This window comes from Barbatula barbatula (genome assembly GCF_947034865.1).
Source record: "Barbatula barbatula genome assembly, chromosome: 22".
Taxonomy (NCBI): Eukaryota; Metazoa; Chordata; class Actinopteri; order Cypriniformes; family Nemacheilidae; genus Barbatula; species Barbatula barbatula.
This window is the reverse complement of record NC_136785.1, coordinates 19,285,212-19,525,026: the sequence shown is the minus strand read 5'-3', so window position 1 is coordinate 19,525,026 and position 239,815 is coordinate 19,285,212. Positions and strand designations below refer to the sequence as shown.

At 39.8% G+C, this 239,815-nt stretch overlaps 8 protein-coding genes and 1 long non-coding RNA gene across 10 annotated transcripts; 4 read left to right on the top strand and 5 right to left on the bottom strand.

Annotated features, from left to right (window-relative positions):
• Positions 1 to 3,025: 3,025 nt before the first annotated feature.
• On the bottom strand, positions 3,026 to 22,192 carry macroh2a1 (macroH2A.1 histone). Of its 2 annotated transcripts, none has more exons than XM_079486826.1 (9): positions 22,069 to 22,192; positions 20,782 to 20,963; positions 16,208 to 16,314; positions 14,830 to 15,018; positions 14,455 to 14,553; positions 12,526 to 12,616; positions 6,700 to 6,789; positions 6,173 to 6,347; positions 3,026 to 5,736 (listed from the first exon to the last, which is right to left on the bottom strand). In XM_079486826.1, the coding sequence occupies exons 2-9, from the start codon at positions 20,951 to 20,953 to the stop codon at positions 5,571 to 5,573; spliced, it is 1,089 nt and encodes a 362-aa protein (XP_079342952.1). In that variant the 5' UTR covers positions 20,954 to 20,963; positions 22,069 to 22,192; the 3' UTR covers positions 3,026 to 5,570. The 2 variants fall into 2 exon arrangements, with proteins under 2 accessions (XP_079342952.1, XP_079342953.1); XM_079486827.1 differs by having other exon boundaries at positions 4,181 to 5,736; positions 20,782 to 20,966.
• A 1,964-nt stretch (positions 22,193 to 24,156) lies between these two features.
• faxdc2 (fatty acid hydroxylase domain containing 2) lies at positions 24,157 to 30,897 on the top strand. The gene is made up of 8 exons (XM_079486182.1): positions 24,157 to 24,284; positions 26,168 to 26,265; positions 26,488 to 26,591; positions 27,209 to 27,330; positions 28,328 to 28,533; positions 29,020 to 29,125; positions 29,221 to 29,387; positions 30,032 to 30,897. Exons 1-8 carry the CDS (start codon positions 24,240 to 24,242, stop codon positions 30,189 to 30,191), a joined length of 1,008 nt encoding a protein of 335 aa, XP_079342308.1. The 5' UTR covers positions 24,157 to 24,239; the 3' UTR covers positions 30,192 to 30,897.
• A 3,259-nt stretch (positions 30,898 to 34,156) lies between these two features.
• Positions 34,157 to 63,146, bottom strand: larp1 (La ribonucleoprotein 1, translational regulator). Its single transcript, XM_079486180.1, has 19 exons — positions 62,555 to 63,146; positions 57,106 to 57,167; positions 56,946 to 57,011; positions 54,808 to 54,955; positions 54,569 to 54,703; positions 50,818 to 50,970; positions 46,692 to 46,848; positions 44,093 to 44,237; positions 43,844 to 44,018; positions 43,607 to 43,764; positions 41,735 to 42,103; positions 40,647 to 40,770; positions 39,538 to 39,743; positions 39,082 to 39,188; positions 38,763 to 38,920; positions 38,510 to 38,654; positions 38,299 to 38,408; positions 38,072 to 38,199; positions 34,157 to 36,306 (listed from the first exon to the last, which is right to left on the bottom strand). Exons 1-19 carry the CDS (start codon positions 62,859 to 62,861, stop codon positions 36,115 to 36,117), a joined length of 3,045 nt encoding a protein of 1,014 aa, XP_079342306.1. The 5' UTR covers positions 62,862 to 63,146; the 3' UTR covers positions 34,157 to 36,114.
• A 19-nt stretch (positions 63,147 to 63,165) lies between these two features.
• On the top strand, positions 63,166 to 96,610 carry LOC306911109. Its single transcript, XR_013788235.1, has 4 exons — positions 63,166 to 63,227; positions 83,337 to 83,393; positions 95,537 to 95,963; positions 96,067 to 96,610. It is a non-coding gene; the product is annotated as an uncharacterized lncRNA (long non-coding RNA).
• sap30l (sap30-like) lies at positions 69,188 to 79,870 on the bottom strand. Its single transcript, XM_079486329.1, has 4 exons — positions 79,187 to 79,870; positions 78,532 to 78,654; positions 72,849 to 72,947; positions 69,188 to 70,805 (listed from the first exon to the last, which is right to left on the bottom strand). Exons 1-4 carry the CDS (start codon positions 79,370 to 79,372, stop codon positions 70,677 to 70,679), a joined length of 537 nt encoding a protein of 178 aa, XP_079342455.1. The 5' UTR covers positions 79,373 to 79,870; the 3' UTR covers positions 69,188 to 70,676.
• galnt10 (UDP-N-acetyl-alpha-D-galactosamine:polypeptide N-acetylgalactosaminyltransferase 10 (GalNAc-T10)) lies at positions 81,370 to 126,758 on the bottom strand. Its single transcript, XM_079486181.1, has 12 exons — positions 126,483 to 126,758; positions 106,470 to 106,560; positions 100,928 to 101,066; positions 94,835 to 95,001; positions 94,529 to 94,714; positions 94,257 to 94,440; positions 93,344 to 93,461; positions 91,670 to 91,777; positions 85,772 to 85,993; positions 85,502 to 85,618; positions 84,533 to 84,682; positions 81,370 to 83,817 (listed from the first exon to the last, which is right to left on the bottom strand). Exons 1-12 carry the CDS (start codon positions 126,636 to 126,638, stop codon positions 83,650 to 83,652), a joined length of 1,806 nt encoding a protein of 601 aa, XP_079342307.1. The 5' UTR covers positions 126,639 to 126,758; the 3' UTR covers positions 81,370 to 83,649.
• A 3,223-nt stretch (positions 126,759 to 129,981) lies between these two features.
• On the top strand, positions 129,982 to 146,938 carry LOC306911671 (arf-GAP with Rho-GAP domain, ANK repeat and PH domain-containing protein 1). Its single transcript, XM_079487170.1, has 23 exons — positions 129,982 to 130,025; positions 130,925 to 131,019; positions 131,106 to 131,155; positions 131,315 to 131,507; positions 131,649 to 131,753; positions 132,025 to 132,150; positions 132,256 to 132,316; positions 132,417 to 132,537; positions 132,659 to 132,816; positions 133,217 to 133,323; positions 133,428 to 133,713; positions 135,153 to 135,335; positions 135,423 to 135,591; positions 135,698 to 135,742; positions 137,712 to 137,829; positions 140,100 to 140,199; positions 140,291 to 140,483; positions 140,562 to 140,607; positions 140,930 to 141,081; positions 141,451 to 141,654; positions 145,989 to 146,094; positions 146,439 to 146,586; positions 146,664 to 146,938. The coding sequence occupies exons 2-23, from the start codon at positions 130,925 to 130,927 to the stop codon at positions 146,703 to 146,705; spliced, it is 2,808 nt and encodes a 935-aa protein (XP_079343296.1). The 5' UTR covers positions 129,982 to 130,025; the 3' UTR covers positions 146,706 to 146,938.
• Positions 146,939 to 185,155: 38,217 nt separating this feature from the next.
• ik (IK cytokine) lies at positions 185,156 to 203,580 on the bottom strand. The gene is made up of 20 exons (XM_079486199.1): positions 203,465 to 203,580; positions 203,008 to 203,074; positions 202,190 to 202,282; positions 202,026 to 202,085; positions 198,384 to 198,551; positions 197,804 to 197,918; positions 197,653 to 197,723; positions 197,537 to 197,583; positions 190,401 to 190,564; positions 189,442 to 189,550; positions 189,314 to 189,353; positions 189,047 to 189,236; positions 188,925 to 188,943; positions 188,762 to 188,840; positions 188,011 to 188,091; positions 187,810 to 187,867; positions 187,639 to 187,727; positions 187,443 to 187,551; positions 185,407 to 185,441; positions 185,156 to 185,318 (listed from the first exon to the last, which is right to left on the bottom strand). Exons 1-20 carry the CDS (start codon positions 203,478 to 203,480, stop codon positions 185,291 to 185,293), a joined length of 1,638 nt encoding a protein of 545 aa, XP_079342325.1. The 5' UTR covers positions 203,481 to 203,580; the 3' UTR covers positions 185,156 to 185,290.
• Positions 203,581 to 205,629: 2,049 nt separating this feature from the next.
• On the top strand, positions 205,630 to 213,346 carry ndufa2 (NADH:ubiquinone oxidoreductase subunit A2). The gene is made up of 3 exons (XM_079487141.1): positions 205,630 to 205,803; positions 211,845 to 211,951; positions 213,149 to 213,346. The coding sequence occupies exons 1-3, from the start codon at positions 205,700 to 205,702 to the stop codon at positions 213,238 to 213,240; spliced, it is 303 nt and encodes a 100-aa protein (XP_079343267.1). The 5' UTR covers positions 205,630 to 205,699; the 3' UTR covers positions 213,241 to 213,346.
• Positions 213,347 to 239,815: the final 26,469 nt, after the last annotated feature.

The window sequence follows — 239,815 nt, the reverse complement described above, 5'->3', positions numbered from 1 at the left end:
AACACGGCAAAGAATTGATGTTTACAGTGTATGGTGTGTCCCCAAATCACTACAGAGGAATATTACTTACAGACTACTGACTATAAGGTTGGGATTTGCTTGTAATTTTTTATGATTTACTGTTATTACTACAGTACTATATAACATGTGTAACAAGAATCTCTCAAATAAAGTATAAAAACCTTTCTTTGTCCAAAGTGGTCGTTCTACAAAACCATCCATCTGTTTTATTGTTTTTAAATAATGAAGGAATAGAATAATAAATAAAGAAGAACTAGATAAATAAATGAATAAACTGTTTCATCTTAAAAACATAAACAAATGTTACTGCGCATGCACACTCCAAATGAACTTCCGGTACACATTCACAAACAATAGAGCGCCTGTAGATTATTTCTGACAACAATCAAAAGAAACCCAAGTTACTTGGCTAAACTTGGCTCTCCAATATTTAGAATTTAGACTGCTATACCAAACTCAACCATACGGTTTCTTTAAATGACCCATAAAACTAAATTCAACAAACCGTTTATTTAATAAAATTATTATACAGTCATATCATTTAAAATAAATGAATATTAACATAAATGAAATAAAATATTAAGAAGTTATTATTACTAGCCATACACAAACCGGAAGTTAACTGGGGGTCAGGCGCGCGCTATGAAACGGTCTATAACTAAATGACTCAATATACGGTATTCTAATGTAGTTTAGTTTGAGATGGAAATGCATTTTGTAGATGCTTAACAGCATGTTACGTACATATATTTCCTTTGGAAAATGAATAAAATTTAAACTAAATGGCCAAAGAGTGAGAGAGAAAATCTGAAGCCTTTCCGTCTACCTTCCATCCGATCACACATTCATGAAGAATAAATGAATGTGTGATGTATATATCTCTGCTACACCTCCAGAGCAGCTTGCAGATCATTTAAGGTATAGGCCTACATTGTATATTTCAGACACACAAAATCAGCCAATTAGCAGACACAAGCCTGCTTTAGAACACGATACTTGTATTTATGTATATGTATTAGATGGGGGGGGGGGGGTGGCAACCGTCCCCTAACAAACGTCCAAGCCCCGATCTAAATCCCCCCTCCTCCTGCCGTTGATTCTGCATCCTAATTTCCCGTCATACAACTGGTTCCCTTCTCTTTCTTTTTTCTTACTAGACTATGCTATATAGAAAATGCATACGTTGATAACATGTCTGATTTCAAATAGATCTATAGCTGTCTGCTTGTTGGCCATTTTGGGGTTATTTGAGAAAAGAATGGAAGTCACAATTCACGACCACACTAGCATTCAGGCCTCTCCTGGGGCAGGCTATCTTACTGCAGTGGCAGTTCTGGAGCCCATGAGGTTTATCCGAGGTGTGATTATTGCCGCTTGGAAACTTTACCCAACACCCCACCGTGGCGACTTGAAATAAAGTCTGCACTGGCAATCTTTGAAAGTCACTCCAGAGACTTACAGTTCACCAATGAAAAGCAGAAAGCTCATGTTCGATGTTTATTGTTTCCAATGTTGCCGATGATTTTATCCGGGCACCTCCCATGTACACCCCAAATGAAAAATCTTTTATTGTTTACTCATCTTCATTGCATTGCAAACAAAAAGGTTGAGGAAAGTGGGTAACCATTTACAATGAAGTGTTTGGAGGACGCTTTTATCCAAAACAGCTGACAGTGTTTTTGTGTGGGGACCCTTTGCACATCTAATGCAATGTGCTAACCACTGAGACCCCCCCCCGCCTCCCACCATTGACTGAACAAAACCACAAAGACATTTCTCACAATATCTTCTTTGTGTGTATTTTAAATATAGATTAAACAGATTTAAAACCCCGTGAGGGTAAATAAATGATGCCACAATTCTCTTGACAAAGATTTGAGCTTTAAAACTACATTACATTGGATGCATATAATTTAAGGTGAATAAAAGCCGATTCATATATGATTTAAGGATTCATTTGTTTGTAGTGGGTCGCTCATTTAAACCGGATTGACTCTATGTAGAGCGTCGACATACTGTGCGAGTATGAATGACTGAACAAATGAGCTACTAAAATTGAAGCCGTCGGGTTAGCATGCACCCATAATGACGGACATATTATAGTGCTTTCATGTACACTACTATGATCTTTGATGACGGGCTATTTACCCTCCCTGATCTAACCAATGTTTGTTTTAATTTAGTTGCCCCAACCAGGCTTAGTTTGTCTGTACAAAGAATGAGAATTCATCCGCCAGAGCTCTGGGAAAGCAGGCAGGACAGCCCATACCTACAGATGCTTTGAATTTACTGAGATTTTCCTGCTAGGAAAAGTGGAGAGAGCTGCCCATATTTCCTGTGGATTAGTCGTCAGATGAATGCCCTCCGAGGAGGTCTGTAGAGCGACGCTGGGAAACTGACCCGGCTCTGACTCCGGCACAGAGAGAGCCACTCTCTGCCAACAGAACCCTGGGATACGAGCTCGGCCCGGGTCCACCACATTAACACCAGCTAAGGCAATCCTGAAGCACAGAGAAACTTGCCTGTGTACTATATGATTTGGCCGACATAGAATAATGTTTTAGCTTTTGTTTGAAAATAAACCCTTTCTCCTGCATGCGGCTCGTGTGCCCGAGTGAGAATTTGTGAGCACGAGTAGCATTTTCCTTTTTTATATCAGCTACCAGTTGAGTTTCTTATTTGACAAAACAGTAACTATTCATATTTTCAGCTTATGTATTATCTGGATATTACTGAACCAGCAAAAACAGAAACATTAGAATCTAGCGTATCCCACTGTATTGGTTTACACACCTTTAGCCTGTGCGAGAATTGTTCACATGACACAATTTCAAAGCTTTACTGTGCTATGGTATCACAAAGTACTACTATCGCACTTCGATAAAAAAAGTGTTAAGAAGGTTGATTTTGTTGACAAGGTATACAAGTATTGTGTAGTATAAAGACCAAAAGTATTTTTTTCAGTAAAAAGTTTTATTGAAAAAAAACTTGAATGATTTTGATTAGATTAGATTCAACTTTATTGTCAATACACATATACAAGTACAGTGTAACGAAATGTAGTTTAGGTCTAACCAGAAGTGCAGTTAGCAAGTGCAGGATATACAGTTAGAATAAATACAGAATACAATATGAGAGAATATAATACAGTGGGCATGGACTATAAAAATATTTTGCAGTAGGTGTGTTCTATGAAAATATGACAGTAGGTATATACTATTAACAATATATACTGATGACTATATACTATGAACATTAATGTACAGGTGGATATGAACAGATAATAATTTAGACTAAAATAGTGCAAGTGACTTAGGTATGCATAAATTATTGACATTGGCTATTAAAGTTGCAGTGCAATAGGTGAGTTAATGCAGTTGTTGAAGTAACAGTGCAGTGGATGAGTTAGTGCAGTTATTAAAGTTACGGTGGAGTATACGAGTTAATGCAGTTAATAGGTTACAGAGCAGTAGATTAGTAAATGCAGTTATTGAAGTTACCGTGCATATTGCAGAGTGCTTGGAGTGTAAACGCTTTGTGAAGAATATAAAGCTTGTCAAAAATAAAGCCTGAGATCCAAAGGAATGCCATGAAAATATTACTATACTATAGGATCAACTTAAATGTTGATTTTTGTCTTTTTATTGTGAATTTCAATCATATCGACCCGACAGCAGATGAGTTCAGTAAATATAATTCAAAAACAACCAGCTAACTAACACAATAAAAACATTTTTGTGTTTTTTTATTTATGAATATACCAGATTTATTTTTGCAGATAAACTTTATTCAAATAAAACCCATATTCCCTAATGCTGTAGATTTCATTTTTGCAAAACAATTTTGTTCAATAAATGCCTTGTAGTACACCTAACATTTTAAAGCTTTAATATAACCAGAGGGACATTAAAAGTAAATATGGTCCAAACATGCCTCACCTTTGGACAATGCTGTATGTTAAAACACGCCATGTCCACAAGTCTACCTACAGGTAAACTTCTTCATTGCTGGCCTAAAGTCATTATTTCAGTCTTCACCTAATCCTCTGCTTATGACAATTCATCATGACAATGAACCCCTCAACTAGTTTGCTGCCACCTTTTGACCAATCCACTGAAAGAAACCAACTCAAAGATTCATACCTGGACATCACTTGTTTAAATGGTCAAAGATTTATTATTCAAATTAAACTGAGTGACGAGTTTTAAGAGAGAGAAGCTGACAAGCCAGATAAACAACAACATAATATCATATTCAGTAGTTTAAGATACAGACATATCAGCATTTCTTAACAGTGTTTAAAGCTGCTTTGCACCAATGAAAATTGAGAAAAGCATGATCTAAATGAAATTGGATTAAATGAAAAGAAAACAATAAAAACACCAAAGAAACCATCACAGAAATGATATGGTTTCCATAAAAATACCCATTTGAGTCATTAGCCTTTTCCATTAAAGCAATTCCATATACAAAAAAAATCTATTTTGTAGGATTTAATAGTGTTCTGTTGGTTCCCATCTGTCAGATAAACTCCTTTATAGTTTCCATTAAAACCAATACAATTCTAATTAGAACCATTAAATCCTTTGCAGTTTTTTGTGTTTTGGGCAGGATTCTATTGTTTTCTCCACACGGAAGTAAGGAGACCAATGCGAACAATCATTAAAAACAGTATATGAGGTTTTAGGGGTTGAGCTGGGAACATTTGGTGTCCCATCATGTCATTTCTAACATTTCACAATGTTTGAACAGTTACTCTTGATCAAATGGATGTAAGTAGCCTAAATGTTAAAGTACAGTAAGTAGGTGTACATTGAAAGAGACTCAACACACATCCAAATGCAGTCTACTAGATAAGTTCCAGTGAGATAAAATTAAACAAGAGGGCCATCTGCTGGCAGCAGTGACAAATTACAGTTTTATTCTGTTTCCCTTAAATATAGTCTATTTTACATTTTATATATGTATGTATAATTTGTATATATTAAGCCCGACATTAGAAAGACATTACAAGTACGTTCTTCATGACGCGCTACAATGTCGCACAAATCGATCATCTTTGTAACTTAGTTGAAATATTCAGCACAGTGGTTTGTTTTCATATCATTTGTTGATTGTTAGGGACACATCACACATTCACTGCCTCCTTAATATGTTCCCCTCTTCTTCTGCCTGCAGCCTATCTATCATTCTCCCCTTCTCAACCTTTTGCTGAATTTATTCAATGATTTATTGTTTTTGTTAATTTCCATAAAGTACACAATAGCCAATTTATTGGCTAGTGCATTAAATAAGTATTTCATTACATATTCATTACATCATTTTAAAACACAGCCCAGAAAAGTGCACTAAACATTTCTGCATAAAGAAATGAATAGAATTTCTAACATCTGGAATGCAGCAAACCTTCATTAGTACATAATACAACACCCACCAGTGTAAAGTACCAACCAAAAAAATCATATGCCCTTCAAAATGAACATACTCTCTCCTTACTGTATATCTTTTCTTTTCAGCTTTGAATCTACCTTTAGTTAATAATAATAACGTCAATTGGCATCCAGTTTTGCCATCTCTTGCACATAGATCCCTATGCTCTCGCTGTCAAACAGTACAAAATACACAGTCTTGATTGAGGATGACATTGTTGTCACAAAGTAGCTGGAGATAGCCTTCAAAATAAGCTGGGCGGCAGTCTGCTTAGGAAAACCATTTCTGTAGAGGAGAGAAGTAAATCAAATGATGTCATGTCGTAAATACGATACCTCCAAGAGATTCCACACATCTAGGTAGTAAAAACTAATGATGACCCGCTCTGTCGAATGTTGGGTGTAAGCACTTTCCAGCAACTTCCACCATAAATAAATCATGTATTACTCTGAAAAGGGCTTTAGTTTTTTTTGACTGCTGGATTCTAACAGGCGCTTTGTCAAAAGTAATCAAACTGTGGCAATCTTTAGCTTTTCTCGACATAAGAAAGCTATTCACTATAGATTACAAGCTACGTCCCAGAAGCATTCCTGAATAATCTTCTGTGGACAAAATCTGAATGTCAATCATATGGCTGGCCGAACAATAAAGTTAGAAAAAAACAGCAGAACAGGACAAAATAACAACAATCTATTCAATCAATACTGTGGTTTTACTGTACCTGCCACTGCCGATAGATGGGAACGCCACAGATTTCAGTTTTTTCTCATCAGCGAGAGCAAGACAGTTCCTCACAGTTTTATCTAGCATCTCCTCACATTTATCTGATCCCCATCCTGGACTGTTACAGTGGATGACAAACTTTGCAGGAAGTCCAAACCCTGAGGTCAGGGCAACTGAGGAAAGAGATGTTGCAAACATTCATTGCATGTCCTTACAATGAAAAATGGCCATTCTGATCATTTGCTCAAAGGCTGCATTTACAAGCAAGGCCTAAATCACAGATTTCGTTCTTTCGTACACATTTAATGAAGTAAATAAATGAGTAAATATTAGAGAAAATATTAACAAGCACTAACACCGTTTTTAAAGTTAACAGAGGATATCATTGTACTTGACATGTAGACATTTCTATGAATTTGGCACGTTTTAAACACTAGATCCTGCTTTTCCAATCCGCTACACTGTTTGTCACCAAGGCTGATAAAAACGAAATGTCCTTTCTTATAATGTCATTGAACAGCTTACCTCCTGCCACCTCGAGAGGGCCATTTTTCTTGCGTAGTTCAACAACTGCATCTCCAAACTCCTTTCCACCTTTCTTTTCCAAAGCACTGCCTAAAGGAAACATTGAAGATTGAAGATCTGCTCTTGATAGAAACCAAGCATTTGAAGATGGCTATCCAAAAGTGTTATTATTTGTTTTAACAGCGGCCATGACTATAAACTCGCCCCACTGACTTAAATAGAACGTTAGTGTGCAGTCGGTTAAAGGGAACTTTTGGTCAAGATTCTCAAAGAGGAGCAATATTAAATCAACTCACACCAAACGCATAGTTACTTAGAGTTACTGAGCTGTTTGTCTAAGTGGGCGCCACGGGGACAAACAAAGTGCCAACATGAAACAACGTTATATGGACAAATGAAAGATGTTATGTGACACAGAGGCAGTTGAGGTCCATTCACATGGATCTATGTCACAAATAGTCTTTCATTCGTCCAAATACCGACAGAATCACAGAATTGCTGTATAATGCGAAATGGCATAGTATCTGGCAGACTTTAAATTGGTTAAGTATGAAGAAAATAGCACTGGTAAGATGGAATCAAATTCTAATTGTGCTATTTATGTTATGTTTTCATTATAATTTGGCATAATGAAAATGCCAAATTTTCATTTTTTATTATAATTTGGCTGCATGACTCTGAATGAAAGTGTGCTGTGGTTTTCATGATCATTTTACTCACTCTTTCATTTATTCTCAAACACACATTGAAAACGTCTTTGCGACGAGCCGTTAAATTACAAGTCTGGTTACGATGCACAAATGATGAAACACTCAAGTGAAAAAATACAGAAGTATAATATCGTTGCTGTCGAACTGAAAGCTTGTATCAACAAAACGGCCAATCACGGAGGACATAAAAAACCTGCATTTTTCATTTAACAAGCTCTATGTCATGGCAACATATTCGCAAAACGTACTCGGTTACTAACATAACCTCGGTTCCCTGAGATACGGGAACGAGTACTGCGTAGCAGGACGCTATGGGGGAAAACTCCTTTCTCCGATGACTGAAGCAATTCAATAGCGCAGTGAAAACTGCACAGTGATTGGATGGAAAAATGTACAACTTTAAACCAATCGTAGCAGAGCTGCCGGACCAATGGCGATGGCACCCGCCAGAATGGGCGGGGCTTATGGCTATATAAGCAGACGCATCGCCGTAGAGTCCTCAGGTTACTAAGACTGAAGGGACGACAATGCAGCTCGTAGCACGGCAAGGAACGCAGTACTCGTTCCCATATCTCAGGGAACCGAGGTTACGTTAGTAACCGAGTACGTTCCATATCGATACTTCACTCATACTGCGTAGCAGGACGCTATGGGGAACCAGTATAATCACGCCGTGCTACAGATGGAACGAAAAAACAGATAGTCTCGGAGCCTTGGCTCGGAGACTGGGAAAAACAGGGAATCCCTGAGAAGGCAGAGAAGGCCAAGCTAGTAGGTGGCCTAGTCCGGTTAATCGTCCCAAAATTATTAGGCACTGGCGTGGCTATAGAGCCAGGGCTCAGCGGCCTAATCCAAAGCAGAAAGGACCCAGGCCTGAAGGGCCGGGACGTCCAGACTGTAGAATCTTGTAAAAGTGGACGGCGAAGCCCAGCAGGCCGCCGCACAGATATCCTCTATAGAGACACCGCTAGACCATGCCCAGGAAGAGGCAATGCCTCTAGTAGAATGGGCTCTAACTCTCGTGGGACATTGAAGGCCCAAGGAAGAGTACGCCAGCGATATAGCCTCGACTATCCATTTTGACAGTCTATGTTTCGAGACCGAAGACCCTCTGGTGCGGTCACCGAAGCACACAAAGAGCTGTTCCGACCGTCTGAATGGGGCGGAGCGCTCAATGTAGATTTTTAATGCTCTGACTGGGCAGCGTAGCGCAAGATCCGTCGCGCTCCGTAGCTCTCTGAAGAGCGCAGGATCAGGGTCGGACTCATCCATTCCTTGGAGGAGCTTGGCCTGGTACACCTGGAGCACTGCCATGGAGTGTAGTGCCGAAGCCGCCTGGCCGGAGGACGAGAATGCGCGTTCATCGAGGGCCGTGGTGGTTCTGCACGGCTTAGAGGGATGAGATGCCTTTGCCGTCCATCCGATGGCGGTGGGCGGACACAGATGTCCACGGAGGTGAGAGCGGAGGAGGAAGAAGGTCGAAGACGGGCCGAGTAGGGGGCGCGCCATGACTTGGTGAGTTCGCCATGAACTTCTGGAAAGAACGGTTAAGTTCTTTGAAGAGGGGCCTGACGGCGCCCCTGCAAGAACCATTCGTCCAGGCGGCTCCACTGGGGGAGACCACTCTAAACCCAGCTCGTTGACTGCCTTTGTGAGGACCCGGAAGAGCTCGGAGTCCGCACTTGGCCCGTGTCCGCTGGGCTCCGGAGACGGGGCGGGGTCATCTACTGAGCCCGCTAACTCCTCCCCGTCCGAAGCCGCTAACGACATGGTGTCGTCATCCTCGAGTTCATTTCCACCGAACGAGATCATGTCACTGGCGGCCGCCAGTGGACGCTGATCTGTTTGGGTGAAGCAAACCGGGGAAAGCTCTCTCTCTGGAGAAGGCGAGGAACGCCGAGCGTGCGTGAGCTCGCGCTTCCCCGAGCGCTTAGTTCCTCTACCCCGCTGCTTCATTCGCACAGAGGCCTGTGCAGGCAGAGGCGGGGGGGAATCGAGGGGCGGAGTCACTCTCTGAAAAGAAAGTTATCCGCCAGCGCAGAGAGGAGAGACTCATACTCTCGCAGTGAGAGCATTCCGCCTCTTTGAGCGCGTTCTCAGCGTGGGAGAGACCCAACCATGAGACGCACTCGTCGTGCCCGTCAGCGGCGTGCAGGAAGACCCCACACGAGTGACAGGGACGACGCGGCATTTGTAGTGCAGTGAAAACTGCACGAAAACACCGCAGAAATTTGCTCTAGAAATTTCTCTTTTAGCGTCGCCGGATAGCGGCAGGGAAAAGACCGTGCTGGGTAGCGAAACCGCTCGCTAGCGAAGCCGGCAACAGAATCCGCCGGAAGCGAAGCCGCTGAAGCGAGGCCGCTGAGCAGGAGGTCGAATCCACTGCAGGTGCTCTCTCGACGGCGAAGCTGTCTCGGGAAGCGAAGATCAAGTCGTCGCTGAAGGAGAAGAGATCTGAGGACTCTACGGCGATGCGTCTGCTTATATAGCCATAAGCCCCGCCCATTCTGGCGGGTGCCATCGCCATTGGTCCGGCAGCTCCGCTACGATTGGTTTAAAGTTGTATTTTTTTCCAAAAAATACGCAGTACGAGTGAAGTATCGATAGGGAACCCACTTACAGTAATAGCGACCATTAGTAAAGAATTCTACAAAAAACAATTACAAAAAATGGAAATAAAATTTATTGTGACGGCGACGATACAGTAAATCACTTGTATTAATGTACTTTAGAAGTAGTGTGCTTTAGTGAATTGTAGTACATGTGCTAGTAAAATTACTTTATATGCAACAAAAAATAAACAGAAAAAAATGGATACTAGTTTATTAACAGTTCACGGATTTCTTTCCCATAAGGTACAGAAACACACATAATAAATACTGTAGTATACAAAAATATTTTTTGTTTATATTGCAAATATATTCCTTTTGTTTAGCAAAAAAATGGAAAACACGAAATACAGAAAATTGTAAATGGAATTAGAATTTTTTTTACCCAAAATAACCCAAAAATTAAATATCTTTTACCAATCCAAAATTGTTTGACTTTCTTCTGTGGAAGGACTTGTTTACACTTTAGTTTCCATACAATTGAAGTAAATATAGGCAAGAACACCAAGCACCAAAAATGTACTATATAAAAGCACCTTACAATAATGACCGAATAATTTCATATAAGGGTTCATAATTTTTCCTCTAAAGGTGTTTGTTTCCTTAGATCATTTATGCATCTGGTCTGATTAATATTAATTAATTTCTTAGTGTGGCCTGGGGGTTAGAGTGTTGGGCTTGTGATCAAAAGGTTGCTGGTTCTACTCTCAGTGCCAGCAGGTCATGATTGAAGTGCCCTTGAGCAAGACACCTTACCCCTGATTGCTCTGCAGTAATGTGCCACTGTAAAAAAAACTACTTGTAAGTCGCTTTGGATAAAAGCGTCTGCCAAATGAATAAATGTAAAGTTTGGGCCATTCTACAAAACTGGTGCAAAAATCAGAGTTGGAAACATCTTGAGAAGAATTTGTCTTTTCCACACATTTTCAAGGCACACATTTCTAGTAACTGTGCAGTTAATTCTAATATTGTATTTTCAGAAAGGTTTGGAACATTACAACCTCTTCCCAACTTTGTCACTGCTGTAATAAAGAATTGTATTACTCTATTAAGATCTATCTTGTAAATAAGTTTTTTTGCTTTTTCATTGAAAGCTATTACAGGCAAATGAATAACATATTATAAATATCATATTTACATAATATAACAGTTTGTGTAGTTGTGTAGTTTACGAGATTTGTATTTTGAATCCAAACGTTCTTTGTAAAAAGGATAAAGTGGATTTTAAGGTGTTCATTTGCTGAAATATACATTGAACCAAATGCTATTATAACATTTTAGTTGACAATTCAGTTTACTTTATTTTTGACAAAATATCCTATGTTTTGGTAGTGTCTGCACGTTTTCGGTAATGAAAGTAATGTTTTGGTAGTGACCATAATATTTAACTTGCGAAAACTGTGTAATAAAAGCATGCAGAGTCATGTGTATAAGACGGCAAAATAACCAAATTGGTTTAAAACAAAAATGTGTCAACAGTTCGCTTGTGAGGCAGCTGGATTTGGATTACATTGTGGAGATCACGAAAGATACCTCTCAGCTGGGTTAAACCTACTTTTTTATTAAGATGAATCCTTTGGTGATTGATATTGTTTCATTTGTAATGAATGGAGTGAATAAAATGAGACAAGAATAATGTTAAGCCTGAAGATCATTTTAAACACCTCTCAATCAACCCCGACCTCAGCGAGACACATCATTTGACATCATTGACAAGATGGCGGCTAGCTCTTCGCAGGCTAATGTGAACTGTAAACAAACTTTACAACACGTAATATGTATGAACATGAATGTTAATATTTCCAGAAAAGTTTTATGAACAAATGCCTTTGTTTGACTAGCGACCATATAATGTTCTCTTAGCGTCTCATAGTGACATCAAGTTGTCGTTGCGACAGAAGTTTTTAAACAGTCAGCTATGAATGTGAAGTGTCATTGGCACTCTTGAACAATTGTGCCATGACGTCTAAATGTGAATGCCTTGCATTCACAGATATCTCTTATGGCTTCAATTCAGAAGGTTTGTAATGCGAGCTGGTTGAGAAGTGTTTAGATTTAGGGTTGGGGTGGAGTAAGGGGCTCCAAAATATCTTTGAAACTATTCATAACTGCTTTAAAACTAAAAATGTGTTTAAAACCTATGTTCGGTTGTGGGATTATGGAGCAGTTTGCACCAATTCTGTAGAATGGTCCATAAATAAAAATCGCACAACAGAAAATGAGTGAGCTCAATGTTTTGCCAACCACTATCCTTAACTGTAATAATGAACAATGATCTCCATTGGTGCTTGATGACATTAGCCTGAATGTATCTATGAGTAACAACATATAAGAAATAATTTTGTAAAGATTATTTTATGACAAACATGAAGACATTTTGTGCAAACTTAGGCATTAGTGAAAATAATGAATTCTGTTAAATGTTTTAATTGTTTATCATTCATCGTATTGTATTGCTTGCATATATTATCTTTCAACCGTGTATTTTTACTACTAAGCTTTTTTACCTACTTCACCACCCACGTAGAAGGTGGAGTTGGTTGGATGAACAACAGCTTCACTTTCGATGGTGGCAATATCAGCTTGCACAACTTGCAACTACAACAACAGGCAAACAAATATTGTGAGTGACACACATACACTGTGGAGAACGCAATGAAACCACGGAAAGAGAAAAGTGACTGATAGAGAGAAAGGTAGAAAAGGAAATATCTTTGGACACAAGATGAAGGTGAGCAACACATACACAAATGAAAACAGAATCACTGGGTGGAGCTCTGATGAAACAAGTCACCACCGGAAATTACTGTACAAAACTTCCGAAACATGCCATATTTTTGTTAACAAGTTATCTTTGCACAAATCTCTAAAGCAACAGGCAGCTAAAGCCTCCGTCACACAAAAGCAGGTGACGCTTTTTGTGAATTGCCATAAAATTTGTTTTATAGACGGTTTCATAGGACGCACGCGTCTGGCCCACAGTGTTTTTACCCATTTATATTTAATTTATATTCATATTTTACTGTAAAATGATTGTATTAAATAAATAATTTGTTGAATTTTTATTTTGTTATTTTTATAAATAAACAATTTGTTGAATGGGTCGTGTAACATTTAAGTAACAACTTCTACTGGTAACCCAAAATAATACTGGCTAGACATACTTTTAACTTGCTAGCTATGTCATTTAGCGCAATGGAGGCGCTGTTTGTTATCAAAACAGTGAGATGCTGTAGATTCCCATGAAGAGCGATATTAGAGGCTGTATTTCTCTGCTGTTCAGGTGACTATTGTGTCAATTTCTTGAAAAGGTTCCTAAAATGAACGGTACATCATTTGATAGCACTTCAGTATAGGGGCAATTCTTACTATTAACTAGATGTTATTAGCATGCATATTATTGGCATATTGGCTGTTTATTAGTACTTATAAAGCACTTCTCACACTGTCCGTACTCTACAACCCTAATCCATCTCAATACATAAACCTAACAACTATCATTCTAACTAGTAATAAGCAACAAATGAAGAGTTTATTGGGGGTTAAAGCGTAGTTAATGGCTTGTTAACAGTGAGAATTGCCCCCTACACTGAAGTGTGACCCATCATTGTAATGTTTTAAGGTATCAGTTGGCTGGTTGAATCAGCGTTATACTGTACACAGCAAGAGAACGCAGAATGTGAAAGACCTTTGCTCATTTACTGTAAGACATTTACTGGGTAATTCAGTTGTTGGCTATTGGCAAAGGTGTGCACATGCTTTAGTTACTGCGAAGATCAGGATGGCACCACCTCAGGCTCATTTTGAGACCGGAAGACACATGCTAGCGCACACACACACTTGCGTAAATGTCAAAAAAACGTTGCGGTAGCATCGCTTTTACTCATACTCCATTCTAAATGAATTATCTAAATACATTAATTGTTCTTCTATATTTAACCATTCAGGCTGCAACAAAAGTGACTGTTTACTTGCCGCTGTCACTGCGTAATGCGTCTCTGTCAACGTACACAACATCTTGGTTAAACAAGATTAAAGACGCATCTTTTCAACCTTGCATACACTAAACCCTTCCTCTGAGGGTTTAGGCTGCAACACTAGAACAGTACTCTACTCTCTGCTGTCTTTTCTCATTGTTCCGAAGTTACCGCACCGAGCAGGATGCAGTTTGTGTGACAAGTATGGTGTTCCATACTCAGAATTTGTGCTCTGCATTTTACCCATCCAAGTGCACACACACAGCAGTGAGTAACACACACACACACACACACCCAGAGCAGTGGGCAGTGTGTTTATGTGTGCATGGTTGAGTGTGACGGTGTGTGTGTGTATACTGAGCTCGGTGCGTGTGGAGTTTTATATAAAGCTTCAACGTAGGTCCGACTCAGAAATAACGATGCGCCCTTTTAATAAAGATTTAATAAAGATATGTTTACCTTCTGGCCGAGAAACAGACTCTTGGAGGAGAGCACAGTAAAGCTATCAGCCGCTGAGGTGCTTTCTGCACTTGCTGATTTACTCGTCTCACCCCGTTTCTGACACAAAAACAAAGCCGTAAAGAATTAAACATGTTAATTTGCACCTATCACTTCAGTATCACTTATTACTTTTATTAAACGCTTATTCCGTATGTGTAAATAAACACAGATGCAACAACAGTGACAAAGTGATACTTAGGCTACGTAATGCGGTCAGCAGTTACAAATAAGGTATTTTAGAACGCGACTCAACCAATCAGAATCAAGGACCAGAACTGACTGTTTTATAATTCAATTTTTTTTGTGGGTGAACAGATCTGATGAAGTCACTACCTTGACCCTTGTTGACATTGTAGTAGCAAGTTTCTTGACATCTGCTTTTTTGGTGGTTTTAGACTTCCTTGTTGGTGCAGGGGGGATGATGGCATCAAGCTTCGCTTTTGAGCCCCTCTTTTTAGAGAGCAGTTCCGGCTGAATATTGGGCAATACTCCACCAGCAGCAATAGTAACGCCTCTCAGTAGCTGCAGAGATAAAGGTAAGTCTAGGGTTAAACTTTCAATTGTGCATCTAATGACAAAAACATGCCCATCTCGCACCTTTATTTGTACTTGTATATAAAAGTAGATATTTTAGAGCACTTAACCCCACTCCTACCCTAAACCTACCCACCTTGCGAAAAGGTTTTGTAAGACTCGAAACACCAAAGATTTAGTCAAAACCAACAAGCCATGCCCAAGGATCTAACACAAAACACCAAGGATTTAGTGAAAACCGTATACAGGAGAGCCAATGCCATTTCATAACGTAAGCAACCAGTCACGAGACACACAAGAGCCAATGGTATTTCACAATCAAAAATAGACGTCACGGCGGCAGTTTGTCAAATTGTACGCAACCGGATCTGAGTTTTACGGCAAACATGAAAAAAATTGCAATTATTGAAAAAATTTCATCTGTAGGGTTAATATTATGTATTTACTTAAACAAAAAACACATGTAAGAGAGGTTAGCTTTGGTGATTTACCTTGGATTGGAGTGAAAGTGAGCCTGCATTGTATTTGCGTGTTGCGAGTGCAATCACAGCGGTAATTGAATTTTTTTAATTTAAATTGAATCGTTTACTTTGCTGTGCATAATAGCAGCAAATGAATGAAAAGCACAAAATATTGACCCGTGTTCTGTTTTGTACCATGCACTTTGTGAAGACGTAAGATGAATGCAAACACACTAGGGCTCGATAGAATCATGCCGAGTGCGCCGGGAACAATCACACTCGGGTTCGAAACGCAGCAAACGTGCCCAGTCTGAAAACGCCCGTAGTTAAATTAGATTAAATTGTTTTTAAGAACCTGAGAAAAAAAAAATCGTACTGATATTTTTTAGCCATGTCAGTGCAAGTTGATTTCGATCAAGACACCTCTAACATTTAAGTTAGTCTGCGACTAGGCTTAAGCCCTGTCCAGGAAACTGCCCCATAATGTTTATCTTATTTGTTTAGTGTGTTAAACTGATGTTATTTTTCTTGGCTTCTTTTTTTGTAAATCTGCTTTGATGCAATGCAAACTTAAAAAGCGATATAAAATTTAACAGAGTTGAACAAAAGTCCCCTAGTTATTTAAATAACTATATGAAATTATATTTTGGATACCTTGTTTGGCTTACAAGTTAAACAACTTATGGTTTATATCTGCAAAAACTCTCAAGACTTACTTGATGAAGTTCCTCGTCATTGGCGATGGCTAGCAAAATGTGTCTAGGTGTTACACGGCCCTTCTTGTTGTCCCTGGCCGCATTTCCTGCCAGCTCCAGAATTTCAGCTGAAAGAATTTTGCATACATTTCTCATTAAGACAAAGAAAATAATTGAGCCTCTTACAGTGACTTTTGTTATCCTGACCACTCTGCACAAAATGGCTAGTAAACCCGAATCTTGGAGGGCCACCGACCTTGAACATGGTTTATTTGGTTTTAACCCTTAAGCCAACATACCTGCTTGCCATTTCACTGCATAGCACAGCTTACTTTTCCACTGCGTACAGTACCTCATACTTTTTTTTAGAACCACCTCGGTTGAGGTTCCAAGTGTACTGTACCGATACCAAAATGTGCCGTGGTTACTGATTGGGCAGAGAGAATCATTCCCAGCGTCATTGGATTTTCAACACATGAATACGCATTTTAATACGGAATAATGGCATTTCGTTATATACTTTGTGACAGTAAAATAGAGATTGAGACCCTTAACGCAATGGCAGTGTGTCTGGTAACTGACACATTTTTTCCTTCTCTTCCCTCTCTCGCCTGTGTCGCTCCTTGTGCTTCCGTCTCCTTTTCTCTCATCTTGAGAAGACGACCCCAGGCACTCGGGAGTACCCCTGACCTGCGATGGGTGATGAGGATATGTGGCGAGCAGGGCGGGACGAGAGCCGTGAGGGAACGACACGAGGCCGGTGACAAAGGTTATAAGATTTTGTGACTTTTCTACATTTTCTATCCATATTCACATAAAACAACTGGGCTTGATTCCGTGGTTCTGAAGGTATGATAATTTATTTTTTACTAATCTGGTATTTGGGGTCAGTATGACCGCAATTGAGCATGAATGGGAAATGCGAAAAAACACGATACAATATGAAGGCTCGGTAGTAGAGCACAAATGCAATGTAGAAATGGTTTATTATCTCCTTGGGGACAGTCCAGTCCAAAGGGGTGAGACCTAATGCACAAACACACACGCACTACAAAAACGATTTTAACTCCAACGTTTATATATGCATAAATTCACAAAATGTATCACAAAACTTTATCGAGTAAAATGAATGGCTCTCTATGGCCCTCTGCTGGTCAAAACGATTTACTTCTTACTGTCATCCTTTTAACTCTAACCAGCAGATGGTAGAATTCTACACCCAAGACCTAGATCAATATCCAGAAACAACTTAAATTTTATTTGGATAATCATATTGGTGATTTTTCATAAATATTTAATATGTCACATTCAAGTAATGGTATAGTTGAGGAATTTTGTGGTAAATGGGTACAAAAGTACTTTATATCTCCTAAAACAGCATTAATGTATAGATGAGAAGTAAACTAAAAATATTTATTATTTGTATTTGGTATGAATATAAATGTATATATTTTTACAATTACTTCATCAGTTGTTGTGGTTATTGTTATGATCCAGTCTTTCTTCCTATCCTGTGCTTCCCTCTCCTGGGACCCGTTTCAATAAGGAGGTTCAAGCAACACTGAGTTAAAATATGAACTCTGAGTTGATTTACTCAGATAATCGCTACTCTGAGTTTTCTGTTTCAGAACAGCTGGTTTCAATGAGTTCAATCCACTCTGAGTAAGTTTACTCGAGGTTACGCGTGTTCACCGCGGCTTTAAAAAGCCATCATCAATTGAGCGAAGATAACATGATTCACCATGGCAACGCCACGTGACAAAAAGCGTTCCGTTTATTTCTTGCAGACGAATTGGAGGCACTATATAAAAATGTGTCTATATATACACATTTACATGTAAGATATACATACATATATATATATATAGGCCTGTATATATATATATATATATATATATATAAACACATATATACCTTCGGTTTTTGTCATGTAGGTGCAATCCTTCTGCAATAAAAAGAACATGGCAGCAGCTGACAATAAAATATAAAAACATCATTCAGTCCGGTGAGTTTAAATGCTCTTGCTTGTAGGATGCCTGACTGTGAAATGCTTGATATATTTAATAAACTGGCTTTGAAAGTTATGAGGATATGAGAACCGAGCACTGTGGCTATAGAAGACAAAAAACTGGCGATGCTTGCCCCTGCTCCAGCTGTGTTTAACGGAGTGAAGAGCTTTGCAGTGTGTAAGCCTCACTCCCTGACCAACAGACAGAGACGCGCTACGGCTCATCGTTAGAGCGCCAGTCTCCCATTCGGGCCAACGTCGGTTCGAAAACCGCGCGAGTGGGATCGGCTACATGTGCACCCAATCACATTGGGAAATCCTTAAGGGTATTTGAATTATTAGCTACTTCCAGAGGTGGCAGCAAGACCACATTTATTTGATCAGCTTATTCAGAAAGGCGTTCACCATTCACCTGTAATCCTATGAAACTCCTCTTTGATGGCTCTCACAGGAAGCTTAACACAAATGTATAAAAAGTGCTTGAGAGCGATTCACACTTTTCTTACTGCTATGCATACAGTTGCCTTGCTAACGTGTTCTGCATCGGTGTTATAAAGAAAGCTTCCATTAGTAAAGAAACGTGACCATAAAAATAATCTGCTCAGATGTAAGAGCGCATTCACGAGAGAGGTTTGTGATGTAAGGATGAAGCAGATTGTGAATATATTTAATGGACTGTAAAGAAAAACTGTATCGCTCAAATAAAAAATCCTCCGGATATGATAAAACATCCTACACCATATATTCTATACCGACGTAAATTTAACTCTCTCCAAATGAATGCAGCTTCCTCATCTACGGGTACTGAATAAACGGACATTTAATGTCTGTGTTATAAACTTGTGCGCGATTAAGGAAAACGATTGAAAAAACAAACGGCGTAGGCAAGTTCAACACTGCTCGTGCTTCTAAAAGGGGCGGAGATTGTAACAAACCTCGGGTTAGTGAAATAAAACCTGCTCCAGACCAGGTTAGGTTCACAGAGTAGGTTACTATGGTTACTCACTCTAAGTATAAGATACCTTGATTTCTGAAACGGGCTTGACTTACCCCGCGGTCACGGGTTTGATATACCTCGCGTTCTGAAACTGAAAACCCAGAGTATCCCGTTTTCTGGGGTTAACTTACTCTGAGTTTGCACTTACCCTGCTTTCTGAAACGGGTCCCAGATCGCACTCGGTATTTTGCACACACACACACCTACTTAACGCACGCACTCATCACACACTCTCCTCCAGCTGTTTCTTGTTTCCCCCTGCCTTCCGCCAGATTCCGCGCACCTGTACTCTCTTCCCGGTAATTACGCTTGCTACTTCTTTCCTCTCTTTTCTCTATCTCTTTGTCAGATTGTTTGTTGTTCTTTGATGAAAGGAGTTATCCTGTCCAAGCTCTCCTGTCTCCTCGGTATCGTTGTGTTGCCGATATTACTGTTGATGCTCTAACCTGTTCTCCGTGTCTACTCAGTGCTACTGCTGTTCTGCTGTTACCGCTTCGGGGTTCCGCTGTGTCTTCTCCCGAGGGACCAGAGATCAGTGGATCTTTCTACTCCCATCTACGGACGGTGTTGCGGTTGCTTTCGTTTAATTATCTGCGGGAGGATATCTGTTTTGTTTGCCACTGCGGGCGATTCCCTTGTTTTCCCATTAAAGACTATTTGACTGTGGTTCGCTTTTGGGTTTTCTCTAACCTCATAACAGTTATATTGACCCCAATAGTGGAGACAGGAAACGAGGACCATATGTGGATTAAAGCATTGCAGGACATCATGTTTTAAGGTTTTAAAGCCTGAATATAATTTATCAATATATCTTCGATTACGAAAATGTTTCCAAACTTGTGTTCTAGGATCAGTTTGTTTATTCTTTTAGAACTGTGTAAACGGACTGTACATGGCTTTCCCACCATCATGCCGAAGTTCAGTTATGTTTCCACACCGCACGATTATAAACTGTTCTCGGTTCGGAATTTTCAGCATGGTTATCTATTCGTGCTCGCAGTAGCTCCAGTCTCTTGTGTAACCAAGGCAGCGCGTAACGCATTTGTGTTTACATTTAAATAATTTCCATTATGAGCCCTGCGGTGGAAAATTAAACCGTTTCGGCACGAAGTGGCACGATTAAACAACGAGAACGATTAGGCGAGAATGATGGTGGAAAAGCTCTTAGTGATGAGAAACGATTACGCGTTGCATTGTGGGTTTTCCAAGCACTTGCACTTTCTCAAATCCATTGATAAATTGGCAGTAAAAATATATTACTGAACATATTTACTATTCATGTAATTCTTAAGGTAATTTTTATATTGATTAAATTACCAGCCCAACTACATATAAACTCAAAAAAGAATGTCTTTTTTGTAAAAATCCTAAAGGGCTTTAAACAATGTTTCTCATGATTGTTCATTGACAAATATAATCTACATGCACATCAGAAACGATCCTTTGGATGCGGTCCAGAGCAATTCATAGCAATGTTTGTAATGTTAGATGCCAATTGCACAAGACAGCGTTACAGGGAGGCAGGAAGGACAGCTGATCGACAGCTCATATGCAGAAGTATCTGTAAAAGATGGGAAAAAGAAGCCTTACCAGTCAGGTATTCTAAAACTGCAGCCATGTAAACCGGAGCCCCGACACCAACACGATATTTGGGAAGTCCTTTTTTAATGTAACGCAGCATTCTGCCCACAGGGAAGATAACTCCAGCCTTAGAAGACCGGGATGCCTTGGTAATCTTTTTCTTTCCACCGCGGCTAGACATGTTGACTCTCCTGCTTCGAGGAATCGAAGACAAAAATGTCAAAAAAATGTTTTAAACCAACTCCTACTGCCCACGCATTGTGATTTGTGTATTTGGAATACAGATATTGCAGTGGTCACCTGTTTAATAAATAAATAAAACAAAAGGTTAAGTTAAATGATTTAGTCAAGTCAGCTTTATTTATACAGCGCTTTTTACAATTTTCATTGTTACAAAGCAGCTGTACAAGAAAACATTGACTATAAGCAAAACATAAGGTTATGCAAGTCAAAACACAGGTCAAATATCAGACAGACTATAAATTCCTATAATGTTAATGAAATAAAACTATCAAATTCTAGCTTAAAAATATAAATTTTAGACATACAGGTCTAAAGTTTTTCATACACATCAATTATAGCCAATTCAATATGTTTCTAATGTGGGGAGTAATCCAAGGACTGACTTCAACAGTATAAATGTATAATGTTAAATAGCAAGAAGTTAAAGTTTAAAGATGTTTTCGTGATATTAAAGTTCAATTTACAGGACATAGCAGATAAAACAAAAACACGCATTCTACACTCTACAGCTAGTTTACATGATTTCTTCAGAAGAAGGCTTTTCATGAAATAGCCATTCATATTTACATTCTTTACATTAAAACTGATTACACCAACCAATCACTCGACAATTATAGTATACAATTACATTATAAATGTTTTGTGTTATATTATATATATTAATGTGTAGATGTTTAGACCAGATTATCAAAGCGAAGTGACAATCGCATGACAGCGACACGCACACGCGCATTTAACACATCATCCAAGTTTCGGTCCGGTTCAGCAGCTTTCTGATTTAATAACACTTCTATTACAGCGTGTTTATGTTATTAACAGTTAATAAAAACAGTTGATATCCATCTCTTTTAACGAAACATACACGCAGAAAGCGATGACTTGCGTGTGAGTCTGTGTATTAGAATAAACAGCCACAGCAGTAACTTCCTGGAGAGCTGAAAGTAGAGTCGCGGCTCATGGACTACACACTACATCAAACAATGATCGGTCACTATACGAGTAACACTAGAGAGTGTCAAAAAACAAACACACTGATGTCGTCTGATATCTTACAGTAGAATGCGCGACGCTCGGAGTTCAGTCCACAGTGACGAGCTCAACCAACGTCCTCGACACCCACAATCCACAGCGCGTTACGGCAGAGACCGGCGTCTGTCGCTAGAGGCCGCTGTAGAGTAAAAGCATTTGTGCGAGTAAGCGCCTGACTGACGCTCGTTCCCCATCCGAGTGAGCGCGCCGGGATCTAATGAGGCTGCTAAAACATCAGTAAACAACGATTAAGTCTAGCATTATACATATTTGTATTGTACCTATAAAGTGGCCCAAAGGTTTCACAATGACGATATGGAAGCGATACTAATAATAACAATTATTATTAATATTATTTCATATATGATCATATCAATGATTCCTCACAGTTATTGGATCACGATTGTCAATGCCCTGTTAATGAATGGACGAGAAACGCAGCAAATGTCACTCTCCCAGTAAACTGCTTTGATGTTCAGACAGCCAATAGTTTTGTAAGTTTTTTCAGGCTCCAAAAAGCACATACAGTATATCCGTCATTAAACGAATCCCTACCAAAGATATTAATATCAACAAGATGCACCACTGCCGTTACAATGAACAGCGAGGAGTGCAACTATCAATATGGCCGCTTTAGCGATTTTAGAACAAACTCCGCTCCCCCTATTCATATTTTTGCGTTTTTATTTATTTATTAATAGATATCTTGAAAAACGTCTGCATACATTTTAACAACTTTACTTTTTGACTTTTGGTTGTTTATAACCAATAGAGTTTTTTAAGTTCTCCAATTCTAACAAAAATAAATTGCAGTTAAGTGCAGATTTTACAAACTTTTGTTTATGACTATAATATTTGCCATGTAAAATATAGAGATTCACCACATCATCAAACATTTTACAATCATTAATATATAAAGATATAAAATCTTTAAGAGATAACATATAAACAATATTTTATGGGCAAATAAAAATTAGCTAACATCAGACCAAAATTTAAGGGTTACAGGACAGTTATAAAATACATTTCCTTAAATTCTCCCCCTATTCAAGTAGATAGGCCTGTGGACTTGCAATGACGTACATAGCTGCCCAGAGGCGTTGCAAACATGGCCGCCGAGAGGCATGACTACTGTAAACGGACTTTGCACATACGAACTTAGGAGAGCAGTTTTTCAGAAATAGGATAAATAGGTTTTAAACCTAATATATATATACATATATACTTGTTTTAATGGTTACATGTTTTTTTTCTCTATTTTTTCTACCCCTTTACATTACTGTGGACACTGAGTCAATGCCTAATGAGTTTGGAGAACACCTGAAAAGAGATCAGAGTCAATTAATTCCTTCATAGAGAATTGCTCCAGACCCTCACAATTTCCTGCTCCACGTCGGTGCTTCTCCTCTTTAGTTCTCTCATTTTCGACTGGGTTCTGGTCTGGAAACCGAAAACCATTGCTTAGTATTTTCTCCATAAAACAAAGTATGTCCATATTTTCATTTTAAATGTACATATGTACGAAAAGAAATACAAATGCATGGGCGGGAAAAGGTAAATTAAAATATGACGAAAAGAACCCCCACCCTGAAAATTCAGAGAAAATCTCAATAAAATTGACAAACAATTCATTGAAAAAGTGTCTGTCCTGTATTAGAAAGTGTAAAGTCCTCCAGTCAAACAGCAAAACATATTATTCAACTGACCCTTGTTTATGTTTACTGCATTATACAGTATATAATACTGTCAGTCAGATATGAACTGTGTGTGATAGGAAAATTGAGTCATAGATAATGACAGTTATCAAGTCATTTTGATCAGTCATTTACAGATCACGTTGTTTGCCGCTATAGTGCAATTGGTATGACTTTCACCATTATGTTAGTTATTGTTTGTTTGAAATTTTTCTCTGGAAATGTGAAAATACATTTATTTGAACATTACACCTCTTTACTTATGCTGTAGGCCTGCATCTCATTTTACTATTGGAGACAGTCAAAATAACAATACGTGTTCAACCACATTGTTTGTTAAAAACATGACCTGTATATGATTGTTTCATTTTTAATGATAAAACATCTCACAAATAGCCAAAGCACACTTTTGTCAGCTGACCAGTGACTGACCAATCACAGATCAGTTAATGGCGCAGATAACACTGTGCTGTAAACAGAATAAATGCGGAGCTGCTGCAGATGCTTCTGGACATAAGAAACACGCTGTCAGACACTATGGCCACGGTGAGTTCTCAGCTTTATTGAATGCGTTTCTTTACTCCGTCGGTTCTTATGCGTAATAAGGATCACTGCGTTTAAAACAGGAAAGGTACGTGTGATGCTCATGCTTTTATATTACAAGATCTGTCAGACGTCCAGAAATGTGAATGTATTGCGTTACAGAGGGTGTGCGCTGTATATTAAGCTGTAGCCTACACGTAAGTTTAGCAAGCGGTGACATTCCAAACCTTTTTTCATATTTCAAACCTCACAGAAACGCAGTTGTTCTATGTCGATTTATCAATTCAATATCAAGTTTAGGAAACCAATCTTTTTGTGTTTAATTGAACAAAGAATAGGCTTTAACATAAAGAGTGAATTCGGGTCAAAGACGTTAAGATGTGCCCATCAAAAGAAATGTACAAAAGTTTATGGCCATAGAAAGCACATTCAATGTCAAGCATAACGTTTTTGGAGAATAAAATTAGCTTGAAATAATGTTACACTGTCATTCAGTGCAACACAATATTTATGTATTTCAAATTTCAAACGAAATGCTTATTCTGACTTGTAAATATTAAAATATATAAAGAATAAGTGAGCATATTACATTTATTGCGCTTCAAATGAGTAAAAGATTCCTGTTGAAAAAATGGGCAAAACCTATAGTAAAAGTAGTCTTTTAATGCTTGACAAGATTGTTACACTGATTTACATTTTAGTCAGCGTCTTCTGTAAATCAGGAAAAAATGTATTAATTAAATGAAACAGAAAAGTTTTACACTTGTGTTTACGCTTAAACCCTTTTTCAGCTTTGACCCATTAACAAGGATGTATATGCATTTATATGTTCCTCATGCTTCTATCGATCATTATTACTACATCCTAATATAAACGTGTGTTTTGACATTCCCATAATATGCACAACAAGTAAATTATCAATTGAAAAAAGATTGCAAGCAACTGCATAATAAAGAACGTTGAAAAATGAACAAAACGACCAAATAATTCGCTACAAGTGCACGAAATGCACTATGCAGTGGCTGTGTAGAACCCTCCCCAGGGCACCGTTAGTCTTTATCCATTGAAGATGGGTTCTTAGACAGGACTTCCTTAGAGCGGCCGTATTGAGCATGGCATTCCCACCAAATAAAAAAATATATAGGTGCAAAGTGAACTGTGACAAATACAAAATGCATCATTGTTTCAAGGTGACATCATGTGACATTTTACTTGAAGCTTGAATATTTTCAACACGATGTGGTGGTTCAAAAAGATTGTGGCGCCACATGCACGTCGCGACCATGTTGCTCTCTATTTGAGCGTGCTTGATGCACGTCTATTTATATGAAGTGATCTGTGAAGGGCATGGTCATTAAAACATTTGGGGCTTTAGCCCCCTTAGCCCACCCCTATCACAGCCCCTGGGTTAAAGAGGTAATGACACAAGGAATCAAACTTCCCTTGATCTTTTGACATAGAAGAAGTCTTGCTAGCAATGAGCCGTTATGAACGTTTTATATCTTAAAATGTCCTTCTCATCATTAACAAAAGCATTTAATTAATCGTTCAGAAAGACCTGAATGCAAAATGGCTGGATATGTGACATCACAAGGTAGATTCCTTTTCATATAACCTGCCTACAGGCAAAATAGCAGCACCTACTACTTTTACATCATCGCATCATTACTCTGACCCAGTTTATCACAATTTGGCCCTTGCCAAACTCACTCTAATCCCTACGCTTGATCATGACCAAATGTTCACTTGCAGGTTAATATATCCCACCTACTAATAGGTGCCGTGATGAAGAGATATTGAGATTTATTCACTTCACCTGACAGTGGTCATAATGTTATGCCTGATCGGTGTATATATAGTATATAATAGTTGTTCTTCTTTCTAAGGAAAATAGAGGAGGACTTTGGGATTCATTGAAGAAAGCAGCTTTTGTCATTGGATCTGGACTTTTCTTCCTGGTCGCATTTAGGAACTCTGTAACATGGTAAGCAAGTGTTGCTTTTATCTTAAACAGTTTGATTAAGAAGTGCAATATGTATAATACCGTCTAGTCTTCATTTCTGTGTCTGTGGTTCTTTTAATCGACAATCAACCCAAATGTTCTATTTGTAATGCTTATGCTGTAGTTGTAGTAATGCTTATGCTGACTTTTGGCAGACTATAACTACAAATATACAACTACGGTGGTCTTTTTATGTCTGTGTAGGCATTTACAACAGTTTTGGGGAGCATCTGGAGATTTCTGGCAGAAACAGTGGACTAAACTTCACTTGGCCTTTGGTGAAAATGAGGCTGCCTTGTTTTTTATTGGTTAGAAAAATTCTAAGATTTTTGTTTACCTTAATGTCACATCCCCTTTACACATTGGTTATGAAATGCTTGCACATGTATAGACAGAATAGCTGTATCCCAATTCATAGGGGAGGACTAAATTATACAGTCTAGCCTATGGAGGATTTCCTTAGTTACATCATCGGTTGTTCCCACCACCACTTCTGTCGCCAAAAGTATATAATCAATTATTTTGATTAACTACAGTTTTAAATGTTTTTCAAATATACTGTCACCAGCACGCACCGAATCAAGGGATAGTCGAGGTATTGACCTATCCATTTCTTCTGTCCGTCGCATCCTGGGGAAGAAAGAAAGCTTTCAAACTGGATGCCTTTTGTTGCACCGCTGCGGTGCATTTAGTATTGGAATTGGCACAGAACTATAATCACAGTTTAGCACTGGAACAAAACTCTCAATATGAGCTGAAGTTCAATTATATGTAGACCAGTAGATGTATTAGTGTTCACAACTGTATCCTGCATGAAGATTTTGAACTAATCACAAAATGTATTAGATTAAAAGTAGTTTGCGCTTAAAGTGGAGTTGATGATGCTCTTAATAACCTTCAGCAAAACATTTTTTTACATCAACAGGAACCATGTTGGTACCCACTCTTTCTTTTTGGTTGTTTAATGCCCTCCTGATGGTGGTTGACACAACTGGGAAACCAAACTTCATCACTCGCTATAGGATCCAGCCGGACAAAAACAATCCGGTAACATCCTATTTTCTTCACTTGTCGAAACCGCTTACCTGTCCTGTTTAACAATCCTTTCCTTTTCAACTGATTGCTTAGTGAGAAATTTGGTTGTTGGAGCAACGTAGACAACGCTTCGGGTGACCCGAGTTCGTGGTCCTTGCCCATTCCCACTGCCCTCTCTCCTCCTGTCGCTTCCTGTCTGTCTCTCTACTGTCCTGTCAGAAATAAAACCAAGAAGGTAAAAAATATATCTAACAAAAGAGATATTTGGCTATAAATTGACAGTCTACTGCTGAGTTTTAGCAAAAAGTGCTGTCAGCAACTTGAGTTTGATAATATTCTATATTTTTTAATGCAATAGTTCCAAGTCCACTGAAAATATTAATGTGAAATCACTTGTACAGAGGTTAGTACTGATATTTAGCAACAGGTTTGTCTGATTAAAATAAATTTACATTTACACAAATTTTGAATATTTTTGCTTGTATATAAAAATGTTCCAGACGTCTTTAACCCCGCTCTTGGAGGCGCACTAGCAGGGTTTCCATCCAAATGTGATGAAAACCTTTTTTAAAGTTTGCAATGACAGAAAAAACAAATGCAAAATGAGTGCGATTCCGACAAGTTCCTCGAGGAGATGACGGTGGTATTGGTAACCTAGTAGCCAACAGTAAATAAAACCTGGAGACCACAAAGACACCGTCAGCTGCTTGGTCTCATGGGTTCTTTGCTTCGTCAGAATTTATTCAGCAAATGTGTTTACATGACCTTATATTTGCTCAAAGAAAAACCACCTCAAGCAGCAGTGAAACTTTTTTTTGCAAATAAAACCAGCCTGAATGGCTACTTTCGTGCAGAGTTCGGCTCCAACCCTTATCAAACACTCCTCTATCTCATTCAGGATCACTTGACAGTTACAGACCTAAACTTTACAGTACAGTTGGCCTCCAGGAGCAGGGGAAAATACCTAGGTACTGTTTAATCTAAATAAAACGCAAATGTTTCCCTGCAGGTGGATTCGGCCCGGTTGCGTCATGCAGTGAGAAAGGTGCTTTTCAACCAGGTCTTTCTGTCAGGACCGCTGGTAGTGATGACCTACATAGTGATGAAATGGCGTGGCAAGCCATGTGCTCCTGAGCTGCCCACTTTTCACTGGGTCCTGTTGGAGCTGGCGTTCTGCGGCCTCATGGAGGAGATACTGTTTTACTACACTCACAGGTCAGCATGAATTTTTGCAGATCAATTCATTTTTAGGTCAGTTGATTTTACTTTTACACAGGTTGTCTATTAATGTTTTCTGCAGCTGTATGTACAGTATAATATGCATAAGATGAAGTAGTGATATACTGTATTTCACATGCATAATACTTCATGATAAATAAATTATGACCTTCTCCTCATGAAATATGTTAAGCACTATTTTCCAACATAACATTTTCTTGATTTCAAATCAAAGTTTGAAAATGCTGTGATTTATTAAAGAACTGCTGTGGCAGATGAATTTTAACTTCCAATCGCCTGAGTTTTCGATTACTGAAAATCTGATTGGTTTAATAGATGAAATGAGATGGAGACTGATGATTGTACAGGTTGAGTTTATTCTCCAGGCTAAAGATCGATGCCTATAGTATCAAATAATCATTTTCATGTTTGATGTTTTGACCGTAATATTTTCATATCATCTTTTAACCTCATTCCCATCAGGCTTGTTCACCACCCATCGCTCTATAAGAGCATCCATAAGATCCATCACGAGTGGACGGCTCCTGTTGGAGTTGTGGCGCTCTATGCGCACCCAGTGGAGCATGTGGTAAGATGAATCTGTGTCATAGGCTTCATCCTCCAATGACACGTCACAATCACTTTGTCGGCCACTGTGTCCTTATTTGTCTTTTATTTTATTAGTTGTCTAATATGCTGCCGGCTCTGATTGGTCCAGTGCTGCTGGGCTCACATGTGGCCACCACCAGCCTCTGGTTCACCATCGCTTTACTGGTAACAACAGTGTCGCACTGTGGTTACCACCTGCCCCTGCTGCCTTCGCCAGAGTTCCACGACTTCCACCACCTCAAGTAAGTCCAAGAATTCATGTGTTGAGATTCCAAAGCATCCCAGTCTAGTCTCAGAGGCTACGAAGGATTTCATCTTATCAGCTTGTGTGCACCTTCCTGAAGACACCTCAGCCATATACAGTATGAGGGCAGTATTAGAACTGTTGTGTAACGTTTCACTGTGTAGTGTCATAGCTATTAAATACTGTTGGAGCGATGATACAATAATTACCATACAGCAACTCCGGGTTCGTTGGCCATGCAGTCTTGAGATAAGATTGATTTGTTACCCTATGAGCTTTCAACTTTGTTCATACGATAACCTTTATTCTAAAAGATACCAGCTCAACTGCATGTGTGAGGATAGTTTCGGAATAGATAAACTATGTATGTCCTTTATAGAAAATATTTATATTTACATTTATTCATTTGGCAGACGCTTTTATCCAAAGCGACTTACAAGTAGTTTTCTACAGTGGCACATTACTGCAGAGCAATCAGGGGTAAGGTGTCTTGCTCAAGGGCACTTCAGTCATGACCTGCTGGCACTGAGATTAGAACCAGCAACCTTCTGATCACAAGCCCAACACTCTAACCATTAGGCCACAACAATAAGAAAAAAAAAATATATATTCTTTTGCCTATGAATATCTTTATCTCTCTAGGTTCAATCAGTGCTTTGGAGTGCTGGGTGTGTTGGACAGACTCCACGGGACGGATGACAAGTTTCGTAATTCAAAGGCCTACGAGCGACACACTGTATTACTGAGTCTGAGCCCGTTGAGCGAGAGCATACCCGACGTTGCAAAGAATTCACAAGACTGATCTTGGTATTCAATGTCTTCGTGTTTTCACCTTTGGACATGTGCTGATATAATCTCAGAGGCTTTATAAATTGACCAAGATGTTGGTCTAAATTCCCTATGGGCCCACATTCCTGCTTTAATGAATCTTTATTGTTGTATTAAGGTTTGGATTTAGTCTTTTAACCTAACATTTTTAATACTGTCAAGATCAAGCGTAATCTGTTAATCCAGATCAGCTCTGTTGATTTTGCACTGTCATTGTATGAGTTCAGGGTTCACGTTCTGTTTTTATGCACTCAAATAACCTGCTGTCATGAAGAGATATCCTCACAAAGCTTTCTTTCGCAAGATGTTCTTGTACAAGTAGGGAGGTGTGTAATGGTGTGTTTTAGCTTTTTTGTGTGAAAATGTTTTTTGCAATGCTAAGACTTATGATTTATGCTATAGGTTAATAGTTGTACACCTAACTGACCAAATGGAATCTTAAAATAAATATTATTGCTTATAAAAAGTAAAAATGTATACATTTATAAAATATTAAAATTACTACTCCACAATTTCTAGATTATTATTAACAAGCTGGACTTGTTTGCAGTAATGACATATTAATGACATCAATAATATGCATTCGTTTCTAATATAATTTTTAATTACAGCACTGCATACACTATTTTACCAACACTCTACATTGTGCCCCTAGTAAATAAAATAAAATCTGAACATTGTCTGTGCTCCTTCATTTTATTTATTGTGCCCCTAAATGTTATACTGTGTGGTATCAAAAATCTGTTCACAATTTAGCATCTTCAGTGTTTGGCCATAACATTGACCAACACAACTAGCCTGAAGTTAACGTCCAGTCTGTGTTTGGTTATAATACAACACTTTTCATTTACATTCATATTTCATTGACCATTAACTGTATTCAATTATATTGAAACTACTCAACGGTTTGAGTGTCTGTGGAGGTCTACCAGAAGTTAAGTTTGGGCCACATAACTTTTGTTTGTTGCCGCAGATTAAACCGTTGACGGGGAGAGAAAAGAGAGTTATGGTTTTCTTGAACACATCCAGCTCTGCTGGTGTTGGATACAAAGCTGCAGTCGAGGCACTGTATGCCTTTCCTCAGAACGCTCTGCGCCCAGGAAGGGATCTGTCTACTCTTGGTTGCCCTATGTTGACAGCCTTGGCATGGTTTTAGGCTCTCCTAGCGGGCCATTCTTGGGAGAACCACTGATGGGGACAGACCATCTGTTCATTTCTTTCAACTGAGGTTTTGCAGAGTATTCTTTACTGTAGAGCTCCCTCCACGAGGAATGGAACATTATGCCCTAAAGCGGAGGAGCATTCACTTTATGGTGCAATATTTGGACCCAGTAGGGCTTAAGGTTTACTGACAGCCATAACTGCTATTCTAGGCAGACACCAGCCTATGATTGATGTCCTCTGTGGAATCTGGAGGATGAGGCCTGCAGTGCATGTTAGAGTTCTGGCCTGGGATTTGGCGGTGGTTCATGAAGAGCTTTTCCTGTCACCCTTTGGACCCATTCTCTCTTGGTGCGTCTAAGCCAGCTCCGTTGTTCAGTAGTCAGGGCACTGATCGGGAAGTCTGCCATTTTAAGAGGTCTCAATCGCAAAATCATTCCAGTGCACAATGCAATGCAAAAAAAAAACGGAGCATCGAACAGAAATCACGGGACGTTTTTGGAAGTCTTCTAACCAAAATCGGCACTCTCAAAGTAAGACGTTTATTTTATTTTGAGATATAAACACACATTACTAGAGGGGCAGGGGACAAAATGTATTTAACCTTTAAAACGAATACTCGACTTTATTCTACTTTACACCGTGAATGACTTATCGAATTGTTTTTCATAACGTAATTTAAATAATGTCAGAGAGATGTTGGTTTTGCCTGTTGTTGAAAAATATCAGTATCACAAAAGCTTATAGCAGTCACGTCACAGGAAAATAAGTCAGCAGTGTCTCTATGTAAAGTCAGCTAAAGTCCTTACCAGATCCTGACTTCCTGTTCACCATATAGAGTGCATCCGGAAAGTATTCACAGCGCATCACTTTTTCCACATTTGTCATGTTACAGCCTTATTCCAAATTTATTCAATTCATTATTTTCCTAAAAATTCTACAAACTATACCCCATAATGACAACGTGAACGAAGTTTGTTTGAAATCTTTGCAAATTTATTAAAATCACAGCCTTTGCCATGACACTCAAAGTTTTGCTCAGGTGCCTCCTGTTTCCACTGATCTTCCATGAGATGTTTCTACAACTTGATTGGAGTCCACCTTTGGTCAATTCAGTAGATTGGCCATGATTTGGAAAGGCACACACCTGTCTATATAAGGTCCCACAGTTAACAGTACATGTCAGAGCCAAACCAAGCCATGAAGTCCAAGGAATTGACTGTAGACCGCCAAGACAGGATTGTATCTAGGCACAGATCTGGGGAAGGGTTCAGAACAATGTCTGCAGCATTGAAGGTCCCAATGAGCACAGTGGCCTCCATCATCTGACTCTTCCTAGAGCTGCTGCCCGGCCAAACTGAGCGATCGGGGGAGAAGGGCCTTAGTTACCATCGGGTTCTTGGTCACCTCCCTGACTCTGATAGAGCTCCAGCATGTCTCTGTGGAGAGAGGAGAACCTTCCAGAAGAACAACCATCTCTGCAGCGCTCCACCAACAGGCCTGTATAGCAGACCGAAGCCACTTCTCAGTAAAAGGAACATGACAGCCCACCTGGAGTTTGCCAAAATGAACCTGAAGGACTCTCAGACCATGAGAAACAAATTATCTGGTCTGATGAAACATAGATTGAACTCTTTGGCCTGAATGGCAAGCGTCATGTCTGGAGGAAACCAGGCACCGCTCATCACCTGGCCAATACCATGCCTACGGGGAAGCATGGTGGTGGCAGCATCATGCTGTGGGTATGTTTTTCAGTGGCAGGAAATGGGAGACTAGTCAGGATCGAGGAAAAGCTGAATGGAGCAATATACAGGGAGATCCTCGATGAAAACCTGCTCTGGATGTCAGACTGGGGCGAAGGTTTATCTTCCAACAGGACAATGACCCTAAGCACACAGCCAAGATTACAAAGGAGTGGGTACAGGACAACTCTGTGAATTTCCTTGAGTGGCCCAGCCGGAGCCCAGACTTGAACCCGATTGAACATCTCTTGTGAGATCTGAAAATGTCTGTGCACTGACGCTCCCCATCCAACCTGATGGAGCTTGAGCGATCTTGCAAAGACGAATGGGAGAAACTGCCCAAAAATAGGTGTGACAAGCTTGTAGCATCACACTCAAAGACTTGAGGTTGTAATGGTGTCAAGGGTGCTTCAACAAAGTATTGAGCAAAGACTGTGGATACTTATGTACATGTGCTTTTTTATGTTTATCAAATCTGCAAAGATCAAACAAACTTTTCACGTTGTCATTATGGGGTATCGTTTGTAGAATTGAGGACAATGAATTAATCAGTTTTGAAATGAGGCTGTAAGATGACAAAGTGTGAAGCGCTGTGAATACTTTCCGGATGCACTGTATTTCCCCCAAAAGTAAACTATCCCAAACTTTTTGCGAGTACTCTACCTGTGAAATTACTTTTAATTTTGACTGATTCTATTTTAAGACACTGTCTGTTGGTTGCAGTAAGAATTAAACAAGCGTGCTGGCTTTTCTCTGTTTGTCCATAGTGGGATGGACATTGAGTCCTTCATCTGTACCAGATCATTTATCAAAACATTTGAGTTATCAGAATTGTGGAACGCCCAAAGGACGGACCTTTCTGAATCAATGGTTCAAACATTAACAGGGTAATGGGGTAAAAGGTGCTAACAATGCTAGGGTCCTACAACACTGAAAATGATTGGCCAGCAAGAAAAATGTAAGAAACATAAGCCAATAACAGTACTGGAGATGTCTTTGCCCCCTGTAAGAAAGTTCAACAGCACATTATTTTTTTACTATTTTATAAATGTTCGTGTTTATTAGGAAAAAGCAGATCAACTACAAATGACATCACTAAAAGCAAATTACGCCCGCCTATAATTCAGATATTATGAATATGATTTCACCGTATTTTACATTTCTTCTTTCAATAAGCCAAGGACTACTATTGAGTGTTAACAATTTTAATAAAACATGTGCAGCTATTTTTTATGGCTCTATGGATATTTTCTTGTTTCACCCAGTTATCCTAGCCATTGAAGTCATAAGATCCACTACAAGATGCACCAAAACGCTCTTGTCCAAGAACACAAATCTACACGAACACAATTTCAAACTGCTTATCCTCTCAGAGGACTTTTCAGCTTGCAAGCTTTTTTTCTAATCCATTTTGTTAGGTAAAAGATCTTTTATACTATCATAAGCGTTTTTCATTAGGATTTGATCACAGCTGAATGAAGCACAAAAAGGGAAAACAGATGGGAATTGTCATATTTCTTGTAGTTATATTAATAGCAATAACGAGAGATGGAGCATGTTTGAATAAAGAAAAAACAAAAGCCAAGACAGTTCAGCTGACAGAACGTGTACACTTTGATATGCAAACTAAATTTAATGTTAAACTCCATAAATTAGATCAATGATTGGAATATTGCTTAAGGACCAAATCCGGTTGGCAGCGATTTCAAAGGCTACACAAGCGCATCCCTTGTGTCATGTATGATCAACAAAGGTTCGTCTTTCTTCGCGTGATTCCAGTTGATAACCTGAGGTCAGTTTCCCTTTTTTCAGACCATCATACGGTTTTGGATGTCTACACCGCTGTAAAGAAACGCAAGATATGATACTAAAACATACCCATATTAACAGCAAAGCTAGAATACAGTCAAAACAAAACACATTAAAAGACAAAGTTTTCATCGTTGAGCATTAAAAGGTGAACATGTAAGGCATATATCCATCTGCTCTATAAACAATAAAACAACACGTTACGACCGGGTGGTGCAAATGTCTCATAATTTCATGAATTTATATTTACACTTGGATTAACACTTGAACTGTTCTGAAAATGATTCCCATTCAGCTGGGGACACAGAACACCTTGTTTGACGGTGATGTAAAGAGAACAAGCCACTAACTAAAAGCAGCTTTCCTCCGTTCACAATGAGCAATGGTTTATTTCCGTTTCTCAGCGAGTTCATGAAGATACGAGCGATGCTGCAGACACCTCCAAAATCCCAGCAGCACATGCGCACAGAAAACCCCTAAACTCACAGCGCTTATTCATGGTATCAAGTGAGGAAACCAGTGTCCATGAGGAGGCTGGAAGCTAAACACCCGCCTCTCCTGTAACAGACGGCAAAACATGGAAGAGAAGGAGTCCAAGTGGGGCGAGTCAGTGTATGGTCAGATGTTGATGTCACAGTGATGTCAACATTACATCATGACCCCTGAGGGTTTATTGGCAAGAAAATGGAGCGAGGACCCCAAAAAGCGCAACATAAATCACCTTTTTTTTTGCATCATTTCGTTTTTTAATCAGTTTGTCTCACCTAGTACCTATTCTAGTTAAGAGAAACCACTTCATATAACACAACCTTTAAGCTCCAGGAAAAAATAAAAATGAAGGTCAGGGTGGAATCGCACATCATTCAGACAAATAAAAGAGTGATTCAGCTGAATATATAAAGGACCACTGCAGAGTAGTTTCCATAAAGATGAAACAAAAGCCTTATTCTACCCCAATATGACAATAGGAATAAAACTATTTAAGGTCTTGAATAAAACAAAGAAATGGAAGAATTTCTCATGCCCTCTGGTCTTTCTCTGATTTAGAAATGTTTTCAGATGTGAATGAGGTGATGGCGGAAGAGCCGTGATGACAATCATGAGCCATTTGTTGGCAAGTTGTTGTTGATGCATGCTTGTGCGGTCAAGTTTTTACCGCAGATAAGCACAAGGACAGGTGACCGATCACTTTGGAGGCTTTGTGTCTTGCGCAGGTGCTCGGTAACTTGTGTTTTTGGCATCATCTCTAGTGGAAGGGGCTCCGGCAGGCTGGGCGGGACCTGGACCAAGCTGTGTTTGGGATCGGCTGGATTGCTGACGCCGCCGTCCATCGCCACCGGAAGAATGTCTCTTTCTCCCTCCTTCCTCCATGGGGGGCTTGAGTTCACAAATAAACATTTTATTAATAACAACAAAGGCATAATTACCATGGCCCAGTAGTGCAAAGCAAAACAAAGAATTGACCCTTCGCAAAATTTACCCTGAAAGACCGAGAAAATTATCCCTCAAAAAATGAGAAGCTTCCTCTTCCCGACTGCGAATGAAGGTTTATTATTCTACATTTTTTAGCTAAAGTTAGCTTCACCTTCAATAAAAACGGTCATGTCAACGATGTCCTGCGCTTAGCGGTCTTTAGATGCGGGGCATTTAAAATTTAAAGAGACACGTAGCCCATAAACAAACTTAATGTAAGATATTGTAAATAATTAATTCAGCAAATTTACCATACCCATTGCATGAATTCAATCACATTTGTCATTATCATTTCTACAAAAAAATATCTGACCCCTTTAAGTAGTAATATCTGATCCCCCAGCCCCCTTTCAATTCGAGCACTGTCTATAATGGCCAATCAAAAGAGCCGATCAAATAACACAAAACCTATAGACGTAGGTGTGATCAACTGTGCAGCGTATGAGGCCTGGACCGTTCAGCTGTCGGTTGCTTGACATTTCTTTTGTTTGCAGTCAGAAGTAAACTCATACACACTGCAGATAAATTCGGTTTACCAAAGTGATAACAGCATTTTACTTTCGATTTAACCCCAGAAAAATTCAAGTAGTGAGCAAAGCCTTTACCAAAACTATACGCAGTGCGCAAAACCGAATTTAAGAACCGTTTAAGACTTATCTAAACGCCCATCAGATGTGTTTTCGTCTGTATGCGAAAGGCTAGAAAACAGCAGTGAAGATTCACAAGCCTTGCGCTAAAGTGTTGCCAGAACATACTTCATAGAACAGATCAGCAAACAAAGGCAATCCCAAAAAATCTCTTATATGCTCAAAGTGTCAAGCTTTATAATCTCAGACCAAAGAACAAACAACATGGTTGAACATGGCAACACTGCAAAAGAGTGCTCTCCAACAAAAAGCAGGTTTGTCAGAAGTACTTTAGTTTAATTGATGGACTAAGCAAATCTTAGAATGTAAACTGTTTGGTATTTGCTTTTTTCAGATGAAACAAACATTCACCAAATGTTTGTGCGTGTTTTTTTATCATTATTAAACAGGACAGCTATGTTATACTCGAAGCTGTTCCTTTGGCTGCTATCATTAATGTCTACTTTGTAAAAAGGGAGAGGAATATGTTGTTTGGAAGTTGTCAAGTTATGATCGGTTATCGGCGCACACAAAACCATGATCGGAGAACCCTTACATTATAGTGTGAACATCCATTAAAGCTGGGTATATATCTCTCTGTTTAGTATTACAATAATTAAAAAGCTTTTTTAAATATTGATCGCCAAAGCACTACTATGTCAGGTTGTTGGACTGGTTTGTTTGTTGGACAAAATGGTGGTCAGTCGCAGCAGCACAATATTGACGTTATGATTGGTCAGATCACATGGCAAGCAAACTGTTTGCTAAGGGTCAATTGCGAAAATGCTATTTCAAATCTAAAAGCAAAAACTATACAGTAAAACAAAATATATCAGAAATCACAACAACCAATAAAACAAATTGTTTTGCACTGCACTTGTTTTCCACTATATAATGCACAAAGTTTTTTCATTAAATTACATTTTTCAGCCTCAAACATAAGACGAGAGGGTCTAATAAGTTTATGCTTGAAATTATCATTACCAATTGACCATCATCAACAGTTTAAAATCCCGATGACATGCACTTGTCTGTCTACTCACATCCACTCTGAAGTCTTCCAAGCGTTTAAACTTGCATAAATATTCCTGAAGCTTGGGGTCAATTTCCATGTTCTTTATTTTTGAGTATTTAAGAAACGCCCAAAACTTTTCTAGTCCATATAGCTGGCCTGTCAGGATAGTAAGGAAAGATTAGATAGTCCTCCACTATACATATCCAAGTACATAATATGAACTTCATGTTAGCATCTGCATGAAAAAAGAATGACCTGATTCATAGTCCTTCATGGTCTCCTCTTGAAAGTCTTTAAATATGTCCGGCCTGAACTTTCTCTCCAATCCATAGCTATAAAACCGGAAGAGGCACTCCAGACCATACCTGTGTAATCGCAATAGTATTATCATGCATGTGCCAAACACACAACTAAATCAGAAAACAACAATAACATTTACAGTGGAAAATATATGGGGTTTATATACCTGTATCCTTCTTTTCCATCCTCCACCACCAGCTGTCTGAATTCCTCGTACATCTTTCTGTTGAAGTGATCTCTTAAGAAGAATGACCAAAAGCGAAACAATGTGTTCATTTCCTGAGACTGGCCAATCCCCAGCCGCTTTCGCTCTGCAGTAAATGAGCCACGAGAAGTTAAGATTTGACAGTAACAGACAATAAACCGTAAGTGTCTGACTTCTTATTGCAACAGCAGATTATAGTTATTCTGGAACGTACCATTGAGAGAACGCCTTCGGTACTTATGGTAAACGTGTTGCGTGAATCCGTTCTCCTTGAGCAACTCATGAGAGGGGTGCTGGAATTTGGGCAGAGACTGTGGTGTGCAGCCATAATTCCCCACTGCTGTGGTGCTTTCTGATGGACTCGCATTTGAACTACAGCCAGAGAAAAGCAAACATCAGTAATCATAAGAATGGACAAATATTGTATCTAGACGATTTTAGAATATATTACCGATATTGCAAGACACTTGAATATATGCAAGCCTATGAAAAAGATGTTCAATTCAGTGGATGTAACCGTGCACATTTCTCACCTGACGGAGGCCGTTCGTGAGCGATGCTCTCTCGAGTCCATTACCCAACCAACATGGCACTCCATAGGTGGATTGGAGCTGTGTCGTGTCTTTCTTTTGCGGGGGGTCTGAGGGATAAGGCTCAATTAAAACTTGCCAACAGGGATGCACGATAAAAACAAAGCCAGATGGTTTTCATGCAGAAACTCCAAATATGCCCCGCAGAAGTAGTTTCAAGAAATGCCTATGGGCATCTTTCTATCGCTGTTCTATAAGTTTCCTCACAGAGCTGTGCTTCAAGGGCAGACCATGCATGAAACATAATCGTAGCGATAAAATAATTAATTTTGCACGATTCCGTAGTAATCACGATCTTTAAGATTTTGCGTGGCCTGACAAATTTGAAAATAACAATGCAGTAGATAAGTAGGAAACGAGTACATAAACTTACAGTGCTATACATAAATTTATACATACTTTGGCATCTAGCGGTCGCCCTTCTTTTACCACAGGGTAGAAACGGGGTGTCTGGGTGGGGTCCTTTAGCCGCGGGGTACGAGGTGTTCGTGGTGTGCGCGCACTGCGGTAGTTAGGCGAGTCAGGCACTGTAGTTGGAAGAGAGCGTGCAATAGCAGACGGTTCTGGAGCACCAAACAGTTTGTTGGCCAGGACTTCTGTGGGGACTAGAAGACAAAAAGGTAGATACGTTTCCCAAGTTTAGAAAAAGTCAGGTTTGTAGTATGGAATTGAAATTTCTAGGGCGGTTATATCTGAAATCAGAAGAAAACCAATTGTCTGATGCCAGCAAATTAAGGGCCGATGACACAAACTGTATACCTTGGTGGCACCAGTGCCATCCCCCTAAAATGATCACCGGCCTCTAGTCTACAGTTGAACCAAGATAGTTAAACTATGGTAACAGATGGTAATGAATCTGACATGGAAAAACATGGTTGCCACACTTAAGGGCATTGCACATTGAGTCTGAAATCTCCACAAGTTAAAAAATAAACACGGCGTCACGAGTCAATCACAGTAACACACACTTTCCATATTTTCGTCTGTCAAAGATGAAGTTTGATGTTCTGCGTTTTTTGCATCTGTAGCAAGCATTTTGAGAGGCATTTTGACAATTCAGAGAGACCATACAAACGACCACCAAATACGAACATTTCTAACTGTATGTACAAAGACATTAACTATAAATATTAAAATTACTTACTGATTAGTTTCCTTAACATTTTTTACTGTCATAACACTGCTCATAAATACATATCATTTACAATAAGTAGGCAAAATGACCACACAGGTTGGAACCTTAACATTTTATTTCACTTTTCCCACTTGAAACTGGGAATGAATAAGAATGGAATCAATAGGAAGAATGGGAATTGAGAAAATTATATTCTAAAATAAAACTGTATAATAAAATGTATTTACAATTTCTGACCCCAATATCTAAACAAATTGTATATTTAAGTTCAGAGTATATTGTGCATACATAGAATGAAGCATTTGAAGTACCCGAACAAGTGTTATTACCAACTGTTACAACGCAAAAACAACAAGAAAAAGATACTACTTACTCTGCTGGGGTTGTGGTGGTCCCGGAGGAACCTCCTGGTTGGGGTCAACAGGCGGTTCCGGGGTTAAGCAGTCAAACTGCTCTCTGCTGATCAAATGCACCTTCTTGAAGTTTTCAACTTCTTGCTGTAGGGACAACAAGAAGTTTAACTAAACGACTTGCAGATCTTATTGACATATGCTTTCATGATCCTGTCACCAGTACAAGTCAATGTTTAGCACCATATCGTAGCAAGGTATGAGGGACAAAAAGGTGTAAGAGACAACAATAAACCAATCATTTTCGACCGCCATCCATTTACAGCTAGTTACAACAAGCCAGGCAACAACCCCTGCAGAAATGAAACGACACGCAGAAAACGTAAAAATCATGTTGAGACTGTACCCCTGTGCCAAAAAGAGCCATAATGCCCAAGCGTCTATCAACCAGGAGCACTCTGAAGTGAACATTGTCAGTGTTTATTTAGTGCCATGACACTAATACTGTTGGATTTGCTGGATGTGACGCGTGAACAGCACAAAAAGGACCATACAAAAGCAACAACAAACACTGCTCCCATTCTGTCCTGCCATATCCAGAAACACTGCGCTAAAGAACACACTCGCTGGCTATGAGAGGAACAAGTCGTCAACAGGAATAGACATGAACCTAGAAGCTGTCAGAATAGCTCACTTAAAATTTACTCGACAAAGAATTATAACAGTAAGCAGGTAGCCTATACATCACACAAACAGTAAAATGCCACTTCACTACACAGGTCATGCCTGTTAGTAAACTGAATTTAGTCTCCCTCTTTGGTGTCGAAATATAGTGATACAAATATTAAAGCCACAATATTTCAAGATGAGTGTTTCATGTAATTTTAAGTTGGAAAAACACATGATTTTCCTCTTTTAATATTTTGTTAGTTAACATAGGCCTGACACTAAAATAATTTTGTTCCTTTACTTGGAACAGGTTTCTCTCTGATGTAGTACAAAAACGAACTGATTTCACATCCAATGTGCTTAAATAAAACCGCACTGCATCAATACATTTAGGAAATCCACAAACTGCACCGGAAAGCCAAATCATAAAAACATTACTCACCTTGATGGTGGCATACTCTGGTTCATAGGTGTCATCCCACAGGTCCTGTTCATAGCAGTAAAGGCCATCGTTAATGATTTTGCCCAGTTCGCTGGTAAGTTTTGACCGCGAAGTGTGATTTCCTGTGCGGTCTCCTCCAGGATGTTTGCGTAGGTAAGGTGGCGTTTGAGTAACAATTAGAATCTTGTTGACGTCTCTATCATCGATTTCACAGTCCGAATCCTCATCTGACCAGTCAGTAAAAGTGTTGCGACGACCGTCCATCTGCTCCATTTCCTCATCAAACATGAAGTCCAGCTCCTCTGGTTCATCTTGGTCTTCACCTGCTGCTGGGCCAGACTGTACAGGTGGACGAACCTCTTCTGCTTTCTGCAACAAACGGTTAATTCATGAGAACACAGCCACATTACTCAAAGTACAACTGTTGGATTGATAATTGCATCAATGCCCTCACCAGCCTTACTCTTAATGGTCATCGTAAAGTATTGTCAAACCAATTTTAGGGTTGGGCCGATAGACGATGCCAGTGCCGATGGCTGATGGACATGACCATGTTGAGTCGGCATGGTGATTCCAACAAACTTTCGTCACAACGCTCTCGCAACTCTGTGCTGCGGGGCATAAAACCTTGCACTGTACAGATCAGACTATGTTGGCTTTTTATACAGCGCAAGCTCCACAGTTACAGAGAACAAGAAGTTAGACTAGACCCGCTTGAAGACGAGCGTTGTATAAAGAAGACTATCCTCACTTTAGAACTCTTATTGAATATGACATCAGAATAACAATACTTCACTTTATAACTGTGGAGCTCGCAATGTACAGATGACATACGCCTGAATTGATAACTGCTCGGCTCGCGCTTTATAAAAGTGCCGGATGAGCCTTACTGTAAATCACCCAGCCCTAAACAACACATCAATGGTATATTGAACAGTTCTACGGCACTTCAAGCTAGTTCTAAAATCTCCTAATCTCAATTGGATAAGAACATTCAAAAATACCGTCACTGAATATTTACATAAAGTAAATGTTAAATATAAACAAATGAGGAAATTATACTCGAAATTGCTGAAATAATTATACGTTTTTTTATAAATTTTATTAATGTGTTGTTCTGTTAAGTGTCTTTTACATTGTGCTTTCAATAAAAGGTTTGCAAAATCATCCAGCAAAGTGAGATCAGCCATGACACTACAACTACATATCAAATGATTTCCCATCTTTCTTTTGTAGTTTCTCACACCAATAACACAAATGTCTAGCTCGGCTATGAATTTACTATTTGAGAATTTGCAAATAAAGGACACACAACACACGGTGGTACTTTTTGTAGTATCAATGTTCTAGCACTACATTTTCTGTGTACGCATGCTCAGAGGTGTGCTTTTACTTATACGTAGAATTGCGTGTAAGTACAAGATGGTAGATCCCTCACTTTGCGTGAACAAACACATTTGTAAGGGACTCACCAGGGGCCTCATTTATCAGTGATTCATCTACCCGGTTTTAACATCTAAAATACTTTATATAAGTCTAAATACAAGTAATATTTTATTCAATTGAGAGCTTAAGTAGTTCAGTGGTTGATCTCTCATTAAAATATATAAAAAAGAGTTTTATGTAAAGTTGCAACTTTTACTGCTGGTTCAAGCTAATGACAGTTTTAGATTTCATAAAGCAGTGTTTATTGTATTTTTTATATTTTTATGTACACGTTGCGGTCATTGTAATCGGTCAAACTGAAGATTTCTTTGGTTAATGTGACCGTTGATATAAGTCTATATCGTTTAGATTTTCTTGGATGCTTTGTAACTTGCCATATACATTTGTAAAAGTTTTCAAATTGTCCCCCTAACCAGCCAATTCTACCTTGGGTCTAGCAGGCGAAGGTCGAGGCCTCTTTTTAACTTCAATCCATGACTCCGAGTCTAGATCAGGTAGACTGGCAGACAAACCCTTTGGCATGGTCTTCAGATTGCTGACGTCTACTGACTTGTACTGCACAGCCGTGGATGCTCTTGGAGAACCTGGACAGTACATGAATCAAATCAGATACATGACAAATGTTACAATAAGGACACATTTGTCTTTCATGTTAAATCAGACCTGTCTGGTGGTCCACAACATTCCTGGGAACAAACTCTGGGCAGTTGATGAACTGAGTAAAATCTGTCGCAGAATGATCTGGTAAACCGAACCCAGGTAAAGGCCATTTTGCAGGGTCCTCAATTCTACGTATCTTCATATCTATAATCTCCACTTCTTTACTGCCCTTCAGGGCCTGAATGAAAGCAAAATATCAAGTTAAGTAATGCAAGAATACATTTTTTAGAACATAGCTGGTGAGAAACGGACCTCAAGAATAAGGTTGACGTCTGTAGTGAGAGCTTGGACACGGTGGAAACCTGCGATCAGAGCAATGGGAAGGAAGCCTTCCTCATCCATCTTCCTGCGCAGGAAAAAATCCCTCTCCAGGTTGTCAATGCTAAAGTAGTATTCACTGAAGAAATAAACATTTAGTTTAGCACTGTAGCTGCTTTTATTACACAAGAAAGTTAAATGTCTATAAATGATCTTGAATCAAAAACATTAACCCCTCTCATACACCTGCCTCGCTCCCAGGGGTTGTACTACATTGAAAACTGATTTAATACTTGGAACTACCTGGTCATTAAATGGCTCAAAGGATGAAATCAAGTCCCACATAGTGCTGGGGGATACAGCCATCATTGATATAATATTTCATATCATTCGATACTGATAACCACGGATACATTTGAAAAGCCTCCATTAAAGGTCCAGTGTGTACTTTGAGGATCTTTTGACGTAAGGCCCTATGAAACCCGTTAATTTTTTATAAAAGCATTGTTTTTATAATTTTAATAGCACATTAACATCCATTTCGGAAAGTAAATATACTTCCTGGTCAAAACAAACAAAAAACTCACAGGGATAGTGTGGTAAAATTTGAGTGTTGTGACTTATTCAAGTTAACCAGACTTATTTTGACGGGTTGCTACAAAGGTTGTTTGACACTGGCTTCAATGAAAGAATGCGTGCAGTGCAAGCAAACTAACCACTTAAAACAGACATGCAAAACAAGCAGATTATTTTAACCGCACCTGAATTTGCACAACGAGTCTGAAATACGCGTCCAAAGTTTTTGCATGTCAATCACATTTAATCACACACTGCCTCGAAAATTTGTGTCCATAATAAAAAAAAATAATCAAACCAGGTTCGATTTTCTGCATTTTTCGCATCCGTTGCAAGCATTTTGGGAGGTGTTTTGACAATTCAGAGCCAGCGTACAAGCAAGCGGCAAAATCTGGGATGGCGTCCCGAGTCCATTTCGTCTCGCAGCACAAAGTGCGGATCACAAAGACAGTGTTGCGGAATAGCTTGATAACAGGACAGTATGTACTGACTTCCTAGCCACGGTGCCAAATGCAAAAAGACCATAATGTAAAACATTTGGGTAACATTACCAAAATCTGGGAGACACGTGGGGTTACTGGGTTCCCAGGGCTAACGTTCGTCTGTTCGTGATTACATTCACGGGAAATATTACAAAATGGATATTGGCGGCCAATGGGTGTGAAAAACGGGAGTGTTGACAGGTATGCAAGAAAATGCAGGCAGAAAAAGTGAGGACAGCATACCTAGCAAGGTACAGTCAATAGAGAGAAGCAATGGATTAAAGGAGAGAAAAGGCGAGAGACAGAAGGACAGCAGCATTAGGCTGTACAGTTTTGCGAATTTTTTGAAACAGAATAATTACCACACATTGAGGTTTCTGGGTGTGACAAATTTTTTGAATGATGAAATGTATACAAAAAAATTCAGACTGTGTGTGCAAACACCTTTACTGTGTGTTCACACCGAGCGCGAATGAGGCGTCAAGCGCGAGTGATTTACATGTTAAGTCAATGCAAAGACGTGATAGACGCGCTTGCGGCGCGAATAGCGCGAATGAGGCGGCGCGAATGACGCAAATAGCGCGAGTTGAAAAATCTGAACTTTGGCGAAAATTCGCGCCGCGTTAACCAATCAGGCGCCTGCTTGAGCAGTGACGTAGACGACGTAGCGAGCAGAGGCAGAAATAAAAAATGGAGGACAAGCTCATCTCAGTGTGTGGACACCCAGAGCTATATGATACGTGTTTATAAAAATAGGAATAAAAAGGATCTTGCTTGGAAGAAAGTGAGTGAGGAGGTCGGAGAATCCGGTAAATTGTAAAAACATTTTCGTGAAGCGAATTTCACTCGCGAATGACGCGAATAGCGCGAATGACGCGTTTTTCACGCGCGAATAACGCGAATGAAGCGAGTAAACACAAAATGTTCAAGCGTCAAACTACTCGCGAATAGCGCGTTTTTGACGCCTCATTCGCGCTCTATGTGAACACACAGTTACACAGCAAATTCTGTTTTCCGTGCAATTCTGTTTTCTGCATCACGGAAATCATAGGGCCCTAAATTATTTCTCCTTCGGAGAAGCAAAAGCGTAACGTCTTGGAGCCATGTCAGCCAACGTAACGCTTGGAAAGGTGAGCTCATCCATTTTAAGCTGGATTCACAAAAATAAAAAAAAAGGCATTTTAAAATCAACTTTACCTAACGGAGCAAATTAAGCTTCTATTCTATTAGGCTTTTTTCCAAGTAATCCTCAATGATGACCTGGTTGTGCCCCAACGCATGCACCATGTAGCATTCGAGCACGCAGCCCGGCTGCGTCGTGGTGCATGTATACAGCGTTCAGTCCTCAACCCAGATGCGCAAGCATCATGGTGCTCTCATGAACTCACGTTTTTGACAGAGTAACGAGGAAAATACGTTGTTAAAAGTTGTTATTTTGGTTTTTTTTGCACACAAATTCAATTGAACCTCTATGATCAGATGGACCCTTTTAACGATGTCTTTATTCAAAGTGTTATTGAGGGTGCTTTACTTACATCTGTCTCTTGATGTAGTCCTTCAGCAGGTCCTGGTCCCCAGTATAAAGGTCAGTGCTGCTCATGTTGTCGTAATAGTAGGTAACTGTGCTGTTGAACTTCTGACCATAGGCATCATCTTTGCCATCATAGCCTTTATAGCCGTAGTAGTCAAAACCTAATGACATTAGATTAGATTAAACTTTATTGTCATTACACATATACAAGTACAGTGTAACGAAATTTAGTTTAGGTCTAACCAGAAGTGCAGTTAGCAAGTGCAGGATATACAGTTAGAATAAATACAGAATACAATATAATAGAGTAAAATACAGTGGGCATGGACTATAAAAATATTTTGCAGTAGGAATGTTCTATGAAAAAATGACAGAAGGTATATACTATGAACATTAATGTACAGGTGGATATGAACAGATAATAATTTAGACTAAAATAGTGCAAGTGACTTAGGTATGCATAAATTATTGACATTGGCTATTAAAGTTGCAGTGCAATAGGTGAGTTAATGCAGTTGTTGAAGTAACAGTGCAGTGGATGAGTTAATGCAGTTATTAAAGTTACGGTGGAGTATACGAGTTAATGCAGTTAATAGGTTGCAGTCCAGAAGATGAGTTAATGCAGTTATTGAAGTTACAGTGCAATAGATGAGTGGATGCAGTTAATAGAATTACAGTGCAGTAGATAGGTTAGTGCAGTTATGGAAGAGGTCCATTAGTGCAAATGAGCATTCAGTTAAATATTCCTGGTGTGCAAGTGAGCAGTATAGTGCGCAAATGATGCTGTGTGTGTGTAAACAGTCCGGTAGAGCAGATACATGAAGTTCTGGTGTGTACAGTTCAGTCATGCATGCAGCCCTGTAGTGCAATGTAAACAATGTTATAGCAGCATTGGAGTTAAAGGTAACTGAGGTAGTGGAATCAGTGGGGGGCAGAGTTCAATAATGAAACAGCCCTGGGAAAAAAGCGGTTTCTTAGTCTGCTGGTTCTTGTCCGGAGGCACCGGAAGCGCCTACCGGAAGGCAGGAGAGTAAACAGTCTATGAGCGGGGTGAGAGGAGTCCTTGAGAATGCTGCGAGCTCGTCGCAGACAGCGTTTCTTCTGGATGTCCTCAATGGCAGAAAGTGTAATCCCTGTGATGCGCTGGGCTGTTTTCACCACCCGCTGCAGTGCCTTGCGCTCAGCAACAGAACAGATCACGTACCAGACTGTGACACAGTTGGTCAGGATGCTCTCTATCGTGCAGCGATAGAAGTTCACCAGGATAGTTGAAGACAGTTGGTTCTTCTTCAGTGTCCTCAGAAAGAAGAGACGCTGGTGAGCCTTGACCAGGCATGAGGTGTTGGTGGTCCAGGACAGGTCCTCTGAAATGTGAGTCCCCAGGAACTTAAAACTGGAAACACGTTCAACAGCCATCCCATTAATGTGGAAGGGGTCGTGTGTGCCTCCTGTCGCCTTCCTGAAGTCCACGATGATCTCCTTTGTCTTGGAGGTGTTAAGGAGCAGGTTGTTGTCTGAGCACCATGTGGCCAGGTGCCGGACCTCATCCCTGTATGCAGTCTCATCGTTGTTGCTGATGAGACCAATCACTGTTGTATCGTCTGCAAACTTGATGAAGGAGTTAGATCCGTTCAAAGGCCTGCAGTCGAGGGTGAAAAGGGAGTAGAGAAAGGGGCTCAGTACGCAGCCCTGTGGTACACCAGTGTTGAGGGTGGTGGTGGTGGAGCAGATGTGGCCTAACCTAACAAGCTGAGGTCTGTTCGTCAGGAAGTCCATAATCCAGTTGCAGGTAGGGTTGTTGATGCCTAGGTTTCCAAGTTTGATGATTAGTTTGGAAGGGATGACCGTGTTGAAAGCAGAGCTGAAGTCTACAAACAACATGCGTGCGTAAGTGTCCTTATTGTCCAGATGTGTGAGCACAGAGTGCAGCGCCATGGACACTGCATCATCCGTGCTCCTATTGTTGCGATAGGCAAATTGGTATGGGTCCAGTGTGGGTGGTAGGGAGACCTTTAGGTGTGCCAGGACCAGCCGCTCAAAGCACTTCATAACAATGGGTGTGAGTGCTACAGGGCGGTAGTCGTCAAGGCATGTCGGGTTCGAATGTTTTGGAATGGGCACAATGGAGGTAGATTTAAGACATGGTGGAACCACTGCTTGGGCGAGGGACAGGTTGAAGATGTCCGTGAAGACCCCAGCGAGCTGCTCCGCACATGCCTTGAGTACACGACCAGGGATGCCGTCTTGGCCAGCAGCCTTGCGCGCGTTGATCCGGCTTAGTGCAGTGTGAACATCAGTGGAGTTAAGTGTGATGATTGGGTGGTCAGCAGAGGGTGTGAGCTTGGTAGCTGTTTCCTTATTGTCTCTCTCAAAGCGAGCATAAAAGTCATTAAGCTCGTTCAGGAAGACGGCATCTGTGGCTATGGGGGTGGAGTGTTTTGGTTTGTAGTCACTGATGGCCTGGATTCCCTGCCACATGCGTCGAGGGTCAGAATTAGAAAAATGCTCCTCTAGCTTCAGCTTGTAGCAGTGCTTGGCCTTTTTGATGCCCCTCTTCAGATTTGCCCTGGAAGTACTATAGGCCTGTGCATCATCCGATCGGAAGGCAGTGTTACGTGCTTTCAACAGGAGGCGCACTTCCTTGTTCATCCATGGCTTCTGATTAGGGTACGTGGTGATCTGCTTCTGGGTTGTGACACTATCAATGGTGGAATTTATGTAGTCCAATACAGAGGAGGTGTAACTGTCTATGTCCGTGTGAGAGTCACTGGTGGCCTGAGAAGCAAACAGACTCCAGTCTGTGTGTAGAAACCTTTCCTGGAGTGTAAAGTCTGCCCCCGCAGGCCACACCTTGATGGTCTTCACCGATGGCTTCACACGATTGATGAGATTAATGTACTTGGGGGTGAGGAACAAAGAAAGGTGATCAGATTGACCCAGGTGGGGGAGGGGGGTCGCGGGGTAGGCTTCAGCCATGTTTGTGTAGACATGATCCAAAGTTTTGTTTCCTCTTGTGTGGCAGGAAACATGCTGATGAAATTTAGGGAGCACTGTCTTTAAGTTAGAGTGATTAAAATCTCCCGCAACAATAAATGCAGCCTCCGGGTGAGCAGTCTGTTGTTTACTGATGGCTGCATGAAGTTCTTTCATAGCAAGCTTGGCATCAGCATCCGGTGGAATATAAGCTGCCGTTATAATGGTGGAAGTGAATTCCCGTGGCAGATAAAACGGTCTACAATTAACCATGAGAAACTCAAGATTAGCCGAGCAGTGTCTCCCGACAATAACAGAGTTCGTGCACCAAGCTTTGTTGATGTAAATGCACAATCCACCTCCTCTTGTCTTGCCGGATTCCTCTGCCGTTCTATCCGCCCGGTGTGTGTTGTAGCCCGCTAACTCAATAGCGTTGTCCGGTATACCGCTGTGTAGCCATGTTTCCGTGAAGATTATGACATTGCAGTTCGAAAGTCTTTTGCAGTTGGTGATGCGGAGTCTAATCTCGTCCGTTTTGTTCACTAATGATCGAACATTAGCAAGGAAAATGCTGGGTAAAGAGAGCCGGTGTGGTGTTAGCTTTAGCCTAGCTCTTAGCCCTCCGCGCTTCCCCCACCTTTGTTTACGATCTCGACGCCGCCGACAAGCACTTCCGCCCGGCCGTGTAGGGTGCGTAGCATCGGATGTTCTGACGATCTCATGCGTAAACTGATATCCAAAAGCTCCTGCCGGGTGTACGATGTAAATGCACAACTGTTCTGGACGAACAGACCCGAGATGAGCAAGAAATACACTATATAAATGCTAAAACTGGAGAGACGCTGAGCCTCGCGATGTACACGCGCCGCCATCTTGGTCTAATACTTATGGGGTTTTATTATACATATACACAACATGAATATACACAACATGAATATTCTGTAAAACAGCCTTCAAGACTAAAGGGGCATTCACAATGATGATGACTATAACATTCACTAACTATATTTGCATACACATCAGCAGACGATAATGTTGTGCATGCTGGAGTATCAGTAACAAAATAAATGTACATGACATATTATGGTCATTATTTTGTTGTAAGCTTAGCATTACTCCAATGGCAAATGAAGTCATGTGCTAATTTGGTATTCTACCTCTGTTAGCACCTCTGCCTCTTCCTCTTCCTCGCCCCCTGCCACGCCCGCGTCCTCTGACAGGGGTTCTGTAGGGTGCACCCTCGCTCTTCACACTAGACACCTCATCATGGTCATCCTTAAACTCATGATCGTACTTTCCACTGTGCCAGTCTGAAAACACAAGCACAAAGATGTTGAATAAATGTAGCTGATAAGGCGCAGAACAAATACAGTTCAGAATCACAGAATTACAATAAGGAACTGGACTGCACATGATGCCATGTACATTCGAAGACTTCCTGCTTATTAAATGATGAGGGAGCAACATTACCTTATCTCTCGGCTACCTTACGGTTACAAATTGTGCACCAATGAACAACCTGAAAACGGCCTAATAACTAGGGATGTACCGATCCGATACTCTGGATCGGATTTGGCTCCGATCCATACCTTTTTGAATGGATCGGGTATCGATCATGCGCGAGGCAGCACAACCGATCCAAATCCGATACCAAATTACCAGCAATTGTTGAACGGGGAGCTGTATTTAAGTAAATAGAAAACGTTCGTTTATTTTGAGAAAAATGCATTTACTTAAAAATAATAATTAAATACTTTGAAATTTATTTTGCGTAATGGCCCGACAGGCGAGTTTAGTGGGGAGACCTTTCAGGACCCAACTTTACGCCTATATGGAAATTTCAGCGCGTTGAATATGTCGCAGATGTGGAAATATTTCACGCTTGAAAAAACAGAAAGCAGCACAGCTGCCAGTGTGTAAGTACTGTTGCGCGTTACAACACGACACATTTAATCAAACATCTTCAGAAGCATCACGGTAAAGATCACGAAGAGTTTGTACAAGCGAAACGCAATAAGGACGAATTAAAGCACCAAACCTTGCAGGAATTATTTCAAAGGCAAGAAAAACTTCACAAAGACGACAAAAAATCTGTAAAAATCACAGAAAAGTTGTGGAATTTATTGTACTAGATAATCAGCCTCTCTCTGTTGTGGAAAATGTAGGCTTCCGTCGCCTGAACCGCGTTAGTTTACCATCGCGTAAATACATTTCTGAAACAGCTTTGCCCGAGTTATTTTATAGTGTCGTCGCATGTTGCGGATTAGTTAAAAGATGTAAAATCTTTGAGCTTCACTGCTAATATTTGTAGCTCCGACGTGTGTCCCATTCCCTTTTGAGTTTAACCGCGCATGGGATGGATTCTGGTTACGCATTGCAGAGTGCTGTGCTACATGCTAAAGAGTTGCGAGGATCACACAGAAGCAGCGTGATTTCAGCTTCAATCAAAGAAATGCTGGATGGTTGGAAAATACAGATTGTCATTTGGATGACTCCATAGCTTGATTAAATGTAATTTATTTCAATTATAAGTTTAGCACAGTGTTCTTAATAAAGATGTCCGTCATACTGTGTATATTATTTATCTAAGTTTTGATGTATTTCATGAATATGCAAAGCTTGACTTTAAGCAGATAAATTTAATGACTGTGTGAGCTACAGACATTCTAAACCTTAAAAGGTCAACAATAACTGATATCGGATTTGGATCGGTATCGGCCGATATTTGAAAGTTCAGTATCGGAATCGGATCGGCAGAGAAAAACTGGTATCGGTGCATCCCTACTAATAACAGCTCAAAATTACATTACAGTAAGAAAAATGTATGCATGACTGTGTGTTCACACCAAGCGCGACTTGTGAATCCCACCGCAAGTAGGTCTATCGCGTATTTACATTGACTTAACATGTAAATCACTCGCGCTTGACGTTGTTCTACCACTGAAATAATTTTGGAGACACTATTTTAAGGTCGAAAAACTACAAAATGTTGCATTAAGCTTGCGGATTGCATTCTTCCCAATTACTAAAATGAATGTACTGTACATGCCCTGCTGCTAATGCTTTCGTTTTCATTCCTGAACATCTTTTCTCCAAAATAAGAACGCAAAAGCTGGATGCTTTTTCTAAAGGCTGAAGGTGTGCTCATGTCCATGATGGAAAGCACATATTTTGCCAGCTTACTCAGACAGGCATAACACCTGCATTGTGATCATCAATACCCAAAGATCCACCAGAGACTGTTCAGCTAGAAACAATATTCTGAAAGTGATCCCAACCATATCGTTCTCTGTATCTTTACTGTGATAGTTATTATATGAACCCCTCTGTTCTCCTAAATTAATAACGATTTTAAACCTATTTTTTTATAGTTATGGAGCGCCCTTTTAAAGGGATAGTTGATCCAAAAATGAAAAATCTGTCGTCATTTACTCACACTCAGGTTATTTCAAACCTGTATAAATTTCTTTGTTCCAGTGAACACTGAGGAATATATTTGGAAGAATGTTAGCAACCTTCAATGCTAGAACATCAACCAATACCATAACAGGAAAAACATTCAATGATGTCCTGGAACTGAAAATTAGTAACATTATTCCAAATATCTTTGTGTTCATCGGAACAAAGTAATTTCTACAGGTATGAAATAACGGTGAGTAGATGTCAGAATTTTTGGGTGAACAATCCCTTTAATACATAGTTTGGGGGAGTTAAGAATAGGGCTGTAGCTATAGATTATTTTAGTAAACAAGTATTCTACAAATTTTCCGTCGATTAATCGAGAATTCGGATAATAAATACTTTTCTTTATTAAAGAGCAAAACTAAATAAACAAGAGAAAAATAAGACAAGTCTCCTAAAACGAACTACTAATTTGTTTCCTTCCAAGAAAAATAAATTTATTGCCAAAATTCCATACATTAATATCTGTGAAAACAAACAATTTAGTAAATTCCATTGCTAGATTACATTTAAAATGACAAATAAAAATAGAAAGAATAATTTCAAAGGTAAACAGCTAACATCTTACGCATGATGCATTTAGTTCCGTTTTTTTCTAATTTACTATTAAATAGTAATTTATTTGTCTGAATAAAACTACTGTAACCAGATTTATTTTGGCAGGTTGTCAGAAGACACAGATTTTTTAGTGTGCATTTGATAGCTTCAATCTGGAGATTAAAGTCCATGTCCTAATACAGCGCAGATGCAGACAAATCCATGAGAACACACGTGTAGCATGTTAAACTGCAGTTTACTCACTCAGACACGCAGAACAGCCATATGGCATATTTAAATAATAGGATTATTTAGTTATATGGACTCAATGCAGCCAGAAAACTAGCTTCACTTGCAAAATAGATTAAGTCTAAATAAAATAGCGGTGGGCCATAACGTCACACAGAAACAAGCACAAAGACGAGCGCACTTCACAGAAACAAGTGGCTCTGTTTAATGCACCTGCCAAACTGTATCGCATGCGTGATAAACTGGCAAAAACCGCACTGTACAGCCCTGTTAGGCGTGCATTTGTTTAAACAGCCACAAAGACAGCTTTCAGCCTTTGGACATAATATGTACTGTTACGCAAAGATTTCAAAGTTTAATAATTGGCTGTAACATTGTCTTCCAAACGAACATACATGTTTCCAAATGATCTACGAATATATTAAAGTGTTTCTATTTAGTACAGTAAAATTATTACATCCATTATTACAACCGCAGCTCGTGTTGATCCCATTGCTCCAACAGAGACAGAAAAAAGACAAATCTGTTTGTTGAGACCGATCTTCCATTAATGCATTTTCATTGCTTGATTCAGACTAATATGCATATGTGGAAATTGAAGTAAGATACATTAAACAAAAACAAATGAGTAAATAAATAAAATAATTAAAGGTGAAATACCTCTTAAGTCGTTTCTGTGGTTGGGGGGAATTCTATGGCCATCATTTTGCCGTGTGTTATTTCTGGAAGCAGAGCGCTCACGTGGACCCTCAGACTTTACCTCAATCATGAGAGGCACCCACTTGTGCTTATTTCCTAAAACAATAACCTTATAGAGTTAGATGGGAAATGAAAATTGCATGATTTCTATTCATTTGAATGAAAAAACGCATGAACTACTGAATGCCGACTTTTCACACCTCTCTTTTTATGTCCATTTTTCTGAGACTCTTCATCAGCATTTTTCTCCTCTCCAGAGTCGTCCGATTTAGCTTTTAGGTTTTCCTTACTTTCTTCATTTTCCCTCTTTTCTTTGGATTCTCTTTTGACCACTGACTTCTTGACGTCCTGACACACGTTTCCAATAAAATACACAAATTGAAGCGGGACAAATACTTCAATGAGCAGTTGCAAAGTCATTATGAAATGTTACAGTCACTAGATATCACTAATATCAGTGTTAACTGTTAATTATGTAGTAGCATTTTGGATACACCAAGCAACTTCATTTTGCATTATATTTCTCCAAATGCTTTAGTCAAGAGGAAAATGCATTAAAATTAGGGATGTTCATATTAATCGTTTTACCGTTAACCGATAGTAAAACCCTATGACCGATTAATATTTTCAGTTAGGGCTGGGCAGAATATTCCATTCCGAGATTTTTCTATTCCGTGTATTCCGCGTAATGAAAAAAAGTGGGCGTGTTTAACTCGGCGCGCTGCAAATTGGGCGCTATTCTGAAAAAAAACTAATTAATTAATCCACCCATGAACCTATCAAACATTCTTCTGACCTTCTTTCAGTCCGGCAATTCTTCTCTCACCCGCAGTGCTCGTGCAGGGATCTGCTCCAGCATAGAAAAAAGCTCATTCTCAACACGTATTGCAGAAGTCAGGTTGTTTTGTAAAGCTGTTAATAGCTTTAATAAAGTTTAACTTCAGGCAAGCTAAGGTAAAACTTGCATTGAAATGCGCGATGATGCTCGCCGCGTGAAATGTGCTAACATCCAGTTTTGGGAGACGCGTGAGGAGTAAACATAGAGAACAAACAAACCTAAAGACAGAGAGCAACACACGAATATTGTTAATCTAATAGAGAGTTAAAACAATAAACACCTACAGTACAGACCCCATGAACACCAGTTTATAACACGAGTCAAATACTGTACTCTCACTTTTTGTTCATATTAAAACTTTATTATACATGCTGTCTATTTTCCTACCGTATACATATGATATAGATATGAATAAATAATACATCTGATTGTCAGAACTTAATTTGATATCTTCAGTACATTTTCATAACTTGCCTACATTTTAACTATTGTGAGCATTTAAATAAACTGTAATAAATAAATTAGTTAAATCAATCTAAGAAAAATTCGGTGTAAAATATAGCATTATAATGCGAGATTTCATGAATATTTCGTTACCGTATAATAAATTTACTCATTCCATGAAATAGATTTTGACCATTCCGCCCACTTCTACTATCAGTTAAACGGTTTAATTTATTTTAATAAAGAAAAATATATATTTTTTGGTATGACAATGCAGATAATAAATAATAGATTCATTCAAAATGAAACGAGCGAATAAAGTTATGTGTGAGAGCATTTCGACAGATATGTGTATCTTTGGCAATGGCCACTACAGAAGATGAACAAGCGGTGTCGGATGATGCGGCTGCGCAAGCGCGGGCATAACAGTTAACAGGCTGCGGTCCAGATTATCCCTGCAGCATGTTGATATGCTACTTTATAAATATTTTAAAATCTTAATTTGTTAACTATTTAATTTATGTGATTTTTTCAGTTTAGGTTTATTTAGAGTTTATTTATTTTCGAAATTTTGAAATGATATTCTTCAGTTATATTGTGAAAAATATTTTGTTTGTTCGTTGTTATCAAGGTTTTCTTGTGATCGTTTCTTGTGATTGTTTCGTACGCTACGGTTTGCACTTTCATAATAAACCAATAAAAATTTGTAAAAACCCACAGACAATCGGCAACTGTATTTTTATTCAACGTCCGATTTATATAAAAATCTCAGTTAACAGTTAATGTTCGGTTAACGAGCGTCGGTTGTCGGTTAAGAAAATTATCCGAAATGAACATCCCTAATTAAAATCATTGATTTTTCATTGTGTTTCCCCTCCCCATCCCTCCAATTTATAAAATCAAAAAGCTTTTCGGTCAGTAAGATTTAATATGAAATTGTGTTGACCGGATCACAAATGGTCAACCCAATGATCAAAGGGCATCAGTAAATGCATTTTAGGTTGAACTGAATCATTGGCAGAAGGGAACTTTTCAAAGAAAGAGGTTTCAGATTACCTGTACTTCCTTTGTTGCAATCTCTCCAGGCGTGGGCCAATTGTTTGTATCTCCAAAGTCCCCAACCTTGGAAACGATTTTAAAAGTTTAGTCTCCAAACATTAGGCTTTGTTAACATGCTATAAGTGGAGAAAGAGGTTAGCTCAAGTGAACAGCATACCTTTGCTCCTCGCCTCGCTCTCGTATTTCCTGCACGTACAACCTTGGTGGGTCCAGAATGCTCTAGGGAAAAATGAAAAGATGACAATTAAAATAGGAGCAACACTTTTTTTCTTGCCTTTTCAATCACTTCAATTTTTGGTAGTCCGAAAAGAAACATCAATTTATCAAATATGTTACAATTACAATCATCACTACAATTGTGAACATAGACCTCATAAGGGTCAATTTTTTGAAGATCTATGCATCATCTGAAAGCTGAATACGCTCTCCATTTATGTATGGTTTGATAGCATTGGACAATATTTGGCAAAGATACAACTATTTGAAAATCAGGAATCTGAGGGTGCAAAAAAATTAAATATTAAGAAATCGCTATAAGCTAAGATGCTGTAGACAGCCATTGCTAAGAAACAGGTTTGTTTTAACAGCCTCTATTGGCTTAACACTGTGATGACGTTGCAGAAATACTGAATGTGCATCGTAGCGGTTGACCTATAATAAGTTTGCACTGCACTTCATTATCATTAAAATATAAAGGAACCCAAACAGTACTCACATCTGAGGGGTGTAACTTATATTACTCAATCAAAAAAAGGATGTAATTACTTTATAGTTTGTTAATTAGTTTGTCCAGAAGAAAACGCTCCAATGTTTGCCCAAGTCACTGCAGTGACACCAGCTGATCTCTGCATAAACACTAGTCAGGACAAAAGTGAATAAAAGCACCAGGTGTAAACGGGTAAGACTCTCACTCGTCCACTTGTGATCCGATCGAACAAAACCTGTTGTATTAACGGTAAGTTGCTTTGTGAAATACTTCACTAACTGTAAATTACATAAACAATGACCCCATTAGTTTCACTTTCAATAAGACCAAAATAGCATTAACCCAGTCCCTTAAAAGTAAAACCGCATTGTCACTTATGCTTATCACTTCAGTCACATCAGCTTGTGAGTACAGTCATTGATGTAACTGATTGAAAAATCCAATAGATGGCAGTGTGCTGGTGGCTCCAGTCTGTTGAATGGCGATTCAACAGGAAGTTGTCACCTCGTTGGTGAGACGCAATGCTCTTAAGTAAATAAACAATGTCTCAGTCTTTCACTCACACAGACCGCACACACAAGCCTGTATTACACTCGGGGGTCTCTGGCACACATCCTGTGTCATACTCTCGTGTGTCTGACCTGTGCGGCGAATGTCCTGGACAAGCCTTTTAGAGCTGACGCGTCGCGCGCACACAGCCTGTTTCGGAAAGCTCGTTTATACTCAAGGCGGCTCCATACCGAAAGTCTTAACACAAGTGTGCACCCTGTGTAACTCACACTTGGCTTGTTTTTTAAAATCCAAAATTCTTAAATTGGCTCATGTACTATTTTAATAATTCACTAACAAAATAGAAAACATTATGGATTTAAGGGTTATAATCGGAGTTGTATTGTATGGAAACTATAATAGTGTACATTGGTCTTTGGATTCTATTGGCGTGATGTAATCAGTAACCTTCGCAACCAATAGAACAACAGTAATTGCTGTTTGAATAATGCCCAAAACACACATTAAAGGGAAATTTGTAATGGTTTTAATGGAAACCATTAAATTGCACAACCCTTGTACGCCGGGTGTCGTTTTTGTCAGCTGCATAAGACTTTGCATGTGACATCCAAAGGAGACAGACTTCGAAATGAGACAACTACAGTTGATGAGGGTCTATGACAAAGAAAAATATATTTAAGGTGGAATAACATGCTGTCATGCATTCTGACTTCTTTACACTTATGAACATGGAAAAGCACGCCCATGGAAAGGCGAAAGAAATAGCCCTCCAACAACCGACTGAAAGTCCCGCTTAACAAGATTGGCTGCGCTATGTCAAGATTGGCTGCGCTGTGGGCCTGCAGCTCCAGCTTGTTACTCTTACAATAGTGAGAGAAGTTGAGGTGCGTTCGTTTGTTCATGGCATTTCAGTGATGGATGTTATATAAACTGTGGATTTAATGTTGGATTTAGAGATCGTTTGAAACTAATAGATGGCGCAGTCCGATTGCTAAAGCATGCCAGACATGAACCACACGTAAGTCAGTCAAACTAAGTCACATGTGTTTTTTGCAATCGGCAGGTAAGTGCATTATGTAAACAACACGAAGGGATACTGCGATGATATTGTGCGCTCGTGCTGTAGTTCCGTCCCTCCTGCCTGCCTCCAGCAGCTCGTCTCTTTCTGGAAATAATCTTACAGCTGTATCTCTCTTTTAGATTACTATTTTAATTAATTGTAATTCAAAATGCTTTACATAAGTGTGTATGAAATGTGTTATAAAAATAAACTTGCCTTACCTTATAAATTTGATCAAACTAAATACTCTTCGAAGATACGACTCATGCAATTCTACTGTATAGGTACTCAAGATTTCTTTGACAGACATTGCGATTTGATTTTTCTTAGTCAACCTTCAGCTCTATATTGTCAATAGTGTGAAATACAGTATGGGTATAGTAACGCCGTTGAAATAAAACCAAAAACATTTTTGAAATTCTAAAAGTTTCCATTAGAACCATTACAAAATGGTTTGAAGTGTGTTTTTGGCATTATTCAATTGGGAATTACTGTTGTACCAGATTACATCACACCAATAGAATCCAAATACCATCATAGTTTCCATTAAAACAAATAAAACCTCCATTAGAATCCCTAAATCCAAAAAGTTTTCTATTGTGTTCGTGAACTATTAAAATAGTGCGTAGTTTACATAGGCCGATTGCGATTCGATTAATCATTCAGCCCTATATTATATATTTTCACCATATTTTATACGGATTGAGAGAGTTTAGACTGCTTTAATAATTGAATAGCATGCAGAAGTAACTTGCATACATATTATTTAAGCAAATAAATAGAGAAACAAGCTTGAAATTGATTTTTTCCTTGGTAGCGACATATTTATGGGTAGCACTGGTGCTCCCAACTTCAACAGAATGTGCACCCACCCCAAAAATGTATACCATCTGTCTGAATAGTTTAATACAAAATAGTAAAAATTTTACCGTTAAAACATGTCTGCTGTGTTTACATAGTCACAATGGCTTAACGATTTCCTCAAATATAACGTAATGCAAATTAACAATTGCTACACATGTGTTAGTCATCTGCTCTTCAGCCGTGGGGTGCGCACGCCCATTGTGACGGAATATGAAACTTTACCGTTTTTTGATCATGCACGCAGACATCCAAACGAGTCTGTTTAGCGCATGATTATATAGAAAAATTAGGATACAGTAGTGCTGCGACATAGAAAGACAAGTTCTGTTTGAATTCAATTCAATTAAAAAAAGGGACCCTGCTGAAACATTAACTCTGTGCGCCGCGTTCCGCACATTGTTTAAGCTACATACACCGGGAATACGGTATATTCAAAATTCATACAACAAAATACAAACCGGTATTCCGCCCAGCACTACGACCACTCCAAACAAGTTATGGACAACACTACTTGTATTAAACGAAGAAATTAATTTATTAACAAATTCTCTCCTCCACCTTGACCTGTCAATAATCGCGCCTGACGGATGCAGCTCACGCTTGCGTCCCTTGTTCAAATTAACATTTATTTCTATAAAAATTTAAAAGCTGAGGTGTGTTGGTAGCCAAGTAATGTAATAAGTGGATAGCTATTGTGGTTTTCCATGATTCTGCTGTGGGTGTTTTGTGCATAAGCTTCACACACATGCATGACCTTGAACTCTATTATACTCAAGTTATTTCGAGCAAACTTATCGACAATTAATCGACCATCGATTAATCATTAACATCCCTGGTTTAAACACATGTTTTCTGCATTAGCTTCACATGCATACAATACACTGAACACATTTCATTATCTTTGCTGTTTTGTACCTTAGCCAGGGAAATTCTTGTAAACACATTTGAGTTGAAAGGTTGAGCACTTAACTCATTTGCTCTGTCTGTCCTTCTGCTTCATCATAGCATTAAATGTGCCTGTTATACCCGCGATTACATATATGTGGCAGGGGCACCGATAGATAAGTGAATGGTTGAAGGAGGGGAGACTAAAATGAGTGACTGAATGCACCGGTTACACAATATAACATTTCTCTGCATTGCATTTATAATACAAAGATTATATATTGATCACTTTGGTAGTCACATTTTGCTATTTATTTTAACAGCCAATGCGACCAGTTTTTCTTAATGGCAGTTAAAATAGTCGCATCGACATTTGGTCCAAGTCTAGAGCCCTGTATTATGTAATGTCTGATACACTTCATGTTGTTCTGTGGATTGAGTGGTAGTAAGACAAGTTATTTTTTGCTGTACTGGCATTAACAGAGTAATGAAGACATTGAATGGCTCGTTTTCTTCTCTTAACAAACTCTGCCCTACAATATATAACAAACAGTCAAGTCTTAACCAAAAAGATGCAGTGCAGACACAAACAGTGCTCTCTGGACATTTCAGCAGCTGTGAACAGGGTGCAGGATCACATGGCACAAACCACGTTGTCGTAATACGGCGGAATTCTGGGATAGCTCTTAATCGATTGACCAACGACCATCAAACATTACGTGCGAACCTAAATGTAAACCGTATCTGTAATCATTAAAAACTTAGAATATTCAATCGTAGGTGTTTAGTTTAAGGAAAGATCGGTGGCTAATTGCTAAGCACCTAGCATCGGGGCATGCTGTCGATGTGCATTAAACATTACAAAACATAAACTGTAATGGGCAGAGTTTATGAACGTGTATTTAAGGCACATATTCGATAAAAACGGTTTTATTTCCACTCGAGTGAGTTTATGACAAACACGTGGATCTCACACGTGATGTTCCATAACAACCGCAACATTTAGGCAGTCAACAATCATTGTGACAACGTTAATAATGTAATCGTGCCTAAATGAGTTGCAGCACCGAAAAAATCAAGTAAACTCTATGCAGCCCTTAAAAAACAATACAATTGCACTTCAGGCCCGTCTGGTGAACCCACACGATGGGCCGCTAATGCTAACAAAGCTAACCCGATAGCCATTTGTACACAAAGGCAGCGAAGCTGAAGAACAACGGGGTTGTGCCTATTTTCTACATTTAAGTTCAATATGTATAACGTTCTTCTTTCAATAAGCATGCACTGAATGTTGAACAGTCGAGGTCAAAGACCCGCTGCGCTGCACGAGACACAAGGCCGCAGTCGGACGGTGCATCGCGAGCTTTAGATTATTGTCATATACGAGTGCTTAGCGTCAACATATTAATGTAATTAAAATAAATACAGCTGCGAAGACATATCTGAAGCACCGCTGACATGCATGAATGAACCAGAGCCTTCAAAATACGACTATGGACTTTATAAACGCCGTTAAACGGTATACGTGTACTTGTTACATGCCGAAATCCATATTCATGACATAAAGCGATTTATACAGACCATGCTGTGTCTGGCCGTTGACGCTGCTCACGGGGTTCATTTTCTTGGTCCATGGGTTCACCTTAGGCGGCGGTGCTGCTGTAAACTCCTCTTTATCCTGATCTGCACTGTCAGCAGGGTGCTCTTCTTGGTTTAAGTTAACCTTCGCTTGACTGTCGTTCTCCTCTTTTGATAATTTTACGCTTTGCTCCTTCACGACAGGTTCAGAAGCTCCCTCTATATCGCCCTGGCATGTCTCCTCATGCTCCTGATCCCCCTGTTTGAGCAGAGGATTGTTTGGCAGGAGAGTCTCCACCTCAGTGGCCATTTCTCTAACACACCTCAATTTTACCGCAATGTGCTGGCAAAAATGTTTGTTCTCTTCCAACGACGAGCCTATTTACCGTCTCCACTCCACCCCTAGACCAAAACGGCTTCAGTCTAAGACGCAGAGTGGTTAATTTCAATTAAAACATGTAAAAGAAGGCCGATGGCCTTTTAAAAAATTACAGACTTGTCTTCACTACTTGCAGCAGTGTGAGAGAACCACGCGTTGGACGTGAGCGCGCACGTACACGTAACGGGGCGTGGCGACATCACGTGACTATAAACCGTCCATATATAGCGTGTGTACGTCTAAGGAGGAGAGTACACGAAACGTCACAGCAGTGGGAAGTTTCTTATTAAAGTCCTGGTAAGGCATTTTCAAGAATAGTTTATAAATACATTATAAATGTTAGAAATGTATTGTTTTTACAAAGAAGTTATTGCTAACACGTCACAAAGACTGTGAACAGCTGAATTGTAGAGTTAAACAATAAAACAATAAAAACGTTTTTTAGGTAAATCCACAGCCTTCTGTGCTTCATATAATGGACGTTATATGTGGACGTTACACATATATGGACTATATATGGACGTTTTATAGCTCCTGATGCATATTTGACATCTTGTGAAGCGAATCAATCGTTATTTGGAATAAACTGAATGTCATTTATACAATTTTGAGCCATATTCTACAGCTTCAGCCAAACGTCCTGATGGCACGTCCTGTCACAAAAATTATGTATCTCTCTCTACCATGTAAACCATGCTGTGTCCTACTTATACTATGCACTAAAAGTACTGTGTTTGTTATGGAAAAGTATATTCATATTAGTGCATAGCAAGAGAGTATGCACACACTGGGACACACTAACGCAAAATGGAAGTGGCCGTTGTTGTCTAGACGACGGTTGTTGCTAAGGGATACAGCTACGGCCGGAAGTGGTGCAAAATCTCGCCATATAATTACAATTAATAACATTAGCTAACGCCTACCCCAACCCTAAACATAACCTTACAATAATAAAAAAGAATCCCTGTTTGCACTGATGGACACCCTTATGCTTGAACATGGTGTTCGTTACGGACAAACTGTGACTAGCACAGAAGTCAAATAACTGAACACCGCTCAGGTTCAGATCAGGGGGGCCGTTCGTCCCAATCACGCCCCTCCAGGTGTCACTGTCGTTGCCCACATGGTCGTTGAAGTCCCCCATTTGAATGAGCACCCCTCCCAGAGACTCCAAGAAGGTCGGGGACTCTACACTGCCGTTCGGCCGATAGGCACAAACAACAGTGAGAGACCTTTCCCCAACCCGTAGGTGCAGGGAAACGACCCTCTCGTTCACCGAGGTAAACTCCAACACATGGGGGCAGAGCTGGGGGGCTATAAGCAAACCCACACCAGCTCGCCTCCTCTCACCATGGGCAACTCCAGAGTGGTGAAGAGTCCATCCTCTCTCAAGGAGCGTGGTTCCAGAGCCCAAGCTGTGAGTAGAGGTGATCCCGCCTATCTCTAGTCGCCTTCGACTGCCGCCCGATTCTCTATGCACCGACCCCTTATGGTCCCTCCTGTGAGTGGTGAGCCCACGGGAAGGCGGACCAGCTCTACACCCTCTACAGGGTGCTGGAGGGTTCATTGGAGTTTGCCCAACCAATCCACATGTGTTTTGTGGATTTGGAGAAGGCATTCGACTGTGTCCCTCATGGCGTCCTGTGGAGGGTGCTTCGGTAGTATGGGGTCCGGGGTTCTTTCCTAAGGGCTGTCAGGTCCCTGGACGACCGAAGCTGGAGCTTGGTTCGCTTTGCCGGCAGTAAGTCAGACTTGTTCCCAGTGCATGTGGGACTCCAGCAGGGCTGCCCTTTGTCGCAGGTTCTGTTCGTAATTTTTTTGGACAGAATTTCTAGGCGCAGCCAGGGGCCGGAGGGTGTCAGGTTTAGGGACCACACAATATCGTCTCTGCTCTTTGCGGATGATGTTGTTGTGTTGGCCACTTCAAACCAGGACCTTCAGCATGCACTGGGACGGTTTGCAGCCGAGTGTGAAGCGACTGGGATGAAAATCAATACCTCAAAATCCGAGGCCATGGTCCTCAGTCGGAAAAGGGTGGCTTGGAGACCCCGGGGAAGACCTTAGACATGCTGGAGGGACTATGTCTCCCGGCTGGCCTGGGAACGCCTCAGTGTCCCCCCAGAAGAGCTAGAGGAAGTGTCTAGGGTGAGGGATGTCTGGGCATGTGTGTTGCTGTTTGTGCTGCATGCCCGGCCATTGGATTAGAAGGAGCTGCCTGGAAACACATTTCCCGACGACTCCTTGGTACGACCAATTATGTTATATCTTCCTTTGATTGAGTGTCTTGGGTAACTTGATACAAACTTTCTTTTATAATAGCAAAGTACCGGTGGGCCAGCGGTCGCGCAGGTTGGAGAGCCTTGTCCTTCAAAACGCGTGTTTGAGCGACTCATCTCGAGACTGCTCCAGGGGAAATCTTTGCGTGCCGAGGGACACTCTCATACGCATTCCATTCCCCTGAATCAGACCTCAAAGGTCCGGGCTTTGCCTCTCCAAGCCAGCCCCCCACCACGGCGGAGCTGCTCGAAGAGCTCAATGAAAGCCTTGGGTTGTCCTGCGGCCCCTTCTTGTGGAGCAGCAGAGCGAGGACGGGGTTGTAGCCAGTGGTGTTCCCTCAGTTTTCTCACCTCGAGCAATCCAGCTTTGAAGCAACTCATGGTCATCCTTAAACCATTTCTCCTGCTCTCCCTATAGGCCCAGCAGGGCTCGATGTTGCTCCTGATCGAGACCAGCGAGCGCTTGGATAACCTCCGCAAACGGCGTACCCGGGCGGAGTCTGCATACTAGTGGCAGCGTTCTCCTTCCTATCCCGGCACCAGAGGTCAAGGGACAGATTTTCATGATGGATAGACGTAAAAGTTTTCAGCATCTGTAGTAAATCTCAGATCTGGAGAATTCTCTTGGGAAACACACATTTCTTATTACTGCCAGACAAAGTGATACGTCAGTTGTGATTTTAAAAGTGGTTCCCATCTAAATGGAATCAGTCATGGAGGTGCTAAAAGTATAGCGGTACCCAACTGGAGACCAGTTCAAGGAAATACAAGTCATGGGGTCTCTCTCTTGAATTTGCTGGTGGTTGGTCATGGCACCTTTGGCCCAAGGGGAGTGTGTATCAAAGAGATATCTAATCCCTTCCACTGACAGCATGTCCACGCCACAATTCAAATGGCTTTGAACATGGGCTACCTTGATGAAGAGTGGATAGCAATCATCCCACAGGAGAATGGTGTCCCTGTAAAGATTCTTGACCGTTGGCCACCATGGCAATTTAAAGCGCTATTATTTTGCCTGTTTCGTCATCTTAATTGTGTTTCTTGGGAGTAATATAATTCATCAATGAATCGATTTAAAAAAATAATATTTGTCACATATTCATCCTCCTGAAACGCACTGTTCTGTTCCTTTAATTCGCGGCAGTCAAAATCGTCCTTCGGATGAGACGTTAATCTGATGTCCAGACTCGCTGTGATCGTTAAAGATCCCATGCTACTTCTTGTAAAGAGTAGGGGTGTAACCCCGGTGTCCTGGCCAGATTACCTTAATTGTTCCTTGTCAATCATGGCCTCCTAAATTGGCTCTACCTCTCTCTCCTCTCCACCTATAGCCGGTGTGTGGTGAGCGCACTGGCGCCATTGTACAAGTACTGTGGTTGCCGTCGCATCATCCAAGTGGATGCTGCTCACTGGTGGTGGTTGAGGAGAGACATTAACATTTACGCATTGGGCAGATACTTTTATCCGAAGCGACTTACATTGCATTGTACTATACATTTGTTTTTTAAGAATGTGCAATCCCTGGGACCATGAGCTTGCCGTTACTAGTGCCATGCTCTAACCACTGAGCCACAGGAAACCCTGTGGAGTATTTTAATAGACAACTTGTATAATATCTAATATCTGAAAATAAAAGTTGTGATGAAATAAGCAAAGGACATAAACAGAAACCTAGTGTGAATACAAAAGTGTATTACAACAAAACTTATTTTGAAGCAGACTTTACACAAAATGTTCATATTTTAATCACCCTAATCCAGTGTCAAACAGCCAGACTCACAGTAAACTAGAGATAACACAAAAGCCTTAAAACAGTGATGAGATATTAATATGATAGATTCGCTGCAGCACAATTGACAAGTTTTGTTCAGGTAAATAATTATCAGGCCTAAATTCACTACCAAATGAATGCCATTCAGAATAAAATATGTTTATCCATTCCACTGATGGTGTTGTAAAAAGGCACGGATTAATGCATAGGCTTATGTAGGCTGCAGCCTAGGGGGCGCATGTGTGCAGGCTAGTAAGATTTTTTATTTTAAATGTACTTCAGCGCGAACAAAAAAGACCCTCATTGGCCCATAAAAAAACGTAAAAAGCAGGTGATTGGATAGATGTGACATTTGGGTCACATGTCTAATCAGCTGCTGGTCAATTCATGTCAATAATTGTAATTTTGTCACCATTTTGCATAAAAATGGAAAATAACAAAGGTTAAAAGTTACCTACGTAGCAGCAGGAGAACTGCAAGCATGCAGCGGCTAAGATCAGTGCTCCGGTTAAAGCACCTGCTGCAGGATCCCAGCTGTTGCAGCAGGTATTTAGGGAAGTTAATCCACAATTACGCATTTATACAGGTTGGTTTTTATTAATGTATATGTTTTACTCTCAGTTTGGTGTATTGCACTGTGGTTAGTGTCTCCGTAAAGATCCACCAAGGGGTTTTTAGGGGCCACATTTCGCATCTAAAACAGCATTTTTTCCGTTGCGGTAGCTAAGCAACCATGGGCTGCACTTGTCGTGCCGTTAAGGAGGTTTCAACAAAGGATATACAGTATGTATCATATGCACTGAAAATCCCTTGCAATAACTCTGCTACTAGATTTAATCATCTGTAATAATTTTTACAGCCAAGGTGCTTTTTTTGGTTACTATGATGTTTGGTAGTTGTGGTGGCAGAGGGTAATTTCATTTATCCGCTTACATCTCTGTTGATGTTAGTTTTGGTTGTAGTGCCTTAATTAAAGTGCTGCTTCTATGCACTGCCTGGGCCTTTTGCTTGTGTGTTTTGTTTGTAATGTTCAATTTCTCATTCTGCCAACAGTATGTGTTGTGTTGGTAATTTTCTTAATGTGATGGTCCACCACTTGAAAGAATGTTGAGGAAACACTAGTTTTTGATGTCTTAATGTGGGCCAGTTCACCTTAATATTTACGTGTGGACCATGTATGGCACTACATATGTTTTTCCAGTAAAGCATAATGATTAAGGTGGGGCCTCACGCAAAGAGCAGCCTTGGGGACCCTTGCCCATCGTCCTGCCAAGGTCCATAATGATAAACCCGCCCCGCAGTATAAAAGAACACCTGACACCAGCACTCATTTAATTCCATACCCCATACTACCCGTTTGATGCGAACCGCATTACATCTATATGATGTAGACAAAAACATCGTCGTCATATTTGGGTAAACACAACTGTGGCGCTGTTGAGATGTATGCGTTTTCATCGTGGCAAGCAGCTAAATTTCAAATTATTTTTGTTGAATTGCAGCATTTTTATTATATTTTTCTGTTAATTATATCGTCACACTTTGTGCTTACAACATTTATAACATTTCAATTAAAAAAAAGACGTTGATGTCCTTGTCCAGATGAATTCATCAACTGTGAAAACAAAACTAGAGAAATCCTATAATTCTTTTGTTGAGTGTTACCTGAACAAATACGAAGTTGAGTCAATAAATGTATTATTGGAAGGGAACAGCTCCTTTGGGGTTGTGTCTAACGTGGTGAATATGAGAGTAAAAGCTTGATACTTTCAGAATGAGGAAAGTTGAGGAGACGTATAATGTTAAGGTTCTATACTTTTTTATGTGATGTTTTAACTTATCAAATCTTTAGTATTGAGGATTTAAATATATATAGGACCTGTGTTAGACAATATGACACTTTGCCATTAAAACCAAAAGGAGTCAGTTTATGGCTAACCCTTGCAAAAAAAACAATCTTATGGTTTTACCTTCGTATTTGTGCAAATAACCCTCTAGAAAGTTCTTGTAGCCTTTCCTGATATTTGTTTTATCAGTTGATGAACCCATTTGGACAAGACGATAAAAATCTTCATGCATCTGTTGGCAAATCCTTGAACGTTTACCCAACGATGACATCTTCCGCACCGTAGAAGTGTGAAATGGGTCCATTAATGACCATATATTCAAATCCCTTATAGACAGATGGGTGATGCACATGAGAAATGTTTCAGAGCTAAACACAGTGATTTTATGCATGTCAGAGTAAATTACCTACACATCAGGCAAAATTGATTATGTGAAAGCAAACTTTTAATTCACATCTAAAAATATTTATCATACATATTGGTACATTTGCCAACATATAAAATCATGTCAATAGTTTGGCTAGCCATAAATTATATAAGAAAGCATTTGTGAAGTGTTTCAGATCCTTCAGGGTAAGCTGTGCAGGTGGCTCAACATTGTCAGAATAGACTTTGCCTCAAAAATACAAGAAAATGTCAATTATAGATATGTAATTTCTATTGTTATCAGACATACTGAAATATAACTAGGCGTTTCTGTTATCTATAAACTGGCACAGCTTACTACACTAGTGATAATGTGAAATGGCCAGAAGAGTTAAATAGTTGCACAACTGTCCATTGTTTTTTTATAATTCATGAAAATAATAGTTGACACATTATTTAGTCTTATTTCAAATAAAGAAAGCTTAAAAAAAACAAAAAACAAATAATGTTTAGATATTAAAGCAAGAAAACTAACAGCACAATCTACAAATACGCTATATATTGCAACCATACAGCTGTCTGTAAAAGAAAAATGTTTTACACAAAGCAAGAGTGGCTGAAACAAACTCAGAGAAAATATATTTTAGTTCCAAGTAAATGCTCAGGCTTGTATTTGTCAGCTGGGAGGCTTGTAATTGTATTACTAGAGGACAAAAGGAACCACATTTGAGCACAAAAAGTCACTATTATTCAGTGTTATTATCATGCTTTCATCCTAAGATAACCAAGATGTTCACCCAAAAATGAAAAAATGCTGTCATCATTTACTCGCCTTCAAGTTGTCCCAAATCTGTATACATTTCTTTGTTCTGATGAGGACACAGAAAGACATTTGGAAGAATGCTCTTAACCAAACCGTTCTTGGACCCCATTGACTACCATAGTTCTGTTGAACACAAAATATGATATTTTGAAAGAATGTAGGACATCCAACAGTTCTGGGGCAGTTCTTTTGACTACCATTGTCATTTTTCCTCCTATGGCAGTGAATGGGGGATGAGATCTGTTTGATTACAAACATTCGTCCAAATATCTTTCTGTGTTCATCAGAACAATTTAGAAGAAATTTAAAAAGGTTTGGAAGAACTAGAAAGCGAGTAATTCATGACGGAATTTTAATTTTTGGGGGAACTATCCCTTAAACATTCAATTCTCAATTCTAGGTGGTGTATTTTTTATTCTTTTGCACAAGTTTGGCACAAAAGTTGAAGCAGCTAAGCACTACAAGACAAAAACAACAAAAAGCACTTCACGGCAGTAACACTAGTTTTCCACTCCCATAGGTGACGTGACATCAGACACATTGTGCAGACTTATACATATGTGTTCCAACAAGAACTTGATCATCTGCATGTCCAAAGTTACTTTTGAGCCAATTTGAGATACATGTCTACAAGGAACCACTGTGAACAGAGTTGTGTGAATCTTATTCCACCTGTTTGCTTCCATCTGATTTCTGGTCCAGTCGGCTTTTACTGCTCTTTACCATATAAATAAAATATGTGAGCGTTTCCTTTTCATTAACAGGAATATTCCGGAAGTGGCGGCTCACAGTCTGGGAAGAAGAAGACATGAATTAAACTAACATTTATTTGTATAAAGTTTTTTGCAATACATAGTTTCAGCATTCAGTACTCCATGCTCAACAGAATTTACAAGTTACAAATAAATAAAATTTTATAGCAAATGTAAACATAAACGTCAACTTGCTTTGGAACAAAAGCCAGCTGAAAATAACAGTTTACATAATTTTCTGCGCAAATATACAAGACCTATTAAATGCACATACACATTTTTTTTCTGATCATGAGCCCAAATATTAAATCAAATTAAGATGTTCTAAATGACTCCCAGCCCACTTCAAGTTATAAATAAACGTTACCCGTTAATTTAGACCTGATGGTGGCCTCTCATTTATTAAATAACTTTGTTATGTGTTATTCAAGCTGGCATCTTGACACTTTTATGTCAATGACACTATATTTACCTTGAAACTATAGTCAAGACTCTTTTCTATGCTTGAGGCCATAAATACAACACTCCCAAATATGAACATGACAGAGTTCACACCAAAGGGCCAGAAAAAACAACATTACATTTTGAATGACTTGCAGTATGACCTGCAACAGGAGCATCACAAGGGTTTGAACTGTGATTTTAATTTAGCTGTGATGTTTCTGGCCATAAACGCAACATTGGTTTACCATGGTGGACCGTTGTATTCCGATTGTAATTTTTTTTCAAGTCCAATGTCAATGAAAATGCTCCATTTAAAAGCCTCAATCAGAATTAAAATCTCTTGTTTATATTTTTGAAAATCTATTTTATTTGGGATGTAATTGTTCAAATGAAAATACACTGAAGACATCAGATGAATCAGATTTATTTATATTTATCTTCTAGGCTATATCATATGTATACAGTAGGAAGATAATTGTTTTACATAATGTCTAAGTATGAAGAATATGTGCACAAAAAAATGAGAGTACAGTATATGACTGGTGTTTTTACTGCATGTACAGTCTTTCATCAATCTTCACTCTCTATTAGATGCGTGTTGCAAAACGGGTGGAGCATCAAAGCGCTCACACAGCGCGTTTCAACACAAGTTTCGGCTTGCCTTTTAACAGCTTTACGAAGCGATCTGACTTCTGAAATACACGAAAATTAGCTTTTTATTTATACACACACGCAGATCCCTGCACCTCTGAACGAGCATTGCAGGTGAGGAAAGCCCGCACTGGAGAGGATCACAAAACTACAGACTAAAAGGTTGTCAAAAGATTGTTCATATTCACAGCGGTAACTGAATATACTGCCCAGTCATCCCCTATACTGCCTTCTCATCCGCTTGATGGGACATGTAAAACATGTTTATTCCTCACTGGATGGGTTAAATGTCACATTTCTGGTACGGGTCTCCATATCTGACAAATAGGTCACGCCAAAATGTTTTGGGTAAGCGAACTAGCATTTTTACTGCTCGATAAACATAAGCAACACAGCACAGACAGTGTGTTAGACTTTATGCAACACTCTGGCTGGCATATGACAGATAACAGCTTCATGTGCTTTCGCCAATTGTCATAAGGAGGCATTAATGCAATAATTGCTTATACCAAAATACTATCGATACGATTGGATCCGTCCATCTGACAGAGTGTGACTGACAAAATGTGTCCATGTAAACGTAGCTACTGTAGGGAGCACAGCGTGGCCCGCAAACGATGTACGTGCCTCCAAAATCCAGCTGCCTCCCCCTTGTCTCTGCTTTAGCTTCTCCGACAGCGTAGACAACAAGCTGCTGCTTCTTCAGCTCTTGTCTTGGTTACACTAGCAAAACGCCCATGGACACTGAGGACTAGTGGTAGACACGTGCAACAACGCACAAGTATAAACAAAAAACTATTCGCTGCCTATGGCATAGAGGCTAAAGTCCTACACACGACCATAAATTGCCCTGGTGGCGTTGCTGTCTATGGGGATCAGAAAGTTCTCAAAACCTCAGCAAAACTATCTTCAAAACTATCTTAATTTGTGTTCTGAGGACTCATTCTTTGGTGAACTATCACTTTAAGCCAGTAGGCTTAAATCATACCTCTGCAAGCTGGGCTTTGTTCAATCCAGGTCTTGTTGGGATTTTGTAGTGCCTCTTGTAACGTCTCAGTGTGTTCACCTGCAGCTGGAACAGATCCACCTGACAAAAACAAAACACATGTATGAATAAACCAATAAATTGATTTAATCAATTGAGCCTAGTCCAATTTGTATATAAAAAGTGAATATCTAATGTTTTATCAGGCCATTTTATATTATACTCTGATACCCACAGTATGTATGAATCATAGAAAGGCCTGGTAACTGAGAAAATGTGTTGTAAAGGGAAGTCCTAGTGGCCTATTTTAATATTTAACAAACTACTGACAACGAAATGTAGAAGTACTTACAAAGTTACTAACAAGTAGCCTTAATGTCATTCATACTAGAACTGATTCTAAATAATCTCTGATTAAACATGATTTTGAGCTGTCTAAACCGAGATAACTTGCCCTGACATATCTTCAAATAGGTCAGTGCCATTGTTTTGTTTCAAGATGCACATCAGCAATTTTTCTTTTTTCCACGACATTTTAATAAAAGTGACTTAAATAGCCTAAATTAACTAAGGCATTGTCCTGGCTAAGGCTAAACCTCGTCTATGAAAACAGGCCTCAAAGTATCAACTGACGATTCAAACATAAATTACAGGAAACATCTAGGACTTTTCCGGCGTAAAAGAAAGGATCATTAAATGCGATTTATGTGTAGATGACATGTTTGTGATGACTGCAGGAAAAGAGTGAGCAGAGCCTGTGCACTCTCTCTGTCTCCAAGGTGTGTGTTCGACCTCCTTCACATTGGGCAGACCAATAGGAACAGACTGCTACTGTGCTTCGCATGCTTTTAAAATGATCTCACGGAACGTTGATGTCATATGAAGATCGGTCTGCACAGTGCCAGATGAAGTCGAGCATGCCAGTCTCTGACCTGTCTCTATCCCTCGCACACATCAATCAAAAGCAACTGACGCAATTAAAAAGTTTGGAAGACCGAATTAAGATAATAATAATAATGTAGACTTCGCATATGAATATATTTACAAACCCCAATTCCAATGAAGTTGGGACATTGTGTAAATTGAAACTGAAAGCAAAATACAGTGACTTGCACCTTTTTAGACCCATATTTAATTCAATTTACCACAAAGACAAGATATGTAATAATCAAACTGATAAACTTTAATGTTTTTTCAAATCTCCACTCATTTAGAAATTGATGCCTGCAACACGTTCCAAAAGAGCTGGGACAGAGGCAACAAAAGATTGGGAAAGTTGAGGTCTGCTCAAGAAACACCTGTTTGGAATATTCCACAGGTGAACGAGTTTATTAGAAACAGTGATTAGGTATAAAAGGAGCATCCTATAAGGCTCAGTCATTCACAACGCGGTTCACCACTTTATGAACAACTGCGTGAGCAAATACTCCAACAATTTAAGAGCAACGTTCCTCAACGTGCAATTCAAAGGAATTGAGGCATTTCTTCATCTACAGTTATAGATTATTTATAAAGTGTTGTTTAAGGAAAAGGTAACACAGTGGTAAAAATACCCCTGTCCCAGCTCTTTTGGAACGAGTTGCAGGCATCAAATTCAAAATAAGTGAATATTTGCAAAAAAAAACAATAAAGTTTATCAGTTTGAATATTAAATATCTTGTCTTTGTGGTGCATTCAATTAAATATGGGTTTGCAAATCACGGTATTCTGCTTTAGTTTCATTTTACAAAAGGCCCAACTTCATTGGAATTGGGGTTTGTATAAAACATGTGCATTGACATACAGTATAGAAAATTACTCGCATATATAGGTATACTATTGGATGTTCAAGCAAATACATGTGAAATACATGCACATACTAGAGGTCTTCACAGGTCCACTTAGATCCGAAAACCCGAGGTCCGGCCAGAGACCCGTTCGGGTCTAAAAGATTCACGGGAGCTTCGGACACGGGTCGGGTATATTATTAGTGTCTTCGGGTCTCGGGTAATATAAAGTAAAAATTGTTTTTCTTAATTGACCCGAGGAAGACCCGAACTATCCTGTACAATAACAGCGCGTCGCTTGTGTGTGTGCGTGTAGTTACCAACTCTCCTCCAACCCTCAGCCGATCGGTTGAAAGCCATGCAAATCTTCCTAAAGTCGCAGTGATCTGAAATCACCTTAGAATTGAAATCCCGAAGTTTCCAACGCTCAGGGGTTTGCACTCGATGTAGTTTACATCGTATTCAGGAACAACATACTTCCACCAGGCAACCAGAAGTAGATATTTAAAGACGCGCACATTTCAGTACTTCGCGGTTTGGAACACATTGTTGAGACAGAATGTTCGCGCGAGTGGTTGCCATGTCTCACTTATTTAGATTTGATTCAGCTAAAACTGGCACAACCCATTTAGCCTCAGTTTGCGCAATTTGCCAGAGCAAAACAAGAGGATCAACGTGTTCATTGCCATATCAATTTCATTAATACACGTCGGTTTACATTCAGGTCTAGTCGGGTTTAAAAAATATATACGATGGGTCGGACTCGGGTCTAACGTTATCGGGTCTGTCTCGGGTCGGGGCTTTAAAATAAAAACGTTATCGGGTCTGTCTCGGGTCGGGGCTTTAAAATAAAAACGTTATCGGGTCTGTCTCGGGTCGGGTAAAAAGTGATTCGGGTCATTTCGGGTAGGGTAAAGATCTTTGGACCCGAGAAGACCTCCAGCACATACTATACTATAACTTGCAATATGCATGTAAACTTAAAGCACACACGCATATAAAACACTTGCATATAAATATAAAAATTAAGTATGCGCTTACACCTTTAAACCACTCACACAAACAAACAAACTCGATGCATACAGGGTTACTAATAAAACATGAATTTACAACAGGTGCACAAGATGGGCAACAATGAGACGACCCCCAAAACCGGAATGGTTTTACAGGTTCCCCTACTCATCTTGAGTAAATGACGCCAAATGACGGTGAAAAAAGCTCACACTAGAGTAGATTCTATCGTATTGGAACTAAACTAAAAATGCAGTGTCTGTCACCGGAACTTACGAAACACATGTGCGTCAAATGCCGGAAAAACAAGCCTCTGGTTCACACGCATTCGAGAGATGATGGAAGCTAGACATCAACACTGTCAATATTAATAGCGCTGTCAATATGGATATTTCACTTAAACACATTGATTTGCTTCAGAAGACCTTTGTTAAGACCACGGAGCCGTGTCGAGCAGTGCTTTGATTGATGGATGCACTTTTTGGAGCTTCAAAAAGTCAACACCCATTGACTCCCATTCTACCACTTGGAAGTAAAATGATATGTGGTGGGGTGGGCGGAACAACCAAAAATCGATTTCATGGAATGAGTAATTTTATTTCACACTAAAAATTACAAACATGTTATACTCAAATACAAGTATTAATACTATGATGAAATTGTACTTAAGTAAAATTACCAGTCAAAAAAACTACAAGTAAAAGTAAAAAGTAGCTTGTTTAAACTTTAATCAAAGCAAAAGTTACTTAGTTACTTTTTAAAAGCAGGAGGGAGACCTCTCCTCTTTTGCGGAACACCAACAATAGTGATAGTGTCAAATTTTATATATTAAACTGGGTTACAAGTGCACTGCAACAAAACTATTTTTTTGTCTTGATTTGCAGAAATATCACAAAATCATATTGCAGAAAGATTAACTAAACAATTATTTAATCAATATACATTTTCTTCAAAAGCTAAAAAATATTTTAAGCCTTATTTTCTTAATAAATGATCAATGGTACACAGTTTCAGTAGTAAAACCACGTATACATCGTTTCGCCGCAGGGTTTAACGTTTGTATAGAATGAGAGTAAATGTGATGATTGACAGTTGTAACAGGGTCGTTACCATGGCAACATTTTGGCGTTGAAAAAGAAACATGAATCTCAAGAGTTTAATCTGTTTGATACATCTCTGCTGTTTTAGGCCAAAGACTGGTTAAGACTGGCCATTTGAACAAAAATACACAGAGATGCTGTGTTTTGTCTATGTTCAGAGCTTCACAGCGCGCTTTTGCGGTGTTGCCATGTTTACATATTTTTAAGAGCTTCGCATTTGTCATTTAGTCTATTCTTATGAAGCTGCAGATACATTATATAGTTAATAAAGTTCTGTTCTTTTCAACAATGTGATCTGGCAACGCGGTCATTTTTACGGCATTGCTGGTGAGGCTTTTCAAAACGCATGAAATAGCAAGCATATTTCCATGTGACTTTCTTGCGCTCCATAATAATGTCTTGAAGCTGAAATGGTTGCGTAAATATGGCCAGGGGTTTACATCATTGTCTTCAGCAGTCAGAGTTTGACGTGGTTTCACCTTTAGGACAGGTGCACTACCGAAAAGTTACTCCTACCGAAAACTTTGTCTACATTGCTCTTCTGGTATTGGCGCAAACTCATACTTGCGCCCATCATTCACTGGAGTGATTTCTGGTCACATTTCTTTACTTGCAATGTTTTCTTTTTTTTTACTCTGTAAAGGATGTGATTTTAAACAAAAAAAAACAATACATCACATATTACAGAATTTAAAAGCTACTTAAAAAAACGACAAGTACACAAAAACAACTCCTTACAGTATCGCGAGTAAATGTAATTTGTTACTTTCCACCTCTGAACTGGTCTTCATGGCGTTTGTACTGTAGATCTCTCTATTAGATGCGCACTTTTAGTGTGTTGCGACACCGTCTTTAGGTTTAATCTAAATTATCTTCGCACTGCGAGTCTCTGGTTATTCCAAACGCGTCTCCCAAAACGGCACGTTAAAGCACTCAAGCGGCAAGCATCAGGGAGTGTTAACCACGTTTGCTTATTTACATTACGTGGAATAGAAAAATCTTACGGTTGACATTTTATTATTTATGTTATTGGCATATTCTGCCATTCAGCCTGGCCCCAATACATGGCATTATAACACCGACTGCATTATTCTTTAAGAAGAAAACCATATTTAGGTTAGGAGTTTAGTCAGGATGCCTTGAGGGTGAGTAAAACATGGGGAAATTTTGATTTGGCAGTAAAGTATCCCTTTAAGGCTCAATGGAAGAGATCAGACATCGCAGCCTTGATTGAGTAAAGAAGAACACAAACACCAGTGACACATACCAACGTAAATAACAAGCGTCAACTGACACATACCTATAAAAAGCATGTAGATTATACAGGAGAGATGTTACACCAGAACAAATCAAAAGTTGTTGTTAATTTAATTTAGTCGTCTGTGGTGAAAATAAGAACGTCTATATATAGAAACTAGTTTACTTTTTAATGTCCTTTAATACTGTTAGTATGTATTAAAAAAATGATCAGGTCTGGAAAATTTAAATCAATGAAGGCCAGTGGAAAAATTGCAAAGGCTAGAAGGAGGATAGTGAAAGTGACGGTTTATATCTATGTCAGATAATTTGATAGCCAATATATAATTTGGAAGAGATTGTAAAACTATATAATAACAACAGAATAAAATGTTTCTTTGCGTTTATTTTGGATATATTGTCAGCATCAGGCTCACAGTTCAAGAGTAGGCTTTTTTTTATTTCACCACTGAAGACCTATTTTGACCTGACCTGAGGAAAAAGACCTGACATCCATCACAGGCAAACAATACCACCACGAAGCACCAGAAACCATTTGATGGCTTTACTAACCTCAGGGACTTCGACATCATGATCGGGTGATTCGCCACCATCATCACTGGTCTTTCTCTTGCGTTTATTGCGGACACTCTGGATAAAGTTCTTGTGAAAGTCACAGATGTACAAATGTCGAACCTGAGTGATAGAAATTGTAAATATTAAACGTGCACTAGATTTCTTTCTTTACACATTAAACCGTAGAATTACAACAGTGTTTCTGCTTTTAAGAATGTAATTTAGATTATTGGAGCAAGAAAACGTTGTTGTGGTTCACTCGGTACCAGTTTGAAAAGCTTCATTTCTTTTGAGAACTTGAAAGAAAAAGTACTATAGTAAAACATCACCACAGTTTCATCAACAAAACAGAGCTTTTCGTGACCGGAAACCACGAATTACAGCACTACTTATTTTATTCTATCCCTTTTGTATAAAGTTTATATTCGATTAATCGAATCGTGACACTGGCAAACCGTCAACCAATCAAAGACTTTGTTTATGAGACTGCCGATAGGTGATCGAACTACATTTAAGTTACACCGAGTAACGTTACACGGCTTTTCAGATTTTAACAGCACGCGTCGCGTCAGGGTGTAGCGTCAACCCACAACGGGCTAGCTACTCTTTACACGTAATTCAATCTCATCATCAGATTTACAACGACGCTTACACTTTTGTCGATGTCGAGTTTGAGTTTCTTTTGTGAAATGCTCTTCTGGATACGCTTGCTGAAGGAGGCGTTTCCAGCCGAGCGGCCGCAGCGCTCCCCGTCCTCGATCAGACAGCAACTCTGACCGAAGAACGGCGGGGCAGGAGGGCCATCGTGACTGTCCTCTTCCGTGCTAAACCCATTCATGACGGACAGATCCAGTAGAAACCGTCAAGGGAAACAGATTTGTTGAAACCGGCGTAGGGCCGTGTGTGGTGCGTTCAGATGAGCCGAATGAACGGCTCGCCGAGTGATGCGTTCAGGACCGGGGCTTGTTTCCTCAGAAGCAGAGTCCCTTCAACACTTTGGATCCCGTTCGCTGAAAATCACGCAAGTCCCGCAGAACTCGGTCTCACACACACAAATAAAATACGAACGCGTCCGTGAAAATCAGCAAATCCGAACCGCTTTAAACTATCCAGCGACTATCGAGCTCATTTTCAACAGAATGTACGTACAATGAAACATGTCCTGCAACAAACCGGAAGTTGTAGTTTCGAAAGCCTATTGGTTCGTTACTGACAAAGGCGGACAACTGAGTCTCCCTCTCTCATTTCGGTTGGTTGACACGCCTGTCAATCAACTTCCACTTCCTGCTCGTCTGCCACTGCACAGTTGATAACACGAACATGACTCGAGTACTCCACAAACACGCTTTCATTGATGCCTCAATAACTTTCGACGCAAACTGATATTCACGTCAGATCAGAGGTCTGTTTTATGCGTTTTTGTAAGAGTGATTTCAGGTAAACGTCCAATGGTCTTTTCCTTGTAATACATTGCCTGTTGCTCCTAAACTTTTCATTTAAAAGAAAACCAAGACATGCACAGACTCTCGGTTAGTGTAGTTTTATTTCGTAGGAATATAAACTGTTAAGAAAGACCATTTTTATTTTAATGTTACAAGAAGATCTAATTATTCTGTAAATAAAACATACAGTGAGGGAAATAATAATTTGATCCCCTGCTGATTTTGTAAGTTTGTCGGCTCACAATAGAAATGAAGGGTCCATTATTTTGATGGTAGGTTTATTTAGCTGTTAGAGACAGAATATCTAAAACAATCAGGGGAAAATGTTATATAAAGGTTATAAATTGATTTACATTTCAGTCAGTGACACAAGTATTTGATCCCCGAGCAAAACATAACTTTGTACTTGGTGGAGAAACCCTTTTTGGCAAGTCAAGAGGTCAAACATTTCTCATAGTTGGTCCCAACTGTCTTGAAATCATCAACAAGCTTGTTCCTTGTAGTTCTGGGCGGATCTTTAACCGTTCTCGTGATCATCTTTACCCCTGGGGAAATCTTGCAGGGAGCTCCAGACCAACGACAATTGATAGTTATTTTGTATTTCATCTATTTCCAAATAATTGCACCAACAGTTGTCTCCTTCTCACCAAGCTTCGGTCTGTAGCCTATTCAAGGTTTGTTCAGGTCTAAAATCTTGTCCCTGACATCCTTTGAAACCTATTTGGTCTTGACCATGGTGGTGGAGAGGTTGAAATGAAGGATACAGATTCTGTTGGCAGGCCTCTTTTATATACATAACAAGCTGACTTAGGAGTACTTTCTTAAAGTGACAGGACTTATCTGTGGTCCATATAGGCACATAACCAATCTGTGGAGCCAGAATTCTTGCTGGGTGGTAGGGGATGAAATACTTATTTCACTGACTGAAATGCAAATCTATGGAAGCTCGTTTCCGCCAGGGTTGGGATTTTTTTAATTAGAATCTCATAATAATGACTTAGTATCTCAAAATAATGAGAAACTTTTTTGAGATACTTAAGTCATACTAAGTCATTATTATGACTTACTAAGTCATTATTATGAGATACTAAGTCATTATTATGAGATACTAAGTCATTATTATGAGATACTAATAAAAAAAATTCCCAACCTTGGCAGAAACGGGCTTCCATACAAATCAATCTATAACCTACACAAATAAATTTTCCCCTGATTTTCTGGTTGATATTAGGTTTCTATTGGTTAAAATAAACCTACCATAAAAATTATAGACCCTTCATTTCTTTGTAAGCAAGCAAACTTTCAAAATCTGCTGGGGAACAAATAAGTATTTCCCTTACTGTAAGAGTAAAGATGAAAAAACATGGTTAATACAACTAGAATGAAACAGAATAACCGAACAAATACACAATTCATTGCTGTCAGAAACAGAAAAACATCAGTACAGACAATGACCAAATTGCAAAAAGTCAAATGTGCATGTAAAAATACTTTTATAAAAATACTATGATTCTAATAAAAGCATTGCCCAAGCCAAGAAGAATTACTTCCACGAAGTTGTGTTAGTTATCAGTATTAGATTCCCTATACAATATCTCACTTTAACATTTTCCCTATATTTTACAATACCCAACATTTTATCATTGAACTAATTGACTCATTAACCCTTTTACTTAAAGGGACAGTCCACCAAAGAATTCTGTTATCACTTCATGTTCCAAACCTGTATACATTTCTTTGTTCTGTTGAACACAAAGAAAGATATTTGGAAGAATGCTAGCAACTGACAGTTCTTTGGGACCATTGACTACGGTAAACTATTGTATAATTGTTTTGTTCTGCTTAACACAAATTTTTTTTATTTGACTATCAGTTAAATTTATTCTACTCAATGATGTCCTAGAACTGTCAGTTTCTAACATTCTCCCTTATAAATATATTTATTTTCGTTCAACAGATCAAATACATGTATGCAGGTTTGGAACAACTTGAGGGTGTGTAATTCATGACAGAAGTTTCATTTGTGAAAGAACAATCACTTGAATTATTTACATTCACATGTGCAGTTTTAACACTGTGGTCCACCCAAAAACAATTAGCATACAATGAGTTGTATTAAACCCATGGCCCCTCTGTGAAATCTAGAGAAACAAACAAAAAAAGATTGCTACTACTTGGTCACCGAACTCTTTGTAAGGCGCTTTGGATAAAAGCGTCTGCTAAATGACTAAATGTAAATGTGTAAATGGTCAATAAGACATCTGAAAGTGCTTTACACTGTAAACATATTCATTGACAAGAACAAGACAAAGACTTCTTAAATACAGTCACAATTTCTGGAAAGAAGTACAAAACTAGAGACTCTTATGCTGTGCTGAGCCTTACACTGTGACCCTTTAGCAAGGCACAATCATTCATTTCAAGTTTAAAAATATATATGAGCATTAAACACTGAATTCACAAAACGGCAAAGTAGTGAAAACGTGACAACATCTTTGCCTTGTGTCAGCCTCTGTAGTGCTTCGAAAGGTAGGAGTGAGGAGTTCCTTTCATTAGGAATCACCGAGATTGGAATTGTATTTAAAAAAAATAAACAACAGGGTTTGTGAGGAAGCAAAATGGTAACATTTTAGGTAAATGTGAGATGTGGGAAGTGCTGTGCTGCATAAGAGAAACATGTCACTCGTGCAGAGAAGCACATTTTAAATTAATTATATGAAGGAAGACAACAGAGTAGGTAAATATTACAGCAGTCAGCAGGCTTTATCTCTCTGCCTACACTTGCGACATCCTTGGATATAGGAAAATAAATTTGTGTTTGCAAGTTTAGGAAGTAGTAGCGTAAATTATTATCTACATACATTTAAATACCCTTATTATGATCAGGTGGAGTTAAATTTATTGCAGTAGGAGGTTTAATATTTAAGGTGAGTGTTTTACAATAAATCTTGACCAGAATGTTTGAGAAATACCAATAGTCTGCCTTACTGTGGTCAATTAGCACAGAGCTCATTACAATTGATCCGACCGATCCCCTCTTTTTAACTAGTGTGTATTTGTTTTTTTAGCAGCAAGCACTGATAGAAGTTCAGCAGAAGAAGTAAACAGGGATATTTGTCGAACGTTATATGACCAAACCGGTAAACAGGTCTTGTTTCATTAACAGCCCTTGTAAATAAGAATGATATCTATTGTCTTTTGAAGTAATCAGCTAATCTAACTAGTTGTTTTTTATGTGCAGCGTTTTGTATTTTTATATTCAAATGTCAATGAGAATAAGAAAAATATAGAACTTTTATTTATCAATTTGCATATATTATGGACATCGACTAAGTTCATCTTTCTTATCTTTTCTTAAAGGCATTTTGAATAAAACAGCTGTACAGCACATACAACTGATCTGAAGGAGATGAAAAGGTACTGTTTTCAAGTTTCAGCATGTGATGTTCGGCAAAGAGCCTACTGTAAAAGTATGGAGTGGTGCATAAGGAAAATGTGTTGTCCTGAAGTCTAGTCCATGTGATAAGGACGTGTGGGAAGACAGACAAGATTTAGGATATAGAGCCACTTGCATTCAGTAAAGGCACAAAATCTCTCTTCACATTCTCAGTATCACAATCTACAATTATAAAACCCTGCTGCTTCTCTCCAGAAGATTCTCATATTCCAAATGTTATGCATTATGTTGATGATTGAAAGAGTCCAGAATAGTGGAGTTGGTGTTTTCAAACAGCCACTGCTGACTGGGCATAGTGGGGTCACATGAGTTCATAAAAACCCTCTTTTCTGCAGAGTTGGAGTCTATACAACTGTTACTGATTGGGTGGTAGATGCTCTTATCCTGTGAACAGAGTGAGAGAGAAATCTGTCAACAAATGAGACAGTGACAAGCAAATTTCAAAGGCCCTTTGAATGTAAGTTTTTCGCAAAAAAAAAACAGGGTCATTGTGTAGGGTAGGGTCAAGTCACTAGCAGCACGGAGCCACCTGTACTGAATTTAACTTGAGATCCTTGAGAACTTGAGGTCAAATGACAGGTTTGAAGTTACTACAATTAGGTTATTGATGAGAAAGTTGAGATGAAATATTTTTTTTGTAAAGTATGATATGAGTGGTTTTTAATGTGCCAATGCAGTTGAAGGTGTCAACTCATGGTGATAAGGCAGTGGTTCTCTTTGACTGGTACTTTTCTGGTCATGCCCCCCTTAAGCCCATAAAAACGTACTTTCAGCACCCCTATTCATCCATTCGTTCATGTCTGTGCCATGATCGCATTATGGGTGGAAGGAGTATGCTGTTTAACAGGTGAAATGTGTTCATGTGTCTATATTCAAACAGTAGTAACAGTGACAAGTTTTGGAAACGCTGTGTTATACTCTTTCATTCAAGAGCTGGCCACCATACGGTGAACTCAATGTGCTGTTTATATCTATTGCTCATTGCACAGATTAGATGCCGAGAGAGACAATCCCTCCACCGGAAAATCAAGTAATTGACTTTATTAAAATGAGACCACATACTCAACACTCAAATAATGTATAAATGCAGATGTCATACCTTCCTGTATGACCACAACTGGTTGCCCCTCATGCCATGGCAGTCATAGAGCGTCACAGGGCTGTTATGGGACACGGCATCAAAGCAGACCTTCTTAGTGTGCAAAGGGTCTCCTAGCCGTAAATCTTCTCTCCAACCAAGTGTAAACACCTGTAAACGAGTTTATCACATTGTGTGTGCAACACTAACATTTCACATTCTGTGACAAAATGGAATTGCATCTTGTAACCAAACCTTCAAATGGATCCAAATAATGTGAACTATTACGGTATATCTGTTTTAATATGCATTACACCATGGGCACCGGAAGCACAAAAAATGTGGGTAGGTCCTCCTCCAGAAAAACCTTGAGTTAATTCGTCGCTAGATTACGAGCAGCTTTGAGAAAAACACGCAACTAGTAGTTTTAGTAGGTTTTTGACTAAGGTTCGATTCCCCCCTCAATCTTTGTCATTATCACATCACATATCCGACCGTACAGGCATTTATTTTCTTAAATAATAAAGTGTATGGTAAGGTTTGGAGTAGTAGAGAGGTCTTTAGTCCCGGGTATCCATTTAATAATTTTAATAATTTTGTAATTTACACTCTTTTGTTGTATAATATACCTTGCTGTGTCGAAACGAAATGGAGTTTAATATATACAGGCTCTGAATGAGCAAGGATTTATATTTACATTTAGCTTACATTTACATTTAGTCATTTAGAGTTTAATTTGTACGGACTTCAAATGAGCCAGGCAAAATGTATTTGAGGAAGTAGAGGCATCGAAGTCAAGGCTTTAGCTAAAACACGAAATTGAGTTTAATCAAGCATTTCTGAAGTGGAATGAATTTGACTGACGGCACTCCGCTAAAAAGTGAGTGGGTCCAATATCATTGGTCTTAAAAAGTTAGTGGGTCCTGTCCCACCCATATAGAGTACAATGGTTCAGACGCCCATGCATTAAAATTATCCTGATGATTTTACCTGACCATGGCTCCAGGTTAGCTCAGCATGTCCTTTTAGACATTTCTCCAAACGAATTGGGGAGCCAGATGAGAAGTGTTTGCTTTCCAAGCAAAGACCACTGCCAACATTTCGCAACTAGAAAATAAACAATAAATTGTGTTTATATATCCATGATATTACATTTCATCTGTTTTACTGGCATGAAAAAATTTGGAATTTGAAAAAAGGCAGCAGACTATATATAATAAAAATGTTGGTAATAAAGGTAATTAGAAGGTTAAAATATACCTCTCCCCATGCTGCCGCTGGAGGTTCCACAGGTGGATAATGTTTGGGCAAGTCCCAGGCCACCTCCGTCATGAACCATTTAAAGCTTCTGCAGTTCAGCTTGTTCCTAAGATCCCTCTGTGTGGCCACGTCACCAGCTGAGAGATGCCGATACTCTGGCCTTCGCTGATAGATGTACTCTGCATACTCATCCATCCACACCTCTGCCACACGCTTTAAATTCTAAAAAAGATTCATTGGTAGCAGATCATTTTTTAAGACACAGATCTGACAAACGTCAGCAAACAGGTTGCACCACTTTTTGTGCGCACCCAGGTTTGATTAACGTCAGAGTTCAGTTCGTTTGGATGATGTGAATGCTGTCTTCTGAACCAGGGTGCGCAGCAAATCTGCTAATAAAGTACCTGCAAAAGGGGAGGTCTGGGGTGCGGTTCATGTGAACTACGCTTCGCTGCTGATCAGGGGCGCAACTACTCAGTGTTAGGGGGGTATGCAGAAACTGTTTTGGCGCCCCCCCTAAATAAAAAAGTGTGCCGGACATCATCATGTATGGGCTTGAAATAATAAAGGTTTATTTTAAAAGTATATCAGACAGCTACTGTAAGCCTAGCATAATTATATGGTATATGGACACAAATATATAAAAATGAATTCATGGAAATTTCTTTGCCATTTCTTTCTTTTTGCCGTATCTAAAACGTACTGATCCGTACCGAAACGTGACACAAGTGTATCGTATCGAACCGAACCCTGAATTTTGTGAACCATTACACCCCTACCTTTTCCATATTAATAATATTAAGAAATTAATCTGTTGGTATCAAGCTCCCTCTACACTTCCACCTAATGTTAGACCTACCTCTTGCTTTCCCCTGTCTTTCCTGATCCACCATCCTCACACCTGAATAAAATGAACTTTGCTGTTAAATATAGCAGCCTAAATAAAACTTTTAAATCAGCCTAGGGATGGCATCAGATAAGACAACTATTATGCAGTAAGGTTGTGCTAATTTTGAAATTACATTAACATTTGGGATTTTAAAAAGTACAAATATGACACACACACATACATATAGAAAAGTAATTACAGGGTCACATCTCTCTCTGTTTAAAGGTCTGTGCTGATATATATATATACATACATACATACATACACATATACCACAGATCTTTAAAGAAGGAGAAATGTGGCCCTTGCAGCTTCCATGTCACCCAGCAGATGTAAAGTAGCCTGTATGTCTGACAGCACAGCTGAGCTAACATGAAGCTAGTGGTAAAATAAATTCCATGATAAACCAGCCTTATTGCATAAGGAATGTTTTCCAGCTTCTAGTCATTTATTGTGCATGCTACCTTATAATTACCAGTTCTTATTTAACTTTAATAAAATTGAGAAATTTCATGCATGGCATTGGTAGAATAGGGTTTAACCAAAATATAAATGTAGATATCAGCAGCAACATTATTTTGCATTAAGTTAGCAAACACTTGCCAGTCAATATTTATATTTGCAAGCCTCCAAGTTTGGTAGAAAATCTATTCATGATTCCACGGTCGGGTGCTCAGCAAGCTCGCTAGCTAACGTTAGTCTGTTAACATGAATATTGTATTTGCAAGAATAGACGAGACATTTTAAATCCTACCTGTTACCTTTCACCATCCACGTATTTAGCTGCTGTCGCATCCCTTGACAGGCCATCTCCTTTTTCCATCTTTCTTTTTCTATTTTTAGCCCCCGAAGGCTTTTTTAGTTTATCTATCTTTTTCAAATTCAAATTTCAACGACAACTCACCAACGTTACTGCGTACTTAACGTAACTCACGGCGCCCCGCCCACTCGCGATATTACCCTTCTATGTCTAAATAAATTATATGATGGAATCTTATGAGGGCACCGGTGCCGATTGGCCTGTTAGTCCTCTTAAATGTATATAAGTTTTTATATATACAATAACTTATATACATTTTATAAAAATGTATATAACTTTTATTATTTCACATTTTTTAAACCATCATGTTGGCACCCCCCATGGTGCGGCGCATAGGGCGCATACCCACTTTTCGCGCCACTGCTGCTGACATGAACACAATCGTACCAAATTGCAGAAGTGAACCATCATTAATGACGTATTATATTTCCATGCGTCAATAGTTTACTATAATAATAGTAAGATTCCCTTAATAGGACTAGGTGTTATAATCCCACTATTCAGCAGAGTTGAATTACCCAATAGGACATTTCCCATGCCTTATGCATGACTGGGGTACAGTCAAGAATATGAAGAGAGGAAAGGAGGTCTGAGGTTTAACAGGGCTCATCGGGTAGGCATCCTCTGTGTTTGAGGGATGCGACATCGTCAGTTGTGCACCTCAGCCTCATTGGGTGTTTCGCCCATTTACTACAAGACACCCTCAGCCAAGGGAGTACCACCGCAGGTTGATCAGACCTGGGTGTACGTCACATTGTTACATGGTCATTTGGCAGCCCATGCTGTGTCCATACACCTCAACGACCGCCAGTGGCTTCTTCTTTCCGCACCACCGGCCAGATCTTGATTATCCTCCACTGGACCTGTCCACTGAACCCCACTTCCTTTGTCAATTAGCTCATCCATATATTAGTTGGCTAAGGCTATCCTATCCCCACTGGCACCGTTAATGCACACTCAGTACCCCCAGATCGTATGGAATATCATTACAACCCATGACCAAAATCTTAATACAACCATAAGCACCAACCTGTTGGCTAAGGCTGTTCTAGCCCCATTGCCACTGTAAATGCATGCTCAGTGCCCCATCACCATATTGTGTCCTTCCATTTAAATCACAGCCAGTGGCTGCGTCTGTCAGCAACTGTAAGTTGCCAAGAACAAGTCTCTAGTGCTGCAGCCAACCACTTTAGTACTCGTGACACCATGTGTATCTCCCTGGTGTCAAGCTCTTCTTACAACCCACAAGAATATGTTTAAGGTTTGTCCATACCAAACATGCAGATTTATTGGTGAGGGCAGCACATCATATTTGCTGGGCTTGAGAGACCGCTCTGGCGCATCTACTTGCTTCCTCTTGAAGCCATACCTCCACCACCACAAGGTGATGCTGTTCCTTTGGTGTAGCTATTCGCCATGTGGGTGTGGTTGATCCCATACAAAGTCCCCCTCTCCAATCTCCCACAATGTCCCTATGTCTGAGGGCTGCCTTCGCATCTGCTACCACTGTTGCTGGGTTCCATTTCCTCACTTTTGCTACTGTTGGAGCAGCATATTTTACACCGGGATCACAGGATTCATTGAGCGTCATCTCCAGGCTTGTTTTGGTGCATTTTACTCCTCCTCAAGACTTGAAATGGGAAGAGACAGAGCTCCATTCCGGTACAGCCAAAGTGCGGAGGCACCTTGGTAGGCCGAACCATTTCCTCACTTGTGTACTCACCAATCTCTCTAAGTTCTTGGCGTTAGACACCGTGAGCTCATGCATTGAAATTGGCAACATCAAATTGGAAGCACCAGAGTTTCAGCATCCCAGGAAGAGCTGTATTATTGATTTAATTGAGTCCACTGACTGTCTCTTGCCTGAGTTGTTCCACCTATTCGCCGTCTTAAAGGTCTGCGGTGTACCACCATCCAAGGCTTTTGATGGGCTTGTTCGTGACCATTGGTGTGGGCCTGTCCTTTATACCGAACCTGTCGTTGGTAAGCCGGCTCTTGACAATGTGAAGCTGACGTCACGCCCTATGTTGCAGTGGTGCCGCCATCTTGGGAAGATCATGCCGCAGTGCTATAATTTTTTTTATATGTACCATTACTTGTTTTGTTTGATATATGGAGCAATATAAAGTGAAAGAACCATGGGCTTTTCCTTAACGACTCTGAGTAATGCTATTGCGTTTTTATCAAAGCAAGACCGACCTACCATAGTTATATTTCCTAATCAAACAAGAAAACCGAAACGCTGCATTGAACGTACTAGCAGCGATCCTCCCAAGATGGCACAACATTCAACACAGGATGTCGTGATCGGTGGGGCTACTGTCATACCGCCTGCTGCAGTTTGAAGTAAATTTACCGACTGGTAAAGACGCTTTAATTCGGAGATTTACTCCCACACAGCAAGTCCCGTGCTGTGTCTTTCTCTAACGCTTTAAAATGCTCCACACACACTGACATTTTTAGCGGCATTAATAAAGCGCACGTGCGTCTCTCTCTCTCTGCGCTGGTTGCTGCTTGATTGTATCACAAGTCATGCCTTGTCAACACATTTTTCAAACCCTCTGCTTCGACCACACAACGTTGGATTATTATTTAAATTGTCATCGTGAAAGCCAGCGGTGAGTTTTTCTGCTTGGAAATCAATATGCCTCCTGCCCTTCTCCAGACCTTTGAGGGTCCCCTATCACCTGCTTTTCCAAGCCACAGCCATTATGGCATGTCCCCTGAAATGGAGATTGGTCCTCAAGCTCTGTTGGGTCCCCATTTTCTCCTTGCTAAAGATGCGACTGACAAACTTGTTTCGTCAGGAAAAGGAACTCCTTTTCCTTTTCTCTCTGCTCTACGCAGCGAGGCCAGCAAATGCATCTTTGTAGTTTCTGTCCTGTTGTTCCAACTTCTGCTGTGCTCTCGCAGACTCCAGGGGTATCATTTCTTTTGTGTTTATACATAATTATATATAATATATATTGTGGCGGAGATAACGTGGCAGGATTTATTGTTTGCTTTGGAAACCAGGCACAGAGCACACCCAATCAGGGTGTGCTGATCGTCTGAACCTCTAGCCTGTTAGCAGTGGGGGGCTTATAAGCAGTGACTAAAAAAAGCCAAGTGAGCTTGTATTCCCAACACACTGCTAATGATGGTTCTCTTTCTGCTAAACCGATTGGCACGGTTTCACTATCACAGACACAGCTACACGCCTATGCTACGCACCCAGCCTCAGCATACCGGAACACTATAACCTCTTTCTGGATATTTGTAAATAAAGATGGTACCCAGATGGTATTGTTAACCCACTGGGAATTCAGATTTTCTTTGTGTTCAATAAGGGGCTGTTTACACGAGACCGTTTTCAAGTGAAAGCGCAAAACAATTTATGCGATTTGGCTGTCCTTTTACATGGAAACTGCATTTTAGGGGACTGATAACGCAAACCTTTGAAAACGGGTTTCAAAGTGCAAGTTTTTGAAAACCACGGCGATCTCATTTCCGTGTAAACCCCGACGTACGCAAGAATGAGAAAATGACATTGCGTGCATGCGTATTAGGTGTGGTATGCGCGTGTACACACAAACACAACGAAGAAGAAGAAACAAATACAACAATGGCAGATTACATGGGTTTTTTTGTGCTGCGCAATAGTTTGAAAACGCTGCTCCAGCAAAGTGTAGATTTACTACACCAGTGCTATAACCACCAGCGAAAATCTTAACACTCATTCATGGTGACAAAGGGTTTTTAAACGGCGCTTTTGGATCAGACCCGGGAGGACGAGAAGATGGAAGGAAAACTTTCGAATGTCCAAACTTTTCGCCATCTTGTTTGTTTGTTTGTATATGTGTGCACGCTTCTCTTTACTGTAAATGAGGAGAAATGCAGCGCTCTGTATTGTATGGTCTCTTTAGCGACGGAAGTTCGCCGTCCAATAAACCACCAATCAATCATCAGGGATTTTTTCCGTTACAAAGTGATGTCACCAACTTCTGGTGTGGCATGCGTAATACAGTGTTTTAGTCATTTTTGCGGATCTGTGTAAACGCGGATTGTTATGATAACGTTGTCGTGTGTACGTGAAACTTTTCAAAAACGCAAAAGAAAAACTTGGCCATTTTTCATCGTGTTAACGTGGCCTAAGTATTATGTGCTTTTAAATCTACAGAGGTTTAGAGTATCTGCTGATTAAACTCACCCTTGCAAGGCTCATTCCCCCTGGAACTTTATAGGGAACATATTTCCTGTATATATGACCCACTCTTGAGCATGGAATGTCCTCCATACGACCACCACACATCCAAACCTGAGAGAAACAAGCAAATTAAATCACTCCTATTGCTCTCCTCATAATAATCAAGAGATATGACCTAATGCAGTTATTAATAATATTCCTTTCAATAAATTAAAATGTCATACTTTAAAACTAGAATAGGTAGTTTTGGAGCAGCCAGCAATAGCAAGCAACCGTTGAAAGCCTAAAAGAGGAAAAGATCCCAACCAATCTCTTGACCTGATGATTGACACGTTATTCCATCTTGCACATTGTGACGTTGATATCCAGCGACCATAGTCAGTGTTTCCCATTCATTAATAAGACTATGGGGGCCTGACATGCAATTTGTTCCTTCATAGTTTCAAAACGAACCAAAATGTTTTATAGGCTACTTCTCATAACAATATATCATTGTGTTGTTTCCCATATTCATTTATTAGTCACGGCCAGCCACACTATCAACACTGGCTGCCATGAATAGATTTTTCATGATTCCTATTTTAATTTTACAATTAAAACAGCTTAATTCATTGTAGAGATGCGAGAACTCAGAGCCTCTCTCTCTCATGTTGCGTGCCTCTCTCTCACATGACAGTGAGCGAATTAAAAGGTGGCGATGTTTTCAACATGTGCTCCTCCGTGTACTTGCCTTTCCACGTAATGTCAACAGTCACAGATGTTATTGAACGAGAAGATGGCTCTTAATCAGGACTTAAAGAGAGGTTAGCGGAGAAGAGCAAAAGCACTAAAGTTTATACGCTGCATGAGGCAAACAAGTATACAACCATTACCACATATCCAATCTTCAATGTAAATGTATGGTGATTTTGTCAGACGATGTGGCATTCATATATCAGGATTTTAGCAGCATTAAAGTTACAGCTGGTTGGATTAAACATGAGATGTTATGTTTACTGCTGCCAATTGTATTAAAGCTTCAAAAATAACAAATGACAAGTTTATTTCCAAAAAGAGATTCTTTTTTAAAATTCTCAAAAATCTTTTTTATTATGTTATCATGTTTTTATTGTGTTAGTTAGCTGTATCGTTTTGTTATTATATCTTAGATCAAAACAAACCAACTGCAGTTTGATTGATACGAATTGGAATGCACAATAAAAAAAAACTGAAATAAACTTCAAATATTGCATTCATCTGTAAGATGATCTTGATAGACAAACATGTGTAAACATCATGATTATTTGATAATCACACATCTTATTCTTTGTAATGCATTTCAGATGAATTAGGTCTATTTTGTGCTTGTTCTTGTTGACTGTTTTTTCTTGCACGTACTGGCAGCAGATTTTGGAAGAGAGACGTCCCTGATGGAAGTTAAAATGCAGTCCTGGGTGGGCAGAAGCAGTCTGTTATTAACATTAGCTAAAAATATTTTATCATATTACAATCTGAAGCCGAAAAACTGTTGCTGACTGCCGAAGACATTGTGCAACAACTTGAGCAAAATTCATGTAATTTTTTTAGCCTACAGCTCTTTTAATGCCAGCGACATCTTGGACTTGGGACCGGTTAAAATATCAGTGTAATAATGAAACCAGTGTACTGGTCGAAGACCAGTGTTGGATGGACTCTTACCTTAAATGAGATCTCATACTGCTCTCCTCCCCAAATCTCCAGTCCTGTGTCATATCCCCCCAGTTCCCAGAACCACCTTCTGTCTACAGCAAACAGACCACCTGCCATTACAGGAGACCTTACAGGAAAGAAAAAAAACGAATCAAAGCATGAATTCACAGTCACTACTCAATATAAGAATGCAGGAGATAACAATTTTATAAAAATGCAAAAAAAGTTACAATCAAACATTGTTTTGGCCAACAAATGTGCTTTTTACCTGTTTAACAAGAGCCTTATTAACCCTTTATTGCAAAGAGGTGACTAAAGTAGACTTCTCCAAAAAAGCAATTTCTTGGCATTTTGCATGGGGTTGTTATGGCATAGTTTCACGACAACCACTACAGGGGCACTAGTGCATCAATATACATCGTCATGTCATCAGATGTCCACTCCAGTGAGAAGTGAAAAATATGTGCAAAACATGTTCAAAATGTCTGCCATAGTGTTAGTTCACCCAAAAATGTCAATTCTTTGAACAATGACTTAACCTCATGTCATTTTAAACCTGTATGACTTTCTTCTGCAGAACACAAAATATGATATTTTAAAGAACATTGGACTTCCAGTGAGCCATTTCTCAAAATACCTTCTTTTGCATTCCACAGGGGAAAAATGGACATGGTTAATAAATGACAAGATTTTAATTTTTAGGTGAACTCTGACTCTGACTGTTCCCAGAACCACCTTGTAGAGAAACAACACCAACACACTATCAGTACATTTTCTGCACATATCAACAGATAATTAGCCTATTTCTTCAAATAAGAAGAAATTCATTTAAAGGAGATGAATGAGAACTGATACTTTTGAATCTTAAAAAGGAGATCATCTTTAGAAAAATATATAAACAAGTATTCTTGATGGAACTCACTCAAAAGGCTCGCTGTGGTCTGATTTCTGTAGTTGTGGTGGAATAGGGATGCGTTTGTAGTACATCTCCCAATCAAAAGCTCCACGCATAGCATCACCGGCTTGGGTCTCATAGCCAAAGTTGTCATGGTCAATAACATCGATCATAGGACACACGATTGTTTTGCGGTTTTGGGCAATGCGATCTTAAGATGAAAAGATAAATAAACGGTGAGCAATTTTTAGACTGCAAGACGTCAAATACATCCTTACATGTATACTTGTTTCTCTTACCCATTAAAGGGGGCAGCCAGTTGACGTTGGCCTCACAGTGCGAGTCTAGAAACGTGATGGCCTCACCCTTAGCTGCTGCAGCTCCCAGCAGTCTGGTTCTGATCAGACCCTCGCGCTTCTTAGTACGAAGAATTCGTACCTTTGGTATCTGTACCATGTACTCTTCCAATGGAGCCTTCAGATGATCTGCAAATACTCACAATCGTTAGTTTGGGTGTTGATTAAATATTTCAACTGTTTTTCACAGAAATTGCTTACTGCACCCTTAAGCTGCCCTAATACATAGTAATGTCATGTTGTTTGTACCTTTGTCACTGAAGTCGTCCACGAGAATGATCTCTGCAATGAGTTGCGGCGGTGAGTGGTTGAGAATGCTGTGAACTGTGCGCAGTAGTGATGACCAGCCTTCGTTGTGGAAGGGGATTATGATGCTTGTGTTGGGAAGCTTTTCACTATACAGTTTCATTTTACAGCTGCAGACAACCCAAAACATCCATGATATCATGTATTATTCACACAGTTAAATATAGGAAAAATAGTTGGTAAGGGATGATGTATACATTTTATAAAATAATAGTTGACCCAAAAATGTATTTAAATCAATAAATCATTCACCCTTTTGCTATCCTAGATGTACATGCCTACCTTAATTCAGCCGAACACAATAGAAGTCCAGTGTGAAGATTACATCACCTGTTGGATTACTTCACGTCCTGTTTGCTGAGCCTAGCTCTTTCAAACTTATTCTTAATACATCGTTTATGCTTGATATATCTTAAGATTTGTGTTTTTAATTGTTATTCACCAAGGTTAAAACTTCTAAAATCCTTAAGTATATCCTATACCAAAATTGAATATTGAAAAACAAATTTAAACAAAATTTTATCCGATCATTCGCTATTAGCCCTCACGCTGTTAGCATTACCAGCGTGCATACTGCTTAACTCACTGTTCTAATCACGATTGTAATACTCCTACCACTTCTACTCTGCATGTTTCTCTGCACAGAGCTCAGGCTTCGAGAACACGATCAGCCAAAAGGAACTTCACACCTGCACCGTTACACCCACGGCAAAGGCGCAAGCCAGGACCGGAGCGATGACCCAACTGTAGCCACCAGTCTTTGGGATCCCGACCAGGAACCGCTTTGCCACCCTCTGCGAGACAAAATGCAACGCTGTCCTAATTGGAGACTCAATCTTCCAGAACGAACGTGCTTCATCCACTCAAGGTAAGGTGTACACTCATTGTTTTCCTGGCGCCCATGTTCTTGATGTCTCTGTGCAGGTACCTGTGACCCTTATCGGAGCTGTTGTGCTGCACGCGGGGGTAAACGACATCAGGATGTGGCAGTCGAAGATCCTAAAGAGAGATGAATCGAGATGGTACGCAACGCATCGCCCACAGGGAGCCTCATCATATCCCTACTGACGAGGTAATGAAAAGTTCAGTAGACTATTTGCGCTTAATCAATGTTAATGTCACAGCGTATTGAACTGAAGCTGCTCTATGTTAATCATTTTGATCTGTTCTGGGAGCTCTTCCACCCCAATGGCCTGCTCCCCAGCAGCATCATAGCTGATCTTCTGCCTGAGGACATCTCAAAGACGCTACGCACCATTTGACTACGTCAAAACTTTAACCATAGTCTGTGTTAGTCCCAATCAACTTTTAAAAATGTTACTGCTTCCAGATGCATAGAGACCGTATCGATCGTTCCTACTCATAAAGTTTGGGCTACTTAATATTAGATCACTAAATTCAAAGGCAGTTATTGTAAATGAAATTATCACAGACAACAGTTTTGATATACTTTGCCTTACCGAAACCTGGCATAAACCAAATGATTGCATACTGTTTTGCACTGTTTGCCTGGCCAGGGGGGCTGCTAGAATTTGATAGTCTTATTTATTTAACACTGCATATAGGAATTTATAGAGTGTCTGATATTTGACCTGTGTTTTGACTTGCATAACCTTTTATGTTTTGCTTATAATCAATGTTTTCTTGTACAGCTGCTTTGTAACAATGCAAATTGTAAAAAGCGCTATATAAATAAAGCTGACTTGACTTGATTTACTCAAAGAATAGAGCATAAATTTAAATAATTTGAAGTGCTTGTGTTGAACATAATTGTTTTTAAACAAAAGTAAAAACCATCGCTTTCTTTTACATTGGCTACTGTGTATAGACCCCCTGGTCCCTACACTGATTTTCTTAAAGAGTTTGCTGACTTCTTATTGGACCTGTTGGTTAACGTTAATTAAGTACTGATTGTCTGAGATTTTAATATCTATGTAGATGGGGCTAGCGATGCATTAGCAGTGACGTTTACAGAGATAATACACTCTTTTGGAGTAACATAATATATCACTAGACCAACTCATCGATTTAATCATACACCAGGCTAAATCTGACGGAGCCGACCGAACCAATATAGATATTATACCTCAAAGCAACAATGTCACTGTTCACCATCTTATAACATGAAATCCACCGTGTAACTCGTTATTGAAAGGGTAGAACAATTACCTAGACTGCTAAAGATAATTTGGCAAAGAGCTTGCCAGATCTGACACCTTTAATAACCACACCAATAAATACAGAATCGCTCGATAACATGATCGGCAACTTTTTTTATCATACATTAGAGGCTGCCGCACCTATGAAGTCAAAAAAGATTAATGAGAAAAACAGACCTCGCCCAGAAACTCGCACCCTTAAAAGAGAAACAGGTAAACTGAAGCGCAAACAACCCCAATTAGAGGTCTTTAAAATTGCATGGGAAAAAAAGGCACTAATATCAGCAAAGGCTGAGCATTTCGGTAACCTCATTAAAACTAACAAAGACAACCCAAGGTTTTTATTTAGTACAGTTGCTAAATTAACAAATAAACAGACAAATTATTAATTAATTTGGTACTACCTGCTGCAATTGAGCACATTTATAACATTATCAACTTGTCAATTAATCTAGGCCATGTCTCAGGACCCTTTAAACTGGCCATCATTAAGTAAGCCTCTTTATAAAGAAACCAAACTTAGACCCCAATGAACAAGGAAACTATAGACCGATTTCAAATCTATAATAGAAATACTGGAAAAAGTTATGTCAACTCATTTGTGCTCTTTCTTACAAAATAATGACATGCACAAAAAATGTCAGTCAGGCTTCAGACTGAATCATAGTACTGAAACTGCGCTCCTTAAAATTACAAACGATCTGCTTATAGCATCAGATAAAGGTAACATCTCATTCCTAGTCCTACTTGACCTTAGTGCTGCGTTCAATACTGTAGACCAGGGGTCTTCCAAATGTTTTGGGTCAAGGATCCATTTGATGAGAGATGCATGGAGCAGGGACCCCCTAATACTAAATGTGTAAACAGAGCTATTTAAATAGAAACAACCCTTATTGTCACAGCACTATAATGTAAAGACATTGCATTAGCACTATTATGCATGTTATTGTTGCACATATATACTTTTCTGTGTATAATTGTCTTATTAATATAGATTGTTTGATTATTTTATGAGATTTGCAGCATCATATATTTTCATTTTACTGTGAGATGGGCAATTTACTTGTCCTGAACCTTAGTTTTAATTAAGGCATAAATTAGATGACTGACCCTGGATAATGGCACAAAGACTATTCTAGTGGAGGTAGAGGTTGTTGCGAAAAAAATCAGTGCAGATGTTATGTATTCTGTTGTAAAAGCAGGCCGTCATATTAAGTGTAATTTTCCTTCTGCTTGCCTGTATGTTGCAGAACACACCGCTATTTTATAATTCTGAGCTCCGTTGTCTTTCTGGTGGATCAGCATTGTCATTGAAAAGTTTTTTTTTTCATATCAGACAGCAACATGCAACGGGTCCGAGTTATTTTTGGGGCAACTTGTTTGACGAACACCATCAGTACAGAGTGGACATCTCATTGATTTTACACTTACATTTATTTATTTGGCAGACGCAGCGACTTACAAGTAGTTTGCTTCAACATATTTGAAAAGAAGTTCCGAAAAATATGAGAAACTACCTAACAGAGCTTCTATCACACTACAACCCATCACGCTCTCTAAGATCTCAAAACTCAGGACTGTTGATAACACCTAGAATAACTAAATCCACCAAAGGGGGTCGAGCTTTCTCATACATAGCACCTAAACTTTGGAATAGCCTCCCCGACACCATTTCAGGATCAGACACACTCACCAATTTAAATCTAGATTAAAGACGCATCTTTTCAGCAAAGCATTCACTTAATGCAAATATGCTAAATAAACCACAGGGAGACTGCTGAAATTAGATATTATTTACTAGAATAATCTTGCTTGTACTATAAACACATTGCACTGTGCTGTGTTTTACCTTTTTGTGTTTTTGAGTATTTCTCCTGTAAAGCAGCTTTGGAACAATGCACATTATGAATAGCACTATTGAAATCAAGTTGAATTGAACAAACTACATAAACACTAGAGTATACTTACTCTTATTTACTAAACTAATATTGACTATAGTAAGGTTCAAACATCTTTCTTACTGCAGTTTACCATAGTAAATAATATAATAGTATACAACAGTATGTGGACAAATGTCCAAGAATGGAACTATTTGAACTAAATTATATTTATATTACCCAACTGTAACATATGTCCTTTATCAGTTTCCTGCCTATTTATGTGATAAACTAAATATTTTTGTGTGTATATATTTTTTCTAATATAACATACATTTTATACTTCTATGTTTGGTCTGTAAGCTACAAAACTTTAAACCTCGGTTGAATAAGTTCTACGTGCAAAAAAAGCCCTGAACTTAGGTATAAGGTATTTCCCCAAACCGCCACACAGCTCATATGTTTTTGCCAGAGGTGAGAACTGAATTAATTTATAAAACAATTATTTATTTCTTTATAATTAAGTAAGTCATTTTTTGAAAACTGTTCTAAGTTTTGTTTCATTTTTCCTTAATTTTCTCATTATTCAATTATTTAAGTTTATGAAAAAGTTCTATGTTGAATATCGTTTTTGAATTAGTTTTCTTCCCTCAGGCCTTCCACCTCATGAGCTATGCAATGTTTTCCCACTGTGGAATAAAACGTGCAATACACAACTATATATACTCATATTTATTATACATATGTTATTATTGTATAATAATATTGAACAGACAATAGTCTGTCTGTTGTGCTTTTGTCTAATATTGTCAATTGTCAAATGTGTATTTTACATATTTATTTTTCAATCAAGCTTCTGTCACTAAGACAAATTGCTTGTGTGTTGTGTGTGTAAAGCACACTTTGAAATAAAGCTCCTTCTGATTCAGATTTTGTTTTGACAATTGACAATTGAACTGAATATCTCAGAATAACAACTGAATAATATTAGGTTTCACCTATACTCTTTGGCTTTTGTTTTCGTTGTCCTAGCCTTGTTCATCATTCAGATAAACTTCATGTCAACTTAAGACTGTATCTTTTGTGGTAGAGTTAGAATTGCATTGAGCATTGTAAGATTGCTATTTATTATAATCAACAATGGATTAAAAATGCGTTTGATACAGTTCATCAGACCACATTACAATATAAGTTATTATAAATACAGATTTAACCACTAATTTCTATATGGAGTACTGGATATGTGAGTCCAGTTTTCTAGTTTGCCTGACGGGGGGGCTGCTGACATCAGCTTTCGAGTTTTGGGTTCCTCGCCACCATTTGCATAGTGTTTTGCACTGTTTGCCTGGCCTGTTCTTTGGAATTTAAAGTTTTACTTAATTAGTATTACATATAGGAATTTATAGTCTGTTTAATATTTGACCTGTATTTCTCTCTCCTTTATCTTAAATGTGTGCCTCTCAGTGATAACCACTGTGCGTGTGTGTGCGTCTGTGCATCCGTGTGTGTGTCTATGTGTGTAAGTACGTGTGCATATTGTGTGTGTGTGTGGAGTGTTTTGTGTTCTGTGCATGGAGTTGTGTCCTTGTTTTATGTATGTGCGTATGTACCTGTAACCTGTGTGCATGTTTTTGTTCTGTGTGTGTGACTGAAACGTTTAAAAAGCGCTATATAAATAAAGTTGATTTGAGAGTGGATGCATGTTGCTGCTTGCCAAATGATTGGTAATTTAAAGGATGCTCAAAAGGAAATATCCATCCATTGCTTCACTCTGCACATATTAGTTTTTATATATGGTGTGGAGAGGTGATTTTCAAAACATAAGTATGGAATTTTTGAATATCTTGTAAGTTGAATATCGTTGTTTGGATTCAGCCAAAATTAAAGGTCATGTACATCTGGGATGAGCGTAAGTAAATAACACATTTTGGAATGGACACCACTGATGTAGACAGACAAAAAACATTCTCATGTGTGCAGAAAGTGAAGGAAAAACTTACTTTGGGTGCCTAATATCAGGGAGGGATCTGTTAAGGGCGATTTTATTACTGACAAATATGTTGAATCCATTCTCCCTGTAGGCTTGATCCACACGATCTGAATCAGTCAAAGGATAGGGCATGCCTTGCTCCCCAAAACCTTCAAACACATTAGCATGTTAGTTACTTCTGAAATGCTTTACTCTCACAACAAGATTTTAATAAAATGAAGTGTAAAAATCGGGATTAGTGGTAATGGTTTAAGCAACACTCAAGTGTTAAAGGGATACTACACCCAAATTCTGTCATAATTTACTCACCCTCTGGTTGTTCCAATCATGTATACATACTTTGGAATAATGTAAGCAACCAACAGTTCTGAAGCACCATTGACTGCCATAGTAGGAAACATTTTAATGGTAGTCAAAGGTGCCCCAGAACTGTTTGCTTTCCTACATTCCTCAAAATATATTCTTTTGTGTTCAAGAGAACCAAAGAATTACTAAAAAATGTTCCCTACTATTGTATTTAATGGTGCCTCAGAATTGCTGGTTGTTAACATCAATCCAAATATATTTCTTTGTGTTCAACCGAACAAATACATTTAAACATGTTTGAACAACTAGAGGGTGAGTAATTCATGACAGAATTTTCATTTTTGGGTGTAGTATCCCTTTAAATGTAGTATTGAAATCTAACCCACCAGTTACAACCCAACGTTTGCAAACGCAATTTTATGTTGAAAATTTGACAAAATCATTCCAACCTCTACATCACTACATGTGGACCTCAGATCTAGCCTGGTAAGAGCCTTGTCTGGAACACCATATTATTCTTATAATTTTTCTGCAAGGCAGTTCGGGGGTTTTGAAAGCAGAAATGTGAATCTAAAACCTTCTGGAGGAAGGTAAATTTAGGGATTCATTAAAGTGGTCCTCAATAGGTTTCCATTCAAACCATTTACTATTACCACTAACTCAAAACAAGCTCACTATTCGTCTGTACAAAACGTTTGTATCCTTTGACTAAGCAGCTATATTTATGCTTCTTTAAACAGAATGTGAAAGTGAAAGTGACCTATTTGTCAGTTATGGTGAACCATACCTGAAATGTGACCTCTGCATTTAACCCATCCAGAGAGTAGTGAACACAGGCACAGCAAGTCGTGAACACATGTACACCCGGAGCAGTGGGCAGCTATCACTGCAGTCGTTACCTGTTGGCCCTGAGGACCGAACTAGCAACTTTCTGGTCACGAGTCCGACTATCTAACCATTAGGCCACGACTGCCCACTATTAATGGGATGCAATTCCATTCTCAATGAGAACAAATTCCACAAGCCCAGAGATAACAAGAACATTATATTCTCATGACTTTAAGGTTCCATTAATTACTTGATCTGTCAATAATAGTCTTAGTTCTAAGATGTTCTGGTTAGAAAGTACAGTATAACACCTTGTCTACACCGGACATGGCGCAACAAAAGACAATAGAACACACTAGTCTAGGGCTGTCAACATTAAAACCGTTAACGCATGCAATCGATTTTTTTGATTAACGGGTTAAAAATATTTAACGGCATTAACGCAAAATCTGTTTTTGTCATCATCGTCCAGCGTTACATTATATGTTCAGGCTCTTTTTCATATAAAGGCCTTTTAACTATTTAGGCATGATTTGAAATGGTTGTATTTGACACGTCCAGTATAAATTGACAGCTTCTGGCTGCAGAACACAGCCCAATGTGACATCAGGTGTAGCCTACACATGGGCTAAAAGCTGCATAACAGTATTAACTTCTCTTTCGAGCTTGAATGAAGATGATGATGACACAAGATAATGCCAGAAGCATATTTTAGCAAGTATTTTTGCAAGCACAGTCTTCAATAAGTTAAATAAAGTCTAAAATCTAAAGTCTAAATAAATGAAAATAGGAAGCGCGTAAGACCTGCTTAGAGCGGCAGCTCTTAAAGGGACCACATTCTTAAACGTGCTGCTATGACTCCTGTCACTAATGTTAATCAAAGAACAAAAGAAAGGAATAAATCAATGTGATTTTGTCGCTTTAATGAGGATTCTTCTGTATTTCATGTACAACACGAATTCCGGAAAAGTTAATTTGAATAAAATTAACATCACATGAGCCAGTATTATATTCACAATAGAACATAGATAACATAGCAAATGTTTAAACTGAGAAATTTTACACTTTTATCCACTAAATTAGCTCATTTAAAATGTAATGCATGCTACAGGTCTCAAAAAAGTCGGGGGCATGTTTACCATGGTGTAGCATCTCCTTTTCTTTTCAAAACAGTTTGAAGACGTCTGAGTATTGAGGCTATGAGTTGCTGGAGTTTTGATGTAAACATTTTGTCCAATTCTTGCCTTTTATAGGTTTCCAACTGCTGAAGAGTTTGTGGTCGTCTTTGACGTATTTTTTGTTTAATGATGCGCCAAATGTTCTGTATAGGTGAAAGATCTGGACTACAGGCAGGCCAATTCAGTACCCGGACTCTTCTACGACGAAGCCATGCTGTTGTAATAGCTGCAGTATGTGGTTTTGCATTGTCCTGCTGAAGTAAACAAGGCCTTCCCTGAAATTGACGTGGTCTGGAGGGAAGCACATGTTGCTGTAAAAACCTTTATATACCTTTCAGCATTCACAGAGCCTTCCAAAACATGCGAGCAGCCCATACCGTATGCACTTATGCTCCCCCACACCATCAGAGATGCTTTTGAACTGAACACTGATAACACGCTGGAAGGTCTCCCTCCTCTTTAAACTCGTCTGACCATAAAACACTATTCCACTTTAAAATAGTCCATTTTAAATGAGCCTTGGTCCACAGAACACGATGGTGCTTCTGGACCATTTTCACATATGGCTTCCTTTTTGCATGATAGAGCTTTAGTTAGCATCTGCTGATGACATGGTGGATTGTGTTTACCGATAGTGGTTTCTGGAAGTATTCCTGGGCCCGTTTAGTAATATCATTGTCACAATCATGCCGATGAGTGATGCAGTGTCGTCTGAGGGCCCGAAGACCACAGGCATCCAATAAAGGTCTCCAGCCTTGTCCCTTACGCACAGAGATTTCTCAAGTTTCTCTGAATCTTTTGATGATGTTATGCACTGTAGATGATGAGATTTGCAAAGCCTTTGCAATTTGACGTTGAGGAACATTGTTTTTAAACTATTCCACAATCTTTTTACGCAGTCTATCACAGATTGGAAAGCCTCTGCCCATCTTTACATCTGAGAGACACTAAGACCTTTCTAAGACATGCCTTGTATAGCTAATTATATTACAGAACTGATATCAATTAAATTAATTAGTCACTAGATGTTTTTTCCAGCTGAAACTTGCTTTTTTAGTCATTTGTTGCCCCCGTCCCAACATTTTTGAGACCTGTAGCAGGCATTACATTTTAAATGAGCTAATTTAGTGGATAAAAGAGTAAAATGTATTATGTTATCTATCTTCTATTGTGAATAAAATATTGGTTCATGTGATTTTAAGACTGTCCACCCTTTCCAAGTACCTCACAAGAACCTCAAGCACATCAGGGCAGCTAAGAGACTCAAGCCCGCCGGTCACTTTTCTTCACCAGGTTCCATTTCTCCATCACCTATCGCTCGGGTAGTAAAAATACCTTTGAAAAAAAGACCCTTTATCTGACCCTTTCCATGCTACACACCAGGATGAACCTATTCTTCCCCCATCTGTCATCATAGCACCAGTCATTTGGGAAATCATGGAGGAGATCCAACGTGCACAAAGTACAGAACCAGCTCCGCAGGAATGCACTCCCTGCAAACACTATGTATCTCAGGTGTTTCCCCAAAGAAGCATCTAATGGGTAAAGTTTTCACGCAGTGTGGGACATCCAGGCATTCACAGAACAATCTCTTAGTGCGTAATTCTATCTGCTGGCCTTCCCTCATATAAGATGTTACTGATTATGTAAAGTCATGCAGCATGTGTGCTCAGTCTAAAATACACAGAGAACTGCCAGCTTGACTACTGCAACTCCTGCCCATACCTCAGAGACCCTGGTCTCACCTTCCATCAATTTCATTACTGATTTGCCTAACTCCAATTGATATTCCACTATCTTCGTCATCATTGACCGATTCTCCAAGTCATGCAGGCTCATTCCCATGAAAGGTACCCAGTGCCATGGAATCTGCTGATGCCTTTCTGAGGCTTTCTGAATTTACGGCCTGCCAGAGGACATTGTATCCGATCGAGGACATCAGTTCACCTATAGAGTCTGTAAGGCCATCTGCAAGCAACTGGACATCAATGGTAGTCTTACATCTGGCTACCATCCTCAACCCAATGGACAGGTGGAGCGGTTAAACCAGGAGATAGGTCAATATTTAAGGTTAAACTGTAGTTGTGAGCAGCAGAAGTGGAACAACATCCTCCCCTGGGCAAAATTCCCTCACTCATGCCTTTACTGGACGCACTCCCTTCCAAAATGTGCTGGGTTATGAGCCTCCAATGTTCACTTGGTCGGGTGAACCCTCTTCGGTTCCAGCAGTGGATGATTGGATTTGTCGGAGTGAACAGGTGTGAGACAGCGCTCATGTAAGACTGCAGTGGGCTATCAGGGCTCAATGTATTCAGGCAGATCATCGGAGGCGTCCCCACTCCACCTACCATCTCGGTCAGAGGGTTTGATTGTCCAAACTGCTAGTCAACCAGCCACATACCAGAGGGAGCTGTCTCCTCTAGGCTGGACTTTCATGCCACACCCACACTTCCAATGTTGGCTATATTTAGCTAGGCAATGCCATTCACATGTTGCAAAGTATTGCCAGTTGTATTACCGCTGCCTTACAGAGCGTTTCTATTGTTTGTTTGCCTGTTATGACCATTGTGCTTACTGTCTTGGATTTACATTTATGGGATTACTGTTTTTGCCCGGTTTGGACTGATCTTTTGTTATCGATTTGCTGCCTGTTTGTTTGACTACAGATCTGTTTACTGTGTTTGGAGTTGTGTAGGAAAAGCCATGTTTACGAATTACAGAACCAAGGGATGTCATGTATACGGAAAGGAGCAACGGCAAAGCACTGAGCCTTGAGGCACCCCTGTATTGAGATGTTGGGACTCAGAGGCCTCCCATAGATTTGAGAGTCAAAAGGAGGATGTGATGGTTAATGGTGTCATATATACTTTGTGGAGTATACCCTGGGGATTTTAGTTGTTTTTTTCACCTGTGGACCTTGATATTCTGGTTAAATGTCTTTCTGTCTGATTGTGACAGAATCTCATTAGATCCCATTATAATATTACATTTTGTCCCCACTGGATGTAACGTGACAATCACATTAGAACAAGCTGTCTGTCAGTTGTAAATGTAAATACCAAAATATCTAGATGTGGCCAAGATAATGCATAACAGAAGACCTTTAAAGGTTTTCTGTTAGTCTTCATCCCATTAGGATTCATCATATACATTTACATTTATTCTTTTAGCAAATGCTTTAATCCAAAGCGATTTACAAATGAAAGTGCATTTACCATTTTTCAAAACTATGTAACTTACCTAAGCGTGCTGCATCGCTCCTTATAGTGGCATAATCGTGCCAGTCTATTTTCCGAACACCAGCATTCTGCAGGTTCTGTCTGTTCATTCTCTGAAAACAAAACATGTGTAATGTTAAGCAATGTGGCATACACTGTAAAACGGATTTGGTGTTGTAGTAGATTTCATGAAATGAATTAAGTAAACTTTACTTAATTCAATTGTATTAGTTTTTTAACCAAAATTTCAGTAAGATTTTGGAAAAATCTAGTAATTCTAAATGCACAAATTATTGAGTGAAATACTAGCTTCTGTAAAAGACAGAGCCCTTATTAAATGGGGATCTTGCGTCCATAATAAGGAAACAGCTTGACATACAAACAACGACGAAAAACCCCAAGAGAATACATTTGTTTATCACTGACATCAAACATGAAGATGATAACTGAAAAGTTTTATGGTCTCAGTTTGTCGCCGCAGTATTTTAATTACATTTACAGAGTAACTTGGCCAACACTGACATAACCCATAACAGATAAGAAGTTAACTTCGGGCCAGGCGCATGTGTATGATGAAACTGTCCATAGAACTGGCAGAATGCTGACAGTTGGAGGGCAGGGGTTACCAGAACGAAAGTACATTTTCAGAAAAAATTAAAAATGATTTTTGGATTGACTTGCACAGATGAATTTAAACTAGTAACATTTCGTTTTAATATTTTAATATGTATTATTTAGACGCTTTACTTGCGCTCCGAGCTTTGCGCTTCTGCTTTTATGCTTTATCTTATTTAAACACCAGCAGTTCAGCACAGAGTTCAGACTAAACAAAGTAAAGTAAAGAATCTTGGAACTACTTCAAAACTTTTGGAATACTCAGCAACCAGGAATTTTACTGTAATATTACTGCCGACATTTGACATTCTTAAGGATAACACAGCTGCCCACACTCAAACAGGTGAGAAAAAGCTTTCTTTTGGATCAACAGCCACCTGCTGCTCAAACTGCCACAAACTTCTACAAAAAGATTGCAGGTCTCGAAACAAAGTTGCTTGCGGTACTGCCAACCCTGCCAGAATACACAGCTGAGCCTTGCCTTGGACCCATAAAGCCGGTTAGTTCTGTGAATCTAGGGTTTAACAGATTATAGTGAGCTCAGACAAACTTGCGGTACATATACAAACAAATGTAACTGAGGACACAAGCCGATGGCATACATAAGATCTAAAGGTTCTCATAACATCCGACTACCATGAGTTTCACAAGTTGCTGCATTAGCCTCCTCTACCCCCAGGGCCGGATTATCCAATTATGGGCACCGGCCCAGGGGCATAACAATGTTATGTTAACCTAACAATGTTTTCGCTATATTAATTCTGCCATGTGACTCTCTGGACCGCACACACGCAAGTACACACTCAAAACAGTGTATTTAACGTACGCTCGTCTCTTGATTTAGTAACTTTTACAAGCCCTTTAGCAGCTTTTGTTCAGGAGAAGCACTAAGCGAAATATCCAGAGACCTTCCGATATAGCTTTCATTCAGTGGGAAAATGTCGCAAGTGCTGTCCCGTGAGCGCATGGTCTATCATTCCGGAGCAGGGATCGTCTCAGTGAGCGGCAGGCAGAAGCAGCACATTCAACAGATGACTCCTGAATGAAATGAGTACAAAACAGCATTTCTAAAAACCTGTCACTGTTATCGACTGTTTGAATATATAACATGAACACATTTCGTCTGTAATATGCACATGGTTACCTAGACAGAGGCTTTGTGGAAGAATATAGCTAAAATCGCCAAATTGAGAATAAAAACTGAAAATATGTAAATGAAATGCTTTATTGGTGTAAATATAATCCGTAAAATAAATTAGAATACCCTACCTTAAAATCTCAAAAGGTACAAGTTTTTTTATATGTATTTGGGGTTGTATCTTCGCCAATAATGAACTTTGATATAGTGTTGATTAGATCTAACTGCATTCCTTTACCAATTTTTAGCCTTCGTTATTAGAAAATCCGGAGTGCTTTGCAAAATGTTTACTTACATAGACTAACATACACTCACCTAAAGGATTATTAGGAACACCATACTAATACTGTGTTTGACCCCCTTTCACCTTCAGAACTGTCTTGATTCTACGAGAGTCATGACATTGCCGCGTTTTTCGGGTTTCTGTTGTGTTATGTGTGGAGACATGTGGCTTTATGTTGTTACTTGATGCCACGTGTCTTCCTGTTATGTCTCTCAGCCCCACCCTCGTATCTCCTGTAATTTCATTAGGGTTTCATTCCCATCGTCTGTTTTGTGTTTCACCTTCGTTAGGATTTTATTCCCATCACCTGGTAGTTGTTTCACTCGTTATGGTTTAATTCCAATCACCTGTCACCACTCTCCCCATGTAATCACTCCTCGTTAGTGTCTCCCTTTATATAGTCTCAGTTTCTCTCTGTTCAGTGTTGGTGCATTATCTTTTGTCTGATGTTAGTGTTTGCTATCAACGCTCACGGTAGTATCCCCGTTTCTCGTCTTGTTGGACTACCCTGTTTCCTGTTTCAGTTTTGTGAACATTTTGTTTCTAGTGTTTGTTTTCTAGTGTGTTTTTGTTCTTGTTTTTCCCCATTGTGGGTCTTTTATTTAATAAACATTTATACTTAACCCCTCGTCTGCCTGCATCTGGGTTCTGTCCAAAGCCATTTCGTGACAATAAGGTGCTGAAAGCATTCTTTAAACAATGTTGGCCCATATTTATAGGATAGCATCTTGCAGTTGATGGAGATTTGTGGGATGCACATCCAGGGCACGAAGCTCCCGTTCCACCACATCCCAAAGATAATCTATTTGGTTGCGATCTGGTGACTGGGGGGGCCTTTGTGACATGGTGCATTATCCTGCTGGAAGTAGCCATAGAGGATGGGTACATGGTGGTCATAAAGGGATGGACATGGTCAGAAACAATGCTCAGGTAGGCCGTGGCATTTAAACGATGCCCAATTGGCACTAAGGGGCCTAAAGTGTGCCAAGAAAACATCCCCCACTCCGTAACACCACCACCAGCATGCACAGTGGTAACAAGGCATGATGGATCCATGTTCTCATTCTGTTTACGCCAAATTCTGACTCTACCATCTGAATGTCTCAACAGAAATCGAGACTCATCAGACCAGGCAACATTTTTCCAGTCTTCAACTGTCCAATTTTGGTGATCTCGTGCAAATTGTAGCCTCTTTGTAGAGGAGATGAGTGGTACCCGGTGGGGTCTTCTGCTGTTGTTCCACATCCGCCTCAAGGTTGTGCGTGTTGGTGTTCTCAAATGCTTTTCTGCATACCTCGGTTGTAATGTGTGGATATTTCAGTCAAAGTTGCTCTTATATCAATGCCACGTAGAATCAAGGCAGTTCTGAAGACAAAGATGGCGGTGCGTGAACATCGCGAGGGTCAGCGTCTCTCCAGTTTTAGCATTTATATAGTGTATTTCTTGCTCATCTCGGGTCTGTTCGTCCAGAACAGTTGTGCATTTACATCGTACACCCGGCAGGAGCTTTTGGATATCAGTTTACGCATGTCCGGAAGTTGCATCAGCAACATTCAACTCGTCCCTGAGATCGTCAGAACAACCGATGCAACGCAGCCCACAAGGCCTGGCGGAAGTGCTAGTCGGCGGCGTCGAGATCGTAAACAAAGGCGGGGAAAGGGCGGAGGTCTAGGAGCTAGGCTAAAGCTAACACCACACCGGCTCTCTTTACCCAGCATTTTCCTTGCTAATGTTCAATCATTAGTGAACAAAATGGATGAGATTCGACTCTGCATCATCAACAGCAGAAAACTTTTGAGCTGCAATGTCATAATCTTCACGGAATCATGGCTACACAGCGGCATACCGGACAACGCTATTGTGTTAGCGGGCTACAACACACACCGGGCGGATAGAACGGCAGAGGAATCCGGTAAAACAAGAGGAGGTGGATTGTGCATTTACATCAACAAAGCTTGGTGCACAAACTCGAGAGACACTGCTCGGCTAACCTTGAGTTTCTCATGGTTAAATGTAGACCGTTTTATCTGCCACGGGAATTCACTTCCACCAGCTTATATTCCACCGGATGCTGATGCCAAGCTTGCTATGAAAGAACTTCATGCAGCCATCAGTAAACAACAGACTGCTCACCCGGAGGCTGCATTTATTGTTGCAGGAGATTTTAATCACTCTAACTTAAAGACAGTGCTCCCTAAATTTCATCAGCATGTTTCCTGCACACGAGAGGAAACAAAACTTTGGATCATGTCTACACAAACATGGCTGAAGCTTACGCCGCGACCCCCCTCCCCCACCTGGGTCAATCTGATCACCTTTCTTTGTTCCTCACCCCTCACAAGTACATTAATCTCATTAATCGTGTGAAGCCATCAGTGAAGACCATCAAGGTGTGGCCTGCGGGGGCAGACTTTTCACTCCAGGAAAGGTTTCTACACACAGACTGGAGTATGTTTGCTTCTCAGGCCAACAGTGGCTCTCACACGGACATCAACAGTTACACCTCCTCTGTATTGGACTACATAAATTCCACCATTGATAGTGTCACAACCCAGAAGCAGATCACCACGTACCCCAATCAGAAGCCATGGATGAACAGAGGCAGAGGGGCATCAAAAAGGCCAAGCACTGCTATAAGCTGAAGCTAGAGGAGCATTTTTCCAATTCTGACCCTCGACGCATGTGGCAGGGCATCCAGGCCATCAGTGACTACAAACCCAAACACTCCACCCCCATAGCCACAGATGCCGTCTTCCTGAACGAGCTTAATGACTTTTATGCTCGCTTTGAGAGAGACAATAAGGAAACAGCTACCAAGCTCACACCCTCTGCTGACCACCCAATCATCACACTTAACTCCACTGATGTCACACTGCACTAAGCCGGATCAACGCGCGCAAGGCTGCTGGCCCAGACGGCATCCCTGGTCGTGTACTCAAGGCATGTGCGGAGCAGCTCGCTGGGGTCTTCACGGACATCTTCAACCTGTCCCTCGCCCAAGCAGTGGTTCCACCATGTCTTAAATCTACCTCCATTGTGCCCATTCCAAAACATTCGAACCCGACATGCCTTGACGACTACCGCCCTGTAGCACTCACATCCATTGTTATGAAGTGCTTTGAGCGGCTGGTCCGGGCACACCTAAAGGTCTCCCTACCACCCACACTGGACCCATACCAATTTGCCTATCGCAACAATAGGAGCACGGATGATGCAGTGTCCATGGCGCTGCACTCTGTGCTCACACATCTGGACAATAAGGACACTTACGCACGCATGTTGTTTGTAGACTTCAGCTCTGCTTTCAATACCATCATCCCTTCCAAGCTAATCGTCAAACTTGGAAACCTAGGCATTAACAACTCTACCTGCAATTGGATTATAGACTTCCTGACGAACAGGCTTCAGCTTGTTAGGTTAGGCCACATCTGCTCCACCACCACCACCCTCAACACTGGTTTACCACAGGGCTGCGTACTGAGCCCCTTTCTCTACTCCCTTTTCACACTCGACTGCAGGCCTGTGAACGGATCTAACTCCATCAAGTTTGCAGACAGTGATTGGTCTCATCAGCAACAACAATGAGACTGCATACAGGGAGGAGGTCCGGCACCTGGCCACATGGTGCTCAGACAACAACCTGCTCCTTAACACCTCCAAGACAAAGGAGATCATCGTGTACTTCAGGAAGGCGAAAGGAGGCACACACGACCCCATCCACATTAATGGGATGGCTGTTGAACGTGTTTCCAGTTTTAAGTTCCTGGGGACTCACATTTCGGAGGACCTGTCCTGGACCACCAACACCTCATGCCTGGTCAAGAAGGCTCACCAGCGTCTCTTCTTTCTGAGGACACTGAAGAAGAACCAACTGTCTTCAACTATCCTGGTGAACTTCTATCGCTGCACGATAGAGAGCATCCTGACCAACTGTGTCACAGTCTGGTACGGGATCTGTTCTGTTGCTGAGCGCAAGGCACTGCAGTGGGTGGTGAAAACAGCCCAGCGCATCACAGGGACTACACTTTCTCTCATTGAGGACATCCAGAAGAAACGCTGTCTGCGTCGAGCTCGCAGCATTCTCAAGGACTCCTCTTACCCCGCTCATAGACTGTTTACTCTCCTGCCTTCCGGTAGGCACTTCTGGTGCCTTCGGACAAGAACCAGCAGACTAAGAAACAGCTTTTTTTTCCCAGAGCTGTTTCATTATTGAACTCTGCCCCCCACTGATTCCACTACCTCTCTAACCTTGAACTCCAAGCTGCTATAACATTGTTTACATTGCACTACAGGGCTGCATGTATGACTGAACTGTACACACCAGTACTTCATGTTATCTGCTCTACTGGACTGTTTACACACACACACACACACACACACACACAGTATCATTTGCACTCTATACTGCTCACTTGCACATCTGAAATATGCTCATTTGCACTAATTGACCACTTTCATAACTGCACTAACTTATCTACTGCACTGTAACTCTATTAACTGCATCTACTCATCTATTGCACTGTAACCTCAATAACTGCATTAACTCATCTTCTGGACTGCAACCTATTATTAACTCTTATACTGCACCGTAACTTTAATAACCGCATTAACTCATCCACTGCACTGTTACTTCAACAACTGCATTAACTGCCTATTGCATTGCAACTTTAACAGCTAATGTCAATAATCTTTGCACACTTAAATCCCTTGCACTATTGTTTAGTCTAAATTATTATCTGCTCATATCCACCTGTACATTAATGTTCATAGTGTGTAATATTTTCTCAATATTGTATTCTGTATTTATTCTAACTGTATATCCTGCACTTGCTAATTGCACTTCTGGTTAGACCTAAACTACATTTTGTTACACTGTACTTGTATATGTGTAATGACAATAAAGTTTAATCTAATCTAAAAAAAAATATATCAGCTTGAATCAGTCGGCCCATTCTCCTCTGACCTCTAGCATCAACAAAGCATTTTCACCCAAGGACTGCTGCATAATAAATGCTTTTCCCTTTTCACAGCATTCTTTGTAAACCCTACAAATGGTTGTATGTGAAAATCCCAGTAACTGAGCAGATTGTGAAATACTCAGACCAGCCTGTCTGGCACCAAAACCATGTCACGCTCAAAATTGCTTATAAAACGGTCAGTTCTGGTCCTTGATTCAGATCAAGGAGATCTAAGCCGTTATAAAATACCCCGATATACAACGGCTGACCGCATTACCTAGAATCACTGCGCCACTATTGCTACGTACAGCGAAATAATTGTCAAAATGTCAGATTTTGTGAAGAGATTGACATGACAGACAAATTAGACCAAATATGACAAGCTGAAATTAATGAAAGAGAAATTAAAGACATCGAAAAGTCTAGAAATGAGGTGAATACTCATAAACAGACTATGTGCTCTGTTCGTTGTTTTCAGTCCTGGTGTGCCGAAAAAGGTATTGTAGTGAGGTAGGCGGGACGAGAGTCGGGATGTGAGGCCAGTGCGTGAGTGTTTACAAGTGTCAGTTGTACGCGCACTGGTCTCGTATCACGCAGGAGATTGTGGAGCATATAAAAGGACGAACGATCGGACCGTCAGTGAGAGAGGAACAGGCCTGGATTTTATGGTGTGGTATTTACGTTTGAGTTTATTTATTAATTAAAAGTTAGTTTATGTTCGCTGGTTCCCGACTCCTTCCTTCCCTTTTATGGAACTTTGTTATAGTGGTGCCGAAACCGGGAGGAAGGAGAGAGGACCGGGCCCGGAAATGTTATGTTTGTGTTATGTGTATTTACGTTTGATTTTATTAATTAAAAGTTAGTTTATGTTCGCCGGTTCCCGTCTCCTTCCTTCCTTTTATGGAACTTTGTTACACATATGTTTATTGACTTTAAAACAATGTTCATGTTTAAAAATAGATACATGTTAATGTTAATAGATAAACACCACAGTCTTTAAGCACATTTTTCATTGTTTTCTTTGCTGCGTCTGTGTTGCTTGGCAGCCGCACCTGTTTCTGAGGAACTACTTTGTTTGGCGGAAGAATATATTTCTATTAAAATAATTACATAATATTTGTTGTGTTTTACTTCATGAAACTTTACTATGCATATGGATTAACCTTTTTATAAAAGCAACTCCGCTTCACGTCATGCCTAAAAACGCCCCTTAGCTGTTCTAAAATGCACTGTAAACCACGGCTTCTTGGGGCTTATTGCTTTATTAAATCACATTTCTTCCCCATTCTGACATTCAGTTTGGAGTTCAGGCAATTGTCTTGACCAGGACCACACCCCTAAATGCATTGAAGCAACTGCCATGTGATTGGTTGATTAGATAATTGCATTGCAAAATGGCGGCCAGTGTAGCAGCACGGCGTGCTGTGGGCGAGTTTACACAAGAGTTTTCTGGAATTAAACTGGAGATTTACCATACTGAAGACCGTAGAGTCAGTCGAGGACGAGCTGCTGAACTTTATAATGATTAAATGTGAACATTAAGCCACGATGATATTGTGTTGATAGTAACGAGCATTTTCAGCTCTGAGCGGATTGAGTCTTCTAAGGCAGTTTTGTCAAAGCTCCTTCCACACTACAAACGATGGATCTCCTACAGGGGACAAAAGAAGGACATGAGCGCTTAATCAGTGCGGTGAAAAGATCCCAAGATTTGTATCGCACTTTCTTGATGAATTACCCCCCCTCTCATTTAAACACATCAATGTGTCTGCGCTCTTTGGGAAAATGCAGCAAATCAACGTTGACATTGACTACCTAAAAAGAACTATGGGAACTCAGGTAGCAGCCTGTGAAACATTGCGGGTGGTTTCTATTAAACTTGGAGCTGGCTGACTGCTGTGGAGGGGCACTATGGCCCAGACGCTACTTTTTCGGCTGCCTGTCTCTCTGCTGTGGAGATACAATCGGGGCTTGCGCCTGCCGCGACAGATCTTTCTTCAACTGTGATGGAGAAGCAGCTGGGCCATGATCCTGCCTCCTGCACTCCCTCTGGGGCTAATGGATGGCTGACAGCAAATGCATGGAGGGACTGACAGCAGTCAAATAGCCCAGGCTGTAGATCCAGCCCTGGGACGAATGCAGACCCCCTTGGAGCATGGTGGTAAAGGATGGGCGCCAACTGAAGCAAGCATCTGAAACCCTGCCCATCGAAGCCCTATACCTCGCACGGTAAAAACCCAAGCGAGCCCGTTGAGGGGCTGTTGCACGATAACGATGCTGGGGAACCTGTTGCAGTTGGGGTAAAGGATGAGATGAAGGCCAGCTGCTCCGCTGGGAGAGACAAAACATATTAAATGTGTGTTGTCTCATACAATGCCCGCGGGTTGCGAGTAGGACATACTGCTACTGACAGATCAAAACGTCTTGTTTTGGGCACAATGCTGGACGAGTGTGACATTCTGTGCCTGCAAGAAACCTGGCTGGCGAAACAAGATCTGGATAAGTTGAACACTATACACAGGAATTTCCATGGGGCTGGAGAATCCACTGCTGACCTGAGTACAAGGCTGGTTCGAGGTAGGATAGCAGGTGGTGTAGCTATACTGTGGAACATCAAATATGACTCAATGGTGAATGTGGTGCTGCTAAATGTTGACTGGGCCATAGGGTTAGAGTGTAATTTTAATGAAAAGAAATTTACTGTTTTAAATGTTAATACACCGTATGAATCATATGAATTATGTATGATGGTATTGTGAAATGTCTTATTGCTTCCAGTGATCCCTTTTGTAAAAGTAAATGTAAGGCACTTAACATCAGACCTGGGTGGAATGAGTTTGTGGCTGAACAGTATGCTGAGGCAAGAGTAGTCTTTAGACTCTGGTCAGAGAAAGGTAAGCCTAGACATGGGGTATTGCTAGATATGAAAAAACTTACCAACACTAGAGTTAAGTATGCACTTCGCTTTATTAAGAAAAATGAAAATGCAATGAGCGCAGACTCGCTAGCCAGAAAGCTACAGAACAATAACCTTACTGACTTTTGCCAAGAGGTCAAAGTAATGAATAACAATAAAACATCTTTACCGGCTGATATGGAAGGTATTAGTAGCCCTGAAAAAATAGCTGAGCTTTGGAGTGAGCACTACTGTGACCTTTTTAATTGTGTTAAAAGTAACCCAGTTAGATTCAATCAAGAACATATTGATTTTGCAGCAGATATGATTGTTAGGGCAGCAGATATTAATGGTGCCATTAATATGTTGGAGAACAACAAAGCCAGCGGTATGGACTGCATTACTACAGAACATCTAAAACATGCCAGCTACAAGCTTTGCCTGCTTCTTTCCATGTGCTTTAATGGATGTCTGGTTCATGGTGTCCTGCCAAATGATATCATGTCCGTAATATTACTGCCTGTGCTTAAAGACAAGGCTGGTAAGCTTAACAGTATTGACAATTATTGACCTATTGCATTAGCCAGTATCTTGTCTAAAGTACTGGAGAGAAATCTGTTAACAAAGTTAGAGATGTATGTCCTTACTACTGACAATCAGTTTGGGTTCAAAAGAAAGCATGGAACTGACCTGTCTATCTATGCTATAAAAGAGATTGTGTTCAGGTATACAAGCCTGAATATATCTATATTCTTATGTTTTATTGATGTGTCAAAGGCATTTGATAGAATTAATCATGAACGATTGTTTTTCAAACTGCTAGTTAGAGGTGTCTCTACATTTTTTGTGAGAATTTTAGTCTTTTGGTATGCCAATCAAACGTTTCAGGTTAAATGGGACAATGTTGTATTTGTTCTATTCCATGTTAGTAACGGAGTGCGACAAGGAGGAATTATGTGCCCTATTTTATTTAATGTTTATATGGAAAAATTGTCAAACAAGCTAAATAGGTTAAAAACTGGCTGTCTCGTGGGCAACACTATTGTTAGTCATCTTATGTATGCAGACGACCTGGTCCTGCTCTGTCCATATAGTATAGGAAATACATTTTTCCGACCTTCTATTTGTCCGATAGCCCTCTTGCTGTGTGTGAGGAAATTAAATATGTAGGTCATGTCATATCCAATAACTGGAAGGATGACAAAGACCTGTACCGGCTGCGCTGTAAATTGTATTCTCAAGCTAATATGCTTATAAGGAGGTTTTCTATATGCTCTGACTCTGTGAAGCGCTCTCTGTTTAGAACCTACATCACACCGCTATATACTGCTCAATTGTGGTCTAACTATATGAAAAAGAGTATGCAGAGGCTCAAGGTAGCATACAATGATGCAATGAGGCTGCTGCTTCGTGTCCCTAGGTGGCATAGTGCCAGTCAATTGTTTGTGTCTACTAGAGTGCCAAACTGTGAGGCACTCTTAAGACAACTGATTTTATCACTCTTAAGACACATTTTATGTGTCGCCTGGACAAGTCAGTGAACCATATAATTGAAGCCCTAGTCAGCCCTCAGAAAAGTTGTTATAGATACACTTATAGACTAAGGCGACATTGGTGCAATAGCCTATATATTCTATAGGCTAATATAGAATTTTTTTGTTGTGTATTTATTTATGTATTTCCTTTTGTACAGTATGATGTGTTCTATGGACCTGTGTCTGCAATAAAGCTTTGAAATAATTAATGAGAAATTGAACAGAACCAGAACCAGAACCAGAACAAGCTTTATTGCCAGGTGTGCTTACACACACGAGGAATTTGTCTTGGTTAGAGAAGCTTCCAGTACACGAGTAAGGTTACAAGACAAGTAACAATCAACAAAGGCAACGAAAGTACAGAATAAAAATAAAAGTTAAGCACACAAAGGTGAAAGTGCAGTGTGACAGAAGAGCTCCAGAATTTTTGTTTAGAATATACAAGTTATAAGTTTATATACATGAGTTTATATATGTGAAATGTCCGAGGGAAAGTATTGCACACATTTATTGCACTGTAGGGTGTATGATATGTATATACAGATTATATGAGATATCTACAGGTGTTTAAAATATACACATTTTAAGGTGCTATATACGAAGAATCTGGCACAAAAAAAAAAAAAAATATTGCACACATTTATTGCAAAAGGTGAACATTTAACTGTTCATGAGGTAGATGGCCTGAGGAAAGAAGCTCTTCCTGTGTCTGGATGTTTTAGTGCTCGGTGCTCTGTAGCGTCGACCAGATGGTAAGAGTTCAAACAGAGAGTGTGCTGGGTGTGAGGGGTCCAGGGTAATTTTGTGAGCCCTTTTACCCACTCTGGATGAGTACAGTTCTTTAAGTGTGGGAAGAGTAGTGCAGATGATTCGCTCTGCAGTCCGGACTATCCGCTGTAGTCTTCCGAGGTCAGTTTTGGAGGCTGAGCCGAACCAGACGGTGATGGAGGTGCAGATGATGGATTCGATGACAGCTGAGTAGAACTGTACGAGCAGCTCCTGTGGCAGGTTGAACTTCCTCAGCTGCCGGAGGAAGTAAAGTCTCTGCTGGGCTTTTTTTACAATAGAGTCGATGTGGGCGTCCCACTTCAGATCCTGAGAGATGGTGGTGCCCAGGAACCTGAATGACTCTACTGCAATCACAGTGCTGTTCATGATGGTGAGTGGGGGAAGTGCAGGGGGGTTTCTCCTAAAGTCCACTATCATCTCCACTGTTTTGAGCGTGTTCAGCTCCAGGTTGTTGTACCTGCACCATAGAGCCAGCTGCTCCACCTCCTGTCTGTACGCAGACTCGTCACCGTTCCGGATGAGACCGATAACAGTAGTGTCATCTGCAAACTTCAGGAGCTTGACGGAGGGGTCTTTAGAGGTGCAGTCGTTGGTGTACAGGGAGAAGAGCAGTGGGGAGAGAACACATCCCTGTGGGGCACCAGTGCTGATGGCGCGGCTGTCTGACATGATTTTGCCCATTCTGACTAACTGTTGTCTGGCTGTCAGAAAGCTGGTGATCCATTGACAGACAGAGCTAGGGACAGAGAGCTGGGTCAGTTTGGTCTGGAGCAGTGATGGGAACAGGTGTTCCTAATAATCCATTAGGTGAGTGTATAGGCTAAAGAAGTATATCTATAATGTTTGTTAATGCCGTTTAACACATTACATGCTTACATAGGAACGTGAGTCGCGAGGAACTTGTTACTAGGGGTGCTCCGATCAGGATTTTTGGGGCCGATCACCGATCACCGATTACTGGAAGCTGTATCGGCCGATACCGATCACCGATCACCGATCACAGGGTCTTTTTGAAGCCTTCTATTTATCATGTAGCATTATTTATTAAACGATATGTACATTACGTATTACAATTAAGAGAAGACAATTTATCATGGATTGACAACTGTGTATTTATTTACAAGAAACATGTTCAGCATATTAACTTAGCAGCCTGTGCTTGGTTATTGGGAACAGCTTAGGGCTTGACAAATACAACTTTCCTGTAGAATATAAAATAAAGACAGAACATCTAAGCATCTTTAAATGTAGCTTTAGTCTTTAAACTAAAAACTATTGTATTGAGTCAGTCAGCCATCAGTTTTTCTAATACACTTGAAGGACCACAGGTGCACAGCAACAAAAAATACAAATAAGTAACAACTTCCCATATCTGTATCTAGAACTTATCTTTTTTTGTGGGCATTTATAGAGGGCATTTATCTCCGCCATTTCGCAATTAGACGGGAGCCGCCTGGCAGAAGCCACTCCCATGACGCGAGTTTCACGCACGAATGAAGCGAATTTCACCCACGAATGAAGCGAGTAAAATTAAAATGTTCAAGCGTCCAACTACTCGCGAATAGTGTGTTTTATTCCCGCAAGTCGCACTGTGAACACACAGTTACTGTCCCTGCTGTAGGGTTGCTGTCTTTGAAACGTCTCTGTTACCGGCAGCTGAGTGAGTGGCACGTGAGTTGCTGAACTGTCTCGCGCTGTCTTAGCGCTAGCTAATTTAGAAAACTCCTCATATTCCTTTACGTGACTAACCTTCAAATGTCTGATGAGGTTGGTTGTGTTAAAATGTTTTGCTGTCTTTCCGCCTCGTGGAATTTGCTTGGTAGACACATTGCAGATTGCTAATGTATTGTCTTTTCACACACCTTGTACAATTACCAGACCGGTGACGCCATTTTTAGCAGCGCGTAAAAAATTGTCTCGCGAGTTTTGCGTCATCTGATCGGCTTTTCTGGATCGGCCTTTATAGAGACTGCCGATCGAACATCCCAAAGCAATTATCGGCCGATTATGATCGGCGACCGATCAATCGGAGCACCCTTACTTGTTACACAAGTAAAGTTTAACAAATGGACAAATTACAATCATTGACAAAGTCAGCCCTTTCATTCTTAGAAAAATTAAGATGTTTATAAGAAACTATTTGAGAATTACACTTAAGAATACACTTAAAAGAAAATATAAGAACTTTATTAAGATAATTTTTTTGTTAATTATTTGTTAATCCGGCGTGTTTGTGTGTGCTAACCAAACGCGATGCGATGATGCGACACACGACAAAAGGTATCTTTTCCATGTTAATCAGAGGTTTGATCCTAACCAGCCGCGACAGGGCAGCGCGATGAGCAACGACTGTTTGTATTTTAGAAACGTTTTCTATTTCTGCGACATCGCAGCTAACAGCTGCGCCCACACAACGGTTTCATTCGATATAAGTTCGGCACCTCATGAATATTAATCGCCAAACAAGGATAATGACAGGCTATATAGATTTGATTACATTCTTTTAGATTCTGAAAATTCTAGCATAGCGTCCGGTGAGGTATCACTGAAGTCATGAGAACAGGACGCATCTCTCTGCATGTGCACTCTTCAGCTGCAGCGCTAGAGGGTGCGTGGACAGACAAAACCAGTTCTGATTGGCTGTGTTTTGTGATTGAATGTCGCGTCCCGCCCCTTTTTTGCGTTCTGTATGGACAAACCAATTGCTTATCTCAGGAATCTCATCGCATTGAGTTTGCTTAGGATGCGGTGTTATGCAGTGTTTCCAACTGGACACTAATTAGCATATTTGTGACATAAACACATTGTGTATGCATCTTGTAAGTGTTAGCACTTGATATCTTATTTTACAAGGTAATGTCACCAGCAGTTAATTGAACTGCTGTAAAAATCCTGATTTATCCTCATCGGACAAAATTACAATACAATAGGCCTAAATCTTCCTTAAAGAGCAGCTATATGCTGTTTTCCCTTTCTCGACAATGTGTTGATGTATTATGAATGCTTCTTTGATTTTAGATGCAAGTGACAGTTAAATACACTACACCAGGGCAACAACAGCACACATGAGGGACGAGAGGCCGAGGGCTCGCTCACACACACATGGAGCTCATCGAAGGAGAGTGCATGTGAACCCGGAAGAGGAGGACACGGACCACTCACACCAAACATGTCAGGAATGCGAGAAGACGTGGTAAACATTTGTAAAAAATTACAAAATGTGACGCCAAATATGCTTGGGTGGCCATTAATATACCTGGGCGGACCGCCCAAGTAAATGCATTGTATGGGAAACGCTGATTATGGAAAAATCTGATAGAACTGAATTAATAGGTAGAGGTGAGGCAGTGTGTGCTTGCAAATGCCAGTGAGTTACAGTATGCAAGGAATTGTTTTGATATTGTTGTTGTTGGTCCAGAAAAGCATTGTTGTGGTGTAAATCCTGTATGATGGAGAATATGTAAAGATGTTGATATTGTCCTTCAGGTTGTGAACTTTTTTATTGTTTCATAAATTCTTAATCCAGAGCCTGTCTACCCCTGATATGGCTGTAACTCGCCTAGCCAATGTTGGTAGTCTACCACCCCCTGTCCGTCTTGAAAATAGATTTGAGGCATTAATGATTGTGGGTGGAGAATCCCAAATGTGGTCAGGCAAAAATCTAAGTGGACACTGCAGCTGGCAGACGCTCTGTGTCAAACAGGCCAAGGCGGTCCACTCAGAGTCAAACACTCTGCACTGTTATTTTGGGGGTCGCGAGCTTAAAAGTTTGGCCGTGTATTAAGAACCTGAGCACTGTGCAGGTTTACATCAACAGCAATTTTATTTCTATTGTCCTTAGATTTTTTTCTTTTTATATATCAAATCCCTTTATACATTAACATTTACGCATTTGGCAGACGCTTTTATCCAAAGCGACTTACATTGCATTATACTATACAGTACATAATTATACTATATACACCTTTGTTGTCACTCAACCATATATATATATAAGTGCAACAGTAGGTGAAAACCTTGGGTACAGTTCCGACCAACGTGGCAGTATGACAGATATGAGACAGAATTGTAGATTACAAATAACAAAAAATTACAATACTTTAAAATAGACAACTTCCTGTACATATTTACGCAGTAAACATGTTTTTACATAGTTTTTAACCATAGTATAACGAATGACACACATAATAGGCCTTTTTCACACTTCCAAGTTTTTGAATTCCGCATTGTTCATCGCATGGTAAACAATGTTCCGGTGCAGCAGTATCCTAGTCTAACAAGAGTGTACGGATTAAATGCCGTCGTTTAAATAATGTAAACAAGCTTAATACCTGGTACTTGCTGATTTTAACAACTGAACTGCATATATTAAATCCAGTGATGATGTTCTCTGTCTAATTTTATTCTTTATGTCTGTCTGGTTTGGTCCTGCATTATATCGATAAAATAAATAAACGTTATAGTAAAGGCAGCGCGTTCAGAAAATTACAAAAAATGTCTTCTGTTGTCTCGCTAGTGCTTCTGACATTATAAAAAAAAAGGATTCATGTAAAATATATTATATCAGACGTTTTACTCGCAGGTGCATTGGATCATTGACACGCATTATGTATATAGTTTATGTATACAGTATATTAAAATAAACGGAAGATCATGATTATTCAGGAACATTAGAATCTTATGTGCATGGGTAAGGTCTCATTTATTAACATACGTAAGAGCGCAATGTAATACGCATTCTTAACCTTGGTTAATTTTAAAGTTCAATATTTATTATGTTTGAATTATAAATGATATAAATTTTCATATTCAATATATATTAAAGTAGCAAAAAATACAGTACAGATAAACGTAAGTAGCTTTAAATGACACAAGCGCATTCTTTTACAATAGGATTTAATCTGTAGGGGAAGTTGACTCTTGTAAAAGAGGTCTATATGACTACACAGCAGCAAATGTACTCATTATGTGCCTTGTGTAAACATAATGATGGCACATAATTTACATACAACCGGTTACTTTCATAACCTCGGTTCCCTGAGAAGCAGGAACGAGACATTGTGGAAATCTGCATATGAAACTCCTCCCCCTTTTCACTTTTCCTGAAGTCTTATTGGATAACGCCAGTAAAACAAACTGGCCAATTATCAGTATGCAAATACTGACGAATCTAGACAGTGCATGTACATTTACATTTATTCATTTGGCAGACGCTTTTATCCAAAGCGACTTACAAGTAGTTTATATACAGTGGCACATTACTGCAGAGCAATCAGGGGTAAGTTGCCTTGCTCAAGGGCCCTTCAGTCATGACCTGCTGGTACTGAGATTTGAACCAGCAACCTTCTGATCACAAGCCCAATGCTCTAACCCCCAGGCCACAACTGACCCCATGTGACGACAATTCCTCAGAAGAGAACGCCTGCACGGTGAAGAGCGTCGAACACGCCGATCTACGCAATGTCTCGTTCCGGCTTCTCAGGGAACCGAGGTTACGAAAGTAACCGGAGACGTTCCCTTTCGAGAGCAGTCACTTCGACATTGCGGAGAACCGCATTTGGAACGGTAGTACAATCCCGCTGTGAGAGCTAGCAAAATCAGACAGACAAACTGGGTTAAACACAAAGTTTTATTTTATCCATCGCGAGGTCGCCCCAAGCGTCAACAGCTGATTGGCTGAAACAGGCCAATGAACTGCTAGATCGGGCTCCTGCCAAATTTGCATATCCAGATCGAACAAATGCAGATGGCTGCACTGAAATAGGGCAGACTCCACAACAGTAAGCACCGGCACAGAATCCCGGGGGGATATAATAGTGAACAAAAGTACACCAAGCACAGCGTAGACAGCAACGCGGTGGCAACTGTGTAGCATAAGCGATTATAAGGTAGAAGATAAAGAGTGATGAGTATTTACAGAGAGGACTTGCGACGCCAAAGAAGACACGTCCAATCTGTAGAACCTGGCAAAAGGTTGCCCCCACACACCGTGCCCCATCCCGAGGACAACTCATCCGTCGTAACGACTGTGCGCCTCGTCACCAGCCCCAGGGGAACTCCCTGACTGAACATACTCGGGTCGCGCCACGGGCTCAGGGCACTGAGGCAGCTGAGTGTAACTGTGATTCGAGCCGAGGACCATGCTTTCCATGGAACCTGAGCCTTCAGACAAAACTGTAGAGGTCGCATGTGGCAGGCGCACCCAGGTGGCAGACCCCCGAAGCCATGAGACCCAAAAGCCTATGGAACTCCCTCAGGGGAATAGTCCGACCCGGCCTGAGCAAATGTAGAGCTGAAGTGATGGACTCCATCTGCTCTGGAGAGAGGCGAGAGCGCATCTCCACTGAGTTGAAACATACCCCCAGATACGTTATAGATTGACTCGGAGTGAGCTTGCTCTTCTGAGAGGGGAAAAGCGCTCCGTCCATGCAACTTCGAGAATGTGTGCGTAACTAATGCCAGTCCGAATGGGAGGACAGCAAAATGGTACGCTGAACCCTCGAAGGCGAATCACAGAAAACTTCGGTGGCGCCTGGCTACCTGAACATGAAAATATGCATCCTTCAGATCCACGGATGCAACCCAGTCCCCGGAATGCACTTGTACTAGGATCTGTTTTAGAGTTGTCATTCTGAACGGAGTCCGTGGATGATGGAAGGCTGGTTATAGCCTGATTAACTGCGGCTTCGCACTGCACCGTGGCAGGGCAAGGAACGCAGCATTGGCTACATGCACTGGTGGGGTATTGGCTCGTGCTTGAGAATCCAGCGGTCTCTCGCCCACAGGAGCGTCCCAGGTGATGTTGAGCTCGCTTATGGCCTTCTTGAGGACCCTTACGAACTCATGGTGCTCTCTGGGTTGGGGCTATCCCGCTCCGATCCTGCCCAGTCCTTGCCCGAAGCCCAGTCCTTGCAATGCAGTGCTCGTGAGTATCCGGCAGGTCAATGAGGCCCGCACAAAGACGACAGTATAAAGCCATCGAAAGCTGTGAAAGAAGTATCCAGTTGTGTCTTCAACAATGGCAGCGTGAAAAAGAAGATTATGAGGAATTTTTGTCACATGCACTGTATTTATACTGTCTAGAGTCGTCAGTATTTGCATACTGTGGCATGTCTTGCGACAATTGGCCAATAATACTTCAGGAAAAGTGAAAAAGGGGAGGCGTTTAGTATGCGGTTCTCCGCAATGTTGAAGTGACCGCTCTCGAAAGAAACCTACACAGCAACAAATGTAAGCACATTGTGCGTAGTGCATATATACACACACATTTATTTCAGTTTAATTATCTTTAAAATTCCAAAGCTATATTAGTAACTTTAAATCATCTGCTTTTTAAAGATGTCTTATTTATTCATTTTATCCTTCCTATGTCAATCATTTTATGTAAAGCACTTTGAATTACATTGTGTAGTAAATGTGCTTTATAAATAAACTTGCCCTGCCTTGCCTTAATATTTACTTTACACTTTACAAAAATCTTATCTTATAGACCTAATTTGGACATGTTTGAGGTGTGTAAACAAGAGTAAACTGACAAAACTATAGTAAACTTTACGCTCAGTCAATTCTGAGAACTTCAAAAGAACAACTTTATTACAGATCTTCCAATAATTTATGGCCACGTTTATAACACCGAGGCTAACATAAGCAACAAAACAAGAACGCATCAGCCCCATAACACTGTCATTTACCAACTGATAAACTTACTAATGAACAAGTTGTTGTGCATTTGTAATGACCGTTATATTTGACTGGACCAGTGCATTTCAGGTATTCTAGTACCGATCAGAAGAGAACAGCGCTTTATAAATGTTCTGTTACCTGTATGTATGAGAATCCTGGTCCGTCCGCAGCCTCCGCCGAGCTGTCAAACATTCGGTCCAGATAGATAGACCATAAACCAACATTGGGTAAAAACAGAAAGGCCACAACGATTATCAGAACAATCTGCAACAATCTTTTTTGTTTTCTTCGCATTTCTCTCTCTTTTTCTCCCTTTTAGTGCCTTTTTTAGCTTGTAATATCCGACTCAAACTTAACCGAGTTCCTGTACAGTAACTTTATTCACTTTGCCTTTTACTCAGAACTTCCGCTATTATGGAATGAACCATTTGCTAATTTAGACGGGGGTAAACTTCTCCTAACCAGACTCTTTTAAACGGCAGATTGTATTAAAGAATGACATTTAATATATTACAAGAGCGATTTGTAATATAAATGTAATATATTTACATAAAAAATCCTATTGACTTATATTCCAACAAACCAGGAAAAACACCCCCGTAGCCCTAGTATTGCGAGAATGGAACAGAACACTTCGGTTCAAAGCTTACATCTCATACAATTCAAAATGTTCATTTAATCAGCATTTCTAGATGTAGCCTATTGTGGTCATTCCAGTCTGGTGTCCTCAGAAGTGACATCAAATTATCCAACAGCAACGTGAAAGACTGACAGCAGGACAACATGAAAACTGTGATTAAAATCGAGGTTATCCAATTTTTTTAAATATACGAACAAATATTACTGTTGTGTTGCTTAAAAGTCCAAATGAAGCATTATTTTCACAGATTGAAACAAAAATGAACACATACCTACCTATATATATATATATATATATATATATATATATATATACAGACGTGCTCATATTTGTTTGTACCCTTACAGTTCATTGAAATAATGCTTCATTCCTCCTGAAGAGTAATGAAATTAAAAGCTATTGTATCATGTATACTTGCATGCCTTTGGTATGTCATAGAATAAAGCAAAGAAGAGGTGGAGAGAGATGAATGTCACTCAGGTCAATGGAAGTCTCTCCATTGAAATAAATGAGATAGTGTCGCTCTGCCGCTGATAGTCGCTGGTGGTCTGAACTGGGGCATCAGTCGGGATATGAAGGGAGTGCCCAGTGGCACTGTGGCTGGTGACTGTGACAACTGCCATGGGCTTCATACAAGCTAACAATATAAATATGAATATGATGAAATGGAATTTATAATGAGAAAAACAGTGGGCGTGGCTGTTATCTTTTTCTGCGATTTGATTGGATGTGTAAAAACAGCCGTTGCATTTTGAAAAGGAACTTGCAGCAGATTGACAGTTGAAGGGGAGGAGTTAACGGATGCTCAGCCCAAGGCATCAAACATAAATCATCTAAGTCATCACGGGAGGAAAGTGCTTTTTCAGATTTTAACTAAAGATTATGAGGGCACACGATTTAAAAAAAAAGAGAATGACCCACATTGATAAACTATTTACAATAAACACTGCAATATTTCATGAAAAAATTGGTAATGTAATTTTTCATTTCACTGGGACTTTAAAATTTGTTATAATATTAGTATAATTGGCAATACTTTATAATAACTTTAATTAATAAACATTATTTAATGTTTAACATATCATTAGTTATATATATATTATATATATAATAGCTAGAAACGTAAGATAATGTGTTTATTAATATTTACTAATAAACTTATTAAACATTACCTAATGATTAACAGATCATAACTTAATGTAAATTAAAATGCTTACAAATGTCATTAAACAGATTTTAACACATGTTATACAATGATTGAAAGCTTTTGTACAACACATTTGCTGCATGAAATGGTTAAGGTTAGGGACAGGTTTAGTGTTATGGGTTTAAGGGTTGGTTAAGTGATCTGCAGTGTACAGGGGTAAATGATTTGAATACTGTTTGATTGCTGATGACTACTGTTTTCCGTACTGTTCTTGTCATGATCCTGCCTCTCCTTGTCTTGGTTTTCGAGTCTTGTGGCAGGATCATGTCAGTCCCATGTGTTTTGTGTGGAGAAAGAGCATTGTTTTGGTTTGAGAAGCCATGCTCTCTCTCCGGTGTCACGTCCTTTAGTCCCGCCCCCTTGTTTCCCCGGTTAGCGGTCCATTAGTGTTAGTCTTGTCTCCAGCCCTGGTCCATCTTTCCCTTAGTGTTTCAGTCCCCTCACCTGCCTCGTGCAATCCTCCTGTTAGCTTTCCCTTAGTGTTTCATCCATGTCACCTGCCACCACTCTCCCTGTGTCATCAGTCCTTGTTAGTGTTTCCCTTTATCAAGCCCCAGTTTCCCTCTGTCTCTTGTCGGTTCATTTTGCATTTTGCACACTTTGCACATTTACCCTTCGTCTGTCTGGATTACCCGTGTTCCTGTTCCCTGGACTCAAGTTTGTGGACTTAGTTTGTTATTCTTAAGACCTTGTTTGTTTTGTCCCCCTTGTGGGAAGTTTTAGTTTTCAGTCTTGTTTGTGTTCATGTTTTCCCCATCGAGGGTCTTTGTCTTGAAATAAAGTCTTGTTGTTCGACACATGTCTGCCTGCGCTTGGGTTCTGTCCACAACCATAACAGTTCTCTTTAAATGATGATTAATTTTCACTGGTTGCTGTACGATATAAGGAATATTCCATTTAATCGTTTTCAATTGCATGCTAATGTAAATGTTTCAGTAAAACTTGCCTTTCACCAAAATGACAATGAGTGTTCGCAAGCATTAAACTAACGAACCACCCTTTACACAAATGCTGTAAAAGTCCAATGCCCATAAAGGTACTTAATGATTAGTAAACATTTATCAACAATCACAAAAAAGAATTGTCAACTTTAGATTGTGTATTGCAAAAACATATTTTAAGGTGGTTGTAACATGACCTGTGTGGTAAACAGGTGATCCCGGGTTCGAATCCCAGCGGTGCCTCCACCATGTTACAACCACCTGGCTCTAGGTGAGGTGACATTTCAAAGGAGAGGCCACACATGGGATTGAGTATTAACAAATAAACAGTTAATAAAGAATAGCACAAAATAACAATGCAAATTTAAATATGAAGAAAGAAAATTGATGCTGGACATGACTGACAAACAACACCACAATCTAAGAACTCCTCCTTTCTGAACCTCCCGCTTCTTAAGCCAGTGGCGGTCACAGGTCACACTCCTCACCTGTTCCTGAAGGAGGCGGTTTTGACTGAGACCGAAATCGTGGAGCATAGCCGTCTAATGGAAAAACACACAAAATACTTTGGGCCGTAACAAATGTCTTACATTTTTAGTTTATGAAAGAAAAGGTAACTTTAGACCACGAGCAAAAGTCATGTATGAATTACCTAAAACAACATCTATCACTGCAGTATTCAGACTTTCAAATTGTAAAAATTATTATGTGTCTATAAAATAACGTGTATCTAATATTTTATGTGCTCTCGTGTTTGCTTTCTGGTGCGCCAATAGGCTTAAGTTCACTTATCTGTAACCCAACCCATCTGCTTGTGCTCAAGTAGGAAAACCGGTAAGACTTGAGACACAGAAAACACTGTCTCATTAGGAACACCTAACGCTTGCTTCAAGGTAAGTTCAACTCTCTCAAAGTATTTTTTATGTGATCTGTTTTATTTGATTTAACTTAAGTGAGAATTGACTGCCTTCTTTTAACACCAGCCCAAATGAACTCAAATGAAAACATTTTGTTTTATATGTATTACTTTGGAAGAACTTTCCATAAATGTTTTGGCCTTTCTTACATGTAATGTGAAATATTGACTTGTTAAATTTTTAATATCAGCAACACAAAACTGGAGGTGTGGTAGTTTTATGTATGCAGCTGACATTCAATCTTAACGTTTTTATCTTGATGCTTTCATTTTTTACATATCATGACATCTTGACAACATTCATGAAACCACCAGGGTTGGGGAGTAATGGCATTAAGTAATCAGGATACAAAAAACTTGTCACTGTCTATTATTTGTTACATTACGATTACAAGGGTTTAATTTATAACTGAAGTAAATCAGTAATTTGTCACAATAACACTTTGAGCGCTGCTTGGTTATTCAATAGTCCCTGGTTCTGTTGTCAGCAATGACTCACGTCATATATCAATTTACGAAATGGTTTTCAAAGAAGGAGCATGCAAACAACAGTGCAAACTAATATGCCTTCAAGCTACAAAGTAATACTTATTAAAGGTAACAGCTATATGACATTTCCTTAAATAGGTTAAATTTTGCATCAATTACCTTACATTTTTTAACAAATCCAAAATGTGTCTTTATATTTCTAAATTGGCTGTATTTATATGTGACCCTGAAGAAATCCAAATGTTATCAGATTACATTACTTTTATCTTTTGGTGCTTGGAGCAAGTTCCTGAATATTTTTTATGAAGTAAGTTGTAACTGTAATGGAATACGTTACCCTCTCATGTCTGGAAACCGCTAAAAGAGAGGTACACTGTTTCATTCCAGATGTCTGTATCAGATCTATCTGATACGATACCTGTTCCAAAACCACGAGCAAGATACTTGTTTGGAATGGGTGCAGAAAAGCAACCATCAACCAGGTGAGAAGATGGAGTTTATGGTCTTTAACTGTGTCCTTAATGCCCTGATGGATAAAACAAGCTTACTTCATTTAAGTATTTTACAGGGATGGTGTTGGTCCAGATGATCAGGCTGATACAAAGATGAATTTTGAAGGTACTTTTTGTTAGGATTTCTCCTCAACAGCAGTATTATTTATCAGTACAAAACAACTCCAATAATTGAAATGTTTTAAAGTACTTTATATGACAAAAAAGGCAGTTCGGCTCACCATTCAGTTACTATAGTATTTATGCATCACCTTATCTTTTACAGATTTTACAGAAAAGATTAATGACAAAAACAAGGATAGTGTGGAAGAGCAATTTAGTCAACTGCATACCATCTCTGCCTCTCCTGGCCTTCAACAAAATACAATAGCTTGTGAGGATTTCACTGTGATTCCAGTCCCACCAAAATCTCTCAATGAATCTCTCAGTAAGCAGCACCAGAATTCAAACAAGGCAGGGTAATGTTTCTTTCATGCTTTTCTCCTTGCTGTTTTTTTGTTGTTGTTTAAAAGATGGCATGTACCAAGAAATACATAATTGAGTAAAATCTATACATTCTCATAATAAATGTTGTACTATGTTGATAACCTCTTCTGTAGTTCTACAGACCAGATTATGGATGATCAAATAGTGCTTGTTGGAAGCGAAGAAATGTGTCACGTTCCCAAATCACAGAAAAACCCTGCCAGGCCCAATAAACCACGGTATGTTAAGATTAGTTTATAGTAAATAGAACCCTGGCTGTGTGTCTCACAGACAAATGTGTAGCTCATATTTCACCTCAAAATTACCAAACTGTTACAAAATTGTAGGTCATTACAATAAATTACTGAGATTTGTCCCTGTACAGGCCTTTTTTATAGGATTCATTTTTATGCTAAATAAAAAAACTGGAGTGTTCTAAACTGTTTTAACAGTAAAAAACCTGTGCTAACAGACTTTTCATAGCATTTCAAATTGCCCAATTTTGTGCAGTGCTGCTACCATTCGTGTGAGCAGAAGGAAGCAGACGTTATCGCGGTTAAATAAGATAGCTGCTACATCTCACTGTGAAAGTGTGGTGGCACAATCCAGCTGGCTGGACGTATGGAAGGGACGCAAGTAACAAACTCTATATAATCCCATTAATCTATAAAGTGATAATTAAGTGCAAATAATTGAAAGTACAAAGAGATTATGAAATTATAAAACAGCATTGTCTTGTAGGCACAATGTTCTTTGGGCCACTCTAGATGGTCAGCTCATGTCACTTTGGAAAAAACGCACAGTGAGTTGTTTTCCATGATGTCATAGTGAATAAAACATTTGTTTAACTGATCATTTGTCTAACTTGTATAATCACAAATATAATGCTTATTGTGTCACAGGACAAGTTCACAGAATACGTGTTTCATGTAACAAGCATCACCAACATATGCAGGCAGGATCACGGACACTTCTCTATCTACTTTAGGAAAAAACATTTTGAGTTCATGGCTCACAGTGAAGGTAAGCTTAACTGTAAAATGGAAATATTATGGTTTACTACTAAACCCAATCGAGTCTGTTATCTCAGACTTGGAACACTTAGATTTACTTGGCTGTAAATGTGTTTTGTGTAAATGTGTAGCTGTGCAAAAGGGTTGGGTGTCATCTCTCCTTGCATCTCGTGGGGGGGAACCAGTCGCTCCACCCAAACAGCATGGGTCCCTGACCATGAAAGATCGACGGAAAAAAGTGCATGCTGCTATCTGTGGACATAACCTTTGGATTTACAGCAATAAAGAGGTGTGGTGAATTGTTTATTTTTGTGAACTTTTGAAAAAGAAACAGTACAGCAAGTACAGTGACTTTTTTTGGATGTCATTGCATTAGGAAATAAAATGTCCAAGCCAAAGAAGTGCGTTTTGTTTTGTGATACTTTCGGGTTGTTAACTTCATCTGTGGTTACTGTGAGGGACCAACTTCATACATCCACTAAATATCCATTCTGTTGTGTTGTATGAAAATATAATGTATATGTAATTTTAGGGTGAATCGTTTCTTTGACAGTGTGTTAAAATATTGATAGAGGATAAAGGAGCATGCTTTATACTGAAAATCTGGTTTTATAACTATACCGATATACATTACTCTTCTAGTTTAGAAAGCGAAGTTTATGTATTAAATTATTTTTGTTGTTTAACAGGACTTCAGTTTAGGTCTTGGCATGACATATGTATCTATGAATATAGCATCCGTGAAGCTGACAGGCCGCCACACCTTTAGTCTCATTACACCATACAGGACCCTTAAGTGAGTATTCTGTAAGATTTTCTATATCTTAAATGTCTCCTATCAGTCTGTACATGCTCTATTTACAGTTTGTCTTAATAAAGTAACTTAACAGGTTTGTACAGTTTCTCCGCAGAAACAGCTAAAGAGGTGACTACGTGGCTGGACTGTCTGAATGAAGTGATACGCAGCGCACTGTCTTGCAGTATAGTGGCCAATCGGGTGTGGTCGAGTCCGTGGAATAAAGTTTGTGCCGACTGTGGTGCTGCTAACCCTGAGTGGGCATCTGTGAACCTGCTTGTGGTCATCTGCGAGGCCTGCGCAGGTGAACATAGATCAATGGGAAGTAACAGGTCCAAAGTGCGAAGTCTGAAACTAGATAATAAGGTCTGGACAGAACCCTTAATTAAGGTGAGTTTTGATATGCTGCAGATCCAATAACAAATGTAGACGAGGGCAAGGTGGGAAATATACAGTATATTGACATCTCTGATGATGAGTTTTTGAAAATCAGTTTTTAAAACATAGTTAACCCCCTGGGATCAGAGGGGGTTGGGGCCCTTCAGAAGTTTTTAAAATTTGTGCTTTTTTCAGTTGTTTATAAACATATTAATGGGACCATTACAGTCAATGAAATAAAGTAAAAAAAAACACAAGCTAAACATATAAACACAAGACATTTGATTATTGAATCTTGTAGACTAGAGACTTTGCGACAAGATGTAAAAAACATTTCTCAAAAAAACAACTCACTCATTCACATAAAACAATATAGTGATTTAACTTTTGTAAGACACTTCTTGTTGTGGACAGGCCATATGTTTTTCATAACACATCAGTAGATAAAGACCCAACCCCTAATGGGCCAATGTGGAATGTTGTGTCACAGGCTGAGAAAGAATGTGCGAAAACTTTCGTAATGAGGGTGTTACACGGCGTGACAAGGTGAAAGACAATAGAACTCATTATCATTTTCAATTATGGCCACACTGAATGCCACTCGACACAACAAACCAACGTCTGGTGTAGTTTATTAACAACGCAAATGTAAAAAACACACAGAATGATGCGAAAACTAGAAAAAGTAAAGGATTGTTAGCATATATTGTACAGAGTACTAGTATTGTAGTCAAGAACCCCTAAACCGAGACCAAGATCAGAATGTTTCGAGACCAAGACAACACAAAGAATTTAAGGGGCTGAGAGCAAGACAAGACAAACACCAACACTTTGGGAATTCATCTAAAAGAGCCACATAACAAAAAAACACCTGAAAATAATAATAAATATTAAAATAAAAAAGTTGTTTTTTTGAGTAAATAAATACAAACACCAGCACTAATTTTCTGTGTTTTATTGCCCACTTCACACATTACATTTAAAAATGGCAATAATTCACCATTTATACAGAAAAACTGTAAATACCCAACAAATATTGAAGTCTGTAAAGCCTTTTAATGAAGCAATAATAGACATTTTAAAGTAGCCTAATAATAATTATACTGTATAAATTACAGCTCATGAAACTTAATTGAGAGTACAACCAAAAATACATCACACACGATTTTCTTTGCAATCAACCTTGTGTCTTGTGATTGTTTCAGATGTGTATTTTCCTTTTTGACTCTGCTTTTGTGCATTTATAATAATAATAATAATTCATTTTATTTATAATGCACTTTATATTAACAAGAATCTCAAAGTGTTACAAATTTAAAACAAAAGAAGCAAAAGAAGAAAAAATTGTAAAGAGCAGATATGTCAGTGAAACTGAAACCATTAATACTATAATTTGAGACCTTATTATATTGTCTTTGTAACAGCAAATACAAATATTTCTCTTCCCACAGTTGTTTGTGTTGTTTGGAAATAAATCCGCTAATGCCGTGTGGGGTCATTACATCACTCCAGCAGAGCAGATTGCACCTGATGTCTCTCGGGAACAGAGGGCAGTTTTTATTCTCTCTAAATATCCAAAAGGACTTTACCACAAAGCCCATCCACTTGCTACAAGCCAGCAACTCCTTAACCAGGTACGGTAACAAATAATGACATCAAGGATTATATTAATTATTTTTTCCGTTTCAATTTGATGTTTTCTCCCCTCTGTTGATCTATAGAGGTTGCAGGAGGTGGTTAGTGGTCCTAATGTAGATGAGACTCTGTCTTTGCTGTGCTCTGGGGCGAGGGTTTTATGCACTGGCACAGAGATTCCCTCCGCCATCAGCATAGCTGAGAGTTCTGGACAAGCCTTACAGACAGAACTGCTGCGACACAACGAGTTTGTGGGTATGTTTTTGAAGCTTTTAAAGTAAGGCCAATACAATTATGCATTTCACACAGATTCAAAAACCTGACGTTTTTTTATGTGTGTTCAAAATGCTTTGTTTTACAGAGGCACCTCAGTTTGACAGAGTGAAATGTTCAGATGAAGAAATGGGTAAGGATGCAGTTTTTTAATGGACACATGCACATGTCATGTTTTGAAGTTCACATTCATAGCTAACAGTTTATACAATTATTAGTAGCGAGAACACATTTTCCAAACTATTCAACCATCTTATTTGAATTTTTACAGTAATTCTGCAATGCAAAAAATGGACATTAGAACCAACAATGGTTACTTTTTATTCAAAACCACTAATTTCTGTTTTCATTTCATATCCATATCAGAATGGCTATTACAGAGGTTATGACTTTATCTAATTTATCAAAATAATTCCTTCTTATATGTATGTATCACTGGAGAGAACAAACAGTGAGATGAGAACCAGAGCAGAACAAAGAAAAACATTTTCTGTCCCATTATATGTTTACTGATGGATACAGTAAATTGCATGGATATGTCTAGACAGTGTTTTATGTAAGGAAAGATTTACGACGGGCTGTTTAATTATTCGCAAGTTATGAACTGGAGTACCCCGCATATACCACGGTTACCACACCACAGGACATTGCTCAAATGTTGAATTTCAGTGTTTGTCATGTTATCATCTTTTAAATGCTGTTGATGATAGGACCACTATCTGGGAACTCAGAAGTTTGAGCCACGTGGTGTGTGTGTGTGAGAGACAGAGAGACCGTTCGCACACCTGCGTGAAAAGGCAGTGATAATAAATGATTTATTATTTGTTTCTATCTTCAGAAGTAAATAAAATCAGAGTAGGTCTATCAAAATATATTTGTTATCCGTTATAAGCAGCATGAAGACGAAAACGAACCAGTCATTCAGTCAAATCAGTGTTTATTAATGCATTTTGTTCTCCTATTTAGTTATTTTATTTATTCTATTTCAGTATGTGTAGGAATATTTCTTGTTATTGAAATGCTTTGCACATGTCTCCATTAACAGTAAAGTTTGACATTATAAACGTCAGATTAAGAGCAGGGTGCTGTGTTTGCGGTAATGACCTCAAGGCTACACTAACCTTTCTGTTGTTAAAACTTTGCGACTTGATATGGAACTGTAATGCGGTCAGCAGTCCTGGAACACCTTCATAGGTGTCCACTTACTGAAAGTTAAGGCATACTCACAGAACGTTTGTCAACCAATCAGATTGACTCATTCAACAGCCGTGGTATAATCAGCATTAATGTAGGATATTTTGTGCATTGTGGACAAGTAAGTGTCATGATTCCGCTATCATGTCATGTTTATTCTTGGTCTTGCAGCGGAGTCATGGCCTTAAGTTTTGTGTGAGAAAGACATGGCTTTGTTTTGATTCTGACTTGCCATGTGCTTTCTCGTGTCTCGTCTGTGTTTCCCTCCCTTTTGTCTTGTTAACCTTCTCTGAGTGTTTCAGTACCCACACCTGCCCATTGTTATCTCCTTTGTTAGTTTTCCTATAAGATGCCCTCATGTCTATTGTCTTGTGCTCGTTCGTTGTACTTGTAACCCTGTTATAGAAGCCTGGTATTTTGTCCTTGAAGCATTGTCCTGTAAGAGACTTAAGTTTAGTTGAGTTCTTGTTAAGTTTTAGTTTATCGTGTTTGTTATTGTCTACGGTTTTGTTACCCCCTCGTGGGTCTTTGTTTTCCGTTATTATTTAAGTCTGTTTGTTAACCCCTTCATCCCCGTTTTGCTGCCTGCACTTGGGTTCTCCTACACAGTTCATAACAGTAAGGTAGCATAAGGTACAATTTCCTTTGTTCTTTGCTTATTATTCAGAAATAATTTTCTCAACAATTAATTTGACTTTTTTAATGAAATATCTGGCCATAAATGTTAATTTTTTTATATTAAATTGAAACCGTGCAAAAGTTCAGTTTTACAAATCATCAGCTTAACTGTAATATCCAGCGTCTTGGTGGCTTATACTCTAAGCAAGCGTCATTTTGCTTAAATGTCATGCTACCTAAATTGCATGAAATATCGAAGCTATTAAATGTATCCTGGTTTTGTGTTGTAGAGGAACTCCATGGAAAGCTGGATGAGGAACGTTTTTTGTTCTCACAAGAGAATGAGTCAGCTGCCTGTGATGTGCTGGATTTAATGGAGGTCATCTCAGTGTTTGATTGCTCCACACAGTAAGAAAATACTACAATGTTTGCTTATGTGTGAGATTTTCTAAAGGGGGACATCTGATGACAGTTTTCCACAAGTTGGCATGATTCTTAAAGTGACATTTCCTCACCCTCTTGTCATTTCAAACCTGTAAATATCTTGGTTCTGCTAAACACAAAGGAAGATATTTGCAAGAATGTCAGTGTAACACGGTTCCATGTCAGGAAGGAAGGAGGCGGGAACCGGCGAACATAAAACAACTTTTAATAAAATAAACAAACAACAAAACAAACTTACATGTTTTTTTTAAAACAAACCTCACGGTCGACTGCCGGCCACACAAACATAATCAAACACAACATAACTTCCAGGCCTGGTCCTCTCTCCTCGTACCCTCCTTTTGCTCGTCCTTTTATGCTCTCATTATCACTCGCGTCACCGGCCTCGGCCGTTCCCTCACGGCTCGCGTCCCACCTTGCTCGTTACAGTCAGTAACCAAACAAATATCATCCAACATTGACTCCCATAGTTTTTATTTTCCTTACTATGGCAGTAAATGCTGAAAGAGACCTGTTTGGTTACAGTCTTTCTTCTATAAATCATTCTTTGCGTTTCAGAAGAACAAAGACATTTACAGTATACAGGCTTGAAACTAACAGAGGGTGAGTAAATGATGACCGAATTGTCAAATGTAGGGTTAACTATCCCTTGAAGGGTCTTCTTGAAATGTCTTTAAGATACTTTGATACATTTTTTAAAATTCCTCAGTGGTCTTGTAAAACATCACCCTTGTCAAAACAGCTCTGTTCTCATGTACCCATTTTGATGCATGTCTCTAAGTCATAGTGGGTTGCGGTTTACCCTGGTAGTAGGATGCCCGTGAGCCTTAACAGGCAAACACAGAACTTGCATGCCAGGATCGCTTTTTTATTATTATTATAACCTTTATTTTACCGGTAAAGAAGCATGTTAAGATTAAGAATCTCTTTTACAAGAGCATCCTGGCCAAGACTGACAGACACAGCACGATTGAGTTTAAGAAATATCATCCAACAGTACATACACATACACAAGCAAATTCAATCAAATTTCAATATCAATACATACTAGTTAAAACATCTACAGCCTGATGTTTCATTTTCCAAATCATTTAAAACTGGTTTGAAAGTGTCCAACGGAACCAGTTTCCTCAGTTTCTAGTAAGAGGGAGCAGCAAATTTAAATGCCTTTTTCCCACATTCACTACGTACCACTGGAAGAGACAGTAGAAATAATTCCTGTGACCGGAGGCTATAGCTACAAGCATACTTTTTGCAGATGTATGTACAAACATATGAAGGAAGTAAACCCAGGATAGATTTATAAATAAAAAATTGCCAGTATTTTTGTTTTCTGATGGACAACGCATACCAGCCAACCAGAGCATACAACACACAATGATAAGTGAGGGTTTTAAGATTTGTTATGAACCTCAATGCACCATGATAAACAGTGTCTATAGCATGTAAACCCTGTGAAGATCACAGTAACATCACCATAGTCCAGCACAGACATAAAAGTCTCTGCAACAAGCCCCCTTTTGCCTCGAAGGAAAGACCGGATTTAATTCTAAAGTAAAAACCCAATTTCACTTTCAATCTTTTCACCAGTTGCCGGACATGAGGGCCAAAGGAGAGAGCGTCATCATTTAAAATCCCCAGATACCTATACTGAGATACAAACTCATGTTCTGAACCTTGGGACGTAGTAAGAAGCAGAAGATTATTCTGAATGATTGATTTGGATTTAGAAAACAACATGAATTTTGTTTTATCAACATTCAAAACTAGTTTTAATTCAAATAACTTATGCTGAACAATATCAAATGCAAGCTGTAACTGAGAGAGAGCCAGATTGGGTGTGGATGCTGAACTATATATATATATATATATATATATATATATATATATACATGTATCATCAGCTTTATAGTCCAACACTTGTTAGCTTGCATCACTACCTGTGTTCAAAACGTATAAGAAGGGAGTGGTCTACAGCAGTATAATAAGACTCTGTATATGGTTCGGAGGTGGTCCTATTTTAAATAGCAAGCAATTTTCTACTGCGTTTTCTTGGTGCTGTGTCTGTGTAGTTTGTAATTTGGGGGAGGGAGTACATTCGCAAATAGTTTTTGTTTTTTTTACAAATATAGCAGACAACATTGTTTTTTTTTTTTTACAAATATAGCAGATAAATGTGAACATGTTCAAATTCAAAGCGCTTCAAATGTATAAGCATGTGATGTCATTTACAGAGGAAGTCATGAGTTTGAGATGTTTACGCTGACAGACAGACTGACCTGCGCTGCAAATGGGCCTGATTCTCTACTGGAACACATGCTGCATGTCATGAAGGTAACATGCTCACCTTATGGGTCAATCCAGGTACCATTTATTAGTACATGTCTTCATATGAATAGTACAGCAGTGAATGTGCTGTGTGTAGATTTTGCTGGGGGAAACAGCGTTGGACGAGGATATGGAAGGTGTCTATGCTATGTCCAGAGCATCTGTACGGCAGGGTGCAGCCCTCGACTGTGTTGAAGTGTGGTGTACACTTCAGACAGGAATGCTGAATATATTCACACGGCCACACTGCTCAAGAGACAAACTGCTGTTGGGCCCTGACACACGCTGCTGTCAGTATCACATTACTTTTTTAAGCTTCTGTTAACGTGCTGTTTATGTTGATGATTAAACTACTTCTTCCTTCCTAGATCTACACCAAAATGAGAACTGCATCATGCTGCAGATTGCCGAGAGGTTGGTCACTTAATTGTGCACAATCTACCTAGACAGAATTCGGCCTTAAAGCTGTGTACCGAATGTTTAGGCATCATAGACACGCACAACACCTAAAATCTTTTTCTCAACTATCACTGTGTACAGTCCTTTTGAGCACCATCATTGGCATCTGCAACATTTTTGTCCATAGGTGCAAGCAGCTTTTTTACATTATAGGAGTGTCGAGCATACAGTGTAATGATGTGCAACTTTTGGTTGGCATTTATTTAATACCAGAATGGGATTAATGTTCTGATAAGTGTACCTCACAAATGCCTTAAATAAAGTTTGTTCTCTGCAGAACACTGCATATACAGTTTGAGCTGCAGCAAAGCTGTCTGCGGTGGTATGACCTTGTGCAGAGGGCCACATGCTCGACAACAGATGGACAGAAACATACTGATGCTGTGCCGTGTGCTATCGACAGATGCATCTCTCACATAACACAATATGGTAAGTGACAGTCTGGAGTTATAGCAGTTCTGAGTTTTACAATGATAACTATTATTATTATAACCTAAATATAAGTTATAGTTTTCATATACTTTTTATATTTATTTATATAGCTTAAGTTCATAGTAGCATACTGTTTCAAATAATATCTAGGGTTGTGTTGGTTTTACCATATTTGTAACAGGTAGTTGATTTTCCAGGTTTATGTAAGTGAAGTATACAAGATGCTGGATAATGAGGAGAAATGTCTTTGCTAAGCTGCAGATTTTTAAGAATAAATAATACAAATATTCAGAGCAAGATTGATGTTTGACAAATGAAAAATGCTTCATGGAAACTTCAAATAAAAGCTGATTTTATTTGTCTTAGGTTTGAAGGTAGAAGGTTTGTATCGGCGCTGTGGAATTGCTCCTCAGGTTAGTAAACTGGTGGACAGCTTGCATGTTTCTCCCAGTGAGGTCGTTCTGGGAACAGATGAATACTCCATCCTGGATGTGACAGGAGCTCTGAAACAGATCCTACGGCAGACTATTGAGCTTGTACCACAAAAACATCTCTGGCTAAAAGCTGCAGGTGGGAGTTTGACAAAAAAAAATAAGATGCATATTGCTTTTTGTTGATGTAGAATTGGTCTTTGAAGACCCTGAGGCTGTATTTATTGTATACTGTGGTTCATAAAAGTCATAATCAATCCACACTCCATACACAATAATGAATAGGAAAAAAGATATATTGTGACAACTTTGTAAATTTATTAAGTAACTGAAAAAAGTAAATTGCATAAGTTCTCGAACCCTTAACTGAGTAGTTGGTTAAAGAAGTCTTTTTAGGTATCATGTGATACTCTGCTTCAAGGTTCGGCGTGTTGTGTTTGCAAAGATGGTATTTTGCATAACCTGAGGCGCTTTTCCACTGGATAGTACAGCTCACTTTTGGTTTTTCTTTCACTGGGTACAGTACCTAGTACCTGATACCAAAATGTGACGTGTTTACATACAGATCACTGATTTGGGCAGAGAAAATAATTTCCAGCGTCATTGGATTTGCAACACATGAATACACATTTTAAGACGTAATATTGACATTTCGTTATATGCTTCGTGACAGTAAAATAGAGATTGAGACCCTTAATGCAATGCTAAATGCTACAGTAGCGTACCCTTGCGCGCCATCGAGCAAACCAAATGATCGTTGTCTGCTCTTTGATGTAAGATCAAAATCTCTGGTATTTTAGCAGTATTTAGTTTTGCTGCCATCCACCATCAGTATGCTCCATTACTCCGGTGTTGTGCACGGTTTACAATGATGCTATGGCAGTAGAGGCGTCGCGCAACAATGACGATACGTTTATAATCCCAATCCACTTTGAAGCGGTACAAAACTGCTATGGAAAAGGGAACTGAGCTAAAGTTTAATGAGCTGTACCGAGCAGAGTTATACTAAACCTGACGCTACCATGCAGTGGACAAGCGCCATTGGTTGTAATGTGTGGTTGTTTGAGTTACTGTTGCCTTTCTATCACCTCAAACCAGTCTGCCGATTCTCCTCTGACATCAACAAGGAATTTTATCCACACAACCATCACTTATTTTCTCTGTTTTGGATAATTTTTTAAATACCAAAAGATCAGCAGTTTTTGAAACACTCAAATCCCCTTTCTTCACCATTCTGATACTCGGTTAGTACTACAGCATGCAGTCTTCACGTCTGGATGCCTAAATGCATTGAGTTGCGGCCATGTGATTGGCAATTTGTGTTAACAAGCAATTACAGGTATACCAAGTGGCCGTTGTGTATAATTTTATTAGGGATCAAGCCCCAAAGGCCATAGAATCAAAGGGAAAAAAATTTGGGGTCTCGAACTTTCCACCAGTGCAAAATTTCACATACATTTTTGCTCCAAACTTTTGAATCGTAAGTCCTAGAAACAAAATTATTCTTACCTATGAACTATTGGCTGATGCTGATTAGATTGCACTGAAGTTGCCGCATTTAAAAATATACTTTTTCGAACTCAACCTAGACCGTTTGTCCGATTTGCACCAAATGTGGTATTTACCCTCTAGAGACAGTGCTTAGAATATTTTTGATTGGCTAATCCGTTCTCGAATTGGATGTCAATAAATTTGACAAAGGGTTTGCATTAATGGTTTTAAGGATGTATTTTCGCCAAACTTTCATGTATTGATACAAAACTTGCTATATGTCATCAATGTCTGGACTATAAGTGACACAAGTTTCGGCACAGCGTCACCTACTGGTGATAAGATAAGAATATAGCAATTTTTGTTCATTACTTCTGAAATCTTTTGTCTAAAGTGTGGCCTCGTTTGATTACTCATGCCGAGTGGACAATCCCAAATGTTCCTCCGTCGGCCATTGGGGGCCCCACTCATTTAAAATTTTCTGCATTCAATGAGTATTTTATGAACACAATGGCGTATCTCTTTGAAACATAGTATGGTTCATCATGACCATATTTTGAGAGAACCTGTTAAGTTAAAACTCCCCCTAGTGGTCAAGAGATATAACGAAATTTGTTGAATTTCAAATATGAAAAAATCTAAATATTGTCATGTGATTTACGTTATTGTGGCTTTTGGCTCAAGCAGAGGATTATGATTTCAAACTTTTCATATTCTACCATAATTCATGTGTACCAATTATATACAAAACATACTTTTTCGAACTTTTCCAACAAAATTTGCAAAACATTGGAAATATACAGAGTCGGCGTCAGAGCAGATCTATAGGAGGGGCATTGGATCATTGGCGGGGGGGCACTGTCGTTTGATAAATATTTTTTGATGCATTGGCAACATCATAGTAGCATGGAAATCCAGACCTAAATCTGAAAGATCCATATAGAATGAAAATGAACGATTTAGACTTGGGCTTTTATCTAAAAGAGGAACAGAAGACAGTGCTGAAATTTGCTGTTTTGCCGACCGGATACGGCAAGAGTCATTTAGCTCCAATGATCTATATAGAATGACATTAAATATATATTTTTTTAATACATATAATACACAACAGATGACAATTGTTAGGTTAAACGTTCAGAATACGATTCCTTTTAAGGTTAGTATAGCCTATAGTACAGCACTTTGCGAATGGAAAGTGACTCAAGTAGCAGCTATTCTCGCGTTCTACGAGTTCAGTAGCCTACATTTTTGGGAGGATGTACATTTTTGGGAAATGCGCGAGGAATTGTGGCTAACGTTCATAACCTTGCACATAGAGTGCGCTTATAAGAGCTAAGATAGGCTAGAGTACATCGTTATCGGGATACCCGGCCCAGAACAGATAGCCTAAACAACAGAACAGAACAGAAAATAATAATATAAATATAATATAGGCTAAATAAAAAACATAAATAGGCATACAATAAATAGCTATATATTTTTTATACTTAAATAATTTACAAATTACGACGACAAAAATAAAACACTGAATCGGTTAAAAAGAATTTCCCCATCAGACAAAGTTTAGATATTATATAGATATTTCTGAAAACTTAAGGCTTTTTTTTCTTCATAAAACAAGTTTTACATCACACAAATGTCTGCGTATGGACCAGTTAAATCCGAAGACTAAAACAGGATCTACAGGATTTCACAACAATAATGAGCCACTTACACAAGGTATAAGGTTTAACTGATTTTTTGGTTTGCGTAAAATGCTAATTTTTTAGAACTTGAGAATTAAATTAAGATTAAATAAAATACAGGAAGTGGAAAAAATTAAATACAAAGTGTGCTTCAACAAATAAAATTATTCTTTAAACACCGTTTTTTTCTCAGGGTTTCAAGGACTTTAAATACTCTAAAGGACTCATTTTCTAAACAAAATTTACTTTATGCTAATACTTGTTTTTAACCTGGGTTACACACCTCCCAGCAGTTTATGCATGCACCAAGCAGAAAAGACATAAGCCCATATATCTTTACAGATAGCCAAGTATAAAACACAAAAGCAGTCAGAACCCACAAACATTCATCAACAATTCACCTGCTTAGTAGGCTTTATGAAAGCCAGAAAATCATTTTAAGTCAGATTTTCAAAAACTCATGATATGACATTACTGTGTGTATTTCCCTTTGGGCCCGGTGAATGCTGCTTGCAGCTTTCATTAATGCATTTGCAAAGTTGTCACAAATCTTTTTTAATGCTTTTTCTTTATCATGTAAAAAAGCAACATAACAAAATATTTTTTTAAATGAGGGGGTTTTGGATACTTATTGGTATATATACTGTATTCAGTTTGTAACTATTATTATTTATAAGTGTAAAAAATGAAATACCACCAAGATTTAGGGTCTTTAAGAGGTGACTGAAATTCTGACTCGAAAGTAGAGAAACACGCATGACGCAGTCAAAAAACATAGTATAATACAGTCGTATAGGCGATATAAAAATAAATGAAATTTGTTTATTAAATACTCAAAAGCTAGCAATTATATATTGTTTAGTACCCATCCAACAAACTTACATATTTTTTTCAACCTTAACTTGGTAAATGCAGTTATATATAGCAGTATAACACCAATTATATTCCGGAGTGGAATATACTTTGTGATTCCAAAAATAACAATGAGAACATGAATGTTGTGTAATATTGTGTGTTAAATAAAGGTAAAAGTAGGTATTTTCCATATTGTGTTTAAACATGGTATAAACGGTCATTATTTAGGTTATGTTCTACAACTTTATTTATATACATGTGAATAATGCTACCTTCATTTTGACTTTTTTTACAGCGGAACTAAATAGTACACTAATAAATATCAGAATACTCTTTGATTGAAATACAATAGCTAGAGAAAAATAATATCAAGAGACTGTTGACTACTTCACATGTACAAGTAGATTAGTAAAAAGTACAGATTATCAAATTCTCTCCACAGTATTGTCAGATGAAATGCAGAGACTTCAGGCATATCGTAAACTAGTCAACAAACTTCCTCCCGTGAATTTTGCAACTCTGGCGGCACTATGTGGACATCTACATAAGTATGAAACAAAACTAACATTTTTTTTACTTGTGTGTGCTAAACAAGAAAGAATTGTATAAAACAAAATATTAATTATTTATATTTGCAACTGTATATTCATATTATATGTAAATGCTGCAAAAATGTAATGTATATTAAGATTAATTTATCTTTTGTTAGATAAAAGAATTTACAATGATTGGACTAAATAAAGATCAAATAATTAAAACAAGATTTTGAGCATCTGTTATGGTGGATTAACCGTGGACACTTGAGTAACACCTTAAATTCAGCAGTTGAAACCACTGTTTTTAAAAGGTAAACAATCATGCTATCGTCACTAAACATCGGTTTTCTCCTCAGTGTGCAGTGCCACAGTCATATTAACTTAATGACGACTCATAATCTGGCGGTGGTGTTTGTGGCTACACTGTTCCAAGAGCTCGCCATCAACAAAGACATGATAAGACTCACCAGAGAGCTGATCATACACCACACAATGCTTTTCAGGGTGAGCATGCACATTAAAAAAGAAAGCTTCTTAAAACAACATGACAACCTACTCTAACATGTGTTCTCTTTGTGCAGAGCCAGCGCGAGACAGATGAAGAAATTACTACTGTTTTCTAAAGATCTCACAGCTCTTTTCATAACATCTCATAAATCAAGATGTCTTTTGACAATATTTTAGCTGTTGTTTTACTATTGTTGAGTTCACACGGCATGATTTTAGCTCAGATTTCCATTGCAACAAAACGTATTTCCCTCCAACTCTCTTTGCAGAACAGACCTCGCTAATTGTCTTTGTTTCCTTTTTGCTGCAAATATGCATAAGCTTCCATTTGTTTTACAAGAACTCCAGTCTCACACATGATTTTAGGTTATTTCCAGTATCACTTCCCACATGTTTAGGAAACGTGGTTTGATGACCAGACAAAGCTGTCTGTGATTCATCCTGTTGTAAAGTCATGCAATGTGTAACCCCTCTTTTCCTGATCCATCGAACAATGCGCATGTGGCAGCATTCCTAATGCTATGTGCAATGTAGTCACGCAGTGTGTTTTTGTTCTGGCATAAAACAAAATGATAATACTGCTCCGGTGAAAACTGTGAATGTGAACTCCGCATTAAACAAAACGATGAGACTGTGTGAAAAAGAGAGTAACTAGAAAGAAAACAGACTAATATAAAGCGCTGCATCATCTATGTACAAATAAGCATGACTTGAAAAAAATTAAGAATGTTTGTTTTTATGTCATTAAACATAATTTTAACTAAAATGGGCTAACTGTAGTGTTTCTGGTACCATGTATACAGATATTTCTAATCTAGCATGTATATTTATTTCAGAAAAGCCTTGTTTGTTTAGTTATGTTTATTCTGTCATGAACTGTGTAGGAGAAGAACCCAAGTGCAGGCAGCAATGCAGGGTTAACAATACGTTTATTGGACAATAAACACAAAACAAAAACCCACGAGGGAGTAATAACAAGACAAGATAAATAATGACAACAGCACACGGACTAACTAGACTGAACACATTTATGTAAGGCATGGGTACAGAAATATTACAACAAATGTTCATTGAAGCTCCCGCATATTGCAATTTTAACCTGCGTGCGGACAAAAAACATCCATTCAGGCAGCAGAAGCAAGAAAGTTAACCTTACATCTGCTTCATTATTTCCCTTCCGAGTACACATGAGAGGAGTTGCGTGCAAATAAAGTTCATTCTCATATATATCTGAACTTCTGTTCAAATTTGTTAACGTATTGTTAACTGTGCTTCTTCTGCTTCTCGTCTAAACTAAATATCGGCAAGGAGGTGACCTAAGCCAAGGCGAATGATGCCTGGGGACATCTGTACTGACACCAACCTGTAATGACACCCACCGGTCAATCAAGCGGTCACACTGTTAATGATGCATAACTTATCTGTTCATATCCACCTGTACATTAATGTTCATAGTATATAGCCATCTGTATATATTCTTCATAGTATATACCTTCTGTCATATTTTCATAGAACATTCCTACTGCAAAATATTTTTATAGTCCATGCCCACTGTATTATATTCTCTCATATTGTATTCTGTATTTATTCTAACTGTATATCCTGCACTTGCTAACTGCACTTCTGGTTAGACCTAAACTACATTTCGTTACACTGTACTTGTATATGTGTATTGACAATAAAGTTGAATCTAATCTAATCTAATTAAAGCCTTAATAAGATTTAGATGTCCAGACTCTGGCCTGCTAGCCTGACATACCAACACTCCTGACACACCACCAGACACTTGGGATCCGGTCAAATAGTCAAATAAAAATTAGCTTTTTTATCTTTCCTAACCACTTTCTTGACCTTTATTGAAAACGTCTTGAGGTCAAGGAAATATGTGATGGAGAATATATAGGAGAAGATGACCACGGTGTTCAGAGAATCCGACTGCATGCACTAGACTACGTCAAGATGCGGCAGTGAATGTTATTGACGTTATATTTTGTAAAATTACAAAACTCAGGAGATGGACTTCAAAACGCTCATCTGAGATATACTTGCTAGACATGTTCTACTGTGTTTTGAATGCAGGAAATATAAACATGGAAACCCAGTGAAAAATATGACATCAAAAATTCAAATAGCAAATTTATATTGTCCACCTGTGACAGAAGTAAAATAAATGTTTGTTACACTGGTCGCTCACCCTCCTGTCCACTCATATATTAACATATTAGCAATTCATGTAAAAAGTGTATGATTAATCAGCAACAGTAACTTCAAAATGATCTGCAGGACGCTGGATGTACAAAAACAGTTTTTACTTTGTGTGTGAACGCAGATCAACAACAGAACACACTTCATGATCAAAGTTTTAACATCACGTCAACACGTATATTGATATTCACACTCTCTCTCTGCTGCAGGTTGCATCACACTGTTTAAATACATTGATATTTTCTTTCTTATGTCTGGTTGTGAATGAAACATTTTTTTTTGTCGCTGCCGGAAGTAATTGTGGTAATTTCACTTAGTTAGGAAGGTTCCTAAGCAAAATTTACTATTGAACCGCACCCTTAGCCTATGTGAGCCACTAGATTTTTCTTTTTTTTTTTTTTTTTTTTTTAAATCTTTATTAGATCTTTATAGTACAAACAGTAAAATACACAAGTAAAGTCATTAATACAAAACAACAAATATTAGACAAGAACAGAGCCAGGGGGGATTTCAAATGAAAACATTAAAGATAGAGCATAACTGAATGGTTTTAGCAGCTTTCTTATTCCTTGAATCATAAATGGATTTGATGTACTGTTCCGTCTCCTTACCAAAAGCAATAAAAGAAGGTTTGGAGTGACTAAATTTGGCTTTGTGAATATGATATTTCCCTAAAATGATCAAAAGATTAATTAGGTATATTTCTTTCTTCTTTTTACTTTGGTTATCATGGAAACCAAACAGTACATTCTTCCAGAACAAAGAGAAATCAGCGATAAGTTTAATCGTAATGTATCGGGACAGGTCTTTCCAGAAAGTGATAGTGTAAGGACATTGCCAGAACAGGTGTATCATTGTTTCTGGACATATTCCACATAAAGAACAGTTAACACATATGTCAAGCTTAAACCTAAGGAGATATTGCTTAGCAGGATAATACCTATGTATAATTTTGAAAGAGACTTCTCTTATTTTATTCGTAAGGAGGTATTTGTAAGGAAGGTTCCAAATATTTCCCCAATTCAGATTGTCAACAAAATTAGACCAATAAGGTACAACATTAGGGATGCTGGTTACATCTCTCTGGAATAAAGAGCGAATATTACGATTATTATTCCTCGTTGTAGTTACGAAACATATGTTACCAACTGAGGTCAATTTAGGGTCCAAAGCTGGTAGGCAATCTGGTTTTCCAGCCCCTTTTAAGAGAGTTAAAATACCAGAAGGGATGGCATCCATAACGATTGCAAACTCTCTTGGGGTAATTGGAATGCCAAAAGTGTGAAGGAGTTCAGAATAATTCAGTAATGACCCATTATCATTCAATAATTGGGATACAAGTAATATGTTATTATTGAGCCAATTTTTATAAAATAAGGATTTATTCTTGAATTTAATAAGATGATTATTCCAGATGAAGCACCTATGTGGGGAAAAATTATGTTTGTAGATTAATGACCATGCTAGAAGCAATTGTTTAGGGAAATTAGATAATATTAAGGGGATTTTTTCTATTTTATAATCACATAAAAGTAAAAACTCTAGACCCCCAACCTTAGAGAAAATATAATTAGGTATAAAATTCCATGTAGAAGTGGGATTTTTAAGAAAATGTTTTATCCAATTAATTTTAAACGTATTATTAAGGGTTGTAAAATCAAGAAAGTTTAGACCACCACGTTCAAAGGTGTTCATAATAACAGACTTTTTCACATAATGAGTCTTGTTTTTCCAAATAAAATTGAAAAGACACTTATCAATGGAATCACAGAGCTTTTTGCTGACATACAGGGGGATAGCTGCATATGTAAGACGAGATAAACCTTCTGCCTTTGTCAACAATACTCGACCTTTCAAAGATAAATCCCTCTGCAGCCATTGATTTAGCTTTTTCTTTGTCTTATCACTAATCAAATTAAAGTTAACAGAGCATCTCTCCTCCTCATTTTTCATTATAGTAATCCCTAGATACGTGATCTTATCTTTGATTGGTATGCAACAGACCTGGGAGATGTCGCTTTCTTTAAGGGAAAAAAGTTCACATTTCTTTAGATTCAAGCAAAGTCCAGAGGCTGCGGAAAATAATTCTATTGTTTTGATGGCGATTGGCACTTGGCTGGCATCTTTTAAAAATAACGTAGTATCATCTGCTAGTTGGGTGAGGATAACTTCTCTTTCTGCAATTGAAATTCTTTTTAGAGCACTACTTTTAATGTGAGTGGAAAGAAGTTGAGTACATAAAATGAATAGGTACGGGGAGGCAGGGCAACCCTGACGGATGCCTCTTTGCAGCTCAAATCTTGGCGAGGTCCCGTTTTTAAGTCTAATAGAGCTATTGCCTTTACAGTACATTGTTCTAACAGCTTTACAAAAGAAATCACCAAAACCAAATTTCTCAATAGTTTGAAATATAAAGTTGTGTTCTACTGTGTCAAAGGCTTTATAGAAGTCCAAAAACAAGATAAAGCTATCATCAGGACATAAAAATGAATAATCAATTATATCTAAGACAAGCCGAATATTGTTTGAGATGTGTCTATTTCTCATGAATCCTGATTGCACTTCATCAATAATAGGGTCTAAAACATTCTTTAATCGTTTTGCTATAATTGAGGCAAAAATTTTATAGTCAGTGTTAAGTAATGAAATAGGTCGCCAATTATCTATAAACAGAAGATCCTTTTTAGGTTTGGGGATTAGCGTAATTAAGCCTTGTGTCAGCGAAGAAGGTAGAGAACCATTACCAACACTTTCTAATATTACTTCAAGAAGAAAGGGAGCTAACTCTTGAGTAAAAGCCTGATAAAACTCTGCAGAGAGGCCATCAACTCCAGGAGATTTGTTAGTTTTACAATGACCAATTGCAAATGTAATTTCCTGCAAGGTTATAGGGTCATCACAGAGTTTCCTATCATCTTGAGAAATTGGAGTGACGAAAAGAGAGTCTAAGAAAGCAGAAGTTGATTGATGGCAATATTTGGATTTGTATAGACTTCTATAGAAGTCCGCACAGAAAACAGCTATACTCTTCGGATTATCAGTTATAGTATTATTAATATTAAGTTGTTGGATTGAATTCGATTTCCCTTGATATCTTTCTAATCTGAAAAAATAGGCAAAGTTCTGCTCCCCTTCTTCAATCCATCTTTTTCTTGACCTTATAAAGGCACCTTTTGCTTTGTTGGAGTAAATCTCATTAAGTTTAAACTGTTCCGAAATTAGAGTTAGTCGTTCCTCTTCTGCTAAATCTGCTGGGTCCTTCTGGTACAAGGAAATAATTTTAGAAACCACTCTTTCTTCCTCCAATTTACGATTTTTGGATGAGATACTACCATAATTCCTCAAATATTGTCCAGCCTTAAATTTCAGAAGTTCCCAATTGCTACCAAACGCACCCTCCGACCTCGCTTTACTCCAAAATTTCAATATTAGATTTTTAATGACTGAATTTACCTCAACGTGTTTAAGAAGTGAACTGTTTAGCTTCCAGTAAGCATTCCTGCATCTTGTGGAGGGGGCAGAGTGCAAGGGGATAAAAATGGAGACTGCATTATGATCTGTTAGTGGGGTTGTGATGATATTGACTGATATTTTATCAGTATTCAAATGAACAGAAACTAACCAATAGTCCAATCGTGAACGTCTGGTGGCATTTTTATTACTCCAAGTAAAAGCACTTATGTTAGGATTGTTTAATCTCCATACATCAATTAAGTTAAATTTTTGCATAAATAATATTAAATTAATATTTAATGCAGTGGAAGCACGTGGAGGCCAACAGTCAATATTGTGATCCAGAATCATGTTAAAATCCCCCCCTATTACTATACCTGAATTTGGAAAATTATTGAGGGCATTTAGTATATGCTTCTCTAAAGTTTCAAGCATTATGTCGTTCTCATGGTTAGAATTATAGCCATATATGTTAATAACTATCAAAGTAAAATTTTCAATGGTTAATACTTGAAAAATAAAATGACCTGATGTATCACTGACAGAAAGAAGAATAGTCCCTGGAAAATTATATTTTAGAGTCGCAACACCAGCAGAGTGTTCAGACCCATGAGCCTGCCATAGATCATTTCCCCATTGGGATCTCCATAATCTACCATCGTCCGGAACAGAGTGTGACTCTTGAATGAAACAGAAATCGGATTTGTGCTGCTTGACAAACAAAAATAACGCCTTGCGCTTAACAATATTCCTTATTCCCCTGGCATTGAGAGTAACGATAGATAAAGACGTATTAACAACAACGGATAGAACAATGTAAGAAGTAAAGTCTGGATGAGATTAGAGTTTAACCTTACTGTACGGAGCTGCACAGAATAACTACAATAGAAGGTGCATAGCGAAACTTAGTGAAACAGTAAAAACTAAGAAGATACCTAGGTTCTCAGTCGACAACACATACCAGTTATTAGCAACAAATAGACATAAAATGCTAGCCTATAGACATTGCACAAAATTGAACAGGATGTAACATTTGTTGTCGTGTAAACATATTCAGTTGTGTCATTAAAGTGCCATTTTTTTTGTTTTTGTTTTTTGTGAACAAATCTAGTGTTTCTCATAACAGATAGAAAAACATATAGTGAAAATGGAGAACATTAAGGCTGTTATAACTTAACTCGGCTTAAGGCACATGTTGACATGCGTGACGTTTACCACTTTCAGTCTGGAAATAGTTCAGTCCCGTTGGCAAAGGCTCGACCTCCCACGAAGTAAGCAACCTTCCCTTGCTTTCGCGCTTTAGCCACCAGTGGCCACAGCTGCAGCCTTCGCTCTCTAACAGCTGGGGTCAGGTCTTCGGCAAACTCTTTTCCAGAGAATCAATTCTCGTGTTGAAGATGACTGAAATTTTCTGTACAATACCATCACTGTCTAAATCACCGGAGCGCAGCGGCTTCAATCTTTTTGGTGCAGGAGGTTTAGAGGGCGTTATGGGGAGAGGGGGAAAATCTGGGTCCCCGAGGGAAATCACAGGAGCATCCGCCACGCGGTAGTCGTGTAGGTTGTTCACAAGCGGATTATCCGTCTGTACCTCTACCTGCATGATGCCGTAGTTGTGGTATGCTAGCGATGCTGTTAGCCGAGGTTTTTCCACGTGTATCGTTAATATGCGAGAATTCTACACCATACAATCTTAACAATAAGTTAACACGGTGCACTCAACTCTGCATTAAAGTATCTTCAAGAATATACTTAAAATAACTAAGAAACACTAATATGCTAGTTTGAAGGTGAGCAGCTCCGAAGCGAACGTGCACTCACACCGCCATCATAGATTAGCTAACATTACAACACAGGGTGACAGCACATGCTTGTGAGTGTAGCATGTAGCCACAACTGTCCTGTGCAGTCATTTTCTGCAGAGAAAGAAATAACGCGAATGAAAGAGAGGGAGAGAGAGAAAGTTTAAAGCTTTACGTACACTTTTACATGTAGGCTACTTAGAGTTACAAATGTCTTGAAAAAATTTTTCATAATCACCAATTAATCTGTTAAATGTATATATATATATATATATATATATATATATATATATATATATATATATATATATATATATATATATATATATGTATAACATATGAAATGAACAGGTTGTAGGCTTGAAGTTTGAATTTATAGATGGTGCAATATTGTGAAAAGTAATTTTTACTTTAAAACAAGTTTTAATTTGTAGAAAAAAGGGCGCCTGAATTCAAACACTGTCTGCATCTTGACGTGGCGTCCAATCAGCGCCTTGCATTTGGCTCCGCTACCAGTTGAAGTAACGGCAGCACAGTGGCACAGCGTAGAAACTTTGTGGACTAGTCTGGACTTGTCATTTTGCATTCAGATAATTTTCAGCGTCTTACTTTGGTAAGGTTTATGTTTAATATGATTTTTGGTTACGTTTTATGATTGACATTTCCCTGTAAGATGTATTCTTGTTGTGTTTGTGGAGAATCTGTTCAGTCTCTTAAGGCGTATGTTGTACATTGTAAACTGCATCGCAATGAACCCTGTTGTATTTTCAAGTGTGTGGAAATTGGCTGTAAGCAGGTATTTTCTAGGTATGCAGCATTAAAATCGCATTTCTATCGCCATCATAGTGTTGTGTCGTCGGTTGCTCCGTATAATGCTATAGCTTTAGCTACGTCGAAGTGCACGGTTGCACTTTGTGAGCGCCAGTGTGACAGAGTCAGTGAATTGGTTGCTCATCTTAAGAAGCACATAGCAGAGGGACGTCCTGTAAACTGCCCAGTGAGAGGATGCAAAACCTCACTGTTTACTGTGAAATCTTCATTTACTTCATATGTCCCGAAAACACAGACATTGTTCAGTAAATGTGATTTGTGGCCAATTAAGGGATACACACTCAGAAAGGCCTTCAAATGAGCAAAACATCCCTACCGTGCACGAAACTGCGAGTGTATAAGATGCTGCTGAATACACTTTTGGAGACTCGTGTAATTTCAGTGACATGTACCTCAGAAATGTGTGTTTATTTTACATAAAACTTCAAGGGCAACTTCTTATTCCAGCATCGACTATTCAAAACATTGTTGAAGAGATTCAAAACCTACATGAAATGGGACACACATATACACTGAACAGATTAAACTTGCTTCTGAAAGATTTGTCAGCATCAGATGAAGAGATTGTAAAAATCTGTGATACAGTAAAGGACTGTGACTTGTTCTCAGCTTGCCACACAGGGCCTATGAGAACAGCATACTCTAGAGCACAGTGTTTTAAAGAAATGTTTAAATATGTTAAGCCCAAAAAGGTGTTTCTAGGCAGAGATGAGAACAGAACAGAAAGATTTGCGTACTACATTCCAGTGTTAAACACACTGAAGAATATGTTACAATCAGGGCTCATGTCAGCAGCTCCTTACAATAATGCTGTTTCAAAACCAGATGTTCTCTGTGACTGCCATGATGGTAAGGTGTTTAAATCAAACACATTTTTTCAGGAAAATGCATCTTGCCTTAAGCTAATACTATACCAGGATGCATTTGAGGTAGTGAACCCTTTGGGTTCTGCAAAAAAGGAGCACAAACTTTTGGCTGTGTACTTCTCACTATTAAATTTGCCTCCACATGTCCCATCAAATGTTGATCACATGCAGCTGGTTTTGCCGTGTAGAGAGAAGGACTTTAAAGAATTCGGCCATGCCAAGGTTTTTTCAGAGCTTCTGGCTGACTTGAAACTACTGGAGGAGAATGGGATAGCAATGGTAGATGAATCTGTTGTTAAAGGGACTCTCTACTGCATTGCTGGAGACAACTTGGGCTCGCATTGCATTGGTGGCTTTACTGAAAATTTCAGTTCTTCACAAAATTTCTGCAGATACTGTCTCATTTCTCGAACACAATTTCAGGGGGATGACCCAACTTGTTGTGGACCAGAGCGAACCCCTGAAAGCTACAAGTCAGCAGTGGATCAGTTACAAGCTGGAGACGTGGCGGATTTTCAAGGAGTAAAGTTCAGGTCAGAATTTAATTCCTTGAAACACTTTGATGTTTGTCTGCCTGGTTTGCCCCGTGTCTTGGTCACGACATCTTTGAGGGTGTCCTCTCTTATGATGTTGCACTTTACCTGAGGTACTTTATAAAAAAAAAGAGATGTTTCACATACACAATTTTGAACAGACGCATTAAGCAGTTCAAATATGGAGCCGTAGATGCGTCATCCAAGCCATGTGAGGTCAGTCCTAAAACACTACGACTTTCTGGTCATGCTGTACAAAACTGGAACTTTTTGCGACTGTTGCCTTTAATCATTGGAGACAGAGTGCAAGACGCACAAGATGATGTGTGGCAATTAACTCTGCAACTAAAGGACATAGTTGACTTGATTTGCGCTCAAAAAATTTCGGAGCCACAAGTTCTTTACCTGGATGCTCTCATTCAGGAATATTTGGATTCCAGGAAGGCACTGTTTCCAGATACCAACTTGAGACCAAAGCATCATTATTTGCGCCACTACCCAGGACTGATTCTGAAATTTGGCCCACTGATGAGACTATGGACTATGCGCGAAAGTAAGCATAGTTACTTTAAAAGATGTGCAAGGCATTTGAAAAACTTTAAAAACCTGTGTCTCATTCTTTCAGAAAGACATCAGATGTTTCAGGCCTATCTTTCAGCTGGGACAGTGAATCCTCCAGCCTTGCTTATGAAAGAAGGCGTGCCTTTCTACTCTGAGCTTTACAGTGAACAAGTTAAAGACGCAGTTTTGCAATTTGGCTTCACTGAAATAAACACAAAGATTCCTGTAGATGTGCAGTATAATGGGATAGTATACAAGAAGGGGCAATTTGTTGTCTCTAGGAATGATGACTCAGTGGAGTTCGGTGAACTCATCCTTCTTGTCGTTAAAGATGATTCTGCACTTTATTTTCTGATGAGAGTTTATTCAGCAGAATTCCTTCCACACTACCACATGCACTCAGTGAAAAATGACAGTGGAAGATTGCAGTGCCTACACATTAATGAACTGATTGACATGTGGCCATTATCATCTTACATGACCAGATAGTGCCACTGAAGCACAGTGTATTGTCAGAGTAGATGCTTTGATGTCAGTAGACCAAAGGCAAACTTCTTTGTGTTTGTGTTTCTGATAGATATGTCTGAATCACAGATACAGACGATAAGCAGTGCTATTGCTGCAGTGCTTCCGGACCTTCCTCAAGCAGTTCTTACTTCAGTGGAAGATACATTGAAGGGATTTGGTGCAGAGACCATAGATGATCTGCAGTTCATTACAGAAGGAGACTTGCTGCCGGTGTTGAAACCAGTCCAAGCCAGAAGACTTGTTGCTGCCTGGGCCCAGAACAGTAAGTGTATCCAATTTAACATAATTTCACAAGATTTCTTCACCATCCATCACACCATAGTATAAATGATCTAGTCATTTAACAATTAACAAGTGATCAGTTAACTATTACATTAATCAACAACTATTTTGATCATTTTTTGAGTCAAATTATTTTTTAAATTTCAAATTCTCAAATATATTATAATATTTTAAGTTTTTTTAGTCCTTTAGACAAACAATATATCTGAGGCCGTGAGCAGTGATCAACATTTTTTACTATTTTCGAATATTTTATGGACCAAACAACTGATAGATTAATTGACAATGAAAATTGTTAGTTGCGGCCATATTAACGATACATTACATTTCCAACGGAGAATCATAACATCCTCCAAGGTTTAATGTTTCCTTTGTTCTTCTGTTACAGACTCAAGCACTCCAACTCTAGTACTTTCCTCTCCACTGTCTGTCTGTTCCTCTCCACCCTCAGTCTCTCCGTCACCAGCATCCTCCTCAACCACCTCATCCCCCTCAACTAGCTGTTCCAGTTTTGTGGCAAATTGGGTAGAGAAGTTCCAGATACCATGGCCGAAGCTCCCTGAAGAGTTAATGCAGACTTTAGAAAGGAAGGCAAGACCTACTCCGCGGCGGGAGATGGTAAGGATAGTGGTTTCTGAGATGATAAAGGTGTGTAATAATCCAACCAAACACAACACTACAGAGATAGGCAAAAGAATGGTGGCCAAATATCCAGAGGCCCTCCAAGATGTCATAGAGGGTGATGTCATTGGACCTGGATATCATTCACTGGTTAAGCAACTCCAAGCATGAGTGGAAAATGTGAAACGACCAAACATACCAAAGATAACGAAACGCAAGGTTACAACAGATGAGTATGATACCGAAGAAATTCCAGCTGAACAGAAAGCCGGAGTGCAAGACACGTATGGCTGTGTTAACTGGGAGCCGAAATATTTGCCACTCTCCGAGACTATAGAGAGTCAGCAAGAAAAAAAAAAAAGATGAAGAAGATGTTTGAAGAGATTGACTACAATGCAGACAATGTGAAAAAGTTAGCACAGTCCACCTATTACACACAGCGTAAAGACATCAACAAGGGGACAAGCATCCAGAAACTCCGCCAAGAGTGGCCCTTTTTGTTCAAGGAAGCTGGTATGGTAGCACACTTCCAAGAACTTACTGGTCTGAGTCTAATCAATACCTTCCTTAGCAATGTGGAGAAAAAAGGAAGACATCTCTTAAACTTCTTCCAAAATGTTGATGCACAAAAAAACGCAAACAAGTCCTGGATGCTCTTCTCAAGTTTCAGACTGAGCGGGGACATTTCGATGGTTGCTCACAAGACATTGTAAAGATGGTACTTCTTTTACTGGCTCATTTTGGTGAGCAGGAGGAGAACTTTCTCCAATACGTTGAGGAGACATGCCTGGCCCAAGAGGTTCAGATGGAGAAGTTGCCGGCAACACCCTGCATAATTGTGTGTGGTAAGTAAACCCTGTCTAACCAAACCCTGTAGCTTAATCTACTGGTATACTTGCTTCCAATTATACTATTAGCTTACTTAGGGCTATGTTGTGTTGCAGCCCATATAGAGATACTGTCTATTACTTCACCTGGCACCAAGGTCAGCCCATAGGAGAGTTCAATGCAGTAGTAGAGTTCAAAGGAACTCAGTTATCATTAGTTTTTTTTTAATGCCACTTGTTCTATGTTTTATGTAATCATCACCATTGTATTTTATTCAAGGCCCTGTTGCTTTTCTGCTGAGACATTCATGTTGAGCATTGACCAAAAGGTTGTCAATGACCACATCACTTCGTTCACCTCTGCCCTCTGCCTGATGTTTGGGAGTTTCTACTGCTTCAACATACACTACCCAGTGGAACTACGATCAACAAAAGGGTTTCTCCAAAGGTACAGTTTATTTTTTGCTAGAACAGTAAGTTCTTTGATTTCATCCATTAATTTTATTTTTATGAAGGTGTTTCTTCTCAATAAATCCTGAGGGGGGCACCAAAGTCGAGTGGAATAAAAAAAAGAAAGTTCTCCCAGTCAATCCTAGAGTGCTCACTCTGATTGCAGACCTCGCAGACCATGAATGGACATAGACACACCTTATTAACCCTTTAGGGATGAGTGGTTAATAAATGTTCAGGTGTACTTGTATATTTAGAAATACTGTATGTTCAAGTATACAGTTTGTTATGGTATACTGCACATATTTTGTAAATTAAAATTATACCACAAGGTTAGTTGAACGCCAGTGTAAACTTCTCGTTAGAAAATGTCTGGTGGTTTCTAAAGGTACATGTTAAGGTTCACTGAGAGATATCAGTTGGTTTGTGCTGGTGAACTTGGTATTATAGTTTCTCAATGAGAAAAGTAATTTTTTTTATTACATTTAATTGTTTTGTGATTGAGTCAACACTCAAGCTGTTATATGCAGTTTTGTCAATAAAGTTTGAAAGAAAACTGTCATATGCTGTTGAGGCTTTTTGGAATACAGAAGTGGGTATGGTTTAATATAAATTGGGTTGTAAAAGTGATAGGTGCTGTCAGGAAGGGGTTAAATAAGGTTAAGCTAAATGTTGATGATATAAAAAAGGCTGTGGTCATTTTCTTTCAAGATTTTTTTGGGGCTTTTAACCTTTATTTGAGTGAGACAGCTGAAGATTGAGAGGAAGGTGGGGGAATAACATGCAACCACAAACTAGACACCTAGAGCATTTAGATGACGGATGGTTGACAATAAGGGAGTTTCTAAACCATTTACATAAGAGAAGTGCTGCGCATCCTGTCGCTTAAAAAAAATCTTCTAGATTTATCCAAGCGTTTTTGATGCCATATCACAATATTTCTCTGTTGTTTCCCAAGGTTTTGGTGTCTTTTAAACACCAAAAACAGTTTAAACAGTTTAAAGTAAACCTTTTTAATCCATTTTCAACTGGTCAAAAATGGTTACATTTGTCATGTCCATTGTATACTAATATCATAATGTGCATAACATCATCATGTGTTTATATACTCTAAATTTGAATTGGTGACTGGCCAATGTTTATTACGTATTTCTGAATAAGAATTAATCTTCAGATTCCCAACTTTTACATTACACTTTTTACATATATACCATTTCTGTGTGGAATACTGTTGACCTGCTATCTCTCCCTAAAAAAGACACCTAAAATGTTCTGTTATTAAAAGATATAGAGGGGTGGAGTGGAATGTAAAAGAACTGAGCTGGTAAGTATATTTTAAATATATACATCTGATCAGATATACATCAGTCTCAAACCTCAAACTATTGTTCTCCTTCCAATAGGCCAATATCTCCAAAAATCCTGAAATTGATTGGTGACATTATTATCTCAGCTCAGCATTGTTCTCCTTCAACGTGGACAGGTTTCTGCATTCAGTCATGACGTTTATGGTAAGTAATTCCACACAAACAAATGTTCCTAACTTGCTGCTGTAGAGTGACACTTGTGGGGCATTTGTTCAATAGGATGTGTGGTTTGATTATAAAATAGAACTTAATCTAAAATGCTTGATATGCTCTTGCTCTATAATGATGTTTAAACTTACTGTATTCCCCAGACAGAAAGTGAAAGAGAGAGACTGACAACACTCATAGACGAGAGAGGGGCATATAAAGTATGGACTGAGGAGAACCAACGACTATGACGTTCACCATGCCACTGCACATGCAACAAAAGTCCTGTGAGTAATGGCCAATAACTGTTATTTATTATGTATTATATGTATTCCCTGCAAAAGAGACAAGGAAATAGTTTATTCTGGTAAGTCTGGCAAGGACTGATTTTTATAATATCTGATTTTAGGATATTATACCTTTGCCCCGCAACAAAGCTTTTTTTTACACATTTTTCAAAGATTTTGCCATAGCAGGCCATCATGTCAAAATGTTATCAGCAGAAACACTATGTGATTGTTCTCTCTGCTCTATCTCTGATGCTGGTGCTAGGTCCTGGAATCCTGATCTACAATAACTCATTCCACCGAACCTGGCGGGATCCTCAATGTTCACATACTGCTCCCTTGCCTCAACAACTACAGGAAGACAGCACCGTGGGAACATCTTTACACCTTGCTTATCTATTAAGGTCATTTGGACTTTGGACTTTTGTCTGCCTGTGGACTGTAGGAGGAAGTCAGGGCAACCCTGGTAATTCTATTCAAGCACATTTATTTCATTACTCTCAAACATCCTGCTGAGCTATAAGTATCATACTGAGGACTGATGTATTTTTATTTTATTATTTAAGAGAAACATGATTTAATATTTTCATCATTAAAATATTAAAAACAATGTTGACCTTGTATGTATTTTTTGGTGAGCTAAGTTAGACATAGAGGTTTTACTAAGAAAATTATTAATTATATTATAACAGACTGTTAATTGTGTAAAGTAAAACACTTTCACATTTCATGGCAAAACCTTAGTTTTTGTGTGCCAGGAATTTATACAGAATAAAGTATTCTATATTGGATACTGTTAATTGTACAGTATAGCACTAATATTTAATGGTAAAACCTTTATTTAATGGTAAAACCTTTATTTTATGGTTATTCCTATGGTACTTTCATGTCATATATTGCAAAACAGTGTTTCTTTTGATGGAAAAAAAAATGTTTACACAGTAAAATGTGGAATAAAATGCCAACATTAATCTTTAAATCAACAGTACGAATATCGTAATACCGTAATAGTAAAAAAAGTTCCACTGTATTTATTACAGTGAAATTCTGGCAACCACAGCTGCCAGTTTTTTACCGTTGAAACAAAAACATTTTCCCTTAATTATACGGTGAAACACATAAATATTTAACGGAAAACCTTTATTGATATTATATTTTAATGGAATTTATACAGAATAAAGTAGTATTTTATGTTAAATACTGTTAATTGTACAGTAAAACACTGTAATTTTTTAGGCAAAACCTTTATTTGATATAGTATTTTTATGTACATTTTAAAGCAAAACTATGTTTCTTTTTTGATGGAAAGAATATTGATTTATGCGTCTAAATATGGAATAAAATACCAACATTACCTGTAAAATCTACAGTACAAATATCCTTTTACCATAAATATTACGGTAAAATTCTGGCAACCACAGCTGCCGGTTTTTAACCGTAAAAATAACAGTTTTATTTTTACAATGAAACACAGTAATATTCAATGGCAAAATATTTAATTTATGCGGCATTCATACGGTATTTTCTTGTCAATTATATGGCAAAACAGCGTTTCTTTTTATGGAAGACCCTTTTATTTTTATGGTAAAATATGGAATAAAATGGCAATCTTAAATGTAAAATCAACAGTGCTAATGTCCTTTTACCGTAATAGCAAAAAATGTTATTCCGTATTTATTACGGTAAAGTTCTGGCAACCACAGCTGCCAGTTTTTTACCGAAAAAACTGTGGTTTATTTTTTACAGTGTACATATACTGTATATACACTCACCTAAACGATTATTAGGAACACCATACTAATACTGTTTGACCCCCTTTCGCCATCAGAACTGCCTTAATTCTATGTGGCATTGATTCAACAAGGTGCTGAAAGCATTCTTTAGAAATGTTGGCCCCTATTAATAGGAAAGCATCTTGCAGTTGATGGAGATTTGTGAGATGCAGATCCAGAGCTCCCGTTCCCAAAGATGCTCTATTGGGTTGAGATCTGGTGACTGTGGGGGCCATTTTAGTACAGTGAACTCATTGTCATGTTCAAGAAACCGATTTGAAATGTTTCAAGCTTTGTGACATGGTGCATTATCCTTCTGGAAGTAGCCATCAGAGGATGGGTACATGGTGGTCATAAAGGGATGGACATGGTCAGAAACCATTCTCAGGTAGGCTGTGGCATTTAAGTGATGCCCAATTGGCACTAAGGGGCCTAAAATGTGCCAAGAAAACATCCCCTACACCATTAACCTACCACTTCCAGTCTTCAACTGTCCAATTTTGGTGAGCTCGTGCAATTGTAGTTTTTCCTATTTGTTTCCTATTCAGCTGTTGTAGCCCGTCCGCCTCAAGGTTGTGCGTGTTGTGGCTTCACAAATGCTTTGCTGCATACCTCGGTTGTAACGAGTGGATATTTCAGTCAAAGTTGCTCTTCTATCAACTTGAATCAGTGGGCCCATTCTCCTCTGACCTCTAGCATCAACAAGGCATTTTCGCCCACAGGACTGCCGCATACTGGATGTTTTTCCCTTTTCACACCATTCTTTGTAAACCCTAGTGTAATAAAGTTCGTAAGAAGGGAAGGAAGGAGGCGGGAACCGGCGAACATTCAAACACGAAAACTTTAATCAAATAAACAATAAACACTGAACACGGAAGTAGCCGACAGCCACCTCACGGTAGACTGCCGGCCATAAAACATACACACACTAAACACAGTTTCGGGCCCGGTCCTCTCTCGTCAACAGTCCTGCCGAACATCCATTTAAGCTCCCAATCTCCTCCGTGATAAGATGCGGGACCGGTGCGCGCACAGCTGATTGCACTTATCACTCACGCCACCGGCCCCGCGTCACGGCTCTCGTCCCGCCTTCCTCACCACATACCCCCATCACCCCTTACAGGCCGGGGGGCACCCCCGAGACTGTACCTACTCCCCCCCCTGGGGAGCCAGTCTCGGAGTCGGCAGCGCCTGGGGGTATGCACCGGCGAGACGAAAGAACGGAGACGGGAGCCCCCGGAGCGACAGGGACGAGAGAGGGGAGAGAGGAAAAGAAAAAAAATTGTCCGGTTCCCTGACACGCTGTCACTCGGTCCTCAGCCCAGCCGAGAGGCTCTTCCTCGCGGTGCAATGCGGTGGTGCTGGACGTCGGGGGGACGGCCCGATCCTCCTTCGCCTCCTGGCGGTTGGCGATGGCCCTCGGCGTGAGGGCAGCCAGTAGCGGGTCCCCCGTTTCCTGTTCCTCACCCTCATGGTTGTTGGACACAGGATTCCGGCCCACGGCCAACGGCGACGACCCCTCCGCTCCCTCCTTAAGGCCGCCATCCCACCTCGGCCCAGGAGCACGGCAGCGAGCTCTCCGTCCCAGACGATTTTTCTTGCTCCAGCACCACCGCCTCGGGCAGCCGCCGGCGGACGTCCCTTGTCCGCGCTGCCCGAACTCCTCCGCACCACGATGCCCCTCGGCAGCGAGGGCTCTTCGACAGCATGCCCCTCCGTCCTCCCGGGTTTCGGCACCAGTGTAATAAAGTTCGTAAGAAGGGAAGGAAGGAGGCGGGAACCGGCGAACATTCAAACACGAAAACTTTAATCAAATAAACAATAAACACTGAACACGGAAGTAGCCGACAGCCACCTCACGGTAGACTGCCGGCCATAAAACATACACACACTAAACACAGTTTCGGGCCCGGTCCTCTCTCGTCAACAGTCCTGCCGAACATCCATTTAAGCTCCCAATCTCCTCCGTGATAAGATGCGGGACCGGTGCGCGCACAGCTGATTGCACTTATCACTCACGCCACCGGCCCCGCGTCACGGCTCTCGTCCCGCCTTCCTCACCACACCTAGAAATGGTTGCGCGGTTGAAAATCCCAGTAACTGAGCAGATTGTGAAATACTCAACCATCAACCATGCCACGCTCAAAATTGCTTAAATACCTTTCTTTCCCGTTCTGACATTCAGTTTGGAGTTCAGGAGATTGCCTTGACCAGGACCACACCCCTAAATGCATTGAAGCAATTGTCATTTGATTGGTTGATTAGATAAACAACTATCCTGGTGAACTTCTATCGCTGCACGATAGAGAGCATCCTGACCAACTGTGTCACAGTCTGGTACGGGAACTGTTCTGTTGCTGAGCGCAAGGCACTGCAGCGGGTGGTGAAAATAGCCCAGCGCATCACAGGGACTACATTTTCTGCCATTGAGGACATCCAGAAGAAACGCTGTTTGCGACGAGCTCGCAGCATTCTCAAGGACTCCTCTCACCCTGCTCATAGACTGTTTACTCTCCTGCCTTCCGGTAGGCGCTTCCGGTGCCTCCGGACAAGAACCAGCAGACTTAGAAACAGCTTTTTTCCCAGAGCTGTTTCATTATTGAACTCTGCCCCCCACTGATTCCACTACCTCTCTTACCTTTAACTCCAATGCTGCTATAACATTGTTTACATTGCACTACACGGCTGCATGCATGACTGAACTGTACACACCAGTACTTCATGTTATCTGCTCTACTGGACTGTTTACACGCACAGCATCATTTGCACTCTATACTGCTCACTTGCACACCAGGAATATTTAACTGAATGCTCATTTGCACTAATGGACCACTTCCATAACTGCACTAACCTATCTACTGCACTGTAATTCTATTAACTGCATCTACTCATCTATTGCACGGTAACTTCAACAACTGCATTAACTAATCTACTGCACGGTAACTATTAACTGCATCTACTCATCTATTGCACTGTAACTTCAATAACTGCATTAACTAATCTACTGCACTGTAATTCTATTAACTGCATCTACTCATCTATTGCTCTGTAACCTATAAACTGCATTAACTCATCTTCTGGACTGCAAACTATTAACTGCATTAAATCGTATATTGCACCGTAACTTTAATAACTGCATTAACTTCAACTACTGCATTAACTCACCTATTACACTGCAACTTTAATAGCCAATGTCAATAATCTATGCATACCTAAGTCACTTGCACTATTTTAGTCTAAATTATTATCTGTTCATAGCCACCTGTACATTAATGTTCATAGTATATAGCCATCTGTATATATTGTTCATAGTATATACCTACTGTCATATTTTCATAGAACATTCCTACTGCAAAATATTTTTATAGTCCATGCCCACTGTATTATATTCTCCCATTTTGTATTCTGTATTTATTCTAACTGTATATCCTGCACTTGCTAACTGCACTTCTGGTTAGACCTAAACTACATTTCGTTACACTGTACTTGTATATGTGTAATGACAATAAAGTTGAATCTAATCATCTAATCTAATCTAATTGCATTAATGAGAAATTGTACAGGTGTTCCTAATAATCCTTTAGGTAAGTGTATATAGGAGAGTAAAATAAGAGAGTTTAACTAAAGAGTGTAACCAAAGAATTTCTCCAAATAATTTAATTAAAGTCTATATAGATATTTAAACTTGCCAACTTGATCCTCTCCCGACTACATTGGTTAAAACGTGCATTCACTCCCTGGCTTTTGACACCATTTCCCATGGGAAATCATTGACCGATTAGTTTCCCTTGGATTATCTGATACACCCCTGCACTGGTTTAAATCATATCTCACTGGCCGTACTCAGTTTGTACAACTTAAAACTTTCAGATCCCACTCTGCCCCCTTTCCTCTGGTGTTCCCCAAGGCTCTGTCCTTGGACCGCTTTTGTTCATTATCTACCTTCTCCCTCTTGGCCACATTTTTCAACATAACATCCAGTTCCATTACTACACAGATGACACCCAGCTCTACCTATCCACCAAACCTACTACATGCCTCCCTCCCACCTCTCTATCAAATTGTCTTCAGCAAATCAGATCGTGGTTCTCTCTAAACTTTCTCAAGCTTTACAGTGACAAAACTGAACTCCTCCTTATTGGCACCAAATCCATCCTCTCTAAAATAAATGATTTCTCCATCTCCATTGACAATTCATCTGTGTACCCCTCAGGTTAAGAGTCGGGGTGTCATCCTAGATAGCACTCTGTCATTTCAGTCCCACATTAATAACATCACTCGATCAGCATATTTCCATTTACGTAACATTTCTCGCTTACGCCCATCTCTCTCCCCCAAAAGTGCTGAAATTCTGGTTCACACCCTGGTCACTTCCTGCCTAGACTACTGCAACTCTCTCCTCTATGGTCTACCTGACAAATCCATCCATAAATTACAACTAGTCCAAAACTCTGCTGACCATATCATTACCAGAACCCCCTCCATCAGTCACATAACACCTGTCCTACTGCAACTTCATTGGCTTCCTCTCAAATATAATTTATAAAAATCTCCTCCATATCAAGATACCCTATATCATGGATTCTTCCATTCAGCTCATCCTCCCACATGCTCGCCTGGTTACCATGGGGTTTAGAGCTTTCAGTTATTCAGCCTCATATCTCTGGAACTCTCTGCCCCATTACATTCAACACTCCATGTCCATAACCATTTCCAAAACTCAATTAAAAACTCATCTTTTCAGACAGGTATATTTGCTTAAATGTTTTATTTGTTTTGGTTGTAAGGACCCTACTCTTTCGCCAGTTATTATTGATTCAATGTTTAATGGATTGAGTGTTTTATTGTTGCATTTGTAAGGTGACCTTGAGTGTTGAGAAAGGCGCCTATAAATGTATTATTATTTTTATTAAAGTGTCTATGCAGTAACTTAGCCTTATATAAAGACGAGTTAAATAAGTCATGTCTGATTCAGAGCGGAGATGTGTGCCTCCTTGTGAGAGGTTCCTCTCCGAACTGGATAAACATGAGTTTTGCTTTGAGTGCCGAACCACTTCGTCCTAGCGTCCACTTCCGAAGCGTGTCAAATGCGGTCGACCTCCCTCAAGTATCTCCCCCGCTGTGCTCAAACGTCTGGAGTGTTGGCCACCAACCCCAGACCAGTTCCCCAGTCCCGACCAGGCACACAGTCTCCGGTGGGTCCGGTCTACTGGAGGCGTGAGGTCCTCAGGGAGAGTGTGGCTACCTGAAGAGACAGAAGATCAAAATGTTGACAATCAAGACGGTTGTGTCTCAAAGTCAGTGTCACAACTGGTTTGTGATGATTGATCTCAAAGACACATACTTTCACATAGAGATCTTGGCACAACATAGACGTTTCCTGAGGTTCGCTTTCTGGGGCGAAGCTTACCAGTATCGGATTGTTCCATTCAGCCTAGCCATGTCACCCCACACGTACACAAAATGCTTGGATGCAGCTCTGGCTCATATGCGACTCCAGGGCATCTACATTTTGAATTACATAGTTTGGTGGAAATTTTCATGACGTGGGTTTCTTCACGCTAATCTCTGTAAAATTTGAGTGAGAAGGAGGGCACCTTCTCTCTGCACCATGCTTGTGATCAGGCCCGTCGCGACAAGGCAAGCAAACCAAGCAATTGCTTGGGGCCCCGAGCTGGCCTGGGGCCCAAAGACAACAACTGGTTAAGAATAAAATGCAACGACAAACTGAGCGCCCCTTTGACAGTCAATGCAGTAAAGTGCAATGACACTTTTATTGGGATCCCCCTCAAGGGGCCCCTTTCGTGATCTCTGCTGCCGGCAAAAACAAAACCTCCGTCGGCAGTCATGAAGCGGAATTATGCTTCAGGATCCCAAAAAAGAAAGAAGAGAAAGGAAGAGGAGGATAAGAATAAACAAGATAGTGGTAAGTGATAAATTACACTGGATAAAATACCTCTTCTTGTCTTGGTGTCATTTTGCTGCAGGTAGGCTTGCAAAAATATGTTAGCTAACGTTACCTGTAACCTGCCTGACGGCAAATGCTGCTTGTAACGAACAGTTAGTGCAACTTCGGACGGAATATGGTTACATACTACTGTAATATGTTTTTTAACGGGATAAGGAAGATGCAGATCTGTTCCAGAATCACTGTTTATCGTATTTAATGACATGACATTGCTATAGCTTTGTAATAGGTTTTGATGAAAGTGGCATAACGTTAGCATGCTATACTAACTATTCCACCGTGATGATCTATTTACCAAATGGGGGGGGGTTAGGAAAACCACACAATAAATTCCGTGCATCAAACATTAGCTTGGGATGTTTTTAAGCATTAGTAACCCTTAACAAAGTGTTAGGTATATCTGGTCGTCTATCTATGTAATGTTTATAGATATTTTAAAATGGTTTCTTAAAGGTTTACAAAAAATGTTTAATCATTACCCGATACCTAATATATTATATGATAGATATAATGTGTGTTACAATAAACTGTTAATTTACAGCACTACTAATAATTAGTAAACATATAATTATAATTTCATTGTTTGTTAACAGTAAAAAGACTGTTTGCTAACAGTTAAATGACAGTAAACTAAAGATTAATTAACTATCAATTTACCATCTATTAATGATTGTTATTATTAAGTGTTACCATCTTTTCTTTCTCCCTCAAGGTGCTTTGCTTAAATTTCTCAGCCCTCAGGCTCTTCCTAAGGAGACCTCCACTGATGAAGGTAGAGTGAATTTCTCTCACTGAGCTGAGCTGTTAATAGTGACCTCTTTCAATATGCTAACAGTGAAATGGTAAAACGTACTTCACAGGTAACTTCAGATTTTTTTTGATTTTATGGTACAGTGGTGTTTTTTGCAAATGGTCAATTGTTGAAAACGTTAAAATGTTATGCACATTATATGCAACAGCAGTATTTGCACTGTAATTTTATTTTATTTATGCACAGTATATGCAACATGAGTATTTGAACTTTAAACATGTTTTATTTATGCACTGTTTATGCAACAGCAGTTTATGCACTGTAAACCTTTTTTATTTATATAAAGTGTGGTTGAACTTAAACTTTATGGCTATGCTGTGGTTCCTGTAGGCTTTGCGTGTGTGCGGGCGGGGCGGGGGGTTGGGGGGGCCTCCATGTCCATTTTGCTTGGGGCCCCCAAATTCCTTCAAACGGCCCTGCTTGTGATACAGACTGAATGTCAATAAATATAAAATTAACCTTGCAAGGTAACTCATCCTCTCTGTGTGTTGCATTTGTCTAAAGTGTTTAAAACTCACCTAGATTAAAGAATAAGAAAATTCCACAACAATTTGGCGACGAGGTATGGGATCAAAAGGCTGACGGAGAACGGACTGGAGTTGACTGATCATCCTGGACATAGCAAATCCAGCTCTAACCCCATACAGGGATGAGAGAACTCTACTCCGGACTCCAAGCTGACGTGATCCCAAAAGAACTCAGTGCAAGGCCCAAAAAGGAAAAGTGGTGAGTCAGATAGATTCTGAACAGTCTGGAGGAAAAAAGGGGAGACTACTTAGCGCTAAACAGTCTGGTTAAAGAGGGGAGACTACTCAGAATCGAGATAGATTCTAAACAGTCTGGGGGACTGCTTAAAACAGTTAAAGAGGGGAGACTACTCAGAATCGAGATAGATTCTAAACAGTCTGGGGGACTGCTTAAAACAGTTAAAGAGGGGAGACTACTCAGAATCGAGATAGATTCTAAACAGTCTGGGAGACTATTCAGAATAAAAAATGGGGCAGGGAAGGTCCCATATGGGTATGGATAAACCAACATACAGAGAAATGAGGAAAAGGTGGGGAACGGGAAGTTTACAAGGTGTACCCTATTTAATAGAAAAAGCTAACTTTCCAGAAAACGGTAAATTTAGTACCACAAAAGAAAGGGAAAAATATGATGAAGCGTGTAAATGTTTATAGTTACGGGAGAGGTAGCTAATTTACGTGACTATGTTTTTGAAGAAATGGCATTGGAAGAACTGCCACCACCGAAAACTCCATTGTACCCTGTTTTGCTTGAATATAATGATTTAACCCCTCTGTCTTCTTTACCCCCATCTATGACTTGTTACAAACACCAACCGGAGGATGATTGTGTCCCTCCTCAACGACATCTGAACCCGATCGAGGCAGCTCCAGTGCCCCCACCAGTGTCTCCACCAGCACCAGTGCCGTCTCCACCACAGCCCATGGTGCGTCAAAAGCAAGAAAGAGCGCGTCCAGCACCGACAGACAAAGAACTTTTGACATTTTGCAAAGAATTCTCACCCTCAATGAAAGAATTAGAGAGACTACTGAAAGTCAAACTGAAACCATCTGACCTAAGAAAGTTACAGGGTAAATGGCCTGTGGAGGATTATAGAAGGGAACATGTCAACTGGTCGCATGCAGACAATGCTGAGTACAGGAGGATTCTGGAAAAATTCTTAGAAGGACTAAAATCTACTTTTCCCAAAGCTCTGAATCTGGATAAGATCGCAGCTTGTGTGCAAAAAACGGATGAAAGAGTGGAGGATTTCTTGGCCGGGCTGGAGGAAGTATTTAAAGAACATTCTGGACTTCAACCTGATGCAGATGGACCAGACATTGGTCCGTTCAAAGGACATCTCAGATCCGCTTTTCTGCGAGATCTGAGAGGAGAGCTGAGACGAGAAGTGGAAAAATCATGCTTCGAGCCAGATCACATGAGAATGAGTGAGATAGCCCGTCATGCTGTACATGCAGAAAGACAAACAGGCAAGAAACAGCTTCAGAAGAAAAACAAACAAGATAAAGAACTCCACATGGCTCTAATGAATATCGGAGTAGAGCATGGAGAAAGAGGAAAGGGAGGTTTTAAACCCTCTGTTGATTATGATCCAGAAAAGTGTTTTAACTGCAAAAGATTGGGGCACTGGCGAAATGATTGTCCTGAGCCTCTGAGACCACTGAGGTCAAAACAAAAGGGAGATTGAAGTGAGGAGGTGAGGCATCATTCCGAGGGTGGTGAGTATGATTTCCCTTAGCATATGCAATGAGGAAATGCTTTTTCCTACTGTATGCAATGAAGATCTGCTTAGCTCATATTCCATGATGAATGAAAACGCTTTCTGAACTTTGCTAAAATGCACAATACTTGTGTGCAACAAACTGCTTGAATTATTGATAGATTCAGGGGCAACAAATAGCCTACTATGATTCACAAGAAGTGTTTAAATTTACCAGAGTCTAAACTAGCTGTGTTTTCCCTAAATGCTAGTGGCTCTAATGTAGAATCATTTATGTCAAAAGGGTGCAATGCGAGTTGGGGAGTGTCAAATTTCAACACAGGTTTCTCATGTCTGACTGCTGCCCGATTCATTTGCTGGGCAGAGTCATAATGTGTATGATGACAGATTGAGCATGATACCAACACAACCCGTGTGCAGCGCTCATACAGCTGTACGATGTAGTTTTGAATTACGTAAGTACGATGTAGAATGTATTGCCTCACAGAGCATCATGACGTTGATTGCAATGGTGTGGGGAGCTGTGGGTATTTTGCTGACAAATATGCGCACGCCATAGAATGGGTTAAAAGGGACGACGTGCAATATTCAAATTTGTTGCACGCCCATCGTGAGAATCATGCCTGTCTGTCAGCAACAAGGGGACTTTGAAGTGTTTTCACACACAAAAAGATTAATGAAGAAATTTTGGGAAGGTGCCCGTACAACTTTGGGTAAAAGGAAAATATTTTGTTGGGTTGATTAGGAACTGTGAGCCTGTTGTGATAACGCCCAAGGGCCCAAATGGCCTCACCTGTTTGCCAAAACATTTTTTCTCTGCTTTTGCGATTTTGACGCATGGCCTAGACCACGCGTCAAAAGGGGGGATGTTACAAGGCAATGTGTGTTTGTGTTTTTGCTCTCAAAATATTTGTGCAGGTCAAAGGAGCAGTAGCAAACGGAGCTGACAAATCATTACACAGCTTCCAGCCAGGAGACTTCGAAGTAGTCAAAGATTTCAGGAGGAAGTCGTGGGAAAGACACACCTCCCACAGCAAAAAGGTGTCCAAGGAGGGGCAACTCGTATGGCTCTTCGCAATGATCGTGCTGACTGAAGCGAAAGGAGGGGCACTATTGGTGCTCGCAAAGGGAATCAACTGTTCGAGTCGGGGACGCATCGAACCCCGACAAAATTAGAGATTATAGAATTTTGTTTCTGTGCAACACTATATTCCAAGTTTAATAAAATGGTATGGGGAGGGACAGTGTTACCCTAAATCTATTAGGTACTGGGGAACAAATATGTATTTGTGTACCTCAGTTGATGTTGTGGATAAGACTAGCTCTTACTCAAAAATTTGAATTATGAGGGAACGGGAGCAACTTCCCAAATAAGAGTGGAAATATGGAAAGTGACGAAGGTTTATGAAGGTTTAAGCAGGTCAGTATTGGTGTATGTGGTAGAGAAAGGGGAAAGACACAGGTCAGAAGGTTCAGATATCAGTGCAGCCAAGGAATTTTCCAGCAGAGCAGGCAGAAAAAGAGGCACAGGGAGTAAAGGCTAGGACATGGATAGATCCAGGAGAAACGAACATAGATATGAGAAAGGCAATATACCAATGCAAAGGCAATAAGGCATGTGCATTGGCACTGATGCAGAAGAAAGAGGTAGGAGTGAATGACAGTTGTTGGTGGTGTATGCAACTCGAGCAGGCTTGGAAAGTCAGTCCTCTGAAATTAGAGGATGAGAGAAGGCTGAAGGGTCAATTACCCTGCAAAGCCACCACCCTGTTGACAGTTGCAAACAGCACCAACGAAGCAGAGGCGGCATGAAAGACAGACTGCAAAGAATCAGGTGGTAAGTACAGTAACAGTTTTGACACCAGGCCTCTGAATATACACCCCAGGATAGGACATGTTTGCCTGTGTAGAGCGAAAGGGGGGCCACTCATAGGAACATCAGAATGCAAAAACATAGTGAAAACCAATGATAACCAACCAAATTGTTCATTTAATAGTTGGAATTTCACCTGCCCGTTCTCAGAGGACGAGGTAGGCCTAAGTGGCGTAGTATGGGTCTGTGGGGAAAGAGCATTCCACAGACTGCCCGTGAGATGGACACGCTGCTGTTATCCAGCTCTCCTGTCCGTAGGAGCAGCTGCCTACGCACCTAGAAAAATCAGAGAAAAAAGAGATTTGCTCGACGTTGACAGCATGCCCAGTACCTATGAAGGGGCATGTCTGATGGACCCCTGGACGTCCCCACAGGGCACTGTCCTGTGGAATATTTTTGGAGGTCTTGGTGGAGCTATAAGCATGACAAAATTGGACAGATTGGCCTGGCAGGTTTTAGCATTGGCAAACTCGACTGAAAAAGCTTTGGGTCTATTGAGCGAGGAGATGGCACAGATGAGGGAAGTAGTTTTACAGAATAGATTAGTTTTAGACATGCTTACGGCAGAGAAAGGCGGTGTGTGCAAAATGCTCGGGGTCAGTTGTTGTTTCTACATTCCGGATTATGCTGATAATGTAACCGACATTATAAACACATGAAGAATGCAATCAGGGAACCGGATGATATGACTAACAGTCTGTTGAAATGGTGGAATATCCAAGGTTGGGGGGCGTGGCTGATGCAGGTGGCATTACCCATTCTAGTGGGATTGTTATTTCTTATAATTATGTTACCATGTTTAATTTACTGTTTTCAAAACTGTTAAAATAAAATACTATTAGGGATAGGGCTGGGAATTTAACGCGTTAATTTGATTAATTAATCCCTGGGGAAAATAACGCGTTAATATTTTTAACGCAATTAACGCGCCCCGCCCTGCCCCGCCCTTCGACAGACCTGTACACTTTTTAGAATTGCAGCCTTCTAGTAACAAAACGATCAAGATGCAAAACGAAAAGGACGAAGAACTGCATGGCTTGCTGAATGGCCATTTTAAGTACAAACGAGATCTCAATGGAGCCATTGACAAAAGCAAAGTCATTTGCGTTATCTGTGGCAAGGAATTTGCCTATCATCGAAGCAGTTCAAGCTTGAAATACCACCTAAACTCGAAGCATGTTTTAGCGAGCTTGGCGGTCACCTCACCCCCGGCTGCGACAGTTAGCAAGCTCCGCCAAACCACGCTTCCTGAGACGAGTCGCCAAAAATTAAGTAAGTCTACATCACAATCGTTAACAAATGCGATAGCTAAGTGGATTGCAATGGACTGTAGGCCTATTAATGTTGTGAAGGACAAGGGGCTTATGGATGCATTTCGAATTGCTTCCTCCGATACAACCTACACACCACCGTCAAGAGGTACAGTACTTTCGAGAATAAATCAGCTGTACGACACAGAAAAAAAAACTAAACGGGACAATTTAGCTCAAGCTAAATATGTGGCTCTAACTGGAGATCACTGGACGTCAATCAGCAATCATAACTATCTAGGTGTTACTGCGCACGTCATCGATTGTGACTGGAAACTTAAATCATTCGCGTTAACCGTGCTGAAGTCAGTCACACGGCACTATTCTGATGCATGTGCCGAACAGTTTCTAACAGTGGCCGACGACTGGGGCGTTCGAGAAAATGTGACAACCACCGGAACTGACAGCGCATGCAACATGGTCGCAGCGGCAAGAAAACTTCCGTATCATCACATGCCGTGCGCTGCCCATATACTACAGAGAACCATTACGGTTTGTCTCTCTGACAGTGGATTCACTGACACATTGACAAAGTGTCGGAAGATTATTGGACATTTTAAGCATAGTCCTGCTAATACAGAAGAACTTCATCAAAACCAAACAGCATTGGATCAGAAGAGAGAGCAGCTGATACAAGACGTTTCAACGAGGTGGAACTCATCACTCGACATGATCACCCGTCTCTTACGAAATGAAGAGGCTGTTAAGACTACTATGGCCCAACAGAAACACAAGTTAGTCATGCTGACTGCATCGGAGTGGGATAAACTGCACAAGTTACAGAGCCTTCTTGAACCATGCAAGTGAGTAACGTTACATCAGAACCATGTTATATTGTTGTGTTTTGCATGTTGTCATAGACTATGAAATAGAATGTCATGCTTAAATGCTCTTAATGAGAAATACAGACCAAAAATATTTGTAAAAGATTAAGATTTTTAAAAGCTTCATAAAATTAACATATGAAAAAAATGGAAAGGATTTTACAGTAATCATCCTTTATAACTGATGCTAAATAAACTAAATGCATTACACTTATTTATGGTTCATGTTTATCTTCTACTTCAGGTGTGTCACTGAACTCCTTGGGGGTGAGGCTTATGTCTCCTGCTCTGTAGTGCTTCCTGCATTCTGCCACCTTCAGCATGTAATGAGGGTCTCTGATGAAGATCCAGCCTATGTGGCAAGGTTCAAGACTGCCTTCAGCAAAGATCTTGCCGAACGCCAAGCTGACATGAATGGTGAATGGCTAAAACTTGCTTCAGCACTTGACCCACGTTTCAAGGACTTAAAGTGCCTATCAAGAGGAGAGAGAGAGCAGGTATGGTCTACCCTTGAGAAAATACTACAAGAAGGAGGACTCCGCGCAGATACTCCACAACCCTGTGAGAAACATGAGCCAGCTAAGAAGAAGAAGAGAATCCTCCTGCTGGGTTCAGACTCTGATTCAGAGGAATAAAATTACCATAGCAATGCTTTACACCGTTACAGAGCTGAGCCCAGTATTGCAATGGATGAGTGTCCTCTAGAGTGGTGGTCAGCTCATGCAGGAGCTCATGCTGCACTGTCTTCCATAGCTTGCAAATATTTGGCCACTCCTGCAACCACAGTTCCATGCGAAAGACTTATCTCCCTGGCTGGCACTGTTGTGCAGAATAAAAGTGTCATGATTCCGCTATCATGTCATGTTTATTCTTGGTCTTGCAGCGGAGTCATGGCATAGCCTTAGGTTTTGTGTGAGAAAGACATGGCTTTGTTTTGATTCTGACATGCCATGTGCTTTCTCGTGTCTCGTCAGTGTTTCCCGCCATCTCGTTTCCTCGTTAACCTTCCCTGAGTGTTTCAGTACCCGCACCTGACCCTTGTTAATTATCCTTTGTCTGTCTCCCTATTTAATGCCCTCTTGTCTATTGTCTTGTGCTGGTTCGTTGTACATGTTTCCTTGGATGTTCTTGTATGCCGTTCTTGTTGTCTTGTACATGAAACCTGCTTTAGTTTAGTCAGTCAAGTCTAGTCTTAGTGTTTTGTATTAGTTAGTCTTCGTGAGTGTTAGCGCTAGTCTGTTTTAGTTAAGTCCTCCTTCAGTTCTCGTATGTTCTTTTACCCCATTGTGGGCTTTTGTTTTGTGTTTTGTATTTATTAAAGTCTTGTTAACCCCTTCATCCCTGTTTCGCTGCCTGCACTTGGGTTCTCCTACCACGTTCCTTAACAGAACGAACCAGCCAGATCTGAACCCAGCAGGCAGCATGGACACTGACCGGTCCAGCGTGGCCCGTCGCCTTTGTAGTCTTCGCCAGGGAAGTGAGACTGTGGACGAGTATGTGGAGAGATTCCTGGACATTGCAGAACAGGGCGTCTTCGGGGAGAGGGAGCTGGCGGTGCTGTTCAACACCGGTCTCAGAGAGCCACTCTCTCGCTCGGAGATGAGGGCGATGAGGCCGTTGGATTTCGACGCCGTGTGGATAACTGCCGCAGCGCGTTCGGAGTCCGCGACCTCATCGAACCCAGTTTACTCATCTCCGCTGGTTGCGATACCCGAGAGTGGTCCTCTGCAGATTGGTGTTGTGGGCATTGCCACGCACCACTCTCCAGCCTCGGCAGCCTCTCCACAACCGCCCAGTCTCACTGGCAAGCGGGGGAGACGGGAATCCTGGGGGTCCTCGTCCGAGGCCTCCAATCCCGAGCCGCCCGTCCCATTCACATCGTTCCTGCAGCCGACCACCAGGCGGGTGGCTCGGCTTAAGAAGAAGAGGCAACGGAGGGCGGCTCGGAGTCCGGTGGTCCCGGTGGTCCCGTCAAGTCCGGTGGTCCCGGTGGTCCCGTCAAGTCCGGTGGTCCCGGTGGTCCCGTCAAGTCCGGTGGTCCCGGTGGTCCCGTCAAGTCCGGTGGTCCCGGTGGTCCCGTCAAGTCCGGTGGTCCCGTCAAGTCCGGTGGTCCCGTCAAGTCCGGTGGTCCCGTCAAGTCTGGTGGTCCCGTCAAGTCCTGCCCTGCCGGCCTTCCAGCCGGCGTCAAGTCCTGCCCTGCCGGCCTTCCAGCCGGCGTCAAGTCCTGCCCTGCCGGCCTTCCAGCCGGCGTCAAGTCCTGCCCTGCCGGCCTTCCAGCCGGCGTCAGTTCCTGCCCTGCCGGGGACTTCGCGCTCTCGAGCGCCGCCCCCCAGGGTGTCCCCTAAGTCCCCTGGGACTCCGCGCTTCCGAGCGCCAGGGACAAAAACTGTTCCCCCATGTCCCAAACCTTTTGGACTTCCTCCCATGGACTCCTTTGTTCCCCCAATGAACTCTGCTGTTCCCCCTCCCCCCCTCCCTTGTTTGTTATTTTTATTATGTCATCCCAACCCCTTTGTAATTTATGCTTGTCTGCCGTTGATCTTGTTTTCCATGTTTTGCCTTGTCTTGTCGTTGTCCCAGTCTGCCCTGTCTTGTCAGTCTACCCCTTGATGAACACCTGGAGGTGTTCATTTAAGGGGGGGGCTTATGTCATGATTCCGCTATCATGTCATGTTTATTCTTGGTCTTGCAGCGGAGTCATGGCATAGCCTTAGGTTTTGTGTGAGAAAGACATGGCTTTGTTTTGATTCTGACATGCCATGTGCTTTCTCGTGTCTCGTCAGTGTTTCCCGCCATCTCGTTTCCTCGTTAACCTTCCCTGAGTGTTTCAGTACCCGCACCTGACCCTTGTTAATTATCCTTTGTCTGTCTCCCTATTTAATGCCCTCTTGTCTATTGTCTTGTGCTGGTTCGTTGTACATGTTTCCTTGGATGTTCTTGTATGCCGTTCTTGTTGTCTTGTACATGAAACCTGCTTTAGTTTAGTCAGTCAAGTCTAGTCTTAGTGTTTTGTATTGGTTAGTCTTCGTGAGTGTTAGCGCTAGTCTGTTTTAGTTAAGTCCTCCTTCAGTTCTCGTATGTTCTTTTACCCCATTGTGGGCTTTTGTTTTGTGTTTTGTATTTATTAAAGTCTTGTTAACCCCTTCATCCCTGTTTCGCTGCCTGCACTTGGGTTCTCCTACCACGTTCCTTAACAAAAAGGGCATCTTTAAACTCAGAAAATGTTAACAAGCTAGTCTGTCTTAGCAACTGGTTAAAAGAGAAATAAGAATTAAGGGGAAATATTTTGTTATTTGTTACATTTTGACCATTGTAGCATAAGGGACAGGCTTCTGTTCAATAATGCCATGTCCATTGAAATGTAATTTATAAGATTGTGTTCAGTTACAAACAAAATTGTCATGGTCATTAGCCTAGAGACATTGGTTTGTTTTCACAATTATTAAAAATGTCATGACCATTGTAATCTAATTAATAGGTTGGTGTTCATTCAGTGGTAAGAATTTCAAGATTTTTGTAGCCTGAGTTATAGGCTTCTATTCAATAATAAATGGTAAAAAAATTAGCTAGTTGTAAAGTCTGTATGTATGTGCGATTAATTAGATTAATTAATCGCCATAGCATGTAATTAATTAGATTAAAAATTTTAATCATTTGACAGCACTAATTAGGGAGCATGGCTGCTATTGAAAAAAGGTTCATGGTGCAGACCATCGATCTCACGGAAGGGGAATTTATTGAGTACGATGACAACGCCCTATGAAATCTGTAGGAGAAAGGGCAGTGCTCATCTTACAGGTTGAGGCATAAAGAGTTTGGTTATCATATATGATAAGAGATGGGAATGTGGTGGAAATTTTCATGACGTGGGTTTCTTCACGCTAATCTCTGTAAAATTTGATTCGAGACTGTCTATCTTGTTGTTCTTAAATTCCTTAGAAATGTTTTGCTACGTGGCAGACCACTCAGCTCCTTTACCCTTGAGCAAAGACCAAGAGGTTCTGGTGAAGATAGGAGATGGCGACACATTTTTGTTACCAAAGATACGTTCTTGCTCAAGGGAGGGGAGAAGAAGGGGTGTCATGTTTGGATCGTATAAAAGCCCTGTAAGTGAGAAGGAGGGCACCTTCTCTCTGCACCATGCTTGTGATGCAGACTGAATGTCAATAAATATAAAATACCTTGCAAGGTAACTCATCCTCTCTGTGTGTTGCATTTGTCTAAAGTGTTTAAAACTCACCTAGATTAAGGAATAAGAAAATTCCACAACAATAGACAACTGGCTGATTTTAGCTCAGTCTCGGGAGCTAGCGCTTTGACATCAGGATGTCGTCCTAGCTGTCTCCTGCACGTGTTGAATCCATCCAGAGCACCCTGAGGAGCATCAGGCTAGACCAGAAAGTCACTGTTCATCACTTTCAAAGAGTTCTAGGTCTCGTCATGGCGGTGGCTTCCATGGTGCGCCACCTAAACAAACTGGCCCAGCAGATGCAGGCCCAGTAGAGGGCAAACTCCTGTCCCTCAGAGAGATTCACATCCCAGGGCATATGAATGTGGGAGCTGACTTGCTGTCCAGACAAGCTGTGACGAACAGGGAATGGAAACTCCACCCTGAGATAGTCAAACAAATTTTAGAAAAAAGATTTTACGAAGCAGAGGTGGACCTCTTTGCTTCACAGGAGACAGCACAATGTCCCCTCTACTTCTCTCTGACTCATCCAGCTCCCCTGGGTCTGGACGCGATGGCCCACACGTGGCCCAGACTGCGTCTTTACGCATATCCTACGATAGCTCTGCTCCCGGTAGTCCTGGCAAAGGTCCATCAACAGGGGTCTCGCCTCTTATTGATAGCTCCGTTGGCCAACCAGAATCTGGTTTTCGGACCTAGTATCCCTCTTCGATGACAAGCCATGGGTGATCCCAGTGAGGAGGGATCTCCTGTCTCAAGCACACAGGACGATACTTCACCCCATCCCGAGCTTTGGAATCTCCATGCCTGGCCCCCGAAGGACCAGCTGAGGGCGACTGGGCTTCCGCCCGGGGTAGTTGTGACTATTCTAAGTGCTAGGGCTCCTTGTGCTAGAAGAACCTAGGCCCTTAGATGGAGTCTTTTTGACAGATGGTGCATGGCACACCATGCAGACCCAATTCACTGTCAGATTGTTTCAGTGTTGGAGTTTCTGCAAGATAAACTGTCCTCAGGGATGAGCCATGCCCTGATTGATGGGGTTTCTGTGGGAAAACACCCTTTAGTCTCCCGCTTCATTGTGTGGAGTGAGGCAGCCTCCTTCTAGAAAGACAGTCCCGTCATGGGACTCTAAATAGTGCTCGAGGGTCTGGTTAGCCCCCCTTTCTAAGCTATGCAGTCAGCTTTTGACCTTGCCATCCTGTTTAATATTTGCTCCTGGGATGGTCAAAGCTATTCTGCATCCTCACCTGCCAATTATCTCACCTGTTATCTGCCAAAACTGCCTTTCTCCACCGTGCATCTGGTTGTTCTCGAGGCCTTCTGTCCTCCGCCGTTCACGATGTCGGAGCAGGAACGATTACGCCTACTGTGTCCAGTACGTGCTCTTCAGATTTCCATCCACCACACCAGCCAGTGGCGTGTATCTGAGCAGCTACAGGAGCCGCAAACGGGGGGTGGCTGCTTCACAACCTTCACCTCTAGGAGTCAGAGCTCATTCAACAAGGGGGGTTTCATCTTCTACTGCCTTAGCAAGAGGTGTCCCCTTGCAGCAAGTGTGTGACATTTGTTAGATTTTATAGACTGGATGTCCATGCTACTCCAGGCTCACGTGTCCTGGAGTCTACATCCCTGATGTAGTCTGAGGACTCCTTTCAGCTTTTTTACACACACCACACAACCTTGGAGGGGTCTAGCTGCCTCCAGTGCGGCAGTGTTGGTATTCTTGTTCCCATAGCGTTTGAAACTCAGAATTGAGAGTAGCTTTTTATAGTGAACGTCTTGGGTTACTTGGCTTGTAACCCTGTTCCCTGAAAAAGTAGCAACGAGATGCTGCGCCTCAATTCCGCACTGTAGGCGTGCCTGACATCCTTTCAGACAAAGTTGGAACCTGAAGACGTGTCCGCGTCACGTATATTTATAACCTGCAGGTGCGGGGGTAATTAGCCACTTTTTCAGGGAACAGGGTTACGAGCCACGTAACCCGAGACGTTGCCCAAATAAAGAACACAAAATTGGAAAGGAATTTTGATCTTCAATATCGTCTCTAATGTTCTGTGTACATCTTTCCAGAATGCATGGATAACTGGGCACTCCCAGAATATGTGAAAATGATTTGCTACCTCTAAATTGCATAGTCTCCAACAACCTGATACCATTTTACTGTAACTCTTTTGAGCTGGTGAAATAAAAAACGTATTACATTTTTCCAGGCCAATAGTCTCGATTGGTGGGACCCTGTGGTTTTCCATAGGAGTCTACATATTTCTAGCCAAGCTTCCTCTGTTCCTTCTGTCTTCCAGGTTGATTCTATGACTCTTGAGTCGATGGTTTGGAAGGCAATGGTAACGTTTAGAAACTACCATATTAAAGACTGTGGCCTTATATGCTAATAAACTTAACAAAGTCATTTTAAGTTTTTAAAGTCAGTTTCTTTTCTTATTCACAGTTAAATTGAAGTGGTGTTTTATATGGAAGTATCTGTACAAGTCATGATTACTTTACTCAAACCGGTTCTTAAAACCTTCAAAACTTGAATGTTGTTGTTTGTAAAAGAATAATAAGAGGTAGCCTCTTGTTTAATCCATTTCTTAAACGCCTCATCTATAGTGTTTGGGATAAACTCTGTATCATAGGCCCACCACCTCACTATTTTCCAACTTTTCAGTTCACATCAACATATGCGATTACTGCTTGAATGGGTACTTCAGGGAAGAGAGACAATTCCATTTGTTTCCATCTAGATATATAATAAGGCGTGCAGCAGCGAACCACAGGTCTTAATTGGCCGGCTATATAAAAGTATTTCAGGGAGGGAAGGGCTAGCCCCCCCCTTATTTAGGTATCTTAAGTGTTTTATCGCAAATTCTAGATTTTTTACCTTGCCAAATCAACCTTTTACTCCATTTGTACCAATCTTTAAATTGTTCTTCAGGATATTTTGCTGGTTGTGTCTGAAAAAGACATCGAACCCTTGGGAGCATATCTACTTAAATATTATCCACTCTCCTCCCTAGGTTTAAAAAGGGTTAGCACTCCACCTCTTGATATCGGTTCAAAGTTTATTATTTAAATGTTGATAATTTTCTTCATTCAGGGTACTAGTATCTTTTGGCAGATATATTCCCAAATATTTTATGATTTCTGCATTATAATTTTTCCTTTATTTTCCCCTTATTTCTTCTGAGTGAGTAAAATTAACAAATGACCTGTTTTTTCCACATTTAATCTATAACTTGAAAACATACCAAATATATCTTATGTAGACATAGGATTCTTAAATGATATTGCCAGGTCTCTTAAATATATCCAAATGTTCTTCTTCACTAATATTATGATTCTGGCGTATCCACTGACTAAGGGGTTCAATGTAAAGATCAAAAAGAAGGTGTGAGAGAGGGCACCCGTCTTGTGCCTCTTTTCAACTAACAAAAATTATATAAACTACCATTAACTTTAATTCTTTCCCGGCATCTCGAAACGATTAACCTTATGGCTTTAATAATGTTTTCATGATACCCAAATTGTCCTAATACTGCATATGTTTGATCATCTTACAGAATCAAAGGCTTTTTCAGGGACAGGGCCGGTCCATGGCATAAGCATCATAAGCGATTGCCTAGGGCAGGGGTTCCCAAACTTTTTCATTCCCGGACCCACCTACAAACATACTCAGACCCACCATAATATTTTTAAATGGAAAAAAAAACGTATCCTGATTTACAACAGAGAGCAGTTTTTATTTTATTTTTCATATGAATGAAACATACCCACACACTGTTCCCACTGTAAGTCCTCTGCCGTTATGTATCCATTCAAGTAGTCAAAAATGTCAGAAAAACATGTATATAATCTTAACCACATAGAAAAAATAAACAGAAATTATGTCATATTGTCCTACCAGCGTGAAAGAAACATGTAGTATTCGTTTACAGCGCAATACCAATGTACTCCCAATATTAAATAAACAAGTAGAATGATTTGAGAATGAAAATATATAATCAGATTCCCATAGCAGTATCAAAAATGATTATTTTATAGCTCAAAAGATGACGGGTAGGTTGAAATTTCAGGACTCCGACAAGAAGCTCCTCTCCAATGGTGTGTGGCCTCGATATGCAGCTAAAAATTGGGTTTCGCAGTGCTTTTCCTGGGATGCTGGTTGTGCCTTTGATCGTCTTTGCAGACGAAGATACTCTTCTTTTTTTAGAAAAAAATAAGATCACCCTTTGTTGGCGTATGCAGAATGCTGCCTGACGCGAACACGTGACTGTTCAACACTAATGAATCAGATGATTAATAATTAATTCAATGAGTCATTCAGTGAGTCCTGTGTTGATTCAGACTTCTGATTCTTGTGTGTGGTGTTTTAAATTAAAGGATTCATTTGAAATAATAACCTTCTCTTAATGGTCGTTGGCTCATTATCTGGTTTTGTTTCTTTCACGTAACATAAATTATGCGGCAGCCAAGTGACTTTGTGCGACGACTTCTATCTGTGTGTTCACACAAAGCGCGAATGAAGCGTTAAGCACGAGTGATTTACATCTTAAGTCAATGCAAAGATGCGATAGACGCTGGTCACTGAGCGACCCACAGTTTGAAAAGTTAGAGCCCCCGACAGTCATGGTAACTGTTGCCTAACTTCGTCAAATCCAGTCACAGCAAACAGTCCTCCAGCAGATGTGGTCTAACACCGATCTTTTGGCAGCGCTCTGATGAAAGTGCCTGATTAAATGAATAGTAAATAGAACACTACTTGAATAAAACCACAGCTAACCAATAATGAGTCTCTGATCAGTAAGAAGTCCATTAAGAAAATTTCTCCAATTTATTTGTTAAATGACATATTTTATTCAAAAAAACACGTGGAAACTTTTACTTTTTAAATGTGTATCATATACATGCAGCTGGAATAAGACATGTTACTTTACTCTAATAAAGAAGTCTTAATATTTTGGTCGTTTTACTTCCACCCTGTAAAGCACAAACACATAATGTAAAGGTCAACAGTAAATATATAAACAGCATGAAAGGAGAGAAGAGTATAAAGAGATCCACTCACCCATCTGCCTCCATCTTCTTTCTCTTTTCAATGATCTGCAAATAAAAATGTATTCAATTCAAACAGAAATATTTTTTTCGGTAATCACCATAGTAAGAAAAATAAAAAACAACTGTCCAAGAAGAAAAAAGGTGCTAGTAGAAAACTTCTAAATCAAGGCTCAGGACTAAAATGAGCTTGTGAGAGTGTATACATGGTGTCAAACGCTAGTTGTATATGTCATATCACTGCACAGAACAACGCATGCCACTTTTTATAAGCAAGGCCCAGATAGACCCTAGATTTGCAGATCGATTGATGGAGCAGTCTCAGCAATAAAAGATTCGGTTGATGAGTTGGAACCGCAGTAAAACTGTGTCATATGTCTGTTTTATAGGTAATCAAAATAATAACAACACAAACGTATTGTGAATCAAATGTTATCAATGTGATTATGTTTTGTGTGCAGGGATATTATAGCTTTAACGAATTACTAGTTTGTATTTAGTTTTGTAATTTGTTATTTATTTCAGCTTAGTGTTAGTTCTTTTTACTGGTGCATAAATTGTTTTAATTATTTTTTTATTTTTCAAAAATCATTACGTTTAGTTTTTATTAGTTTAAGTATTGTCAAAAGTTTACATACACCTTTGCAAAATCTGGAAATGCTGCAAAATGGAAATGTAAAGGCATCTATTCATCGTCATCATTGAAATGTACAGTACAATGGATAAAAGCATCTCCCACATGCATAAATGTAAATCTAAGTCATAGCTAAAGCTACATATAACAAACAATTTATTGCTATCAATCTTCATTTTTGTTCTCGTCATGCTGTTGCTATTGTCTATCGAAAGATTAACCAAAATCACATTGTATTTGATGCAAAGCTCGACTCAATTAAATGGAAAAAACATAACACTATATTTTCATGAACTGTATAGTTTAATACTTAATTTTGAAAGTCAATTATATATTTGTTTTTTTGACAATATACGTATCCTCAGAAATAAAAGTGAAACGTTTTTCCAGTCTGACATGCAGGATTTATTTAGTCCAGGACCCATAGACAAGTAATCCATTTCAAGACCCAACTTTTTACTTTTATTTGGGTAAACAAACACACATTTGTTCCCATTCAGCATAGTTTTGAGTTTTTCTTGAAATATTACGTTTCATTGCAATTATGGCTGTCACTATCAAGTAGTCTGGAAGTCGAGTAACTGAATGTTTGGTTTATTGAGTAATCAATTCTTTAATCGATTAAGTTTTTGGAAAACGTGTGATTGTTATTCTGAGTCAAACAAGGGGACTATCTTGACAAGGGGACTATCCTAAGAGACAAAAATATGTAGTCTGAACGGTGCATAATAGAAGTCAGTAGTCAGGGTTCATGTCAGAAGACCTTGGTAGAAATCAGATTTGCCCGAGGGCCAGTTCTTCTCTGGTTAGTCATCAGATTGGAATTTTACAGAAAATGTGTTAAATTAATAATTGAATGCGTCATATAATAATAATTTGTTACATTTATATAGCGCTACTCTGAGTACTCAAAGCGCTTAACATGGAAGGGGGAATCTACTCAAGCATCACCAATGTGTAGCATCCACCTGGATGATGCGATGGCAGCCATATTGCCAGAACGCCCAACACACGCCAGCTTATTGGTGGAAAGGAGTCACAAAGCCATATGGGGTACATTTGGGATTTTTAAATTACGACAGAGAGTCACAAACTCGGTTTAACGTCTCATCTGAAGGATGGTGCTTTTTGACAGCAAAGTGTGCCAGTCACTATACTGGGGCATAAGGACCCACACAGATTGACCCCCTTCTGCTGGCCTTACTAACACCTCAGCAGGTCCCCCATCCAGGAACTGACCAGTCTCAGCCCTGCTTAGCTCCAGTAGGCAACAAGTCTTGGGCAACATTGTGATATGTACTTGGCTTAAGTGGTCAGTTCGCAGCTCTAGTTTGGTAAATGTATTAAGCAACTACATTTAGCACAGCAAATAAATCTATTTGTTATTAAGGAAGAACAATAGCTGACAAACTCACTGCACTGATTTTCTTCCACTGTCGGTCTAACTCAGCCTTCTCATTGGTCTCTTTAAAACGACGGGTCTTTCGGCCCTCAGACATTTTAATCCCGTACTGGAATGCAGCTCTGCAGACACAATCATCATCATCATCATCATCATCATCAGACACAATTTTATATTGACAAATCCTAACTGCAAAGAGGATGTGTTACTTTGGCAATGCCTCTTTGTTGTTCATGTAGTCACTGTACTCCTCTTGAGTGTCAAAGTCCCAGCGGCCCAGGGGACCTTTCTTATTACCCTACAAAAAGACAGATCGATTAAAAACTAGGACATATTTCTGTTGCTACTAACAAAATTTATTCTGAGAAAATTACACTCACCTGATCCATCTTGCTGTAGTCCACCTCTTCATCACTGTCCACTGCAAGATCATCCATTCTACAAAAATAATGAAATAAAATACAGTAAAAAAACATACAACAAGTTTAAAATGACCAACTTTCTCAAGTACTTAAAACAAATGATTCCTGAATGGAACTTTGAGAAAAGCACATATTAACACGCACACAGCTGTAACTCACGTGGCAGGGTAGCATTCAGCATAACTGTTTGACATGCCAAAGAAATCTCCCAAATGCTTCTTCTCTTCACGCCTGCTTCCAGTGTTTAAAAGTTAAAGAGACAATACAAACTCTACTTGACAGTCGTGCGTTTTGTGTGAAAAACTCTAATGTCCCTGCCAATTCTTGACAAAAAAACTAGAAACTGCTAATTCTACACAGATAAAGAAGAGCTACTTTCATTATCAGTAATGCAATGAAACATTTAACATTGCATGTGGAACAGGCCAGAAGAGACTTACATTCTGGTCATCCATGATTTGGCTTGTTTCGCAAAGTCTCGGTCTACTGTAGTCTTGAAAATAATGCAGGCCTGGATTATTACACGAATAATATGTTCACTCAAAAAATTTAATTGTGCTATATAGCACCAAAAGTGGTTCTTGGCTTGTACTCATAGGGTAACCACTTTTAGTGCTATATAGAACCATATTTTGGTGCTTCAGTGGTTCTTTGGGATGACTGAGGTGCTATATAGAACTGACGAGGAACCATGCAGGCTTTTTATACTATATAGCACTAAAAGTGGTTCCTCTATGATTCATCAGAACGTGATCATGAGTGGAGGTGTGTTTCCCATTCATCGCACCATAGTGACGGGTAATAATAGATTGTCAGATTTATTATGAGCCTGTCCAATAAAAAAGTCAAGCGCAACCTCTGGGCCATCCTGTATGTTGCAGAGGCGCATGAAGACACATGTAAAGGATATATTTCCTGTCCCTGCCACTGAGCAGCTTCTGCAAACTTCTCATTGATTATCTTGATCTGGTCCTTCACAGAACCTGGACCTGTGAACATGACAAACACAGCTCTGAACTCAACAGGACTTAGACAGAGTACTATTAGTATGAAGATAAAAACATTTATCATACCTTTATCAATGTCCATGGCCTAAAGCAAGAAATCATTTATTAGACAATTTAGACCAAATGTTATAGCCAAATGTATATGTTTGATTAAATGAGAATGATTTTCTTGAAAGACAGAGACTGACCTCCTCATCAACCCGAGGCTTTTCAAAGTAACTGTGCCGTCTTTTCTCTTCATCCCGATCCCTTTCCCTTTCCCTCTCCCGCTCCCGATCTCTTTCTCTCTCCCTGTCTTTTTCACGGTGGCGGTCTTTCTCTTTGCCTCTGCTGCTTTTGGTGGTGGAGGGAATGTAATCTCCGATGTCATCAAAGATGCTGCAGACAAACATTCGGGTCACACTACAAAATTTGGACCATTAAACTGAAAAAGATCTGACTGCTTGTAAACTCACGTCACGTCAGCCTCTGGAGCTTTTTTCTCATCCAAACGCCCTGCGCACACAACACACTCCAGGTCAACTATAACACCATAGAAACAGGAAACTACCTTACTTTTTTGACATAGAAACAGGAAAAGTACCTTTGTCTTTCTTCTTGAGTTTCTTGTTGCGTGTGCCCTGCCTCAGGTACGACAGGATCTGTGTTAGTTTGCTGATGACAATGTCATTGGTGGTGAGAGTTGTCTGAGCCTAGGAACAAACACAGTAGAGTTCAACACAAATTACTGAGGAGAAGGATTATCTAAACAATAACTTGAGTCTGGAGAAAACCGGAAAGGTTTACTACATTATGTCCCAGTGGTCAAAAATCTATTTAAGCGTATTTTGTTTCTATTGAAGTTTAATTCAACGGTGAATGGTTTTCTCTTTCTCTACTGCTCTTGTATGCTCCACTGCATCTACGCGTGAGCTCTCTAAGGACCTGGTGCTGCACCTCTCTAGGGGTTGACTTACGCATTTTTGTTCCGATTACATCAAATTATTATATTTACTTACAACATTTAAAATACATTTTTTAATCTGTGATTCGATTTGAATTGCTACAAGACTGAATCGCAATTCATATGTGAAATTTTTTTTTCTCACCCCTACTTTTTGATTTGCATCAGAAGTGCTTTCCAGCGCTGAGAGTGGCTATCATTCAAACATTATGTTTCGTCACAGACATCCAAATAGTAACATAACTACCACAAATAAAACTATACAGATAATAAACACAGAATTAATGTAGACATATCAAGTGAAATAAGAAATGACTGCCACCATAGTTTGTAATGTTTACCACAGGGCTGTCTTATGAGAACACAAAAATTGTAAAAGTGATGTTGCGGTTGGAAGGTTGACGTGTAAGCACAACTGCTATCTGGCCTTCACATTAATATTTAATGTGTGATTAGATTTTGATGTAAAAATGCCCATTTCTAATCTATGCACATAGAATTGAACATTATTTAATATATTATTGTTTTATCACCCAACCCCTTAATGACCCATTGTACACATTAATACAAAAAAACTATCCCGAGTTGAGTGTCTGTACCTCCATGGTCGGGCAGTCAGCTTTGCTGCGGATAAGGGTGGTCGGGATGTCAGTGTCCGCATACTCATCTTCTAGATCCACCACGTATGCCATTCTACCTGGCAGGAAGAGCTCATTACGCTCCATCTGACGACCTTTGAACAAGATGCGGTAGATGTTCCGTCCTAGAGAAAAGAAAACACCCGGTAAAACAGTTGCACATTCCTAGTCACAAGGCCACAGAAAACAGTGAGCGATACAAAAAACTAAAACTGTAGCTTTAAAGCTATCTATAATCTTTCTCTTAAGTATGCTTTTAACTGCCACAATCAGATCAACGAAAAAATCTGGTTCGGTGAACTGGATAAAAAGGTAATGATTTAAAGGGTACTACACCAAACATTGAAAAATTACTCAACCTCAAGTCCTACCACAACAGTTATCTTCGGAATACAAATTGACCCTTCGTAAGCATTTTGATTGACATGCGATCTAACCTTGGGCTGTAGCTATCAATTATTTTAGAAAATCGAGTATTCTACCAATTATTCCATCGATTATTAAGTATTCGGATAACAAGTACATTTTCTTGATTAAAGAGCAATACTAAATATACAAGACAAAATAAGATAGGTCTCTTAAAATGAATAACTATTTTGTGTCCTTTTTAGAAAAATTACCATATTTATTGCTGGAATTGCATACATTAATATCTGTGAAAACTAAGCCCATTTAGTACACTCCATTCAAAATGCAATATAAAACAAATGTATAAAGAATAAAGATAAATAAAAATAGATTGAAAAATTGAAACTAAATGCATCATGCATAAGCTGAAGTTAATTGTTTACCTTTGAAATGTTTCTAAGTTCAGTTTAAATTTTTTTTCTATTAAACAGTAATATATTAGTTAGTCCACATAAAACTACAGTAGGTCGGTTGGCAGGTCGTTCAAAGATGCTTATTTTTTAGTGTCTGTTAGCTTAAGCATGAGTTTTAAGCACAATAAAGGTATCTTTACCATGTTAATCAGAGGTTTTGTCCTGACCAGCCACGTCAGGGGTCGTTTGTCACTAGCCAATTGCCTTCATGCAAGAACGGAGAACAATTTAACTGGCTGTTGTCACTATGACGATCGCGTCGGCCACACTTCATAAACGCGTCAACGTCCCGTGTGATCGGAGCGTAACAAGAATTGACATGTACACTATCACACACAGGTCTCCATAGCATTTGAAAGAAAGGCTTCTGATTGATTTGTGTGTTGAACTAATGACATAGAGTTTAACAGCAGAGGAAAGCATTACATTTACATTTATTCATTTGGCAGACGCTTTTATCCAAAGCGACTTACAAGTAGTTTTATACAGTGGCACATTACTGCAGAGCAATCAGGGGTAAGGTGCCTTGCTCAAGGGCCCTTCAGTCATGACCTGCTGGCACTGAGATTAGAACCGGCAACCTTCTGATCACAAGCCCAACGCTCTAACCATTAGGCCACAGCTGACCCCTGACAAACATTAAGCTCTGTATGCAAAAATGGGAAGACAAGACAGTCTCTGTGACCAAACGGCTACACCCACGTTACTAAGACTCCCTTTATTTTAGCATATGATATTCAGAAAATTATCCTTTGGCTGACTGAAACATCATCAGCTGTATAAGTTAATGATCAAACCTGTTTGGAATTGCGGCTGATTGTTTGTAAACGTGCACAGCAGAAAGCCCAAATACAGACTGCACATTTCAGTCTGCTCTTCACGCAAGATGACTAAGACGTAAAAAGCGTTGCACTGTTTTGGAGTTTATTGAGAAATTGTGTGAGTCTGGCAATGAACAACACACTGAGTCCAGTGATGATGAGGCAGAAATGCTTGTTCCTGATGAGAGAGGTAGAGGCAGAGAGATAGATAGAGGAAGAGAGAGAGGTAGAGGCAGAGAGAGAGGCAGAGAGAGAGGTAGAGGAAGAGAGAGAGGTAGAGGCAGAGAGAGAGGTAGAGAGAGAGGTAGAGGAAGAGAGAGAGGTAGAGGAAGAGAGAGAGGTAGAGGAAGAGAGAGAGGTAGAGGCAGAAAGAGAGGTAAAGGCAGAGAGAGAGGTAGAGGCAGAGAGAGAGGTAGAGGCAGAGAGAGAGGTAGAGGCAGAGAGAGAGGTAGAGGCAGAGAGAGAGGTAGAGGCAGAGAGAGAGGTAGAGGCAGAGAGAGAGGTAGAGGAAGAGAGAGAGGTGGAGGCAGAAAGAGAGGTAGAGGCAGAGAGAGAGGTAGAGGCAGAGAGAGAGGTAGAGGCAGAGAGAGAGTTAGAGGCAGAGAGAGAGTTAGAGGCAGAGAGAAAGGTAGAGGCAGAGAGAGAGGTAGAGAGAGAGGTAAAGGAAGAGAGAGAGGTAGAGGAAGACAGAGAGGTAGAGGAAGACAGAGAGGTAGACGAAGAGAGAGAGGTGGAAGCAGAAAGAGAGGTAGAGGCAGAGAGAGAGATAGAGGCAGAGGTGAAGCAATAGGAGGACAGACTCAACCTGTTGTCATGAACACTGCTGAACCAAGATGGATCAAGCTGACATTCCACCACATGAAACCATGTTCAGACCAGCTCGAGATCAACTCATCACAACCTAATTTCCTCTGCAATTGCTCCAGCCGTTCCTTTTGTCTGATGTATGCAAAGCCATTATTCGAAACTCAAATGCTTGTGCAGATGAGCATCAGGAATTAATGAGAAAACCCTGGCAGGGACATGTCCCTGCAAGACTTATATTCATATCTGGCCTTTTAATATATATGGGTCTGGTAAATTTGCCTGCATTGTCTGACTACTGGAATGGGTCCAGGCTTTACAGTATTGGCTTTCCTGCCTCTGTTGGGCTTCCTGTACTCTCTTTGACTGTGGCTGAATCGGTTTGTTTGTATCACTGCACTTGCACTCTCTTTAACAGTAGGGTATTTTATTCGTAGTATACATTGTTACTTATCACTCTCGTTGCTAACTTATCCTGGTAGGTGAAGATCTTTAACCAAAATGTATAGTTAACTCAGCGCTGTTAGCATAGCATTAGCGTGCTAGCAGGCTTTCTGTTTTTCAAATTGTTAAATATCATCTCGCCTTCCAGTTGTCTTGTGTGCCAACTGTTTCTCTTTTAAGAGTATATACTAAGATTCATCGAGCAACCTTGGTAAGTTGGAATTACTCTTCAAACCGGTGAGTTATGGCTTCTCCTCTTATTATTGTTACTTTCACCTCATGTCAAATGTTTATCTTCGCCTTCTCTGTCAGCGGTGAGGGCTTTACATGCGATAAATGCAGGGAAATAGCTAGGCTGACAGTGAAGATCTCAGATTCTCGCATCCAATCTTTATCTGAGGATACTAAGAGTGTAAGGACCTTAGAAAACACTTTGGATGCAAGCAAAGTTAGCGAGCATAGCTCGGTTCCGGTTGAAGATCCCTCCCAGCTGGGAAACTTTTTGACTTTGAGACGGTGTAGTCGCAGATCAAAACTCCACTCAACAGTTCAGACTACAGTCTCGAACAGGTTTGCCCCACTCAGTGACGCACCGACTGAGAAACCTGCTGAAAGTGCCCTAGTTATCAGTGATTCTATTGTTTGGAACATTGACATAGAGGCACCAGCCACCATAGTCAAATGTTTACCGGGAGCCAGAGCACCTGACATCAAGTCATGTTTAAATGTCCTGGCTAAGGCTAATTGTAAATTCGGTAATATTGTTATTCATGTCGGCACGAATGATGTTCGACTCCGTCAATCGGAGATCACAAAAGATAATATTAAAGAGATGTTTGAGCTCGCAAGCACGATGTGAGACACTGTAATATTCTCTGGCCCCCTCTCTGCTTACCGTGGTACAATAGCAGATTGTCATATCTAAATGGCTGGTTGTCTGAGTGGTGCCTGCAGAATGATATAGTTTTTATAAATAACGAAGAGTTTTGAGAGCAGACCTGACCTGTTGAAAAGTGATGGTCTCCACCTTCCTGGGCTGGAGCTTTTCTTCTGTCTAGAAATATGGCTCAAAGTCTTAATGCTAAAACTTGACTCACTAGGGCACGGGTCAGAAAGCAGACAGAATGGCATAACCAACGGTCTGCTTGCCGTCTCACGTCGCAGAACACACAAAATTCACAACATGCGATAATCCTTTCTCACAAACATCATAAATAGAGACTGTGTCTGTCCCCCGGACTAGCAAACTAATTAAACATGAACAAAATACAGATAATCAACTGTTACGACTCGGATTGCTTAATATTAGATCTCTCTCTAATAAAGCTTTTTTACTTTTTATTAACGATATGATAACAGATCATAAAATAGACATGATCTGTCTGACAGAAACATGGCTAAAGCCAGATGATTATATTACTTTAAATGAGTCTGTCCCCCAAGATTATTATTATAAACATGAGCTTCGCCTAAAAGGCAGAGGAGGAGGTGTTGCTGCACTTTACCGTAACTCTAAGCATTTCCCAGAAGTCTAATCCTAAATACAATTCTTTTGAAGTCATGGTATTTCATGTATCAACACCTAATAATAAGGATAAAAAATCCTTAAAATGTATTCTGGCTACTGTATATCGGCCTCCAGGGCACCACACAGATTTTATTAAAGAATTTGGTTGGTTCTTATCAGAACTAGTACTGGCTGCAGACAGAGTCCTTGTTGTTGGTGACTTTAACATTCATGTAGATAATGATACAGATGCTTTAGGAATGGCTTTTAAAGACACTCTTAACTCAATTGGTGTTAGACAACATGTGTCAGGACCCACTCAACTTAGTAATCATACTTTAGATTTAGTACTGTTTTACGGTATAAATTGGATTGGATTCAATTTATTGTCATTACACACATACAAGTACAGTGCAAAGAAATGTATAAATGTGGACGACGTAAAAATCCTTCAGCAGAGCGAAGACATTTCGGATCATTATCTTGTATCAATGCTTGCTTCACTGGTCTGTAAATCAAGCTCCTAGTTACAAATATGGTAGAACAATAACTTCAACTACAAAAGGTGCGTTTCTTGATAATTTGCCTGAGTGGCTCAAATCTCTAGCAGGAGTAATAATGTTGAAGATCTTGACTTGAAATTTCAACGCCACCTTCTCGGAAACACAAGACACAGTTGCTCCTCTGCGCTTAAAGATAAAAAAATGACAGCCCGACACCGTGGTATAATGAATACACTCAGGCTCTAAAGAAAGCGGCACGGAAAATGGAGCGCAACTAAGAAAACTAAATTAGAGGTATTTCAGAGAGCATGGAAGGATAGTATTTGAAAATACAGGAAAGCCCTAAAAACGTAGAGATCCGCCAACCTTTCATCACTAATAGAAGAAAACCAGCACAGCCCTAGGTTTTTATTTAACACAGTGGCTAAATTAACCAAAAATAAATCGCCAGCGACTTCTGATTCTTTATACCAGCATAGCAGTGATGAATTTATGAACTATTTCACAAATAAAATCCAAGATATTAAAGAAAAACTTCTAGCTATGCAACCAGAAGTGAAACCCGCTGAACAAACGAATAACTACAGCGCTACAGATCACGATGAACTATCTAAAATCATTAGATCATCTAAATCAACTACATGCATGCTAGACCCTATACCTACAAATCTACTGAAAGAGATGCTCCCAGAAATTATAGATCCTCTACTTAGCATTATTAACTCATCTCTGACTGTTTGACAAGGTGGCTGTTATAAAGCCCCTTGTCAAAAAAAAGCATCTCGACACTGGAGAACTAGTTAACTACAGACCTATTTTCGAATCTACCTTTCATATCTAACGTTCTGGAAGAAGTAGTCTCAACTCAAATATGTTCCTTCCTCCAAAGGAATGAGATTAATGAAGATTTCCAGTCTGGATTTAGAGCACATCACAGTACAGAGACTGCTCTGATCAGAGTTACAAATGATCTGCTTATGGCGTCTGACCGATGTTGTATCTCCTAATTGGTGCTGCTAGATCTTAGTGCTGCATTCGACATCATTGACCACAGCACGCTCCTACATAGACTTGAAAACTATGTCGGTATTAAGGGAATAGCTTTGAAATGGCTTAGATCTTATTTATCCGACTGTTTTCAATATGTAGCAATAAACAATGAGATGTCACACAAATCGCAAGTCCAGTACTGTGTACCACAGGGCTCAGTCTTAGGGCCAATGCTCTTCGCATTATACATGCTACCTCTAGGAGATATAATAAAGCGACACAGAGTTAGCTTTCACTGTTATGCTGATGATACGCAACTTTATATATCCTCGAAGCCTGATGAAACACAGCAAATCCATCGAATAGTGGAATGCATAGTCGATATAAAAAAGTGGATGAGAAACAATTTCTTATTACTGAATTTATTGGAACGAAAACCGCCCTACGTAACAACCAAGAATACTGCTCAACTACTGATGGATGTTCCATAAAATCCTCATCTTCAGCAAAGAATCTTGGCGTTTTATTCGACAGTACTCCGTCATTTGAGAAACAAGTCGCCGACACCTGTAAAATTGCGTTCTTCCATCTTAAAAATATATCTAAACTACGTCATATGCTGTCACAATCAGATGCAGAGAAGATAACTCATGCCTTTATGACATATAGACTTACGGTAATGCACTATTAGGTGGTTGCCCTGCAGGCCCAAAGATAATTAATATACTCACCCCCAGTCCTCACCCCCAGTCCATTGTTTTTTCAAGAAGATATTTATGAATATATTTGATTGAAGTAATAAAGCTCAAATCAATGCAAGTCAAAAACGCTAATATTTTCAGCACAAAAAGTAATCCATGCCCCTTGTGACGTGAAACTGGTGTCTTATAAAAGAATCAGTTAATTTTTACAAAAAACTGAATTTTTTTATTTTAATTTTGCCATTCTGTCCTCGAAATTGACATTGAGAATTGATTTGATGCTTTCCTGTAGCTCAGTGGTAAGAGCATTGAGTTAGCAACGCAAGGTTGTGGGTTCGATCCCAGGGGATTGCCGTCAAAACTTGTATTTAAGACAAAATAAGATGATCCATTATAACTTGTGCATAATGACTGTCGCACACACCATTAACACAACGCATTTAATCCCGACGCAGGATGGGCCACATTTAACGTTTTATGATGAGTCACATTTATTCATAACTCACCTAGGCGAGTCTTAAACTCAATCTTCTGCTCGGGATCTTCGTCTTTCCTGCCAAACAAAACAATATTAAAGACTGTCTGAAACATGATGAATCAACTAAGGATATTCTGAACATACTTGACTTCCTTCTGCACTTTTTCAATAATATCTTCCTCTTCTCTCTCCTTACTAGTGATCTCAGCTCGTACCTAAAAATAACAACGTTAATAAACAAAGCCATGTTGTTGAGATATGGTGTTGTGTACAGTATAGTACCATACTGTCGTACCTTTTGCAGCAGGGCAAAATCCAAGCCCTTCACCAAGTGAGTGTGTTCCATATCACCACCCAAGAATTTGGACTCCTGGATTAACTGACGCCTCTTCTCTGCTGCCGATTTGTCCCTAGACCAAAATACAATCAGCCATAGATGATGGTATTAATTCTTCATTTTTGAATTGGTTTGCACATCTTATTTTTCATTTTTAAGAGATGGTAATGGTCATTTGGATCAGATTCAGAAACTGCACTTCGCATGTTTATTTCAAATATTTTTTATTTACTTTTTACAAAGTGCTGAATAAATGATTCCAACTACCTTCCACCTTTATTTTCTTTACATTTCAGTAGATAATTGTCTTTATACAAATGAATCAACAAAACTGCGCTGAATGATTTCTTCAAAAGTTTGTTAGAGACCCATTAAAAACAGATTTGACAGCTAAACAAAGTGAATATTTTTTGTGGGATTAAGGATTTAGCACAAATTATTATAATACGGTATTCTTCCATTACAGAAATTTCTGTGCAAAAAGATCTTGATGTCATGACTGGATTTTATACAAAAAAAGAGGGCGAAGAAAACTCACGCTTCTGCTGTGGGTCCCACAGCTCTGTAATTTGCTGTGGTGCTGATGAGCTCAGTCTCCTCGTAGTCTTTATTAACGCCATCACGTCTCTCTCGGGCACGGTCACGATACTTTTCCGCCAGTTCTCTCTCTCTCTCCATCTCCTGTTGCCGCAGTTTAGCGTAGTAACTTGAAATACAATCACAGACAGTAAGAACATAGTAAAACATTCTAAACATATCTATTATGTCTCTATTCTCTGTGTTATAAAGTATGATGATAGGAATATTCCATTTCTTAGAAGCTCTGAAGGCCAGTCAGCATGTGCAACAGTACAGACTTGAACAATGTCATGGCACGAGGGATTCAATTGTCCTTCATCTTCATAAACGGGTTGCTGAGGTTTATTCCTAACAACATCCCTGATCACAAATTTGTATTCACTTTTTTGCAGATTGCTTTGCAAATCAAGCACAATTTAAAGGAGAGGTCACAAACGCTTGGTGATGGAGCAGTGTTAAACTTCTTTTGAATCACACAGAGGCCACACATTGCAACCAGTCAAAAGTTTCATGCCATTCTAGAAGTACATGACGTCTGTTCTTCAGCCAAACACAATCTGAGTAATTGTATATAAATTCCTGGCTTCTCCTAACTTTGTATTTGAATTGGAATAAATGATTCCTTTTTCATTGGCACAACAAAACTTCTTCGTCAAACAAAGAGGAAAGGTTTAAATTCTGTTTTAAAAAAAAAATCACCACTCCGAGGATAAACGGTTTCATTGTAAAGAGCGACTGCATCAAAGTGGAGTGCATTCTTTCTGATGAGTATTGTTTCTGTCCTTACTGTTTACCATGGTGTTATATAGTAAACATATAGTAACAATGGTTTTTGGGCAAAGTGTTTGTCAGAGCTTTTGTTATTCTTTATTTTGAAAATATTTTTCCTTTTCACACCAGACATATATATTGGTTAAAAATATCGGTAATCAGTCTACTTGATCTGTAATAATCGATATCGAAAACGGCCCTGAAAAACGCATATCTGTCGACCCCTATTCTTGAGGAATCCGAACCTATTACTTCGGACCTGGTTTCCTTTCACTTTCATTCGTTCAATAACAGTTGTTACAATATTTTAGATTCTATTGCATTGCAAAGGCTTAAACAAAAATGCAAAACCTAACCATGGACGAATGGTGTCATTAGGGCGCTTAGACAGTAATGTCTGCGAGTGAAAGTGCTGTCAAAAGAGCAAAGACAACATATCTATCGGAAATTATTAATGTCTAAAATTTTATTTTCAACTATTGATTTGGTTCAAAGTCCTCCAAAACAGACATTCACAGAGACCACATTTTAAATACTACTCACTGGAGTGAATTTGAATCTCTGTACAGACTATCAAATCACTCTAAAATCAAAAATCCACCTTTTCTCCCCATGACGTGTTGACCTCACGTTTTGTTAAAACAAATCTTTGATACTATAGGTCCTGACTTAGTGAACATTATAAATAACTTTTGACAGGGACTGTTCCAGATAACTTCAAATTAGCAGTCACTGATCCCAAAAAATCTTCATCTGCTCCTCAGGGATTAAAGCCCAATTTTTACTTGTGCGTCGGACCTACGGCGTAGCCTCTGTCAATACACGATCCGTTCGCACATGCGCGCAACGACGTTGTAGAAACTAATCATGCGCAAATTATGATTTTGTTTTGCAACGTTTTAAGACACTGCACGATCGGTTCCACGCTTGCGCAGCTTTGTTTTACTTTGTTTATATTATTTACTGTTAAATCAAATACAATACTCAATTTACTTCTCTGCTGTCCACCTGGTCTCATTTCACTATGCGTTCTGTCAAGTCAGTTTGAAATACTGTAATGTTTCCCCTGACTTTGTAGTTTGTAGTTCTTTCTTTATGTAAATTAATATAGTCTAGTTAGACATGTTATGTTCCTTATTGGCTTCTGTAAACGCCATTGAAGGGATTATTTTACTAATTTAGTCTAGTTAGACATGTTATGTTCCTTATTGGCTTCTGTAAACGCCATTGAAGGGATTATTTTACTAATTTAGTCTAGTTAGACATGTTATGTTCCTTATTGGCTTCTGTAAACGCCATTGAAGGGATTATTTTACTAATTTAGTCTAGTTAGACATGTTATGTTCCTTATTGGCTTCTGTAAACGCCATTGAAGGGATTATTTTACTAATTTAGATTAAATGGATAGATATATTAGCCTATATAGACCCATACTACTAAATTACTACATTTAAAGTTAATAGTATTATCAGATTTTAATTAAAAAAACGACACAAACTGTCTTTGACAATAACCTCAGATCGAAACACGGTAAGGTTAATAGGCATGCCATACGCAATGAATCGCAAAATGGAGTTGAGGAGACTGAAGATTTGCAGTCGATAAAAATACTTCATTCCACATGTTACAAAGCAGCTGTACAAAAAAATATTGACTATGAGCAAATAAATGGTAGCGGCAAGTTAACAGTCACGTTTGTTCCAGCTTGAGATGTAAAATACAGAGAAAAAAATTATTTACTTAGATAATTCATTCGGAAATGCGTTTTAGTAAACATGAAGCTATCGCAGTTTTTGACCTGAGGGAGGGGTTTTAGGAGATTTGCAGTATCATTGCTATGCTGGTGACACGCGACTTTACATACCAGTTATGCGGAACGACAGGTTTACCATGAACCAATTAACAGAATGTCTTCAAGATTTGAAGGCGTGACTATACAATAACTTTCTGCACCTGAATGAAGTAAAACACAAATTGTCCTGTTTGGGCCTACTGTAAAAACTGATCGGAGCACTATTGACCTGGGTCCTCTCACCCCATATCGTTCATATGTTGCGAAAGATCTGGGCTTTATTTTGAACAGCTGCTTAAAACTGAACAAACAAACACTAGTCAGCTCCAGCTTTTAGCACCTCCGAAGGCTAGCTAAAGTCAAACCCTTTTATAGATGGAAGAGTTTTGCGATAGTAATTCATGCTTTTACTTCATCAAGGCTTGACTACTGCAATTCGCTGTATCATGGGCCCTCATCAAATCATAGACATCAATTGCTCCAAAAGGCGGCTGCCCTCTTGCTTACAAGCAGTAGGAAAAGTGACTGCTTACTGGTTCAATATCGTATTGAATTCAAAATCTTGTTGGTTGTCTACAAAGCCCTAAACAATCTTGCTCCTCAATATCTGTCAGAGCTGTTACTAAGCATAATCCAGGCAGATTGCTCGGATCACAGACCAGTCATCTTTAACGGATATCAAGACCTAGACTAAGATGTAGGGGGGCAGAGCCCTGATAGTTGCTGGCCCAAAGTTATGGAACAAATTGCCTTTATTTTTCAAAACAGCACCCACAGAGTTCAAAGGTCTGTTTTCTTGTGCGTGTCATGTCTTGTGAAGGTATAATGTTAATTTCTGCTAATGGACATAAGAAACTTTGTACAGCACTTTGGTCAACCAAGGTTGTTTTTAAATGTGCTTAATAAATATATTAAACTTGAAACTATGTGAGAGAATATCCTGTGATTTAATATAGCTTGGAGAACTGCATTTAGGGAAATTGTAAACTTCAATAATTTAGCTTAAGAAACTAACATATTATGAAACAGAAAACTCACCTCTTCTTTTTCCGTCTGCGAGCTGCAGGATCCTCATCCTCATTATATTCTCGTGGCATTCTGGGAAATTTACCACATCAAAAATTTAAATAGATTGAAGGCTAAATGTTTCTATAACACATGAAAAAACATAGGGCTATGCACTCAAATGGAAGACAACATACTCATGGTTCCGTGATTTGGAAGGTGGAGCTGAAGACGGGGTAGCTCTCGGGGTCATCAAAAGCTTCCTGAAGTCATCATTGGTCAGCTTGGATCTAATATGTAACAAACAGACTACTACTTAGACAGAAACCCAGATAAAAGACAATCTGCACTGAATATAAGTGATATAGATGTGGGTTAAAGTTGGATCAATGGACCCTTTTCACTTTGGGTAAACATAGAAACAGCGCTGCTGAGATGTATGTTGTATTTTTCATATAAAAATGTCAAAAAAGTTGAAATTTCTAAAACATTTTGGTTAGAATTGCAGTATTTTTTGACCACCATTGACTACAATCCATAGTAGGAACAAGCAAACTGGGGCACTGATCAGTTGACTACTACTGTCGTCCTTCCTACTATGGCAGTCAATGGTGGCCAAGAACTGTTACACGCATTCTTCTAAATATCTTTCTCAGTGTTCATCAGAAGAAATACATTTTACATATTCGGAACAACTCAAGGGTGAGTAAAAGATGACAGGATTTTTGGGTGAACCGTCCCTTTAATATACCCGTCCATGTTTGCTACATCTCTCTAGTGCCGTTTGCCTGCATACCTTGAAGGCCAACACAATTTAATGTCTTTTCATAAGATGCTGGACATTCAAAAGAGCCCAAATGTAGTGAAAGTAACAGGCTCCCACCCAATTTAATCTACATGATTTTTTGAGAGTTAATGCTTTATATATGCATGATTTAAAAGGTCTATCTGGTGTAACTATGAATACTAAAGTGTTGTAAAACAATGGCTTTTCTGTCTGATGGTAGAAACTTACTGTAGTGCTGACCGATGGTCCTCCACCTCGTGGCCGTCTGGAGCCAAAGGATTGGAGTATACTTCAGCTTAAAGAGACACAATAACAACACACTTAAAATATAATCGTGCCGTTTACGTATAATCCTTGGCGCAAGGTTGTCTAACAATATCATGGATAACAAACGACAAATATGTTATTAACTGTAACGTTTAATAAAGCATTTGGAAGCTGCGGAATTTAGTCAAGCTGTCCGCAGTAAGTGGCAATGTTTTGTGCTTACATCTGCACAAAGCAATGTGTGATGCATATGTTATTATATGTGTAGTTCTTATATTACAATGTTATGCACATAAATATGGTTCTGCATTTGGTTGACACAATGTTATACGAACACGACACGGGTAAACAGAAGACTGTTGATCGCAGTAAGATACTGCGTAATTCACAATCAAGATAAATACGACTTAATACTTACATTCGCGTTCAGGCATGATGAAATACAAATATTTTTTCCACAACAAAACTTGGGCCTACGCAGAAAACGCGTCCGCTGGGATGACGTCACACTTCTTCAGATATCTTTTTGGCGATGGGCAGAACCGCTTTACGTGCATTACCGCCGCCGACTGGACTGGAGCGTGGAACGGAAACGGAAAGAGAAGAAAACAATTTAATCTTTAATTTCGAAAGTTTCGAAAACAAAATCATGTTGATGTTGGGAGAAAAGAGTATATGAAAAGAAGGGAAGGAAACATTATAACAGGGCTTAGAATAGGTCATACTGGGTTTAATAACACACTGCAGATGATAAGCAAGCACACAACAGGGAATGCCCTTTTTTGTAACCATAAAGAAACAGTTGAACATGTTATATTTCATTGTGAACAATACAATGTTAATAGAATAAAACATTTCCAGTCATTAAAAAAGGTTAAACACCATGAATTTTCTTTATCAGGAATTTTTGGAAAAACAGGTGATAATATATAAGACAATATAATAACATCTGTAAAAGAAACAGGGTTAAGCAAAAGAATATAGGGAACAATATGTTGACACAGTATTTACTTTCTCATGAATAATTGTATTGTTATATCTTATTATTATTAATAGTAGTAGCAGTATTGTTATTGTTAAGTTTTTTTTATTATCCATGTAATCCGAGTTCCACACTCCAGTCGGTGGCGGTAATGCACCTTAAACTGGTTTGCCAACCGCCAATAAACCCTAAAGAATTTATTTTTAAAGAGTTTCGAAACCGGGATTAGATTAAGACAAAACTAGGCTTTAGTTAAATTAGGACATTCGAGTAGTTTTTATAAACATGCTCTACAAAAATAATTTAATGTTCATTTTGAGACAATTACACATTTAAATTATGTCAACTCAAGCTGATTTCAGTTTAGACAGCGCCAACATTTTAAGTCTTAAACCCTGTATGGGAAACCACCTTTTAGGTCCGATTTCACAGATTAGGTTTACCCTAAACAAGGACTATGCCTTTAATTAAATTAGGATATTCAAATCTAAAAAACAAAAAAGGGGACCTTTACCAAATAATACAAATAATGTTATGAATTAGTCACGCTTAGGTGATTTAACAAAAAAACACATGGTTAAGGGAGACAGATTCTCAACAACCAACTATGGTCCGTGTTTTATTGGCAAACATAAGTTGACGATGCAAATCTTTTTCAGGATTTAACCACGCTTAACCTCTGTCCACAGTTTAACAAAGGGTGGTTGAAAATGGTACAAGGTTGAATGGAATGTTGTGAAATCAGTTGTTCCTAAAGGTGGAGTTGTCACCATATCTGATTTGACTGAAAATGTCAACTTTACTATATATCTCAACGTGTTTGGCGATACATTGGATACAGCTTATGCAGATGGTATTGGTATATCACAAGCTGGTAAGCTAAAAGACATTGAAATAGACACAAAGATGGAAATGTTTTTTGTTTGGAAAAAATCTGTCGAAACAAGGATATGTTTTGCAAAAAATCCAACACATCCATATTTTGAGAGGACAGCTGTTCATCAATTATGACTCTGAGGTTCCTTGCTTTTCACATAATTTGAAAAAAAAGCACTCTTTGGAAGGATTGGAACCAACATTAAAGGAGTTTCTAATAAAGCTATTATTAAAACGATTATCAAACAGGGAAAGACCATTTACAATAAAATTTGAATTGTGTTATGTTGTATCATAAATGTCTACCTCTGAGTGTTTGGTTAAGGTTATTATGCCACTGGGAATGGCCTTTATTACTTTATAACTCTTTTCCTTTAAAAAACATATGTTGAAATACAATTTTGGTAAGTGTACAGTTTCCCATTGTTGTCAATGATTTGTGATTATTTCAAATATAACACCTGCTGGGAGAGAAATTATGTTTGTACAAAAATGTCCAAAACAGTAGCCTAATGCTTGCTTGTGATAATTAGCAAAATAGGACTGTAAGTATGCAAAACCTTTTGAAAGAATAGTCAGAACAACATAAAATATATAGCACTATTATTGCATTTATTAGGATATACGAATAGAAAGAAGAATTTTGGAATTATTATTATTACTATTTTGTCATCTTTTACTTCAATGTCTATAAATTCCAACACTCCAGTTCAGTTGGTGGCGGTAACGCACCAGAAGTTGGATTACCAACCGCCATTAAACCATGTTAGGAGAAGAAGAGTGAAGGTGACAGTCATGGCGGCTGCTGTGGTTCGTGGGATCGGTTCAAATTTGTCGAAAAATCTGCGCGAGATCCGCTTGCATTTATGCCAGACATCTGCTGCTAGTCAGGGAGCCAGGTGTGTATCTGTGATGTTTTGGTTTCATCTTCTTTGGATGAATTGTTGTCTTTAAAGCAAACGAATGCATCTTCACTTAATATTCGCTTATATGCCTCTCGTCTTTCGTGCTGCGTCCCAATTCGCATACTATCCGTCCTAAATAGTAAATTGTGTTCGAAAATAGAATTGTTTTCCGCTTCTCAAAATAAGTTCATGTCTGTACTTGTGTTCTTGTGTCATTGTGAAACGTCATCAGTAGCAGCTCAATTCCGATTCAAAGTTTACAACCAGATTAAAAAATATGAGACAAGTAACAATACGATCGACAACAACAACATGGCATAAAAAGATAATAAAAAACTATGTACACAGGGGTTTTCAAATTAACAAATAACACTTTGTGTACATAGAAACAAAATTAAAATGCAAGACTTCACAATAGTCCACCATTCTTTTAGCTTTGGAGTTCATTACACCCTCCAATGTTCGAAAGGTTTGTCATTCAAAAACAACATTACTATTTTAACTGCCAGTGTGACCAGTTTTTCTTAATGGTCACACCGGTGCGACTGCCATACGGATCTATATATAATTTTTGCGCATTATAAATTTAACGGCATAAATCTTATATTGTGCAAGCGGCGCATTCAGTCACTCATTTTCGTATCTCATCCTTCAACCATTCACTTATCTATAAGTGCCCCCCGCCCCAAAGTGCCGTGTGGGAGCATTTAAGCAAAGTGGTTTACGAGGATGAATCAAGTGCTGGGTATGTAATTTGCAATGACTGTGAGGCACTGTATGTATATGAAAGGCACAAAAGTATATGAAAGCCACTGTTTGGAAAGTTGCAGTATAATATTTCAAATGATTTGAACAGACAGGGTTACCGTTATCCAGTAATTCGTGACAGAAATGGCAGATTTTCAAAGTCTGAAGGGAGAAAAACTGAGTAGTGAACAAACGTAAACCCGGAGCATTGGGACTCTATCACTGCAGCAAGTAGGGGTAAGTAGGGCCCCTATGAAATACGTTAAATTTTTTCCCAAATTCTGTTTTTTTCTGTTTTAATATTTTCGGACTCCGTTTTAATAGCTGAATTAAGTTTTAGTAATCAAAATGCATTCATAATCCATGTTGATCATGAAACTTATACAATTATTTATTGCATTGGTATCCTTTTTAAACTGTTTCAATACAGAATTTAATCCAAAACAAAACATTGGACTTAATATAGTTAACAGTACAACTGAAAACATGGATGAAAATATAAACATGGAACTGCTTGATTGCCAGAGATATGCAGGTCATTTTCCATCTCACATAGACATATCCATTAAAACGCATGACAGCCAGCCTCTGTGTTTGGTTCAGTGAGTGTTTCATGCTTGTCTGTGAGAAGTGCCTTATATTTGCTTAAAGTCCTCTCACTGTCAACTACCCTACCCTCAACTAACAAATTCTTCTCTTCACAAACTTCACAGTAAAATCCAAAACAATTACTGTTTTGTCAAACAGAGTAATGGATCAGTGGTGAAAATAGAGATGAAAAATAAAAAGCTGTGGAACTGCTTTATGGCCAGAGCTATGCGTGTCCATACTAAGTTTTCCATCTGTCAGAGACATCTCCATTAAAATACATGATAGGCAGCCTCTTTGTGTTTAACTCTGTTAGTGCTTCACGCTTGTCTGTTAGGAGCGTTTTGAATTTGCTGAAACTTCTCTCACTGTCGACTGAACTCATTGGGAAGATGATGTAGGGCACTGCTATTTCCGCAATACTAGGAAATCTCTCACTCATACCCTTCCAGAAATCAGCAAGTTCCTCAGAGCGAGAGATGGCTTCCCTCGACACACAGTACTGATAGGCAATCTACTCTCCGGTGAGCTCTGCCGATGGATTTGGCAGGGACTTCAGCGGTGAATAGGCTTCAATATGCTTTTCCATAGCTGGAGCTTGCCTTGGATCAACCACCCTAACCAGCGTTTAGATCTCTCTAGCTGAATGTGTGTCCCAGTGGTTTGAGAACTTTGTGAAGGCCAGGTGGAAAGCATCATGGAGATGGTCAAGCACCTCTCTCCTCTCTTTAATACTCATCTGTCTGAAAAGAGCATCTGTCTTCGGACCAAACCCACAAGTTTTTGCGATTCCATTTGCAAGATAAGAACCTAGCTCCTCCATGACATTGTATGCAGACACTGCTGTGGGTCGGTGGGTTCCTTATAGGATTGAGAGATCTATGATGAGTTTGGAGCAGCCCTCAGAGACAAAACACATTTTCACAGTGAGATCCTGCACCTTCTCCTCAGTTTTCAGCAAGTTGAGAATGTTAGTGACAGCCTGGGATGATGAATTCTCTGCCAACAAAAATTCTCTATAAAGATGAACATGCCCTGCATGGTATTAAACTGCCTCAAACCAGCTGTTCCACCTTGTATTCACTGCTTCGGAGGGGACCCCTAAGCCTGCACTGTCTCCTTCATATGCAGGAAGCTCACCCATCTTCATTTTCTTGCAGGGTTCTTGAAGAAGACAGATCTCATCCAGGTCACCAGTAATGCAACCTCAGTGAAGTATTTATAATGCCGCTAGGTCTCTCCTACCAGATTGATGACGTGGCAGAGGCAGGTCACCTGCACACTGTTGGGCATAACACCTTTAAGGACTTCTTTGAATATCTTCAGGCAATATGATGCATTATCTGTGACTAGTGCCCACACATAATTGAGATCCAGATTGTTTCTGTGAAGGGTTGTGTAGTTGCAAGTCTCCATAAAAATTATATCTGTGAGAAAGTAGTGGCCTTCAACTCCTGAAATGAAATTAACTAAATTAGTTTAGTGCATTTGAATGCCAAACTTGCCTAATAAAATGATTTTGATTAATAATAAAAAAAGAAAACATTATTCTCCTACACAGGACCGTATATTCACAAGATACTGTTTATATAGGTCTATGCTACATCTAGTGGTTATACCTAGTATTACATTTTCTATTTATTTCTCCCAGCAGCAACAATCTGCCTCTATGTATTGCATTTTAAATACCAGAAGCAATGTTTAAACGCTGCAATATCGAATGTCAGTCGAGAGGTAAGCGGGTTTGACAAAGGCTGCTTTCATTTTGTGTTCACACTGCACTAAGCCGGATCAACGCGCGCAAGGCTGCTGGCCCAGACGGCATCCCTGGTCGTGTACTCAAGGCATGTGCGGAGCAGCTCGCTGGGGTCTTCATGGACATCTTCAACCTGTCCCTCGCCCAAGCAGTGGTTCCAGCATGTCTTAAATCCACCTCCTTTGTGCCCATCCCAAAACATTCGAACCCGAAATGCCTTAACGACTACCGCCCTGTAGCACTCACACCCTTTGTTATGAAGTGCTTTGAGCGGCTGGTCCTGGCACACCTTAAGGTCTCCCTACCACCCACACTGGACCCATACCAATTTGCCCATCGCAATAATAGGAGCACGGATGATGCAGTGTCCATGGCGTTGCACTCTGTGCTCACATATCTGGACAATAAGGACACTTACGCACGCATGTTGTTTGTAGACTTCAGCTCTGCTTTCAATACCGTCATCCCTTCCAAGCTAATCGTCAAACTTGGAAACCTAGGCATCAACAACCCTACCTGCAACTGGGTTATGGACTTCCTGACGAACAGGCCTCAGCTTGTAAGGTTAGGCCACATCTGCTCCACCACCACCACCCTCAACACTGGTGTACCACAGGGCTGCGTTTCACACTCGACTGCAGGCCTGTGAACGGATCTAACTCCTTCATCAAGTTTGCAGACGATACAACGGTGATTGGCCTCATCAGCAACAACGATGAGACTGCATACAGGGAGGAGGTCCGGCACCTAGCCACATGGTGCTCAGACAACAACCTGCTCCTTAACACCTCCAAGACAAAGGAGATCATCGTGGACTTCAGGAAGGCGAAAGGAGGCACACACGACCCCATCCACATTAATGGGATGGCTGTTGAACGTGTTTCCAGTTTTAAGTTCCTGGGGACTCACATTTTGGAGGACCTGTCCTGGACCACCAACACCTCATACCTGGTCAAGAAGGCTCACCAGCGTCTCTTCTTTCTGAGGACACTGAAGAAGAACCAACTGTCTTCAACTATCCTGGTGAACTTCTATCGCTGCACGATAGAGAGCATCCTGACCAACTGTGTCACAGTCTGGTACGGGATCTGTTCTGTTGCTGAGCGCAAGGCACTGCAGCGGGTGGTGAAAACAGCTCAGCGCATCACAGGGACTACACTTTCTCTCATTGAGGACATCCAGAAGAAACGCTGTCTGCGTCGAGCTCGCAGCATTCTCAAGGACTCCTCTCACCCCGCTCATAGACTGTTTACTCTCCTGCCTTCCGGTAGGCGCTTCCGGTGCCTCCGGACAAGAACCAGCAGACTAAGAAACAGCTTTTTTCCCAGAGCTGTTTCATTATTGAACTCTGCCCCTCACTGATTCCACTACCTCTCTTACCTTAAACTCCAAGCTGCTATAACATTGTTTACACTGCACTACAGGGCCGCATGCATGACTGTACTGTACACACCAGTACTTCATGTTATCTGCTCTACTGGACTGTTTACACACGCACAGCATCATTTGCACTCTATACTGCTCACTTGCACATCTGAAATATGCTTATTTGCACTAATGGACCACTTTCATAACTGCACTAACTTATCTACTGTCTGTAACTCTATTAACTGCATCTACTCATCTATTGCACTGTAACCTCAATAACTGCATTAACTAATCTACTGCACTGTAACCTAATTAACTGCATCAACTCATCTTCTGGACTGCAACCTATTATTAACTATTATACTGCACCGTAACTTTAATAACCGCATTAACTCATCCACTGCACTGTTACTTCAACAACTGCATTAACTGCCTATTGCATTGCAACTTTAACAGCTAATGTCAATAATCTTTGCACACTTAAATCACTTGCACTATTGTTTAGTCTAAATTATTATCTGCTCATATCCACCTGTACATTAATGTTCATAGTGTTAATGTTCATAGTATATAGTCATCTCTATATATTGTTCATAGTACATACCTACTGTAAAATATTTTCATAACTGTATAATATTTTATCAATATTGTATTCTGTATTTATTCTAACTGTATATCCTGCACTTGCTAACTGCACTTCTGGTTAGACCTAAACTACATTTCGTTACACTGTACTTGTATATGTGTAATGACAATAAAGTTGAATCTAATCTAAAAATTTTGGGGCAACGATCCTCCTTGCTTGCAGTGCTTTACGAGAAACAGACGCAACTTTTTCATTTTCTCGTACGGGATATCAGCCTTTGCACACACAGCAACAAAGTCTTCTACAAACTCACGTCTCGCATCCAATGATGCTACTGTACTTGCTATAGTATACTGTAAGGATAAATCTTCCCTTGTAGCTTCTCCTTGTTTCGCATGTGTGTTTTTAACTTCAGGTGGTCATCGCAGGTGGTCTTTCGTGTCAAGTCGATAATTTCGCAGAATTAATTTAGCAGAAAAGTTGCTGTCCCGATTCATAAAAATCGTTAGGGTTTTTGCATTTAGAGACAGATATTTCAGTTTTTTGGAAAACTTTGCAGTCTCAGATGGTCTCTTCGACATGATCGTCTCAACTTTGAATAAATGTTTATAAATATGGTGTAATTTTGCGCATTACTAACGTAACGTCACCACGCAAACAGGTAATATGCATTTCTGTCATTTTATTTGTCAGTTAATGAAACCATGGCAAAGAACAGGTATTTGTAAATGGGTTTTGAAAATGATTTAATACAAAATTTGCCAAATTCCGTGACAATCTGTGTTATACATTAAATTCCGTTTTTATGTCTGGATTCCGCGATTCCGTCTGTGTTTTCTGCTTCGCGGAAATCATAGGGCCAAGGTGCCTTGCTCAAGGGCAACTCAGTTGTTACCCACCGGCACTTAGGATCGAACCGGCAACCTTCCTATATTATCAAAAAACAATTTAGCTGGAAGCTGGCAGTTATTTGTTGTTTATCTTTTTTAGGGATTTTATTGAGCAGCATTATGTGCAGTTAAAGAAGGCGAATCCTGGTTTTCCAGTCCTCATTCGGGAGTGCTCTGGAGTCCAGCCCAAACTGTGGGCACGATATGGTAAGGAAAACATACCTGCAAATACATTATTAAAGTATAGACGGTTTTATCAATGCATACACCTGGCCCAAAGTTTTTTATTTATTTAATTGCATACAAATATTTTAAATAAACTGTTTGTTGAATGGTCCCCCTTCGACTGTTCACAAGCAGGTTTTAAACAGAACAGTGTTTTAAACCATTACGAGACACAATACAGTCGCCCAACTCTGATAAAACACATGATAAAAGCTTATCGAAGTCTTCAGTAATACTCGTGTTCAACTGCCCAAATCTATCGGCGAATTAAATTAAAGTATTGAGAGAGCGATTCAGAGACAGACAAAATGTAACATGCCTAGCAATCTGCACAGTTCTGTATTAAGTTGAACGTTTAATGAGAGGTGGGGCTAAACTAGGAAGGAAAATGTATCTCACGGTCCAGAGTTGAGAAACCCTGCTTTAATGTATTAATAATGTGATGTTAGCCGAACAAAAAAGGCGCCGTACATTCACGGGTATGGACAATTTAGTTAATCACGAGCAGCTACAGTGAAGCATACATGAGCAGTAGAAAAAAAGAAAAACATTCATCCTCATTGGACAAAACTGCAAGATAAACAAAATACCTTCCAGTCTTTCCCTGTTGGAAACGTATTTAATTCACTGCACCGCAGCTGGATGACTTGATTTTTTGAAGAATTTAGGAAAGCAAACAGCTCGGGGCACATTTGTCTACTATTGAAAATGTTCCTACTATGGTAGTCGTCAATGTCCGAGAAATGAAAATTCTTCCAAATATCTTTTACTGGTCAGTCAATAACAAAGTGGCCAGCGGCACCACAGTACACGCAAAGTCTATTCTGTGCCAATGGCTAAAGTGAAGTAGCAATAAAGCAAATAGAATCAAAACCGGATCATGAAAACCTTTTGACAAGATTACAATTTTTGGGTAAACTATCCATTTAACCATCACATAAACATTTATTTTCGACATTCGTGAATCGATTCAGAATGAATTGTACATATCCGCATTGCACTGTATCTAATAATCAAATATTTCACCCACCCCTACCTTAAAGACCTAAAAATTATAATAATGTTTATACTTTGTAGGTTTGATTTATTACATTCTGAATCACTGGACTAGTAAAAAGTCCTTACTGTTGAGCCCCGACATATACCAGATGTGAATAAAAATATTTTTCTCTGTCTCAGGCTTTGGTAAAGAACACACCGTTCCACTGGACAACATGAACGTCGACCAAGTTGCCAAAACTCTAGAGACATTGATGAACACCAAGCCCTGAGAGAAACTCTTAGGAAATGTAAAATGATCTTGTAAAATGAAATGTTAAATGATAATGTTATTTGTTTTCTCAGATTAAGAAATAAAAGTATATCCTCAAAGAACTGAAATTGCTCGTCAATTTTTGCTTATCTGATTTAATTGACAACTCGAGTTTGCAGTTGAGGGATTTCCAGTAATGTTGAGCACATGAAAATTTCTAGTAAGCTTTTCTAAAACATATTCAAAGAACAGAGCACAGACTACACACACAAACACAGTGATGATTTATATGATTTACAAAAACTTTCAGTGGTTTATCCACATTTTGAATTACTGTAGAAATTAGAGCCTGGGATAATGCATCGTGATTCACACTAATTATACCAGTATAGTATAGATTCTGAAACCACAAAGGCTTCGATTCTGTGTTTTATGCACAGCTTTTCCGTAAACAACGGCTCTTTGATCAGTAGGAATCAGTGTGGCTGCATTTTACCGTAATTCATTGAGAAACCGAGCATAATGATTGTACGACTAATCGTCCCAACCCTAGTAGAAATGCCTGTGACAGTAGGCAGACTTCAGTATAACTGCACCACTGTCTGTGTTGCTTGACCTCTAAAGAATTACATTTCTTGACAGAAGAATATTTACTGTAAGCTTCAGTACATTTTTATTGCTGTCCACATTTTTACTTTACTTTGCCAGGTATATTGAATAACCAACCCGGTATTACGCCAAGGCGTGTAATACACACGTTGCTCCACTAGAGAATCCTTGTCATTGTCACAGTTTGCCTACTCTAGGTGTAAAAATGACACGCTCGGTTCTTTACATTTGTAAAACTGCAATGATTTTATAAATACTTATTATATTTACTTTAATATATATTTTAGAGCACCTAGCCCCACTCCTATCCTAAACCTACCCACCCACCCCCAACCATATAAAACATGCAACAACCAAATAGAAGACAGCCATGAGTATTTATCGCAAACACTGAACAAAAACTAAAGTATGAAAGCATTACAACCAGGTTGCATCTTCTAAAGCTGTATGATATTGTTGAGGGAGCACAGTAGGTTTTAATCACCAATTATCACGCTCCAGGAATGCACACAGTCACATTTCATTAAAAAATATACACTCAAGGTTATCACATGACACGATTGGACCAGGACAAGCAATGCCATTTCAAAGTAATCTTACGTTATGACACAACCAGTCACAAAACACACAAGAGCCAAAGCCATTTTTAACTGTTGAAGGTGACATAACAATTAAGTTCTGTGTGTAGCCGGTCCTGATCAAAGTTCTATAGTAGATGGACAAGAGAATTGCTTTTGAGTCTGTTCTTCAGCCCTGGAACTCTTTAATAAACAGGAACTAAAGCCCTATCTGCCTGTTATGTGTTGTGTTTTATATTGTATATATATATATATATATATATATATATATATATATATATATATATATATATATATATAAACTATACAAACCACTGTTCAAACCTGTATGACTTTTTTCCACACAACACAAATGATGATATTTAGAAAAATGTTGTTAGTCTGCACACATTCACTTTCATTGGTCTTGTTTTCATATAATACATGTGAATGTATCTTATGGACTTTTCCATCTACACATCCTTGGGTCCCATCATACGGGCATATCTCATTTCACCCAGACGCCTACCACTGTAGCAGCTCGCATAACAGCCTGCCTAGATGACATCTCAGCTTGGATGAAAGCGCATCACCTCCAGCTGAACCTGGCCAAGACAGAACTACTCGTGTTTCTGTAACACCCCACGGTGCAACACGATCTCACCATCCAACTTGGCAATTCCACAATCACTCCCTCCGAATCATCCTGGAACCTAGGAGTCATATTTGATGAACAGCTGTCCTTCAATGATCACATTGCAAAGACAACGCAATCCTGCCGATATGCCTTATTCAACATTAGAAAGGTTAGACCCTACCTCACTGAGCATGTGGCACAACTCCTTGTCCAGGCCCTAGTAATCTCAAGGTTGGACTACTGCAATGCTCTCCTTGCTGGTCTTCCTGCAAAGGCTATCAAACCACTCCAGCTGGTTCAAAACGCAACAGCACGCCTCGTCTTCCAACAGCCCAAAAGGGCTCATGTGACGCTCCTTTTCATCTCTCTCCACTGGCTACTGGTTGAAGCTTGTATCCGATTCAAGTCACCCTCTTTCTTTCCTTCAGCAGATAGTTGACTAGCTTTTATTGAAACTACTAGTAACTTTGTATTAGCACATACTGTGTTATTGCTCCATCATGACATATCGCTTATTGCTCCCTGAACTCTTTGTAAGTCGCTTTGGATAAAAGCGTCTGCTAAATGTAAATGTATGAATGGTTACCGCTGTACGTTTACCACCTTTCTTCAAAATATCTTCATTTGTGCTCTGCAGGAAAAAGTCATGCAAGTTCAAAATTACAAGAGAATGAGTACATGATTATGATTTTTTTGGCAAACAACTCTAAATTGTGTGTACGAAGTAACAAACACACAAAATGCTATTGTCTGATTAGAAATCATTACACCCCAATATGATATACAGTTGCTGGTCATATAATTAGAATATCATCAAAAAGTTGATTTATTTCACGAATTCCATTCCTCACCGGCTCGCCATTACTACTTGATTTCTCTTTATTACCCTCATGTGCCTCTTGTCCTTTGTCTGACCGTTGCATGTTACTTGTCAGTTCAGACTGCTGTAGGTCTAGTGCGTCTAGCCTATATTTACACTATATTAAAAACTCTTGTCATAGTCTCAGACTTGTCTCGTTCCAGTTAATTCGCCTGAATCTCCTCAGGCGAATTAAGTGATTTGCTTACCTTTAGTTTCTGCTGCCCTGTCACCCTCTTCCCTAGTTCTCTGCTGGCGTCCAGGACTGCTCTCGCTACTCCACTCTGACCACCGTGCCACGGATCCTGAACGACAGTGCTGACGTGAACAACAATCTTAAGAGTATTTACGTTTAGCATTAGCCAGAACTTTTAGCTTTGATCTAATGTCAGACGCTCTGGCTAATACGTTCAGCTATGGTGGCTGGAGCCTCTATTTCGAAGTTCCATAAAATAGAATCACGATAACCAGGGTGCTTGTGACAGGCATCTCAATCGGTGTGTTGTTGAGGGAGGAGAATCTGTTCTCAATGATAACAGGAGTGGGAATGTGGTGCCACGTTTCCTTACGGCTATGTCACCTGTGATGGAAATTTTCATGACGTGGGTTTCTTCATGCAAATCTCTGTAAAAATTGATTCAAGACTGTCTATCTTGTTGTTCTTAAATTCCTGAGAAATGTTTTGCTACGTGGCAGACCACTCAGCTCCTTTGCCCTTGAGCAAAGACCAAGAGGTTCTGGTGAAGATAAGAGATGGCGACACATTTTCGTTACCAAAGATACGTTCTTGCTCAAGGGAGGGGAGAAGAAGGGGTGTCATGTTTGGATCGTATAAAAGCCCTGTAAGTGAGAAGGAGGGCACCTTCTCTCTGCACCATGCTTGTGATGCAGACTGAATGTCAATAAATATAAAATACCTTGCAAGGTAACTCATCCTCTCTGTGTGTTGCATTTGTCTAAAGTGTTTAAAAACTCACTTTGATTAGGGAATAAGAAAATTCCACAACACACCCACCTGTCCCACCACATCGGGTCTAATGTCAGAACAACGTCATGCTCGTGATTCGTTGTTACGGGTGCATCCGAGGTAGTATCTAATACATTAACCCGCTTACTTTTCTCAACTAGAGTATGGATGTGTGTCTTTAATTCTGTGATCTTTTCTGTCAGCCTGACTACTTCCTTGCATTTAGCACATGTAAACCCTTCCTTGCTGATGGAAGAAGGTAAGCTATACATGTGGCATGAGGTTCAGGACACCATAACAGGAGAGAAAGCCATGACTTACCGCTGATATTATGTTGTGATGGGTGAAGCAGTATGCAGAAGCAGTCTCAGTCAGATCGGAAGAAGAGTGGAGAACGGTGAGTAAAAGAGTCTATTTACTGAGTATATAGATATTAGTTAGCGATTATACATCTTAAAAATTAGGAACCTCGCATGCAAGGCGTGCTCAGAGGTGGAAAAAGTACACTTGTACTACTACTTTGATGAAATTGTACTTGAGTATAAGTAAAATGAACAGTTAAAAAATATACTCGAGTAAAAGTAGCTTGTTTAAAATTTACTCAAAGTAAAAGTTACTTGGTTACTTTTTAAAAGCAGGAGTTGGACTTCTCCTGGTTTGTGCAAAAGTGCAAGGGGTCGTTAAAGAAACACCTTTACAAAATAATTTATACAAAAAAATGCAAAACTACTGCTGGGGACACCTTAGACTCCATTTCTTGGGTTTTATGGAACATCCATCAATAGTTCAACAGTATTCTTGTTTTTTTAAGGATGGCTGTTTTCGGTCCAATAAGGAACACTTCTGTTTTGTCCTAGTTCAGTAATAAAAAATTGTTCCTCATCCATTGACTATGCATTCCATTATTTGATGGAATTGCTGTGTTTCACGAGGCTTCGAGGAAATATAAAGTTGTTTATCATCAGCGTAACAATAAAAGCTTACTCTGCATTATACATTATACCTCTAGGAGATATAATAAAGTGACACAAAGAGCATAGACCCTAAGACTGAGCCCTGTGGTACACAGTAATGGACTTGCGATTTGCGTGACACCTCCTTGTTTATTGTTTATTAGGAGTATACAAGGTATTGTCTCAAACCTTGCCTATCTTGCCTATCTCTTGATTAGTTTGTTCCGTCTGTCCATTAGACTGGGGATGAAACCCTGATGACAGACTGGCTGTAGCTCCAATCAGCTGGCAGAAGGCCTTCCAGAACCAGGATGCAAACTGGGGACCACGGTCTGACAACATCTTGGGGAAAACCATTCAACCTAAAAACATGCTGCATAACAATCTCAGAAGTTTGAGGAGCTGAAGGAAGTTTTGGGAGTGGTATAAGCCTTTGAAAATCTATCCACCACTACCAAGATCACTTTGTTACCTTGTGGAGGTGGTAGGCCCATTACAAAGTCCATAGAAATATGTGACCACGGCCGAGCAGGAACAGAGAGGGGAAGCAGGAGACCTTGTTGGCGGGATCTGGAATCCTTAAGCTGAGCACAAATGGAGCAGGCAGCCACATAGGCTCTGATGTCCTCAGCCATCTTAGGCCACCAGAAACGTCTGCAAATGTATTCTAGGGTCATAATAACTCCTGGGTGGCATGCAATTGATGAGGAATGTCCCCACTGCAAAACATCAGACCGCACTGCTTTAGGTACAAAGAGATGGCCTGGAGGTCCATTACGTGGGTCAGCCTCCTGCCACTGTACCTCTCTGACAATGGACTATATTCCCCATCTGACTGGTGCCACAATCTTGGAGGGGGGAATGATCATTACTGGGCTTGAGATCATGTTGGGTGGGTCAAACTGCCTGGAGAGAGCATCAGGCTTTTGATTCTTTGAACCTGGTCGATAGGAGAGAACAAAATCAGAAAGAATTAAATAATAAAGCCCATCTGGCCTGGCGAGAGTTAAGTCTCTTGGCTTCTTGGATATAGGCTAGATTCTTGTGATCTGTCCATACAACAAAGGAGTGTTTAGCTCCCTCCAACCAGTCCCTCCATTCCTCCAATGCTAGTTTGACCGCCAATAACTACCTATTACCAATGTCATAATTTCTTTCCACAGATGAGAGCTTATGTGAAAAGAAAGCACATGTATGCAAACTGTTGTCTCTTATGGCTCGCTGGTAAAGTACAGCTCCTACTCCTACCTCAGAAGCATCCACCTGCACTATGAAGGGTAACTCAGGGTCTGGGATGGTAAGTATGGGTGCTGAGGTGAATCTATCTTTCAATTTGCAGAAAGCCTTTTCAGCTTCTTCTGTCCACTGGAAACCCTTAACACTCTTCCTAGTAAGAGCCATAAGTGGAGCAGCAATTGCACTGAAATATCGAATGAACTTTCTATAGAAATTGGAAAAGCCAAGAAAACGTTGTACCTGCTTGGCGGAAGGTGGGCTGAGGCCAATCTCTAACTGCTTGGGTCTTTGCAGGGTCCATCTGGATATGACATTCAGATACGATGAAACCCAAAAAGGAAACCTCTTGAACAGGAAACTCACTCTTCTCCAGTTTGACAAAGAGATGGTTTCTCAGGAGTTGCTGGAGGACCAGTCGGACATGCTGCACGTATTCCTGGAGGTTCTTGTAAAAGATAAGAATATCATCCAAGTATACAAATCTGTTTAGCATGTCTCTTAGCACATCATTAATCAACGTCTGAAATACTGCAGGAGCATTCACCAATCCAAAAGGCCTAACTTGATACTCATAATGGCCAGTGGGTGTATTAAATATATACAATACTATACAAGGTCGGAGCCCACCGTTTTTATTGGCAACAAAAAAGAATCCAGCTCCAGCTGGTGATGCTGAGGGGTGAATAAAGCCAGATGCCAGAGACTCCTGTATGTAATCCTCCATGGCCTTCCTCTCTGGTGCTGAAAGGGAAAACAATCTCCCTCTTGGGGGGAACGTTCCAGGTAACAAGTGTATGGAACAATCTTACGGTCTGTGAGGTGGCAAGAACAAGGCTTTCTCTGTACTGAATACCTCTTACAGGCCCGCATAGTCTGGGGGAACAGTTGAAAACTGTTGAGAAGTCCTGGGTAACTGTAGAGCAATCATTAACGGGCCTGGGGTAGCCTGAAGTAACTCGGGAGAAACTGAAATTCCAAGAGATGAAGCAGAGAGACACCTATCACAATCAGGCCCCCATTTGATAATGTTACTAGAGGACCAGTCTATCTGGGGGCTATGAAGGACTAGCCAGGGGAAACCCAGGATTAAAGGGAATTCGGGTGACTTGATTACATAAAATTTTATAGTTTCTAGGTGACCCCCAATCCGGAGATATAAAGGAATAGAGCGCAGACTCACCTGTCCAGACCCCAAAGGCCTCCCATCTAGTGTCGTGATAGTCAGGGGGTCATCAAGGTTGGTGAGAGGCTCTTTGAGATGTGTGGCGACTTCCAAATCCATAAAGTTACCAGCTGCCCCAGAGTCTATGAAGGCCTTTAGTGGATGTGACTGATCATTCCATAAAAGATGAGTATTCAAGAGAACCCCAGAAGATATTGAGTGGGGAAAGATTGCTTCTCTCGTCACAGTCCTCCTTTCCCTGGACGAGAGTTGGCTTTTCCGGGAAGAATTGGGCAAGAAGCTCGAAAGTGGCCAGATTCACCACAGTACAGGCAGCATCCGTCTTTCATCTTGCGGTCCCGCTCGGAACGGGTGAGCCGTGACCGGCCCAGCTGAATGGGTTCCTCAGTGCATGTTACATACGAGGCAGGGAGGTCAGGAGACATTTCTAGAAATTTTAGTGCACGCTCTACGCCTCTCTCTAAGGCGATCGTCTAGTCTTATGGCCATATCAATCAGGTCCCGGCCTGCCAATTCGTCCTTAATTTCCCCAGATAGTGCCCAAGTGAATGCCACAGTTAGTGCCTCCTGATTCCAGCCACTCTCCATAGCTAGGGTTCGAAACTCCACAGCTAGTTCAGCAACACTCTGAGAATCTTGAGTCTACTGAAGTAGGCGGCTAGCAGCCTCACGTCCACACACTGGATGATCAAACACTCGCCTCTTCTCCTCAATAAAGCGACTGTAAACCGAACAAAATACTGGTTGTGGAGACTGCTCCCACAAGGCAGTTGCGCAGGCAAGAGTCTTTCCCAGATAAAAGAAAAATAATATAAGCCACTTTGCTATGAGCTGTTGGGAATCTATTTGGCAGCAATTCAAAGTTCAAAGAGCAGTGGGTTTGGAAGCCCTTACATCTGCCAGGGCTTCTATCATACCTTTCAGGATGAGGCAGGTTGATCTCCGAACGTTGCACTGCACTGATGGGAGATGCTGGTGGGACTTGGGGTTGAGACTCAGCTACCCGCTGTGGGTTTGAAAAAAACTGAAGATGTTCTAGGATCTCTGTGATCGCCTGACCCAGTTTTGAAACCGCCACCTCTTGTTGTACAAGGACTTATGTCGTTCCATGGTGGCTGCCTACCTTGAAACAGCAGCAAGGATGCGCTTTGCATTTGATAAAGGTTGAGTCTCCTCTGCTGGGCTTGTATCCATGGTTCAGTCCTACTGTTATGATCCAGATGGGGATTGAACTTGGGTCTGTGGCGTGTATAACCTTGGCGCTAACCAATGCTCCACTGAAGAAGGTCAATCCCAGATGCAGAGGAAATAAACAAGAGGCTCAGAGTCTGACTCTTAAAGTTCTTAACTCAAAATAAAAACACTAAAACGGAGTCTTAAAGGCATTTAACTGGAACTTGCCACAGGGGAACTCAAGAAGGCACATCTCGGAAGGAAATACAAAAAGGTCCAAACCGAAAACCTGTCCTTAAAAATCAGGCAAGAGAGCAATTCAAAGCAACGCTCAACAAAAGACAGCTAAATCTCTTACCAAAAATCCTTGGCAGTGTCATTCTCAAACAGACATTAGGACTGAACAAGAACCATAGACAGTGAGGCATTTAAATAAGGTGGTCAATTAGGAGAGATCCAATACAGGTGTGCTACAAGTCTCTAATAAAGAGGTGATCTGGGGTTGAAAGTACGCCATCCAGTGGTGAAACCAAGGAATCTCAGGCAGAACATTACACTAAGCCATGGGTCTCAAACTCAGTTCCTGGAGGGCCACAGCTCTGCACAGTTTAGCTCCAACCCTCATCAAACACACCTGATTCAGCTAATCAACATCTTCAGGATTACAAGAAACTTCCAAGCAGGTGTGGTTTAGAGCTGGTTGGAGCTAAACTGTGCAGAGCTGTGGCCCTCCAGGAACTGAGTTTGAGACCCATGCACTGAGCTATCAATACAATCTACCTGGTCTGCCACTCTGGCATTGCAGCACTTCTCCAAAAGATAATTTTTCAAAAGCGGCTTTGTGTATGAAGAACTGACTGTTCTATGTGTGTCATAGCATGGTGTAGCTGGAAGATTCTCTCTCTCTTGCTGATGACGCACCATATACTGCTTTATGACATTTCTAGTTCAAGGTTTCTTCTGGTCCCTGCATTCCATCTAAGCTGCTCATCAGTGCAATATACCCTTGTAATACCACTGACCAATGCATTCTCAACCATTCTCAAAGTAAAAGTTCTCAAAGATGTGAAAAGTAACAAATTCAATTTACTCGCTTTATTCTATTGAGTAGGTTTTTGTGTACTTGTACTTTTTTAATTAGCTTTTAAAATCTGTAATTTTTCTCGTATTAGAAATTTATAAATCGACTTCCGGTTAGCGAAAGGGATGGAGTAGCAGTGTTTCTCCAGGCTCTGGCAACACAGTCCCAGCCAGCCAATATGCCTAAAACAACCAAACAAACAAGATAAAACTTGCATCACCGGACTCTGCTATCGACAATGCCACTGTGGCTAACATGCTAGCGGAACTGCGGGCAGACTTGCTAATGGAGCCTGACTCACTGTCCGTCAGATTCCCTGTCATTAACGCCAAATTAGAGGGTGTACAGACCACGGTCGCTAACCATGAACAACGTATTTCCCACCTGGAATCTGGGCTTAATAAACTGCAGTCATTGGAATCTCCGCTATCCAACTTGGCCGATGACAATGCTAAACTGAAAGCCAAGATTACTGACCTGGAGGGGAGGTGCAGACAGTGCAACGTGTGTCTCATCGGAGTACCCGAATCTGTTGAGGGCACACGACCAACAATATTCTTCTCTAATATCCTGATGGATATACTGGGCAAAGATGTGCTGACCTCTCCCCCAGAGCTTGATAGGGCTCATAGGGCACCAAGACCCAAACTGGCTGCAGGGGGAAAACCTAGGCTAGGCAAGGCAAGTTTATTTATATAGCACATTTCATAAACAATGGTAATTCAAAGTGCTTTACATAGAAGAAATAAAAAATATCCATTTGATAAAACAATGAAGAAATAAGAAAAATTAAATTTAACCAGTTAAGAATAAAAATAAAATAAAATTGTTTTAAAATAAAGCTAAGCACAAACAGTCGGACGGTCAGAGGCACAGTGCACATTAATGAAGTGCAAAGTTAAACAGATGTGTTTTGAGTTTGGATTTGAATGTGACTACTGTGGGAGCACATCTGATCTCTTCTGGAAGCTGGTTCCACCTGCGGCTCGTATAATAGCTAAACACAGACTCTCCTTGCTTAGAGAGAACCCTTGGTATTTCTAGCTGATGCGATCCTAATGACCTGAGTGTTCTTTTGGGTCTATATTCTGAGCATATCTGCAATATATTGAGGTCCTAGGCCATTGAACGATTTATTACCAGTACTACAACTTTAAAATCTATCCTATATGTAACTGGTAGCCAGTTTAAAGACCTGAGGACTGGTGTGATCATATTTTCTGGTTCTTATCAGAATCCTTGCCGCAGCATTCTGTATGAGCTGCATCTGTCTTATGATCTGTTTTGGGGAGGCCAGTTAGGAGTCCATTACAATAATCCACCCTGCTGGGGATGAAAGCATGCACAAGTTTCTCTAAGTCTTGACTGGAAACAAAGCATCTAATTCGTGCAATATTTTTCAGATGATAATATGTTGATTTAGTTATTGCTTTGACATGACTACTGAAGCTAAGGTCTGACTCTAGAGACACACCGAGATTCCTGACTTTATTTTTTGTTGTTTGACCTTTAGAGTGAAGGTATGTGTTCACCTTGAGAACCTCATCTTTATTTCCAAACGCAATGACTTCAGTTTTGTCTTTGTTTAACTGAAGAAAGTTTTGGCACATCCAACTATTTATTTCATCAATGCATTTGAGCAGGGAGTCAATGGGGCTGTAATCATTAGGCGATAGGGCTAAGTATATCTGTGTGTCTTCTGCATAGTTGTGGTAAGCAATTTGGTTATTTCCCATTATTTGGCTCATTGGGAGCATGTACAGGTTGAATAGGAGAGGCGCAAGAATTGAGCCTTGGGCGACTCCGCATGTCGTGGATGTCCACTCAGACTTATGGTCACCTATACTCACATAATAACCTCTCGCTTCTAGGTATGACCTGAACCATTTAGGACTATCCCAGAAAGCCCCTCCCAGTTTTCCAGCCTGTCTATAAGTATGTTGTGATCGACCGTGTCAAACGCAGCACTGAGGTCGAGTAGGACCAGCACTGATAATTTGCCTGAATAAGTACTTAAGCAAATGTCGTTTACTATCTTAATGAGCGCTGTCTCTGTGCTGTGATGCGGGCGGAACCCAGATTGAAAATTGTCAAAGCATCTGTTTGAGCTTAAGAATTTGTTCAGCTGGTTGAAGACAACTTTTTCAATGATCTTACCTATGAAGGGAAGATTTGAGATCGGTCTATAGTTGTTTAATATGGTATTATCCAGATTGCTCTATTTCAGGAGGGGTTTGACAACAGCAGTTTTCAGGGAGTTCGGGAAACTTCCAGAGAGAAGCGAGGCATTTACCACATCTAGGAGATCTGCTTCTAAACAGTTTAAGACACTTTTGAAAAAAGATGTGGGAAGTGCGTCAAGGGCGCGCAGGTTGATGTTTTAAGGTGTTGAACGGTTTCTTCCAAATTTTTGCCATCAATTTCTTCAAAATCAGACATTGTAAATACTTCCTCAGGTTGTGGTGTGATCTGTCAGACCCCAGTGCAACTCAAGGATGTGCTGATCACCTTTCTAATGTTATTGATTTTCTCAGAGAAGAAAGAAGCAAACTCACTGCACTTGCTGTCTGAGAGCATTTCACTGGGAATCTGGCTTGGGGGGTTTGTCAGTCTGTCTAAAGTAGCGAAAAGAGTCCAGGTGTTGTTTAAGTTACTGTTTATAATATTTGAGAAGAAAGTCTGTCTAGCTTTGCCTAGTTCCATATTGAAAGCATGGATGGTGTCTTTGTAGATGTTATAATGGACTACAAGTTTTGTCTTCCGCCACAAGTGCTTTGCTTTTCTGCATTGTCTTTTCATATTTTGCACTGCTGTTGAGTTTCTCCAAGGTGCTTTTTGTCTACCACTCTTCCTGACTTTCACATGAGCAATATCATCAATTACACTTTTAACCTTCAAGTTAAAATAATCAAGGAGAGAATCAACAGAGTCAGCAGATATGCTTGGTGTTTAAGATATGGCCTTCATAAATTGCACACTAGTGTTTTCATTTAAGCATCTCTTCTTGACAGACACAGATCTAACTTCAATGGCAGGGGAGATCAATATATCAAAGAAAATACAGAAATGATCAGATAGTGCTACATCCTTAATAACAATAGATTAAATGTTTAGACCCTTACTGATAAGTAAATCTAGAGTGTTTCCACAATTGTGTGTGGGTCCTTTTAACACAATACCCAGATATTCAAAAGACGTGTAATTTCCAAATGATATTTGCTTACATTGATAGACATCTTTAAAAAGAGCAGCTACTCCCCCACCTTTCCTAACTGATCTGCAGACACTCAAAAAAGTGAAGTTGGGAGGGGATGCGTCATTGAGGACTGTTGCACAGCAGCTGTCTTCTAGCCAGGTTTCATTTAGAAACATCAAATGTATGTGGTTATAAAGTTGTTGACTAGAAGTGATTTGTTTTTAAGTGAGCGGATGTTTTAAAGTGCTTACTTAACAGTCTTGCTTTTTGCCCCCATAGCAATCTTGGTTAGACGTGCAATGGGCACCAGATTAGTCTGGTTTGATTGAAGGCCTTAGACTTTCTGTTATGTGATAGCACAGCAATAGAGAAAGATACAGGCACACTGGATTCCCGCTTGTTCTGTAAACATTTGAGAAAGTTACTGTTATCATAGCGGGTACCCGACACATATCACTTAGAGCTGGAATCAGTTGTTTTTGGTTGACCTCAAGCAGATGGAGGAGGGTGTGGGCCCTGGCAATGTGGCAGAGGCCGAAGAGCTCTCACAGGAGGAGGGCGAGCTGGGTCCGCAGGTTTGGTGGTTGTGGGGCTTGTCGTTTTTTGGTTGATAACTGTGGGCTTCCAGCAAGTTTGGTTCCAGCATACACCAGTTTTTCCATTTTCTCTGACAAGCACAGAAGTGGAGATGCTGGAGATAGAGATAATGTGTCTGGTGAGATGGTCTGTATCTCTGGTGTTATCGGAGGCTGTAATACGCTGTCCTGGTTTCCCTGGCTGTTTTCCAGGAAGACCGTCCTTGGGTGCTGAATCTTGGAGCAGTTCTAATATGTCACAGTCTGTCTGTGTTGAGCTCGGTGGGCAGGGCTCAGCTGAGATGGTGTCCATGAACTGAGTGGTGTTATCATTTTGTGACGTGTCAGCCGCATGTCCAATCAGGTGCTGAGGTGAAGACATGTGGTCATTCATACTGTGTTCAGGTGTGTGTTTGCCATTCTGGTTGAGTGGATTGGCAGAAGGATGATGGAGGGAGAAGTAGATATTTTCCTTAAGCACTATTGAACCCAGTTTGTTTGGCTGGTGGCCATTCTCATTCTCATGTTGAAACAGTTGCCTCTGACTCCAGAAAAGATTGAAGTTGTCATTGAAGTTCACTCCTTTTATATTGCAGGTTTTTTGCAGCCATGTATGTACCCAAGCAAACGAGAAAACCTGTTTGTTCCTCTTGCTGGGAGTGGTCCACTGATGAATGTTTGAACATTCAGTCTTTTTAGTGTTTCAAAGAGTTCATTGAAGTCCTTCTTAAGAAGTTCTGACTGTTCTTTATGAATATCATTTCCCCCACATGAATGATGAGTCGATTTGCAGTCTTATGTTTCATCAGAATGTTCTGAAGTTCCCTGTTTACATCAGAATTTGTAGCTTGTGCAAGGCATTATGTAGTTGTATCCCTGCTACTATTGTTTCTGATTATGGAGTCACCCACTATCAGAGTCCTAGGCTCAGCTGCTCTTTGAGCTGAGTGCCGCTGTCTGTTCGACCTTGAGCGCCGGTTAAAATCAGAGTTAGCTGCTGGATGATTTAGTCTGTGTTCGAACACATTCATCAAATTTGGGGATTCCTCATTGAATAATACTTCAAATCTCTTCCCAAGATGTATAGGTGGTGTTATTATATATATCACTGTATCATATATAACACTGTTCTCAAGATGTATAGACAGCATATTATATATATCACTCTTTTTTTTAAACACAGACAACATTACTTTTTGCATTTCAGAAATGTATAGTTGCAAATAACATGCACTGAAGATTATACAATATTATTAACACACCAACAAACTTTAATGTTGTAGTCTCTCTCTGAACAGTCCGTATGTGCTTAGTATCTGAAACACTAACTTTGAACAGTCCTTAACAATGTACATATTGCTGCAAAGGCCATTTACACATAATCAGAAAGGTGAGCAGGGGGCCTGCGACTGGACCTAGTGAGGTACCTTGAGGTGTTATCAAGTACATCAATTTCTTCCAACAAGAGTCCAACAAGAAGTCTGACGTATCAAGATTTTGTTTTTTGAATAAGGAAGAATTCGGAGTGACAGAATGTCCATTTCTTTCTGCAGTTACCTTTGGTGCCGCAAGTGGTTTGACTATGTAAGGCGTTGTCAGTTTGGTATGCTTCTGCTGTCTGCAAAACACAGTGTCTCCAGGTTGAATGTGAGATTTCCTGCTTTCCTGCTTTCCTGTAGCTCAGTAGTAAGAGCATTGTGTTAACAACACAATGTTGTGGGTTCGATCCAAGTTGATGGCAGATACCTATGTAAAATGTATAGGAAATGCAATGTAAGTCGCTTTGGATAAAAGCGCCTGCCAAATGCCTAAATGTAAATGAGAGTGTGTGGCATGTCTGCGTGTGTCGGAGAGGGTTTTCATTTTGGCATTTGCCCTTTCGTCTCATTGGCGGATGTCAGCGTCCTTAGCAATTAGGCTGTGTAAAGGCTAAGGGTATCTTTGTTTTCACCTTTCTTTGAAAAATCAGCTCAGCTGGTAAAGTACCTGTGGTACTGTGTGTACTCACGGGGGAACATGTTCTACTGTTGCTTCCACGGGATGCCTTGGACTCGTGCAGCCTAAATAGCTTTGCTTAGCGTTCGCATGAATTGTTCGGCTGTGGCGTTTCTTTGTGGCCAAAAGGGGGAGATTTTCCTATGCTGAAATCCGAGGTAGTCAGCAAACTGTGAGAACATACTGCTGTTAAATGGCGGGCCATTGTCTGTTTTTAAAGTGTCAGGAATTCAGAAAATCAAGAACCTCATCAATGGCTGGTATCACAGTTGTCGCTGAAATTCTACCTCTCCGGCAAATCATTCAAGGTCTCATAGAGGGGCTCGCTGTCCACTGCTCACCGTATGATCACGGGGGTCCCTCAGGGATCGGTGCTTGGACCGCTGCTTTTCTCCATTTACGTGAAATCCTTAGGATCCATCTTACGGGCACACGGCTTCTTGTATCACTGTTATGCTGACGACACCCAGATCTACACCCCGTTTCACCCAGGCGATACCTCTGTGGCAGCTCCCAGCCTGCCTAGATGACATCTCAGCTTGGATGAAAGAGCATCACCTGCAGCTGAACCCGGCCAAGACAGAACTACTCGTGTTTTTGCCACACCCCGCAGTGCAACACGATCTCACCATCCTAGGCAATTCCACTATCACTCCCCGAATCAGCCAGGAGCCTCTGAGTCATATTTGATGAACAGCTGTCCTTCAATGATCACATTGCTATGACAACACGATCATGCTGATATGCCTTATTTAGCATTCGAAAGGTTAGACCATACTTCACTGAGCATGCGGCACAACTCCTTGTCCAGACCCTGGTAATCTCAAGGTCGATCTACTGCAATGCTCTCCTTGCTGGTCTTCCTGCAAAGGCTATCAAACAACTTCACTTCAGAAGCATGCCTCATATTCCAACAGCCGAAAAGGGCTCATGTGACACCCCTTTTCATCTCTCTCCACTGGCTACCAGTTGAAGCCCGGATCAGATTCAAGTGAATGATGTTTGCCTTCAGGACTATCACTGGATTTGCGCCGGCATACTTTCACACCCTACAACACTCCTACACCCCATCAAGAACCCTGCGTTCAGCGAACGAGTGGCGCCTTGTAATATCTTCTCATAAGGGCACTAAATCCCTTTCTCGCTCATTCTCCTTCACAACTCCTTCCTGGTGGAACATTCTTCCTAATCCGGTCCGGTCAACCACATCTCTCACAATCTTCAGAAAACTACTTAAAACACACCTCTTTGGCGAATACTTGACAGACAAATAAAAAAAACACTAACCCTCTTATCTCAACATGTAGTGGTCTAGCTTTTGATGAAACTAGTTTCTTTGTATTAGCACCTAATGTACTATTGCACTTTTATGACATATTGCTTATTGCTCCCCGAACTTTGTGTAAGTCGCTTTGGATAAAAGCGTCTGTTAAATTACTAAATGTAAATGTAAATGGAGTGAAGAATTTTAACAACAGGGTATCGCTTGTTGTCATTCACGATGACAAATAGGTATTCGCCAGATGGTAGTGTTCCATAGAAATCTGCACTCAGATTGTGCCATGGAGCTTTGGGTAACAGGGACATTTTGAGTGGTTCTACGCAAGTAAGTGCAGTTATTAATTATGACTTCGACTTTGTGATCCATATTGGGGAACCACACTTTCTCTCGTAGCAGGCTTTTTGTCTTGACGATACCTTGGTGGCTTTCATGAGCAAGCTGCAACACTCTTGTTTCTAGAGCTTTGGGAATGACTATTCTGGAGCCTCTGAGTATAAGATCATCAGTAGGTGAGACAGTTAGCTCGGAGCAGACATTTTTGTAGTGCTTCATGGTATCCTGATGTGGTGTATTGGTTGCAGCAATGTGCCATGAGTTGTTTCGTACATACAAACATACCTGCTGTAGTAGAGCATCTGTTTTTGTCTCGGTTTTGATCTCGTCTAGAGTCATAGCATTTGGTGTCGATTGCAATGCCATGAAGTTGACGTATTTCTCGCCCACTTTAGATGCTCTACTGTTATGATCACTCTCGAGAGGAACAGGATGTCTGGACATGAATCAGTTGGATTGTCGGTTCCTTTCCTATGCTGGATTTAGAAGTGATACGGTTGAAGTCTCAGCCCCATCTTTCGATTCTCACAGGTGGTTTTGATCTGGGGTTATTCCAAATCAGTTCCAACGGCTTGTGGTCGGTTACTAAAATGAAAGGAGTTCCATAAAGGAATAGGTGAAAATGTTCACAACCCCACACAATGGCTAGAGCTTCTTGTTCACTCTGTGAATAGCGTTTTTCAACGTCACTGAGTGCACGACTGGCATATGCTATGATGTCTCTTTGTCCGTCCTGCGTTTGTGATAGTATGGCCCCAAGGCCTACTGGACTAGCATCTAACACGAGCTCTGTGCCTTTCGAAGAGTCGAAGTACGACATGGTGTTGGCTTCGGCCAAAGTATTTCTGAATTCTTGAAGTGCTTTTTGGTGCGTTTCTGTTTTGTTAGTTCGCGTAGAGGTGCAGTGATGGTTGAAAAGTATTTTATAAACCTTGAGCAATAATTCGCAATTCCGAGGTGGCTTCGAATTTCGGCGGAATCTTTAGGCTCACTCGCTTGTTGTATCACTGATATTTTTTTGGGATCCCCAGAGATGCCAGCGGCAGAGAAGATTAATCCAAAGAACTCAAGTCTGTGCTTATTGAATTCACATTTGTCATGGTTCAGCGTGAGACCACTTTCCTTTAGTCTATGGAAAATAGCTTTGTTGTAAGCTTCTTGTGATACGCCATACACAATGATTTCATCGCTAAGTTTTCTTACTCCCCTGATGCCTTGTAAGGTTTGAGCTATGGTGTTCTGAAAAACTTCTGCAGCAGAAGATATGCCGAAATGTAGGCGTTTATACCTCCGTAGTCCCAAATGTGTTGTGCATTTAGTGATGTATCGTGCAGTTCTAGTTGATGATAACCTGCTCTGAGATTGAGTTTCAAAAATATTTTTGCACCATTCAGATCATGAATTACATCATCAAGAGTGATATGACGTTCACGTTCACAGTATTGGCCTGACGCATGTCGACACATATCCTGACCTTTTTTTTGGCTTGGGTGGAGTTACGATTGGAGAAACCCATGGAGTTGGACCAGTTACTGTTTCTATGATGTAATCATCTTCTAGCTTTTGTAACTCAGCTTCCACTTTCAAATGTTAAACGGCACTCGTCTATGTGGCTGACATGTAGGCTGGACATCGGGATCAATGTGGAGCTTTACTTGGGAGTTTTTTAGTTTTCTGATTCCTTCGAAAAGTTCTGGATGAGGGTCAACGAGTTAATCTGCTGCTGTGCGTTTATCTTATTGCAGTCACCTGAAAAATATCACTGACACACTCACAGACATAAGCCACTCATTAAAGGAATTGGTCAAAAAATGAACTTTGTCTCTGATTACCATTTATATTGTTGCAATCACATGTTGACGGGCCTGAATGACATGTTGGTTGGGCTGCACATACATTGGTCCTGGGTCAGGGTCATCTGGCGGTGCTGCCACCTCACCATGTGGTATGCCATGCCTGTGCGCGACATTGTGCAGCACACCACAGGCCAGCACAATGTGGCACACCTTGTCAGGGAGGTATAACAGCACCCCCCCAGTCGTGTCAAGGCAGCGCTACCGACATTTCAGCTGCCCAAAAGCCAGTCATCATCCTGGGCTAGAAAATCATTGTGGTCCCTAAAAACTTGTTCTCTTCGGATTCTGCCATTAGTAATGTCCTCTAATAAGGCCAAAGCTGCCATTGCCATAGACTAAGGGTTGTATCAATTTGCATACCGGTATGCTTTTATATGTTCTTATTTAATTTCATAATTGATATAATATTCCCAAAAGGATCATGTGACAATATATGTCTATTATTCTATAAATTGCAAATTAATAGCAATGCTTCCCACAGGTGGTGGTGCGATAGAACAAATTGTTGTGTTATGTTTACAACTTCACTTCATTGCCTGTAAGAGTCGCCAATGGACAAAACCAATGAGAAATGTACGTACGCCATACATGAAATTGGCTTGGAGGAACGCACATTCTCGCGTTAATTTCACTGTTAGTAAATCCGAACGTGAGCGTGAAATCTGGCGTACGCAAAGTAACAACAGCGTTTTTTTCCTGGTATCAACGGTGATGTTCAGGGCGACAAGAAAGTTGTTGAACCGCTGCATCCACTTGTTCCACTGAGTCCCTAGTGAACTGGGGTCTGTTTCGGAGTCAAATGGCTGAATGGCTGCGTTGTTTAACATGGACTGCATAGCTGCTAGCAGATTACTTGAATGTATTCACTCTGTAGCAGGCAAGTCGCTTAAGATAGCTTGAAAATATACTCAGGGCTTTTAAATCCTCATCGCCATTGTAATGGTTGTTGTTTTATCACTTTATATTGAAAGTAACCATTAGACAGAGATGCACAGAAACTCAGTAACAACTTTATTCCACCGTGCGCTCAAAGTAATACGCACATAACGTATAGGCGTGGCTTTCCTTGGCATTATCACAGAATATTACAATTGGCCGCATGTTAGTTAACTCAAATCTATGTAACAAAGCAGATAACATGGGTGAGAATGTTAGCAGAGGTGTTTCGATTTCGTTTATCTGAGAGTGGGTGGTTCTCCCGCACATGGTGCCATGCCTATTTAGTGTAGATGAAATTTTGTCATTTAGCAGACGCTTTTATCCACAGCGACTTATAGATGAGGAAACATTGGAAGCAATTATAACAACATAGGCAACAAAATACATAAGTGCATCAAAACTAGTCCATTAAAGCCTTGCAAAGTATACAAAGCTAAGAATAGTGAGGTTAGTAATTATTATTTAAAAAACATTTGAATAAGAAGGAAAGGGAAAAGAATTAGGATAAATCAATCAGCAACGTGTTGACGGAAGAGATGCGTTTTCAGGCGTTTTTTAAAGATGGCAACCGAGTTTGCTGATCTTGTAGCAGCAGGTAGATCATTCCACCAATGTGGAACAGATCCAAAGAAGGTACGGGAGAGTGACCTTTTTCCTTTTTGGGATGGTACCACTAGTCGTTGTTCCTTTGCAGACCGCAGTGATCTGGCAGGAACATAGATCTGCATTAGCGAGTGGAGATACGATGGTGCAGACCCGGTGGTGGTCTTGTAGGCCAGGAGCATAGCTTTGAACTTTACGCGGGCGGCAACAGGAAGCCAGTGTAACCTGATGAAGAGCGGAGTTACATGCGCTCTCTTCGGTTCATTGAAGACCACTCTTACCGCATTCTGGATCATCTGGAGAGGTTTGATTGTGCAAGCAGGAAGCGCATTGTAATACAGTTTGGAACTACGTGCTGTTGTGAAAAATTGGTTATGTAAAAATAGCCTTATGCTGGCTTCTCCACAGAGAAAAAACGGCATTGATGCGAAGGGCGCTTTAGATATTTTCTCCGGGTTATCTTACGAGGAGAAGGAGATATTACGAATGCAGCAGCTTCACGATAAATACCCTGATATATTTTTTTCTCTGTTCGAAACTATGTCCGAAGAAAGAAATTGGCCGAGGTCTATCCGAATTGTCATGCTTCAAACGGTAATCACAGGCAAGGCACAGGAGGCATATGCAGCACTCACAATGGAGGACAGAAAGGATTATGACAAGGTAAAAGTGTCTATTTTTAAGGCCTACAAACGAGTTCCTGAAGCCTATCGCCAGCGATTTCGAAGCTGGAGAAAAGATGATCGTCAAAATCACTCGGAGGTGGTAAGAGATTTGGTTTCTTATTTTGATCGTTGGTGTGTTGCGTCCGCTGTTGATGACTTTGAAACATGACTTGGTCATTTTAGAACAATTTAAAAATATTGTGCCCGATGACATTGCTACATACATAAATGAAAAGAAGTCAAAAGACGCAATGGAAGCGGCAGTTTTGGCAGATGATTATATATTAACGCATAGAAAGGTATACAGAGAAGACAGATCAGGTCAACAAAGTGGTAACTTTAATGAAAACAGAGGTGGAGCAAAGAAATTTGAACAAAATTATGTATTTATTCATTTGGCAGACGCTTTTATCCAAAGCGACTTACAAGTAGTTTTTTTACAGTGGCACATTACTGCAGAGCAATCAGGGGTAAGGTGCCTTGCTCAAGGGCATTTCAGTCATGATCGGCTGGAACTGATATTCGAACACGCAACTTTCTGATCACAAGCCCAACGCTCTAACCACTAGGCCACATTAATAAGTGCCCAGTTTTGGCTGCTAAGTGGAAGTTGGGAAAAAAAAATCACATATTGTTAGTGTTAGTGTCTGATGTTACTGAAACTACCAATGATCATGGTACTTCCTTAGAGGTGGAATACAATCCCAAATTAGTAGCCATGAAGAACTTCGTACACTTGACTGCCGACCTGATTTGTGGAGAGGTATCTTTGAGAATTCGTCCATCTTTGCCAGTGGATGGGGTTACTGTCATCCTGGGTAACAATTTGGCTGGGGGTAGAGTCTGGTCAGTGGATGTTTTATCCAAGATGAGGTGCTTCTAAGAAGGTACGCTCCCTGTAAAAATATTTTATTGGACGAGTGTATAATTCAAGTGGTGGTGCCGAAACAATTTCGAGAAGTAGTATTACAACGTGCACATGGTGAAGTGGCTGGACATTTAGGAGTTAAAAAGACCTATGACCGAATTTTACGACAGTTTTATTGGCCCCGTTTGAAGAAGGATATATCATCTTTCATCAGAACGTGTCACACTTGTCAGGTGAATGGGAAGCCAAATCAGCTGCTGAAACCAGTGCCTTTGAGTCCCATAGTTGTGACAAGCAAGCCGTTTGAGCACTTAATAATTGATTGCGTGGGACCATTGCCTCCATCTAAATCTGGGAATGCATATCTGTTGACCGTTATGTGTCAGGCAACTCGCTATCCAGCAGCTTATGCTATTCAAAGAATTACCACCAAAGCGGTCTTTAGCTCAGTTCATAGCTATTTTTGGGATACCGAAGATTATTCAAAGTAATGACGGTACCAATTTTACATCTCGTATGTTTGCTGAGGTTTTGAAGGTGCTCAAAGTGAAACGCAATCAGTCGAGTGTGTATCATCCTCAAAGTCAGGGTGCGATTGAACGGTTTCATCAGACTTTGAAGTCAGTTTTGCATGCTTACTGTGTGGAGCTAAACCGTGACTGGGAGGAGAGTTTACCCTGGCTATTTCTTGCTGCCAGGGAAGTACAGCAAGAGAGCTTGGGATTTAGCCTGAAATGATTTAGTTTTTGGCCATCGTGTACGTGGACCTCTTTCTGTTTTGCGTTAGGGACTAGGTGAGGAGGATCCTCCGCAAAATATGGTAAAGTATGTGAATGGCTTTCGCAGACGTTTGTTTTTGGCCGGATTGAGTGCACAGAAGAATCACTTTGATAAACATGCTGAAAGTTGTGTCTTTACACCAGGAAATCAGGTGTTAATTTTGTTGCCTTCTTCTGGGTCTACTTTTTGTGCTAAGTTTACTGGGCCATACACTGTTCTTCGGAAACTGTCTGACAAAAATTATCAAGTTGCAACTCCCGATAGGTGCAAATCTAAGCAGTACTTTCATGTAAATTTGCTTAAAGCTTATCGTTTTAAAAATTCTGAGGTTCAACCAACTAAATCAGTTGCTCCTGTTGTCACTTCTTCTTTTGAGTCTTATCAACCTCTTGTTGAGGGAGGAGAAGATATGGTTAAGGAGGATACAGTTGTTCCTGAAGATTGTGTTTTGTTACGTCGATTAAAGAATTCATAGACTCCTCAGAACCCACTCGTACTCATCTGATAGAGCGTGATGCTGATGTGGGAGAGGCGCAGCCTATTCATCATCATTTCTATAGGGCTCCAGTCAGTAGGAGAGCGTTGGAATCTGAGATTCAATATATGCTTGAGAACGTAATCGCTTTTCCGTCGTGCTCAAGTTGGACTTCACCTTGCGCTAGTCAGTACAAAATCTATAAATTAAATCTGCTTTCTTTACTAACAAGCAAGTTAAACGCCATCACAAAGCACAACGTTTTTCACTTCCTCTAATAAAGGATTGTGTAGATCAGGTGGGTACAGCTAATTTTATGAGCAAGCTAGATATTCTTAAGGGGTATTTGCAAGTGCCATTAACTCCTAGAGCTAGAGATGTAACCTCCTTTATTACATCGTCTGGATTATACTCGTACTCGGTTATGAGTTTCGGTTCGCGGAATGCACCTGCCACCTTCCAGAGATTGATGTACCGAGTGGTATTTGGGCTGGAAGGGTGTAAAGTGTATTTAGATGATGTTATTGTTTTCAGTGAGACCTGGGAACAACACTTAGTTCATTTGCCAGCTCTTTTGACTCGGTTGACCGAGGCACGTCTTACAGTTTACTTGGCAAAGTGTGAGTTTGCCAAGGCTACGGTAAGATATTTGGGAAAAGAGGTTGGCCAAGGTAAAGTGCGTCCAGTTCAGGCCAAAGTTCTTGCCATTCAGCAGTTTCCTTCTCCCTCTACCAAGAAAGAACTTATGCGGTTCTTGGGGATGGTCGGTTATTACCGGGGGTTCTGTTCCAATTTTTCAACCGTGGTTTCTCCGCTGACTGACTTAAGAACTCAGTGAAATTTGCCTTGAGTGAAAATAGTTAGAGAGCTTTTGAAAATGTTAAATTATTATTGACCACTGCTCCTGGATATGCCCTTTAAGCTTCAGGTGGATGCCAGCCAGGTTGGTGCTGGAGCTGTCTTATTACAGACAGGGAAGAATGGTCTGGACTATCCCGTAAGCTTTTTTTCTCCTAAGTTTAATACTTATCAGAAAAATTACTCTTGTTACTGAACAATAGGCTTTATCTTTAATCTGGGCACTCCACTTCTTTGATGTGTATGTGGGGGAGGAATGCCCGTAGAGGTGTTCGCCGAGTCAGCGCTTAATGCGGTGGATTCTCTTTTTACAGCCATACGATTTAATTGTCAAACACATTAAAGGTTCGGATAACGTAGTGGCATATGCGTTGTCCGGTGTTACTGATCGGGACAATTAAGTGCACTGTTTACACAGTTGTTTCTTTTTCTCTGTGCTCTCTTGTCACCTTAATTTGCTTTCAGGATCCAGATTTCTGGGGGCAAGGTTGGGCAGTGTGGGAGAATGGATGGAATTGTAAAAATCATGGTTGTTCTGTGATCAGCAGTGGTATAACAATGAGTGTTGAAATATGATTTATAAGTCAAATCAGCTTTATTTATATAGCGCTTTTTACAATTTGTCATTGTTACAAAGCGCTGTACAAGAGCTGTATAAGTTTATGGTTCTGGGTTTTATTTTTTAACGGATCTCTGTTAAAGGGGGTGTGTGACGGTTTTTGTAATTAACCTGTTATCACTGAGTTGCAGGTGATTGGCTGAAGTGAATGGTTGTACACCTGAATGTAATCGTGAGCCTCTATTAAAGATTAGGACAGAGATGAGAGAAGGCAGGGTGGGGTTGAGCAAAAAAAAGCAAAAAATGTGTGTGTCCAGAAGTGATATAAGCATCTGGAATACAGAGGCAGTTCTGTACAAGCTGAGGTTGAGCAGATCTTGGGCTGGTTTTGTCTGTGCTTCATTGGGGATGCTTGTGGGCTCGGAGAATTCGAGAGATATTAGGAGTATGGGAGATCACCGCCGCCCTTTGATCCCTCTCCCTTTGGTGTGGTGACTCCCTTATTTTGTTGCGACTCGGAAGAGATCGTAACATTTAAAATATGCATGGTTACAGAATGTGATCTATACGGGTTGAACAAATTGAATTTGTTGTAATTATTGTATTTTGCTTCAAGTAATGGGAATATGTTGTGTTGTGTATTTGCCATAAAATGGCGCCGTAGTCCACATGTCGGGGGCCGATAAAAGGTGCAGAGTAAGAACAGAAGGTGGCACCTGTAGGCAATCATGTAATGCCTAGTTCCGTTGGCTTGCTGTGGAAATGGAATAAAAGATCCTAAAGAATTAAGAAGTTTGTGTTCTCCTGCTTTAAATCATCTGGATTAAAACATAACACATTCAAAAAAGTAATGAATGTCCACTAGGTGGCAACAGCGATATAGTGACTCCCTGAGTAGACCGGTAGGAAGAAGAAGTGCGAGCTGTCGAGTGTATAATGAAAGTATCTTACCAGAAAATGACTTTGGTAGAAGTTAAAGTCACCCTTTAAAATATTACTTCTGTAAAAGTCTTAAAGTACCTGACATTTAGTGTACTTAAGTACATTTTATATTAAACAATTACTTTTGATACTAAAGTTTTTTTTTTTAAGTGAACGGTTAAAATTTTGATAATTTATTATGACTTCCTTACAGTGTAAAGCATAATATCCAGGCATACGAGCAAGAAGCTTGAACTTTTTCAACATAAACCTCTGCCAAACTTCTATAAAAAAAATACACTTTTGCCATCATCAATGGTGACTAGCTCTCTCTCTCAATTTCCCTGTGCTTTATACGGACAAACTGCCTGTCTTTCAACTCGCATGAAGCTATTAATCAAAACTGAAAAGGTGTCAGTTCATCTTCAGAAGAAGTTGGTTCTCAAAGTTGCGAGAATTCAGTCTCGCTCTTTTGGACTGAAGACAAGTCCTGCGATGCTGAAGAGCCTTTCACAGGCAGCTGAGGCAGGTAGAGGAGTGTTCAGCTTCAAGGAAAGCTTACTCACCGCTGGGAAGGATTTCAGCAATCCATGTGATCTGCTGAATAGGCTAAGTATCCATCCAGTTGTTTGGCACCATCTTATGCTTGAGGTGACTGCAGGGCAGAGAAGAAGTCATCGTCCTCAGACGAACTGGACCGGTTGGCATCTGCTAGCTAAAGGGAGGGCTCTCCAATGTGCTGTCTAATGTAGTCAATTCCTGAAATAGTGACAATGAAAATATTCATTATAGATCTAATGCTACTCTCAAACATGTTATGACCCCAGATTTAAGTTTTATTTTAAGGTTTGTTATTTTCACACAATGTTCTATCCATGCATCAATAATTCAATATTTATTTATTAGTAACCAAGGATAAATTTGTTGTGTGGATAGATTCAAAGTATATGCTTATTTTTTCACTATCACCATGATGTCTTACCTGTTTTGATTGTGGATTCATCCTTTGTCCACGTTTTTGAAAGTAGAATTTAATCAGCAATCAAAAAGTCTCCTGACATGTGGCCAAAACCGTTCTTGATTCCCACCTGCAAGGCAAGTTTATTTGTATAGCACATTTCAGCCACAAGTACTGACACAAAGTGCCAAAGTAACACATTTTGAAAAGGACATTTGAATACAATTATGGTAGTTAATCATTAAAAGGGAACTTGGCAACTATTTTAACTTAATAAACCAATTTAGAAATCATTTGCATGGTTACATGGACTGTTCCGGTGAAAATGGTGAATTTCCCCACTCACCCTAGTGGCCCCTGGCGGAAAATCAACCTTGCAACTTTGCGACTGCCGTTCCGTTAAGTTGGAAATAGGAAGTAATGAGAGAAGCGAAAACGAGCGAGAAACATAAACTGCTTTACGGCAATTCCACATA

What these genes read in the sequence shown, in the direction of transcription:
- sap30l (XM_079486329.1), bottom strand. Translation starts at nt 79,372, where the DNA reads ATGAATGGGTTTAGCACGGAAGAGGACAGTCACGATGGCCCTCCTGCC. An exon ending in AACTCGACATCGACAAAAGT is followed by an intron (nt 78,655 to 79,186) that starts GTAAGCGTCGTT and finishes TCTATCACTCAG; the next exon opens with GTTCGACATTTGTACATCTG. An exon ending in ATGATGTCGAAGTCCCTGAG is followed by an intron (nt 72,948 to 78,531) that starts GTTAGTAAAGCC and finishes TGTTTTTGTCAG; the next exon opens with GTGGATCTGTTCCAGCTGCA.
- ndufa2 (XM_079487141.1), top strand. Translation starts at nt 205,700, where the DNA reads ATGGCGGCTGCTGTGGTTCGTGGGATCGGTTCAAATTTGTCGAAAAAT. An exon ending in GCTGCTAGTCAGGGAGCCAG is followed by an intron (nt 205,804 to 211,844) that starts GTGTGTATCTGT and finishes TATCTTTTTTAG; the next exon opens with GGATTTTATTGAGCAGCATT. An exon ending in CAAACTGTGGGCACGATATG is followed by an intron (nt 211,952 to 213,148) that starts GTAAGGAAAACA and finishes TCTCTGTCTCAG; the next exon opens with GCTTTGGTAAAGAACACACC.
- macroh2a1 (XM_079486826.1), bottom strand. Translation starts at nt 20,953, where the DNA reads ATGTCTAGCCGCGGTGGAAAGAAAAAGATTACCAAGGCATCCCGGTCT. An exon ending in CAATGTCAACAAGGGTCAAG is followed by an intron (nt 14,554 to 14,829) that starts GTAGTGACTTCA and finishes TTTTTGTGTCAG; the next exon opens with AAACGGGGTGAGACGAGTAA. An exon ending in GTCTGTTTCTCGGCCAGAAG is followed by an intron (nt 12,617 to 14,454) that starts GTAAACATATCT and finishes CTGTTGTTGTAG; the next exon opens with TTGCAAGTTGTGCAAGCTGA.
- ik (XM_079486199.1), bottom strand. An exon ending in GTGGGACCCACAGCAGAAGC is followed by an intron (nt 197,919 to 198,383) that starts GTGAGTTTTCTT and finishes ATTTTGGTCTAG; the next exon opens with GGACAAATCGGCAGCAGAGA. An exon ending in GCTCCAGAGGCTGACGTGAC is followed by an intron (nt 189,237 to 189,313) that starts GTGAGTTTACAA and finishes GTTTGTCTGCAG; the next exon opens with CATCTTTGATGACATCGGAG.
- LOC306911671 (XM_079487170.1), top strand. Translation starts at nt 130,925, where the DNA reads ATGTCTGTATCAGATCTATCTGATACGATACCTGTTCCAAAACCACGA. An exon ending in GGACAGAACCCTTAATTAAG is followed by an intron (nt 133,714 to 135,152) that starts GTGAGTTTTGAT and finishes CTCTTCCCACAG; the next exon opens with TTGTTTGTGTTGTTTGGAAA. An exon ending in CTATGTGGACATCTACATAA is followed by an intron (nt 146,095 to 146,438) that starts GTATGAAACAAA and finishes TTTTCTCCTCAG; the next exon opens with TGTGCAGTGCCACAGTCATA.
- galnt10 (XM_079486181.1), bottom strand. Translation starts at nt 126,638, where the DNA reads ATGCGAAGAAAACAAAAAAGATTGTTGCAGATTGTTCTGATAATCGTT. An exon ending in CTGGCTGCCCCCTTTAATGG is followed by an intron (nt 94,441 to 94,528) that starts GTAAGAGAAACA and finishes TTTCATCTTAAG; the next exon opens with ATCGCATTGCCCAAAACCGC. An exon ending in TAACCTGGAGCCATGGTCAG is followed by an intron (nt 84,683 to 85,501) that starts GTAAAATCATCA and finishes ACTCGTTTACAG; the next exon opens with GTGTTTACACTTGGTTGGAG.
- faxdc2 (XM_079486182.1), top strand. Translation starts at nt 24,240, where the DNA reads ATGCTTCTGGACATAAGAAACACGCTGTCAGACACTATGGCCACG. An exon ending in TTTAGGAACTCTGTAACATG is followed by an intron (nt 26,266 to 26,487) that starts GTAAGCAAGTGT and finishes ATGTCTGTGTAG; the next exon opens with GCATTTACAACAGTTTTGGG. An exon ending in AGCCGGACAAAAACAATCCG is followed by an intron (nt 27,331 to 28,327) that starts GTAACATCCTAT and finishes GTTTCCCTGCAG; the next exon opens with GTGGATTCGGCCCGGTTGCG.
- larp1 (XM_079486180.1), bottom strand. Translation starts at nt 62,861, where the DNA reads ATGGCCACTGAGGTGGAGACTCTCCTGCCAAACAATCCTCTGCTCAAA. An exon ending in CTTCGCCTGCTAGACCCAAG is followed by an intron (nt 42,104 to 43,606) that starts GTAGAATTGGCT and finishes CGTTTGTTGCAG; the next exon opens with AAAGCAGAAGAGGTTCGTCC. An exon ending in GGCGACCGCTAGATGCCAAA is followed by an intron (nt 39,189 to 39,537) that starts GTATGTATAAAT and finishes CTTATCCCTCAG; the next exon opens with ACCCCCCGCAAAAGAAAGAC.